Here is a 288,358-nt window from a genome sequence, read left to right as displayed (position 1 = left end):
GGGACGCTACTTTGAAGAATCTAAAATCTAAAATATATTTGGATTTGTTTAACACTTTTTTGGTTACTACATGATTCCATATGTGTTATTTCGTAGTTTTGATATCTTCACTATTCTACAATGTAGAAAATAGTCAAATAAAGAAAAAACATTGAATGAGTAGGTGTGTCCAAACTTTTGACTGGTATTGTAATTACATGTTAAACTAAAAACTGATCTTACGGTTTTAAAATGACACTGATAATCACGTTTGAAGTTGAAATCCGTGCTTCTACACCTGCATTGCTTGCTGTTTGGGGTTTTAGGCTGGGTTTCTGTACAGCACGTTGAGATATCAGCTGATGTACGAAGGGCTATATAAATAAATACATTTGATTTAATTTGATTTGAAATTCAACAGTAGTAGCCATCAGGACGTGTTGTTCTGGCGGCTGTTGCCTGTCACTGAGCTGTGTGTCCCTGCAGGACAGGCCAGAGGGGTCCTAGTTCATCCTGGACAGATGTAGCCTGCTGGACAGAGGGCCTCCTCAGTACTACTGGAGCCCCAGTCACAGAAGGAACCCAGGGCAACAAGCGCCTACAAGGGTTTCCCACAATTAACATGAGGTCAAACATTATTTAAGCGGTACAGAAATGTACTTGGTAAAATGGTAGTTACACAATGATAACCAATGAGTACTTTTTGTTTTATTGGTATTCATTCAAACAAAAGGACATAATTTTAAATTGTGGAACAATTGGAACCACCTCTGCTCGCCAACCAATTTATATATACAACAAATTTACACATAGCAACTAACCATTTGTACTTATCGTAACGACAGTAACCAACATCTTAATTTAGGGATCAGATCCCACTAGCGGGATCAAAATCGACAACATCCGGTAAAGTCGGAGCGCGCCAAATTCAAATTGTAATATTAAACATTCATGAACATACAAGTGTCTTACATCATTTAAAACCTTAACTTCTTGTTTATCCAACCACATTGTCAGATTTCAAAAAATCTTTACGCCGATAGCATATCATGCTTATCTGAGGACAGCGCCCCACATCAAAATACTTTTTCAACCAGCACTGTCTTCACAAAAATCACAAATAACGATAAAATAAATCACTTGCCTGTGAAGATCTTCCTCTGTTTGCAATCCCAAGGGTCCTGGCTACACAATAAATGTTTGATGTGTTCGATAAAGTCCTTCTTTGTATCCAAAAAGTCAGTTTAGTTGGTGCCATTGATTTCAGTAATCCACTCCTTCAACATGCATACAAAGGAATCCAAAAAGCTACCGGTAAACTTCGTCCAAACAAGTCAAACAATGTTTCAAATCAATCCTCAGGTACCCTAATATGTAAATAAACAATAATATTTCAGACGGAAAGAACAGTTTTCAATAGAAAAGAAAAATAACGAAGAGCACGCCCTCGTTCAATCATGCCAAAAGTCTACCTTTCCTGATGAGAACACCTTGGATAAACTACTTGTTCGTTTTTCAAGAAACAAGCCTGAAACCCTGTCTAAAGACTGTTGACATCTAGTGGAAGCCATAGGAACTGCAATCTGGGAGCAATTGTTTTGTATATCCGATAGGCTAGCATTGAAATGGCCTGTGACCTCAAAAAAAAAAACATTCTGGATGGATTTTCCTCGGGTTTTCACATGCCATATCAGTTATGTTATACTCACAGACAATGTTTTGACAGTTTTGGAAACTGTAGAGTGTTTTCTATCATAATCTGTCAATTATATGCATATTCTAGCATCTGGTCCTGAGAAATAGGCCGTTTACTTTGGGAACATTATTTTTCCAAACATATAAATAGTGCCCCTAGCTTCAAGAGTTCAAAAGTTTACTTATCTTAAGTCTGAATCAGGAGCTCAGAGTGTAGAGACAATGAGATTGTCTCTACACTCTGAAAAGTACAGTTTCTCTGTACTTTACCTGCTCTGAGTCCTAGTTGGCAGTATGATCCAGGGGGGCAGGGTGACCCTGTCCTGTTGTCAGTGGGGTTGGACACTGTGGCTCTGGAAACACAGAGGAACCCAGGAGACCAGGTTCCAATGGGCACACCAAGCACTCAACTGCAACCACAGTGAGACAAACATGGGCATGGGCTCTGACACAACAAAATTCAATTATATGATATAATAAATGTATTTGTAAAAAATAAACATTAATTCAAAACTTCATTAATACAAAGGATTATGGCTGATTACCATTTCAAATAAGGTAGATAGTACATGTACGGCCAGGAGTTTTGTCCTGGCTGCCGCATTAACTGACCAGGAAAACCTCTGGGCCCTTTGGGCTCTTGTTATAGACAAAAGCTAGGTCTAAGAGTCTTTCTTGGTCAGTTGTTGACTGTGATGAAAATCTCCTGGCCCATACATATAGCATCTACCTTGTTTGGTCCGGTAAAACTCTGGTCCCTAACTATAGTATATTGTTTTTCACCAGGGGATGTGAGACCCAGAGTAGAGCTGTAGGTGCCTTTGGGGCAGGGGTAGGGTTGACTGAAGGAGCTCTCTCTGGGCAGACATAGCCAGCTGGGTAGGGCAGAAGGGTAGTGGGGCCACTGGTGCTGCCAATGGTGGTGGTGGTCGGGCAGTGAGAGCCAGGGGGACAGGGCTTTACATTCCCTCTGGCCCTCCAAGTCCTGGAACCAACCTACGATGTCACAAACAACATCACATACTGTATGCAGTTTGGTTTTTGTGAACATATAAGAAACAATGCATTGACATTTCACAGAGAAATCCTGTATTATGTAACTTTCATCCGAATGTCATAATTTTCTGATCTAAAATGATAAGTTCAGTATTTTACAACTGAATGCTGGATGATTCCTTATCCTGAAAGTAGTCTATGAGCCCGGATACCTATTTCTTTAAAACATGCAGCCACTACAAACTACTAGTAATAGTAGTAGTAGAGTGATGTGGTAGGAGAGTGATGGGGCATCTGTACAATTTGAAAGATCATTAAGTTACCATCAGGACATGGCTTGCAGTCATCTCTCCTCTTCCCTCCAGTGTCATTATGATGGGTGCCAGCAGGGTAGGATGCAGGCACACTGCTACCACTCACACAGTAGTGGCTTGGGTGGCAAACACCTCCAAATACTTTACACCTGACATGGAGGCATCACTCTGGGACCCCTCCAAACAGTAGCAACCTACAAATATATGGTAACACTTTAATTGATGAAAACTTCATAACACATGCATAATGCATTCATACATACTGCATTCATTAGCACTACATAAGCAGTTGAATGTGTCGTGAATTCCGATCTTATGTAGATACCTTTCACACTGAACATGTAATATCACGGTTGCAATATCAAGCATTGGATACAGTCAGCAACACAATGAAGTCCTTCAAGTGGAATAACGGATTGCGACCGTTATGACCTTAATGCAACACCCGACGATCTCATGAATGGGTTCTGGCTTTTTGGCGTGATGGTTAAGGTGTTGGCTTGAGAGTTGCTGGACCCAGGTTTGAGTCCCGGCCGGTGCAACCCTACAAAATTGCTACTTTGGTGTCAAAAGTGGGATGGTGCCCATGAGGCCATCAGAGACAGAAACATTTCCTCGATAAAGCAACTATCAGCAAAGCGAGTACTAGTGAGAACAGAGTGCAAGAAAAGCAAATGTTTTGTTGTTGTACTGTCATCTTATTTTTCACAAAAAAATAGGAAAATGGACAGGGACTCAGCAGTCCTGACATGGTCTTGAAATGAATGTGAGTTTAAACTAGGAGCCAGAGGATTGCAGAGGTGCATGGCTGACGTGGGAGAACAAGGGAAAGTGGAACACCAGGGGGGCTGAGGCACTCTGGAAGAGTTTCAGGGGTTTGATGGCTCAAGCGGGGAGCCCAGCCAGCAGAGAGTTGCAGTAGTTCAGACGGGAGATGACAAGTTTCCTGGATTTTCAGGGGGGATGTCATCTGGTGGCATGGAAATGAGTAAAAACAAATTGAAACTGTGAAGAATCGTCAAAACGAAGCTAGACAGGGACGATCGAAAATTATCTAAAAAACGATGGATAGAGGACAATTTTTTGACATTTCTGACAGCAAGGAAATATAACACATTTTAAGAGTGGCCCTCCGGACCTTGGTGACGAACCCAATTCAGCCCGCGGGGAAAATTAGTTTGAGCATGAACCTACAGAAGCACGGCATTTGTTTTGATGTTTGTAGAGAACAACAGGGTGTTTTTCAGGATCACGTCATGGTTCTTTGCACTCTGGCATTGGGACACCATAGAGTTGCCAACTGTGATGGAGAGGTCTTAGAGCAGGCAGGCCTTCCCCAGAAGGAAGAGCAGCTCCGTCTTGTCGAAGTTGAGCTTGAGGTGGTGGACAGACATCCAAGCCGAGATGTCTGCCAGGCATGCAGAGATATGTCTCCACCTGGGTCTCAGAAAGAGGGATGGAAAAAGGAGCTGAGTGTTATCTGCATAGCAATGATAGGAGAGACTATGTGAGGAAATGACGGAGCCCAGCGACTTGGTGTACAGAGAGAAGAGAAGGCCAAGAACCAAGCCCTGTGGGACACCACTAGAGAGAACACGAGGGGCAGACACAGATCCTCCCCACACCAATCTAGTAGGAGCGACCAGCCAGGTAAGATGCAATCCAAGAGTGTGCAGTGTCTGAGACACCCGGCCCTGAGGATAGAGAAGAGGATCTGGTGGTTCATGATGTTCTAGGAAGTGGATAGATATAGTAGGATGAGAACATTTTGGGAGAGTTCCGGTTGGAGCGAGCGGTCGCATTCGCACTTCGCTCTGCAGGTTGTATAACTTTTTCATTACATTTCATTATAGTACAACGGTTGATTTGTCTAATCTTAGCAATTCTTCTTAGCTAGCTACATAGCCGTCCTTGTATCAGAGATAATTGCATAATTATCGTATTTCGTCGCCCTAACGTAGCCTTCACTGCTATTCGCCCAGGAGCTAGCTAACGCTAGCTAACGCACACAGATTAGCATCACTGTAGTGCTATTCACTCAACTGTACGACTTGATTAGTTTACTGTTAGCTAGCTACATAATCTTAGCCATTCTTCTTAGCTAGCTACATAGCCGTCCTTGTATCAGAGATAATTGCATAATTATCGTATTTCGTCGCCCTAACGTAGCCTTCACTGCTATTCGCCCAGGAGCTAGCAACGCTAGCTAACGCACACAGATTAGCATCACTGTAGTGCTATTCACTCAACTGTACGACTTGATTAGTTCAGTGTTAGCTAGCTACATAGCTGTCTTTGTTTCCAAGATAATTGTGTAGTTTAGTGTGTGTAGCCTTGGAGTGATTATCTTAATTCACTGAGGTTCGCTAGCCAGCCATTTGTCGTCCTTAACGTAGGAGACTCTGCTAGCTAGCCAACAGCTAACAGCTAACAGCTAGCCAACGTCTACTGAATAGAACTCAACAACCCGGTCGCATTCACAGGTAGTATCACATTTTCATTTCATTACAGTACAACGGTTTGATTTGTTTGATCGTAGCTAGCTACATAGCTAGCTACATAGCCGTGTTTGTTTCAAAGATAATTGTGTAGTCTAGACCGATTTCCTAGGTTAGCTAGCCAGCTATTGTCGTTCTTTTAACTCAACGTAACGTAAACAACACTGCTAGCTAGCCAGCTAGCCCCCGAATAGCAGCACTGTAGAAATTATTACACTCAACGGAACGACTTGATTAGTGTAGTGTCAACAACGCAGCTACTGCCAGCTAGCCTACTTTAGCAGTACTGTATCATTTTAATCATTTTAGTCAATAAGATTCTTGCTACGTAAGCTTAACTTTCTGAACATTCGAGACGTGTAGTCCGCTTGTCATTCCAATTTCCTTGCATTAGCGTAGCCTTTTCTGTAGCCTGTCAACTATGTGTCTGTCTATCCCTGTTCTCTCCTCTCTGCACAGACCATACAAACGCTCCACACCGCGTGGCCGCGACCACCCTAACCTGGTGGTCCCAGCGCGTACGACCCACGTGGAGTTCCAGGTCTCTGGTAGCCTCTGGAACTGCCAATCTGCGGCCAACAAGGCAGAGTTCATCTCAGCCTATGCCTCCCTCCAGTCCCTTGACTTCTTGGCACTGACGGAAACATGGATCACCACAGATAACACTGCTACTCCTACTGCTCTCTCCTCGTCCGCCCACGTGTTCTCGCACACCCCGAGAGCTTCTGGTCAGCGGGGTGGTGGCACCGGGATCCTCATCTCTCCCAAGTGGTCTTTCTCTCTTTCTCCCCTTACCCATCTGTCTATTGCCTCCTTTGAATTCCATGCTGTCACAGTTACCAGCCCTTTCAAGCTTAACATCCTTATCATTTATCGCCCTCCAGGTTCCCTCAGAGAGTTCATCAATGAGCTTGATGCCTTGATAAGCTCCTTTCCTGAGGACGGCTCACCTCTCACAGTTCTGGGCGACTTTAACCTCCCCACGTCTACCTTTGACTCATTCCTCTCTGCCTCCTTCTTTCCACTCCTCTCCTCTTTTGACCTCACCCTCTCACCTTCCCCCCCTACTCACAAGGCAGGCAATACGCTTGACCTCATCTTTACTAGATGCTGTTCTTCCACTAACCTCATTGCAACTCCTCCAAGTCTCCGACCACTACCTTGTATCCTTTTCCCTCTCGCTCTCATCCAACACTTCCCACACTGCCCCTACTCGGATGGTATCGCGCCGTCCCAACCTTCGCTCTCTCTCCCCCGCTACTCTCTCCTCTTCCATCCTATCTTCTCTTCCCTCTGCTCAAACTTTCTCCAACCTATCTCCTGATTCTGCCTCCTCAACCCTCCTCTCCTCCCTTACTGCATCCTTTGACTCCCTATGTCCCCTATCCTCCAGGCCGGCTCGGTCCTCCCTCCCGCTCCGTGGCTCGACGACTCATTGCGAGCTCACAGAACAGGGCTCCGGGCAGCCGAGCGGAAATGGAGGAAAACTCGCCTCCCTGCGGACCTGGCATCCTTTCACTCCCTCCTCTCTACATTTTCCTCCTCTGTCTCTGCTGCTAAAGCCACTTTCTACCATTCTAAATTCCAAGCATCTGCCTCTAACCCTAGGAAGCTCTTTGCCACCTTCTCCTCCCTCCTGAATCCTCCCCCCTCCCTCCTCCCTCTCTGCAGATGACTTCGTCAACCATTTTGAAAAGAAGGTCGATGACATCCGATCCTCGTTTGCTAAGTCAAACGACACCGCTGGTTCTGCTCACACTGCCCTACCCTATGCTCTGACCTCTTTCTCCCCTCTCTCTCCAGATGAAATCTCGCGTCTTGTGACGGCCGGCCGCCCAACAACCTGCCCGCTTGACCCTATCCCCTCCTCTCTTCTCCAGACCATTTCCGGAGACCTTCTCCCTTACCTCACCTCGCTCATCAACTCATCCCTGACCACTGGCTACGTCCCTCCCGTCTTCAAGAGAGCGAGAGTTGCACCCCTTCTGAAAAAACCTACACTCGATCCCTCCGATGTCAACAACTACAGACCAGTATCCCTTCTCTCTTTTCTCTCCAAAACTCTTGAGCGTGCCGTCCTTGGCCAGCTCTACCGCTATCTCTCTCAGAATGACCTTCTTGATCCAAATCAGTCAGGTTTCAAGACTAGTCATTCAACTGAGACTGCTCTTCTCTGTATCACGGAGGCGCTCCGCACTGCTAAAGCTAACTCTCTCTCCTCTGCTCTCATCCTTCTAGACCTATCGGCTGCCTTCGATACTGTGAACCATCAGATCCTCCTCTCCACCCTCTCCGAGTTGGGCATCTCCGGCGCGGCCCACGCCTGGATTGCGTCCTACCTGACAGGTCGCTCCTACCAGGTGGCGTGGCGAGAATCTGTCTCCTCACCACGCGCTCTCACCACTGGTGTCCCCCAGGGCTCTGTTCTAGGCCCTCTCTTATTCTCGCTATACACCAAGTCACTTGGCTCTGTCATAACCTCACATGGTCTCTCCTATCATTGCTATGCAGACGACACACAATTAATCTTCTCCTTTCCCCCTTCTGATGACCAGGTGGCGAATCGCATCTCTGCATGTCTGGCAGACATATCAGTGTGGATGACGGATCACCACCTCAAGCTGAACCTCAGCAAGACGGAGCTCCTCTTCCTCCCGGGAAGGACTGCCCGTTCCATGATCTCGCCATCACGGTTGACAACTCCATTGTGTCCTCCTCCCAGAGCGCTAAGAACCTTGGCGTGATCCTGGACAACACCCTGACGTTCTCAACTAACATCAAGGCGGTGTCCCGTTCCTGTAGGTTCATGCTCTACAACATCCGCAGAGTACGACCCTGCCTCACACAGGAAGCGGCGCAGGTCCTAATCCAGGCACTTGTCATCTCCCGTCTTGATTACTGCAACTCGCTGTTGGCTGGGCTCCCTGCCTGTGCCATTAAACCCCTACAACTCATCCAGAACGCCGCAGCCCGTCTGGTGTTCAACCTTCCCAAGTTCTCTCACGTCACCCCGCTCCTCCGCTCTCTCCACTGGCTTCCAGTTGAAGCTCGCATCCGCTACAAGACCATGGTGCTCGCCTACGGAGCTGTGAGGGGAACGGCACCTCAGTACCTCCAGGCTCTGATCAGGCCCTACACCCAAACAAGGGCACTGCGTTCATCCACCTCTGGCCTGCTCGCCTCCCTACCACTGAGGAAGTACAGTTCCCGCTCAGCCCAGTCAAAACTGTTCGCTGCCCTGGCCCCCAATGGTGGAACAAACTCCTCACGACGCCAGGACAGCGGAGTCAATCACCACCTTCCGGAGACACCTGAAACCCCACCTCTTCAAGGAATACCTAGATAGGGTAAATAAGGGTAAGTAATCCTTCTCACCCCCCTTCCCCCAACAAGATTTAGATGCAAGTGGCTGTTCCACTGGTTGTCATAAGGTGTATGCACCAATTTGTAAGTCGCTCTGGATAAGAGCGTCTGCTAAATGACTTAAATGTAAATGTAAATGAGAGCCTCTATGAAACAGAGGAGAGCGGTCTCAGTGGAGTGAGCCACCTTGAAGCCTGACTCATTGGGGTTAATAAGATCATTATGGGATAAATAATGAGAAAATAGACAGCACGGTCAAGTGTTTGGAAAGAAAAGAAGGGATACCGGTCTGTAGTTTTTGACATCAGTGGGTTTGATTGTTGATTTAACACTCTACATACAGCTTCCTGTCACTCAGCCCATAAAAATAACTGATGACACTTGAAGTGAAAACAGATGTACTGTCATCTCTTTGTTCATTGTGATGAGTCTCTTCTGATTGACTCTAAAGCAAGAGAACAAGGTCTATACCAGGGCTCTCCAACCCTGTTCCTGGAGAGCTACCGTCCTGTAGGTTTTCCTGTAGATATGAGTCTGGAAGGAGAGTTTGCAGTCTAGCCAGACACCTAGGTACTTATAGATGTCCACATATTCAAGGTCGGAACCATCCAGGGTGGTGATGCTAGTCAGGCATGCGGGTGCAGGCAGCGATCGGTTGAAAAGCATGCATTTGGTTTTACTAGCGTTTAAGAGCAGTTGGATGCCACGGAAGGAGTGTTGTATGGCATTGAAGCTCGTTTGGAGGTTAGATAGCACAGTGTCCAATGACGGGCCGAAAGTATATAGAATGGTGTCGTCTGCGTAGAGGTGGATCAGGGAATCGCCCGCAGCAAGAGCAACATCATTGATATATACAAAGAAAAGAGTCGGCCCGAGAATTGAACCCTGTGGCACCCCCATAGAGACTGCCAGAGGACCGGACAGCATGCCCTCCGATTTGACACACTGAACTCTGTCTGCAAAGTAATTGGTGAACCAGGCAAGGCAGTCATCCGAAAAACCGAGGCTACTGAGTCTGCCGATAAGAATATGGTGATTGACAGAGTCGAAAGCCTTGGCAAGGTCGATGAAGACGGCTGCACAGTACTGTCTTTTATCGATGGCGGTTATGATATCGTTTAGTACCTTGAGTGTGGCTGAGCTGCACCCGTGACCGGCTCGGAAACCAGATTGCACAGCGGAGAAGGTATGGTGGGATTCGAGATGGTCAGTGACCTGTTTGTTGACTTGGCTTTCGAAGACCTTAGATAGCCAGGGCAGGATGGATATGGGTCTGTAACAGTTTGGGTCCAGGGTGTCTCCCCCTTTGAAGAGAGGGATGACTGCGGCAGCTTTCCAATCCTTGGGGATCTCAGACGATATGAAAGAGAGGTTGAACAGGCTGGTAATAGAGGTTGCGACAATGGCGGCGGATAGTTTCAGAAATAGAGGGTCCAGATTGTCAAGCCCAGCTGATTTATACGGGTCCAGGTTTTGCAGCTCTTTCAGAACATCTGCTATCTGGATTTGGGTAAAGGAGAACCTGGAGAGGCTTGGGCGAGGAGCTGCGGGGGGGGCGGAGCTGTTGGCCGAGGTTGGAGTAGCCAGGCGGAAGGCATGGCCAGCCGTTGAGAAATGCTTGTTGAAGTTGACCGTGGTGGTGACCGTGTTACCGAGCTAAGCTAGCTTAAACAGTTGGTGAGACAACAACAGCTAATCAGCTAGCACAACAACAGCACGTAAAATGGCGTTGACTTGGCAACGGGGCCGACAGATAAAACAAACAAGCAGAATGGAGTACCGTGATTAATGGACAGTCCAGCGTGCATCAGCTATGTAGCCAAGTGATCAGTGTCCAGGGGGCAGCGGTGGATGGGGCAGGGAAGCTGGACTGGCGAGTGTTATCCAGGTTAAAAAACTAACAATGACTAAATAGCTTGTAGCTAGTTAGCTGGTTAGCTTCTGGAGGTTCTTGAGTGTGTTCTAAAAATTAAAAATAATAGCGATTCCGTATCACATTGGGTGAGGCAGGTTTCCCACCTGTGGTAAGCACAGGTGCTCTGGCCGGGCTAGCTTCAAGCTAAGTGGGTGAAAACGCTAGCCAGGAGTAATCATCCGGGGTTGCGGTTTAGCTAGATAGCTAGTTGTGAAGATCCAGCTGAAAAATGTTCCGTTTGCGGTGGGAATCCAGGGATAAAAAATAAATAGGTCCGTTATGCTCTGGTTAGCGTCGCGTTGTTCGAACTGGCGAGAGCTTTCCGAGCTAAAGGTTAGCTGATGACCGGTTAGATGAAGACCGCTAGCATAGCTGGTGGTTAGCTGGCTAGCTTCAGTTGAGGGGTTCCGGTTCCGAAGTGAATATAAATACTTTAGGAAAAAGTAGCTACATTGGGTGAGGCGGGTTGCAGGAGAGTATTTGGAAGCTTAGGTTTAGCAAAATGTTTTTAAAGATATGCAAAGAAAAATCTGTAAAAATGAAAAAGAAACGTTATATACAAGGGACACGATACGACAGGACAACTTATTGCTACGCCATCTTGGAAATTACAACTGGGGTTGGAGCGAAAACCTACAGGAGGGTAGCTCTCCAGAACTTCTTAGGGCTAGGCATCCCGTTAGCAGGACAACTTCCGGTGAAACTGGAGGGCTCGCAATTCAAATAAATAATCATCAAAATTATGGATATTAAACATTTATGTACATACAAGTGTCATATGGGTTGAAAGCTTAAATTCTTGTTAATCTAACTGCACTGTCCGATTTACAGTAGCCATTACAGCGAAAGCATGCCTTGTGATTGTTTGAGGACGGCGCCCCACGTTAAAATATTTTTCCACCAGCACAGATTTCATAAATTCACAAACAGCGATTAAATATTCACTTCGTTTTTGAAAATCTTCCTCGGTCATCCAAAGGGTCCCAGCTATAAAATCTAGTGTTGTTTTGTTAAAATCCTTCTTTATATCCCAAAAAGTCTATTTGGTTTGCGCCATCGATTTGAGTAATCCACTCGTTCAACATGCAGAGAAACTAATCCAAAAATCTACTGCTAAACTTTGTTAAAACAAGTCATAATACGTTTCTATTGATTCCTCAGATACCCTAAAATGCAATCAAACTATAATATTTAATACAGAAAGAAGTATGTTCAATAGGAAAACGATATTAGCAGCTGAGTCTTCTCTTCATCGCGTGCATTATTCTTACTCGTTTTGGAAGAAACAAGCCTGAAACCTTGAACATTGAGTGCTGACACCCAGTGGAAGCCATAGGAATTGCATACTGCATACTAGATTGAATTATTTCCCTGTACTTTCCATTGTACGAGCATGGGCACTCAAAAAAAAAAAATGTTTTTTATTTGGATTTTCTCCTACCATATCTATTGTGTTATAGTCCCCTCCATTATTTTAACATTTCTACAAACTCTTATTTTCAATGACGGCCTAGGAACAGAGGGTTAACTGCCTGTTCAAGGGCAAAATAACAGATTTGTACCTCGTCAGCTCAGGGGTTTGAACTTGCAACCTTCCAGTTCCTAGTCCAACGCTCTAACCACTAGGCTACCCTGCCGCCCCACTAGGTTACCCTGCTAACCCTAGCCTGAAGAATGTTTACAACTGGGGTTGGAGTGAAAACCTACAGGAGGTTAGCTCTCAAGGAACAGGGTTGGAGAGCCCTGTTCTACACACATTCATATGTGGCTTATGCTAGCAGAGCCCCCAGCCCCTTCTAGACCTGGATGTGTTTCTGTTAGTGTTTGGAAGAAGATTGTGGTCCTGGTGATTGGTTTGGGGCAAGGATGGGCAACTTGAACTCATCATGAGGGGCCGCAGTTGCACGCGGGTCTGCATACTCACAAGTGCATCCCTCGCCCCTCCCCAACCAGCACCACCACCAGCACCACATTGCGAGCAATACATTTTAGCAGCCCCCCTCTTGACAGCGGAGATAAGTTTTGTACGTTTTAGAGTTAATTTTCGTGCAATTCTACAAATTGTGCTATGAGGCGAAGAGAAAATGTTGCAGTTTTAAAGGAAGTTTGCTGCAATTTTATACATTTTTCCATGTGGCGGAGAGAAGATTTCACAATTTTATAACTCATATCATACAATTCTACTCATTTTTCCTGCAATAAATATTTTTTCCCATAGGGTGGAGAGAAATGATTGCAGTTATTAATATGATATCTGATCATGATTAGTAAGTTTAGATAGCTGGCCACTGACATGGGCTAATTGAGTGACTATCATTGACTGACAAAAGAGAAAAACTGCTGATGAACAACCAAATTTCGAAATTGCACCTTGTGTATTCTACTATCCTAACTTGCAACAGTAAGTTGAGACCCCGACAGAGTAAAAAAATGATTAGGTTTATAATGTCCATGTAATCTGCTCATGGATCACCTGCTATGAATATAATGTTTTGATTGCTTACATATGTATTTTGCTTATGGGAGGTTTATCTTCGTGAAAAACAGCAATTTGGGAGAATGAAGAGGTTTCAGCTGTATGGGTTTAATTAACAGTAGATGGCTAATACATTTTATTTGATAATTTCATGAATAATTCTTTGTCTCTTATTTTTGGTGTGTGTGATTATCTATGATGTGATGGGTCTATCCGGTTCTGATATCAAGACATCAATAAAAAAAAATGTACAGCAAAACAAAGGGAGGAAACACTACCCTGAAAGACCAGCAACACACACATTTCATTTCCAATATGACATATGATACATAGTATGATATTAGGATGATATAAGTTGCCACTGTTATCTGTGGAATTAGATTTTCCAAGAAGCAATGTATTGCACATGCATTCTAAGTGGTATGCTAGCATGCATGAGCGCACCAGCTGTTCCGGACAACTGTGTGATCACGTGCTCTGTACCTGATGTGAGCAAGACCTTTAAACAGATCAACATTCATAAGGCTGTGGGGCCAGACGGATTACCGGGATGTGTACTCAGAGCATGCGTGGACCAACTGGCATAGGTCTTCATTGACATTTTCAACCTCTCTCTGACCGAGTCTGTATTACCTGTATTACCAAAAGTGCTTAACCTACAGACTAACCAACACTGTATGTGCTGCATTCAAATCTTGTTTTGTTATTTGTCATGCCATACAAACAAAGAGCCATACAAACAAAGAGTGGACATTATCCCCATACATCCATCCCTGACTTTCTCTTTCTCTTTCTGGTCGATGAGTACTCTGAAATGAGACCGCAAATAATAACCAGTAGTATGGAGCAATCAATCAATCAAGTTTGTTTTATAAAGCCCTTTTTACATTTGCAGATTACATAAATTGCTTTACAATTACCCTGCTGAGATCCCAAAGAACAAGCGGAGCAAAAGCAGTGGCAAGTAAAAACTAAAAGAAGGAAGGAACCTTGGGAGGAACCAGGTCATCCTCTCCTGGCTTCACTCAGTTTACCTGGTTGATGCCCTGATACAGAGCCTTTCAGGACAAAACCAACCCTGGGGACAGCGGAGGTCTGTGATGGTCTGCCCGCACACAGGGCAGTAGAATCCAGAGGGACAAGCCTCACAGTCTGCCTCTGATCGACCACCATATCCACCCAGAAAGATGGCTGGAATAGAGGGGGGTAATGCCGGGTTAAATCTGTTCACGAGTGTTTTAGAGGGGGGAAATGCTCTAGTATATCTAATAATTGCGTCTCACTCGATTATTATTTGACAGAAATACCATCCTTTTATCAATGAGAGACAAAAATGTAGCCTGCCAAGAGTCTGTCTTGTATCTAACACAACTTGGGAGCACTAAATGGACAGTTTATTCAATCTAAATGGACAGTTTATTCAATCTAAATGGACAGTTTATTCAATCTTTGGAAAGTCGAAGCTACTTAACATAAATCATGCTGCCAAAAAAAGAGAATCCCTATTTTTGGTCTGGCATTGTCTACTCTTGTTAAAAGACCACATCAGGTGTTAACTAAGGTGACACACACACACACACTCATAGACATTCCATTTTCTAATGAGCTGCCTTAACGGCAGCTACATTGTTACACCTATTAGGTTTTATTGCCCTTGGAACTGGTCTGAGTGCATTATGTCAGTAACACTCGTCGTCGTAAGGAAGAGTGGACCAAAGCGCAGCGTGGAAAGGGTTCATGATCTTTATTGTCAAGAATCACTCAAACAAAAATAACAAATACAAAAACGAAAGTGGCCAGTTCCGTCAGGCACAGATACTAAACGGAAAACAACACCCCACAAAACTCAAACGGAAAATGACATCTTATATATGATCTCCAATCAGAGACAACGATAGGCAGCTGTCTCTGATTGGGAACCACACTAGGCAAAAACAACAAAGAAATAGAAAACATAGATTCTCCCACCCAAGTCACACCCTGAACTAACCAAACATAGAGAATAAATAAGGATCTCTAAGGTCAGGGCGTGACAATGTACTTAATATAGTGTACCTGGGGGGCAGAGTATTGACTGAGCTGTCCCAATCGAATAGTAGTGGCCTCCTGGACAAATGTCTCCATTGATCTGTCCCAAGACCTCTCCATCATGAGGAGGATATTGACCTGTCAAAGAAAAGGCTTGGGTGCTAGTCTGTTACTTTAGACCAGAGTTTTTCCTGGTTAGGTCACACATAGTCAGGAAAAACTCCTGGCCCTACTCATTTTGTATAAATCAGCCTTTATCAAACCTCTCCTTGGGGACCCCCAGACATTTCACAATTTTGTTAACATCAAATCAAAATCAAATTTTATTGGTCACATTCGCATAGTTAGCAGATGCTAATGCGAATGTAGCGAAATGCTTGTGCTTCTAGTTCTAACAGTGCAGTTATATCTAACAAGTAATCTAACAGTTCCCCATCAACTACCTAATACACACAAATCTAAAGGGGTAAATGAGAATATGTACATATAAATATATGGATGAGCGATGGCCGAGCAGCATAGGAAAGGTGCAATAGATGGCATAGAATACAGTTTATTTAAACGGCATAAAGTGGCAATGTTTAAAGTGACTAGTGATCCATTTATTAAAGTGATTGGGTCTCAGTGTAGGCAACAGCCTCTCTGAGTTAGTGATTGCTGTTTAGCAGTCTGATGGCCTTGAGGTAGAAACTGTTTTTCAGTCTCTCGGTCCCAGCTTTGAAGCACCTGTACTGACCTTGCCTTCTGGATGGTAGCGGTGAGAACAGGCAGTGGCTTGGGTAGTTTTTGTCCTTGATGATCTTTTTGGCCTTCCTGTTACATCGGATTTTGTAGGTGTCATGGAGGGCAGGTAGTTTGCCCCCGGTGATGCATTGTGCAGACCGCACCACCCTCTAGAGAGCCTTGCAGTTGAAGATGGTGCAGTTGCCTCACCAGGCGGTGATACAGCCCGACAGGATGCTCTCGATTGTGCATCTGCCAAATTTATTCAAACTCACCACACCTATACTTGTCCAGCACACGTCCTGAAGTCTCCCGCGTCGGAGGCCCAGAAAAGGCTCAATGCATAGTGTACAGTTGAAGTCTGAAGTTTACATACACTTAGGTTGGAGTCATTATTAAAACTCGTTTTTCAACCACTCCACAAATAACTTGTTAACAAACTATAGTTTTGGCAAGTCAGTTAGGATATCTACTTTGTGCATGACACAAGTAATTTTTCCAACAATTGTTTACAGACAGAATAGTTCACTTATAATTCACTGCATCACAATTCCAGTGGGTCAGAAGTTTACATACACGAAAATAACTGTGCCTTTAAACAGCTTGGAAAATTCCAGAAAATTATGTCATGGCTTTAGAAGCTTCTGATAGGATAATTGACATCATTTGAGTCAATTGGAGGTGTACCTGTGGATGTATTTCAAGGCCTACCTTCAAACTCGGTGCCTCTTTGCTTGACATCATGGGAAAATCAAAAGAAATCAGCCAAGATCTCATGAAAAAATGTAGACCTCCACAAGTCTGGTTCATTCTTGGGAGCAATTTACAAACACCTGAAGGTACCACGTTCATCTGTACAAACAATAGTACGCAAATATAAACACCATGGGACCACGCAGCCGTCATTCCTCTCAGGAAGGAGATGCGTTCTGTCTCCTAGAGAGGAACGTACTTTGGTGTGAAAAGTGCAAATCAATCCCAGAACAACAGCAAAGGACCCTGTGAGAATTCTGGATGAAACAGGTACAAAAGTATCTATATCCACAGTAAAACGAGTCCCATATCTGTCACGCCCTGGTCGAAGTATTTTGTGTTTATCTTCATTTATTTGGTCAGGCCAGGGTGTGACATGGGTTTTTGTATGTGGTGTGTATGTATTGGGATTGTAGCTTAGTGGAGTGTTCTAGTTAAGTCTATGGCTGTCTAAAGTGGTTCTCAATCAGAGGCAGGTGTTTATCGTTGTCTCTGATTGGGAACCATATTTGGGCAGCCATATTCTTTGTGTGTTTCGTGGGTGATTGTCCTTAGTGTCCTTGTTCCTGTCTCTGTGTTAGTTTACACTAGTATAGGCTGTTTCGGTTTTTGTTACGTTCTTTGTTTTGTAGTGTTTATAATTGATTCGTGTTTTACGTTTGTTCATTAAACATGGATCGCAATCTACATGCAGCATTTTGGTCCGACTCTCCTTCACCACAAGAGAACCGTTACAATATCGACATAACCTGAAAGGCTGATCAGCAAGGAAGAAGCCACTGCTCCAAAACCGCCATAAAAAATCCTGATTACGGTTTGCAACTGAACATGGGGACAAAGATTGTCCTTTTAGGAGAAATGTCCTCTGGTCTGATGAAAAAAAATAGAACTGTTTGGACATAATGACCATCGTTATGTTGTGTCTTTGGCTATGCTGGATTAAGTGATATGACATGCTATTCTATAAAATAATTTATCCGTAATTAATATCACCTGATTGAGCAAATAATGTAAATGTAATTAACTAGAGAGTCGGGCACCGCAAAATAATATTTATAGAGCTGTTATCCTCTGACAAAACTCTTTAAAGACCTAGTAATATTTTACATCAATAGCCGTCAATATCAATTATTGTCTTAATTCAGTCTCATCGGAAAGTTGTAAATTATTTTATCTCAAGAACCCTGGCTAACAATTTGAATCAGCAATACAAAATTGGATTTCATTATATATTTACTAAATACCTAACTAATCACACAGAATCACACATACACATAATTAAATCATAACTTGATTACAAATGACATCATAAAGGAGAACGTCCCTAGCGGCCGGAACAGATATGACAGCTTATTACACAAAGGAAAAGGGGCTGGGTTGAGTGAAAGAGCGGGAAGACAGGAACAAAGGCGAAGCTGTGCTATCGTAAATACAGTATCTTATGCATTCTAAATTACCACCCATTTGGAAAAGGAAAATGCAAGAAATATTTACTCTGAGCTGCGCTTCAGTAGGTTGGTGGTAGATGGAAGGCCGTTTTGCCAAACCGAGTCCTTTGAAGAATGTCTCTGGTGGTCAATTGGATACATTGTAGTAACGTCATTGTGTGATAGACGAGATACTCTGTCTGTTCCTTCCTAACCTGAGTTTGCAGCTGCGGTTGCTAACTCAATGGCTAGGAGGTATCACTTCTGTAGTGAATAAGAGTTCAAAGTTCATAACATTCGCAACCAAAGCTCATGCTGATGTTGGCTTCGTTCTGTAGTTATTATCTGAACCATTCTGACATAGGACCGTCGTCCTCATATCCGCAGAACAGGAAGTTATGTTGTCGTCAAGGGCTTATATAGGAAGGGAGAAATGGGGTGTGTTTCATAGTTTACAACCTCTGTTTCAACACGTGGGCGGGCCACTGAGTGAGCAGCAATATCTTATGAAAACCCACATCTCACATTTTAGAAGCTAAAATCACATTTCATCCCATCACAAATAATTTCATATTCAAACATTTCAATTGAACAACAATTCCATGTGAATCCGATAACTCTGATGTGTAGACTTTCTACTGTAGAGTTTATGTCATCTTGTCATTGATGAGAATGTCTCAGATGACAACCAAACTGACATCACATTCATTAAGTACACCGAATATGTTCAATTGTTCGGATTACCAGAATATAGTTAATTCCCCCCCACATTCTGATGTTCCCAGAATCTCTATGAAATGTAACCTCAGTAGGGTAGAGAGAGGAAAAAGGGGGGAAGAGGTATTTATGACTGTCATGAACCTATCCCCCAGGCCAACGTCATGACAGTTATGTTTGAAGGAAAAAGGGGGAGGTTTGCAAGCCGAATAACACCATCCCAACCATGAAGCACGGGGGTGGCAGCATCATATTGTGGGGGTGCTTTGCTGCAGGAGGGACTGGTGCACTTCACAAAATAGATGGCATCATGAGGTAGGAACATTATGTGAATATATTGAAGCAACATCTCAAGACATCGATCAGGATGTTAAAGCTTGGTCACAAATGGGTCTTCCAAATGGACAATGACCCCAAGTATACTTCCAAAGTTGTGGCAAAATGGCTTAAGGACAACAAAGTCAAGGTATTGGAGTGGCCATCACAAAACCCTGACCTCAATCCTGTAGAAAATTTGTGGCAGAACTGAAAAAGTGTGTGCAAGCAAGGAGGCCTACAAACCTGACTCAGTTACACCAACTCTGTCAGGAGGAATGGGCCAAAATTCCCCCAACTTATTTTGGGAAGCTTGCGGAAGGCTACCCGAAACGTTTGACCCAAGTTAAACAATTTTAAAGGCAATGCTACCAAATACTAATTGAGTGTATGTAAACTTCTGACCCCCTGGGAATGTGATGAAAGAAATTAAAGTTGAAATAAATAATTCTCTCTACTATTATTCTGACATTTCACATTCTTAAAATAAAGTGGTGATCCTAACTGACCTAAGACAGGAATTGTTACTAGGATTAAATGTCAGGAATTGTGAAAAACTGAGTTTAAATGCATTTGGCTAAGGTGTATGGAACATTCAAACTTCAACTGTAGGTACAACATCTCCTATGCACTTCCTTATAAACTCACGAACCGAGTCAGCGTATAGATCGATGTTGTTCTCTGAGGCTGACCGGAACATATCCCAATCTGCATTATCAAAACCATCTTGAAGCGTGGATTCCAATTGGCCAGACCAGCGTTGAATTGTTCTAGTCACTGGTACATCCTGTTTGAGTTTCTGTCTATAAGACAGTAGGAGCAAGATGGCATCATGTTAGGATTTGCCTGAAGGGAGGGCTTGTATGCATTGTGGAAGTTAGAGTAGCAGTGATCGAGTGTATTACCCCCGCGAGTACTACAATCATTATACTAATAGACTTCAGGTAGCCTTGTTCTCAAATTTACTGTGTTAAAATCCCCAGCCACAATAAATGCAGTCTCAGGACATTTGGTTTCCAGTTTACATATAGTCCAGTGAAGTTCCTTGAGGGCCGTCGTGGTGTCTGCTTGAGGGGGAAAGTACACAGCTGTGATGATAACAGACAAGAATTCTCTTGGGATGTAATATGGCCGGCATTTGATTTTAAGGAATTTTAGGTCGGGTGAGCAGAAGGACTTGAGTTCCTGTATGTTGTTATGATTACACCATGAGTCGTTAATCATGAAGCATACACCCTCACACTTCCTCTTCACAGAGAGGTGTTTAATCTCTGTCGATGCGATGCATGAAGAAGCCTGGTGGCTGAACCGATTCTGACAACATATGCCGAGAGAGACATGTTTCCGTGAAACAGAGGATGTTACAGTCTCTGATGTCTCTCTGGAAGGCAACCCTTGCTCAAATTTCATCTACCTAGTTGTCAAGAGACTGGACATTGGCGAGTAGTATACTCGGGAGTGGTGGGCGATGTGCACCTCAACGGAGCCTCGGGAAAGTTGCATTCCTGGTCGTAATGTTGGTAAGTTGACGTCGCACTTGTAATTTATATCCAATAGTTCTTCCCTGCTGTATGTAATAAAACTTAAGATTTCCTGGGGTAACAATGTAAGAAATAATATATTAAAAAAAACAAAATACTGCATAGTTTCCTCAGGACTCGAAGCGAGGCGACCATCTCTGTTGGAGCCATCTTGCTGGAGCTTGTAGCCCTGAACTAGCACACCTGATTCAACTACTTAATTAATTATTACTTGTTGCATGATAATTTGGCATGGGAGTTCTGGGTCCTATTGGGCAGTAGGGACCAGATGGGGAGGCAAGGCCAAAGTCTGCACAGTACTGCCCAGGCACACAGGGCTGGCACGCAGCCACAGATACGCCCCCTGCACAGCAAACACACCAGAACACATGGAGTTCATTTTCATAGTAATATTATATGTCATATTAATTCATTGTCATAATTTTCATATAATTCAGAGCTTCCATTGAGTCATATGTAATCAATAAGAAAGTCTTCATTTCACTTGAAAGATAATATGACGCAGAGTTTCCCAAACTCGGTCCTGGGGACCCCCCTGGGTGCACGTTTTGGTTTATGCCCAAGGACTACACAGCTGATTCAAATAACCAACTCATCATCAAGCATCAAGCTTGGATTATTTGAATCAGCTGTGTAGTGCTAGGGCAAAAACCAAAACATGCACCTGGGGGGGTGTAGGACTGAGTTTGGGAAACCCTGAATGATGGCAAACCTATCATTTATAAGGGCCATATATACAGTGCCTTGCGAAAGTATTCGGCCCCCTTCAACTTTGCGACCTTTTGCCACATTTCGACATAAAGATATAAAACTGTATTTTTTTGTGAAGAATCAACAACAAGTGGGACACAATCATGAAGTGGAACGAAATTTATTGGATATTTCAAACTTTTTTAACAAATCAAAAACGGAAAAATTGGGCGTGCAAAATTATTCAGCCCCTTTACTTTCAGTGGAGCAAACTCTCTCCAGAAGTTCAGTGAGGATCTCTGAATGATCCAATGTTGACCTCAATTACTAATGATGATAAATACAATCCACCTGTGTGTAATCAAGTCTCCGTATAAATGCACCTGCACTGTGATAGTCTCAGATGTCCGTTAAAAGCGCAGAGAGCATCATGAAGAACAAGGAACACACCAGGCAGGTCCGAGATACTGTTGTGAAGAAGTTTAAAGCCGGATTTGGATACAAAAAATATTTCCCAAGCTTTAAACATCCCAAGGAGCACTGTGCATGCGATAATATTGAAATGGAAGGAGTATCAGACCACTGCAAATCTACCAAGACCTGGCCGTCCCTCTAAACTTTCAGCTCATACAAGGAGAAGACTGATCAGAGATGCAGCCAAGAGGCCCATGATCACTCTGGATGAACTGCAGAGATCTACAACTGAGGTGGGAGACTTTGTCCATAGGACAACAATCAGTCGTATATTGCACAAATCTGGCCTTTATGGAAGAGTGGCAAGAAGAAAGCCATTTCTTAAAGATATCCATAAAAAGTGTAATTTAAAGTTTGCCACAAGCCACCTGGGAGACACACCAAACATGTGGAAGAAGGTGCTCTGGTCAGATGCAAAACGTTATGTTTGGCGTAAAAGCAACACAGCGTACCTGAACACACCATCCCCACTGTCAAACATGGTGGTGGCAGCATCATGGTTTGGGCCTGCTTTTCTTCAGCAGGGACAGGGAAGATGGTTAAAATTGATGGGAAGATGGATGGAGCCAAATACAGGACCATTCTGGAAGAAAACCTGATGGAGTCTGCAAAAGACCTGAGACTGGGACAGAGATTTGTCTTCCAACAAGACAATGATCCAAAACATAAAGCAAAATGGAATGCAATGGAATGGTTAAAAAATAAACATATCCAGGTGTTAGAATGGCCAAGTCAAAGTCCAGACCTGAATCCAATCGAGAATCTGTGGAAAGAACTGAAAACTGCTGTTCACAAATGCTCTCCATCCAACCTCACTGAGCTCGAGCTGTTTTGCAAGGAGGAATGGGGAAAAAATGTCAGTCTCTCGATGTGCAAAACTGATAGAGACATACCCCAAACGTCTTACAGCTGTAATCGCAGCAAAAGGTGGCACTACAAAGTATTAACTTCAGGGGGCTGAATAATTTTGCACGCCCAATTTTTCAGTTTTTGATTTGTTAAAAAAGTTTGAAATATCCAATAAATGTCGTTCCACTTCATGATTGTGTCCCACTTGTTGTTGATTCTTCACAAAAAATACAGTTTTATATCTTTATGTTTGAAGCCTGAAATGTGGCAAAAGGTCGCAAAGTTCAAGGGGGCCGAATACTTTCGCAAGGCACTGTAGCAACCATATTTACATAAATGTGATAAATACAATACAGGATATATAAAAATATATATATAAATATCATGTAAAATTCGTTGAAATGTCGCCAGTTTAAGTAGGATCCAGCGGTGCATTTTCCACCTGTATGATTTTCAGCTGACTGAGAAGTAACAGAACTTTGGATACAAAGGTACCTAGAGGAGGGATGGAGGGAGGGAGTTAAGAGGGAAAGAGAGCGAGAGAAAAGAAGAGAGAATACAGAGAGAGAGAAAGATAAAGGAGAGAAGGCATAGAGGGAGAGTGTGAATATACAGAAAGAAAGAGGGAACACAATTATGGAGAGAACACAAAATAAATCTTAAGGACCATACATGCTGAACCAGATATACGATTCAACATCATTTTTATTTATTTAGAATGCTGCCACAACCCCAGGAGTGCCCCGTAGGCACTGTAGTACTTCCCTGGAGGGCAGGGCACACACCCTCTCTTATTAGATGTGCTGGTCTGCCCACTAAACGTGCCAGCTGGGCATGGGTACTCCACACCAGACCGTGTGCCTAGAAAAAGAAAAATAATCACACATAGATGCCATATAGGTCTAGTGTCATTCTAAGCAATGCGTCTTCGCCACTATGGTATACGTGGCACTTATTTCAATAAAGGCAAATAGTATAGTGCCCTATATGCACTACCTGGTGGTCAGTAGGGTCCCTTTAGACAAGGAGACTGTACAGTACAACTTACTGTGAGACTGCACAGTAAAACCTTGCTGGACAGGTAAAACACTCAGCCTGTGAAAGGGATGACATAGAATATCATTAACACTCAGTATGCAGTGTAAATAGGGTCTGGAGTTTTTTCTGACCAGACCAGGTTTTATTTATTAAAGCCTACAACTAGGGCCCTGAGTTTTTGCTGGTCAGATTACATGGTCAATAAAAACTCCTGGGCCTACAAACTGTTCATCTTTACTAGACTGGTGGTCAAGATGAGTCCCTGATACACAGAAAACCTGGATGGCACTGGCAAGTGGGCACATATGCCCAGCTGAGCAGGTGATAGATCCAGGGAGGCTGGAGTTATGTCTGTAAGGGCAGTAGGAGCCAGCCTGGCAGAGATGAGAAGGGAGGTAGAGCCCTCTGCTGGCACAACTGAACCCTGCATTTGAGAGAGAAGTCTCCACAAACGCGCAATCAAAAAGAAGCCAATCAATGTTATGCCAGTCAAACATAAATCACTATTCAAAATGAATTCAAATAACTTTCATTCCATGAAGAATACTTTATGTGCAGTATATCAGTCAAATGGTGGTTCGTACATACAATAAAATATGTTTAATCAGCACCAACCTGCAGGGCAGGCAGTCAGAGAAATGTGTGTTCCTGGTGGTGTTGCTATAATATCCAAGAGGACAGGGACGTGGCGCTACAGCCAAACTCTCTGGACAGTAGTGACCTTGGGGACACCAGTCACCGGTCACACCGTCTTCAGGTGTTGGGGACACTGCACCAGAATGACAAAGATAGCCAGCAATGCACTGGCCCGATATGGCACTCAGTCCAGAAAAGCCACAGAAAAATCCTGAGGAAAAAGGAGGTAGGACCAATCAGACCAGGGCCTGTTTTCATCTGATCCAAGTCCTCCCTTTCCATGTAATCTTATTTGTTATAATCTAGGCAGACGGATTACCAGGGCGTGTGCTCCGGGCATGTGATGACCAACGGGCAGGTGTCTTCACTGACATTTTCAACATGTCCCTGATTGAGTCTGTAATACCAACCTGTTTCAAGCAGACTACCATAGTCCCTGTGCCCAAGAACACAAAGGCAACCTGCATAAATGACTACAGACCTGTAGCACTCACGTCCGTAGCCTTGAAGTGCTTTGAAAGGCTGGTCATGGCTCACATCAACACCATTATCCCAGAAGCCCTAGACCCACTCCAATTTGCATACCGCCCAAACAGATCCACAGATGTTGCAATCTCTATTGCACTCCACACTTTACCCACAAGCCATAAGACTGAAAGGGTAATCAAATTGCTACGTGGACTATTTGCATTGTGTGCCTCCCCCCAACCGCACTTTTACGCTGGTGCTGCTCTCTGTTTATCCTATATGCATAGTCACTTTATCTATACATTCATGTACATACTACCTCAATTGGCCCGACCAACCAGTGCTCTGGCACATTGGCTAACCGGGCTATCTGTATTGTGTCCTGCCACACACCACCCGCCAACCCCTCTTTTACGCTATTGCTACTACTACTCTCTGTTCATCATATATGCATAGTCACTTTAACCATATCTACATGTACATACTACCTCAATCAGCCTGACTAACCAGTGTCTGTATGTAGCCTCGCTACTGTTATTTTTCACTGTCTTTTTACTGTTGTTTTCATTTCTTTACTTACCTATTGTTCACCTAATACCTTTATTACACTATTGGTTCGAGCCTGTAAGTAAGCATTTCACTGTAAGGTCAACACAACACCTGTTGTATTCGGCACACGTGATAAATAAACTTTGATTTGAAGTTGATCCTAGAGCATCTCTCAATCAGACCAGGATCATTAGATAGATCTCCAAATCTTCTTTTAAAATAGCGATAAACGGGGCAATGAGTGAATGTGGCATCCACTTGCATCGCAAACGTGTTAAATGTGAAGACATTTTTAAATAAAAGGCCTGTGTAGTTCAATCAGTTACTAAATGTATACCTGTTTCAGATGATGTACAGTCGGGAGCATTAAAAAGTTGACTTACACAGTCCAGCAAAAATAACCTGAGTTTCAAAATGGAAGTCACTGCACTGCCAGGGGCCTATTTAAGATAAGTATTTAATTATAATAGTTATTGTACAATGTTGTTAGATGATTGCTAATGAACTTGGCGCTTGGAGTCACCCCGGGTGAGTTTGATATTAATGATGTGCAGCACAGGCATCTTGAAAAGTAACTTTGATCTGATTCATCATAATACTGTACGCACACACACAAGAGAGAACTCGCACACACAACACACACTCTCTTCGGGAATAAAAAATGTCAGATTTCATTATGCACTCCATAAAAGCAGATCTTAGAAAGAGGAACAGGCTAGGAGCTGTAAACATTACATATTACATAATAGATATAACAACATGATTAAATAATATTATCTTCACAGTTTTAATCCCATGGGGCCTATGGGCATGTGTGTGCACAGTGTGTGACCCTGTTAGAGCAGTATTAGAGAGAGGTAGCCCTGAGAGAGCAGTGTGTATGTGTGTGTGTAACTGTACACCTGGGAACGGGCTGCATCTGGATCGGCCCTCCTCTACACTGACGGCTCCCTGGGGACACTCTCGCAGAGTTGCCGAACCCTTAGAGCAAAAATAACCTACGTGTGAGAAACAGGAAACAATGAGTGGAGAGAGAAAGACCGAGAGGTAGAAATGGGCACAGAGATAGAGAGAGCGACAGAGACAAAAGAGGAGACAGAGACCACACTCTGGGGAACCAGTGAAAGAGAGAGAGAGAGTGAAAGAGAGAAAAAAAGAAGAGAGACAGCTTTCTGGGGAGCCCAAAATTTGCAAACCCTGAGGAGGATGTGTGGATTGGTAAGTTACCTTGTGGACACGTCCCTCCTCAGCTGTCTCTGATAGGGCTGTTGGGGACAACCACTCCACAGCGACAATAAAAACCTTCCCAGCATTCCCCTGTAGGCGCTTTTAGCCCAGACGCATCACAGTAATAACCTGGGGAGCAGGTCTGGCATCCATTCTATGGGAGAAGGTACAACATAGCAACAACAGCTCAGGCTGAAGTCACTGTGCTGTGGTCTTGGGAGGAAATGTCAGGAATATTGAGCGTATTGAGCCTTGAGAAACGAATATACCCGGGAGACTAGTTTGGTCTGGTTGCTGAATGTGCCAATGGGGCAAGGTTGAGGATCGATGGTGCCCCTAGGGCATGGCCCTCCACCTGAAGCAAAGGCGGTGCAGTGTCTCATCAAACAGATCCAATGTGCATGAGAGCAGACTAACTATATGACACTCCTAGTTGTAATAGAAGGAGTTATAGTGCCACTTTAAACAAACTATAACTTTAAAGGCAAGTTGCCTTGTGGTTAAAGCGTTGGACTAGTAACCGAAAGGTTGCAAGATCGAATCCCAGAGGCCGACAAGGTAAAAATCTGTTCTTCTACCCCTGAACAAGGCAGTTAACCCACTGTTCCTAGGCCGTCATTGAAAATAAGAATTTGTTCTTTAACTGACTTGCCTAAATAAAGGTAACCCCCCCAAAAAGAAAAAACTTTATAGACCATTTATAAGGCCTTAGATTCTTTAGAAACCATTCATAAGCCAATGTCATTAAATGGATGGCAAATGGGTTATGCCACATTTGGCATATCACCAGATGTAAAGACCATTGCTGATAACATATTTATGAAGCATATACAGTGTCATGACGTTGGCCTGGGGGATAGGATTATGACCGTCATAAATACCCCTTCCCCCTTTTTCCCTTCTCAAACCTACTGAGGTTACATTAAAAAAACCCTTGGTTAACATAGAGATTCTGGGAACATCAGAAGGTGGGGGGAAATTAACTATATTCTGGTAATCCGACCAATGGAACATATGCAGTGGTACTTAATGAATGTGATGTCAGTTCGGTTGTCATCTGAGACATTCTCATCAATGATAAGATGAGATAAACTCCACAGTGGAAAGTCTACACATCAGAGTTATCAGATTCAGATGGAATTGTTGTTCAATTTAAATGTTTGAATATGGAATTATTTGTGACGGGATGAAATGTGATTTTAGCTTCTAAAATGTGAGATGTGTGTTTTCATAAGTTAGGGCTGCTCACTCAGTGGCCCGCCCACGTGTTGAGACAGAGGTTGTAAAATTTTCACACACACCCCTCTTCCTTCCTATATAAACTCTTGATGACAACATAACGCAAACGCAGGTTAGGAAGGAACAGACAGAGTATCCCATCTACCACACAATGACGTTACTACAACTTATCCAAGTGACCACCTGAGACATTCTTCAAAGGACAGAGGACTTGGTTTGGCAACACAGTCTTCCATCTACCACCAACCTACTGAAGCGCAGTTCAGAGTAAATATTTATTGCATTTTCCTTTTCCAAATGGTCGGTAATTTAGAATGCATAAGATACTGTTCCAGTGTCCCGCTCTTTCACTCAAACCCAGCCCCTTTTCCTTTGTGTAACAAGCTGTCATATCGGTTCCGCCCGCTTCCTATGACGTAAAGAATTGACGTAAAGAATTATCCAGGTATAATTAATTCTTTGTATATGTTATTCTGTGTAATTAGTTAGGTATTTAGTAAATAAATCATTAAACCCAATTTTGTATTGCTGATTTAACTTGTTAGCCAGGATTCTTGCAGATAACCAAGAATTTACAACTTACAGATTATGAGACTGAAGTAAAATGACCATTAATGTTGACTGCTATGGATGTAAAATAATTATTCATCTTTAAGAGCTTATTCGGAAGATAACAGCTCTATAAATATTATATTGTGGTGCCCGACTCTAGTTAATTACATTTACATGATTAGCTCAATCAGGTGATATTCATTACGGAGAAATTATTTTATAGAATAGCATGTCATAGCAATTAATCCGGCATAGCCAAAGACGCGACAACAGTATATAGTTTTCATGAAATTTTATGAAAATGTTATGAATTGTGTATAAGTTGCATTCAATTTAATGTGCGACCAGAACCATTATTATATAGACATTGTCCACCTGATTGGTGCATCACCTGCAGAGTGAGAGTGAGGCTGTGGAGAGGTGTTTCTGTAGGACCAGTAATACCCCTCCAGGCACAGTAATGGCCACCGTCAGTGGACAGCAATGCCCACCGTCAGACTGCCTGCTGGCTGATGGGTGTCAGGCCCAGCTCAGGGCTGTACGTGCCCTCTGGACAAGCTCTCATGTCACATCCTGTTCCCTCAGGACAGTAAAAACCTAGAGGGAAAGGAAGCAAATAATGGACTTTCTTAGTGCAAGAGCACAAACCAATGTTCCACTCAATCAAGTTCCACTTTTTCCCACTGTGGGGTGCTGTGATTATATAGATAATTGTGGATTTTCATATCCTTAACAATGTAATGATGTAACCGTATTGTTGTTTGAGAAACCTAGAATGGCTGATGCCGAGGGTTTTATCAATGATACCTTATATTAGTTTTTCAAAGAATGTTTGAATATATAAGAATTGCTCTACTGACCTGCAGGACACAGTTGCAGGGTGCCTGACACACAGTACCAGCCAGATTCACATTGTTCACATTGAGCTGTATGCCTTCCAATCATATACGTCTCTGGATCACAGGACAATGTCTGAGTGGTACGGGACAATAGTGACCATCTAGACAGGGTCCTGTGGGGCCATCAGTGGGGCTCTCTCAAGACAATAATATCTGCACAGAAAAGGAAGAACACATGATCACTGAACTACTGAATAAAAAATACACACACTATATATTCAGTCACATTATCTACCCTTTTTTCCCCTGAGTGTGCCCTTATTTACTCCACATGGAAGGATGCTGTAAGAAATATGGCTCCCCAGCTTACATCAATCAAATGCTTGGTGTAGTTAGAAAGAAAAAAAAGGTCAAACTTTATTTTAGGTGAACTATCCCTTTAAATCCAAGAAGGGGAGTAAGGACACACACTTCAGGGGAAATGTGTGTCAGCCTGTGTACGAGTGAGATAATGTTTAGTGTATACCCTCCAGATCATCAGGCTCAGTACTGTTGGACCAGGTACCCAAAGGACAGGGCAGGGCATAGGGGCATGCAGCGCAGATCCAGAGAAATCTCAATGCCTACAATCCGTAGCAACTGGTGTGTAGTAAAATCCCATCATAAACTGGATAAAAAATCTATTGATGGCTGCAGGGGTATTTATTTTTTATTTTACCTTTATTTAACTAGGCAAGTCAGTTAAGAACAAATTCTTATTTTCAATGACGGCCTAGGAACAGTGAGTTAACTACCTGTTCAAGGGCAGAACGACAGATTTGTACCTTGTCAGCTCGGGGGTTTGAACTTGCAACCTTCCAACGCTCTAACCACTAGGCTACCCTGCCGCCCCAGGTATACAACATGCAGCGAGATTACTAGTCCAAAACCTTCACTCAGTTTATAACAGTATAGTATACCAATATTATATACAATCTCTAAGCTACTGAAAGCAAAATAACAAGTATTTGATAACTACACAGTAAGAGTAGGAACAGAGAGCTAGCTACATGAGGAACAGTAATGTCCAGCAGGACACAGAGAGCCTGAGAGGACGTTCACAAAAAGCCTGAGAGGCCATCCACAGGTTTGGGGGTGTATGCCCATCTCTGCACCAGAAGCCAGCGTTTCATATCATCAGTGTTTGCTTCTTCCTGCTATTCAATACCTGTCACACAGCATTACCGAGCATAGTAGCCAAGCTCTGGTTCTGTCAACATTAGTTAACCTCTACGGCAGTGGTTACCAGACTTTTTATAGTCCCGTACCCCTTCAAACATTCAACCTCCAACTGTGTACCCCCTCCAGCACCAGGGTCAGCACACCCTCAAATGTTGTTTTTTGCCATCATTGTAAAACTAGACGAAACATGTATTAAACATAAGAATGAGTGTGACTTTGTGTCACAACCCGGCTCGTGGGAAGTGACAAAGAGCTCTTATAGGACCAGGGCACAAATAATAATATAATAATAATCAATAGTTTTGCTCTTTATTTAGCCATCTTACATATAAAACCTTATTTGTTCATCGGAAATTGTGAATAACTCACCACAGGTTAATGAGAAGGGTGTGTTTGAAAGGATGCACATAACTCTGCAATGTTGGGTTGTATTGGAGAGTCTCAGTCTTAAATAATTTTCCACACACAGTCTGTGCCTGTATTTAGTTTTCATGCTAGTTGAAGGCCGAGAATCCACTCTCACATAGGCACGTGGTTGCAAAGAGCATCAGTGTCTTAACAGCGAGATTTGCCAAGGCAGGATACTCTGAGCGCAGCCCAATCCAGAAATCTGTCAGTGGCTTCTGATTAAATTACATTTTCACAGAACCGCTTGTTGCAATTCAATGAGGCTCTCTTGTTCAGATATTGGTAAGCAGACTGGAGGCAGGGCATGAAATGGATAACGAATCCAGTTGTATGTGTCATCCATTTCTGGAAAGTACCTGTGTAATTGCGCACCCAACTCACTCAGGTGCTTCGCTATGTCACATTTAATATTGCCTGTTAGGTTGAGTTCATTTGCACACACAAAAAATCAAACAATAATGGAAAGACATGTGTGTTGTCCTTGTTAATGCAGACAGAGAAGAGCTCCAACTTCTTAACCATAGCCTCAGTTTTGTCCCGCACATTGAATATAGTTGCGGAGAGTCCCTGTAATCCTAGATTCAGATCAATCAGGCAAGAAAAAACATAATCCAGATAGCCCAGTCGTACGAGAAACTCGTCATCGTGCAAGCGGTCAGACAAGTGGAAATCATGGTCAGCAAAGAAAACTTGAAGCTTGTCTCTCAATAACAAAAAAACATGTCAATACTTTGCCCCTTGATAACCAGCGTACTTCTGTATGTTGTAAAAGCGTTACATGGTCACTGCCCATATCATTGCATAGTGCAGAAAATACACGAGAGTTCAGGGGCCTTGCTTTAACAAAGTTAACCATTTTCACTGTAGTATCCAAAATGTCTTTCAGGCTGTCAGGCATTCCCTTGGCAGCAAGAGCCTCTAGGAGGATGCTGCAGTGTACCCAACTGACGTCGGGAGCAACTGCTTGCACGCGCGTTACCACTCCACTATGTCTCTCTATCATGGCTTTTGCACCATCAGTACAGATACCAACACATCTTGACCACCAAAATCCATTTGATGTCACAAAGCTGTACAGATCTTTAAAAATATCCTCTCCTGTTGTCCTGGTTTCCAGTGGTTTGCAGAAGAGGATGACTCATCCAGCTGTAACGCATAGAATTCCCTGGCTTGTATGCGAAGCATTAATTATTTCAAAACATCTCCGGCCGTGTCACTGATGCGTCGTGAAACAATCTTGTTTTATGAAGGCATTGTCTGTATAGTTTTTTGGGCCTGTTCCCCTATCATTGTCCCAGCCATATCCATGGCAGCAGGAAGAATTAAGTCCTCCAGAATAGTACGGGGCTTGCCTGTCCTAGCCACTATGTAGCTCACCATATAAGATGCTTCTAGCCCCTTCTTATTAATGGTATCTGTTGCTTTTATACATGTCTTACTGTAACGGCCTGATCTGTTTCACCTGTCCCTGTGATTGTCTCGCTTATTTTCCCTAGTGTATTTATCCCTGCTTCCTGTCTCTCTGTGCCAGTTCATCTTATATGTTTAGTGAAGTCAACCAGCGTGTTTTTCCCCGTACTCCTTTTCTCTTTTGCTAGTCTTCCCGGTTTTGACCACTACCTGACTCTGGACTACCTTCCCACCTGCCTTCCCTGACCTTGAATATGCCTGCCCTTCGGTAGCTATTGGATTCTAAACTGGTTTTGACCTTTTGCCTGTACACAACCATTCTCTTGCCTACCCCTTTCTGAATTAATAAACATTGAATTAATAAACTTCAACCATCTGCCTCCTTTGTCTGCATCTGGGTCTCGCCTTGTGCCTTGATACTTATCACCCGAAAGTCGTTTTAATTCTTGCTAAAAAAAACATATTTTTCAAATTGCCATGTTTTGTTTATAAATGTCTCCGCAAAAGTGAAGGTTTCATTGAGTTGTGAGATAGTACTTTTGCACATATAACACACTGTGAATAAGGAAAGGCAATACCCCCAATATAAGTGAACCCCAAATCAATGTAGTGTGCCTCTTCGATGGTCCAACATCCCTGTCTGTTGTTCGGTGCTTTCCCGGTAAAGGGGGCAGTAGCTCTTCGGCTACATCAGATTCACAGCTGTCAGTGTCCATGCTAGCAGGGCTAACAACAAATGTAGAATTACTGATGCTAGCATTGTGTCGTTGACAGATGCGGGTGTAGTACTGCTGGTAGTAGCAGTACTACCAGTAGAGCTGGTATGTGTCTCTATGGACGCGGGCCTTACTTTTTTTAACCATTTATTGATTTTCGAGCAAACGGAATGAGCAGCAGCTACGTTTGGCTACATAGTGGAATTCCCGCGAGAGAGTAACGGCTAATGTGAGTGGATGTTAATTATTTGACATGGTTTAATTGAATTTTTGGCAGTGAAACAAGGATGCGAGAAAAAACCTCCCCCAAATATAAATGGACTGTTTGATAATGTGAAAAAAAACAAGTCTGCAAAGCTGTCATCAAGGCAAAGGGTGGCTAATTGAAGAATCTCAAATATAAAATATATTTTGATTTGTTTAATACTTTTTTGGTTACTACATGATCCCATATGTGTTATTTCATAGTTTTGATGACTTCACTATTCTTCTACAATGTAGAAAATAGTACAAATAAAGAAAAACCCTGGAATGAGCAGGTGTGTCAACTTTTGACTGGTACTGTGTGTAAATATACAGTGCATTCGGAAAGAATTCAGAACCCTTGACATTTTCCACATTCTGTTACGTTACAGCCTTATTCTAAAATTGATTAAATAACTACAAAATGGCAACAATCTACACACAATACCCCATAATGACAAAGTGAAAACAGGTTTTTAGACATTTTTGCAAATGTATTAAACATAAGAAACAGAAATACTGTCACGTTCTGACCATAGTTATTTTGTGTTTTCCTTGTTTTAGTGTTGGTCAGGACGTGAGCTGGGTGGGCATTCTATGTTGTGTGTCTAGTTTGTCCGTTTCTATGTATGGCCCGATATGGTTCTCAATCAGAGGCAGGTGTTAGTCATTGTCTCTGATTGGGAACCATATTTAGGTAGCTTGTTTTGTGTTGGGGTTTATGGGTGGCTGTCTTCTGTCTTTGTGTCATTGCACCAGATAGGACTGTTTCGGTTTTCACATTTGTTGTTTTGTATTTTGTAGTGTTCTCGTGTATGGTCTTGATTAAACACGCATCTTCAATGCTCTTACTGAGGGAAGGAGGTTGTTGGCCAAGGTCTCAAGATACATGGCCCCATCCTTCCTCCCCTCAATACGGTGCAGTCGTCCTGTCCCCTTTGCAGAAAAGCATCCCCAAAGAATGATGTTTCCACCTCCATGCTTCACGGTTGGGATGGTGTTCTTGGGGTTGTACTCATCCTTCTTCTTCCTCCAAACACGGCGTTTAGAACAAAAAGCTCTATTTTTGTCTCATCAGACCACATGATCATCTCCCATTCCTTCTCTGGATCATCCAGATGGTCATTGGCAAACTTCGGACGGGCCTGGACATGCGCTGGCTTGAGCGGGGGGTCCTTGCGTGTGCTGCAGGATTTTAATCCATGACGGCATAGTGTGTTACTAATGGTTTTCTTTGAGACCGTGGTCCCAGCTCTCTTCAGGTCATTGACCAGGTCCTGCCGTGTAGTTCTGGGCTGATCCCTCACCTTCCTCATGATCATTGATGCCCCACGAGGTGAGATCTTGCATGGAGCCCCAGATCGAGGGTGATTGACCGTCATCTTGAACTTCTTCCATTTTCTAATAATTGCACCAACAGTTGTTGCCTTCTCACCAAGCTGCTTGCCTATTGTCCTGTAGCCCATCCCAGCCTTGTGCAGGTCTACAATTTTATCCCTGATGTCCTTACACAGCTCTCTGGTCTTGGCCAGTGTGGAGAGGTTGGAGTCTGATTGATTGAGTGTGTGGACAGGTGTCTTTTATACAGGTAACGAGTTCAAACAGGTGCAGTTAATACAGGTAATGAGTGGAGAAAAGGAGGGCTTCTTAAAGAAAAACTAACAGGTCTGTGAGAGCCGGAATTCTTACTGGTTGGTAGGTGATCAAATACTTATGTCATGCAATAAAATGCAAATGATTTACTTAAAAATCATACAATGTGATTTTCTGGATTTTTGTTTTAGATTCCGTCTCTCACGGTTGAAGTGTACCTATGATAAAAAAATGACAGACCTCTTACATGCTTTGTAAGTAGGAAAACCTGCAAAATCGGCAGTGTATCAAATACTTGTTCTCCCCACTGTATATATATATGGGGGATACAATCTTCCCAGCTCTGCAGATTTTGCTTTGAGGAGGCAGAGTCATTAGATCATTTATTTTGGTATTGTCCATATGTAGCTCGTTTTCGTTCACAGGTCCAGGAATGGCTGAAGAGTTGCACCATTTGCCTAGAACTAACGCTACCGATAGCAATACTGGGTGATTTGAAAAGCCATAATCTGTCACGACTTCTGCCGAAGTTGATGCCTCTCCAAGCTCGGGCGGTGCACCGGTGGTCGACGTCACCAGTCTTCTAGCCATCATTGATCCATTTTTCATTTTCCATGGGTTTTGTCTTGTCTTCCTACACACCTGGTTTCAATCCCATTCATTACCTGTTGTGTATTTAACCCTCTGTTTCCCCTCATGTCTTTGTCAGAGATTGTTAGTTATTATTTCGTGTTGTTTGTATTGGTGCGCGACGGGTCCTCGTACCCACTTTGTTTTGTTTATTTATTCATGGTTTTGGAGTTATTAAATTACTACATTTTACCAAGATCGATTCTCCTGCGCCTGACTTCCTTGCCACCTAAACACACGCCTATGACATAATCAATCAATAATATAATAATTATTTTAATTTACAATCTGTAGAAGCTATGAAAATAGAAAGGTTAAGCATCACAGCACAGTTGAAAAATATATGGCAAATAGAAATCCAAAATGGATGGTGTTGAGAGATTGATGGGGGGTTGAATGGAGCTGAAGGATGGGACTAATAACAAGATAACCAATGTAAAACATACGGGGTCTGTAAAATGTATATAGGTTCAGAAATGATGTGAAATAACAGAGTTGCAAATAGAAATCAAACTGGATGGACATCAGAAATAGAGGAAGGACTAAAAACAAAGAAAATATAACTATTGTAAAATAGATTGTGTCTGTAAAATGTGTATAAGATGTATAAACTGAAGGTAGAAGCCTAAGTGTTATTGTTTATTAGTTTATTCCAATTGGGGGAAGGGTGGTAGGGTTTGTGGGGAATAATAAAGGTATTTTCTAAAAATAAGTATGTCTGAAATTAACAAATGTGAGACGTACTAAAAAGGAGAATGGTATTGATTCACCACAAACAGTTTGAAAGCCATAGGGGCATTTGACCAGATGATTCCATAAAACAAAGTACTGTATGTGTATATGTATGCATATGTGTATGTATATGGATATATATATATATATATATATTTACCCCCCAAAATATATGGGGGATTGTAAATGATGCAGACAATTACATTGATGGAAGCAACAATATTTCTGCAATAGTAAGCTGATCCACCCCTAAATTTAAAAAAATAAATAATAATAAAATAAATAAATAAAATATAGTGTGTTGTTTGTGAAAATAATTAGCTTGCCAATATCCTAGGCCTTTTCTGACCATGTGACCTGACTCTGGGTCCTCGTATTGGCTATAACTAGGGTCCAGAGTTTTTCCTTTTCAGGTCACATAGTAAGGAAAAACTCTGGGCCCAAAGTACTGTATGTGGAATGACCTAGAACAGTGTACTGTTAATAGATGGCATCATGAGGTAGGACAATATGTGGATATATTGAAGCAACATCAGTCAGGAAGTTAAAGCATGGTCGCAAATGGGTCTTCCAAACGTCCAAAGTTGTGGCAAAATGGCTTAAGGACAACAAAGTCAAGGTATTGGAGTGGCCATCACAAAGCCCTGACCTCAAGCCCATAGAAAAATTGTGGGCAGAACTGAAAAAGCATGTGCAAGCAAGGAGGCCTACAAACCTGACTCAGTCACACCAGCTCTGTCAGGAGGAATGGGCCAAAATTCACCCAACTTGTTGTGGGAAGCTTGTGGAAGGCTACCCGAAATGTTTGACTCAAGTTAAACAATTTTAAAAGGCAATGCTGCCAAATACTAATTGAGTGTATGTAAACTACTGACCCACTCAGAATGTGATGAAAGAAAAACAAAAGCTGAAATAAATCATTCTCTCTACTATTATTCTGACATTTCACATTCTTAAAATAAAGTGGTGATCCTAACTGACCTAAAACAGGACATTTTTATTAGGATTAAATGTCAGGAATTGTGAAAAACTGAGTTTAAATGTATTTGGCTAAGGTGTATGTTTAACTTCCGACTGCAACTGTATCAGTTTGCAAACAATGTAAAAAGTATATTTATATATATCATTCAGTTAATACACACATGGGCTCTTTTTGTTTTCCTGGGTAAGGCAACCTTCAAAATGCTGATGTTTCAGCCTAGTTCAGTGCTTTCTGAGGTGGTGGGGCGAGCCGTGAATGGCTCAGTGATCTGTCACTCATGGGGAGAGTACGCCATCGCCAAGTTTAAATCCTTAGTAAAGGTAGACATCCAAAATGTCAGCCCTTTGGGTCCTGCCATAGTTATATTACAAGTGCCCTTCGAAGAAGGCTCAAAGACATTGGCCACAGACAAAAGTACATCAAATCACGTTATAGGTACAGTAGCTTTGATTGGACTCATCATGTCAACATCTTACTTTCAGTTTTAGCTAGCAGTCGTCATCATAAATCAAGTCGATAATCTACTGGCAAATCCTTTTAATCCTTGTCATATGAAGAGAAATTGTCGATAAAACGTATCGGTGCTCATCGGCCATTGGACAAAGATTACACAACAGGTTGGAAATCACAAATTCTACAATGAGTCATTTGGAAGGAATCAGTCTGCTATTCAATGGAGTGGCTGTGTTTTCTTCCGAGTTCCCACCATAAATCCAGAGAATGCCAGACTTTGATGACAAAGTTTGATGATAAAATTTGCCCACAAAGGACCGCTGCATCACCTTCACAAGGTGAGTCCAAAAATGTCTTGTATGCTACTACCAGCCAGCATAAATGATGTAATATGCAAGGGAGATATGTATACTGTAGCTAAGAAAGTAATACTAAGTGTATGTTGTGTAGTAAACTGTTAGTAGCCCATGTGCCTCACCCTAATAATTTGGTCTATTTTCACCAACGCGGAATTGTAAACGCATCATTCGTGGCCCGGTGTGTGCTTGTTTGCCAACTTTTTTGTACAGTTTTGACAGTGCTACTGATAGACGTGGTGGCGCTTGGATTGCACGTGTAAATTAAGCACACACAACATTCTATAATATAATTGTGTTATTTGACGTGTCAAATTAAAAGAATATTTAACACGTCAAATAGTATTATATGACGTTCAATGTGCCTCACCCTAATTATTTGGTCTATTTTCACCTCTTAATTTCACCTACTGTTCTAACTTGGTGGTGGAAATGTAGCCTATAACCTGTTTTAGAGAAATGTCATCATCGAATATTGTAAGAGCTTTCATTGTCTGTTTATATGCCCCCTTTATGGTTCTGAATTGTTGAACAGTAAGAACGGCCCATGTTCTGAATTCTGTCGCTGTACATTTCAAAAGTGCTGAACAAATAGTTATATTGGCTACGTCCATCGTCACCCACTCATTAATATCTTAATAGAAATTACGGATGGCCTCTTATCCACTTGTCGTCCCCTTATTATCAGGTGCCAAGGTAAGACCAAAGTGCAGACTGTGAAGTAACAATGTTTAGGGTTGAGGGCTTTGCTGGTGTAGTGGCGTTGCTGTTATGCCTCCCAATTTTTTTTGTTTGTTTGCCCCACCAATATTTACATGCTAAAATCACCAATGCCCATTTCCATATCTACATGTACATACTACCTCCATCAGCCTGACTAACCGGTGTCTGTATGTAGCCTCGCTACTGTATATAGCCTGTATTTTTTTTACTGTTGTTTAATTTCTTTACTTACCTATTGTTCACCTAACACCTTTTTTGCACTATTGGTTAGAGCCTGTAAGTAAGCATTTCACTGTAAGGTCTACACCTGTTGTATTCGGCGCACGTGACTAAAACTTTTTGATTTGATTTACAAATACAGCTGTGAGTTATTCCTGGTCAGATCACATAGTATTGGAGCACTCCTGGCCCAAGAGAGGGTTTTTCAGGTAAGAGGCGTATCAACTGACCAGCTTTGCATTTTCCTGAGACAGCAGTCAGTCCCTCCTTCTCACAGTAGTGTCGAGGGGGACAGGGTAGACAGCTATCCAGGCTCTGGGTCATGGGAGGGTTGTAGTAGCCACGGGGACAGGGGAACTGGGTGGCATGCCACATGCCTGGATCAGCTGGGCAGGGCACTGGGATGGCACTGCCAGGGGAGCAGTAATGGGCTGGGGGGCAGAGCCCTCTCCATCTTCCTCCTCCCTCTCTTCTTCCTCTTCCCTCAAACCCTGCACATGAGATTGTGATTAGAAACAATGATTAGTGCTAATATTGATCAAATCGTTGTGTAATTGTGCTGTATTGATTGACTATAATCTAAAACCCTAACTGATCTGATTATATCCTTGACTGTAGTCTCATTGACAAACTCTTGGGCAGGCTGTGGGAAGAGACTAGATTCACTGTGATAATGAATGTAAGTAAGTAAGCCTTGGACAAGTAAGCCTTGTCAGAGCCAGAAAGGCTCCTGTCCTATCGACCAATCTCTGGTTCTGGACGCCGCCCCCCTTCTTTACACTGAGTCCGTTCTTGTAGCACTGACCTGTGGATCATCGCCGGATGCTCTGGGCTGCGGATCCTCACCATAGGTCCTGGGGACCCTCCGCTGCGTGGATCATCGCCGGATGTTCTGGACTGGGGACCGTTGCTGGAGACCCCGGACTGTGGCCCATCGTTGGAGACCCCGGACTGTGGCCCATCGTTGGAGACCCCGGACTGTGGCCCGTCGTTGGAGGTTCCGGACTGTGGCCCGTCGTTGGAGGTTCCGGACTGTGGCCCGTCGTTGGAGGTTCCGGACTGTGGCCCGTCGTTGGAGGTTCCGGACTGTGGCCCGTCGTTGGAGGTTCCGGACTGTGGCCCGTCGTTGAAGGTTCCGGTCTGTGAACTGTTGCCGGAAGCTCTGGACTGGGCACCGTCGCCGGACGCTCTGTACTGGGTACTGTCGCCGGACACTCTGGACTCAGCACTGTCGCCGGACGCTCCGGACTGGGTACTGTCGCCGGACGCTCTGGACTGGGTACTGTTGCCGGATACTCTGTACTGCCAAGGCGCACTGTAGGCCTGGTGTGTGGTGCCGGAACTGGTGGTACCGGGCTGGGGACACGCACCTCAGGGTGAGTGCGGGGAGGAGGAACAGGGCGTACTGGACCCTGGAGGCGCACTGGAGGCCTGGTGCGTGGTGCCGGAACTGGTGGTACCGGTCTGGTGACACACACCTCAGGGCGAGTGCGGGGAGGAGGAACAGTACGTACTGGACTGTGGAGGCGTACTGGAGGTCTGGAGTGTAGAGCTGACACAACCCGTCCTGGCTGGATGTTTATTTTCGCCCTGCAAATGCAAGACGTACTGGGCTGTGTAGACTCACTGGAGACACAGTATGCAAAGCCGGCGCAGGATGTCCTGGTCCAAGGAGGTACACTGGGGACCAGGAGCGCTGAGCCAGCACCCTCCTTCCTGGCTGGATGCCCATTCTAATGCAAGGAGCTGGAAAGAGCGCACCGGGCTAGAATAGCGCACTGGAGACACCACGGTGCCTGACCAGTAACACGCTCCCCACAGTAAGCACGAGGAGTTGGCTCAGGTCTCCGACCTGACTCATGCAATCTCCTCGTGCGCCCCTCCCTCTGCCTCTCGGGCTTCCGTGCCAGCCATGTACCCTCATATCGACGCCGTTCCTCCTGTGCTATCTCCACCTGCTTCCATGGCAGGGTCTTGTCCCTGCCATTACCTCCTCCCAGATCCAGGATGTCCTCCACTCCTCTTTCTCCCGGGTGCAAGATGTCCACTCCTTTTTAGCACGCTGATTGGTCCGATTTTGGTGGGTTGTTCTGTCACGGTTGTCATAAATAGGAGACCAAGGAGAGAACACTGAACAAAACGAACCGTGAAGCTATATGGCTAGTGCAGAACAGGCAACTAAACATAGTATAACCCACCCACAAAATAACCAAGGAATATGGCTTCCTAAATACGGTTCCCAATCAGGGACAACGATAAACAGCTGCCTGATTGATAACCAATCTAGGCAACCATAGACATATAAACACCTAGACTAGAAAACCCCTAGACATACAAAAAACCCTAGACAATCAAAAACTAAACAAACCAACCTTGTCACACCCTGACCTAACCAAATAATAAAGAAAACAAAGAAAACAAACTAAGATCAGGGTGTGACGGCGCGAGCCAGCTTGAGGCACACAAACACCCCCTAGATGCTAGTCTATAGCAAGGCCTATGACAATGAATGTGCTCTGATTATAATGTACCCGTGGCTAAGCGGTTCCCCAGTGAGCAGTAGAATCCCTCCTGGCAGTCTCGAGATGGATGTCTTTAGCCCCTCGGAGCCACAGAACTGTCCCAGAGGACACGGGCTGCAGCCGGAGACCTCTGTCACATGGAAACTCTACTGAGCAATGCTTATCAATTGTAGACAGCTGGAGTAACTGTGTAAGCGCCAAACCGACTCCATGTTACAGGGTTGGGGTCATTTCATTTCAGTCAATGACACACACACGCTGGATTAAATCCTAGTCACATAGATCTAATCATTAATATTCATTATCATTATACAAATGGTTTATGTAGTGTTCAATCACATCTAGGCGTGTGGAAAATTAGCATAAACAATTAACATTAAGGTACATCTGGTAATAGTTTACTCAATATGCCAATGTTTCTTTGTGTCCCTATCCAAGACCATAAATAAACAGTTAATAACATGTTAGAAAAGGTTCCCAGAGGACAGGGTAGAGGTAGATTGGTGCCCTCCTGACAGTAACGACCCTTTGGACAGGCTCCCCCCACTCCTGTACTGATGTTCCCATCTGGGTTCCTGAAGTTTAGACCTGGGAACATTAAATGTTATTTTCAGCAAGAATTATCCTCACTGTATAATGCTGAATTAGCTTTGTTGATATAGTTGAATGTTAAACAAATGACTTTAATCATTAACACTACAATTACAATGGCTGCTGCAGTTGTGTCTATTTCCAGCGATGCAAAAACTGATGTCAAGGAAAATGAGAACTGGAGCAAGGTTGTGGGTCGAAATGCCCCAAAGGAGACTGTTTTGCCTATTTTTATTATGGGGAGAGAAATCCTGACGAAGGAGGAGGCCATAGCCAACCCCATTAAAGAAGAGGCGCTCTGCCACAGTCTCATACATGAAATTCATCCAAACCACTTGAGGTCAGTACAGAGAGTACGTGCACTCTGGCGTATATGTCTTGTCAGTAACGAAGCAAGGGCAAAGCTTCTGATCAGAGGAATAATGGTCAAAGAGAATAATCAGTTCAGTTTGAAGTCGTGCATGGCTGACCAGAACTCAATTCAAGTTCCAATTAAAATACTACCCGAATCAGCAGATGATAGTGTTTTGAGTTTCTGGCTAAAGATGAATGTAAGTTGGTGGGGAGAGTGATGAGGCACATGATAAGACACATGGGTCAACTTACAATCTGCTCCAATGGAGATTGTTTTGTATACGTTGAAGTGGCAGTCAGCATTCCTATAACACGGTCTGTAAATGATGGACAAGGTCCTGCGCGTAGACGAGACTGGCCGACACAATCCAACACTGGAGGGGGTCAGGAGATTCCACAGAAGCTGTGGAACATCCATGTGCTCTTTTGCCAACTTCAGATGTGCAGCAATGGGTTTTTTTGGACAGCAGTGGCTTCTCCCGTGGTGTCCTTCCATGAACACCATTCTTGTTTAGTGTTTCACGTATCATAGACTCGTCAACAGAGATGTTAGCATGTTCCAGAGATTTGTTTAGCTGTCGCTCTAGGATTCTTCTTAACCTCATTGAGCATTCTGTACTGTGCACTGTGCACTGGGAGAGTAGCAACAGTGCTGAACTATCTCCATTTATAAACAATTTGTCTTATCGCGCATTGCTTCTTGCGAATAGCAAACTCACATTTTTTGAGTGTTTTTTATAGGGCAGGTTAGCTGACTCCTGACTCCAATTAGCTTTTGGAAAAGTAATTAACCTAGGGGTTCACATACTTTTTACAACCTACTGTACACTGTAAATGTTTAAATTATGTATTCATTATAGACAAGAAAAATACAATAATTAATGTGTTATTAGTCTAAGCACACTGTGTTTGTCTATTGTTGTGACTAAGATGAAGATCAGATCAAATTGTATGACTAATTTATGCAGACATCCAGGTAATTCCAAAGGGTTCACATACTTTTCTTACCACTGTATAGCCTATATTATCTGGTTCAGAGAAGGACATCTGTGTATGTGAGCATAACCTCTGTCACTAACATGGCTTTTCAAGAGAATGAGCAATCTGCTGATAATTACATTTTAATGCCAACTCTTGATACATGTCTCAAACAAAACCAGCCTTCGAGAAAGAAAGTCTGTTCCCTTAATCCAGGCATTAGAAAACATTGTACCATTAAACTTTTTCAAACCATTAATCAGGCAATTGCACTGGGACCCTCGTTCCAAGCCTAGAGGAATATTCGTAACATTATTTCTAAGAGTGAACAGGTAGAGCATCTAAATGCCATGCTTAAAGAATGTGAACATAAGAAGGAGATCATCTTCATGGGCGATTTCAATATAAACTGGGAAAACAAAACTTGCAGGAAAAAACAGAGATCAGACTATTTCAACCTGACTGAGATAACACAAGGTCCAAAGTGTGGCACAGTCATCCCAGACTCAAATTGATCTGATGTTTACTAACATACCTGATCAAAAAACTAACTCCATTAACTTACTAACTAGCATATCTGACCCCAATGTTACATTGGTGGTTAGAAAGCTCATTAAAAAGAGATTTAAGAACATATCAATATGCAACCGTACAATAAAAAAATCCTGAAAAGTGAACCGAGTAACTATAAGTCCAATTGAAAGGTCTGATCTGTTAACGCTTGTTTTATTTTAAGGGTCCAAAATGACCCACCACTATGTTTAACAGCAGAGAAAACCCCCTAAATGATGTTTTTTCAACGTGAAATTTGATTACTTTTCTCAGAGTGACCCCAACTTGAGAAAAAGTGAAACATCGCCTTTGTTCATATTTCCATGAAAGCTGTACACCACCAGGGTACAAAGATTGTCTTAGGGTCATTTTTGACCCAGCAGTTATAAAATAATTTACACACCACAAAGACACACAATGAGATTATGTGTGCTACTGATCTAACTCAGCCAGCAACTCCTGAAGAGGAAGTTCACAGTTAGAAAGAACAAGCCTGAGCTTCCCCCTGCACCCCTCGCAACAAGGGGGAATGAGGCCTTCTCATCAAAGTTTGCTTTCACCCCCACCACCACTCTAGTATCTTACCTGCCAAAGAGGAACAAGAATGTGGTCCTCCTGAGCACATTGCACAAAACGACTGAGATCAGTGATCGTGAGGACAGGAATCATCCTGGACTACAACCACAACAAAGGAGGCATGGACAACCTGGACAAGGTGATTGGAACTTACAGCTGCAGGAGGATGACTGCCCGCTGGCCCCTGGTCATCTTCCATAACATCATTGATGTGTCCTCATTCAATGCCTTCGTGATATGGAACAAGATCAACCCTACCTGGATGCCTGATAAGCGGAACAAGAATAGGGTGTTCCTGAAGCAGCTGGGAAAGGCACTTGTAACCCCACACATTCAAAGAAGGGAGCGCCTCCCCCGCACAGAAGCCTCTGCAGCGCTTGTGAAAGCTGTTCAGGAGGCTGAATATTGTCCTGATCCACCTGAGGCTGCAACTGGGGCAGGCAAGAGGAGGAGAAGCAAATTATAATTATATTTATTTACACATGTTAAGTTTGCTGAAAATAAACGCAGTTAACAGTGAGAGGACGTTTCTTTTTTTGCTGAGTTTATTACTGCTGCACTGTCGGATATAGAAGCATAAGCATTTCGCTACACTCACACATGGTTAGCAGATGTTATTGCGAGTGACCAATAACATTTGATTTGAGATGCTAGTTTTAGGTGCCAAGAAAATAGATATTTTGTTTGATCTGGCAATTCATCTTGATGGTTGTACAGTCGTCTCAAATAAAACTTCAAAGGACCTTGGTGTTACTCTGGACCCTGATCTCTTTATTGATGAACATAGAAAAAAGCTGCCCTTGAAATATTTTTAATATCTTTGTAACATTGCAAAAATCATACATTTTTGGTCAAAAAATTATGCAGAAAAGCCAATCCATGCTTTTGTCACTTCTAGATTAGACTACTGCAATGCTCTACTCTCTGGTTACCCGGATAAAGCACTAAATAAACTTCAGTTAATGCTAAACACGGCTGCTAGAATCTTGACTAGAAGCCAAAAATGTGATCATATTACTCCAGCACTAGTCTCTCTACACTGCCTTCATGTTAAGGATCGGGCTGATTTCAAGGTTTTACTGCTAACCTACAAAACATTACATGGACTTGCTCCTACCCATCTCTCCAATTTGGTCCTGCCATAAATACCTAGACATACGCTATGGTCACAAGACTCAGGCCTCCTTATTGTATCTACAATTTTGAAGCAAATAGCTGGAGGCAGGGCGTTCTCCTATAGAGATCCATTTTGATAGAATGGTCTGCCTATCCATTTGAGAGACCCATACTTGATACTGTCTTCTCTCAACCTTTAACTCTTACTGAAGACTCATCTCTTCAGTAGGTCCTATGATTAAGTGTTATCTGGCCCAGTGGTGCAAAGTTGAACGGAAAGGCACTGGAGTGATGAACCGGCCTTGCTGTCTCTGCGTAGCCGGCGCCCCTCTCTCCAGTGGGATTCTCTGCCTCTGACCCTATTATGGGGGCTGAGTCACTGGCTTACTATTAGTGCTCTCCCATGCCGTCCCTAGGAGGGGCGCGTCACGGCTTGCCAGGCTTTTGCTATACTCAACTTGAGTGGGTTGAGTCACTGATGTGATTCTTTAACACTTTTTTGGTTTCTACATGATTCCACATATTTCATAGTTTTGATGTCTTCACTGTTATTCTACAATGTAAAAAAAAATAGTACAAATAAAGAAAAACCCTGGAATGAGTAGGTGTCAACTTTTGACTGGTACTGTATATATTAACTTTTTATTTACACATTTTTTATTGTTGGACATAATAGACTGTAAAAACATCAGGAAATCAGCAACAAGTGATTTTAATTAGAAAATAATCTGTTCAAGTACTCCCACACATTGTATACAAATGTAAGCAAGGTTGGACATGATTATGTTTCAGTCAAACATATCTGTTTGGGCTTTGTTCAGTCAATTTGCAGTCAACATCTTATGTGTAATTATGTTTATATTTTACATTTGAGTTATTTAGTAAACACTCTTATCCAGAGTGACTTACATGAGCAATTAGAGTTAAGTGCCTTGCTCAATGGCACATCTACAGATTTTTTGCCTAGTTGACTAAGGGATTTGAACCAGTGACCTTTCAATTACTGGCTCAACACTCTTAACCGCTAGGCTACCTGCCTGTTCCGGCCCCCGACCATCTGCTCAAGAAAATATTGGCTAGTTGATGATCCCTCCCCTACATCGTGCACGACATGTACTGTACCGGTGCCAATGGGACAGGGATCAGGGCATACTGACCCTCCTCAGCCTCATTCTGAGCAGGCGATACAGAGCCACCCGTACAGTAGAAACCAGCAGAGCACAGGCCAATTGGAGAAGTATTATTTGAACCTAAACAATAGGACCTAAAACAAAGAAACACTGTGATGATGACACAGAGAGTGGGTGCTTTTCTATAAATTGAAAACATAAAAAAGTATAGCTGAATCAGATCTTGATAATAGATGGGGCTAGTTTTTATGACCATGTGATCTGACTGGGACTCCAGGCCCTAACTATGAGTTCTTAAACAGCTGGGCAGTCAACACACTGCTGGGAGGTGCGGAGGCCAGTGCTGAATGCTAAAATGATCTGCGTGGCAGGGGGAGGCATGGGGAGAGCCAGGAGGGCAGTAACTTCCTGCTGGACACAAGCCTCCAATTGGCCCATCAGTCGGGGTCTGTGGAAGACAGAAAACATAGCAAGACACAGAAGATAATTTAACTTACATCTTCAAAATGCATCATTTCTAGTAATGGACATTTTCAGAATGTAATTTCTTTATTAGGATTTCTTCATGTTTAGATCCTAGCCAGATCAAACACTTGTCTTTACAGTAGGACGAGTTACATGTAAGCCCAGCGAAGCCACGTTAATGACGGAAAACATTTTAAAAACAAATCAAATCAAATTGTATTTATCACATGCGCCGAATACCGTAAATACCGTGAAATGCTTACTTACAAGCACTTAACCAACAATGCAGTTCAAGAAAGAGTTAAGTTTTTTTTTAAGTTTAAAAAAAAAAATCTAATCAATCAAAAAGTAACAAGAAATGTACATAACAATAACAAGGCTATATACAGGGGTACCGGTACCGAGCCAATGTGCAGGGGTAAATGTTAGTCGAGGTCATTTGTAAAGTTACTATGCATAGATAATAAACAGCTGGTAGGAGCAGTGTAAAAACAAAGGGAGGGGGGATTTAATGTAAATAGTCCGAGTGGCCATTTGAGTTGTTCAGCAGTCTTATGGCTTGGGGGTAGAAACTGTTAAGGACCCTTTGACACTTCCTCTGACACCGTATAAAAGGTCCTGGATGTCAGGAAGCTTATGTTGGTATATAGGTCCTGGATGTCAGGAAGCTTATGTTGGTATATAGGTCCTGGATGTCAGGAAGCTTATGTTGGTATATAGGTCCTGGATGTCAGGAAGCTTGGCCCCAGTGATGTATGGGGCTGGACGCACTACCCTTTGTAGTGCCTTTATGGTCAGATGCCGAGCAGTTGCCATACCAGGCGGTGATGCAACCGGGTCAAGATGCTCTCGACGGTGCTGCTGTAGAACTTTTTGAGGATCTAGGGACCCATGCCAAATTTTTCAGTCTCCGGAGGGGGAAAAGGTGTTGTCGTGCCCTCTTGACAACTGTCTTGGTGTGTTTGGACCATGATCGGTTGTTGTCCTGGCACCACACTGCCAACTCGTCGTTGGTGATCAGGCCTACCACTATTGTGTCATCTGCAAACTTGATGATGGTGTTGGAGTCGTGCCTGGCCATGCAGTCATGAATATTGCATATTGTGAGTGGCAATCCTACCTGTGGGCAGACAGTGGGTGTGGATGTTCCTGGACTGGCACAGTAGTACCTGGCCAGACATGGTACACACATCCCCATGTTCCTGTAGAAGCCAGACTGGCATTGGGACGTGCAAGGATATGCAGTACCCAGAGGGCAGTAATTTCCATTAGGGCAGCTCCCTGTCTGAAACACAACCATGTTGAATGAAAGGGTGTCAAAACCAGGAAAAATACAAAAACATAAATGGGTAAAAAGACCCAACAGAATAAGTGAAGAATGACGCATACTTTTTCCCATTGGTGCTCTGGTATGAGTCTCAACAAGAGATGGGCATTGTGAGAGAGAGGGCCAATATATGAAGAATTGTCTCTGGACATAACAATAACTTACCGGCTCAATAATAGCGGTTCTAAGTAAAGTATCTAGAAAATAGAATTTAAATGGGACCATTCCACTACTCTATTAAAACCATAGTGTTCTACTACTCTCCTCACCACTGAGAACCATCACGACTGACTAGCCTATCTTCAAATAAGCATCTTCCAGATCTAATGGAAGGACTATAAACTCTGTTGTTTTTGTTCAGGACTACACAACAAGTCAACGGATACAGAACAGTAGAAGAGACTCCTTTCGGACAATCAGAGCCTTACAAGCGTGCCGCACAATAGTCCAACACCCGTTCCCAGAAGGCCTCTGGTTCTGACAGAGATAAATGGCGAACCAAGGCCTTTACACGTAAATACATTCATGATTTCTTACTCCAAAGGGGCGGCGGTTCGTGTGCAAAGTACATGATTACTGTAAGAGTTGCTTCTAAATGTACCAAAGTATTATGTCTCTGTCCCTCTCTAGCTCTCCACGTCTTTTGTCACAAGCTGCCATATTGTGTCAGTCCGCTAGAGACCTGTTTCTGATGTATTACGTGTGTATGTTTATCCTGTGTTACCATTTAGTTAGCTAGTAAATAAACAATTAAACCCATTTACAGGAGGTTGCGACTGTTCAGAATGATGATATGATACAAGGTTATGATTAATACGTTGACTGTTTTATGGATGTGAAATGAAAGACCTTTAGAATTTAATTTGTGAGATGGTAACTCTTTAAACAACCGCTCTCGTGGTGCCCCAAATCCTAATGAGTTCATTGTTACATGATTGATTTAAATTGGGTAACAATTAAACACTCTAGTCCCAAACTGCTACAGACCTATATCTATCCTACTCTGCATCTCTAAAGTCTTCGAACGCCAAGTTAACAAACATATTACTGACCATTTAAAATCACATCGTACATTCTCCTCTATTACATTTACATTTAAGTCATTTAGCAGACGCTCTTATCCAGAGCGACTTACAAATTGGTGCATTCACCTTATGACATCCAGTGGAACAGCCACTTTACAATAGTGCATCTAAATCTTTTAAGGGGGGTGAGAAGGATTACTTTATCCTATCCTAGGTATTCCTTAAAGAGGTGGGGTTTCAGGTGTCTCCGGAAGGTGGTGAATGACTCCGCTGTCCTGGCGTCGTGAGGGAGTTTGTTCCACCATTGGGGAGCCAGAGCAGCGAACAGTTTTGACTGGGCTGAGCGGGAACTGTACTTCCTCAGTGGTAGGGAGGCGAGCAGGCCAGAGGTGGATGAACGCAGTGCCCTTGTTTGGGTGTAGGGCCTGATCAGAGCCTGGAGGTACTGAGGTGCCGTTCCCCTCACAGCTCCGTAGGCAAGCACCATGGTCTTGTAGCGGATGCGAGCTTCAACTGGAAGCCAGTGGAGAGAGCGGAGGAGCGGGGTGACGTGAGAGAACTTGGGAAGGTTGAACACCAGACGGGCTGCGGCGTTCTGGATGAGTTGTAGGGGTTTAATGGCACAGGCAGGGAGCCCAGCCAACAGCGAGTTGCAGTAATCCAGACGGGAGATGACAAGTGCCTGGATTAGGACCTGCGCCGCTTCCTGTGTGAGGCAGGGTCGTACTCTGCGGATGTTGTAGAGCATGAACCTACAGGAACGGGCCACCGCCTTGATGTTAGTTGAGAACGACAGGGTGTTGTCCAGGATCACGCCAAGGTTCTTAGCGCTCTGGGAGGAGGACACAATGGAGTTGTCAACCGTGATGGCGAGATCATGGAACGGGCAGTCCTTCCCCGGGAGGAAGAGCAGCTCCGTCTTGTCGAGGTTCAGCTTGAGGTGGTGATCCGTCATCCACACTGATATGTCTGCCAGACATGCAGAGATGCGATTCGCCACCTGGTCATCAGAAGGGGGAAAGGAGAAGATTAATTGTGTGTCGTCTGCATAGCAATGATAGGAGAGACCATGTGAGGTTATGACAGAGCCAAGTGACTTGGTGTATAGCGAGAATAGGATATATGGGTGCACCTCAGCCATGCTCAAGGTCCTTAACGATATCATAACCGCCAACGATAAGAGACAGTACTGTGCAGCTGTATTCATCGACCTGGCCAAGGCTTTCGACTCTGTCAATCACCACATTCTTATTGGCAGACTCAACAGCCTTGGTTTCTCAAATGATTGCCTCGCCTGGTTCACCAACTACTTCTCTGATAGAGCTCAGTGTGTCAAATCGGAGGGCCTGTTGTCCGGACCTCTGGCAGTCTCTATGGGGGTGCCACAGGGTTCAATTCTCGGGCTGACTCTTCTCTGTATACATCTTGCTGCTGGTGATTCTCTGATCCACCTCTATGCAGACGACACCATTCTGTATACTTCTGGCCCTTCTTTGGACACTGTGTTATAACTAACCTCCAGACGAGCTTCAATGCCATACAACTCTCCTTCCGTGGCCTCCAACTGCTAATGCAAATAAAACTAAATGCATGCTATTAAACCGATCATTGCCCGCACCTGTCCGCCCATCCAGCATCACTACTCTGGACGGCTCTGACTTAGAATAACTACAAATACCTAGGTGTCTGGCTAGACTGTAAACTCTCCTTCCAGACTCACATTAAGCATCTCCAATCAAAAATTAAATCTAGAATTGGCTTCCTATTTTGCAACAAAGCATCCTTCACTCATGCTGCCAAACATACCCTCGTAAATCTGACCATCCTACCGATCCTTGACTTCAGCGATGTCATCTATAAAAAAGCCTCCAACACTCTACTCAGCAAACTGGATGTAGTCTATCACAGTGCCATCCGTTTTGCCACCAAAGCCCCATACACTACTCACCACTGCGACCTATACGCTCTCGTTGGCTGGCCCTCACTTCATACTCGTCGCCCAACCCACTGGCTACAGGTTATCTACAAGTCTCTGCTAGGTAAAGCCCCGCCCTACCTCAGCTCGCTGGTCACCATAGCAGCACCCACCTGTAGCACGCGCTCCAGCAGGTATATCTCACTGGTCACCTCCAAAGCCAATTCCTCCTTTGGTTGCCTTTCCTTACAGTTCTCTGCTGCCACTGACTGGAACGAACTGCAAAAATCACTGAAGCTGGAGATTCCCACCTCCCTCACTAGCTTTAAGAACCAGCTGTCAGAGCAGCTCACAGATCACTGCACCTGTTCATAGCCCATCTGTATACAGCCCATCTAGCTACCTCATCCCCATACTGTATTATTTATTTTGCTCCTTTTGCACCACAGTATCTCTACTTGCACATCCATCTTTTGCACATTTACCATTCCAGTGGTTAATTTACATATTGTAATTACTTCACCACCATGGCCTATTTATTGCCTTTAACTCCCTTATTTGACCTAATTTGCACTCACTGTATATAGACTTTGTTTTCTTTTTTTCTACTGTATTATTGACTGTATGTTTGTTAATTCCATGTGTAACTCTGTGTTGTTTTATGTATCGAACTGCTATGCTTTATCTTGGCCAGGTCGCAGTTGCAAATTTTAATCATTTTAGTCAATAAGATTCTTGCTACGTAAGCTTAACTTTCTGAACATTCGAGACGTGTAGTCCACTTGTCATTCCAATCTCCTTGCATTAGCGTAGCCTTTTCTGTAGCCTGTCAACTATGTGTCTGTCTATCCCTGTTCTCTCCTCTCTGCACAGACCATACAAACGCTCCACACCGCGTGGCCGCGGCCACCCTAATCTGGTGGTCCCAGCGCGTACGACCCACGTGGAGTTCCAGGTCTCCGGTAGCCTCTGGAACTGCCGATCTGCGGCCAACAAGGCAGAGTTCATCTCAGCCTATGCCTCCCTCCAGTCCCTTGACTTCTTGGCACTGACGGAAACATGGATCACCACAGATAACACTGCTACTCCTACTGCTCTCTCCTCGTCCGCCCACGTGTTCTCGCACACCCCGAGAGCTTCTGGTCAGCGGGGTGGTGGCACCGGGATCCTCATCTCTCCCAAGTGGTCTTTCTCTCTTTCTCCCCTTACCCATCTGTCTATCGCCTCCTTTGAATTCCATGCTGTCACAGTTACCAGCCCTTTCAAGCTTAACATCCTTATCATTTATCGCCCTCCAGGTTCCCTCGGAGAGTTCATCAATGAGCTTGATGCCTTGATAAGCTCCTTTCCTGAGGACGGCTCACCTCTCACAGTTCTGGGCGACTTTAACCTCCCCACGTCTACCTTTGACTCATTCCTCTCTGCCTCCTTCTTTCCACTCCTCTCCTCTTTTGACCTCACCCTCTCACCTTCCCCCCTACTCACAAGGCAGGCAATACGCTTGACCTCATCTTTACTAGATGCTGTTCTTCCACTAACCTCATTGCAACTCCCCTCCAAGTCTCCGACCACTACCTTGTATCCTTTTCCCTCTCGCTCTCATCCAACACTTCCCACACTGCCCCTACTCGGATGGTATCGCGCCGTCCCAACCTTCGCTCTCTCTCCCCCGCTACTCTCTCCTCTTCCATCCTATCATCTCTTCCCTCTGCTCAAACTTTCTCCAACCTATCTCCTGATTCTGCCTCCTCAACCCTCCTCTCCTCCCTTTCTGCATCCTTTGACTCTCTATGTCCCCTATCCTCCAGGCCGGCTCGATCCTCCCCTCCCGCTCCGTGGCTCGACGACTCATTGCGAGCTCACAGAACAGGGCTCCGGGCAGCCGAGCGGAAATGGAGGAAAACTCGCCTCCCTGCGGACCTGGCATCCTTTCACTCCCTCCTCTCTACATTTTCCTCCTCTATCTCTGCTGCTAAAGCCACTTTCTACCATTCTAAATTCCAAGCATCTGCCTCTAACCCTAGGAAGCTCTTTGCCACCTTCTCCTCCCTCCTGAATCCTCCCCCCTCCTCCCTCTCTGCAGATGACTTCGTCAACCATTTTGAAAAGAAGGTCGACGACATCCGATCCTCGTTTGCTAAGTCAAACGACACCGCTGGTTCTGCTCACACTGCCCTACCCTATGCTCTGACCTCTTTCTCCCCTCTCTCTCCAGATGAAATCTCGCGTCTTGTGACGGCCGGCCGCCCAACAACCTGCCCGCTTGACCCTATCCCCTCCTCTCTTCTCCAGACCATTTCCGGAGACCTTCTCCCTTACCTCACCTCGCTCATCAACTTATCCCTGACCGCTGGCTACGTCCCTCCCGTCTTCAAGAGAGCGAGAGTTGCACCCCTTCTGAAAAAACCTACACTCGATCCCTCCGATGTCAACAACTACAGACCAGTATCCCTTCTCTCTTTTCTCTCCAAAACTCTTGAGCGTGCCGTCCTTGGCCAGCTCTACCGCTATCTCTCTCAGAATGACCTTCTTGATCCAAATCAGTCAGGTTTCAAGACTAGTCATTCAACTGAGACTGCTCTTCTCTGTATCACGGAGGCACTCCGCACTGCTAAAGCTAACTCTCTCTCCTCTGCTCTCATCCTTCTAGACCTATCGGCTGCCTTCGATACTGTGAACCATCAGATCCTCCTCTCCACCCTCTCCGAGTTGGGCATCTCCGGCGCGGCCCACGCTTGGATTGCGTCCTACCTGACAGGTCACTCCTACCAGGTGGCGTGGCGAGAATCTGTCTCCTCACCACGCGCTCTCACCACTGGTGTCCCCCAGGGCTCTGTTCTAGGCCCTCTCTTATTCTCGCTATACACCAAGTCACTTGGCTCTGTCATAACCTCACATGGTCTCTCCTATCATTGCTATGCTGACGACACACAATTAATCTTCTCCTTTCCCCCTTCTGATGACCAGGTGGCGAATCGCATCTCTGCATGTCTGGCAGACATATCAGTGTGGATGACGGATCACCACCTCAAGCTGAACCTCAGCAAGACGGAGCTCCTCTTCCTCCCGGGGAAGGACTGCCCGTTCCATGATCTCGCCATCACGGTTGACAACTCCATTGTGTCTTCCTCCCAGAGCGCTAAGAACCTTGGCGTGATCCTGGACAACACCCTGTCGTTCTCAACTAACATCAAGGCGGTGTCCCGTTCCTGTAGGTTCATGCTCTACAACATCCGCAGAGTACGACCCTGCCTCACACAGGAAGCGGCGCAGGTCCTAATCCAGGCACTTGTCATCTCCCGTCTTGATTACTGCAACTCGCTGTTGGCTGGGCTCCCTGCCTGTGCCATTAAACCCCTACAACTCATCCAGAACGCCGCAGCCCGTCTGGTGTTCAACCTTCCCAAGTTCTCTCACGTCACCCCGCTCCTCCGCTCTCTCCACTGGCTTCCAGTTGAAGCTCGCATCCGCTACAAGACCATGGTGCTTGCCTACGGAGCTGTGAGGGGAACGGCACCTCAGTACCTCCAGGCTCTGATCAGGCCCTACACCCAAACAAGGGCACTGCGTTCATCCACCTCTGGCCTGCTCGCCTCCCTACCACTGAGGAAGTACAGTTCCCGCTCAGCCCAGTCAAAACTGTTCGCTGCTCTGGCCCCCAATGGTGGAACAAACTCCCTCACGACGCCAGGACAGCGGAGTCAATCACCACCTTCCGGAGACACCTGAAACCCCACCTCTTCAAGGAATACCTAGGATAGGGTAAGTAATCCTTCTCACCCCCCCTAAAAGATTTAGATGCACTATTGTAAGTGGCTGTTCCACTGGATGTCATAAGGTGTATGCACCAATTTGTAAGTCGCTCTGGATAAGAGCGTCTGCTAAATGACTTAAATGGAAATGTAAATGCAAATGAGAACTTGTTCTCAACTACCTGACCAGGTTAAATAAAGGTGAACATTTTAAAATTAAATTTAAATTTAAAAAACAGTTAGTTGATTAGATAACAGTCATCAGATTAATGAAAGTAAAGTCATGACAAATGCAATTATGCATGTAATGCTTTTCTTGTAAAGGTTCATTTTTATGGTGAAAATTATCTTCCCCAAACTTTAAATTCACGCGCTGCTTCTGTATGCCAGGTAGGCTCTACACCCCTTGTAAAGCGGATTATGTGCTTAATTTTAAGTTATTTGGCCACATTATGAGGTGTGCGACTATGATAAGAAAAAGTAAAAAAAATCTAAAAAGTTATTGTTTCTTATTCTGGGCATTATTCACAAGTGATAATATATAATTCACAAGTGCAGCGGGAAAAAATACATGTCATCCATGCACTTAAATAGCGAACGGAGGACGCTATATTGCGCAACATGAGCTCAAGGGAGCTCATGAAATGTTTGAGTAGAATACATTTGCATTTATTCAGAGCGATTAGAGGGACAATAGAGTGCTGGGTACCAGGCAGTTAGCAAGTTTGGTAGGCTACTAATGAACATCAGCAGCATCATACTTTGGAGAAGCCTAATTACCGTGTTTAAACGGTCACGTGGAATTTGACTGCCTTCATGACTCGTGACCACCTGCCGTTAATACGGTCACCGCAACAGCCCTAACGACAACGCCTATTCCCCCTCTGGAGACCGAAAAGATTTGGCATGGGTCCTCAGATCCTTAAAAAAATTATACAGCTGCACCATCAAGAGCCTCCTGACTGGTTGCATCACCGCTTGGTATGGCAACTGTTCCGCATCCGACCGCAAGGTGCTAAAGAGAGTTGTGCGTACGCCCCAGTACATCACTGGGGCCAAGCTTCCTGCCATCCAGGACCTCTATAGCAGGCGGTGTCAGTAGGAAGACCCTAAAAAAATTGAATGAATTAAGTCAGACTGTTCTCTCTGTTACTGCACGGCAAGCGGTACCGGAACGCCAAATCTATCTCCAAAAGGCTCCTTTAACATGTTCTACCCCCATGCCATAAGACTGCTAGTTAATCAAATGGCTACCTGGACTTTTAGCATTAACCCCCTTTTTTAAATGGGTTAAAAACGTATAGACAACCTAGCCAGCCCAATTTTGAATATAAACTAAATTTGATCACGTTCACATTTTCTCCGGACACACATATGGACTATAAATACATAACGTTACCAATTAGTTTACCCTGACCAGATGGAAAGGGCGCATAGGCTGTGTGCAGCTGCTCTTATTAGTAGACTACAGTTGATCAGACTGAAAAATAGTTTCGTTTTCATCCCATACAGCATGTCAAGAGTTCTAATGTTTAGGTGTGGCCTAGGCTGCTGCAACATTTTTATCACGAGTTTTTGCTTGTGTCTGTCCGGAGTGATTGTGTTATCATCTTTGCTAAATAAAAACCGAAGTGGAAAGCCTACTTGAGCGCAAGCGAAAAAATGCGCTGCGTCAAACTCTCTTTAATCTTTTAATGGATGATGCGATGGAAGCTATCAAATCATTCGGAATTGTTTTCGACATCCCAGAAAAGACAGTCGAAAGTTCGATATGTTTAGCAAGTAAAGCATCCTAACGTGCAGTTACCCCTGCAAGCTCCTTGTAGTTGCCCTTGTCGGCGGAACATTCCATCTCATCGTGCCCTCTAAAAGCAAATTCTTGCATGCCCCAAAACGCAGGCAAGGCCAGCAATACAGACGGCTTGATTGAAGGCTCCCCTGTTAACCAGCTGTACTTTTAATACCAGGTGGTATTGAACGCCCTCACCTTTTCATCCTTCTTCATGAAACTGATCTCAGGCAGCGGTCGACCCTCACTTATAATTCACACTTTTTCCGTGTACCCCAGAGAATGAAAGGGGTTCATTAACATAGAGAGTCCACAACATTTTCAGCAGCGTTGGTCACTCTAACGTTACCATTCTGGCGCAGAAAACTGCACACTCAAATTAGCAAGGATTTATTTTTAAAATTGCACTAACTGGACACAAAAATACATTTCTAAAACCCCCCCAAAACTATTCATAATATATCTCCTCAGTCTCCTGTAATTTAAAAAAAATGTAATTTGAACAATGTCAAACTTCTAAACACAAAGAACCCCCATAATGCTCTGTGGCATAATCCCAACACAACTCAATAGGTTCATTCTCTGATCCCAATTCTATGATTGGATAGACAACATGTCAGTTCATACTTGGTGGGAGGATGTCCTCCGGAAGTGATCATAATTACCATGTGCACTACTGTTCAAAAGTTTGGGGTCACTTAGAAATATCCTTGTTTTGAAAGAAACCCCCCAAAAATGTCCAGTAAATGTAACGGTTTTCTAGGTGTGGTGAAGGAGAGTCGGACCAAAATGCAGCGTGTAGATTGCGATCCATGTTTAATGGAAAAAACACACGTAAAACACGAATCAATACAAAACACTACAAAAACAAGGAACGTAACGAAAACAGCCTATACTTGTGTCAACTAACACAGACCAAGGACATCAGGACACTAAGGACAATCACCCACAACACAACCAAAGAATATGGCTGCCTAAATATGGTTCCCAATCAGAGACAACGATAAACACCTGACTCTGATTGAGAACCACTCCAGACAGCCATAGACTCTGCTAGATCACCCCACTAGCTACAATCCCACTATATACCAAAACCCCAAGACAAAACACACCACAATACAAAAACCACACCCTGGCCTGACCCAATACATAAAGATAAACACAAAATACTTCGACCAGGGCGTGACAGTAAAATGACAATCAAATTGATCAGAAATACAGTGTAGACATTGTTAATGTTGTAAATTACTATTGTTGCTGGAAAAGGCTTTTTTTAAATAGAATATCTACATAGGAGTACAGAGGCCCATTATCAGCAACTCCTGTGTTCAAATGGCACGTTGTGTTAGCTAATCAAAGTTTATCATTTTAAAAGGCTAATTGATCATTAGAAAACATTTTTGCAGTTATGTTATCACAACTGAAAACTGTGGTTATGTTTAAATAAGCAATAAAACAAGCCTTCTTTAGACGAGTTGAGTATCTGAGCATCAGAATTTGTGCGTTCGATTACAGGCTCAAAATGGACAGACACAAATAACTTTTTTTCACAATTCCAAGACAAATCTACCAAGATGGCAAAAAGATAAGAAAACACAACCTAAGTAAGAACAAATGTACAGTATCGCCAGGAGGATAGCTGTTGCACAACATGATATTTTCAGCCAGTAAGAGTCTGTCAGAAGGAGTTACCCTTGCATGCAGTCTACATCCGGAGCCTTCAGGGCTAATTGTGCGCAGGCCTTTCCCGGGTAGCTCTACCTGCCTTATCCTGCCCTTCCAGGGGGTTGAATGCACCCGGCTAACAGGGCATGGGGTCACGGTACCCTCTCGGCAGTAGAAACAGCTGGACATCTTAAACAGTCCTTCACAAGACATTGAAGACTTGTTGTTCTAGGGACCTGAGTTGTTCCTGATCATGTTGTAGGGCATCACATAGTTATCATCTATAATTGTGTTGTAGTTACACTGAACAGAAATATAAACGCAACATGCAACCATTTATACGATTTTACTGAGTTACAGTTCATAAGGAAATCAGTCAATTTAAATAAATAAATTAGGCCCTAATCTATGGATTTCACATTACTGGGAATACAGATATGCATCTGTTGGTCACAGGTAGCTTTAAAAAAGGTAGGATCAGAAAACCAGTCAGTATCTGGTGTGACCACAATTTGCCTCATGCAGCGTGACACATCTCCTTTGCATAGAGTTGATCAGGCTGTGGATTGTGGCTTGTGAAATGTTGTCCCACTCCTCTTTAATGGCTGTGCGAAGTTGCTGGATATTGGCAGGAACTGGAACATGCTGTTGTACATGTCAATCCAGAGTATCCCAAACATGCTCAACGGGTGACATGTCTGGTGAGTATGCAGGCCATACTCACATAACTCCACCGCAACCATGGGGCACTCTGTTCACAAGATTGACATCCGCAAACCGCTCACCCACACAATGCCATACATGCGTTCTGTAATCCGCCCGGTACAGTTGAAACCACGATTCATCCATAAAGAGCACACTTCTCCAGCGTGCCAATGGCCACTGAAGTCGGCTACGATGCCAAATGGCAGTCAGGTCAAAACCCTGGTGAGGATGACGAGCACGCCGATGAGCTTCGATGGCCATTGGTACTGACAGTTTGTGCAGAAATTCTTCGGTTGTGCAAACCCACAGTTTCATCAGCTGTCCGGGTGGACGATCACAGACGATCCCGCAGGTGAATAAGCCGGATGTGGAGGTCCTTGGCTGGCGTGGTTACATGTGGTCTCAGGTTGTGAGGCCGGTTGGATTTACTACCAAATTCTCTAACACGACATTGGAGGTGGCTTATGGTAGAGAAATTAACATTCCATTTTCTGGCAACAGCTCTGGTAGACATTCCTGCAGTCAGCATGTCAATTGCACGCTCCCTCAAAATGTGAGATATCTGTAGCATTGTGTTGCGTGACAAAACTGCACATTTTAGAGTGGCCTTTTATAGTCCCCAGCACAAGGTGCACCTGTGTAAATATCATGCTGTTTAATCAGCTTATTGATCTGCCACACCTGTCAGGTGAATGGATAATCTTGGCAAAGGAGAAATGCTCACTAATAGGGATTTAAACTAATATGTTCACAAACTTTGAGAGGAATAAGCTTTTTGTGCGAATGGAACATTTCTGGGATCTTTAATTTCAGATCATAAAACATGGGACCAAAACTTTACATGTTATGTTTATATAGTTAAAGAGATGAAGCAAGTGATGCCTTACTTAAATCCCCTTGGTGAGTAGTGAAGGTACCCCCTGGGCATATCACATCCTCCAGTGTGCCAGCTGGAGGATGTCAAAGAACAGCCAACAACATAGTTTTATGTACTGTTTAAATAAATAAAAACTCTGAGACATCGGTACAGTACACTACATTTTATATATTTTTTAAATATCTCAAATATATTTGTAATATATATTTCTGCAAAATATGTGATGTTCCATTCCAGTAGTTAAGTGCAGTGTGTTAGTACTGTGCCTTACCTGCAGGACACAATCGTCCCTCTGAACATCTCAGGCTGTCCTACTTGTCTGGCCCAGTTGTTCTCCTGCAGTGCCAGCGGGGCAAGGTGACCCGTGGGGCGTTTCTGTGCCCTCCTCACAGTAATACCCTTGTGGGCACATGAATTGGGAGCCCGGTCTCCGTGAGCTGTCTTCCAAACAGTAAAACCCTGTTGAAGAGTATTATTATTAGTGTCACAATTACTCATCCCTTCCAGACAATAGAGATAACATAATAAGATGACATGACAAAACATAGCATAGCACACGTAACATCACAAAACATACCATAACATCACATAAGATAAAATAAACCACAAACGCTGCAGAACAAGAAGCAGGAAACTTACATGTATGTTTTACATGTGTATTTTGTTATCCCTGGTACTAACCCAGAAGGTAATAACTGGATCTATAAACTGATATCTGTATTGAAACCAATTCATTGAGTGAAAGTCAGAGGATTGTATCAGTATACACTTTTTACCAGGGCCAGAAGTTTTTCCTGACCTGACCAGGAACAACTATGTGCTTCTACTTACAACTTCACTCTTTTTCCATAATGGACAGTCTCGGTGACTTGCCGAACACGGATGACACTGGACACTGCACAGAGTGGAGAAGAAGCCTGCTGGGCAGTATCTCTAAAATGTTGTGCACAAATTTGTTTACATCCCCTGTTAGTGTGCATTTCTCCTTGGCCAAGATCATGCATCCACCTGACAGGTGAGGCATTTCAAGAAGCTTCTTGATCAGCATGATCATTACACATGTGCACCTTGTGCTAGGGACAATAAACGGCCACTCTAAAATATGGAGTTTTGTCACAAAACACAATGCCACAAATGTCTCAAACGTTGAGGAAGAGTGCAATTGGCATGCTGTCTGCAGGAATGTCCACCAGAGCTGTTGCCAGAGCATTGCATTTTCATTTCTCTACCATAAGCCACGCACAACATAATTTTAGATAATTTGGCGGTACATCCGCCTGGCTTCACAATAAAATCTTTGAAATTGTTGCATGTTGAGTTTATATTTTTGTTCAGTACAAAACCAGTCAAAAGTTTGGACACAAACTCATTTTCTACATTGTAGAGTAATAGTGAAGACATCAAAACTATGAAATAACATGTACGGAAACATGTTGTACCAGAAAAGTGTTAAACAAGTCTAAATATATTTTATATTTGAGATTCTTCAAAGTAGCCACCCGTTGCCTTGAAGAGAGCTTTGCCCACTCTTATCTTAACCAGCTTCATGAGTTAGTCACCCGGAATGCATTTCAATTAACAGGTGTGTGTGCCTTGTTAAAAGTTGTTTATTTTTTTCTTAATGCATTTGAGACAAACAGTTTTGTTTTGAAATGGTAGGGTTGGTATACAGAAGAAAAACACCAGTCTCAACATCAACAGTGAAGAGATGACTCCAGGATGCTGGCCTTCTAGGCAGCGTTCTTCTGTCCAGTGTCTGTGGTCTTTTGCCCATCTTAATCTTTAATTTTTATTGGCCAGACTGAGAGATGGCTTTTTCTTTGCAACTCTGCCTAGAAGGCCAACATCCCGGAGTAGCCTCTTCACAGTAATACTGTAATACTGGTGTTTTGCGGGCACTATTTAATGAAGCTGCCAGTTGAGGACTTGTGAGGCGTCTGTTTCTCAAACTAGACCCTCCAATGTACTTGTCCTCTTGCTCAGTTGTGCACCACTCCTCTTTCTATTCTGGTTAGAGACAGTTTGCGCTGTTCTCTGAATGGAGTAGTACACAGAGTTGTACGAGATCTTCAGTTTCTTGGAAATTTCTCGCATGGAATAGCCTTCATTTCTCAGAACAAGAATAGACTGACGAGTTTCAAAAGAAAGTCTTTGTTTCTGACCAATTTGAGGCTGTAATCGAACCCACACATGCTGTTGCTCCAGATACTCAACTAGTCTAAAGAAGGCCAGTTTCATTGCTTCTTTAATCAGAACAACAGTTTTCAGCTGAACTAACATAATTGCAAAAGGGTTTTCTAATGATCAATTAGCCTTTTAAAATGATAAACTTGGATTAGCTAACACAACGTGCCATTGGAACACAGGAGTGATGGTTGCTGAAAATGGGTCTCCGCCTATGTAGATATTCCATAAAAAATCTGCCGTTTCCAGCTACAATAGCCATTTACAACATTAACATTGTTTACACTGTATTTCTGATCAATTTGATGTTATTTAAAAAATATATATATAATTATATAAAATATTTATTTTTATATTTTTATATATATTTTTTCAAAACACCAAACTTTTGACCGGTAGTATTATATACACTGCTCAAAAAAATAAAGGGAACACTAAAATAACACATCCGAGATCTGAATGAATGAATTTTTTTTTCTTTACATAGTTGAATGTGCTGACAACAAAATCACACAAAAATAGTCAATGGAAATCAAATTTATCAACCCATGGAGGTCTGGATTTGGAGTCACACTCAAAAATTAAAGTGGAAAAACACACTACAGGCTGATCCAACTTTGATGTAATGTCCTTAAAACAAGTCAAAATTAGGCTCAGTAGTGTGTGTGGCCTCCACGTGCCTGTATGACCTCCCTCCAACGCCTGGGCATGCTCCTGATGAGGTGGCGGATGGCCTCTTAAGGGATCTCCTCCCAGACCTGGAGTAAAGCATCCGCCAACTCCTGGACAGTCTGTGGTGCAACGTGGCGTTGATGGATGGAGCGAGACATGATGTCCCAGATGTGCTCAATTGGATTCAGGTCTGGGGAACGGGCAGGTCAGTCCATAGCATCAATGCCTTCCTCTTGCAGGAACTGCTGACACACTCCAGCCACATGAGGTCTTGCATTAGGAGGAACCCAGGGCCAGCATATGGTCTCACAAGGGGTCTGAGGATCTCATCTCGGTACCTAATGGCAGTCAGGCTACCTCTGGTGAGCACATGGAGGGCTGTGCGGCCCCCCAAAGAAATGCCACCCCACACCATGACTGACCCACCGCCAATCCGGTCATGCTGAAGGATGTTGCAGGCAGCAGAACGTTTTCCACGGCGTCTCCAGACTGTCACATGTGCTCAGAAGCATAGGAACTGAGAAGTGGTCTGTGGTTCCCACCTGCAGAACCACTCCTTTATTGGGCGTGTCTTGCTAATTGCCTATCATTTCCACCTGTTGTCTATTCCATTTGCACAACAGCATGTGCAATTTATTGTCAATCAGTGTTGCTTCCCAAGTGGACAGTTTGATTTCACAGAAGAGTGATTGACTTGGAGTTACATTGTGTTGTTTAAGTGTTCCCTTTATTTTTGTTGAGCAGTGTAATGTATTCAGACCCCTTCCACTTTTCCACATTTTTCTACACACAATACCCCATAATGTGTGCAAATGTATTACAAAAAAAGAAGAAAAAAATACCTTATTCCCATAAGTATTCAGACCCTTTGCTATGAGACTTGAAATTGAGCTCAAGTGCATCCTTTTTCCATTGATCATACTTGAGATGTTTCGACAACTTGATTGGAGTCCACATGTGGTAAATTATATTGATTGTACATGATTTGGAAAGGCACGCACCTGTTTATAAATCTTCTTGTGACTCTCAAACCCGGGTCCGGGAGCGTAATCGTCGCCTGACATTAGCATAACGCAACGGACATAAATCTTCCTAGAAAATCTTCCTATTCATGAAAATCACAAGTGAAATATATTGGAACACAGCTTAGCCTTTTGTTAATCACCCTGTCATCTCAGATTTTCAAAATATGCTTTACAGCCAAAGCTAGACAAGCATTTGTGTAAGTTTATCATAGACTAGCATAGCATTATGTCTTGCTAGCAGCAGGCAACCTTGTCACGAAAATCAGAAAAGCAATCAAATTAAATCGTTTACCTTTGATGAACTTCGGATGTTTTCACTCACGAGACTCCCAGGTAGATAGCCGAAGTTCATTTTTTCCCAAAAGATTATTTTTGTAGGCGAAGTTTGTTCTTCACGTTTGGCTGAGAAATCGCCCGGAAATTGCAGTCACGAAAACGGCTAAAAATATTCCAAATTAGCTCCATAATATCGACAGAAACATGGCAAACATGGTTTATAATCAATCCTCAAGGTGTTTTTTCTCATATCTATTCGATAATATATCCGTCGGGACAATTCGTTTTTCAGTAGGACCGATTGGAGTAATGGCCACCTCTGTATTTTACGCGAGAGTCACCCTGGGAGCCATCATGTGACCACTTACGCAATGTAGCCGCCTACGGCTATTCTTCAACATAAATGCGTAAAACTACGTCACAATGCTGTAGACACCTTGGGGAATACGTAGAAAGCGTAAGCTCGTTGATAGTACATTCACAGGTCAATAGGGACTCATTGGAATGCAGCGCTTTCAAAATATGGGGCACTTCCGAATTGGATTTTTCTCAGGCTTTCGCCTGCAAAATCAGTTCTGTTATACTCACAGACAATATATTTACAGTTTTGGAAATGTTAGAGTGTTTTCTATCCAAAGCTGTCAATTATATGCATATTCTAGCATCTTGTCCTGACAAAATATCATATATATATATATATAACATAATATATGTTTTTTTTCCAAAAATGAAAATACTGCCCCCTAGTACCAACAGGATTTATATAAGGTCCCACAGCTGACAGTGCATGTCAGAGCAAAAACCAAGCCATGAGGTCGAAGGAATTTTCCGTAGAGCTCTGAAAAAGGATTGTGTTGAGGCACTGATCTGGGGAAGGGTACCAAAAAATGTCTGCAGCATTGAAGGTCCCCAAGAACACAGTGGTCTCCATCATTCTTAAAAGGCAGTTTGGAACCACCAAGACTCTTCCTACAGCTGGCCACCTGGCCAAACTGAGCATTCGGGGGAGAAGGGCCTTCGTCAGGGAGGTGACCAAGAACCCGATATACACTCTGACAGAGCTCCAGAGTGCCTCTGTGGAGATGGGACAACCTTCCAGAAGGACAACCATCTCAGACTTCTGCTGAAAAGTAAGTTCCCTCAGGACATGGGCTACAGTGTTACTCAACACTGAGGCCCAAATCAGGATTCACTTCTGCGAGCCCTATATGAATGAATGTCAGGGACAAAAAAATTACTTTGCAAAGTTCTGTTATTGTATTATTATTTTTAAGTGATAACAAATGTATTTCCCTGTATGTCAAGTGAGGGAGCTTTTTAGTGAACATAAGTATTACATGTAAAGTACTACTGTATATAAAAACATTTGAAAATACACCTGAAGAAGGGGCAGGTTGTTTCAGTAGAGGATTGACCCAAAACACTGAGACCACTCATACATTCTTAAATAAATTGTCAAATAAATTCCACATTGACCCGTTTATCTGCATCTCTGTTTGCCAAGTGCAGTCAAAGGGTATGAGGCCGTTTGATCCAAAGGATGAAACTGAGACCTCAGTCACTGAAAGTGAAATGTGAACCATGATGCAACCTGATTTCAAGAGGCCTCCTGTTCAGTCATATTTTGGTATTCATTGTGCTCTCCTGTTACCTTGCACTTTCAAAGTGAATGCAATGCTGAAAGCTATGCCAGTCAACGTCTGTTTTCCGATCTAGACCGAATATTCTTGAGGAGGGATTCAAGGATTCATGATGACACAATATGAAAACTAAAAAAGCCCTATTAAGAAAGCTGATGCCAGTAATCAATCGAAAGTTCTGAACGCTTCGTTTTTTTCCCCCTGATATTACGCAACACCTGTCACAATGTGGAATATCAACCATGACACCCCGGTAACCTTCACACTCAGGATGTTCCTAAAATGAACCAAAGCTTAAGTGTAAAGGTGAGGTAAAAAAGTGAGCAACGAATTACTGTTGATTAACGCAGGTCAGACTCAGACATGCGATCATCCTCTTCTTCACCAAGCTTTGGAACAAATGCGGTGACAAAACTGTAATAGGTTTATCAATAGTTGCTGCACCAAGCCGGGAGACATGGGCACAATGTTCCATTTGTTTTGGTGCTTCGAAAGGCCTTGTTTTCACTATCCCTACTTTCCGACAGTACAAACAGAAAGCCAAAAGACGACCTACCAAGCAACACTTAAATGAAAGGATCGAATTAGTCGTGGGCTGAACATTTTAATAGACTTTTGAGTGTTACTATCAGCCTAATGCAGCAGCAAATGTCGTGTGCCTAGAGTTTTTGTATTTTGTCCCCGACACACTCAATAAAATACTGTTTCTGATATAATGCTGATGTACCTTTTGATTGATGATTTGAGTTTGTGTACAACAGAACTACCCTAAATACCACTCGTATATATAAGTTATACTCTATAACTTACATTATGTGCAAAGTACCAAACATTGAGTCAGAAGACAACAACGTTAGACTGACAAAATATAATTATTCAACATGTTGTTACATGAAGCATTATTTTTCTTGGGGTAAAATGAACGTAGGATGTTTCCTATTTCTCTCACCCTCCAGCAGTGGGTGAATTGCTGTGCATATCTCTAACTGCAGTTGTGCAGTGCTGGCGTGAACACAAAGCCTACTATTGTTTGTTAGTATCAAAAAGTAGACATTGTAAGTCACAGTACTATAGACCTACAGTAATGATAAAAAAATAGTATCATTTATCATCTTATTTTAGGTGGCATTGAAGCCCACAAAAAGACTTGTGGATATTTAACCATAATGTACATTTAAATATCTGTGTTGTGTTGACGGCTACATACAGTACAGACAGTACCCAAACAAAACTGTAATTGGACATGTGAAATGTGTACATTAGCATTACATGAAGTACTTTATTCCAAAGAAAACATTTTTTTTTAATGTCTAGCCACGAATGACTATTAAAATTAAGAAAATAACACTGTAAAACCATACAAATGTCATTGCATATTAAAATGCTGTTTAGTTTTTATGTTTCCTATGGCTCTTTCCATTGCCTAAATCTACAAAAGCAGGTGTTTTGAATGGAAAGTTAAGAACACTTTTATCAGGCATCCTGTTGAACACCACTTCCTGTACCTTATACCTGGTACATACTGCAATATGATGGCACATCCCACTGTGACACCAGTGGTGCAAGTGTCTTTTTTAATCAAGAAAATTCCTAGAGCTAACCAATTCATACAGTTGAAACATAGGGGATCTGGACACATTTGGACAGGATGCTAATCTTAGCCCACTTCTCATTGCTGCTTATTTGTGGAAGCCAAGGTAAAATAAATTCCTCAACATTTTTACTTGATGTGTTTTCAGTTTCTGGCAAAAAGATGATAATCAAATGTCCTCAAGCTATATATTTATATCCACGGCCTACTAACTGAAGAATTGTTGCCTTAATTTATGCCCTTTTCATTAGATTCAGTAACCTGTACCGACCTGCAGAAACAGCATGAAGTCATTCATGCAGCAGTTGGAGAACCTTTAGTGTTGAACTGCACCTACAACTGCTCCTCTGGATTTGTCTGTGGACACTGGGTAAAACTCCCAGACTGTCCTCATTGTCCTAGGCCAAGGGAAACAAAAAATGTCACAAAGAATGGTGACCTCTGCACACTACCATTGTATTGTCCACATCTGTCCAGGGAAGATTTTCAGTACAACTATACCTGCTTTTCTGAAGATCATGAAAGCCAACAGTTCCCAAGCAAGATAGAGTGTCTGGTATCACTGCAGGCACAAGGTAGGCAAAAACAGGTTGAAACGACCTACCCTGTAATTTTACCTCTAAAAACATATTGTTTTAAAATGTATTATATTAATTACGTTCAAAAAGTGAATACATTTATACATCAGTAACTAAATTATATTGTATTTCTTTTGCCAGCTTTGACCTAGTGCCCCGGACACAATGGACACTACTGGTAAGTCTCAAAGGAGAATCTTTTACTGAGACTTTATAATGCTCTGGTCAAAATAAGTTATATAAGGAATAAGGGTGCCATTTGAGACTCAACCTAAGTCTCATTTTTCGTAATAGTCTAAGTTAAATTTCTCTGAGGCTGTTTAATGACATAGGCACAAAATAATATAAACCCAACAAATTTCACGAGCTTATTTGATCCTGATGACTACCGTTTTTGGTGTTTTAGATGAATCGATGACAGCGTTGGGTAACCATGAGGACTCAATAATAGATCACGGTGAGACAAAATGCTGCTATTGCACTCTTTAAAAAGAAAAGGTAGAACATGTTTAAATGTATTGCAAACAACAAAAGTAACCCCCTGTTTGAGGCAATGACTGATGAGTTGCAAATGGAGTTTTAATGATAATATTGTCTTTGTGCTGTCTTCAATACAGAGAAATTCACAGGCGTCAAGGTGTTGGCAACAGTGACCGTTATTGTGGCTGCGGTGTTGGCAGCCGTGGCTGTCTCCTTTATGTATGAGCCGCAATCGATATTGCAAAGGTGCTTATAGATGTTGAAAAATCCATTGTGAAGGTCCAATTTCTGAATCAAAAATGTTATAAAATACTTTCCAAAGTTGTTATTAACAAAAACGACAGTATGTTTCATTAACGTGATTTCTTGTGTATTTTAGGAAAACCTGCTGTTATCTGTACAGGGTAGGATTTTTTTCTTCATACAATGTGGTATGTTTGCTAAGGCATTTTAACACACTTTTCATTGGCAATTAATATGCGGACTCCATATGTGGAATTTGTTTATTGGTCTTTTATCAGCACAACATCAAGAGAAGGATCAGGTAAATATTTGTTTAATTTGACAAAATTGCTATCACAACCAGTTCACTCAATGTTGTGAATTGTAATCCTAATAGGTTACTTCATATCTTATAGGTGCATGCTCAACCAATTGTGAGAGGGTGGCACTGCGAATAACTCCGGCTGGTAAGCTAATGGAATGTACCATTTATTTCAGTTGCTAAGCTGGGTGTGTAATAACAACATCTACTGTACAAAACATCGCATTTCCTGTTTTGAGCTAGATTGCCAGAGTGATCATGAGGTTCCTTACGCTGACATCATGATTACTATGCGAGGGGCCAGCACACCAGGGCTCACACAGATCTCCTACATGGCTTCGGGGGACCTTAGAGAGGTGAGGATTGGAAACAATCGCTTTGTGATTTCTGTGTGAAATAGAAAGTGGTCTACAAATAAAATATTATCTATTATTATTATTATTATTATTATATATTCATCGACACCTCACTACATTAGTTTACATCAACACCACCATATGTGACCATACTACTGACATTCACTATATTCAATGTAATATGTCAGCGGAGTCACAGGTTTAGACTTTATATAAACCTCACCTGAAATAGTGTGTGTGTTTCATGTCCCCCCTGCAGAGGTGGAGAGAAGAGGCAGGCCCTGGCCCCAGCACCAGCCCTGAAGCTAGATCCCACCTGCAGGCCTCCCGCTCAGAATTCTCAAGGAAGATGAGCAAAACTCTGAGTATGCTGTTATCACCTACTCTTAACCAGTGGGGATGGAGAAAGGGTAAAAGAGTGAACAAGAGAGAGCAAGTGAGACATGACCATCACTGTACTCATGTTAATATTCCCTGGCTTTGTTTGCTTTTTTTTACTGTAGCAAGTAGTATCTATAACCGTATAAAAAGTGAATTGAACTGTCATCCAATAAAGTCATACTTTGTGTCATGATGTGGTTTCACGTGTAATTTGTTATCGCACTCACTCAGTATGGACCTCTTTCGTCACCGTAGTTAGACTGAGCCTTGTTGCCTAGCAACAATTATCAACACTCCGGCGTCAACTGTTACTGATGCAAAACAAACGTTTTTGCGAAGCTGTTTGAGGCAACAACAAAAAAAACATTTGCTAAAGGTAATGTAATGTTCAATGTTACCTTTATTACTCCATGCAGCAGCCTCCTGCTAGCATTACATCCGATGTTGCACTGCTGAAAGTTAGCCAACTAAAACATTTAAGAAAGTTAGATAACGTAGCTATCTAACGGTAGTTAGCTAACAAGCTGGCTAACGTTAATTTAACAACATTAGTTAGTACTACAGGATGAAGTTGTCAAAATAAATAGATTTTAAAAGTAACATAAAAGCCAATATTGCAGTTAATATCTATCTATCCAAATTACTGTAACGCGTTAGCAGACCTGTGTTTGACCAAGGACGATGTCTGTGCCTTTTTCAAACACTCATCTTCGGGTTCCACGTGGGTTTGGCAATATCTTGGAGGGGTTGGCTCGAGAGGTCCTGCGAGACCAGCCCAAGGACATCCCCACCTTTGCTGCCCTTTACTTCACTGCTCTTCTCAAAGAGAGAGAAGGTAGCTAGCTATATATTTTTTTGTATACATTATTCCAATAATTAATGGGCAGTCAGAATGAAACTGTACTTTGATGTTAATTTATTGGATGTTTTCATTTTCTCTTTAGACAGTGGCTTGGACCCCGCAGAGTGGTGTGCCAGGCTTGAGGACAGATTCTACAACAATCATGCATTCAAGGTCAACTTTCTTTCTTCATATATAGTGAAGATATCAAACGAGAAAAGTACATTTCCTGAAGAAAATGTGGTGTGCTTGTTTTAAAGTATTTGTGGTTTTGTAATAAGTTATAGTAGTGGTAGTGACATTAGTAATAATGGTAGTGACTGGTTAAAATTGAAAAAGTAAGTAGATGTAAAAATGTATTGATTGATTTGTAAAATATGCTAATTTCTACAAGCAACCAGAGGGGAAAAAAACACTAGACCACCATTACAGAGACCCATACAAAGCTCTCCCTCGCCCTCCATTTAGAAAATCTGACCATAATTATATTCTCCTGATTCCTGCTTACAAGGAAAAACTAAAGCAGGAAGTACCAGTGACTCGCTCAATACAGAAGTGGTCAGATGACACGGATGCTACGCTACAGGACTGTAGGACTTTGCTATCACAGACTGGAATATGTTCCGAAATTCATCCAATGGCATTGAGGAGTATACCACCTCAGTCACTGGCTTCATCAATAAGTGCATCGACGACGTCATCCCCACGGTGACCGTATGTACATATCCCAACCAGAAGCCATGGATTACAGGCAACATCCGCACCGAGCTAAAGGCTAGATCTGCCGCTTTCAAGGAGCGGGACACTAATCCAGAAGCTTATAAGAAATCCCACTATGCCCTCAGACGAACCATCAAACAGTCAAAGCGTCAATACAGGATTAAGATTGAATCTACTACACCGGCTCTGACGCTCGTCGGATGGGGAAGGGCTTGCAAACTATTACGGACTACATTGTGAAACCCAGCCACGAGCTGCCCAGTGACGCGAGCCTACCAGATGGGCTAAATGCCTTTTATGCTTTTTTCGAGGCAAGCAAAACTGAAGCATGCATGAGAGCACCAGCTGTTTCGGACGACTGTGTTATCACGCTCTTCGTAGCCGATGTGAGCAAGACCTTTAAACAGGTCAACATTCACAAGGCCGCAGGAACTCTTTTTATTTTTTACAAATATTTTTTATATATATTGACTTTCAATGTGAAAAAATGTGTCATAACCCTTGTTTTGTCACTGTAAAGTGTGCCGGTATAGTCAGTCTTCTGATTCAGAGGTAAACAAAACTGTTGGAGTACTAACGGCCCACAAGGCATTACGTTTGCGGTTTAGAACAGCCAAATCTTTTCCTGCAAGCTGCAGATTCTTTGCCTTATAAGACAATTGAAATTGGGTAAAGAGATTTTTTTAATTAAAAAAGGTAGTTAAAAAAATGGCAGCGTCTAAAGCTTTCATCCTGCCTACACACCAATAAATAACTCAGATGCCATCTATCGACGGATTACCAGGATGTGTACTCAGAGCATGCGCGGGTCAACTGGCAAGTGTCTTGACTGAAATGTTCAACTTGTCCCTGACCGAGTCTGTAATACCTACATGTTTCAAACAGACCACCATAGTCCCTGGGCCCAAGAAAGCGAAGGTAACCTGCCGAAATGACTACCGCCCCGTAACACTCACATTGGTAACCATGAAGTGTTTTGAAAGACTGGTCATGACTCACATCAACACCATCATCCCGGGTAACCCTAGACCCACTCCAATTTGCATACTGCATCAACAGATCCACAGATGACGCAATCTCAATCGCACTCCGCACTGCCCTTTCCCACTACCCTGTCCCACCTGGACAAAAATAATACTGTTCATTGACTACAGCTCAGCGTTCAACACCATAGTGCCCACAAAGCTCATCAGTAAGCTAAAGACCCTGGTACTACAGTTGAAGTCGGAAGTTTACATACACTTAGGTTGGAGTCATTAAAACTTGTTTTTCAACCACTCCACAAATTTCTTGTTCACAAACTATAGTTTTGGCAAGTCGGTTAGGACATCTACTTTGTGCATGACACAAGTAATTTTTCCAACAATTGTTTACAGGAAGATTATTTCGCTTATAATTCACTGTATCACAATTCCAGTGTGTCAGAAGTTTACATACACTAAGTTGACGGTGCCTTTAAACAGCTTGGAAAATTCCAGAAAATTATGTCATGGCTTTAGAAGCTTCTGATAGGGCGATTGACATAATTTCAGTCAATTGGAGGTGTACCTGTGGATGTATTTCAAGGCCTACCTTCAATCTCAGTGCCTCTTTGCTTGAAAAAAATAAATAAATCAGCCAGTACCTCAGAAATAAAATTGTAGACCTCCACAAGTCTGGTTCATCCTTGGGAGCAATTCCCAAGCGCCTGAATGTACCACGTTCATCTGTACAAACAATAGAACGCAAGTATAAACACGCAGCCGTCATACCGCTCAGGAAGATGACGTGTTCCGTCTCCTAGAGATGAACATACTTTGGTGCGAAAAGTGCAAATCAATCCCAGAACAACAGCAAAATACCTTGTGAAGATGCTGGAGGAAACAGGTACAAAAGTATCTATATGCACAGTAAAAATGAGTCCTAAATCGACATAACCTGAAAGGCTGCTCAGCAAGGAATAAGCCGCTGCTCCAAAATCACCATTAAAAAAGCCAGACTACAGTTTGCAACTGCACATGGGGACAAAGATCGTACTTTTTGGAGAAATGTCCTCTGGTCTGATGAAACAAAAATAGAACTGTTTGGACATAATGACCATCGTTATGTTTGGAGGAAAAATGGGGAGGCTTGCAAGCCAAAGAACACCATCCCAACCGTGAAGCACGGGGGTGGCAGCATCATGTTGTGGGGGTGCATTGCTGCAGGAGGGACTGGTGCACTTCACAAAATAGATGACACGAGGATGGAAAATTATGTGGATATATTGAAGCAACATCTCAATTCATCAGTTAAAGCTTGGTCCCAAATGGGTCTTCCAACTGGACAATGACCCCAAGCAAATTTCCAAAGTTGTAGCTTACGGACAAGTCAAGGTATTGGATTGGCCATCACAAAGCCCTGACCTCAATCCCATAGAAAATTTGTGGGCAGAACTGAAAAAGCATGTGTGAGCAAGGAGGCCTACTCAGTTACACCAGCTCTGTCAGGAGGAATGGGCCAAAATTCACCCAGCTTGTTGTGGGAAGCTTGTGAAAGTCTACCCAAAACGTTTGACCCAAGTTAAACAATTTTAAAAGCAATGCTACCAAATACTAATTGAGTGTATTCCCACTGGGAATGTGATGAAAGAAATTAAAGCTGAAATAAACCATTCTCTCTACTATTATTCTGACATTTCACATTCTTAAAATAACGTGGTGATCCTAACTGACCTAAGACAGGGAATTTTTACTAGGATTAAATGTCAAGAATTGTGAAAAACTGAGTTTAAATGTATTTGGCTGAGGTGTATGTAAACTTCCGACTTCAACTGTAAATTCCTCCCTTCGCAACTGGATCCTGGACTCCCTGACGGGCCGCCCCGGGGTGGTAAGGGTACCAACAAACTTTCATGGTCCAAAACACACCAAAGCAGTTGTGAAGAGGGCTAATCATTTTGGGGGGTAATATGAGTATGTAAGAAATCTAGAGTTGTGCTTTTCTCGCAAGGACACCTAAATATGATACTGGCGGGCCTTATCAGTATATCATGCTAAATGTTCTATATTCTGCTCAAAACAGAACTCACCGAATCAAGTCGACACCAGTCCAGTTGATGCAACTCTGAAGATTTCTAAGTGAGTCTCATCTCAGTACATTATCTACACCCAAGGAGAGGGACAGCATCAGACAGCTTTTTTCCACCACATATTTCATTGAAAGAAAAGGACAAAAGAGACCAACAAAAACATTTTTTGTGGAGAAAATACATTTGGCTCAGTTGCAGTGTTGTTTTATTGATCATTATGAATGATTATTCCAGTTAACATAAGGGTATTTGCCATAGTGACATTTTTTTTCCCATGATGAATTTGCTATGTTGCTTTTGGTTAACAAAGACAAACCTTGTGGAAAATATAGATAAGGAAAGGAAAAGTGCGCCTTTTGCATACCATGATATTTTAAGTACAAATTGTGCACCAATATTTATTTTTAAAAGCCTGTGATATAGTATTCTATTTAGTTCCCTTTAATATAGATAACATGGAGAATTCAATAAATCCAATTTTGTATATGACTAAAGCCTTGCTAAAGTGCCTAAATTCCGCTTTTTGAAAACTCTGTCAACCCTGTGTCACTTCTAGGAGGTTTTAACCCACTTAACCCCAAAATGTTTAACCCACTTAACCCCAAAGTTTTCACCATAATTGTAAATCCCTAGTTATTGTTTTGCTTTGACAGTCATTTCTGAAGATTATTATTTATTTACCGTAATATGATTAATTTACATCTGTCCTTTTAAGGTCAACCCTGTTACGTGAACTGAACTCTCGTTTTAATATGGTGAAACCATTCCTTTTAAAATATTTTTTCCAAAAGAAAGATTAAACATGAGTATAATCATAGTGTAAAAGCAGGTGAGCTGGACATTTTTAGACATTTTCTGCTGTTTTGTGGTTGTAACGGCGTTCTTCGTTTGTTGAAAGAGAGTCGGACCGAAATGCAGCGTGGTGGTTACTCATGTCTTTAATGAATGAATCGCAGTACATGAAATAACTGATACAAATACAAACAACAAACGGAACGTGAAACCTAATTACAGCCTATCTGGTGTAACTACACAGAGACAGGAACAATCACCCACGAAATACAAAGTGAAACCCTGGCTACCTAAATACGGTTCCCCATCAGAGACAACAAGAATCACCTGACTCTGATTGAGAACCGCCTCAGGCAGCCAAGCCTATACGAGACACACCCCTAATCAACCACAATCCCAATGCCTACAAAAACCCCAATACGACAATACAATAAACCCATGTCACACCCTGGCCTGAACAAATAATAAAGAAAACACAAAATACTAAGACCAAGGCGTGACAGAACCCCCCGGGTGGGCGTCTGTCCATGGTGGTGGTTCCGGCTCGGGACGTGGACCCCACTCCATAAATGTCATAGTTCCTCCCCTTCGCGTCCTGGGATAATCCACCCTCGCCGCCGACCATGGCCTAATAGCCCTCACCCAGAACCCCACTGAACTGAGGGGCAGCTCGGGACTGAGGGGCAGCTCGGGATTGAGGGGCAGCTCGGGATTGAGGGGCAGCCCGGAACTGAGGGGCAGCCCGGGACTGAGGGGAAGCCCAGTACTGAGAGAAAGCCCAGTACTGAGAGGAAGCCCAGTACTGAGATGAAGCTCAGGCAGGTAGTAGGCTCCGGTAGATCCTGGCTGGCTGGCGGATCTGGAAGATTCTGGTTGACTAGCAGATCTGGAAGATTCTGGTTGACTGGCAGATCTGGAAGATTCTGGTTGACTGGCAGATCTGGAAGATTCTGGTTGACTGGCAGATCTGGAAGATTCTGGTTGACTGGCAGATCTGGAAGATTCTGGTTGACTGGCAGATCTGGAAGAATCTGGTTGACTGGCAGATCTAGAAGATCATGGCTGACTGGCGGATCTAGCTGCTCTATGCAGACTGACATCTCTGGCTGCTCCATGCAGACTGGCAGCTCCTTGCAGACTGACCGCTCTGGCTGCTCCATGCAGGCTGACAGCTCCTTGCAGACTGACTGCTCCTTGCAGACTGGCAGCTCTTTGCAGACTGACATCTCTGGCTGCTTCATACAGACTGACAACTCTGGCTGCTTCATGCAGACTGACAGCTCTGGCTGCTTCATGCAGACTGACAGCTCTGGCTGCTTCATGCAGACTGACAGCTCTGGCTGCTCCATGCAGACTGACAGCTCTGGCTGCTCCATGCAGACTGACAGCTCTGACTGCTCCATGCAGGCTGACAGCTCCTTGCAGATTGACAGCTCCTTGCAGACTGACAGCTTCATGCAGACTGACAGCTCTGGCTGCTTCATGCAGACTGACAGCTCTGGCTGCTTCATGCAGACTGACAGCTCAGGCTGCTCCGAACAGGCAGGTGGCTCCGGCAGCGCTGTAGAGGAGGAAGGCTCTGATAGCGCTGAACAGGCGGGAGACTCAGACAGCGCAGGAGGGAAGGAAGGCTCTGGCTGTGCTGAACAGGCGAGGTGCACTGAAGGCCTGGTGCGTGGTGCTGGAACTGGTGCTACAGGATCGAGGACACGCACAGGAAGCCTGGTGCGGGGAGCTGCTACCGGAGGACTGGTGTGTGAAAGTGGCCCAGGATGGACTGGACCGTGAAGGTGTACTGGAGAGCCTGAGAGCAGGACTGGCACAGGACGTGCAAGGCTAGGTAGGTACACAGGAGGCCTAGTGCGTGAGGCTGGCACATTTTTCACCAGCCGACTAACACGCACCTCAGGACGAGTATGGAGCGCTGACCCAGGTGCCATTAAATCCCCGACACGCTCCGTCGGACGAATATCGTACGTATAGCACCATACTAGCAACTCCCTCATTACTCTCTCCTCCACTTTCCCCATTAACTCCTTCACAGTCTCTGCTTCGCTCACCTCTAACACCGGCTCTGGTTCTGGTCTCCTCCTTGGCTCCTCATGATAAACAAGGAGAGTTGGCTCAGGTCTATCTCCTGACTCAGCCACTCTCCCTCTGAGCCCCCAATACATTTTTGGGGCTGCTTTTCGGGCTTCCCTCTGCGCCGTCGTGATTGCCTCTCCAACTCCATTCTCCTATAGCCCTCTTCGCACTGCTCCAGCGAATCCCAGGCGGGCTCCGGCACTCTCTCTGGGTCGACCGCCCACCTGTCTGTTTCTTCCCACGTCGTATACTCCATACATCTGCTGTCCATAACGTCCTCATAACGGCGTCTCTCAGCTCTCGTAAGTGCCTCCGTTCGCTGCTCCTGCTGTCGCTGCCTGTAACCACGCCACTCGGTCCGTGTGTGGTGGGTGATTCTGTAACGCCGTTCTTCGTTTGTTGAAAGAGAGTCGGACTGAAATGCAGCGTGGTGGTTACTCATGTCTTTAATGAATGAATCACAGTACATGAAATAACTGATACAAATACAAACAACAAAACGGAACGTGAAACCTAATTACAGCCTATCTGGTGAAACTACACAGAGACAGGAACAATCACCCACGAAATACAAAGTGAAACCCCGGCTACCTAAATACGGTTCCCCATCAGAGACAACAAGAATCACCTGACTCTGAGAACTGCCTCAGGCAGCCAAGCCTATACTAGACACACCCCTAATCAACCACAATCCCAATGCCTACAAAAACCCCAATACGACAATACAATAAACCCATGTCACACCCTGGCCTGAAAAAATAATAAAGAAAACACAAAATACTAAGACCAAGGCGTGACAGTGGTTAAACTGAGCAGGTCGAGCCTAACACGCCAACCCTGTTAACCACAGATCGACAGGCAAGAAATGTTTTAACAGTTAAAGTGTTTTTGTAAAGCTTGCATTCAATTGCTACTCCCTGTTGCACACAACATGTTTCTTTCCCCCTGTCGCAAGGGGATTTATGGCTGATTTAAGATGATCGTCAACCCTGTTACGGTCAACTATGTTACTTTATTTTGCACTTACTATAGTACTTTAACCTTTTGAGATGGGGAAAACACATTTTTATGACATTGCATATGTGCTCTTTATGACAGAATTTTACATTTTGGTGAAAAAAAAAAAATAAGGACCAAGTTGCACTTCTCCAAAAGGCACTAAATTGGTGGAACAACCTCAATATCATAAGGCCTAAAATAGCCCTCTCAATTCCTGAAAGGAAAATACTGACATTAAATCATCACTCCCAAGAACGGTCATCTCCCCACAGTATTTTCTGCAAATGAGAAAGGTTGAGGTACATACGTTAGCTATGGGAAAGGGTCTGGGTTTTTATGAAGCAGGCAAGCACCCTGATATTCTACGAAATGAGTAAGGGAGCCACAATGTTCACAACCTCAGAAAGAAACCAGTTTGAGTCAGAAGATGATGAGGAGACCATTGTCAAAGGAGTCAAGATGTATAAGGACAGAAAGGTAGATTATTAGAAAAAACATTGACATTCAGTACATTTTAATACTTATTTTATAATACCCATAATTTATATAATTATTTATTAATTCTCAGGAAAAAGGATGAGCTGACTGAATCTCAAACAGAAGAGGAAACTGGTAATATTGAGCCAGTTGGGATTCCATCTCCCACAAACTCAAACCTTGATGTCTGTGAAGATGTGCAGGGAACTGAAAGTCAAGGAAAATATGAAATGGTTAATATCACAGATAAAGATGTTAATTCAATGCAAATATATCCCTCAGAGGTATCAGATAATAAACTCACAGATATGGATGTTAACATGACAGGCAAAGAGATGAATGAAAGAGCTGACAAAATGGTATGCCTCTCTGAATTTGAGCCCAGTGAGGAAATCTCACTCGGTGGGCTTTCAAATGTGGATGTATGTGCTGAAGAACTGAGGAAGACTGAAGAGGGAGAAGAACTCACTTCTCAGGAAATCAGCACTGGTGATGATGCCATTCTTGGAAGCTCATACGAAATGAACCGCAGTAGTGAATTTGAACTTACTCAGGAAGTCTCATTCACTGGACTGTTCAATATAGATGTATGTGCTGAAGAACTAAGAGGGACAAAAGAGAGAGAGGAACAAGCCACTGCAGAGGATGGCCTCAGTGAAGGCTTCAAAGATCAAGATCTTGCTGATGCTCAGGAGAGTTCAATATCACTCATGGTTGAAATCAGTGGACGATTATCACCACCCCAAACTGAATCCCCGGAACCTATTCTACAGGAAACAACTGACAATTCAGGGGGTGTTCCAGAAGAGGAAGGAATAGAAAATCTAATTGTTTCCACAACATATACTGGGCAAACGCATGAAGTTGCATCCTCCATTGATGGTGCCTCCAGAATCTTGTCAGATAATGAAAGTGTTTTAGGTGATGATGAAAAACAAAAGGAGGAAAGTATTGTTCAGATCAGCACTGAGGAGGTACCTAAAACCCTTAAGGTCAAAATGTATGAACAGCAGCCAGAGGAGGAAGGTTCGGTCGAGGCTTCACAAACTGAGGCAGAACGACCAGATGTTGTGTCGGAGGATGCTGAGGAAGAAACGGGCCTTGTTGGACATAATACTCAAGACTCTGTTGAACCAAACACTAACATCGAAGGGGAAGCGGAGGCAGTCACTGCTGAGGCTGAAGCTCAGATAAAGGCAATGGAGCATGAGGCGTCTGATATAGAAGTGGAACAAGATTACAAATCTGATTCAAGTGACGAAGATGGGGAGAAACTGAGTAAGGTGAACGTCCGCATTCCTAATCAGCAGGCCTCTCAAATAGAGCAGAAACAAGAGGATGAACCTGATCATGAGAACAAAGATCTAAGTAAGAAGGAAATGGGTGAAGACATCTCTCCGGAGGATTCTACTAAGATGGAAAATAAGCAAGAGAATGATAATCCTTACATCAATGATGATGCCACAGATATGGGGGGAAAATACATTTCACACGCATATCAACAAGGTCCTTCGAACGAGGTTAGACCTGCAGAGCTGCAGCAAGAGGATGCTGAGAAAGAAACAGGGGACACAGCTGAGCAACAGGAGGATATAGACGCGGTGGAGCACATGGAAACTGAACCAAAAGGACTTGGAAAAGAGGACACAATGACCCCATCTCAGGACACAGACCAAACTGATGACAACCCAGAGCACATGCCAGAGGGAGAAATAAAGGACAGCTTGGACAAGACTTATGACAAGGTAAAGTTCAATGTTTTTATGATTTTTTTCAGAAACATTTATGTACATTACAGTCATTTACCAACTATCACGCAGTATTTAATTTATCCACTGCAGGTTTTATATAGTGACACGGGTCAGTTTGTAGAGGTCATAACGGCTAGAAACGCTGTGTGTCAACTACATCTGATTGTCATTGGGCAAATCCATGTAGCAAGCAGGAATTTTATTATTGTAAAATATAACACTTCGGTTATACGGTGTACGTATAAGTTTGGCATACAGTTAAACCACATTTTTAATGTAAACATCTTCCCTAACAGAGTATAGGCAGTATGCTAGTAGCGGCAACTTATGCAGACTATTCACCTGGTTCAGAGATGAACTCTAAAGAAATGTGTCCTTTGCTCCCATTCCTGTCCCAAGTAGCCTGTATTAAAAATAAACCCTTCAAGGATATCTCTGATCAACATCGCTCTGTACCTCTACCTCTCCACTCCGGGTCTCCAGAGAGAGGTGATTGAAAATGTCCCCAAAATAGTTCAGCTTCCTCATGATGACGTGTAGGGACTTGGAATGTCATCCTGAGGTACATTGTCTACCATCCGTCTTAAGCTGACATATTTCAAGTAGCAATGTTTTCATACACAAATCTGTGCGTATTATGGTTGGGCGTTATACTGACCGTATTGTCTAGCAACAATGATTACATATACACTGAGTCTACAAACATTAGTAACACTTTCCTAATATTGAGTTGCTCCCCCTTTTGCCCTCAGAACAGGCTCAATTTGTCAGGGAATAACGTTTCACAGGGATGCTGGCCCATGTTGACTCCAACGCTTCCCTCGGTTGTGTCAAGTTGACTGGATGTCCTTTGGGTGGTGGACCATTCTTGATACACATAGGAAACTGTGAAAAACCCAGCAGTGTTGTAGTTCTTGACACACTCAAACCGGTGCATCTGGCACCTACTACCATACCCCGTCTTTTGTCTTGCCCATTCACCCCTTTGAATGGCACACATAAACAATCCATGTCTCAATTGTCTCAAGGCTTAAAAATCCTTCTTTTTCCTGTCTGCTCCCCTTCATCTACACTGATTGAAGTGGAATGAACAGTGACATCTATAAGGGATCATAGCTTTCACCTGGATTCACGTGGTCAGTCTATGTCTTCAACCTAGTCCCTGCATTTAGTTTTAATCTGTACTTAAATCTGAGAAACTCAATTTAGGTTGATATGGTATGTATTAATTTGTGGATGTCCATTACCCATTTCGTATGATATGTTACGAATTACAATTCGTATTATATGTTACGAATTTGCAAAACGTTTGATATGTTTTTAATTCTAGCTTGGTGGCTAACGTTAAAGGGAAACTGAATGCATTCAACTCAAATGTGTCTTCCGCATTTAACCCAACCCCTCTGAATCAGGGTGGTGCCGGGGGGCTGCCATAATCAACATCCACATCCTCGAGTGGAGGATAGGGGAAGGGTTAGCTAAGTAGTTGCAAAGTGGCTAAAAAGTAGTACGTAGTTGAAAATTTGCTAATTAGCTAAAATGCTAACGTCGTCTGTGATGATATTCAAACTCACAACCTTTGGGTTGCTTGACGTTTGTGTTATACCATCCCCCCTGACCAACCACCCTACTTTTGTATTTGCCTTAAGTAACCATCTGTCTTATGTAACCATACCAAATGTAACATGTACTAATTTGACTGTCCCTGATTTACATGTACTATCTAACGTCTAGTCTAGAAGACCAGGCTGATTTCATGGGAAAGAGCAGGTGGGTTTTTGGTTGTTGTTTTTTTACACTCTGTGTATATCCCGGACACGCCTTAGATAACGGACGCTCCTTAACTATCTTGTGTCTAGCTGTTTAAAAAAAACAGGCTATATTCCCTTCTCTTTCCATTCGATAGGCTATGAATATGATTTTGGGCTAGGCTACGCTTTCATCATTTTATGCATGCATGGCTTTCTTCCGATCAAGCAATGAATTAATGTAACGGAGTCCCATCTCATACGTTTGTTTGAATAGCCTTTAAATGTAAGATAGCCAGGCGACTAATAATGAGAGAGAACAAACCATATCAATAGCCTATAGAAAAGTTGAATCAAGTTTAATCTTATTAAGGATTACGTAATCTGTGTGGGGGGGTGGAAAAATCCTTTAAGACAAGTTAAAGTTATGAACAGTAGCTTATTTCCCAAATATTATAATAGCCTAAGAAGGTGTTGTCCTAAAGTTGCCACTTTCAGAAAGAACAATAATGAATGTTGATGTCTATAAGCCTAGGCATAGACTATTCTCAGGACAAGACAGCCTGTTCCCCATCAGTTGCAGCTGTCACTTTGCTCCGTCATGTGTGCTCCACACAGACAGACACACACGAACCTGTTCCATGCTGAAGCTACACCAGAAAGGAATATTAGAAAATATTTGCCTGCACTTAGCGTCTGCCCAGGCTTTCAACAACATTAGGCATATCTTTCAAAATGATTCGTCCAGTTGTAGCATGCGATTTCTTACTGTAGCCCAATGGTGGTTTGACATCGTCCAAACCTAGTGCGTGCGTTTGTGCATAGCCTAATATATTTGATCCAAATTTTCAGTGCCAAGTTTTGTTTGCTCTTGGTAATTCCAGACTAAACAATCAATGAACCCTAAACAAGATTTCTGAGCTAATGAGAATTGCATGATTTGGCCTATTCCCACTGGGCACAGATGTCTATTCCACTTTGTTTCAACGTAATTTCATTGAAATGCCATGGAAACAACGTTGATTCAACCAATATGTGCCCAGTGGGTTGTCACCAATAACCCACTTGATATATTTGGGCCGATGTGGTCTTAGGCTGGGCGGTAGGGAGAGTAGGATTTAGAGGGATGTTACCATGGAAACTTGCACCATCCCTTTCCCCTCTGGGTCTTATCAGGGAAAGTCTGGAAGATGGCGATGCAAACAGATAGTTTGGTAGACAATGCAAATTTATCTGCAGCATATCCATCTCTCTTTCTCACCTCTACATGTAGGCCATCTTCTCTGACCTATACCAAATGTCTTGTCCAGTGATTTTGTCCACCTTTGTGCTCTTCTTTATTCCCAGGCACATTATGACCGATCTCTATCCGTTGGCAATGTGCAGTTTCGTCACTTTGTACTGTTTTGATAGATGAACAAGGTGACAATGAAGGATTCATTTCTAACATACATCTGTTGATAAGAACAAGATATTTTCTTATCTCGAAGCTGAAACTAAGCATTACCAGGTGGGTTTTTGAAAGGTAATATATTGACATAATGGGATGAAACAGGGGAGGCAGTCATGTCAGACAGGGACACAGACAAATGGATGTGTTTGCTGTTTCTCCCTCTCCTTTCTGTCTCAGGGGCAATGAGCGGGGGCGCTGGTGGCAGTTGGGATCTGAATGATAGAAAAGTTTTTACTTCTCTCTCTAATTGGGTACAACTGAGCAATAATTTATAAACCAGTACTACATGATCATTGCTGTACATTGTGTGCGCGGTTTCTCTTGGGTTTTCCAGTTACACTTTACTTGAAGGTTACGTGAATTAAGTATGTACAGTACCAGTCAAAAGTTTGAACACACCTACTCATTCAAGTTTTTAATTGTTTTTTATTATTATGGTCTACATTGTATAATTATAGTGAAGACATAAAAACTATAAAATAACGCATATGGAATCATGTAGTAACCAAAAAAAGTGTTAAACAAATCAAAATATATTTTATGTTTGAGATTCTTCAAAGTAGCCACCCTTTGCCTTGATGACAGCTTTGCACACTCTTGGCATTCTCTCAACCAGCTTCATGAGGTAGTCACCTGGAATGCATTTCAATTAACAGGTGTGCCTTGATAAAAGTTAATTGGTGGAATTTCTTTCCTTCTTAATATGTTTGAGCCAATCAGTTGTGTTGTGACAAGGTAGGGGTGGTATACAGAACATAGCCTTATTTGGTAAAAGACCAAGTCCATATTATGGCAAGAACAGCTCAAATAAGTAAAGAGAAACAACAGTCCATCATTACTTTAAGACATGAAGGTCAGTCAATCTGGAACATTTCAAGAACTTTGAGTTTCTTCAAGTGCTGTCGCAAGTGCAGGCCCACTTAGGTGGCAACTCTAGAGCGGGGATCCTCGCCGCCAACCTCGGACTGGGGGCCCTCAGCGGGTCCCGGACTGGGAACCCTCGTAGCGGGCCCCGGACTGAGCACCCTTGTTGTGGGCCCCGGACTGGGCAACCTTGTTGGAGGCACCGGACTAGAGGCTCCAGACAGGAAGGGCAACTCTGGAGGCCGTCGCTGGAGGGAGGAAGACGCAGAGACAGCTTGGTGCGTGGGGCTGCCACAGGGCCCACGAGGGGCCACAGGGCCCACTGGGGAGACCTACAGGAGGCCTGGTGCGTAGAGGAGGCACAGGAAGAACCGGGCTGTGGGGAAGCACTGGAGCTCTGGTGCGCAGCCTTGGCACCACTCCTTCAGGCTGAATGCCCACTTTAGCCCGGCCCCTCCAGAGTGCATGCACAGGTCGAACCGGGCTGTGGGGGAGCACTGGAGATTTGGTGCTTACCACTTGCACCACTCCACTTGGCTCAATGCCCACTTTAGCCCTGCATGGGCTGAGCGCAGGCATAGGACGACCTGAACCCTCCCAGCGCACCGGAGACACAGTGCGCAGAGCCGGCGCAGGATACCCTGGGCCGAAACAGCGCACCGGAGACCAAGCGCGCTGAGCTGCCACAATCCGCCCTGGCTAGATCCCCACTCTTGCAAGGCACTTGCGGAGGGCTGGCGCATAGCGCCCCGGGCTATGAACGCGCACTGGAGACACTGCGCTTTACCGCATAACATGGTACCTGACCAGTACCACGCTGCTTCCGGTAAGCACGGGGAGTTGGCTCAGGTCTATCGCCTGACTCCGCCAATCTCCCCGTGTGCCCCCCCAAAAAAATAATTCTAGGGCTGCCTCTCGTGCCTGCTTCGCTGACCTGCCACATATCACCGCCTCTCAGCTTTAGCTGCCTCCAGTTGCTTTTTCGGGCAGCGATATTCCCCAGCCTGTCTCCAGGGTCCCTTTCCGCCTAATATCTCCTCCCATGTCCAGGAGTCCTGAAGCCTCTGCTCCTCCATACCACGCTGCTTGGTCCGCTTGTGGTGGGTAGTTCTCTAACGGTCGTCGTCGTCTGAAGAGAAAGAATCGGACAAAAGCGCAGCGTAGTAAGTGTTCATGACTTTTATTGAACTGAACACTGGAACAAAATAACAAAGAGAATAAATGAAACCGAAACAGTCCTGTCAGGTGCAGAAAACACTAAACAGAAAATAGCTACCCACAACACAATGGAGGGAAAAAGCTACCTAAGTATGGTTCCCAATCAGAGACAATGAGAATCAGCTGTTCCTGATTGAGAACCATACCCGGCCAAAACAAAGAAATACAAAACATAGAAAAAGAACATAGAATATCCACCCCCCACAAAAAGGGGGAAAAAGCTCTCTAAGGTCAGGGCGTGACACTCAGAGTGAAGGAAAAGCAGCCAACAAGTGCTCAGCATATGTGTGAACTCCTTCAAGACTTTTGGAAAAGCATTCCATGTGAAGCTGGTTGAGAGAAAGCCAAGAGTGTGCAACGCTGTCATCAAGGCAAAGGTGGCTACTTTGAAGAATCTAAGTGGTAAAGTATATTTTTATTTGTTTAACACTTTTTTGGTTACTACATAATTCTATATTTGTTATTTCATAGTGTTGATGTCTTCACTATTGTTCTACAATGTACAAAATAGTAAAAATATAGAAAAACTCTTGAGTAGGTGTGTCCAAACTTTTGACTGGTACTGTATGTGGTACGTTATGTGGCATGTGCCAAATGGCCAGAAAAAATGTGTTAATAAAAGTGGACTTTAGGGTGTCATAACTTACAATTATCAATTAAAAGATTTTTGCAATGTCTGAGACCCTTAATTGATGACTTTGTCGTATACTGTACTTAGGTCAGGTAAGTCTTTGAAGTGATGGGTACAATAGATCTGTGGGAGCACAGCAGGTTATCAACCTTAATGAGACTGGGAAGATAATAAACCACATGGTTTGTGTGCTTGCAGGAGGTCGTATCACACTCTCTCTCTCTCCCACCCTCTCTCTCTCACACTCTATGCAAGCGTATACTAGTGAGCATAAAGTGTATGTTAGCGGGAACGAGACGTCTCTAGTGGATACACGAGAGAAATCTTTCTCGGTCAACACTGAGTACAGGCAAAAGGCATTTTAGGTCAGTTCATCCGAAGACTGTCATCTCTCAGATTGCTCATCATGGACTGCCACATTGTGAGTATATGCTTGAAATTATTTGTAATTTGTAAGACATTGAACTTATATCTAACAAGTAACTATACACAACTATTCCTTTGTTACAGCTTTTTAATAGAATTTCAGAGTTGTTATATCATTCTAATTGGGTAATGGATTTATTAAAAGGCTTTTATATATGTGTTGACAGAGCTTTATATTTTAGTAACCCTCAGAAAATAATTTGTTTCCTTGTTATGGTCTTTTGGCTTGCTTGTTTTATTAAGACACCGACTAGCAGCCGTGGAAACTCCAGCTGATCTACCAGGTGTCCACTGCACCTGCTTCAGCTTTCTTCACAAAGCTACTTTCTGCCAAATTGGTCCTATATTATTTGCATGTGGATTAGATGAAATGCTTTAAATTGATATTTAATGAATATCTAAGGTAGAATGATATTGATAGCCATAATGAGTATAGGTTGTTTAAAAGTATGAGTAGGCTGTTAAAAGTATGCGTATGTTTATTTTTGTTCATTGATTGCAAGTCACTTGAGCTTATTGAGATGACACATTTAGAGCCTACTGTAGATTAACCCCTTGAAGAGTTAGAAAAACCTGCTGCTGTAAGATATGCAAATGTTGGCATCCTTTTGAGTTTTGTCTCAATCTCTTCATTCAAAGACTCAATCATGGGCACTTTTACTGACAGTTGTGGCTGCTTTGCGTGATGTATTGTTGTCTCTACCTTCTTGCCTTTTGTGCTGTTGTCTGTGTCCAATAATGTTTGTATCATGTTTTGTGCTGCTACCATGTTGTGTTGCTATTATGTTGATGTCATGTTGTGTTGCTACCATGCTGTGTTGTCATGTGTTGCTTCCTTGCTATGTTGTTGTCTTTATGTCTCTCTTTATGTAGTGTTGTCTTGTCTCTCTTGTCGTGATGTGTGTTTTGTCCTATATTTATGTATTTTTGTTTTTAATCCCAAGCCCCCGTCCCCGCAGGAGGCCTTTTGCCAGGCCGTCATTTTAAATAAGAATTTGTTCTTAACTGACTAGCGTAGTTAAATAAAGGTTAAGTAAATAAATAAATAAAAATCCTACTCAGCCGTTAAAGCTAAGCTAATACTAGCTTTAATGCTATCTGTAATAGTGGGTGGTCACACTCCCACACTAAGGGGTTTCACTGAGGACACTCAAATGCATCTCCATACAGTGCAGTGGGCTTTCTTTGTGTCGCCTATGCACCAAATTGTTAAGAGGGGATGAGCAACTGGTGGGATGCAGCGGACGTGTTTGGATGATTGCTGACAACTATGTCACTGTTCTGTAACCACTTGTGAATAAGGAGATTTCTACCTCACCCACCTATCCACCACTCACCAACCCAGCGTTTTGTATTCTGCCAGTAATAAGCTACATGGTATACCATGGTGCTGTCTTTGTGTCATGAGCGTGTCAGAGAGAGAGTCTGAGAGATCTAATGTTGAATTCCCTTTATGTTCTTCTCACTCTTGATGGACAGTCAGGCTGACTGTCAACTTTTGAAATTGAGAATCACAGAGGAACAGAGAGACATGTTTATTTTCTGTGCATGGTGTTGTGTCAGGTTAAGCAGTTTGGAAACATTGTTTACATAGCAGTTACCCTGTTCCAGCTTGGCAATGGCAGAAGTTCAGGCAATAGGTGTGAGAGAAAAAAACTCCAGGAAGATGGAGCTTCTGTTGTAGACTCTTAAGCCCTTGGACCCTTTAGGACCCTGAGGATGCAATTGATGAGGATATTTCACTATTATTGACAACCACAGACAGGCTGATATCCACTGGTGTTGTTCTCAGGTGGATTTAGTCATTTTGGGTCCCTAGGTAGAGGTTAATCTGGGGCTCCTCCTCATGCGACATTAACTCAACCAAGCCCCCTCCTAATCACCTAATTTCTCAGATATACTTCCCTCCTATAGGAAGAATGCAGCCAACCCCAGGAGGAGGAGGACATCATGGACATACCTCTGGACGATCCAGAGGCCAACAAGGCAGCTGCCAAGATCCAGGCTGGCTTCCGTGGTCACATGACCAGGAAGAAGATTAAGCCTGCTGACAAGCCTGAGGGGGAGGAGGAGGATGAGGAGGTGAGCAGCAGTGGTGAGGCCCTCAACGGCAACCAGGGGGGGACAGGTCAGTGACTCTAGTGTCCCCTGATACCCAAACAGACACACACGTAGACCCCAAACCGGTTTAGACTGCTATTAGCCTTGATATCCCCTCAGGACTAATCTGGTGTAGACCTATGTCATCAGTAACCGTTCTTGCCAAATTATTGCTGTCCATTATCAGCTAGTAACTTTCACTTTGGACATTGGCTGACAAACCAATTATGGATCTGATGCTTGTGTCCCTGACATCCTCTACATCTTGTACATCCAGCTTTGCACACTATTAACAAAGTAACAGGATGACCATTTTGTGTCCATAACAATATTAACTGCATTTATTGATCTGTTTTCAACATCAAATGCATACATTGTATGCATAATGCAAGGTTCGTATGAAGGAACACCATTTTAACACAGCTTGAAAGCAATTTAAAAGCCATTCATTATTAACTAGGTCTGTTATAGGCCCCTAATTAGTTATTTCAGTGTGAGTAATGTGACACACTCCATCCAGTTCTTTAATTACTCTATAAAGGCTGCAGTGCCTGATTGAAACCTACAATTAATGTCTTTATGAAGTGATTATTAATGAATACTCCATTAGTTATATTGTCAAATAGATGCATTCTAATGAGAAATGTTGATCACAACTCAAACGTGTGAGATGGTGTCGGTGCCCAGAACCATGGAAAATCTTATCTAGATGTTCTGAGAATATATTTGAGCACTATCTAATCAACACCTTTTGTGGTGAAAATATTTTTAGGGCAAAACTGTACCGTTTGCACAAATAAATGTTGAAAGTGGTTTGTCACCATATTTTCATAGTTGACCTCCAGTACATTTTTTTGTCAGTTTGTGTTTAAACATATCAGCTACTGAAATGTGAGTTTTTTGGTGGGTGACTGAGGCCTCAAGAATACTTCCAGGAATTAGAAAGTGTACATTGCAGCTTATTTCACAAGTTCTGATTCCAGGGGCAGAGCATACAACATTAGTGTGTTACCCATGTGTTGCACGTGTAGCTCTATATTTTTGTGGCGTCATTACGTCATCGTTGTATAGGTATGCACGTCAGCTTTGACATCGGTTTTGCACATCAGCGTTAAACTAGACATCGGGCCGATGCTGATGTTGGCATTTTTAGCTAATATCCGCCGATTCCGATATGCTTACCGATATATTGTGCATCCCTTGTTAGACTATGTTCCAGGTCAGGTTGTTTCACCTCTACAGTACTTGAATCGGGTTTAGCCCCATCCTTGAGAAATACCAAGAAACGACTTTCCAATTTAAGCCTTCTCTGAGCCATACCAACCCCCAACCCAGTTCTTGGTTGCCAAGCATTTTTATATAGCAGTGTTATTTTTAACACCAGGTGCCTTATACCTCTGAGACACACAATAATTAATGTTCCTTGTCATAGAGGCATCAGCCCGCTAAATCTCCCCCTCCTGGAGAAGACTCTGCTTTTCACTTGGGTTATTGGCAACACTTCCAATGAATGCAGTCTTTATAATGCATTATAAACTCATTTATTACACCAAATGTTCACAATGCATTCATCATAAGGAGGGTATTTATAGGAAGTTTTTCACCAGGATGAATAAAACCAATCAAGTCGTTACAGTATGTTTTCAGTACTATCATTATTATCACGGCAGGGTAACCTAGTGGTCAGAGCGTTGGACTAGTAACCGGAAGGTTGCCAGTTCAAATCCCCGAGCTGACATGGTACAAATCTGTCGTTCTGCCCCTGAACAGGCAGTTAACCCACTGTTCCTAGGCCGTCATTGAAAATAAGAATTTGTTCTTAACTGACTTGCCGAGTTAAATTAAGGTAAAATAAAATAATAAATCACAACCTTTCATGAGAAATCTCAATCTGGCGAGTGTCCTCGTGCTGTTGGGGGTCAACATCACTATGGAGTGTGAGCATGTAATGGCAACATGAATTCATCATTCCATCTGCAGTGCTAAAATCTGCTTCTTCGTCTGTTTTTAGAATCAGGCGGCTCAGACGGAGTAGAGAGAGATGACACATCTGTGCCGGAACAGTGAAGCCTCTGACCTCGATGAAGAGAAGAAGAAGAAGAAGCATGGCTGTGGCTGAACCTTTTTTCTCCTGGAGGAGCAACTTTCTATGTAACACAAAATAGCAGTGTATATTCCAGATTTTGGGATGCATCATTTAATTTGTGAACTCTTTAACACTGTCCTGCTTCCAACCCCAATTTGTGTGGGTCGTCTTTGACCCAAATTTGCATCTCTCACTGCATGTACTTGTGAAACTCCTGGTAGTGTGCTAGTCTAGAAGAAGCTGATAATAAGTGTTTTCCCTTGCTAAACAGGGCTAATTTGAGTTGAATATAAAGGTTGTGTACAATTATGCATTATGAATACACTTCAACTGCTGGAATGCTTGTTTCTGCATTGTTTCAAGTGCTTGTATAATTACTATTTCATTATTTTTGGCGTTCACAATATCGCTAAAAGGGAGGAAGAGACCCTTTATTGATTATTGTACGGCATATTATTTAAGTTAATGATTCATTTCTTGTTATCTAGATTTTCAGTCTTTAAGTGTTGTGCACCATAATAAATAATGGAATCACTTTCACATATTGGTCAGCATTACCATTTTCTCCAAATCAGATCTTCCAACGCAGTAAGCATGCAGTACAATGTACTATAGTTTATTTGCAGATAGTAGTAATCATGTACAGTTTTATCCTTAGAGAAATGGAGTCATATCATCTGCTCCTACAGTATGTTTATGGGTACAGAATTTGTGTTTCATATAAAATGCTGACCTAAATCAGGTGTATGGTATTACCATCGGGTTGGAACCTAAATTATATTTCAATCATTTCGTTCTGAACAGAACCATTTTTTTCTTTCTGTTCTACTGGTCGGACCTGCGAGATCTGAACTGGTTCTTGCCCCCAAAAAGTACCAGTTTATATCGTTCATTTCGGTTCCTTTTTAAACCCCTGAAATCATTTTTAAAATAAATTTTAAAAAACATTATCTTGACATTAAATTACTTCACCAATCAGTGCGGATAGAGCAGCTTGCTATGGAGCAGGCAAGCTATAGTTGTTTTAGCCTAGACAGCAAATACTGCATGGGCACTATCTGTGGCCTACATGCTGACCACACCACTCGTGTCACGTGCGCAAGCGTTGAAAAATAAATGTACACATACATGTTATTCAGTCATTGCACCCACACTGCTCAAGAGCGTCAACGACCATCTGCGTAGCCAGTTGCTAAAATATAACTTTCTATTTGTTACACTTGACGCGCTGCAAGTACCGCCTTTCCCATCTCCTCATTGGTTTTTAGGAGCATATACCCACGTGAGTGATTGAAAGATGAACTGAAGTCCACACTCCAGTCCAGTTGGTAGTGGTAATGCAGCTTAAAGTTGGTTGCCAACCGCCATATAAAGTCCAAAGAAGAAGAAGAAGCCTGAAGGAAGAGAGATTACTAGAAACAAACTCAGTTTACTCTTTTATCTGGATTAATTGTCGGAGTAGAAGACCTTGTGCATTTCAGGTAAAATAACAACTACATTTTTAAATCCAATGACAAATGTACCTACAACAGCAAGCAGCAAGACCCCAAATTTAATATAGGTGTCTATGGAGGAACGTTGAATGTCTTTGAACTTCCGAGAGTTGGCTTAAAGTTCGACCAAAGCTAGCTAACAAGCTTGTGTGTGCAGAGTGGCACCAGAATTAAAAACACGTCTTACCCTTTTGTAGTCCAATGTAGTCCAATGTGAAACGTGATAACTATAGCATCTGTAACAAGCATTAAAATTCTGAATCATGCTTGTAGGCTACAGTAGACTAAGCTTCGTAGGGAGAGGGGCCGGTTGCCTACACATGCACACACTGGCAAAGATTTTCAGCTGTCGGGCAGACAATGGAATATGTTTCTGAGTGACAGAGTAAGGGCATAGGCACCTTGTTGCATTATTTGTGGGACTGAAGGAAATGCCTGGAATGTAAACTAACGTTACTAAAGGGTTCCCATGCTTTTAATTACGGTTCTGTTCCAGAACAGTATACATTACATTTACATTTAAGTCATTTAGCAGACGCTCTGTATAGATCACATTCGTTTAGTTTCTGATTCTGTAGTTATTTTTCCAGTTTTTGGTTTTGTTCCCTGAACCAGTTCCAACCCCTGATTATCATCATGCTTCATGAACAGATTTAATGAAATCATTGTAAAGGAATAACAGTTGTGAATCAATAAATCCATATCAAATGTTTGTGTAGGACATTATTTTCAGCTGTATTTCAGCACCATATGTAATTCATGAGTAATAGTCTTGAACCTGGCCCTTTCCCACTCATGGATATGGTGATGGGTGTTTGAAAAAGATGAGTAATTTATATGTAGAAGCAGTGATTAACATTTAACCTGCAAAGTACTCCAAGGTTATTGAACTAGAATTATGGAATGAATCAATAATAACAGCAGCGTCTTCAAGCTCTACCAATATGATTATTAACAGGATCACACTGACTATAGAACATGATCGATCACCAAATATTGAATGGTGTTTCATAGAATGCATCAACCCTATTTTTAAAGGGAAAGTTCGGGATTTTACAACTTGATGTTTCCTCACCCTGAAAGTAGTCTTAGAAACTGTCATCTGAATTTCCCCTTTAAGAGAGAAATGGATTCCAAAAGTAATGTAGGGAATGCAATGTCAAGACAGAACATTTTTTTTCTCACTCAACTGTAATGCAGCATAAGCACAGCTGTTAATTGAAAAGTCTTCCAACCACTATGAAGCTGAAACAAATGGTGACTGATCTTCCGTGAAAAGCTGCCTCTGTGGGGGAACATCAGGAATAACTCACATCACATGACAAGTAGTAGACTTGATTGATTTGTTTTGTTCTGTTGCACATACTGGTTTGATGAGTGATGGTTGAACAGATTCTAATATTTCCCCAGTTTCCATTCATGTTGCAGCTTTGAATATAATACACATGATTTTTCTCTGAAATACATTTGAATTGTTTCTCACATCTCAACAGGTGCATCACTGATGTCAAATATCTTATCATCTTACAAATAATAGTAATAATTAATCATTTGAGATTTTTTTATAGTGCTTTTCATAACAATGTCAATGATGTCCAATCTCAGCGATGTCCTTCACAGTGAATCTGTATGGATACTCCTTTAGTCGAAAACATTACATTCATAGTCAGTGTTGTTTCATTGGCTTAGGTGCTCGTTCTGTTGCCTTTTCTCTCCATATGAGAAAAGAGCAGGGTTGAGATATGGAAGGAAGGAGCATAAGACTCACTGACAGCTCACCCACGCTCACTCCCACACACATCTGAGCTCAGCCCAGCCACACAGAGGCACTGAAGGAATCTCTCTCCCCCTCTGATGGGGGAGAGAGAATGGGTCCTGTCACCAGCTGCTGACTGATAAGGCATTAAAGAGACATTCTACTGGTTTTCCATGGCAACACAGCCACAGAAGAGAGCACTAGTTTCTCAACTTGACACAGCTCCACACCACCTCTCCCTGTGTTCCCACAGGTATCCAGAAACCTCCGAACATAGCACTTCAGCAGCAGGGAACTGTAAATTAAGAGTTTGATGGAAAGCTTAGTCCAAAACAGTTAAACATCTCTTAGTTATGTTGTGTATTTCGCCATGGAAAGATTAACAGCATCCAATTACAGCAATTTGTTAATGAATGTTTTTCAATGTAGAAACATACTGTTCCAGAAATACAATTCTTTAGCTGAAACAGAATGCAATGTCAGTAATTTGTCAATTAATTTGATCTCATTTTGAATGTAAAACAGATTTTTTTAAACAGCTATGTGGTTGTGTTACACAGATATGTAGTCCTTTAAGGGCTGTTAAATGTTGTGGGGGAAAACAACGAGTCTGTGTTTGAAACTCTGATTTTTAAAATGTTTAAAATGTTCATCTGGATTGATTTGCTCTCTTAGTTCCCTCACACAGCTTGTCAGTGCAATCACTGTATTCTCCTGGGCAGCAATTAGTGGTGGAAGTGAGTCAAACTCAACAGCAGAGGACACTTGTATGCTCTATTGGTCATCACAGTCATCATCAACATCATGTCTACGACCTCACTCTTTAAGGACAGGGCTCGTATTTATAAAGTGTCTCAGAGTAAAGGTGCTGAACTAGGATATGTTCCCTCCTGCCCATATAGTCTTATTCATTATGATCCTAGATCAGCACAGTTATCCAAACTGTCGGTAATTGGGGGTACGATTGAAATGCAATATGAATTTCACTGATTACTGGATCGCTCAGCCCATACTGAAAAGGAACGATACTGCATGATGCACACTAGCTCATGAATACTGAAGAGCTACATTCATTCGTAGATTTGAGAAGATTAGATCTAATGGAGGCTAGCCATATCAGCTAGGAATTGGCCTTGCCTACATATACCATTGGGAAAAAGTTATTCCTTGCTGTCATCGCAAGGGTCATACACATCTATAAGGTTGCATGTACAGTCGTGGCCAAAAGTTTTGAGAATGACACAAATATTAATTTCCACAAAGTTTGTCAGATGTTACTATGGAATACTGAAATATAAGTACAAACATTTCATACGCGTCAAAGGCTTTTATTGACAATTACATGAAGTTGATGCAAAGAGTCAATATTTGCAGTGTTGACCCTTCTTTTTCAAGACCTCTGCAATCCGCCCTGGCATGCTGTCAATTAACTTCTGGGCCACATCCTGACTGATGGCAGCCCATTCTTGCATAATCAATGCTTGGAGTTTGTCAGAATTTGTGGGTTTGTGTTTGTCCACCTGCCTCTTGAGGATTGACCACAAGTTCTCAATGGGATTAAGGTCTTGGGAGTTTCCTGGCCATGGACCCAAAATATTGATGTTTTTTTCCCCGAGCCCCTTACTTATCACGTTTGCCTTATGGCAAGGTGCTCCATCATGCTGGAAAAGGCATTGTTTGTCACCAAACTGTTTCTAGATGGTTGGGAGAAGTTGCTCTCGGAGGATGTGTTGGTACCATTCTTTATTCATGGCTGTGTTCTTAGGCAAAATTGCAAGTGAGCCCACTCCCTTGGCTGAGAAGCAACCCCACACATGAATGGTCTCAGGATGCTTTAGTGTTGGCATGACATAGGACTGATGGTAGCACTCAACTTGTCTTCTCCGGACAAGCTTTTTTACAGCTTTTTTATGCCCCAAACAATCGGAAAGGGGATTCATCAGAGAAAAGGACTTTACCCTGGTCGTCAACAGTCTAATCGCTGTACCTTTTTCAGAATATCTGTCACGCCCTGGCCTTAGTTATCTTTGTTTTCTTTATTATTTTGGTTAGGTCAGGGTGTGATATGGGGGATTTATGTGTTTTGTTTGGTCTATGGGTTTTTGTATGTTTATGGGGCTGTTTCCTTTCTAGGTAATTTATAGGTCTATGGTTGCCTAGATTGGTTCTCAATTAGAGGCAGCTGTCGATCATTGTCTCTGATTGTGAACCATATTTAGGCAGTCATATTCTGTGGGTACTTTGTGGGTGATTGTCTTCTGTCTTTGTGTCATTGCACCAGATAGGACTGTTTCGGTTTTCACATTTGTTGTTTTTGTATTTTGTAGTGTTCTCGGTTATCGTCTATATTAAACATGTTGAACACTAACCGCGCTGCATTTTGGTCCTCCTCTCCTTCAGCGGAAGAAAACTGTTACAATATCAGTCTATCCCTGATGTTTTTCCTGGAGAAAAGTGGCTTCTTTGCTGCCCTTCTTGACACCAGGCCATCCTCAAAAAACCTTCACTTCAATATGCACGCAGATGCACTCACACCTGCCTGCTGCCATTCCTGAGCAAGCTCTGTACTGGTGGTGCCCTGATCCCACAGCTGAGACAGTCCTGGCGCTTGCTGGACTTTCTTAGGAGCCTTGAAGCCTTCTTCACAACAATTGAACCGCTCTCCGTGAAGTTCTTGATGATCCGATAAATGGTTGATTTAGGTGCAATCTTATCCTTGGCTGTGAAGCCCTTTTTGTACAAAGCAATGATGACGGGACCCGTTTCCTTGCAGGTAATTATGGTTGACCAAGGAAGAACAATGATTCCAAGCACCACACTCCTTTTGAAGCTTCCAGTCTGTTATTCGAACTCAATCAGCATGACAGAGTGATCTCCAGCCTTGTCCTCGTCAACACTCATACCTGTGTTAACGAGAGAATCACTGACATGATGTCAGCTGGTCCTTTTGTGGCAATGCTGAAATGCAGTGGAAATGTTTTTTGGTGATTCAGTTCATTTGCATGTCAAAGAGGGACTTTGCAATTCATCTGATCACTCTTGATAACATTCTGGAGTATATGCAAATTGCCATCCTACAAACTGAGGCAGCAGACTGTGAAAATTAATATTTGTGTCATTTTCAAACTTTTTGGCCACGACTGTACACAGGCAACCTAATTCTGATCTTTTTCCACTAACTGGTCTTTTGACCAAACAGATCAGCTCTTTTTCCAATGATTAGACAACAAATCAGAATTCATCTGTTTGTGTAAAAGCAGCCTTTGAAAAGGATTCCAAGTCCACATCCAGTCTCCGACTTAATAACAGTCTGGTCGACAGAGACTTGCTGTGTGTCTTCTCTCTGATATTGTGACAGTGTGTCTCATACATGAGCAGAAGAGGGCCCCTTATACTCTCTGTTTTATATTTACAACAAGTGTTTCCCTTGATTTAGGAGCCGTTGGAAGATGAGAGGGAGAGGTGCTTTAACCCAGGGCACAGAGGGCAGAGCAAGACAGAGTCTGAGTGTCTGTCTCATGCCTCCAAGCTTTGATGGCTTACTACAGAGGAGTTTAAATACGGGGACCACGGGAGAGTTCCACTCAGGGAGCGGTCCTAAGACCCTCCCCCTGCCCCCGAAGCGGGCAAAAAAAATGTAGTGGCCCCCCTCTTGACTGTGGAAAGAAATTCACGTTTTAAAATGAATTTCCTGCAATTATACTTATTTTGCCATGGGGCAGAGATACATTTTTGTAGATATACAGCAAGTTTTCTGAAATTCTACTCATTTTGACACGGGGCGAAGAGAACATTTTGCAATTTTCTCTTCGCCCCGTGTCATGCAATTCTACTCATTTTGCCATGGGGCAGATACTTTTTTTGCAGTTTTAAAGCTAATTTCCTGCAATTCTATACATTTTGCCATGACGTATGCCATGCTAATGACATCTGAGTGAGTGAATAACAAAATCAATGGGGGCCCCCTGTAGGTCAGGGCCCCTGGGCATTCGGTCAGTATTCGGCCATGATTGCAAGTTTAGATAACTCTAGCTAGATTAACTTAACAATCAAAAGCATTTTAGCTGACATGGATAATTGAGTGACTGGAAAAACTCTAGAAAAACTGCTGATGCAAAACCAAATTTCAAACTTACACCTTGTGTATTCTATTATTGTAACTCTCAACAGTAAGTAAAATGTTTTATAAAGTAAACGGCCGGAGGCCTTAAGTGTCCGCTTATATCACTTATTCCTCCAATTACGGCCTACCCCAGCCAAACTCTAACGCAGACGACGCTGGGCCAATTGTATGCCGCACTACGGGACTCCCAATCGCAGCCGGCTGTGACACAGTCTGGAATCGGCCCAAGGTCTGTAGTAACGCTTCCAGCACTGAGATTGTAATGAATACTCAGGGAGAAAAAGGTGTAGATTCACACGCAGAGTGCGGCAGGTGTTTATTTCGCCGTGGTCACAGGCAGGCAATGGTCACACACAGGTAGGCAAACAGGCAGGTAAATCAAAACTAGGGCTATAACTGGCTATAACTGGTTCTCACAAATGAGCTAGGGAAAGGCTTAGTAGAGTCAAAACTAACAATATCTCACAAAGGCACAAACATAATGAGCTGAACTAAATAAGGATCTGATGAAACCAGGTGAGTAACTAACACAGGTAAAATCAATGAACAAAAATGAAAGTCAGGACTGTGTTCAAGTACACAAAGAAACAAGGTTATGTGGTTCTGTGGTTAAGGGCGCTGTACTGCAGCGCCAGCTGTGCCATCAGAGACTCTGGGTTCGCGCCCAGGCTCTGTCGTAACAAGCCGCGACTGGGAGGTCCATGGGGCGACGCACAATTGGCCTAGCGTCGTCTGGGTTAGGGAGGGCTTGGCCGGTAGGTATGTCCTTGTCTCATCGCGCACCAGCGACTCCTGTGGCGGGCCGGGCGCAGTGCGCGCTAACCAAGGTTGCCAGGTGCACGGTGTTTCCTCCGACACATTGGTGCGGCTGGCTTCCGGGTTGGATGCGCGCTGTGTTAAGAAGCAGTGCGGCTTGGTTGGGTTGTGTATCGGACGACGCATGACTTTCAACCTTCGTCTCTCCCGAGCCCGTACGGGAGTTGTAGCGATGAGACAAGATCGTAGCTACTAAAACAATTGGATACCACGAAACTGGGGAGAAAAAGGGGTAAAAATAAAAAAAAGAAACAGGGTTATGTTCAAGAACACAACGAAACAGAACACAAGATTGATGAAGAAAATAAATACAGAACCTTAAAGAGATCCAGTGCCTTAGATCGCTGCGCCACTCGGGAGCCCCTACAACAATAATAGATGTAATTGTCCATTTTTGTCATCTGCAATGTCAAAGTGGAAGACATTTAAAAAAAAAATATAAAAATATATATATATATATATATATATATATATATATATATATATATATATATGAAAAAGAAAACACTAATACATCTTGATTAGATAAGTATTCAACCCCCTGAGACAATACATGTTAGAATCACCTTTGCCAGCGCTTACAGCTGTGATTCTTTCTGGGTAAGTCTCTTAGAGCTATCCACCTGGATTGTACAACATTTTCCCTCTTATTATTTTCTAAATTCTTCAAAATCTGTCAAATTGGTTGTTGCTCATTGCTGGACAACCATTTTCAGGTCTTGCAATAGATTTTCAAGCAGATTTCAGTCAAAACTATAACTCGGCCACTCAGGAACATTTACTGTCTTCTTGGTAAGCAACTCCAGTGGAGATTTGGCCTTGTGTTTTAGGTTATTGCTCAAAGGGGAATTAATCTCCCAGTGTCTATCTGGTGGAAAACAGACTGAACCAGTTCTTCCTCAAGGATTTTGCCTGTGCTTAGCTCCATTCCATTTACATTTTATCCTGAAAAACTCCCCCGTCCTTAACGATTACATGCATACCCATATTATGCAGCCAACGCCGTGCTCTAAAATGTGAAGAATGCTACTCGGTAATGTGTTGTATTGGATTTGCCCCAAACATAACATTTTGCATTCAGGGCAAAAAGTGAATTGCTTTGCCACACTCTTTGCAGTATTACTTTAGTGCCTTGTTGTAAACAGGATGCATGTTTTGGAATATTTTGATTCTGTACAAGCTTCCTTCTTTTCACTCTGTCAATTAGATTAGTATAGTGGAGTAACTACAATGCTGTTGATCTAACCTCAGTTTTCTCCTATCACAGCCATTCAACTATGTAACTGTTTTAAAGTCACCATTGGCCTCATGGTGAAATCCCTGAGTGGTTTCCTTCCTCTCCGGCAACTGAGTTAGGAAGGAAGCCTGCATCTTTGTAGTGATTGGGTGTAATGATACCCCATCCAAAGGGATATTGCATGTCTGCTTTTCATTCTCTTTTTGCCCATCTACCAATAGGTGCCCTTCTTTGTGAGAGATTGGAAAACCTCCCTGATCTTTGTTGTTCATTCTGTGTTTGAAATCCACTGCTCGACTGAGGAACCTTACAGATAATTGTATGTGTGGTGTACAGAGATGACGCAGTCATTAAAATAATATGTTAAACACTATTATTGCAGACAGAGTGAGTCCATGCAACTTATTATGTGACTTGTTAATAAAACGTGTACTCCTTACCTTATTTAGGCTTGCCATAATAAAGTGGTTGAATACTTATTGACTCAAGACATTCCATCACTTGATATTTTTATGATTTTAATTCCACTTTGACAATATGGGGTATTGTGTGTAGGCCAGTGACAAAACATTTCAATTTAAACCATTTAAATTCAGGCTGTAACAACAAAATGTGGAAAAAGTCAAGGGGTGTGAATACTTTCAGAATGCACTGTATAGTGTCAGAGAGAGAACTTACTTTTTACTTGTCTGAACGGCATTGTACATGCTGCAACAAGAAGCTGAATGGCAGGTATTGTTACAATGATAAGATGATCAGAAATATCAAAACATGTTATAACAACATCGTAATGTGTCCTTTATTGTTCATATCTCCAGTGTATTATTTCTGCAATGCTCATTGATTTTCTGTTCTTATTGCACCACCTAGCGGCCACACTGGGAACACATTGCATGTTTTTTTTTTTGAGTACTTCCCATACTTCTCTTCCCTCTTACATATGCGGTGTATTAACTAAGAACCAAATGGAAGCAAACAGGCCGTAACGGGGAGGGACTAACCTAAATTTGTCCAAAAAGAATAACTTGTTTTTAGTTGCAACACAGTTTGTGTGGACTAATACATAATAAGTGTTGCTCTCATTTAGAGTGTGAGTCTGGAGGGGGGTTGGCAGGGGGTGGGGACAGTAGTTGGGGAGAGGGGTTAGTTGTTTTTTAAGAGCAGTCATTCTGTTTCTATGATTTCGGTCCTTTTATAAAGCCTTTGGTTTATTGAACAATTCTGAGCAGCACTGTAGGAAGGACAATCAAGGTACTGTTACTGAATACCCTTGTTTTCTATTGCACTATATTTTGAAATCTATTGAAACCATATACATATGCTTGAAATATGTGAACTCGTCATTGGTAATAGCACATTTGACAGCCATACAATTTGCAGTGCAGAAAAGAGCAACAATGAAATGTCGCTATGTTCTTCGGCCACCCACCATAATAAATAAAACAACGGAGCTTATTTATCTATGTCTATGTCTAAGAAAGCTGAGGATACACACGCACACACACACACACACACACACACACACACACACACACACACACACACACACACACACTCAGTGCTTTTGTTCATGCTGGGATCCTGAGTGCTGTGGTTAAGAGCAGGCTGGCAACTGAGCCCAGTTTTGCAGTCTTGTGCATTCTCAAGGACGTGCCTGGAGTGGACAAATCATGCTCATTGGGTGGGAGAGGGACTCAGCGCTTTACCCAAGATGAAGGGGGAGAGGAGGAAGACTTCCTTGAAAGAAGAAACAGCTATTCCTTCACTATTTTCACTCTTCGGCCTACTCCTTTTTTTCCAGGCAGGTAAGTGTATTATTGTATTACGAGAAGAGGCTTTCAAACTTTACGACTTGCTTTTTTGGGAAACACAATGTGGAAAAGAACTAGTGGCTGAGTCAGGAAACAAGTTTAAAGTAAGAGTAGTTTGAATGAATAGATATGTGACTATATTGGCAAATATGTTTATCACATAGTAGTCAGGTAATAGTGTAGATATTTGAGATTTACATAGCTTTCTTATTTCAATTCACAGGTTGTTTCGCATTTGTTTTGTTATACAGAATTTGGCTGTAACCATTATTCCGTTATGTACTTGATCAATTCATGAAATACTATGTTAAAGTAGGCTAAGTGCTGTACAACATATTTCATTGGCCCAGGCAGTGAGAATTGTTTTGTTCTGGTGTACCCTCTGTGTAGATTATCTCCAAGCCACAGGTCTATTGAGCCATAGAGCTGTTGTAAAAGGAACCCAGGTGAGCTGTTATTGGAAGTATAGGTTAACAATTATTATATTACGAGAAGAGGCTTTGGGGGTCTTGGAGTTGGAGCCCAAGCAGCAGTGGAGGTGGTGGTGGTGTCTCTGCATTAGGAGCCTGGCTCAGCCTGCTTCTGCTGTGTGGCTGTCTGTTGTGTCATTGTGACCATCCACTATTAGCAGAATCACTGAACCCTTGTGTCTCCTGCTTCTACAATCACAAAGAGCATGTCTCTCCCAGTGGCTTTTTATACCACGGGAGGGAGGAAATCAGGCCAACAATCCTGGCCTTTGTCTGCCTCTCCCGGCAACCTCCTTCAGGCTGAAAATTGTTGCCACGGCGATCGAGCGATGCCATGCAGACACGCTACAGGGAGCAGAGCTGTGGCCGAGGAGGGTCGGTGCCAGACGCTCTCTCTCTCTCTCTATTGCCCCAGCATGACATGCAACAGCCCATCCATTAGGTACAGTGCCCATCAGTGGCTCTAGCCTATGGCTACATGTGGTCAAGGATGTGGTGACTTATAGGAAACTCCGCTGTGAGTATAATGGCATTACTGTGTGTGGTTTCCAGGGCAGAACTAGACTCTAAGGGATGATATGCGGGTTATGTTGTAAGCCATCCTCCTGTATGCTGAAGGGGGATCCATTAATGGTGCACAAATCAAAACGGATGAAATACGTTGGGCTTGTTTGGAGAGGTCCTTACCCGTTATTGAATTTTCCCTGAATGATTGATTGCGGTAATAATGAGGACGTTTGAGGGCGCTGTTTTCACTTGTAGATTCAACTGGATTTTGAGTAGTCTTGATTTGAAAAGTCTACTTCTGGACTCATTTAGGGATTGGAGTGGAAACTTTAGACCCATATCTGACTTTATTTAATACTGTATATCTGTGAATGGCATATAAAGACAAAATACAAAACATCAGAAAGTTCCAGACTCGTTATTAGGACCTTATACTAGAGTAGATCACTCTGCTTAGAGTAATGAACCACTTACACGTGATCACTATATCCTGCACTGTATAGTCTGCCACAGTGTTCACTGAACATCTTGTGTTGGACTGTGTCCATGCAGTCAGAGTGGCCGGCGTCAACATCACCAGTCAGGCTCATCTGGTCCGAGGCACGTTGGGTGGAGAGGCCCTCCTCTCCGTCAGCTACACCAGCACTAGCTCTGACCAACCGGTCATCAAGTGGCAGCTGAAGAGGGACAAGCAGCAGCCCATCACCGTAGTCCAGTCCATAGGCACCAGCATCATCGGGAATCTGCGGCCCGAGTACAGGGACCGCATCATGGTGTTTGAGAACGGCACCTTGCTCCTCCACAACCTGCAGCTGTCTGACGAGGGGGCCTATGAAGTGGAGATCTCCATCACAGACGATCCCTTCACTGCGGAGCGCAACATCAACCTCACCGTAGATGGTAGGAAAGTTTCCTCTGTAGCTCATTTGGTAGAGCATGGCGCTTGCAACGCCAGGATAGTGGGTTATAGATTCCCAGGATCACCCATACACACAGTATGTAAAAGATTTAGGCACGCGTAACTGTAAGTCGCTTTGGATAAAAGTTTCTGCTAAATGGCATATTTAGTTTATTTCAATAATTGAGATTGTGTTTACAATACTGCTCAGGCTGACATATCAAATAAACAGTCCAACAACTGACCAACTATTGGCCTTCGTGAATTTACATCACATGATGCTATCCCAGACTGAGGTGCAAGGCTAAAAAGTGTGTCCATACTTTAAAACAAAGTATATCTTATATCTTAGTATATCTTATACCTTTATAAGTTATTTCGAAGGCCTACTTTTTAAAGAGTAGGTAGCTTGTTATTTCTTCACAAAAATGTACTGGTATAAGCAAATGCCATACTATATAAACAGTGGATTACTGGTTATGTCTCCTGTAGATCATCTATTTGACATGCTGTTGTGTATTGTCCCCACAGTACCTGTGTCCAGACCCTTCGTCCAAATGATAGCCTCCTCGGTGCTGGAGTTGAGTGAACTCTTCACCTTACACTGTTCCCACGGCGATGGCACCAAGCCCACCTATGGCTGGCTGAAAGGGGGAAAGGTGCTGACCAATGACTCACGCTTGCTCCTGTCACATGACATGAAGTATCTGACCATCGCCCGGGTGCTGATGTCAGACGATGACTTCTACAGCTGTACAGTGGAGAACCCAATAAGCAGCATGAGGAGTGTACCCGTCAAACTCACCGTCTACAGTAAGTAGAACCACAGATGTAGTACTTGCTCCTTAGCAAGCATATTTCTATTGATTGCTTCAGCATGTACCTGTCAGAGAAAGGTTGAGATACAAGTTAATTCTGAAGAAACTAAATTGACCGACCGACCGGATCGGACCGGACCGGACCGGACCAGACCAGTGAAAAGCAAGTTATTTATGATGTCCAGGAGCTGAGGTCTTGCCCCAGTGGAGCACACTAATCCTTACTTCATTATTGGCCTTACAGGGACAAGGTATGTGTACCAAATGTATCCACCTCTGGCCTGCTCGCCTCCCTACCACTGAGGAAGTACAGTTCCCGCTCAGCCCAGTCAAAACTGTTCGCTGCTCTGGCCCCCCAATGGTGGAACAAACTCCCTCACGACGCCAGGACAGCGGAGTCAATCACCACCTTCCGGAGACACCTGAAACCCCACCTCTTTAAGGAATACCTAGGATAGGATAAAGTAATCCTTCTCACCCCCTTAAAAGATTTAGATGCACTATTGTAAAGTGGCTGTTCCACTGGATGTCATAAGGTGAATGCACCTATTTGTAAGTCGCTCTGGATAAGAGCGTCTGCTAAATGACTTAAATGTAATGTAAATGCAAATGGTACCCTATTCCATTTGTAGTGCACTACTTTTGACCATGATCCAAAGTAGTGCACTATATAGGGAGTATGGTGCCATTCGGGACGTTATCGTAGTGTGACGAAATATCAGCTAGCCCAGTGAGGGTCCTATATTCTCTCCATACATACAGCCCTGTACAAAGCCTCAAAGCAGCCACTTTCACACACAGACTTGGCTGGCACAGCGAGTGCTGGAAAACCTTAGCTTGGTTCCAGATCTGTTTGTGCTGTCTAGTCCAGTACCAGGCTAGGAGAACCTAGCATTTTAACTCGTTCTGCAATGCTTCCATTTTATTTGATGTTATTTGGGCCTCCACTAACAGTTCTAAAGTGGAGTGCGTAAAGAGAGCCCTATAGTAGAGAAAGAGGAGAGTGTAGCTAATTTCCAGAGCCTAGAAGTGACATCTTTGTCTAGTCCGAGAGGACTCTTCGCTTGGACAGTGGGGAAGTGCTTGCGGTGTTTGAGAAAGGACTACTCTGTTGACCATAGGATTCCTTCCTTTGCTAGGACGGAGTTCCCTGTATATCATCCTCACCACCGGGGGCATTTTCCTCCTCATCACCCTGGTGACAGTGTGCGCCTGCTGGAAGCCCTCCAGAAAGTAAGAGCTCCACATTGTGCCTCCATCTCCCTATTTGCTTTGATATGTCTCGGGAACCAGAACTAAGCACTAGGCAAGGAGCAGGCGGCTAGAATCCTAATGCCCTTTCCCTGCTCTCTACTACTCTGCGTCCAATGTTATACTAAGGTTCTGACACTGCTAGTATCGTCTGGGATGGATTCTATCGCTCTTGTCTACAATGCAATGATAACGGTGTCTCACTAGCCTGGTGCCAGAGCTGTTTGTGCTGTATAGCCTACTCCTATAGTCATTGTCAATGGTGTGGCTATACAGCACAAACAGATCTGCGACCAGGCTAGATTTACACTGTATGGAGTCATTTTAAAAACAATTGGGCTTACATGTTCTTGAAGGAAACAGAAACTGAATATAAATGGGCACTACACGAGTATACATGCGAAACGCTCATCTCCTATTTGTCTCTCGTTGGGGTTAAGGAAGAAGGGGCGGGCTGCCATGGCAGCTGCGTTGCAGAGATCTCCGGTATATGTAGAGCGGAGTGACGTCAGTCATGAGGGTAAGGGGAGAGAGGGATGTGAGCTTTTGGCAGTCAGGTGCTTTTTGAATGTGTGGTTTTCTTTGTTCCCCACGCTAATTATTTAGTTAATTTATTCATTCTTCCTATTTCAGATATTTGAACGCAAACCTTTTTAGATGGACAGATTTCAAGTTATAGTCAGTACACATTTTTTTGCAGAGTAGTCCTACACTCAGTTTGTGCAGTTGTTTCACACATATTTTCATTTGCAGTTGATGTGGTGCCAACAACAATAGCCCATGGAACACCTGGCCGTAGGAGCCCAATGGCTCTTTACGTTCTCAATGAAGATGTAAGTCACAGATTTTTCAATTTACAAAGACTTGATTATTTTAAAGAATGTTGCTAGTTTTCCCTTCGTCTTTTCTGCTTAAATCTATTGTTGTTGTTCCAGGACAGTCTCAAAAGTGAGGACGAGTATTCAGCCAACTCCATCAGCCTCTCAGTCCTCGCCCCGCCCGGTTACCCCAGCCCCCTTCCACTGTCCTCCCACTCACCCGAGTCACCCACCCGGCCTGTCCGAAAATATCCCCATACCCCTGTGCCCTCGCCCCCTACCACCCCACTTAGGCCCCCTGGCCAGCCACCTGTCATGCCCTCAACTCCACCGCCTGGTTCACCTCCACATGTCCAGAGCTCTGGGCATAAACTTCGCCCTCCTGTGGGCATCCCCTCCAATCGACAGACAGAGGAGCCCCCGGCCACCCCAGAGGCCGACGACCAGGATTAATGTCTAAATGACAACCCCCACTCACCTGTCACTGCTTTTCACCTGTAGAATTCATCCACATCTATCCATGGACATGTGTGCATTATCTTGTCTTGTTTAGTTGAGTTTTGGTGTAAAGATATTTGTTACACCAGGATCACCTGCTCTGATCATGGTTTTCCTATACCCCTGGATACGTTGGTCATTTTCCCCACCAAGGTTTAAAAACATGAAACATCGTTCATACTGCACAACGCCGCTGTGAGGTTGTTTCAGGTGTGAATCGACTAGGATCAATGGCCTCCATGTAGCCTGACTCTAGATCACTTTGTGCTTTAGCCAACTCCTCTCTGCTGTGGTGACGATGATAGTCAGAACACATACAGATCTGGGACCAGGCTAACCCCCGTGGCTATTCTGATGAACTCATGTAACATCTCCACACACCTTTCTAGTACAGTATCCACCAATCATTTTGGGGGGTGGGGGGCAAGCAATGTATGGCAGTTGCCACATGGTAAGGAGCAAGGGGGATGTAAGTGGCCACAGTCAATTTACACTGGGATCTGGATATGTTATTTCTTGAAAGTTAAGGTAATGATAATGCGTGGAGTGCAATTAGTTTGATTTGCTACTTCCAGTAGAGGTAATGGGGAAGGGGGTCACAAAGAAACAGCCATCCGAAGCCTTGGACTCATTATGTACATATGTCAATAGTGTATGTGATGTTCTTAGAATTGTTTTGGGGACCTTTTACCTCCAAATACATTTTTTTTAATAACATTTCATCCTAAAACCGTCTTTCTAGTCCATGTTTCAAAATGAAGTATGCCATTTTATAACCTCAAAAATCAAACAATAAATGCCATGTTGGAAAATACCATAAAATAGTTTTACTTTTACCTGTTCAACACCATAAAAACTGTTATTTATTTTCAATACTAGCTGCATGCCAGTCTGCAAGTCCTTCATGTGTCCAGTAGGTGATGCCCAAGGTCAGTTTTCTGTCTTTTTCCTAAGAAGTGCAACAAGCGGAAGGTTTGATTTGATTAGGATCTCTTTCAGCCAACAAAGGGCTATTTTTCCAATTGTCCTTAAGAAATGTCAAAAAAAATAACAACATGTTGAAAAACTACAACATCTAAGAAAAAACACAATACACACAAACACAGTTACAAATCCCTAATACATTTGACAAGATATAACCCCCCCCCCCTACCCACAAACATACCTTCTATAGATGAGATAGCTTTGCTCTGTATGCTCTCTCAAATGCATTTAGCTGTAGTATATCTAAGCAGTAGGGAATTTCACACACAGAACACAGTGATTACCGTAGTAACCTATGTTGTTTTTGACAACTATCCCATTCAAATTTGCATTTGATTTCATAGTCTAACACAGCCTTGGGCCAGAGTAAAAATTGCTCATGACCGGGATGACGAGGTCTGTGATTATACAGAGGGCCTACCCTACCGGTATATCTCTAATCATAGACCAGCACTCTTGACTGTTACGGGGTGGATACTTCTAATCAAACTGATGAGACCCCTGGGTCAATCACTGGGTTTAAAATGGACACCTGCACTCCAACACTAAAGGCTACAGAACACTATAACTGGTAGATTGAATAGTGGTCTAAAGTGCTTTCAGAGGTTGAGATGAAGGTTGAGGCCCCACCTGAACAGACCTACAGGTGGAGCATGCTAACCTCAGGGCCGGCTTCCAGGCATAAGCGACATAAGATATTATTTTAGGAACTCAGTCTGGGTCTCAACTTACTGTTGAGAGTTAGAATAGTATAATACACAAGGTGTAAGTTTGAAATTTGGTTGTGCACAAGCAGTCTCGTTGTTTTGTCAGTCACTGACAGTCACTCAATTAGCCTCAGTTAGTCTAGCCAGGTATCTAAACTTGTGGTAGTCATGGCCGAATATCAACCGGGCATGCAGGGCGCCCCCATTAATTTCAATTATTCACTCTCCCTCAGATACTGTATCATTAACATGCCCTAAGTCATGCCAAAATGTGTAGATTACCGGAAATTAGCTTTAAAACTGAAAAACGTTTTCTCCAAGCCATGGCAACATTTGTAGAATTGCAGAAAATTAGCTTTAAAACTGAAAAAATGTATCTCTGCCACATGGCAAAATTTGTATAATTGCATGACATTTCTAATAAAATCGCAAAATGTTCTCGCTGCTCCATGGCAAAATGTGTAGAACTGCGGAAGATTTGCTTTAAAACTGCAAGAGATCTCTCTAGCCCATGGCAAAATCAATAGAATTGCATGACATATTTTTATAATATTACATTTTCTCTCCGCCCCATGGCAAAATGGGTCAAATTGCAGGAAATGTACTTTTAAACATGTTTTTTTCTCCCTTGGGGGGTGGCTGATTTACCTTCAGAACTTCACAGCGCACAATTGCACAGACATGCGGTCAATGGCTCCGTCAAGCCCAGGAACAGACCATTACAACGGTATAAGACATTTGGATGCCTCCACTACATATTTAGTTTGGACCACAAGGCAAATGCAGTACCATAGAGGTGTGTTTCAAGCTCAGAAATAACTTTGGTCTGCTACTTCCATAGAGGCTTCTCATGTGAAGACCACAGCTTTTATATTGCTCTGTTGGTGGACAAACAGTAGGCCTGACCAGAGCCTTGTAGAAGGCTCTCGACCAGTTCACCTATAACAAAGGTGTCCAGTAGTCTCCCCAGCCCAAGGACCATTAAAGAAGCCGTCAATCTGATTATGCCCCCATTATGCTCTTTACGCTAGTCTCTGATTAAGGACAAAGATTCTGGGCAAATAACAATTCAGTAAAAAATTGTGACTTAAAAGTTAATAGTATTTATGTAATGTCTTTATGCAATGTGTCATTAACTTTAATTGTTAGGTGACTTCGTACGATTGTACATGTGTATTGTTGTTGTTGTTGCCATTGATGTTATTGTCGTTTGACAGATGTCCCTCCTCTTTATAGAAATGGCCCTAAGGCAGTAAGATACCCCTGATTTACCTACAGGATAGTATCTGTGCTTGATGTATCCAATAGCTACAGAGGAGGACAAATAGGAAGAATAGGTAAATAAGAGTCTTTCATCCTCCCAGACATGAGGACACAAAACATGAAGGATGTGGAGAAAGGAGAGAGAAAGGAGATAAAGGGAGCTTCTGAGCAGTGTTCAATATTTCTGAGCTGTGTTGGGGTCTGAGGGAGAGAGAGAGAGAGAGAGAGAGAGAGAGAGAGAGAGAGAGAGAGAGAGAGAGAGAGAGAGAGAGAGAGAGAGAGAGAGAGAGAGAGAGAGAGAGAGAGAGAGAGAGAGAGAGAGAGAGAGAACGAGTAAGAGAGTGAGTGAGTGAGTGAGTGAGTGAGTGAGTGAGTGAGTGAGTGAGTGAGTGAGTGAGTGAGTGAGTGAGTGAGTGAGTGAGTGAGTGAGTGAGTGAGGATAAAGTGTGAGAGTAGGAGATAGAGGGAGAGAGGTGGGGGGAGCAAGAGAGAAAGAGAGGGATGAGGAGAAGGAGATAAAGGGAGAGAGAGCGGGAGCAAGAGAGAGAAAGAGAGAGAGAGAAAGAGAGAGAGAGAGAGAGAGAGAGAGAGAGAGGTTGGTTGATGCCCATGTTCCATCCTTATTATCAGGTTAATGGCTTCCTCTCAGATCTCCAGCTGTACATCTTTTATCATGAAAATCGGACCGCACTTTGCACTTTGTCGCCTTTGTTGCGTTGATTCTGCCTCCCTGATTACCCGGAAAGGTGTGACGCTCCTTTCTCTCAAGTTACATAAGCGTTGAAAACGTATCTGGTTTTGATCCTCAGCCCAATTGTTCCTGTTCCATTTGTAAATATAATTTGGCTCCGACCACACAACGCTTTAGGCTACTGAGCTGGGCTGGCACAATATAACATCGTAAGCAAATACAGAAGAGTGGTTCTGTTTGATTGAGTTGGTTTTTCTGGAACATTGTCTTTGATCTACGGAGCCATCTCTCATCTCCCGTATTAGTCCGAGCTCTCGGTGTGCCTTTTCTGCCTCTCCCACTCAGGTGATGTGTACTTCGCGGCCTATAATTATACCTTCAGGACAGGTTGGTCACAGCAGCTACGTCCGTGTGGCTCTATCTGGCCTGTGTTGTGTTGAGGAGTCAGTCAGTCAGTGGCATATCCGTCCGTCCCTGTGATTCAAGGCGGAGGAGGCTGTTAGTCCTCCCTCGGGGCAATTAATTATAGCAGACCTGTATGGTTGGAATAGGCTTTCCCCTGCCTAGTGTGAGCGTATCACACACACACACACACATATGGGAGTGCAAGCATGCACACGCATGCACACACACACACACTACTCTCAAACAGCGGGATAGATAGTGAGAGGGGGAGGACAGTGACAGCATGAGCATTGCCAAATAGAAGCCCATGTCTTTATGAAGACATTCTTGTGAGTCAGTGTTGTGGATCGTTGGCCCTAATGCTAACCTTAACCTTGATTGAACTCGGTTGGCTCTGTTGAATTTCGAAGGCTGTTTGATTCCCGAATGAGAATAGACGACTAGACCGCAATGTATATTGGATTTTGAAATGGTCGAATAGCCCATTGGTTTAGCCATAAGCATATTTCTTAATCCAGAGTGAATATTGATTGATATGGACTTTTATCACAATATATACTTACTGTAGGCCTACAATGAATGGCGACAGCAGAAAATATGATTTTGAAAGGGGGAGTTACAGTAAATGGATATGGGAAGACTGGTAGATCACTTCAAGTTGTCTGCTGCTGAACTTGTCTGACTAAACCATGTGCTAGTCTCATTTTCAATGAGGGGTTGAGGAGAGGGAGAAGTGTGTGTGTGTGTGTGTGTGTGTGTGTGTGTGTGTGTGTGTGTGTGTGTGTGTGTGTGTGTGTGTGTGTGTGTGTGTGTGTGTGTGTGTGTGTGTGTGTGTGTGTGTGTGTGTGTGTGTGTGTGTGTGTGTGTGTGTGTGAGGACAAACAGCTCTGCTTTCACCTCTATGGCTCTAGCTGTTGGATGACCCCACATGTGGACAATAAGTTCACACTTCACCTCAAACCACCTTTTTGGATGCTGCCTTCAAATGAAATAAAGACATGTTTCTTCGTGACCGTGGATTGTGCAACTACAACACAGCAGAGCCATCCGAATAACAGCAGAGCCATCCAAATAACAGCAGAGCCATCCAAATAACAGCAGAGCCATCCAAATAACAACAGAGCCATCCAAATAACAGCAGAGCCATCCAAATAACAGCAGAGCCATCCAAATAACAGCAGAGCCATCCAAATAACAGCAGAGCCATCCAAATAACAGCAGAGCCATCCAAATAACAGCAGAGCCATCCAAATAACAGCAGAGCCATCCAAATAACAGCAGAGCCATCCAAATAACAGCAGAGCCATCCAAATAACAGCAGAGCCATCCAAATAACAGCAGAGCCATCCAAATAACAGCAGAGCCATCCAAATAACAGCAGAGCCATCCAAATAACAGCAGAGCCATCCAAATAACAGCAGAGCCATCCAAATAACAGCAGAGCCATCCAAATAACAGCAGAGCCATCCAAATAACAGCAGAGCCATCCAAATAACAGCAGAGCCATCCAAATAACAGCAGAGCCATCCAAATAACAGCAGAGCCATCCAAATAACAGCAGAGCCATCCAAATAACAGCAGAGCCATCCAAATAACAGCAGAGCCATCCAAATAACAGCAGAGCCATCCAAATAACAGCAGAGCCATCCAAATAACAGCAGAGCCATCCAAATAACAGCAGAGACATCCAAATAACAGCAGAGCCATCCAAATAACAGCAGAGCCATCCAAATAACAGCAGAGCCATCCAAATAACAGCAGAGACATCCAAATAACAGCAGAGCCATCCAAATAACAGCAGAGCCATCCAAATAACTAAAATAACAGCAGAGCCATCCAAATAACAGCAGAGCCATCCAAATAACAGCAGAGCCATCCAAATAACTAAAATAACAGCAGAGCCATCCAAATAACAGCAGAGCCATCCAAATAACAGCAGAGCCATCCAAATAACAGCAGAGACATCCAAATAACAGCAGAGACATCCAAATAACAGCAGAGCCATCCAAATAACAGCAGAGACATCCAAATAACAGCAGAGCCATCCAAATAACAGCAGAGACATCCAAATAACAGCAGAGCCATCCAAATAACAGCAGAGCCATCCAAATAACAGCAGAGCCATCCAAATAACAGCAGAGCCATCCAAATAACAGCAGAGCCATCCAAATAACAGCAGAGCCATCCAAATAACAGCAGAGACATCCAAATAACAGCAGAGCTATCCAAATAACAGCAGAGCCATCCAAATAACAGCAGAGCCATCCAAATAACAGCAGAGACATCCAAATAACAGCAGAGCCATCCAAATAACAGCAGAGCCATCCAAATAACAGCAGAGCCATCCAAATAACTAAAATAACAGCAGAGCCATCCAAATAACAGCAGAGCCATCCAAATAACAGCAGAGCCATCCAAATAACAGCAGAGACATCCAAATAACTAAAATAACAGCAGAGACATCCAAATAACAGCAGAGCCATCCAAATAACAGCAGAGCCATCCAAATAACAGCAGAGCCATCCAAATAACAGCAGAGCCATCCAAATAACAGCAGAGCCATCCAAATAACAGCAGAGCCATCCAAATAACAGCAGAGCCATCCAAATAACTAAAATAACAGCAGAGCCATCCAAATAACAGCAGAGCCATCCAAATAACAGCAGAGCCATCCAAATAACAGCAGAGCCATCCAAATAACTAAAATAACAGCAGAGCCATCCAAATAACAGCAGAGCCATCCAAATAACAGCAGAGCCATCCACATAACAGCAGAGCCATCCAAATAACTAAAATAACAGCAGAGCCATCCAAATAACTAAAATAACAGCAGAGCCATCCAAATAACAGCAGAGCCATCCAAATAACTAACATAACAGCAGAGCCATCCAAATAACTAAAATAACAGCAGAGCCATCCAAATAACTAAAATAACAGCAGAGCCATCCAAATAACTAAAATAACAGCAGAGCCATCCAAATAACTAAAATAACAGCAGAGCCATCCAAATAACTAAAATAACAGCAGAGCCATCCAAATAACTAAAATAACAGCAGAGCCATCCAAATAACTAAAATAACAGCAGAGCCATCCAAATAACTAAAATAACAGCAGAGCCATCCAAATAACTGTATTTCTATGTGTACTTCCGAATGGTTAAATGTTGTATCCTCTGCTCTCCCGATAGTGAGAGAAAGCAGCAGTCTCACTTGATCCATTGTTCTCATCCTTGTCATATGCCCTTCAAATCAATGTACTGTATTTGATGTATTTGTACTGTATTTGATGTTTGACATGTACTAATGTCCACCAAGCCACTAATCTACTAGTCCTACAGAACACCTCCTATTGTATATTGACCTCCAGAAAATGTACTTCCTGACAAAGCACACAAGTAATAATGTATGAAGTTATAAAGATACTTGAATCATCCCGTACCTCATTGATAAGACATATGGCAATGGGTGTGTAGTGACCAGCAGGTTTCGCAGCTTCTATACTAAAGACGTTATGGAGAAATAGGAGGGCAGCCTATTTTTTTTTCTCTCACCGTAGTAACAGTCCCCTGGCAACGGATCAGAGTGCCAATTATTGCTAAAGTCCCTCAGGTTCTCCCATCTCACTCTGTGTATTGGTAGCATCAGCAGCGCCGGGAAAGTTTAGAAGCTTCATCGCATCAGGGGAAAACGCCATCGCTGACACAGTATGTCGTTGGGATGTGTTTAATGATTCTTTTACCATGACATATTCGATTCCAAGATAGAGCTTTCGTGTACATTTGTGATTTTATTTTATTAACGTCTATTGTTTTTTACGATCCTGTTTTTCATATTTCTGTTACCGTGAGTCAGAACAGTGAGAATATTTCAAATGTCTTGATGGCAGTAGATGGAAATGTTTCCGCAATTATGAGATGATAGCAATAGACTGATTATATTTTATCAGTGAATTTAGTGTGCAGTTGAAAATAATAATGCAAAAGGAAAAAATGTTGATGGGCCTGTAATTGTTTTCTGGATTATAGATGAATTGAGACAGTAAAATCAATAAATGTAGTGGTGAATCATTTTCAAGTCTCAGTTCCAATCTAGTCTATTGCAGTATTTCAATAGTGGCTCCTGTGTTGCAGTCATAGCATCTCCCTGTATTTCCCAGGGCTCTGACCCTGGCCATATAGGCTCCTTTGCAGGAGGACGGGGGCTCCAAACCTTCCTCCTGCTGGATTAGTGAGAGCGAGCGAGCGAGAGAGAGAGAGAGAGAGAGAGAGAGAGAGAGAGAGAGAGAGAGCTAGAGAGAGAACGAGAACGTGAGAGAAACATAGAGGATTCAGCATGGGGTCCAGCTCCTCTTCCTACGCCCCAAAAACCATCTATTTGGACGTGGATGGAAAGGTTCAGAAGGTGGGTCCTCCTCTATCAGGTTTATATTATCTCTATTTTCCCTATTCCTTTTTCAGATTTCCCCCCACCCCGATTTCTAACTGATACTAATCTCTCTAGAGATCCCTCTTTATGAAACCTCATAAACTAATTCTCTCTCTTTTTTTCCCATTCTTTTTTATCTTCAAACATTTTCTCGAAGTGTATCTATTATTCTCCGGATCAGCAGAGTTAACAGATTGCGCCATCAGCTATTTTCTCTACCGTAGCTAGTCAGCATACTTGAAATGAAGTATTGAACACCAAGAGTGAGTCTCTTATTACCTATCCATGAGTTACATCCATTTTCATTAGCACATATCCTGGTTGACCGGAGAATGAGATCCACAGACACAGTATCCATGTTCTTCTCTCTGTGTGAGAGAGGATGTACTCTGAGCTAGTCAGTGGGAGGGCTGGGGTCTCTCCGTGGGGACTCCTGTATCAGAGTTATACTCTCCAAAGTACCTTGTGTGATTACATCTCTTCGATCATTGAGGTCCCTGGCTGCAATGATGGAGTCAACCAATAGACAGACTGGATGGTGAAATGGTGTATGTTTTTTGCTAGTATTGGTAGGCTACACTTAGAATCCAGTGTGGTTTGACTACTGTAAGAATCAGGTGACCAAATCAAAAGCTCACCAAAGTCATATCATCTCTAGGTGGCTAATGATCTTGACACAATGTGGGTTCATTATGGCTCCACGGTTTTTGTTGGTTACCACACACCTAATCTCGTGCACCAATCATGCTGTGCCACCTTGTTGCCTGTATGTTCTGTTTATTTCTACATTTGTGGTGAAAAAGTTGTGAATTCTCCTCAAAACATGAGTCAGGTGTGAGGCCTCGGAAATAGCTGTGTTTTCAATATACCAAGAGGTGGTGTGACATTGTGTTTCACAGGTGTTTGTGGCATACTTTAAATGAGCATAGACAGTGCCACCTGTTGCTAGCATGTTCTATGCCTCCATTGTTTTCTACTCCCGCCTGAGTCTGTGGAAAACTAGACATGGTCCTGTGTGGCTTAGTTGGTGAAAGCACGTTGCTTTCAAGGGTTAAGGTTAAATTCTCGCAAGGATCACATTCACAACGTATGCCCCTCACTGTACTGTAAGGAAAACCAGAATTGTTTGGTGGACAAATTCATTATCAAAGGAGGAAGAAACAGAACATGATATTTGTGAGGGTAGAAACATCACTAGTCTACCCAGTATGTTCTTGTTATCGCAGCTCCCGGGCCATTGCACTGTAATCATGTAATACATATACTGTAGATAACAATATAGGCTACTGTGTCTCATATTTGCTCTCATCATATGCTTCAACATCGTGGTGTGAGTGTCACCACAGACTCAGAAGATTGGGTGATCTCGCTCTCTGAGGCCGACGTGAGTAAATCACTAAGAACTTAAAATGCTACGGGCCAAAGTCTTTCATCAGGTCAATGGTATTCCAGGGTGCGTTCTCAGAGCATGCGCAGAACAGCTGGCATGCATATTCATGGTAATTTTCAACCTCTCCTTGGCCCAGTCTGTAATCCCCACATGTTTTAAGATAACCACCATCATTCCTGTTCCCAAGAACTCTAAGGGTTCATGCCACAATGACTACCGCCCTGTAGCACTCACATCTGTAATCAGGAAGTGCTTTGAGAGGCTGGCTATGGTACACATCAACTTCATCATCCCAGAGGAAAGAGGAATACCAACGTGAGAATGCTGTTCATTGACTAGAGTTCAGTGTTCAACACTATTGTCCCCTCCAAGCTCGTCACCAAGGAGGTGAGGACCCTGGGACTGAACACCTCCCTCTGCAACTGGATCCTGGACTTCCTAACAGGCCGACCCCAGGTGGTGGGGGTAGGCAACATCACCTCCGCAACACTGACCCTCAACATGAGGGCCCCACAGGGGTGTGTGCTTACTCCCTTCTATACTCCTTGTTCAACCACAACTGCGTGGCCACGCACAACTCCAACACCATCATCAAGTTTGCTGACGACACAACGGTGGTAGGCCTGATCACCGGAGACGATGATACATCCTACAGGGAGGAGGTCAGTGACCTGGCAGTGTGGGGCAGTGTGGGGTCGGAAACAACGACCTCTCCCTCAACGTCAGTAAGACCAAGGAGCTGATCGTGGACTACAGGAAAGGGGTGGGGCAAGTACTCCCCCATCCACATCGACGGGGCTGCAGTGGAGCAGGTCAAGAGCTTCAAGTTCTTCAGTATATAAATCACCTCGAACTTAAAATGCTATGGGCTCTCAAATCCTCAAAAAGTTCTATAGCTGTACCATTGAGAGCATCTTGACTGACCGCATCACTGCTTGGTATGGCAATAGTACCGCCCTCGATCGCATGGCACGACAGAGGGTGGTAAGGACAGCCCAGTACATAATGGGACCAAGCTCTCTGCCATCCAGGACCTGTATATCAAGAGGTGTGAAAGGAAGCCCCTGAAAATCGATTCCCACCACCTAAGCCATATAGACTATTCTCTAGTGCTGAGCGATTAATCGAAATGTCAGTAATTTTTTCATGTCTGCTCAATTACTTGAATTCCATTCAATTCATTTTTTTTCTCCTGTGGGCTCAATGCGCACATTGCACTGCAGTTTCTTTCGAGATTTTTCCGATCATATGCCCGAACGGTGTGATGTAGTAAGGAGTTGTAGTTTCCAACAGGACAAATGTTCTACATAGTTTAGGGCAGAAAACGTGATAATAAACTACAATGACCATTATCCATTGCGGGGCTAAACTTCTCCAGTCTATGTTTATTTTACGCTTGCTTATGTAGGAGACAGAAGAATGTGAGATCAAGAAGTGGTACATAGAGAGCAGTTTCTTCAAGAGGTATCTCTACCTGAAAATACATGATCTAAGTGATTGGTCGTTGGTATTCAGCAGTCATAAAAGCATGCTGTATTTACCTTGAAGCACTACTAAAATATTGATTTTGTCAGACAGCATAGGCAGCAGCTCTATAGAGGTGAGATGATGACTTGGAATGAAATAATAAAGTAATCAAATAAAACAAATGTAATATACACAACAACTGAAATATTTTATTAAAGTAAAGTAATGTGAATAAATGATGGTTAACAAGTGATAAGCAGTAATGGGCAGTCACTACCATCATGGGACTTTTATTAATTGTTTTAATCTGTGTTGTTACAGCATTCAACCCACATAATGCATGGTGCATTTAACGTTGAAAAAAAATAATTGAAACCGAAATCAACATTTTGATACTTTAAAAAAAATTATCGAATCCGAAACAGAAACCTCAGAAAGCACTTAACACTTTTTATTCTACCTTGTCATTTTTACATTGTTATTGATTGCTGCATTGTTGGGGTTAAAGTTTGCAAGAAAGGCATGTCACTGTACTTGTGCACGTGACATTAAAACGTGAAACTTCTCTTATAGAATGTTGCATGTTATTCAATGGGTGGATTTAATCCTAGATGCTGATTGGTTAAAACCCCTTTTCCAGCCAGTGTCTATTTGCAATGTTGCATTTGGTAGCATTTCAAATAGCTACTGCTTCTCTAATAGACCTGTCCTCCAATTTCTTTGGCTCATTAAATCTTGAATGCATTCCGGAATAAAAATGGTCAATTCCGTCTGCATATTTAACCCACTTAGCACAAGTGAATCTACCGGATTTTGTTACCTTTGTACACCGACAAGCCTATTCTTCAAGTCTGCTTTGATTTAGGATACATAGGGCCAGGCACTTAGTAAGCCCAGTATACTTGTGATGACACAAACCCCTGTTGTTATGGTCGCATAGAGTGGTTCAAGTAGAGACCTGAAAGTGACACATGTCCATTCAAGGGCTCGGGAGTTTGAGGGATTGTCTACTGCATCTGCTTGTGCGAAAGCTCTTCAAGTTGTTGGAGGCTAGCCAGCATCGCAAGCTTAGGTACACTTTACTTGACAATGAATCTCAGACAGACACAATATGAAACGAATGAGTACCATCAGTATACCACAAATAGGAACTCACATTGTTAACGAAATGTGACATTTCTGTGTATATTGCTGTGGTTTTACAGAGAATGATACACACTCTCTCGCTGGGTTGATGAAGCAAGTATTTGTTGCTAGTATGTTGACGGAGTGTCGTATTATCTACGAGTTTGGGTTGGTCCCTGACAAGGGTAGAGTTGTTGAGTTCACACACATTTTCAACTGCATGCCTTTGTGATTTAGTCCTCAATATGGGGCGGCATTGGACTAGTAACCGGAAGGTTGCAAGTTCAAATCCCCGAGCTGACAAGGTACAAATCTGTCGTTCTGCCCCTGAACAGGCAGTTAACCCACTGTTCCTAGGCCGTCATTGAAAAGAAGAATTTGTTCTTAACTGACTTGCCTAGTTAAATAAAGGTAAAATAAAATAAAAAATATTTGAACTCATAACATACAGGGCTCACTTGAAAAAGAGATGTGGATCTTAATGTGACTTCCCTGTTTAAATAAAGGATAAATACCTTTTAAAAAACACAATTGTTTTCTCTTTCCACTGTAGCCTTTTTTTTCTGTGAGACTCGGGTCTCACAGAGAGCAAACTGTTTTCAGGTGGCTTGAGATGCATAGGGAGACAGACGACTCTCACTATTCGTCTGCCCTTTTTTCCCCAGGTGGTTTTCAGTCGGCATTGTAGCCCGTGTGACATCAAGGAGCTCCTTTGTTCCTCGTCCAACATCCCCAGGTCAGTGACATTTCAGCTGCAGCCAGTCTCCTTCCCTCATCATCTCTCGTGCCATTCTCTCACAGTCACACATCAGTCGAAAGTATGCGCGACACACAGCACATTTGTTTCAAGTTCACTACAAACGTATCGTCTCTCTCTCTATCCTGACTGAGCTTCATGAATGATAAGTAAAACTACAAGTAAACACCAAGCGACAAGCTTCGCGTGTGTTGCGTTTTAGAGCATGTGAACAAGAAATGTAGGTAGCATTCTTAATGGATCTCTATATTAGTGCACTACTTTGGTGCCCTGGTCAAAAGTAGTGCCATTTGGGAATAGGGTGCTTTCTGGAACATATCCTTATTATGTATTATTGTTGTTCCCCCTCCGTAGGAATACTGCCATCATGATGGTGGATCCTGAAGGGGCCCTGGTGTCCATAGACCCGACCATGCCTACCAACTCTCCCAAGTAACACGTCACCTTTACCCTATAATCACCAAATCTCAATGATGCAGTATTTGCTCGATTGAGCTCAGTCATAGAAAAGATTGAGCTCAGTCATAGAAAAGATTGAGCTCAGTCATAGAAAGGCATTCCTGACCGTTGTTAATCCAGAGTGCATAGCCTATGTACTATGCGTAAAAATACTTTTCAAATGTTATGTAATCAACGACTTGATGAATAACGTTGGAATGTTACTGACATGTTTTACAGCTCCTTGTACAAAGTCATTTCTTTGTCCACCGGTCAGCTCGGAGGTGAAGTACCAGCGCGATAGTTCAAATTCAACAAACACTTTTTAACCTTTGACCTTTTAGATCTTAATTCATTCTTACTCGCATAACTCACATCAAGCTATCACAACAAAACTTAAAAAACAAAGTTAAAACAACTCTGGGGTACTAAACATCATTTTTGATCACTCGAGTGATTTCTTTTTGTTTGTTTGCGCCCACAGAGAAAGAAGACATGTTTCAAAATGTGTTATCTCAGGTGGCAGAGCAGTTCAGCAGGTAATTAAGTGTGTTTATGTTTCACTGTAGACAGAAGCATTGCGCTTTCTGCAGAAATACCCTCACCAGGGCCTTTTCAAACAAACCCCTTTCACGTATTTGTTTTGCAGGGCTTTCCGAATCAACGAGCTGAAAACTGAGGTGACCAACAGACTGGCCATGTTGGAGAAAAGAGTTGAGTGTATGTGCAAGGTTTTTTTTTGTTGTTTCACTATCGGTGTGTTTCTCTCTTTGTGTGTGTGTGTTGCTTCACTGTTACTGAATTCACCACTTTAGGTACTAACAGTCGTGTTGCCGTTACAGTGGAGGGACTGAAGGTTGTGGAGATTGAGAAGTGCAAAAATGACCTAAAGAAACTACGAGATGAGATGACATCCAGAGGCGGAGGGAGGTACGGTGACCTTTGACATCAATGACACTCACCAAGACATGCTTCAGATTTCTTAGGATATTCTATAGTAAGACTTTTATGTTGGTTTTAAAATGTTGTTGCGATTTCGAGGAATCATACAGCTAGCAGATCAATGATACAAATATGATGTATTTTCTCGCATCTCTTCAGAGTCGGGAACTGTCCCTGCAAGTACAACTTCTCAGACGATGGGAAGAAACTTAATCCCAGACGTGATGTCCCAAGTTATCCAAAGGTACGGAATTAGGGGATTCTAGTAATATACAGTAGGCTATACGTTTTTTTTCTTCTCAAACCTAAACATATGAATCACTTTGACATCATTAATCCTAGGACTGACGCTGTGACTTCTCTCTCATTTCTACAGTACACCTTATCCCAGGAGACTATTGAAGCACTGAAGAAGCCAACATTCGATGTCTGGCATTGGGAACACAACGAGGTTAGTTCTCTTGAGATTAATTTATCTTCTGATATCCATCATAATTCCATCCAGGCCCTATATAATCACATTTGTGTAGTAAAACATTTTGAAGTATTTTCTCGAGTTGTGAACTTAAAGGAATAACTACACTCAAAAACGATATTTTAATATTTTTTTCATTAGTCCAATTGTGCATGTCAGCAATCATGTTTTCAAGATAGAGCACTTGTTGCGCCTTATGATGATGCGTGTAGTATTCTTTTAACTGTGTCTTTGAACGGTGGTTTAGATGCTGAGCTGCTTGGAGTACATGTACCATGACTTGGGACTGGTGAAGGAATTCAACATGAACCCCATCACTCTCAAACGCTGGCTGGTAAAAGTAGAACTGTATAAAAGCAATTACCTCAATGTGCAAGTGGATATGCAACTGATATGGAACAACACCTTCAAAGGAGAGAACCTAAAAGCATTGATGACTTATTTGGATAGTTTGATTGACAGCTTTCTTTCTCACAGCTGGGCATTCAGGAGAACTATCGCAGCAACCCGTTCCACAACTTCCGCCACTGCTTCTGTGTCAGTCAGATGATGTATGGCATGATTAACCTGTGTAACCTGCCGGTAAGAAACGACTGTCCTAATATAATATCATACAAGCCATTTTACCAGACACACGTGGTCTTTAACTAGGGTCCAGACTTTTTTCCTGGTCAGGTCAGGTGGTAAGGAAAAACCTCCTGGCACCTTGTATTAGAGATTAGAGACATCAACACGTTCTGTGTGTGTTCCTCAGGAGAAGATGACTCTGACGGACATGGGCATTCTCATGACAGCTGCAGTGTGCCATGACCTGGACCACCCCGGCTACAACAACACGTAAGCGCCCAAAGGTTCCTACTCTGCGCCTCAGTTCCCACTGCTCTACAGCCTTGACTTAGATCTCTGAATAGGTGTGGATGACACAATACGGATGTTTTGGAACTCCTTAAATACTATTACATGGTGGAAATGGTCCCATCCATACTTCCAGTTTTGATGTAAGGTCGGGAGTTCCGTCCTGACCATGTGACATGGCCAGGGTGAAACTCTGGGTCCTGGTGATTATAGGCTTCCCTGGTCAGGTCATGTTGTCAAGGAAAACTGATTGATGTCACAGAGGTTTATTTTGCCTGTCAGGTATCAGATCAACGCTCGCACAGAGCTGGCTGTGCGTTACAACGATATATCTCCCCTGGAGAACCATCACTGCGCCGTGGCCTTCCAGATCCTCTCGCTGCCCGAGTGCAACATATTTGCCAACGTCGAGTTGGAGGCCTACAAGCAGATCAGACAGGTAGGTGGTGACCTAGGCTAATGCACAGTGATTCTTTCTGCATACCAAATGGCACCCTATTACCTACTTAGTGCACCACTATTGACAGAACTAGTGCACTATATGGGGCGGCAGGTTGCCTAGTGGTTAGAGCGTTGGACTAGTAACCGAAAGGTTGCAAGATCGAATCCCCGAGCTGACAAGGTAAAAAATCTGTCATTCTGGCCCTGAACAAGGCAATGTTCCTCGGCCGCCATTGAAAATAAGAATTTGTTCTTAACTGACTTGCCTAGTTAAATAAAGGTACAATAATATTTTTAGCATACAGCCTTTGTCTCTTTGCATTTCCTTCTCTCTAACTAACCACAAGATGTTTTGAGTTGTCCTAAGGCAGGAGGGGGATTTCATCATTTGTGATGATTCCTTCTCCCTTTTACAGGCCATCATTACCCTGATCTTGGCTACAGACATGGCCCGGCATGGAGAGATATTAGACTCCTTCAAACATAAAGTGGACAGCTTTGACTTCACCAACGAGGAGCATGTCACATGCGTACGTATTGTACATCACATGACATCAACTGACTATGTATACTGTACATAGGGCGGCAGGGTAGCCTAGTGGTTAGAGTGTTGGACTAGTAACCGGAAGGTTGCAAGTTCAAGCCCCTGAGCTGACAAGGTCGTTCTGCCCCTGAACAGGCAGTTAACCCACTGTTCCGAGGCCATCATTGAAAATAAGAATTTGTTCTTAACTGACTTGCCTAGTTAAATAAAGGTAAAATAAACAAAAACATCAAGATGTGCCAAATAGGCATACCTTTGTACCAGGAATAGCCTCAGCAAATGACAGAAACTAAGAGGGGTGCTCTATAACAAAGACAGGGATGGAAAAATAGGGCATACCCAAGAACGACTTTGAATAGTGGCCTGGAGATAAACTATATATATATATATAAAGGTATGTTCAGCCACATCCGTTACTGATAGGTGTACAAAATTGAGCACGCGGCCATGCAATCTCCATAGACAAACATTGGCAGTAGAATGGCCTTACTGAAGAGCTCAGAGACTTTCAACTTGGCATTGTCATAGGATACCACCTTTCCAACAAGTCAGTTCGTCAAATTTCTGCCCTGATAGAGCTGCCCCGGTCAAATGTAAGTGCTGTTATTGTGAAGTGGAAACATCTAGGAACAACAACGACTCGGCTGTGAAGTGGTAGGCCATACAAGCTCGCAGAACAGGAACGCTGAAGCACATACTGCGGCACAAAAATAACATCTGTCCTCAGTTGCAACACTCACTACCAAGTTCCAAACTGCCTCTGGAAGCAATGTCAGCACAATAACTGTTTGTCTGGAGCTTCATGAAATGGGTTTCCATGGCTGAGCAGCCGCACTAAGACCGCAAAGCCAAGTGTCGTCTGGAGTGGTGTATAGCTCTCCTCCATTGGACTCTGGAGTAGTGGAAACGTGTTCTCTGAAGCTTTACCATTTGGCAGTCCGGTCTGGGGGATTCCAGGAGAACACTACCTGCCCGAATGCATAGTGCCAACTGTAAAGTTTGGTGGAGGAGAAATACTGGTCTGGGGCTGATTTTCATGGTTTGGGCTATGCCCCTTAGTTCCAGTGAAGGAAAGTCTTATCGCTTCACATACAATGACATTGTAGACGATTCTGAGCTTCCAACATTGTGGCAACAGTTTAGGGAAGGCCCTTTCCTGTTTCAGCATGAAAATGCCCCCATGCACAAAGCGAGGTCCATACAGAAATTATTTGTCGAGATCGGTGTGGAAGAACTTGACTGGCTGCCCTGACCTCAACCCCATCAAACACCTTTGGGATGAATTGGAACACCGACTTGCGAGCCAGGCCTAATCGCCCAACATCGGTGCCCGACCTCACTAATGCTCTTATGGCTGAATGGAAGCAAGTCCCCACAGCAATGTTCCAACATCTATCGGAAAGCTTTCCAGAAGATTGGAGGCTGTTTATAGCAGAAAAGGGGAGGTCAACTCCATATTAATGCCCATGATTTTGAAAGTAAGTGAACAAATAACACAACAATGACATACTTATTACAGGTTCCCTTGATCTAATATTAGGTTTTGGTTGAAGATCTGATAACATTGCCGAATAAAAGAATATGCAAAAATAGAGAACATCAGAAAGTGGACAGACACTTTTTCACAGAACTGTAGACCTTTCCTGAAAAGTCACACTAGCTAGCCAATGCTAAGAACTATGGTTGTGTTGCCATGACGCACAGTGAAAATGACTCTGTATTCCTTGGCTGTTATGTGTGCAGCTGAAGATGGTTCTGATCAAATGCTGCGACATCTCCAACGAGGTCCGGCCAACAGAGGTGGCCGAACCCTGGGTGGACTGTCTGCTGGAGGAGTACTTCATGCAGGTGACCTCGATCGAGTCTAATCATGTCTAATAATGTGTAATAAGAAAGTCTAATAATAGTGAGTCTAGTAATGGTGTTGATTGGATTTTTGGAGTGAAAACAGGGTTCGGCTGTCACTCTTGAAGTTGTGCATGCTTTCTTTAGAAGGGTCAACAAACAAAAAAATAATCGACATTTCGGCCAACTTGGCCTTCATCGGGGCGAGTCTGTCGATAAGAATGATGTCATGAAAGAGCGGAGGTGACATGTACAATCTCTCCTGTCTCGGGAATTGACAGAGTGACAGGGAGAAGACTGAAGGGCTGCCGGTGGCTCCGTTTATGGACAGAGACAAAGTGACCAAGCCCACTGCCCAGATCGGATTCATCAAGTTTGTCCTCATCCCAATGTTTGAGACAGTCCTGAAGGTAGGCGTGTGTGTTTTAACCACAAGGCAAATGTCACAGCATAGACAGAGTGTGTAAGCGCAGTATGCGCGTGGCAGTGTTGGCGTTTGTGCGCACGAGCGTGTGTGCATGTGTGCCGCCTGTGAGTGTTTGTGTGTGCTTCCGTTTGTACACGTCTCTTATATTTCATGACCTCTTGAAAACAATGCCAGTGGATAATTGCATATTGACTAGAAAAGGCTGCTGTCCTGAATACCTACCCACCAACCTCCCCTGTGTGTGTTGCAGCTCTTCCCCCAGATTGAGGAGATCATGGTGCAGCCTCTGAGAGACTCGAGAGACCACTATGAGGAGCTGAAGCAGATCGATGACGCCATGACAGAGGTATGAAAACAGTTCACATTTAATAATTGCAATGTCCTTCAGGGTTGGGGTCAATTCCATTTCAACTCCAGTCAAATTCCAATTCCCGATTTTCCTCGTAGGGAAAAGCATTGGACGGAATTGGAATTTCTTATTATAGTCACGATCGACCAGGGTATTTGTATCCTGGGGAGGTGTCCAACCACTTTCTAACATAAAGGTGTGTCTTTTGTTCAATGAGGCACAGAAGAAGAAAACGGAAAATATGTCATTAGGAGGGAAGAAGAAGTAAGCTTTGCTGCTGCTGTGAGCACAGTGGTACTGTGTAAGTAACGGACTCTGATTGGCCGGTAGTGTTAGTCCTGAGTGCCCCCTCTCTCTTCTGCCTCTCTCCAGTCTGCCAACAACAACACTGCTGCAAGCTAGTGAGCTCGCTATAGTAGGAGCACAAAGTTTTCTTCTACTACGACCGCACAATATTTTCATCACTCTGAATTTGCTTTCGAAAAAAAGAACCGAATAAACCAAAAGAATCAGCTCAACTCTACTGCATTTAAAAAATAAAAATCAAGTGTTTTCACAAAAATAACAACAGACTGTTTGAGTACTTGGAACCACTAGCAAGATGAGGCTCTTCCGTTGAAGATGAGGTTTATAGTTAAATGATTCAGTTCTATAGTATTCCCCTCCAATTAGCACCAATCAGTCCTGGCCCTTGGGAGGGAGGGCACTCACCTCAACACCAAAAAACTAAGCGGGGTCATTTACATAGACCTGCAGCCCAGTGGCAAAAGCAAAGTGGTGAAAACGTTGCGCTGTCTAAACGTCATCAATGTGTGTCGTGGGATTCGTCACAAACCCATTGATAACGTTCTGACGACCGAATGGTATCTTCCCCGTCTACGATTTGACAGTTTTTCTCTCCCATTGCTGTGTGTGGTATTGCAAGGTCATAGTGTGCAAGATTTTCCACAGCGAAGAGCATTGTGATGGATGGAGCCAAATCACAATCAAGAATGCTTTGTCCTCTTAAAGCACACTGTGTGTGTGTGCGTGTGCGTGCGCGTGCGTGTGTGTGTGTGTGCCACTTACTCAGAATCCTGTCTCTGGAGAATGCAGTCTGATATCCTGATGTGCTTGTTTCATTTTAGGGCTCTGGCTCTCGTTTTATGATCCAAAAATTCAAAAAGGTTGTGGGTCGTCCTGATCTGCGTCTTTGAAGACAAGATGGAGGGTGAAAAGAGTTCTCTTCTACACACTGAGCCAGCCTCAGACTACATGAAACACCCTGGGTGATCTCCACTGTTTTGTTACGGACATTACAGAAGGACAATGTCTCTGTTTCAATGTCCACACTAGCATACTACTTAGGATGAAGTCATGTATCAGGGATATTGGAATATAGCCAATGTGTGTTCTTGGTGTAGTCTGTATTTTTTTTTCTCATTTTTACTGTAATTTCTGAAAGCTAATTGGTCATTGTAGGTACCAATTACTGTGTTCACACAGGCAGCCTATTTCTGATCTTTTTGCCCAATAATTGGCAAAAGATCTGATCGGATTGATCAAAAGACCAAACATTTGGAAAATTGGTCTGTCTGTGTATACGCAGCCTATCATAATTTCTTGAGTGACAATTGGTCATTGTAGGTATCAACATGCCATATTTTCTGCTTTCTGTTTTTAGTCACACTTGTTGATGTTGCCTATATTACAAATAGCAACTAAGTTGTATGCTAGAACACTCTCTTTTCCTTTTCAGTTCTCCTATTCAAATGCAAAACTGTTTCTGAAACCGTTTGAATAAATTGACTCTTGATTTAAACATGTCAAGTACACAGCATATTTTAACATAATTCTGAGGGTTAAACATTATTCCAACAAATTCAACAAATTATTCCCCAGTGTGTGCACTGAATTCATTTACATAAATTCATATTTTGAGGTTTGTGTATTAGCACATCCATTGTTGTGCAATATATTCATTCTGAGATACATGTTGTAAGTTATTACAAAAGTGTTTCATTACAATCTAAAATGTTATTCTTATATTATTTTTAGTTTTGCATAGCATATCCTACATAAACTGTGTAAAATACAGTACAGTTGTAAAACAAACATCCTTTTATCTTACATTTGTCACCTAGTAATAAACTCCACCAGTATTTTGAAAAGGTACAGGTTATTAAGAAGAGATTAACATGCACATTTTCATCTCAGAATGTAATTCTCATCGAAGGTTCATGCGTCATGCCATTGACTCTTCTATGATTGGTGCAGGGATGAATGAACCAATGGGAGGTCAAGCTCGGGAGTCTTTGAAAACGTATGTACTTTACTTGATATCTGTATTCTATTGTTTATGCTTCATGCACAATACGGATGGCCCTCGCTTACGCTTGGATTTCCTACTCATTGTCATTTAGGAAAACAATCTTAAGAGCGTAGTAGCCTATAGCTTAATGCTTTGACTGGGCATGTGTTGAAACAGGACCTTTTCGCCAGTTTTGTTGTACCACCCCAAGCTACCACATTTCTCTTTAGTGTCCCTCCACAAAGATAAGTGGGTGGTATTCAACAGGTACAGTATATTTACTAGTGCCTGTTTTATAACCTTTTTTGATTGCAACCTTTTCAAGAGTGATTATTGTCCATCTGTAATTTTTTTTTTTTTTAATTTTACCTTTATTTAACCAGGCAAGTCAGTTAAGAACATATTCTTATTTTCAATGACGGCCTGGGAACAGTGGGTTAACTGCCTGTTCAGGGGCAGAACGACAGATTTGTACCTTGTCAGCTCGGGGGTTTGAACTCGCAACCTTCCGGTTACTAGTCCAACGCTCTAACCACTAGGCTACGCTGCCGCCCCGATACTTACATGGTGATTACACTTTTTATGACCTACATGATTCGGATGACAATTGGATGATAAAGATTACGGCCCCGAAGAATCCAAAGAGATATAGGATGTCAATACTGACTTTAAGGTTTGCTGCAGGTCTGCTGCTAAAAGCTGATGACAAAACAGGGATGGAAAGAACTTTCCTCTGCTTGTTTCCTGCGCCAGTTGGCTTCATGTCCATGACCTTTTCACCTCTTTTCTCAATCTGTTTGATGGGTTCTTGGGGCTGAACTTAGGTCCTGAGTATAGCCTAGTCATTTTGTTTAGAGGGAAGTATCTTTATTCCTTGTGTTGCATGAAAGTAATCACTAGGACTTGCTATCACCCCCCGCCCCCCCACACACACACACACACAATTTGTTTTTGTATCTTTCTGATAAATTATGCTTTCCTCGTAAACTATTTGTTTTAGGTCTTTGTTTGATTCTCACTGCAGTATAATTTTGCTGTTTTCTTTCATTCCAATTACTCATAAACACTCCTCAGACATGTACTATCCCGTTGATGATGGGGCAGCAAGAGAGTGAGATAACTCCAGAGACAATTATAACCTTTTTACATCACTCAAGTTTGTTCAAAGAAAGGACAACTCTCAGTTGACACTGAGAGACACGTCTGAAGTCTTTGAATGAAAGTAATTACCCTCCAGCCCCCTCTCCCTTTCTCATTCCCTCTCTCCCTCCCTCCTTTGCGCAGTTCTCACTTGCGTGCAAGACATCAAGACCCACAGTATTTACATTAACCAGAAGGAATGCTTTAATTAGCCATGACATACTCTTATCACGAAGGAGATGCTGTTGCTTTGCCAAGCAGAGCTAAAGGGACATATTGATATCCTTTAATATACAATACCGTTCAAAAGTTTGGGGTCACTTAGAAATGTCCTTGTTTTTGAAAGAAAAGCTCATTTTTTGCCCATTAAAATAACATCAAATTGACCAGAAATACAGTGTAGACATTGTTAATGTTGTAGCTGGAAACAGCTGATTTTTTTATGGAATATCTACATAGGCTAACAGAGGCCCATTATCAGCAACCATCACTCCTGTGTTCCAATGGCACGTTGTGTTAGCTAATCCAAGTTCATCATTTTAAAATGCTAATTGATCATTAGAAAATCCTTTTGCAATTATGTTAGCACAGCTGAAAACTGTTTAAAGAAGCAATAAAACTGGCCTTCTTTAGACTAGTTGAGTATGTGTAGCATCAGCATTTGTGGGTTCGATTACAAGCTCAAAATGGCCAGGAATAAAGACATTTCTTCTGAAACTCGTCAGTCTATTCTTGTTCTGAGAAATGAAGGCTATTCCATTCGAGAAATTGCCAAGAAACTGAAGATCTCGTACAACACTGTGTACTACTCCCTTCACAGAACAGCGCAACCTGGCTCTAACCAGAATGGAAAGAAGAGTGGGAGGCCCCAGTGCACAACTGAGCAAGAGGACAAGTACATTAAAGGGTCTAGTTTGAGAAACAGACGTCTCACAAGTCCTCAACTGGCAGCGTCATTAAATAGTACCCCCAAAACACCAGTCTCAAAGTCAAAAGTGAAGAGGCGACTCCGGGATGTGGTAATCTGACCCCACTAAAAGCTCTGTACAGGCCCTTATCATGGCTTATCAAGTAAATGTTGTTCTTTAAACTGAATTTGTCAGTGAAAGTGTGTTGGAGATAAGTTCGCTGGAATGTTAATCATAAGTGATTAAATCTGCGTTCACCACAATGTTTGAAACTCATAGAGGAGCGAAACGCATTAAGCGAGACTGCCAGATAGTTATGTCCACATGTTTTAGTTTTTTGGGTTACTTTGACTCACCCATCACGGATAGGTCAAGATGGGACACATTCAGTTTTCAAAATTCAATGGAGGGCCACACAGATATTTTTTTTTAACCTATTTGTTCTTCAAAATCAATTTGCAGCCCGAAAAAAGGACAGTTATTTCATTATAGCTTGATTTTGATTTTGCCATATTTTGTTATCATGTTTAAGAAATTTAAAGTGTAGCCTGGAGTACTTTTTTCATGTAAAGAAATATTTTGTGCATCTTGTGGAAAAGAGAACTATGTACGTTCTTTCTTTCCTCCGTGTGCATTTAGAGACAAGCATGATATGTAAAAGCTGGCAATGTGTAGCAGCTGGCAATATGATTAGCTTATAGGAACACAGAAAATTATTTGAAGTTGCAGAGCCATTTTGGACTGCCCAGTACATGCATCTCCCCTCACCATGCTCTCTCGATCTCTCTCTTTCTTTCTTTCTCTCTCTCTGCACCCTAGGCTCAGAGTCTCTTCCCTGACTGTTTTTCTGTAAATGACTAGGGTCAAAGGTCAGTGTGTGGGCTTAGAGGACAGTGCTGTTGCTTTAAACCCCTCCATCAGCAGGCCTTTTTCGAGGGGAATTTCTGCTGCAGCTGCAGGCTCTATCATGACCCATGAACCTATAGCCTTCATTCCAGCATTCTTCACAGAGCAGCAACATGGCAACCTTACATGCCATGTACATACCAACTACTTTCTCGGAGAACGGTCAGTGAAGATCGCATTTAAGATTCTACGTAATTAAGCTAAAATAAAATGGTTCTTCTTCAGACCAGGCATAGTGGCTATACGGTGTTGTGAGTCACTCTCGTTCTTCTCATTGCTGACCATGCAGACAGAGAGGACAGAGAGGACGACTCAGTGCTGACCAGTCCAGGCACAGACCGTTTCAAGTGCTCAGATGAGAGACAAAGGCATGCTTTAAAAAAAAATGAGAACTGCTGTTAAACTCAAGGATGTTCCTTTCTTGACTCCCACATGCAGAAGAATGTCAGAGTCCAACAGATCTCCGGGTAGGGGCCAGGGAGGAGAAGACAAGGCAAATACACATAAAGGTAGTATGCCCCTCTTTTCTCATGCCATTCTCTGGACTATTTATGGGAGTATCGCAACTGATTGAACTGTTACACTTTCTACCTGTTTGACGAGCCTGGAAGACCTCACACATTGGAAGCAGAGACCTTCACGCGGACACCTGTATCAGCTCCAGGTCGTTAACTTTACAGGATGTCAGGACGCAGCGTACGATTCCTCAAAACAGAGAGCACATACTGTTTTCATTGAGCCAGGTCCATTCTCCTACTTCTTGTGACATGTGAGAGCAGTTTACTCAGCATGTGAGCTATCCCATGACTATAAAACCTCTGTTTTTCATCAATAAGGCAATCTTTCAAAGGCAATGTTCTTTTACGAAAATATTGAGAGATCTTGTTTCCTAAAGAGCTTTGGTGGCTATGAAGGCTCACCCATCTTAACGTATACATGTCCTGCATACCAGCATTTACCAGTGCTCTATCCACAAAATGTGATAGCATAACATCCCACATCCCAAGTCAAGCACATCTGATTTTGGGCAATAGATGTTTTCAGAGAATGGTCTTATCTTGGACGAGCTTCTGTTTTTCTGCCCTCTTTGTCAAACGTCTTTCTTCAGTTAGCAGGAGAAGAGCTGGAACTAAATGCTAGTTACAGTAATACTGTAATTGAATGTTCCTCTTCCCTAACCTCTATTTTTAGACTGAGGAGGGTCTTACTTAACTTTAAAACGTTGCAGGAACGTTCATACTGTACTCATTCATTTTAGGAAGAGATCTTGGAACCAGGTGATAGATTTGAAACAGACACCTAGGGCCTTGTTACTAAAACAACACATGGAAAAGGTTTCTTTTTCGAGAGCTGACATATAGGTCACGTAGTGGATGGTTCCGAAATACCTCATCATATCTTCATTTGCACCTCCACTGAAAAACGTGAGGGAAAATGCCAGTTCACATCACACAACAGCTTATTAGTGGTGTACTCTATGCATTGTAGATTACCATGAAGAGTAACTCCCTTGCCGTTGTCAAATAGAATCGTTATTTTTTTTATCTTTACTCCTCCACATATTATGTGCAGCCTGCTATTCAACTCTATTAGGCCTACAGCTAACAATTGCAAGACTTACAGTGTCTACATTCATTTGACAGTGTTTGCTGCTGTAGACGGTTAAATGAGTGGTTATTTAATCCAAATTAGACTGTCAGAAAGGCTCCAAAATCTAAAAGATTCAGCTTAATCGGGATCAGAGCAAAAATCAGGTTGTTAAAAGAAAACGACCAAACGGAATTGTTTACGCCGCAGTAATCTTGTGCAGGCATCTTGATTGTGTGTTGGCAAAACATCAGCAGCGGCACAGCGACCGCTGGCCCACACGGCAATTACACTGTGCTCTTATCCGAATGAATAGCAGGCCTGTTGTCAGCCCGGGCCTGGCGGCAGGCAACCATGCACTCTCTCTCTGGGCTGTCCTGCCGCTACTATACACACCTCTCTCTCTCTCTCTCTCTCTCTGTGTTTCAGTCTCTCTCTCTCTTTCTCTCTCTCTCTCTCTCTCTCTCTCTGTGTGTTTCAGTCTCTCTCTTTCTCTCTCAGGTCATGAATGCACACTTATTGCAGACCCCTCGCCTTGCACTCTGATTCCTGTCACCAGCCACTCAAGACCTCTCTCATACTTATATGGACTTTCACTCTCCAAAGCAATTTGGGGATTTACAGTGCGGTGGAGAAGGATAACAGTTGGAGAAGTCTATTTCAGTACACAATCTTCTTATCCTTTCATTCATTGCATATAACTAGTGTCTCTGACGAAATTCGGGAAAACCAACAGAAAAACGAAACGTACACAACTATCTTCAGTAAGAAGGAACGGCTGAGCAACCAAAAGTGTGCCAAAAGGTTCCCTCAGAATGACCCCAACACAACCGTAACATCATCCAGTTCAACCTCCCCCAGTACGTAATTGTTCCTTTGACCTTTCGAGTCTTAATGCCATTTGTGGTAACCGTTCCATGAGTTTGATTAAACGCGGCTTATCCTGACATCCACAGCAGATGGGCCGGGATCATGCGCTTCAGTACCACAAGCACCCTCATTTAATCAACAGCACCTGATAGTTTGCAGGAGATTCTTGGCAGACCAGTCATTCATACAGCTCTTCACCGCTGCATTGCAGATATTTTCCTCTGGTTAGAAAATTACCAGGTTCCGTGCAGCCAACCTCATGGTGAGCTCTTATTTATAACTTTGGGTGTCAGTAAACATAATAATCCTGAGGATTTTGACGGATCAAGGCCCATCTGATCTGTACACCCAAGGATATGACAGGCTCTCCCTGTTCTGTAATTAGGAGGTTGTAGATGGGAGAAACTAAAGACAACGTCTTCTTGCGTATGGCAGCAGTCTACAGATAAGAGGAGTCCTAGCAGGTATTACGTCATAAGAGCTTTGACCTGAAATAAACGGGGAAAGATAAATGATACCTTCATCGGCTGTGTTTAAAGTGGGATAGTCTTTCATCATGCACTGGGATCTGGCAGGAAAGGTCTTCCCTGGGGTTTAATTCTCCCCCCAATTGAGTCCAAACATGTTTGTTTATTTTTATAAATCAAAATACTTTTTTTTGTCTCTCTTCTCTCCCTTCGACTCCTTGAATTTCCATGGAACTGTGCTTAGGATTCCTGCTGTAGAGCTGTGTGCGTATCCCTTGGAACGAGAGGAGTTAGATTCTCTCTCGCTCTTTACACTTCTTCATTCTGTCTTTACTCTGAGCTGTCCCCCCCTCCCCCTGGACGTGCTGCCGCTGGAAGGATCCCATCTGGACGCCACTTGTTTGGGCTATTGGGAAAACAACAGGCAGGCAATGGAGGAAAAATGTGGCAATTGAGCATCCCAAGAGTTAAGAGTTGAACCATTTGATTTCCCTGTGAACAACGTCTAGACAATGGAATTGCCATGCATTTCCATTGTCAACGTTTGGCAAAGTTAACGGTGCAGAGCAGACATCAAGGCTATCATGGTTCCGCGTTCTGATGACCTTATTACCTTCATAACAGCTAATGAATGGCCTTGTCTTTGTCATGACCTTCTGTCCACTGTGCCATGTATACAGTTTGACAGATAGTAAGTCAAAACTTGAGTTGACAAAAGTCCTTTTACATTTTGAACTATAAGTCTATTCCTCTTCTTCTCGTTTCATTTCCAAGGGGACTTTTAGAGTTTACTGCTAACGTTATGTTGAAGGACCACTGTGTTCTTGCTAAATGAAGTAAACTAAGGACTTTTACAACATTGCCATTTAGCTTTCATTTACCATTCTACCGATCGCCTTCGTTGCCCTGAACACATCTTAATGAGGTCAGGAGAGGTCATTTCATCATCAGATCTGCTATGACCGTCTCGACATTGGTTTTCTCCTTGGTATACAAGTCAAACTGTATTCTAATTATCAGTTTGCTGCAGACGACACGCACTTCTCCACTCTTTTCCATACATTTCAAACACTTATTTTGCCTTGTTTCTGTTCCCTTCTCCACCATGCGAGCATGTGCTCCTGGAGGTGAGCTAGCTAAGAGTACAGCTATACCATCAGAGTCACATGTGTAAGAGGATATCCCCCCCCACAGCCCGCAGTGCCACGGCGGATTCCAAGTAGCCGAGCCAGGGACCTGGGAGACTGGAAAACAACTTAATCTGAGCCCCTACAGTCCTTATATAAATTAGACAGTCAGTCAGCCTCAGCCCCCCACTCCTCTCACATCTGTCTGGGATAGATATCAAGCTAGAGTACATAGCTCTCTCACCCACCACAGGCTGGAGCGGAAGACGGCAGACTGACTCACGGGGCCAGAGGTAAACAGTTCCTGGCCAATTTATTGTTTTGGGAGACATTTTGGAAAATAACATAAAAGTTAAAGGGTTCATGCTGTAGGAAGGTTGCATCATGTGTGACGTGGGCATGTTCTCCCAATGTTTTCTAGAGAGTGGGAGAATGTTGGCTATATATTATAACTACAAATGCATGTGTACGCACACTTTTTATTTCAAGGCTATCATTAGCTTTTAACGGAGGAATGGGTTAAAGGGGGCTTGGTGAGCGATCTGGGCCCCATGTGATGTTTTCAATCCCCAATGTAAATACTTGCTCAATGACTCTTGTCATGTCAGCCTGCTCCACATATGCTGTACTCCTCTGCAAAAATGCCAATATCTAAAAAGAGGTTGAAATATACTCACCAGATGAGCGCCTCAATCACGGTCATTGTCCAATGTTTGAGTTTCAGAGATTGCTTATAATTGGCTTAATAACTGCTTGAAAACTATGTTGTAACAACTCCTTTACTCAATTGTTATATGATATCCTGCTTTTAAACCTAACAACCTTTGATAGTTATCAGTGTTAAAAATGGTTGGTATTCAACAGAGTAGAACTATAGGTCAAACCTCAGCTAAACACAAACCCCTGACAAATAGGCAAAATTGTCCTTAATTAAACATGAAAAAATGCTACAAAAAAATATATATAACATGGTTTACATGTACCTTTGAGTAATACAATTATTAAAAACTAGTTTAAAAAGAGGCATTATTATTAGTTGAAAAATGTGTAGGGCTGAGTTGCATATATCACACTTGTACATATGGTGTGAAATTCTCTTGTAGAAGACACAGCTACACATTCACCCATCTGCAGTGGAATGGCAGTGACCATTTCAAATAAAAATCTAAACCTTGAGCCATGTCAACATGGCACCTTGATAAATAGCTTAGTGTCTACAAGCCCTCATTACATAAAGATCAGATCCTTAAGTGACTCCTTAAGTGTGTGTGTGTGTGTGTGTGTGTGTGTGTGTGTGTGTGTGTGTGTGTGTGTGTGTGTGTGTGTGTGTGTGTGTGTGTGTGTGTGTGTGTGTGTGTGTGTGTGTGTGTGTGTGTGTGTGTGTGTGTGTGTGTGCGTGCATTCCATTCAAATTATTCAGACCCCTTGACTCTTTCCACATTTTGTTGCGTTACAACCTTTTTTAAAAAAATGTATTAAATCATTTTTTCCCTCGTCAATTTACACACAATACCCCATAATGACAAAGCAAAAACAGTTTTTTAATTAAAAAAAAAATCACATAAAAAATAAAAAAAATAGGTATATCTGTTTTTTTTCCTAAAAACCTGTTTTCGCTTTGTCATTATTGGGTCTTGTGCGTAGATTGATGAGGAAAAAAAGAATGTAATCAATTTTAGAAGGATGTAACGTAACAAAATGTGGAAAAAGCCAAGGCATCTGAATACCTTCGAATGCACTGTATACGTGTATGTCAGGGTGTGTGCGCTTGCGTGCATGGAGTGCATGCTTGTGTATGTTCATGCATGTGTGTGTATGTAGGGCAGAGAATATAGGGTACAAACACTCCCCCTGAGGCTGTAAGAGAGAGCCAATAATAGTACACAAACTGTCTTGGCGCTAGTTACTGCTTGTTCTGCCCACTGCCATTGCGCTTATAATTTTGAACTCCCAGATACGAAACAAAACCTGTAGACCTCTGCCCTGTTTAGACTAAGAGATATAATATGCATGTACATTTAGAGTAGAGTAGAGAGAGTAGAGTAGAGTAGAGTAGAGTAGAGTAGAGTAGAGTAGAGTAGAGTAGAGTAGAGTAGAGCTGAGCTGAGCTGAGCTGAGCAGAGTAGAATAGTTGGTTGTGATAATTCATTCTCTGAACTGGTGTGGTTAAAGTGTGATGTCTAGGATAGGAAACCTCTGTAGCTGTGTTGTGACAATAGCAAAATGCAAAACATTGATCAAATCAAATCAAATTCAAATCAAATGTATTTATATAGCCCTTCGTACATCAGCTGATATCTCAAAGTGCTGTACAGAAACCCAGCCTAAAACCCCAAACAGCAAGCAATGCAGGTGTAGAAGCACGGTGGCTAGGAAAAACTCCCTAGAAAGGCCAAAACCTAGGAAGAAACCTAGAGAGGAACCAGGCTATGTGGGGTGGCCAGTCCTCTTCTGGCTGTGCCGGGTGGAAATGATAACAGAACATGGCCAAGATGTTAAAATGTTCATAAATGACCAGCATGGTCGAATAATAGTAAGGCAGAACAGTTGAAACTGGAGCAGCAGCATGGCCAGGTGGACTGGGGACAGCAAGGAGTCATCATGTCAGGTAGTCCTGGGGCATGGTCCTAGGGCTCAGGTCCTCCGAGAGAGAGAAAGAAAGAGAGAATTAGAGAGAGCATATGTGGGGTGGCCAGTCTTCTTCTGGCTGTGCCGGGTGGAAATGATAACAGAACATGGCCAAGATGTTCAAATGTTCATAAATGACCAGCATGGTCGAATAATAGTAAGGCAGAACAGTTGAAACTGGAGCAGCAGCATGGCCAGGTGGACTGGGGACAGCAAGGAGCCATCATGTCAGGTAGTCCTGGGGAATGGTCCTAGGGCTCAGGTCAGTTGAAACTGGAGCAGCAGCATGGCCAGGTGGACTGGGGACAGCAAGGAGTCATCATGTCAGGTAGTCCTGGGGCATGGTCCTAGGGCTCAGGTCCTCCGAGAGAGAGAAAGAAAGAAGGAGAGAATTAGAGAACGCACACTTAGATTCACACAGGACACTGAATAGGACAGGAGAAGTACTCCAGATATAACAAACTGACCCTAGCCCCCCGACACAAACTACTGCAGCATAAATACTGGAGGCTGAGACAGGAGGGGTCAGGAGACACTGTGGCCCCATCCGAGGACACCCCCGGACAGGGCCAAACAGGAAGGATATAACCCCACCCACTTTGCCAAAGCACAGCCCCCACACCACTAGAGGGATATCTTCAACCACCAACTTACCATCCTGAGACAAGGATGAGTATAGCCCACAAAGATCTCCGCCACGGCACAACCCAATTGATGAGTTCTCAGGCCAGGTAGAGAACCATAGTGTCAATTTTACAGGTCCTGCCTCAGGGATGCATACACCTTTCCTCCATCTACGTCTCATGGCCAACTAATTCTACACAAACCCCCTCTCGACAATGTCAGAAGCAATGGAGGAATGAGACATACAGTGGGGCAAAAAAGTATTTAGTCAGCCACTAATTGTGCAAGTTCTCCCACTTAAAAAGATGAGAGAGGCCTGTAATTTTCATCATAGGTACACTTAAACTATGACAGACAAAATGAGACAAGAAAATCCAGAAAATCACATTATAGGATTTTTAATGAATTTATTTGCAAATTATGGTGGAAAATAAGTATTTGGTCAATAACAAAAGTTTATCTCAATACTTTGTTATATACCCTTTGTTGGCAATGACAGAGGTCAAACGTTTTTTTGTAAGTCTTCACAAGGTTTTCACACACTGTTGCTGGTATTTTGGCCCATTCCTCCATGCAGATCTCCTCGAGAGCAGTGATGTTTTGAAGCTGTTGCTGCTGGGCAACATGGAGTTTCAACTCCCTCCAAAGATTTTCTTTGGGGTTGAGATCTGGAGACTGGCTAGGCCACTCCTTCTTACGAAGCCACTCCTCCGTTGCCCGGGCGGTGTGTTTGGGATCATTGTCATGCTGAAAGCCCCAGCCACGTTTCATCTTCAATGCCCTTGCTGATGGAAAGTTTTCACTCAAAATCTCACGATACATGGCCCCATTCATTCTTTCCTTTACACGGATCAGTCGTCCTGGTCCCTTTGCAGAAAAACAACCCCAAAGCATGATGTTTCCACAACCATGTTTCACAGTAGGTATTGTGTTCTTTGGATGCAACTCAGCATTCTTTGTCCTCCAAACACGACGAGTTGAGTTTTTACCAAAAAGTTATATTTTGGTTTCATCGGACCATATGACATACTCCCAATCTTCTTCTGGATCAACCAAATGCTCTCTAGCAAACTTCAGACGGGCCTGGACATGTACTGGCTTTAGCAGGGGGACACGTCTGGCACTGCAGGATTTGAGTCCCTGGCGGCGTAGTATGTTACTGATGGCAGGCTTTGTTACTATGGTCCCAGCTCTCTGCAGGTCATTCACTAGGTCCCCCCGTGTGGTTCTGGGATTTTTGCTCATCGTTCCTTGTGATCATTTTGACCCCACGGGGTGAGATCTTGCGTGGAGCCCCAGATCGAGGGAGATTATCAGTGGTCTTGTATGTCTTCCATTTCCTAATAATTGCTCCCACAGTTGATGTCTTCAAACCAAGCTGCTTACCTATTGCAGATTCAGTCTTCCCAGCCTGGTGCAGGTCTACAATTTTGTTTCTGGTGTCCTTTGACAGCTCTTTGGTCTTGGCTATAGTGGAGTTTGGAGTGTGACTGTTTGAGGTTGTGGACAGGTGTCTCTTATACTGATAACAAGTTCAAACAGGTGCCATTAATACAGGTAACGAGAGGAGGACAGAGGAGCCTCTTAAAGAAGAAGTTACAGGTCTGTGAGAGCCAGAAATCTTGCTTGTTTGTAGGTGACTAAATACTTATTTTCCACCTTCATTTGCAAATAAATTCATTAAAAATCCTACAATGTGATTTTCTGGATTTTTTTTCTTCTCATTTTGTCTGTCATAGTTGAAATGTACCTATGATGAAAATGACAGGCCTCTATCATCTTTTTAAGTGGGAGAACTTGCACAATTGGTGGCTGACTAAATACTTTTTTGCCCCACTGTATGCTTACGTGAAACTGCGCATTGTGCCACAAGAGACACAACTTGGCTGATTTGCTTCCATTTGTCAGATTAATTACAAACGAACTGTAGCTCTCAGTTGTAAGAACAACATGCAGATTAAACATGACGATAACAGTTTATTTCAATGTCATAGCCTATTACGGAGGATGCTGAAATCAACTGAGACATAATAGCTAGTGATTTTGCAACCCAATATTTGAAAAGCTGTTGTTTTTGTTCTCCCCAGTTATGCAGAGGAGGGAGGTTGAATGACCCGAGTGTGTACCCGTCACAATTGATCCCTGACGCCCACTCTTTGTCTGACCACAGACTAATAATTCAACACTTTTATGGGTCTGTATGTGTTTTCATTGGTTAAAGAGATCCTTTGACGTAGAGAGGAAATTATACAGAAGGCAAGGTGAACATTCATCATAGACAGACAGGCCTTTGTGCTCTTTTGATGGCCGGATCACTAAATGCTTAGTTAATTATGAACACCTTTTGTACTTGGTCGTGACTAACCTGTGCACTGTGCACAGAAATACTCAAATGTTGATGAAAATACAAGTGTTACACATGGAATTGTAGATATACCTCTCCTTAATGCAACCGCTGTGTCAGATTTCATTTTTTTAAATGGAAAAAGCAAACCATGCAATAATCTGAGAACGGCGCTCAGAAAAAAAATGTATCCGCCATGTTGGAGTCAACAGAAATCAGAAATAACATGATAAATATTCCCTTACCTTTGATGATCAGAATGCACTCCCATGAATCCTAGTTCCACAATAAATGTTTGAATTGTTCGATAATGTCCATTATTTATGTCCAAAGCTACTTTTGTTAGGGCGTTTAGTACACAAATCCAAACGCTCGTGCAGGTCCAGACGAACGTCAGACGAAAAGTTCAAAGAGTTATATTACAGGTCGTAGAAACATTTCAAAATAAGTATAGCATTTATCTTTAGGATGTTTTTATCATGAATCTTCAATAATGTTCCAACCGAAGAATTTCATTGTCTGTAGAAAAGCCATGTGAAATGTGCATGACCAGGACCTGGCTCTCTGCCAGACCACTGACTCAAAGAGTTCTCATCTGGCCCCACATCACAGTAGAAGCCTCATTCAAGTTTCTAAAGATGGTTGACATCTAGTGGAAGCCCTAGGAAGTGCAACATAACCAACCACTGTGTAATCGATAGGGCTGTTTTCAAAAACTACAAACCTCAGATTTCCCAGATTTTTTCTCAGGTTTTTGCCTGCCATATGAGTTCTGTTATATTCACAGACATCATTCAAACTGTTTTAGAAACTTCAGAGTGTTTTCTATCCAAATGTACTACTGGGACTGAGGAGCAGGCCGTTTACTCTGGGCACCTCTGGGCACCTTATTCATCCAAGCTACTCAATACTGCCCCTACAGCCATAATAAGTTTTAACTCTGACTTACAGTTGTAGGCCTATAGATTTGTATCATTGATTCATAATGGGCTATATTGGTATTATCAACACTTAGGTCAAGATTTTGTTACAAAACTTTTGTCTGATGTGACTTGGAATGAGTGTCATTTTGCTGTATCTGCGGAGTCACAGGTGTTACACTCTAATGCAAGTAAGAACATTGAAGCTGCAATATGTAAGTTTTTGGAGACCTGACCAAATGCACATAAACATATAAATTATAGATCTGTATTATCACTAAAAGCAAGTCTAATGTGTTCTAATGTGTGATATTTCTATGCTTCCTGTTCTTAAGTTTTGTTTTTGCATCTTTTACTTTCAGTTTTATACACCAGCTTCAAACAGCTGAAAATACAATATTTTTGGTTATTGAAAATATATTTCAGAGTGGTTTAGATGGTAAAATGATTCTCTACACTCTCTATGCTTGTTTTGTCACATAAACTGAAATTAGGCAAACTATTAGAATTTTTGCAACCAGGAAATGGCAGAGTGATTTCTGCTTAGTGCACCTTTAACCATAGTCGCCAAATGTGATTATCCCATGCTAAACACATATAGATATTAATTTCAAGGCAATACGATTTTATGACAAATCAGCATGTTCAACAAGACTGCACTATTTATTTTTTTACCTTTATTTAACTAGGCAAGTCAGTTAAGAACAAATTCTTATTTTCAGTGGGTTAACTGCCTTGTTCAGGGGCAGAACGACAGATTTGCACCTTGTCAGCTCAGGGATTCGATCTTGCAACCTTTCGGTTACTAGTCCAACGCTAGTCCACTAGGCTACGCTGCCGCCCCTCTCAAACCCATACATGTTTGAGGATTGCACACACCACAAAAGATCTGTTTGCATGACCTCCTTGGCTCCTCCAATTCATCATGAGTGCGGCCCAATGTGCTTACCCAGCTGACACTGTTTGTTCAGGTTTAGAGCCCTGGCTATTTGTTTTCCCCTTCAATGGAGTGCACGACCACTTGGTTGCAGCAGTGAGTAAGTGCTTCTCCATGGGGTCACCAACCTGGGGGCCACCCAGCAGATAGTGCATCACCTGGAAATATGAGATCTGATGATGAGGTCTGGCTGTGGAACATCACTGCCTTCAGAGGTAATCTACCATTTAATGTGACACTTTGATTGAGCCACAGATCTCCAGATGTTGCTCTCTGTGTGTGGCACTTCCTTCACACACCTCTGTATTGTCAAATTTCCCCCTTAAGGACATCATAAAAGTATAATATCAAGAGTGAGTAGGTAAGAGGAGTGACTTTTTCCAACAAGGAAATCAGTGAAAACCACATGGCTTGACACAACTAGTAATTATCTGAAGCTCACAAGCTATGATTCAATGGTCTCATAAATAATGTATGTCATTGGGTTACAGAGCTTATAAGCGCAAATAAAAACAATGCCTCTGTTGTTTTAAATTGTTTTAAATCATAAGATGTTTTTAGCCACAACTTTTATACAACTCCATATCTCAATTCAGAAAAGAAGAGGGACTATTTTGATTAGGTGAATTGGAATCCATAATCATATTCACACAATCACTTTCACACAAACTATTATAACAACTGCAGTAGGCCTATCACCTTGTGCAGTAGTGGCAACACTGCTTCATAATAACAAAATATGATATTATAAATATTCAGTTGCCCATATCCTGTGGCCCAAATCAATTGTGCAAACTTGGATTTTCTTGTTGGATCACAACCAAATCCATACATGCCCCTTGTGCTACATTTCGAGGGTGGTGTGCCTTTAAGAGTTTTACAACGCTCGTTGAATTTACAGCGCCGTCGCTGAAAGTTTTGAGGCCATGCAAGTAGCCTACTCTGCAGTAGTTTGGATGACCGAAGGAAGTGACGGGACTGAATGAGAAAAAGAGAAGAAAAAAATACGAGGATAAAAACAGAATGCAGAATACGAAGTAACGTGCTGTGCTACGATCAAGAGAGAGTGTGTGTGTGGTGGTACTACATCGCGTATGATTCTGATATGCATGCAAGTCGCGCTGGGTAAAAGTTTTGTAATGGTTACCAAGTAGCTGTGAAATGAAAAACCGAGATTGAGGGTTTTAATCGAGGTGGGTTTACCTATGCGTTGGAGTCGCGTTAATGTTCGTACATAATACATCACTCACGTCATGAATTCTAGTTTAAAGGTATGGAAGACGGAACAATTGCTTGGATTTCATTATTTTTTTACAAAGAATAAATTGCAAAAGGGCTATCTGAAACGGAATTGCAACTAAATAATTAGCTAGTGATATTGAATAGAGACCGTTGGATTTCACCTGGATTTGAGTATTTTTCCTCTGTCAAGTTCAGTTCTGCGTCTTCTGGAATGTTTGGGAGTTGTGTTCTACCGGTTTCAGCTCGGATACATGCATTTCTCTGGGCACTAATATTTTTAACAACGTTTGGACTTTGTTCAGAGTTGAAGGTTCGAGTTCGTTTAGCTGATGGACAAATCACAGAGGAAGTTCTAGAAGCAGACAGTGAAAAAGACTCCATCACACTTGAGTTCAAACAGGGAGATGGAACTCTCATAACATTTGTCGCTGACTTCAAACAGGTGAGTCGATTCAAATGTGTTTTTCCCCTATGCCTTTACTGTTTTGTGTAGGGTTGGGTTATTACCCAATGGCCACATATGTTTCCAGGCTGATCAGGGGCAATGCAGAATGCAGCCTTATCTCCATGCAACCAATTTACAAAACAGTATACCATAGCATAGACTAACAGTGTTAGTCTAGCCTGTGTCATTTCAGTACTGATGAGTTGACTCCCTGGCCATGGGCCCTCCTCTCCTTATGCTGGTAAATTCCTCTGCATGCATGAGTGGATAATGTTAGGTGGCACAAAAACTGACTATTGAATTAGGCGCTCACCTGCAATGATTGGTTTAGGAATGCTATTCATACTCTTCTGCAATACAACTCATGCCTTTACTCTGAGCCTGCTCCGTCCCATCAACATAGATGGGCCTAGTCTGAGAGCAAGGGCATCCATCTACTCCAGTTGGTCACAACCTTTGTTGTACCAGGGACTGGAAAGCTATGGTCCTTCTTTCTTGCAGGACCAGTTAAATTAAATGACGTGGCAACATTAAACAAAATAACTGACTATGCCTAAACCAGTGTTGGCTAACTATAAGGGACCGGTGCTGGTACATGGACCAGAGGTTGAGAACCACTGGTTCAGTGTGTATAGTGAACCAGCAAACAACATGCAGCCTGTTCCCCGAGTGCCTCTGGTCCTGTGCACTATACTCTCAGACACAGACCAAAGGCATGCGTCTGTGATTGTTGCAGTCCCACAGAAACTGACAGCCTGGCAAGAAGTGAAGGGGGAGATTTTCTAGGATTAAGTGGGCATGTCTGACCTTTTTGATCGGGGTATGGGTCACAAACCAAATAGCTCATTTTGATGAAAAGAGGCCGGCACGTGGCCAAATCGGTGATGACACATCTCTGAGCACATCACACTATTGTGCTGAAGCCTGGTTCACAGCACACCCAGTTTAGTGAAATTAGCTACAGGCACAGGGCTCCTTTTCCTCTGTTTAATCAGTTCCACTCTGAGGCCTGCCTCTCCATTCCGTTTACATGTGGTTCTCATCTAACACTATCTCAAAGATTTATGAAAAGTTGGATCAACTGGCTTCAAGCTGCCATGCAGAATTTACTGCTCAGAGCCGCTTGAGGAAAGAAAAACTCTTAAACAGGGGATATCAAACAATGGGGAGCAGTAAACGGACAGAGTAGATATATGAATGACTCTGTTGCTGTTTAGAATGTGTTTACGGGATCAGCCAGCTAGGTGTGCAGCTGCTGTTATTATCAGTCATATCCTTGTGCCAAAATCCACATGAGTTGGCATGGGTTGTGGGAACAGGAGTACTGTAATCTATGGGATCAGTACAACTATGAGAATCGGAATGAGTCATTCCATGATAAGAAGAGAGGGGATGAACTGAACATTTACACTAACATGTACCTGTGGTGAAATGATATGGCTAACAAACCTCATTCTGCGGGAATGGATTATTCTTATTCTCCATTTACATAAAAACAGCGGCAATGTGTATACTGGGGATGAATTTACCCATGATCAAATTGAATACAATTGGTGTAGACCTTACTGTTAAATGCTTACTTTACAAGCCCTTAACCAGCAATGCAGTTTTAAGCAAATAGTTAAAATATTTACTAAATAAACTAAAATAAAAACCACTGAAAAAATAACACAAAATAACAATAATGCAGCTATATACGGGGTGTATCACTACCGAGTCAATGTGTGGGGGTACAGGTTAGTTGAAGTAATTTGTAGGGGTATAGTGACTATGCATAGATAAACACAGAGTAGCAGCAGTGTAAAAACAAAGGGGGAGGGTGTCAATGCAAATAGTCCGGGTGGCCATTTGATTGAATTGTTCAGCAGTCTTATGGCTTGGGGGTGGAAGCTGTTAAGGAGCCTTTTGAACCTAGACTTGGCACTCCGGTACCGCTTGCTGTGCGGTACCAGAGAGAACAATCTATGACTTGGGTGACTGGAGTCTGTGACCAATATTTTTTTTGGGGTCCTTCCTCTGACACTGCCTAGTGTATATAGGTCCAGGATGGCAGCAAGCTTGGCCCCAGTGATGTACTGGGCCATACGCACTACCCTCTGTAGCGCCTTATGGTCAGAGGCCGAGCAGTTGCCATACCCGGTGGTGATGCAACTGGTCAGGATGCTCTCGATGGTGCAGCTGTAGAACTTTTTGAGGATCTGGGGACCCATGCCAAATATTGTCAGTCCCCTGAGGGGGAATGGCATTGTCGTACCCTCTTCACAATTATCTTGTTGTGTTTGGACCATGATGGTTTGTTGGTGATGTGGAAACCAAGGAACTTGAAACTCTCGACCCGCTCCACTACAGCCCCGTTGATGTGAATGAGGGCGTGTTCGGTCCTCTTTTTCCTGTAGGTCACGATCATCTCCTTTGTCTTGCTCACATTGAGGGAGAGGTTGTTGTCCTGGCACCGCACTGCCAGGTCTCTGACTTCCCTATAGACTGTCTCGTTGTTGATCAGGCCTACCACCGTTGTCATCAGTTAACTTGATGATGGTTTTGGAGTCGTGCTTAGCCACACAGTCATGGGTGAACAGGGGACTAAACACACATTCCTGGGGGGCCCCTGTGTTGAGGATCAGAGTGGCAGATGTGTTGTTGCCTACCCTTACCATCTGGGGGTGGCCCGTCAGGAAGTCTAGGATCCAGTTGCAGAGGGTGATTAGTCCCAGGGTCCTTAGCTTAGTGATGAGCTTTGTGGGTACTATGGTGTTGACTACAGCGCAGCATTCAATGAACAGCATTCTCACATGGGTGTCCCTTTTGTCCAGGTGTGAAAGGGCAGTCTTTGTGTGGAGTGGGATTGAGATTATTTAACCTGCTAATCTGTTGGGGCGGTATGTGAATTGGAGTGGGTCTAGAGTTTCCTGGATGATGGTGTTGTGAGCCACGACCAGACTTTCAAAGCACTTCATGGCTACTGACGTGAGTGCTACGGGTCGGTAGTCATTTAGGCAGTTTACCTTCACTTTTCTGGGCACAGGGACTATAGTGGTCTGCTTGAAACATGTAGATATTACAGACTCGGGCAGGGAGAGATTGAAAATGTCAGTGAAGACACTTGCCAGTTGGTCCGCGCATGCTCTGAGTACACGTCCTGGTAATCTGTCTGGCCCGCGGCCTTGTGAATGTTGACCTGTTTTAAAGGTCAGCTATGGAGAGCGTGATCACACAGTTGTCCGGAACACCTGGTGTTCTCATGTATGCTTCAGTTTTACTTGCCTCGACGCGAGTATAAAAGGCATTTAGCCTGTCTGGATTGCTAGCGTCACTGGGCAGCTCGCGACTTGGTCTCCCTTTATAGTCTGTAATAGTTTGCAAACCCTGCTACATCTGACAAGCATCAGAGCCGGTGTAGTAGGATTCAATCTTAGTCCTGTGTTGACGCTTTGCCATTTTGGTGGTTTGACTGAGGGCATAGCAAGATTTCTTATAAGCTTCCAGAATAGTGCCTTGCTCCTTGAAAGCGGCAGCTCTAGCCTTTAACTCAGTGTGGCTGTTGCCTGTAATCCATGGCTTCTGGTTGGGATATGTACGTACGGTCACTGTGGGGACGTCATCGTCGATGCCCTTATTGATGAAGCTGGTGACTGAGGTGGTATACTCCTCAATGCCATTGGATGAATCCCAGAACATATTCCAGTCCGTGCTAGCAAAACAGTCCTGTAGCGTAGCGCCCATGTCACTACTTCCTGCTTTAGTTTTTGCTTGTAAGTAGGAATCAGGAGGATAGAATTATGGTCAGATTTTCCGAATCGAGGGCGAGTGAGAGCTTTGCACGTTGCACATGTGACATGCTGGTGGAAATTAGAACTTGTTGCGTGCGGTCTTAGTGGCAGTGGTGGTAAATAGACGGCTACGAAAAATATAGATAGTGTGGTCTACAGCTTATGTAGTACTCTACGTCAGGCGAGCAATATCTCAAGACTACCTTTAATTTAATTTGGGCAATCTAGCACCAGCTGTTATTGACAAATAGACCCCCCCCCTTCTCGTCTTACCGGACATAGCTGTTCTGCCGATGCACGGAAAGCCCAACCAACTGTATATTATCCTTATTATCGTTCAGCCACGACTCTGTGAAACATAAGTTATTACCGTTTTTAATGTCCCGTTGGTAGGATAGTCTCAAATGGAGCTCGTCCAGTGATTGCACGTTGGCCAATATAACGGATGGTAGAGGCCGGTAACCCACTTGCCAACTAAATTCTCTCAAGGCACCCTGATCTACGCTCCCTGTATTTTCTTCATGCGAATTACAGGGATTTGGGCCTTGTCCGGGAGCAACATTATATCCTTCATGTCAGACTCGAGGTGAGTAATCTCTGTTTTGATATCATAAGAGACCGTTGCAGCAACATTATGTACAAAATAAGTTACGAACAATGTGAAAAACACACAAATAGCACAATTGGTTAGGAGCCTGTAAAACAGCAGCCACCCCCTCCGGAGCCATTCTTCAAGCTAGCACTTGACCCCGAAATGTATCCGCTGATTCACAAAAATGCCATTTCACAAAAAAGGTGGATGCAATTGCCAAAGTTTGTAGAATAATCTCAAAAGACCACTGTTTTACATTGAACTCCACTGTTCTGGCACAAGATGATCAGTTACTCATTCAGAATTACCCAGACATAGCAGATAAGATAACAACAGAACTACAGCCATCGTAACAGTGCTTTAATGAGAGCTTTGACCAAACTGATAAGGTAATGATTACATTAAAACAAGTAGGGCATCATATTCTATTTTATTTTTAAGTCTCTAGACTAAGACTACTTAATGTGGACAACAAGTGTAATGTTACCTTGCATGAAAAGGGAAACCTCCCTAGAGTTTCACTTCAGGGAACAACCTCACTCTCCCACCCCATGGCGCTGGTGGAATATAATAGGGTATCAGTCCTTCCTTTGGAAGACGACCAACTGGGAATGTCTCAAATTATTTAGGAAAAATGTCTGGGATCGGTCACGATGATGCAGGCCGGGCTTGCACACTGTCATCAGTGAGAGAATGTTTATGTGGTCTGTCCCAACAGCTTGAATTCGAACCCCCAAACTAGCTTGCCTGTGTCTCAAATGGCAACTTATTCCTCATACACTGAGTATGAGGATCATTAGGATAGGTCCTTCCTATAATTGAATTGCACCCCCTCCCCTCCCCACTCCCTCAGAACCAATTTAATTCATCGGGGCATGAACTCTACAAGGTGTCAAAAGCGTTTCACAGGGATGATGGCCCATTTTGACTCCAATGCTTCCCACAGTTGTGTCAAGTTGGCTGGCTGTCCTTTGAGTGGTGGACCTTGACACAAAGAAAATGTTGAGCGTGAAAAACCTAGCTTAAATCTTTTGTCTTGCCCATTCACCCTCTGAATGACACATACACAATCCATGTCGCAAGACCTGTCACCTCCCCTTCATCTACACTGATTTAACAAGTGACATCAATAAGGGATCATAGCTTCACCTGGTCAGTCTGTCAAGGAAAGAATGGGTGTTCTTAATGTTTTTTATACTTGGAAAGAAACCTAGAGACAACAAAAATACTATATACACACTATAATACATAGTCATATTCTTACAGTACGGTTAAATAATTGATATTTAGAAATATGAGCAGTGCTGTGATACAATATGTTTTCTAAAGCTAAACTTTGCTTTTTGCCTGAGTAACCTCTGGTGGCAGAGCATTCCATGATAACATGGCTCTACAGTGTATTCAGACCCCTTGACTTTTTCCAATTTTGTTACTTTACAGCCTTAATCTAAAATGTATTCAATTGTTTTCCATCAATCTACACACAATACCCCATAATGACAAAGCAAAAAACAGGTTATTATACATACTTGCAAATATGTAAATGTACAATTTCAGTTTTTTTTATTTAACACAAGTATTCAGACTCTTTACTCAGTACTTTGTTGAAGCAGCGATTACAGCCTTGAGTCTTCTTGGGTATGACGCTAACAAGCTTGACACCTGTATTTGGGGATTTTCTCCCATTCTTCTCTGCAGATCCTCTCAAGCTCTGTCAGGTTGGATGGGGAGCATTGCTGCACAGCTATTTTCAGGTCTCCAGAGTAGAAGTCGGCCGATTTCATTAGGGCCGACTTCAAGTTCTCATATCAATCGGAAATCTATATTTTTGGACACTGATTTGGCCGTTTTAAAATATTTTTTACACCTTTTATTTCATCTTTATTTAACTAGGCAAGTCGGTTAAGAACACATTCTTATTTTCAATGACGGCCTAGGAACGGTGGGTTAATTGCCTCGTTCAGGGGCAGAATGACAGATTTTTACCTTGTCAACTCGGGGGGTTCAATCTTGAAACCTTACAGTTAACTAGTCCAACGCACTAACCACCAGCCTCTCATTGCACTCCACGAGGAGACTTACGCGAATGCAGTAAGCCAAGGTAAGTTGCTAGCTAGCGTTAAACTTATCTTGTAAAAAACAATCAATCAATCATAATCACAAGTTAACTACACATGGTTGATATTAATAGTTTATCTAGCGTGTCCTGCGTTGCACATAATCAATGCGGTGCGTATCGTTGCTCCAATGTGTACCTAACCATAAACATCAATGCCTTTCTTAAAATCAATACACAGAAGTATATATTTTTAAACCTGCATTTTTAGCTAAAAGAAATCCAGGTTAGCAGGCAATATTAACCAGGTGAAATTGTCACTTCTCTTGCGTTCATTGCACGCAGAGTCAGTGTATATGCAACAGTTTGGGCCATCTAATTTGCCAGAATTGTACGTAAATTATGACAACATTGAAGGTTGTGCAATGTAACAGGAATATTTAGACTTATGGATGCCACCCGTTAGATAAAATACGGAACGGTTCCGTATTTCACTGAAATAATAAACATCTTGTTTTCGAGATGATAGTCTCCGGATTCTACCATATTAATTACCTCGTATTTCCGTGTGTTATCATGTTAAAACTATGTCTATGATTTGATAGAGCAGTCTGACTAAGCGATGGTAGACAGCAGCAAGCTCGTAAGCATTCATTCAAACAGCACTTTTGTGCGTTTGCCAGCAGCTGTTGATGACTTCAAGCCTATCAACTCCTGAGATTATGCTGGTGTAACCGATTTTGAAATGGTTAGCGGAGTGCGCGCTAATGGCGTTTCAAACGTCACTCGCTCTGAGACTTGGAGTGGTTGTTCCCCTTGCTCTGCAAGGGCTGCGGCTTTTGTGGAGCGGTGGGTAACGCTGCTTCGAGGGTGGCTGTTGTCGTTATGTTCCTGGTTCGAGCCGGTAGGAGCGAGGAGAGGGACGGAAGCTGTACTGTTACTGGCAATACTAAAGTGCCTATAAGAACATCCAATAGTCAAAGGTTAATGAAATACAAATGGTACAGAGAGAAATAGTCCCATAATTCCTATAATAACTACAACCTAAAACTTCTTACCTTGGAATATTGACGACTCGTTAAAAGGAACCATCAGCTTTCATATGTTCTCATGTTCTGAGCAAGGAACTTAAACGTTAGTCAACACTTTGTTTTTGCATTATTTAAACCAAATTGAACATTTTTCATTATTTATTTGAGGCTAAATGGATTTTTATTGATGTATTAAATTCAAGTGTTCATTCAGTATTGTTGTAATTGTCATATATATATAATTTTTTAAATCGGCCGATTTAATCAGTATTGGCTTTTTTTGGTCCTCCAATAATCGGTATCGGCGTTGAAAATTCATAATCCTCTACTCCAGAGATGTTTGATTGGGTTCAAGTCCAGGCTCAGGCTGGGCCACTCAAGGACATTCGGAGACGTGTCCCGATGCCACTCCTGCATAGTCTTGTCTGTGTGCTTATGGTTGTTGTACTGTTGGGTCCTGAGCACTTCGTAGCTGGTTTTCATCAAGGATCTCTCTGTACTTTTCCCCGTTCATCTTTGCCTCGATCCCGACTACAGTCCCAGTCCATGTCGCTAAAAAAAAAATCCCCACAGCATGATGCTGCCACCACTGTTTTACCGTAGGGATGGTGCCAGGTTTCTTCCAGACCTGAAGCTTGGCATTCTGGCCAAAAAGTTTAATCTTGGCTTCATCAGACCAGAGAATCTTGTTTCTCATGGTCTGAGTCTTTAGGTGCCTTTTTGCAAACTCCAAGAGGGCTGTCGTGCCTTTTACTGAGGAGTGGCTCCATTCTGGCCACTCTACAATAAAGGCCTGATGGTTGTCCTTCTGGAAGGGTCTCCCATCTCCACAGAAGAACTCCTAGCTCTATGGACAATCAAACTCTGGCTCTCTGACATGTGACCATCAGGTTCTTTTCCAAATCCTAGCCAATGGTCACCTCTCTGACAATGGAAACAACCTGGTCTTTCTCCCAAAGGGTAATTGCGCAATTTTTGTTATTATGGGGAATGTGTTTATTTAATCAATTTTGTGAATAAGTCTAACGTAACAAAATGTGGAAAAAGTCAAGGGATCTGAATAGTTTCCAAAGGCATCGTATGCATAACTGCGCGACACATTAAATCTGTTTTTGGTCTGGGTACTGTGAAGAAAGCCATTGTGGCGTGTCTGGTGGGGTATGCATGTCTGAAGTGTATGCAAATAGATTGCACAAGTGGATAGGCATTTTTAACACTCAAATGTTTCTTTAAAGACGAAGTTGTTAATTTCTCCTCAACCCTCCATGACTATCATGCATGTTGATGTTTAGGTCTAAGAGCATGCTTTGAACCCAATACAATGCTTTTGGTTTTAGATGTATTTAAGACCAGTTTGTTAATTACCCCTTCTGACTCCTTGCTAAGCGTCTCAGCAATCTTACTAGCTGTAGGTGCTGATGGGTAGAGTGTAATCATCAGCATACACAGTCGTTTTAGCTTCGCGTAAGACAAATGGCATGTCATTTGTAAAAATAGAGAAGCATAACGGCCCAAGGCAACTACAAAGGTTGGCTAGATATGCAATAGTGGGTGTATGTGTGAGCGCATGAGTAAGTGAGAGAGGATGTGGGAGGGAGAGTGTAAAGTTATCTGAACAGTAGATGGTTACACTGGCTGTGTCCAAATATCCATGTTACATACTGTACTTAGAAGCACTATGCAGAAATTACTCTGCCATTTCCTGGTTGCTAAAATTCTAATAGTTCACTTAATTTCAGTTTGTTTTGTAACAATCAAGTATAGTGTAGAGAATCATTGTACCACCGCTATGAAATATCAATAACCAAAAATATTGTAAATCAAAAGTAAGACAAAAAATAAACGTATGAATGGGACCGATCTACCACTTCTTAGACTTGCTGTCAATGAGTGACATATCTATTACACACATTTCTATGTGAATTTGGTTGGGTCGTCCCAAAAAGTTACATACTGCAGCTTTTAAAACTGCGTACTATTTAGCATGTACCGTTTAGTAAAAAGTATTCATTACTTGAATCGGAGGTGCAGTTAACTCTGAACTTATCCTCTGCAGCAGAAGTAACTCTGGGTCTTCCCTTACAGTGGCGGTCCTCAGAGCCCGTTTCACATATGGAATCGTGTAGTAACCAACGTAGCATTTTTCTCAACCAGCTTCATGGAATGCATTTCATTTGTGGAATTTCTTTCCTCCTTAATGCATTTGTGCCAATTGGTTGTGTTGTGACAAGGCAGGGGTGGTATACAGAAGATAGCCCTATTTGGTAAAAGACCAAGTCCATATGGCAAGAACAGCTCAAATAAGCAAAGAGAAATGACAGTCCCATCATTACTTTAAGACATGAAGGTCAGTCATTTTCGGAACATTAGCATTTGAAGGTTTCTTCAAGTGGAGTGGCAAAAACTATGATGAAACTGGCTCTGAGGACCGCCACTGTAAGGGAAGACCCAGAGGTACTTCTGCTGCAGAGGATAAGTTCATCAGAGTTAACTGCACCTCCGATTCAAGTAATGGACACATCTCACCATCAATTGTTCAGAGGAGACTACGTGAATCAGGCCTTCATGGTTGAATTGCTGCAAAGAAACCACTACTAAAGGACACTAATAATAATAAGATACTTGCTTGGGCCAAGAAAATATGAGCATTAGACTGGTGGAAGTCTGTCCTTTTTGGTCTGAGTCCAAAACAGATGATCTACACGTGTGGTTCCCACTGTGAAGCATGGAGGAGGTGGTGTGGGGGGGTGCTTTGCTGGTGACACTGTTAGTGATTTATTTAGAATTCAAGGCACACTTAACCAGCATTGCTACCACAGCATTCTGCAGTGATAGGCCATCCCGTCTGGTTTGCGCTTAGTGGGACTATCATTTTGTTTAGGCTGTGTAAAGGCTATTTGGCCAAGAAGCAGAGTGATGGGAGTGCTGCATTAGATGACCTGGCCTCCACAATCACCTGACCTCAACCCAATTGAGATTGTTTGGGATGATTTGGACCAGAAAGTGAAGGAAAAGCAGAACACAAGTGCTCAGAAAATGTGGGAACTCCTTCAAGACTGTTGGAAAAGCATTCCAGGTGAAGCAGGTTGAGAGAGAGCCAAGAGTTTGCAAAGCTGTCATCAAAGCAAAGGGTGGTTACTTTGAAGAATCTAAAATATAGTTTGATTTAATACTTTTTTTGGTTACTACATGATTCCATGTTTGTTAATTTGATGTCTTCACTATCATTCTACAATGTGGAAAATAGCGAAAATAAAGAAAAATCCTTGAATGAGTAGGTGTGTCCAAACTTGACTGGTACTGTATGTAAATTAGATAAATTGGCGTAGTGCACACACCAAAACTTCTCAAATAAAACAGCTATTGCACAGAAAAATTTGGACATTTGGGTGCATCTCAAACCTCTGGACTTAATATAATAACACAGAAAAATACGAGCCTTGGGTCATTAATATGGTAAAATCTGGAACTATAATTTCGAAAACAAAACGTTTATTCTTTCAGTGAAATACGGAACCGTTCCGTATTTTATCTAACTGGTGGCATCCATAAGTCCAAATATTGCTGTTACATTGCACAACCTTCAATGTTATGTCATAATTATGTAAAATTCTGGCAAATTAGTTTGTAACCAGCCAGGCGGCCCAAACTGTTGCATATACTCTGACTCTGCGTGCAATGAAGTGACACAATTTCCCAAGTTTTAATATACTTCTGTGGATTGATTTTAAGAAAGGCATTGATGTTCGGTACATTCGTGCAAAAATTGTGCTTTTTTTCGCAAATACGCCCTTGTTAAATCATCCCCCGTTTGGCGAAGTTGGCTGTCTTTGTTAGGAAGAAATAGTCTTCACACAGTTCGCAACGAGCCAGCCGGCCCAAACTGCTGCATATACCCTGACTTTGTTGCACAGAACGCAAGAGAAGTGACAATTTCCCTAGTTAAAAGAAATTCATGTTAGCAGGCAATATTATCTAAGTATGCAGGTTTAAAAATATATACTTGTGTATTGATTTTAAGAATGCCGTTGATGTTTATGGTTAGGTACACATTGGTGCAACGACAGTGCTTTTTTTCGGGAATGCGCTTGATAAATCACCCGTTTGAAGAAGTAGGCTGTGATTCAATGAGAAATTAACAGGCACCGCAGCGATTATATGCAACGCAGGACACACTAGTAATATCAACCATGTGTAGTTAACTAGTGATTATGTTAAGATTGTTTTTTTTTATAAGATAAGCTTAATGCTAGCTAGCACCTTACCGTGGCTCCTTGCTGCACTCGCATAACAGGCAGTCTCCTCGTGGAGTGCAATGTAATCGGCTATGATCGGTGTCCAAAAATGGTAATTACCGATTGTTATGAAAACTTGAAATTGGCTCTAATTAAATCGGCCATTCCGATTTAATCGGTCAACCTCTAATTGAGAGCATCCTGTCGGGCTGTATCACTGCCTGGTACAGCAACTCAGGGCTCTCCAGAGGGTGGTGCGGTCTACCCAACGCATCACCGGGTGCAAGCTACCTGCCCTCCAGGACACCTACAGCACCTGATGTCACAGGAAGGCCAAAAAGATAAGAGACAACAACCACCCAAGCCACTGCCTGCTGACCCCGCCGTCATCCAGATGGTGAGGTCAGTACAGGTGCATCAAAGCTGGGACTGGGAGACTGAAAAACAGCTTCTATCTCAAGGCCATCAGACTGTTAAATAGCCATCACTAGCACATTAGAGGCTGCTGCCCTATATATAGTTGAAGTCAGAAATGTATATACTGTGCACCTTAGCCAAATTTAAGTTTTTCACAATTTCTGACATTTCATCCTCGTAAAAATATCCTGTCTAAGGTCAGTTAGGATCAGCACTTTATTTTAAGAATGTGAAATGTCAGAATAATAGTGATTTATTTCAGCTTTTTATTTCTTTCATCACATCCCCAGTGGGTCAGAAGTTTACATACACTCAATTAGTATTTGGTAGCATTGCCTTTAAATTGTTTAACTTGGGTCAAACGTTTCGGGTAGCCTTCCACAAGCTTCCCACAATAAGATGGGTGAATTTTGGCCCATTCCTCTTGACAGAGCTGGTGTAACTGAGTCAGGTTCGTAGGCCTCCTTGCTCGTACATGCTTTTTCAGTTCTGCCCACAAATCTCTTCTATAGGATTGAGGTCAGGGCTTTGTGATGGCCACTCCAATACCTTGACTTTGTTGCCCTTAAGCCATTTTGCCACAACTTTGGAAGTTTGCTTGGGATCATTGTCCATTTGGAAGACCCATTTGCGACCAAGCTTTAACTTCCTGACTGATGTCTTGAGATGTTGCTTCAATATACCCACATAATTTTCCATCCTCATGATGCCATCTATTTTGTGAAGTGCACCAGTACATCCTGCAGCAAAGCACCCCCACAACATGATGCTGCCACCCCCGTGCTACATGGTTGGGATGGTGTTCTTCGACTTGCAAGCCTCCCCCTTTTTCCTCCAAACATAACGGTGGTCATTATGGCTAAACAGTTCTATTTTTGTTTCATCAGACCGGAGGACATTTCTCCAAAAAGTACGATCTTTGTCCCCATGTGCAGTTGCAAACCGTAGTCTTGCTTATTTTATGGCGGTTTTGGAGCATTGGCTCCTTTCTTGCTGAGCGGCCTTTCAGGTTATGTCGATATAGGACTCGTTTTACTGTGGATATAGATACTTTTGTACCTGTTTCCTCCATCTTCACAAGGTCCTTTGCTGATATTCTGGGAATTATTTGCACTTTTCGCACCAAAGTACGTTCATCTCTAGGAGACAGAACGCGTCTCCTTCCTGAGCGGTATGACGGCTGCGTGGTCCCATGGCGTTTATGCTTGCGTACTATTGGTTGTACAGATGAGCGTGGTACCTTCAGGCTTTTGGAAATTGCTCCCAAGGAAGAACCAGACTTCTGGAGGTCTACCATTTTCTTTGAGGTCTTAGCTGATTTTCTTTTGATTTTTCCCATTTACTTTAGATTGTGTATTGTTAGATATTACTGCACTGTTGTAGCTAGAAACACAAGCATTTCGCTACCCCTGCAATAACATTTGTTAAATGCGTGTATGTGACAAATTTCAATTTGATTTGAAATTCAGAACCGCTGGACATCAACATAATAAACTAAAGCACTGATCATTGGGAATGAGATCAGAATGATTGCCAAGGCTTGATCCAGAAATGAAGCCATGAAATGGGTAGCATAGCCTACAACTAAAACAATCCACATGTTCAAATCAAAAGACCTGATTTTAACATGACATCAATAACGCAGAAATTTAGTTTTTAAATGCTCTGACAAATCAGAACAATAAACACTTTTTTTTGTGAGAACAGAAATCCACTTTGGGTAAAAAAAAAAAATGTATATACACTGCTCAAAAAAATAAAGGGAACACTAAAATAACACATCCTAGATCTGAATGAATGAAATATTTGTATTAAATACTTTTTTCTTTACATAGTTGAATGTGCTGACAACAATCACGAAATTATCAATGGAAATCAAATGTATCAACCCATGGAGGTCTGGATTGGGAGTCACATGCTAAATTAAAGTGGAAAACCACACTACAAGCTGATCCAACTTCGATGTAAGGTCCCTAAAACAAGTCAAAATGAGGCTCAGTAGTGTGTGTGTGGCCTCCACGTGCCTGTATGACTTCCCTACAACGCCTGGGCATGCTCCTGATGAGGTGGTGGATGGTCTCCTGAAGGATCTCCTCCCAGACCTGGACTAAAGCATCTGCCAACTCCTGGACAGTCTGTGGTGCAACGTGGTGTTGGTGGATGGAGCGAGACATGATGACGTTTTATTGATCGCTGTGAATCTGCTTCCCAATGCCTTCAGAAAGTATTATTACCCCTTGACTTATTCTATATGTTGTGTTACTGCCTGAATTCAAAATGGATTGGATAAATGTGTTCCCTCACCCATCTACACACAATACCCCACAATGACAAAGTGAAAACATGTTTTTATTTTATTTATTGAACAGGAAATGCATACAGGAAATGCTTACATTTCTCACTTATATTATAAGTATTCACACCACTGAGTCAATACTTTTTAGAAGTACCTTTGGCAGCGATTACAGCTCCACTGGTTGTCATAAGGTGTATGCACCAATTTGTAAGTCGCTCTGGATAAGAGCGTCTGCTAAATGACTTAAATGTAAATGTAAATGTGAGTCTTTCCGGGTAAGTCTATAAGAGCTTTCCACACCTGAATTGTACAACATGTCCAACATTAGGGCTGTTTTCCGTTAAATCCGCTTCGTGTTTTGTTACTTGCCACGATACTAGTCAGTATCGCAATATTGGTATTGTCTGGCCCTAAGGTGGTCATATTTACTATTTTGAAAATTCTTCAAGGTCTGTGAAATTGGTGGTTGATCATTGCTAGACAACCGTTTTTAGGTCTTGCCATAGATTTTCAAGTAGGTTTAAGTCAAAACTTTGACTCGGACAGTCAGGAACATTCACTGTCTTCTTGGTAAGCGTCTCCAGTGTAGATTTGGCCTTTGTTTTAGCTTAATGTCCTGCTGAAAGGTGACTTTGATTTGGCCCAAACATAACATTTTGCATTCAGGACAAAAAGGTAATTGCTTTGCCACATTTTCTGCAGTAGTATTTTAGCAGGATTTTAGCCTTGCATCCTGTTAGCAACATGTTTTGGAATATTTTTTTATGTACAGGCTTCCTTTTCGCTCTGTCAATTAGGTTATTATTGTGGAGTAACTACAATGTTTATCCGTCCTCAATTTTCTCCTATCACAGCCATTAAACTCAAACTGTTTTTTAAAAGTCAACATTGGCCTCATGGTGAAATCCCTGAGCGGTTTCTTTCCTCTCTGGTAATGGAGTTAGGAAGGACGCCTTTATCTTCGTAGAGACAGGATAAAAATAGCAGACATTGAATATCCCTTTGAGCATGGTGAAGTTTTTAATTACACTTTGTATGGTTGATACACCATCCAACGTGTAATTAATAACTTCCCCATGCTCAAAGGGATATTCCAATGTCTGATATTTTTACACATCTACCAATAGGTGCCCTTCTTTGTGAGGCATTGGAAAACCTCTCTGGTCTTTGGTTGTATCTGTTTGAAATTCACTGCTTGACTGAGAGGCACCTTTACATACTTTTTATGTCTGGGGTACAGGGATGAGGTAGTCATTCAAAAAATCATGTTAAACACTGACTCTGTGTGCAATAATAGTCTGTGCAACTTATTAGGTGACTTGTTAAGCACATTTTTACTCCTGGACTTATTTAGGCTTGACATAACAAAAGGGTTGAATAATTTCAGCTTTTCATTTTTTAATTCATAAAAAAAACAAAAACAGAATTCCACTTTAACCAAAAATCTAAATGTAATCCATTTCAAATTCAGCCTGGAACGCAAGAAAATGTGAGTACTTCCTAAAGGATATATGTGAGCAATAACTTATTGTATACTGACATTGATTGTCATGAGGGGGAAAATGAATGGAATAGAGGGTCGAAAGAGTAACACACAGAACACTACCAATGCTGCACTGCCATCACACATTTTCCAACTCGAGGTACATACTGTAGACCTTCAACAAATCACTGCGACATCGTTCCAAGTGAGTCCGACGGACCCACATTTGGGGGTCTGTCTCATAGACTATATGTAGGAATTACGGTACCATGTACACTATATAACCAAAGGTATGTGGACACCTGCTTGTCGAACATCTCATTCCAAAATCATGGCCATTAATATGGAGTTGGTCCTCCCCTTTGTTGATATAACAGCCTCCACTCTTGTGGGAAGGCTTTCCACTAGATGTTGGCACATTTGCAGCAGAGATTTTCTTCCATTCAGCCATGAGCGTTAGCGAGGTCCAGCACTGATGTTGGGCGATTAGGCCTGGTTCACAGTCGACGTTCCAATTCATCCCAATGGGGTTCGAGGGGATTGAGGTCAGGGCTCTGTGCAGGCCAGTCATGTTCTCCCACACCGATCTCGACAAACCATTTCTGTATGGACGTTGCTTTGTGCATGTCATGCTGAAACAGGAAAGGGCTTTCCCCAAAATTGGAAGCTCAGAATTGTCTAGAATGTCATTGTATTCTGTAGCATTAAGATTTCCCTTCACTCTAACTAAGGGACCTAGCCCGAACCATGAAAAACATCCCCAGACCATTATTCCTCCACCAAACTTAATAGTTGGAACTATAGTAGTTTTCTCCTGGTGTCTGCCAAAACCAGATTTGTCCGTCGGACTGCCAGATGGTGAAGCGTGATTCATCACTCCCGAGTCCAATGGCGGCGAGCTTTAATCCACACCAGCAGACGCTTGTCATTGCGCATGTTGATCTTAGGCTTGTGTGCGGCTGCTCGCCATGGAAAACCATTTCATGGCGCTCCCGACGAACAGTTCTTGTGCTGACGTTGCTTCCAGAGGCAGTTTGGAACTCTGTAGTGAGTGTTGCAACCAAGGACCAACTATTTTTATGCGCTTCAGTACCCGGCGGTCCCGTTCTGTGAGCTTGTGTAGCCTACCACGTCATGGCTAAACCGTTGTTGCTCTTAGGCATTTACACTTCACAATAACGGCACTTACAGTTTAACAGGGCAGCTCTAGCAGGGCTCTTTCAGTGTGTCTGGCATCATTCCGACATTCAGGGCTTGTTCTGTTCTTAAACCAAGGGTTGAAACGTCATATAAACACATTTAATACATACACTGTGGAGTGCTTTTTTGCCGGTAAATATTGACTTAATATCTAGCACTTTCTCAGACATTGGATGTGTAGATTTTACACATTCTCTCGCTCTGCCCTGATACCACCCCTATGTGTGACCAAAAATTATAATTGCAGCTTATTTGTCACACACACACACACACACTGGCTGAGATGAGCAACAGATGTTGGGAATCTACCTGACACACTATCACTCTAAATTTACTGGTGCCTCACTACCAACAATGCCACGGTTGTGTGAACGAGCACATTTAGCCCTCTCTTAAATCTTCCTTTTATCCGTGTTATAAATGTATTGTATTTCACAACTCGCTCAGCCCTCAGGCTGTCTTTATATCTAGAATTTTTCTCTTCAAATAAAGGGAAGTTATGAATACGCCCAAACGGTAAGCAACTCGTGGAATGAATTGATTCGTTTCTCCCACACACCCACATGTTTGTAAAGAGCAGCGAGCACAGCGGTTGGCCTTTATGAGCCAACTCCCATTGGGCTCTATCTTTGACCTGTTTGGCAACTACCTATTCCTCTTTATCCTTTCAGACATTGCATGTTTCCCAGTAACCTTGGGCAAGTAGTTGGAAACTTGAACGAGCACTTGGAGTCCGTTGTGGCCCAATTATACCATCGCGCCATTGTTTCCAAATGTTTATTATTAACATCTGGGTGGCTTTTACATTTGTCTCCGGTTGCTCATGTGGAATTCTGGGGAAATTTCTCTCAGCATTTCCTTGTAAATATGAAGTGGGGTCTGGTTTTGCAATGCAGCTGAAGTTGACTCATTTACTGCCTCGCCTTCGGGATCCTACCCGAGGCCACCCCGATTGTCACTTGCACAAACTTGTCAGACTTATTTTATTTATGGGCAAGCAGTGTCACAACATATCTTGGAAAAGGTGGTTTTAGGAATGGATACCATACTGGTTAGAATTCTAAGACCATGGGGGCCATCCAGTGAATGCACCCGCTGCAGTTGTGTAAGGTCCCACTACTGTGAACTCCATCTCCCACCATGTATTGATCCCTGTGTGGGAGATCTGCTCCACAGATAGCAAAAGTTGCGCAATACAGGGAAGTGAGCAATACACAGGAACTGCAGTGCATTTCCTCAGAATATCTTTGGAGTTTAGCAGACCATCAGCATGAACACTAAAGACGGAGGTGTGGAGAAGAATGGTGTCTAGTTTGTCTTTCTCTTAAGACAAGCGGCTTAAGAATGGTAGCCTTGTTGTTTTGGTGTGAAATCATCATTTAGGCAGCATTTTTTTGTTCACTCTCGGCCAATTTAGCTGTTTTGGCGATAGCCTGTTCCCGTATCTGTTTGTGCTGTACCAACTCACTCCTGTGGCTATTGGCTACACAGAACAAACAGAGCTAGCACCAGGTTAGTTTGAAGGGCCTTTTTTCCCCATACTCATTGTCCTCTCCTCTGGGCTGCTCTCACTGAGGACTGTCTTCTGGCCTCTCGTCCACTAGCCGATGTCTTTATACTGCTCCGAGTCGCCAGGCAGATTTTTGGCCTTTAAACACTGCTAATATTAAGGTCTCTTGTCGTTCCCACAATCGGAGCCAGGCAGGAGAGGAACAGGGCAGACACAGTAACACCGAATACATTTTGAACTTTTTACAATCAAATTATGCACAACACTAAACTAAATTAAGACAATTTTATTAAAGAAAACGGATGGATGTGGTTTCTGCTTGGTTTGACCCATCTGTACTCCTTTTGTGGATATTTTGGACTGCAGCTCAACGAAAACAAGGCACCTTGTAAAATCTATCAGATATGGCCAATTTTCAGTGTAAATTAAATGTCAAAGGGGCCTGAACTAGTAATAGTTAATGGGAAAATGGCCATTCCTACAAAATGTCGATAAAACCTATTTTGATGGTGTAATTCTTCAACTTTCATTTGTCTTCCTTTCAAGGTATAAGAAGAACTAATCACTCGCTATTGTTCATTAACTTCCACCAAACAACAGGAAATGAAAGTAACTAAAAAATATGGTTCAAATTAGATGTAAAAGCAGAAGGACACTAGAAAAATATACATTTCTATGACCCCATGGAAATGATCGGATAAGTATTTACTCAACGCCTGAGCAATTTGGATTCTGAAGAGTCCGATCTTTTGATTGTGATCTTTGATGTCCGTGGGACAGGTTGGGTTGGAGCTGTATGGGACTGAAGCTATAGCTGAAGGTCATCACTTATCAAGCTACTGATGTTGATCCGAATTGCATGTCAATAAACCGGCATGTTTTTCTGCTAGTTTGGAGAAACTGGCCTTTCCAAATACTTACATTTTTTGAAAAATACTGTTGTCAATTGCTAATTCATTTTGAATTATCTGATGGCCATGCATGGTTAGATTATGAATGTACATACCATCTTTACATTTTGAGTGTGTGTTTTGTCAATGCCTTTAGGCGTGTTCTCATTCTCACCTACATAGCCATTTGAAGTAAAGCGTACCTTTTTTTTTATTGTCTGTTTAAATACCCACTAGGACGCCTCCCAGCAACGGTACCCCCTGTGTTTTCATTGGCCCTTCACTCCAGACAGCATTTGCTAATTCTCTTGACAAAACAGCCAGGTGTAACCGATCCCCCAAAATCTGACTTCACATTCCTTCTCTTAGTGTTCCGTAATTAGCCTCAACTCCAGCATTTCTCAGCCAAGCTCCTTTTCTTCCTCCTCTTTGTTTGTGTTTGTCTTTCTTCCGTCTTAATCCTCCTTGTACACCTGTGCCTTTTCACCCAGGTCTCTGAGACACCAATGCAAATATCTTTACAATATCTTTACCATCACAAAAACGAGTGGTAATCCCTTATTATGCTTAAAGGGGAACTTAATTATTTTAAAAAATATATTTATTTATTCCCTCCACAAAAATGAGCCGTGTGCAGCTGAGCTGGCTTGTTGCTTTTCGAGAAGTTTGTTTGCACTACATTTGGATGTCTCGGCTGAGTTCTCTCTCTCTCAAAACGACTGCCCTACTGGTGCTCGACGTAGTAAACTTTTTGTTTTGTTTACTACATTTGACATTTTTCCATATTTTGGTGTAATTATATATATTTTTAAATGTGCTCACCTGCATTTTGGCAGTTTGAGTAGAATATAAGAAAAAGCCCACCATTTGGCTTTCTCAAAGATTTATTTAAAGACTTATTTCATCCTCTACCACTCACTGTGTAAACCACTGATCCCAAATGTCAATCTGTGACTGCTGGGCCTCACCAAACAGCAGCCTTATCAAACAGACAGGGTCTTAGAGTGGCTTGGAAAACAGGAAGCGACAGGAACTCTGGGGATGGCATTTGGCACAACTTTACTGGCGTCGAAAAGTTCACTGGCTGCCATTAACCCCGCCAGCAGTCATAGTGACCAGTCTGATTTTCAATGGGTTCGTTCAATGTTACGGGTCTACAGAAGTTTTACGACTCTCTTTCACAGCCATGAACAGCATATTCTCTCTCAAGGTGTCGGGGTAGCATGGCTACAGCGTAGCTACAGAGAATGATCACTGTAAATAGGACCTTTTTGAGTGCGAGAAAAGGCTTTTGTGTACCTCTTTAAATAAGCTTCCCACGAAAAGTAACCAACTATGAAATGGGCCCTAACCCTCTCCTATGTTGTAGATCATACGTTGAGCCTGCAAGTGGAGTTGTGTGGGTACACTAGCTTTTGGCTTTTCGCCCTGATGCAGATAGTCAGTTTGGATACAAACCTCCCTCTTTGGCGTGCTTGTAGTCTATTTATCAGCGCACTGACATTTTTAAAACGCTAGATAACAAATGGGCTAGGACTCCTAGTAAATGAGGAGGGCGATTTTTATGAATGTCAAATGAGAGCCATGCCTCTTAACATTTTGGATATCAATGCAACACACATTTTGTCCGATTTTTCTGAATGTTGGGTGAAAAACTAGATATAATTATGTGGCCATATTCTGCTTTTAGCAGATATGATAAAAAACCCTAACTGTATCAAACAGTTGTGAATTTTGCGCTTGGAGCATGTAATTGGAGCATAAATTATATATTTCAATTAGAGGTCAACCGATTATGATTTTTCAACGCCGATACCGATTATTGGAGGACCAAAATAAGCCGATACCGATTAAATCTGCCATTTATTTTGTTGTAATAATGACAATTAACAACAATACTGAATAAACACTTATTTTAACTTAATATAATACAAAAATAACAAACTATTTAGCCTCAAATAAATTATGAAACATGTTCAATTTGGCTTAAATAATGCAAAATCAAGGTGTTGGAAAAGTAAAAGTGCAATATGTGCCATGTAAAAATAAAAAAATAAAAAACATTTAAGTTCCTTGCTCAGAACATATGAAAGTTGGTGGTTCCTTTTAACATGGAACCATCCTTTTAACATGAAGGGAAGAGGTTTTAGGTTGTAGTTAATATAGTATTTATAGGACTATTTCATATACCTTTGACTATTGGATGTTCTTATAGGCACTTTAGTATTGCCAGTGTAACAGTATAGCTTCCGTCCCTCTCCTCGCCCCTACCTGGGCTCGAACCAGGAACACATCGACAACACCACTGTCAAAGCATCGTTACCATCGCTCCACATAAGCCGCGGCCCTTGCAACGGGGAACAACCACTCCAAGTCTCAGAGCGAGTGCCGTTTGAAATGCTATTAGCGCGCACCCCGCTAACTAGCCATTTCACATCGGTTACACCAGCCTAATCTCGGGAGTTGATAGGCTTGAAGTCACAAACAGCGCTGTGCTTGCGAAGAGCTGCTGGCAAAACGCACAAAAGTGCTGTTTGAATGAATGCTTATGAGCCTGCTGCTGCCTACCATCGCTCAGACTGCTCTATCAAATCATAGACTTAATTATAACATAACACACACATACGAGCCTTTGGTCATTAATATGGTCGAATCCGGAAATTCGAAAACAAAAATTGAAAACAAAACGTTTGTTTCAGTGAAATACGGAACCGTTCGGTATTTTATCTAACTGGTGGCATCCCTAAGTCTAAATATACCTGTTACATTGTACATCCTTCAATGTTATGTCATAATTACGTAAAATTCTGGCAAATTAGGCGGCCCAAACTGTTGAACGCAAGAGAAGTGACACAATTTCACCTGGTTAATATTGTTGGACTAGTTAACCGTAAGGTTGCAAGATTGAATCGCGGAGCTGACAAGGCAGTTAACCCACAGTTCCTAGGCCGTCATTGAAAAAAAGATTGTGATCTTAACTGACTTGCCTAGCCAAATGTGTCCCAAAATAGCGATTTCCGATTTATGAAAACTTAAATCGGTCATTCCGATTAATCGGTTGACCTCTTTTATATATATATATATCCATTGTTTGAAATATATATATATTTTTATTTTTAATTTAACCTTTATTGAACTAGGCAAGTCAGTTAAGAACATTCTTATTTACAATGACGGCCTAGGAACAGTGGGTTAAATGCTTTGTTCAGGGGCAGAATGACAGATTTTTACCTTGACCGCTCGGAGATTCGGTCTAGCAACCTTTCGGTTACTGGCACAATGCCCTAACCACTAGGCTACCTACCTGTGTCCCCATACTTTTATATGTGGACACCACTTCAAATATTTAAGCCACACACGTTGCTGACAGGTGTATAAAATCAAGCACACAAACATGCAATCTCCATAGACAAACATTGGCAGTCGAATGGCCTTACTTAAGAGCTCAGTGACTTTCAATGTGGCACCGCCATAGGATGCCACCTTTCCAACAAGTCAGTTCGTCTGCCCTGATAGAGCTGCCCCAGTCAAATAAGTGCTGTTATTGTGAAGTGGAAACGTCTAGGAGCAACAACTGCTCATCCACCAAGTGGTAGGCCACACAAGCTCATAGAATGGGACCACCGAGTGCTAAAGCACCTAGCACATAAAAATTGTCTGTCCTCGGTTGCAACACACACTACCAAGTTCTAAACTGCCTCTGGAAGCAACATCTGCACAATAACTGTTCGTCGGGAGCTTCATGAAATCGGTTTCCATGGCTGAGCAGGCGAACTGCACAAGCCTAAGATCACCATGTACAATGCCAAGTGTCGGCTGGAGTGATGAATCACCATTCATCGTCTGGTGGACAAATCTGGGTTTGGCCGATTCCAAGAGAATGCTACCTGCCCGAATGCATAATGCCAATTGTAAAGTTTGGCGGAGGTATAATCTGGGGGGGCTGTTTTTCATGGTTCGGGCTCGGCCCCTTAGTTCCAGAGAAGAGAGATTGTAACGCTGCAGCATACAATGACATTCTAGACTATTCTGTGCTTCTAACTTTGTGGCAACAGTTTGGGGAAGGCACTTTTCCTCTTTCAGCATGACAATGCCCTTGTGCACAAAGCACGGTCCATACAGAAATGTTTTGTCGATCGTTGTGGAAGAACTTGACTGGCCTGCACAGAGCCCTGACCTCAACCCCATCGAACTACTTTGGGATGAATTAGAAATCCAAACTGCGAGCCATGCCTAATCGCCCAACATCAGTGCTGGACCTCGCTAACGCTCGTGGCTGAATGGAAGCAAATCCCGCAGCAATTGTCCAACTTCTAGTGGAAAGCCTTCCCAGAAGAGTGAAGGCTGTTATAGCAGCTAAGGGGCGACCCAACTTCATATTAATGCCCATGATTTTGTAATGAGATGTTCGACGAGCAGCTGTTCATATACTTTTCAATCACGGATTGCCTCCCTTTTTTTCTTCTTACACAGGAACCCAGTTACTGGTTTTATTACATCAGTAATACTCTGTCACCATCAGCTGCTAAAGACATTTGCTTTTCCCATAAAGAAATTAGCATAATGTGCAGATTTTTTATATTTTTAACAATACCAACCCACTTGGCAGGTTTTTAATTCAATTCAAATCAAATTTTATTTGTCACATACACATGGTTAGCAGATGTTAATGCGAGTGTAGCGAAATGCTTGTGCTTCTAGTTCCGACAATGCAGTAATAACCAACGAGTAATCTAACTCACAATTCCAAAACTACTACCTTATACACACAAGTGTAAAGGGATAAAGAATATGTACATAAAGATATATGAATGAGTGATGGTACAGAGCGGCATAGGCAAGATGCAGCAGATGGTATCGAGTACAGTATATACATATGAGATGAGTATGTAAACAAAGTGGCATAGTTTAAAGTGGCTAGTGATACATGTATTACATGTAGATGATATAGAGTACAGTATATACGTATACATATGAGAGAAATAATGTAGGGTATGTAAACAAAGTAGCATTGTTTAAAGTGGCTAGTGATATATTTTACATCAATTCCCATTATTAAAGTGGCTGGAGTTGAGTCAGTGTGTTGGCAGCAGCCACTCAATGTTAGTGGTGGCTGTTTAACAGTCTAATGGCCTTGAGAAAGAAGCTGTTTTTCAGTCTCTCTCGGTCCCAGCTTTGATGCACCTGTACTGACCTCGCCTTCTGGATGATAGCGGGGTGAACAGGCAGTGGCTCGGGTGGTTGTCGTCCTTGATGATCTTTATGGCCTTCCTGTGACATCGGGTGGTGTCGGTGTCCTGGAGGGCAGGTAGTTTGCCCCCGGTGACGCGTTGTGCAGACCTCACTACCCTCTGGAGAGCCTTACTGTTGTGGGCGGAGCAGTTGCCGTACCAGGCGGTGATACAGCCCGACAGGATGCTCTTGATTGTGCATCTGTAGAAGTTTGTGTGCTTTTGGTGACAAGCCTAATTTCTTCAGCCTCCTGAGGTTGAAGAGGCGCTGCTGCACCTTCTTCACGATGCTGTCTGTGTGGGTGGACCAATTCAGGGCCCTCACCTCCTCCCTGTAGGCCGTCTCGTCGTTGTTGGTAATCAAGCCTACCACTGTTGTCGTCCGCAAACTTGATGATTGAGTTGGAGGCGTGCGTGGCCACGCAGTCGTTGGGTGATCTATCTTTTGATCGCTTAGGCTTGAATATTCCCTTGCATGGTTCCTTGCTCATGACATGGCTTATTTACAGTCTGTCATTATTTGAGCAGGTGTACTACCTTTTTTTGTGCCATTTTCTGACACGGCCCATCATTGGTTGCACATTCTCACTTTTATCCTGTAACCTAATGTCTTTCTTTTTCCTCGATCACACGGTGTAGCTGTGGTACTTAGGACTGGGTGGGTGCCAACCTAGTAACTTGGCACAGAGCTTCTGTTGCAGGCAGAAGTTCAGACTACTCCAGATAAACAAAAAGCATGATCCTTCTCGTGCGGCTGTATTTATAGAACAGAGGGTGTCATCTTATTTATTTGAATAAATTATACCCATTTACTGGGTTAGTGACAGTATCCCATACATGTTTTTTTTAGCTCTTATTTAAAACAGATTTTATTTATATATATATATATCTCATAAAAACACTTCTCAGTTTTTTGCCTTTTAGAAATTCACATAGGTCTCCAACATAGTTTAGAGCAGGATGTTAAATGTAATATATAGATGTCACTCAGTCTTAACACCTGGCATGACAACATGAAGCTTCGGCTGCATCACCATGTCCTCCCGTTGTACTACCCCATCTGCTGCTGCTGTCTGCCCGGGCTCCTCCCCTTTGACGGTGGCTGAGGTCAGAGGTGGTTTTAGAGGAAAGGAGCAGAGCTGTTAGAGCTTTCCTGAAATTACCCCGAGTGTGCCTGGAGCAGTCCCTCCCCCCAACCCCCTCTCCCCATCTGACAGGAATGCCACACACACACAGCTCATCTTCCCACCCAGTGCCGCTGCCCCATTTGTCTACTGACTGGGAGGTCCTATACTGCCACTACTTATATAAAATATATAGCTACCTTCCCTTCTGTGTTTTCTTAAATTCTCATTCCCTTATGCCATGATTCCTTCATGTCTGGCTCCGATTATACTTCAATTATGTGCTTTGCTATTCCAACACACAGATCAATTAAAGCAACGACAACGTCACTGACTTGGACATTCCTCCAGTTATTGTGAGTCATTAGCAGCTGCTTGTTTGTCTCCGGTTGAGCTAGATAATTGTAACGGCAGATGTCCTCCTCTTCATCTGAAGAATAAGGATCGGACCAAGATGCGGCGTGGTAAGTGTTCATGACGATTTTAATAAGAAAAGCACTGAACACAATGAAATACAAAAACAATAAACTAATACGTGAAATAACCAAACCGTACCGTGTGGCGACAAACACACACACGGAAACAAACACCCACAAAACCAACGGTGAAAACCAGGCTACCTAAGTATGGTTCTCAATCAGGGACAACGATAAACAGCTGCCTCTGATTGAGAACCATATCAGGCCAAACACAGAAATAGAGAAAGACTGCCCCCCCCAACTCACACCCTGACCATAACAAATAAAGGTCAGAACGCGACAATAACAAAGTAACTAACGGTCGTGTGTACATACACTTTCGTATGGGTGGCTCCAGCGGGACTCAAACCCACGGTCCTGGCGTTACATGCAACATGTTCTACCAGATTTCCCATACAAGGCGTTGAATGAATTACGAGTATCTCTGGAGACCAAATGGACGTGTTGCTCTAAAGTACAGTTTCCCAAACAGGAGAGTGAGACGAAAGAGCTTGAGAGGTGGCAAACAAAACGGGGGTTGGAGGTGGCTGTAGATCTAGCTTGTTTATCTGAGTTGTCCAAGAGTTTCTCCTTATTCCCCCGAGAGTAAAAGTTGGTTCTCCTCTGCGGGCTGTCTGCTTGGGATGTGTGTGTGTGAAAAGCTGAGGGTGTGTGTGTGTGTGTGTGTGTGTGTGTGTGTGTGTGTGTGTGTGAGGGAGAAAGAGCCAAGAGGATGTCAGGGAAGGGAGAGCTGATGAATGGGGGAGACAGGTCTGTGGCTTTGCTGTCCTCGGCTAGAGCTGCTCTTTATGGCCTTGGGGCCCAGCCAGATTTCTTGTTCGGTTGCCAACAGCAACAAAGTCATGCTAAAACCTTCCAACATATTTCTGTTTTGTCAACATGAAAAGTGTAACTAAATGATTCCTCTTTTGAAGTTATGGGTGTTGATTTAGTTGAACTCTTTGTGCACCGATTTGACTGTGCAAATAAGCAGTTCTAGTGAAAGGAGACTGTAAATTGTAGAATTCTTTTCTCCAAGTCTCTCATTATAATGTAGATGCAGAATGAAGGATTCAGTTGCTTTAATGTGCATTCCAAACTTGTTTCAAGCCTACTATACTGGTCCAAAACAGTATGGCACACCCTAGCAAATTTTTTATTTTTTTAAATTGAACATTTAAATATTTCTTATTGGACAAGTAAGTCCCTCGGTTTCAACATTATTTTCCATTTGGTGCATAACGAACACAAACCAGATCCTATGCAGTTGCAGTCATGCTGCCTCACAATCTGTCTCCTTCCCTCTCTCCGCTTCAGGATGTGAAGATCTTCCGGGCGCTCATCCTTGGGGAGCTGGAGAGGGGCCAGAGCCAGTACCAGGCCCTGTGCTTCATCTCGCGCCTCAACCACAACGAGTTCATCCCCAGCGAGTCCATGGCCCGACTCAGACAGGTATGGGTCACCGACCGGGGTTCCAACTCTGGTGCTTCAAGACTGTTCGTCACCGAGTTAAAGCCAAGGCATTCGCTCAGGGAGCTAACAGAAGTATTCACACGAGAGTGGTTCCAAACCTTCTCCGTTACATATGCACTAGTAGTACAGGGAAATTCGCTTACTGAATGGCCTTGTTTGAATGTTACATTTATCCTTTCTTCCTCTCCTTCAGGTAATCACTGATCTAACACAACATGATACTTGCTAGCAAGAGCTTCCTTTGTAGTTCCACTATGTTGCTTTCACCTATTCCTGCTGTGTCTAATCAGTGATAACTCCAAAGGAAATATACAGGGAATAACAAGTAACAAATAAGGCCAGTGAGTGTCCTTGCTCGGAGTGGGGGAAGTGCATGAGCATTATCTCAGTTTGATAAAGTGACCTTGGCGACATGACTGACTTTGTCCTGCTGTCCATCAGAAAAACCCTCACGCCATCCGCATGGCCGAGGAGAGGCGGGGCCTGGACCAGCTGACCATGAACGTGGCGCTGAACCTGAGCCGGGCGTGGCAGCTCAGCAGCCACATCTACAACATGTGCAGCGAGGCCCGGGAGGCCATCTACACCCGGGAGAGGGATGTCCAACATTGGCTGGAGAGAGGTCAATAGAATGAATGTGGGCACAGTGTGTCACAGATAATGTCGTCCCAAAGGGAATTAATACAAATGGAAAATAACCTTTCGTTTTTATCTGCAGTGGTCTAAAGTACTTAAGTAAAAATACTTTAAGTTACTACTTAAGTAGTTTTTTGGGGTATCTGTACTTTACAATTTTATATTTGACAACTTGTACTTCATTCCTGAAGACGATGTACTTTTTACTCCATACATTTTCCCTAAGACTCAAAATTACTCGTTACATTTTGAATGCTTAGCAGGACAGGACAATTGTCCAATTCATGTACTTATCAAAAGAACATCCCTGGTAATCCCTACTGATCTGGCGGACTCACTAAACACAAATGCTTTGTTTGTAAATGATGTCTTGAGTGTTGGAGAGTGCCCCTGGCTATCCGTAAAAATAAAATGGTGCCGGCTGTTATGCTTAATATAAGCAATTTGAAACGATTTATACTTTTTTACTTTTGATACTACCCATCCCGGATCCGGGAGCATAATCATCGTCTGAAACTAATTAGCACAACGCAGCGGACATGAATATCCCTAGAAAATATTCCTATTCATAAAAATCACAAATTAAATATATTGAGACACAGCTTAGCCTTTTGTTAATCACACTCATCTCAGATTTTCAAAATATGCTTTACAGCCAACGCTAGACAAGCATTTGTCTAAGTTTATAATAGCCTAGCATAGCATTATGCCTTGCTAGCAGCAGGGAACCTTGTCACGAAAAGCAATCAAATTAAATCGTTTACCTTTGAACTTTGGATGTTTTCACTCACGAGACTCCCAGGTAGATAGCGAAAGTTAATTTTTTTCCCAAAAATATGATTTTTGTAGGCGAAACAGCTCCGTTTGTTCTTCACGTTTGGCTGGGAGATTGCGGTCACCACAACGCTGATTTTTTTTCCCCAAATTAGCTCCATAATATCGACAAACATGGCAAACGTTGTTTAGAATCCATCCTCAAGGTGTTTTTCTAATATCTATTCGATAATATATCCTTTGGGACAATTTGTTTTTCTCTAGGACCGATTGGAGTAATGGCTACCTCTGTACTTTACGCGAGAATCTCTCTCGGAGCCACCATGTGACCACATACGCAATGTGCTTGCCTACGGCTATTCTTCAACAGAAATGCGTAAAACTACGTCACAATGCTGTAGACACCTTGGGGAATACGTAGAAAGTGTAAGCTCGTTGATGGTACAATATAGGGACTCATTGGAACGCAGCGCTTTCAAAACCTGGAGCACTTCCGGATTGGATTTTTCTCATGCTTTCGCTTGCAACATCAGTTCTGTTATACTCACAGACAATATCTTTACAGTTTTGGAAACGTTAGAAAACACTATCAAAAGCTGTCAATTATATGCATATTCTAGCATCTTTTCCTGACAAAATATCCCGTTTTAAGATGAATGTTTTTTTTCTTCCAAAAATGAAAATACTGCCCCTAGAGTTCCAAGGGGTCTTAAGTATATTTAAAACCAAATACTTAGGCTTTTACTCCAGTATTTTACTGGGTGACTTTCACTTGAATCATTTTCTAAGGTATCTTTACTTTTACTCAAGTATGACAATTGTGTACTTTTTCCACAACTGACGATCTGTATCTTTCAGTCAATGTTTTGTCCTAGTGGCCTTTCTCAAGACATGATACACATTTGTCCACCATTGTGTGGACGTGGAATAAAAGATACTTTTCACCTTTTCATTTTTGCCCTCCCAGCTTCTCTTTTTCATTTGGAGAGGTCAGACCCCACCCTCTCACTCTTTCTGTGAAGTATGACTAGCTGGAATGAAAGCCACCACACTATGGCCTCTAGGAATGGTGTTGCCTATCCTTGGTCTAGACCTTAATCACTTACTCGCTCGAATGTAAATGAATCCAATACATTTTAGCTCTATATGTACACTACCATACCAAACTAGCACTGTTCTATTTCAATAGCACTATTAGTCTTTGACAATGTAAACAAAGATTACACTCTCCCTGAATGTCTGTTTTGCTCCTAAAACTCTTTTTCTATACGAGTGTATTCTTGGCTCAATTTTAAACAATTACGTTTCGTGATTAGTTGTTTTGCTGACTGAAAATAGCCATGTGTCTTTAGTTTATTTGTATTTATTATGGATCCCCATTAGCTGTTGCCAAGGCAGCAGCTACTCTTCCAAAATTAAAGCAGTTTATATAATTTTGAAAACATTACAATAGTCTGAATATGTGTGCCCTCAGGCCCCTACTCCACCACTAACACACACATATATATATATATATATATATATATAAGAGTACAAAATGTGTGTGTTGCTTCACAGTCCCCGCTGTTCCATAAGGTGTTTAATTCTTTTACATTTAAAAACATCTAATTTTACTGCTTGCATGAGTTACTTGATGTGGAATAGAGTTCCATGTAGTCATGGCTCTATGTAGTACTGTGCACCTTCCATAGTCTGTTCTGGACTTGGGGACTGTGAAGAGACCTCTTGTGGCATGTCTTGTGGGGTATGCATGGGTGTGCGCCAGTAGTTCAAACCCACAGCTCAGTGCATTCAACCTCTTATAAATACAAGCAGTGATGAAGTCCATTTCTCCTCCAATTTGAGCCAACTTGTTCAATTTACATGTTATTATTCAAGTTTTAGTTGAGGTTTAGGGTTTAGTGAATGATTTGTCCCAAATTCAATGCTTTTAGTTTTAGAAATATTTAGGACTAACTTATTCCTTTTATATTAAGTCCACAGTGTCTAGGCATAGATAATGTACACTGCAGTACTGTAAACTATGTTGCTTGATGGTCATAGTGTACAGTGCATGGTGAACCATCTGAGTGAATAGAGAGAACAGCACTCTTGCATGACAAAGTTCCTTATTACTAGTCTGGTCCCATATTGGTTTGTGCTGTCTTGCTGAATCCTATGGTCATTGTCACAGAGGGAGTTGTCAAGACCACACAAACAGAACTGGGACCAGGCTACCTTTTTATTAGAGCATTGACTCACAAATATGTTGCTTGCTGCACCTGTAGGAGTGGAGGGCTCCGTGTTTGAGATCCTGCCCCAGTCGGTGGACGTGGTCCCGGTCCTGCTGTCGTGCCGCTCTACGAGAGACGTGTGGCAGCCCTGCTCCTGCAGCTTCAGCCTGCGTCTGGAGTGGTACCCCTGCCTGCTCAAGTACTGCCGCAACCGTGACACTACAGGCAAAGGCAGCCCCTACAAGTGTGGCATCAAAAGCTGCAGCAAAGGCTACCACTTCACCTACTATGTCCCCCACAAACAGCTCTGTCTCTGGGATGAGGAGACTTAGCAGCACACTAGCCGTGTGGTCAGACTCTTCACCCAAACAAACCAATGTTTTTCTTTTACTCCCTTATTTAATTTGGATATCACCTTGGGAGTTCAGTTCATCCCAAAACCACTGGGCTGTCGTGAGATGATAGTAGTTTGATGCCTTACATGGAGAAGGTTGAAATTGAGACCAAAACCTTTTTTTTTTTTGCGATAGGAGCCATTTTCTCTCAATAACTCCTTTTTGACACGTCTATAGGGGACATTTCCTATAGTTTGGATATGATGCCTCCGAAGTGTCCAGGTACCTACTGTGACTTTAAATGACTCTTGCACGTTTGTGCCAATGTTGGGAAAACATCTCAATATGGCGCAGCTCATAAGACTACATAAACCTTCTCTAATAAGGACACGTTTATGCATACGGCTGGACAGTGCAGCTTCTTTTTCTACATTTCTTGCCCCGTGGGATGACTGTTGAAGGAACAACGTTCCCATTATATTGTCACAGGAAACCGTGGGATCGGAACGGTCAGTTAGACAATGACTTATGACGTCAATAACACAGCTTTAGCCAGCTCCTTTACTGGTCGATGGCAACTCGGGTTGCACTCGATAATGTGTCTCTGATGCTGGCATTATTTATTTGGTAGCAAGGTGAAATTATACAAGATTGTTATGTCTAAAATGGCTTCTCTTTTAAAGTTTTACCTTAATCACATTTTGTCTTTGATTTGTCAATTCAAAGCTTAATTTCATCCAATTCTGCATCTGTTCGCAATTAGACATAATTGTAGCAAGACATGATATACACAGTGTACAAAACAGTAGGAACACCTTTTCTCATTTTGAGTTGCACCCCCCTTTGCCCTCAGAACAGCCTCAATTCATCGGGGTATAAACTCGACAAGGTTTCGAAAGCGTTCCACAGCGATGCTGGCCAATGTTGACCCCAATGCTTCCCACAGACCATTCTTGAAACACCGGAAACGGTTGAGTGTGGAAAAACCCAGCAGCGTGGTAGTTCTTTCCCATTCATCCTCTGAATGGCACAAACACAATCCATATCTCTATAGGCTTAAATCTGTTGTAAACCTTTCTTCTCCCCTGCATCTACACTGATTTGAAGTGGATTTAACAGGTGACGGCAATAAGGGATCATAGCTTTCACCTGGTCAATGTCATGGAAAGAGGTGTTCTGAATGCTTTGTACCCTCAGTGTATATTGTGAAAATTAGTTTGCGTTGTATTTAGATAACAGTACAGAAATTGATGCTAATTTAATGTGTGTTGTTGAAGAGCAAGTCACTATCTATTCTATTACAGCTTCAATGTTGTTTTTCTTCTGTCAATGTGATTTTCTTGGGACCACATTTTCATTTTACCACCACAAACCGATGCTGGCTCGGAAGACCGCAATTCACAATGGAAGATCACCTGAGTATTTGGAAATCGTCTGGGGTTGAGAGAGAATGCCACTCACTTGAACATAATTTACATCTCAATCACTGATGGCCATGATTTGTCTTTTTACATAGGTTTCATTATGACAAACTGTTTCCAAGGTTGATTTGCTTATATTTCATTATTCTTTCCAAGTTTGTAGCTCAACCAAAGTAAAGATTCACAAAGGAAATATTCTCCAAGGAAGGGCTAAAGTTGCAACCTATCGGATTTGATTTCTGTCCAGAGCCAGGCTGTGTTGGATCTAATGCTTAATCAACTGCCTGGCCACTTTCATTTATAATGCAATACTTCCACCCCCTTTTAATGCAATGCATAGCTCCTTTTTTCCTTTCAAACTCCGACACATGGATTATTGAGGGAAAAATACCCTGTCTAACCATAGTCAGTGGAACTCTTTTACCACCATTGTCAGTTCATTTCATTAACATCACAATTTATGATAAATGTACATGCAGGCCTTGATTTTCACTTTGATTCCATTCCACACGGAACACTTTGTTCAGCTGGGACTACAATTATCAGCATTCTGTAGGGACAAACTCACATTTTGTTCCACATAAGATCACTTGTCTGCTATCTGATTGCTATAACTCATCACGTCATTTTACATCTTGAGTAGCCTCCTAATGTGTGTTTAGTCATATTCATTAGTAACTGGCACCTAATTATGTTTAATTCTCCTGATTTATTCTGTCACATGCTAATTCCATGTCTTTGTTCACTTTGTTTGTATATGACCTCTTCCCAACTGACAAACCAAATGTATTTTTTTTTACCTTCAAACTGGCCATTTTATGGTAACCTATGTGCCTTAACGCTTAAATTGATTTTTGCTATGTAAAACTAGAATAAAATCTCAAACATATTTTTCTATGAAAGAGTGGTGTACGCTCTTCGCAAACACCACAGAAAGAGTGCAATTTACTATTCAACGGTATATTTGGCCTTCCATAAAGACAAGTCTTTGGCACTGCACTTTGAGAGGGGGGGGTATTCAGCAAAAATCTGAGCAGATTCTCAGTCTTCAGAAAGGTATCGGTGAATTTTCCGCCTCTTATCAGGCTCCAAGTACAGTAAATATACCAGCAGATGGCGCCACAACCCCATTCTAGATGACAAGTTGACAACTAGACACCACCCGTCGACGATAAAGCTGCTGCTACATTCGGAACCAGGCTAGCAGTAATTATATATTTCTTTACTTACTGAGTGTTGGAAACTAACTCACTAATTTCGTTTTGGGTTGTGCAGCACCAGTTGCTGACACTGCAAGGTGGGGGAGTAGGCTATTGAGATTAGATGCTCGAGAGACATTTTTGTCGTTGTTGATGAGCCGAGCAACATGGACACAAAGAACAAAAGATGAAGTGACTCACCCGAAGGAGCATGCTGGCCACAAAGAGACAGAAGATTAGATGTCACCGACATGAACGTGCAAGCGGCGCAGACATAAGGTGATGTTACAAAGTAGGTATTTCGCATTGTTATGTTTGCCAATATTTGATAGCTTGAGGAGGCTCGCTATCCAAAGCCTGCCTTTATCGAACTGACCTTGTATGGTCTAGACGGCTCATCAGGACTCAAATGTATTCACTTTAATGTGTTTTTAGCTTAAATATTCTCATCTTTATTAATGGCTCGGTTTCAAGCCATCTAGCCAGTGTTCTTTTTTTTCTATTTGCTATAGAGCCCCAGCGTGGAGGTGTCATAGTACCCATAAAGCCTAACGGTCAAACAGGGAAATGGATCCAATCGTCTTTCCACCATTTTTCCGTAGGGGATTTTAGAATAACTTAAGGGCAGTGTTTTGTGTGGATTTACCCCGGCGTGACGCATTGAAAGCTCTCTCGGATACGTTAACTTATCAATATTCGGCTCTATTTGCTCTGATAAAAAAAAAATGCTAACCGCAACATTCAAACGAGGCTACAAAGAAAACTAACGGAACTGTCGCGTCAAAATCGGGGGTGTGAACTAGGTTTCTATTCAAGCGTTGATCGACATGGTACCATTACCGTCGATTACCATGTCGATCAACGCTTGAATAGAGACCTATAGTATTGGAGAAAAGTTTTAAACTGCCCCTCCGTTACATCTTGACGTGTCATGTCGTAACGTACAGCACACATAAAGCAACTTTTTCTGTCTTACAATCTCTCTCCACCAGGTTTAGCACTTCTATCATCCTTTAGAAACAAGGGGGATACCTAGTCGTTTTTTTCATTGCATCATTCTCAAAGCCGCTGTTTACTTCTACGATCACTTTTAGCACCGCCCCAAAAACCCGATTCGACAGACCTTCAAATAGGTTTGTAATGACATTATATAAACTATTTATAGAGTTTTATTTACATTTTAGATGCTTTAAGTTGGACAGATCGAGTGAAAAAAAAGCAATTTCCCCACACCACTCCTCTCCTCACTACCACGCATGAGTTTCGCTTCCCCACCCGCCATTTTTAAAAAGACACGACGGGGCTCATTGCCTGCTTTAATTATGCAGAAACGGGCAGGGTTTAGGTCATCTAATTGATTCTGTTGGAAATGGGAGAAATTGTTCTTTACAATGGTATTAACATTACAGTTGATCTGGAAGTATTATGTTTTTGGGGCGCTAAAATAAGGGCAATTGTACGGACCAAGGCGATGCACGATTGTCTAACGTGAACTCGTAAACCTGCATGTCATCCCTAGCTGACACCTTTGCGAACTTGTATTGTGTCCATTTAAGACTTTCACAGAATTGTTCATTTTTAAAGAATTGTGGCCAATTTATTGATTACTACATTTCACTAACATTAGATAGAATCTCTGGAATAACTTTCCTTTGCCTCGATTTGGCTGTCTTATCCAGATCATCATGGCATTTGTAGTTCTTTATGATAGCCACATTAGCAGATAATTAGCATTTCATTTTGGGGGGATAAATACAGGTGAATATATTGATAAGTCAGCTTGTCCTAAAGAGATTTGCATGGTTATCAAAACGTCACGTAAGCCTACATGAAATACAGCCGTTATTGTAAGTGTTTCTAAAATCCCCTATGGGAAAAATTTGTGGTAGAAAAACGATTGGAACCATTTCCCTGTTTGACAGCTAGGTTTTATGGGTATTATGACTCATACTGTGGTACCCTATACTAGCAAGCCAGCTGCTCTCTCCCCTTCTGCACTGATGTCAAAACAGCTGAACAGGGGAAAATATTATAGCTAGCTCTATAAATAGTATGCCAAATTCATGATATTAATAATAAACGTTTACATTATGTAATAAAATAATATCCAAATGTATGTAAAGGTGTATGAAAAAATAATAAATAGATACACTAGCTTGCTTTGACAGTTTAGTGGCAGAAATGGAGACTGTCTGCAGTGCAACCTGATCTCAGAGCATTTCATATTATTTTGTACAAAAATCTTAGCCCCTGCATTTCTTATTATATATTTTGTTGCGCCACTTGGGAACAAAGCAAATCAAATCAAATTTCATTTGTCACATACACATGGTTAGCAGATGTTAATGCGAGTGTAGCGAAATGCTTGTGCTTCTAGTTCCGACAATGCAGTGATAACCAACAAGTAATCTTTTTTTAATTTATTTTATTTCACCTTTATTTAACCAGGTAGGCTAGTTGAGAACAAGTTCTCATTTGCAACTGCGACCTGGCCAAGATAAAGCATAGCAGTGTGAACAGACAACACAGAGTTACACATGGAGTAAACAATTAGCAAGTCAATAACACAGTAGAAAAAAAATGGGCAGTCTATATACAATGTGTGCAAAAGGCATGAGGAGGTAGGCGAATAATACAATTTTGCAGATTAACACTGGAGTGATAAATGATCAGATGGGCATGTACAGGTAGAGATATTGGTGTGCAAAAGAGCAGAAAAGTAAATAAATAAAAACAGTATAAAAACAGTATGGGAATGAGGTAGGTGAAAAAGGGTGAGCTATTTACCTATAGACTATGTACAACTGCAGCGATCGGTTAGCTGCTCGGATAGCTGATGTTTGAAGTTGGTGAGGGAGATAAAAGTCTCCAACTTCAAAGATTTTTGCAATTCGTTCCAGTCACAGGCAGCAGAGTACTGGAACGAAAGGCGGCCAAATGAGGTGTTGGCTTTAGGGATGATCAGTGAGATACACCTGCTGGAGCGCGTGCTACGGATGGGTGTTGCCATCGTGACCAGTGAACTGAGATAAGGCGGAGCTTTACCTAGCATGGACTTGTAAATGACCTGAGCCAGTGGGTCTGGCGACGAATATGTAGTGAGGGCCAGCCGACTAGAGCATACAAGTCGCAGTGGTGGGTGGTATAAGGTGCTTTAGTGACAAAACGGATGGCACTGTGATAGACTGCATCCAGTTTGCTGAGTAGAGTGTTGGAAGCCATTTTGTAGATGACATTGCCGAAGTCGAGGATCGGTAGGATAGTCAGTTTTACTAGGGTAAGCTTGGCAGCGTGAGTGAAGGAGGCTTTGTTGCGGAATAGAAAGCCGACTCTGGATTTGATTTTTGATTGGAGATGTTTGATGTGAGTCTGGAAGGAGAGTTTTTAGTCTAGCCAGACACCTAGGTACTTATAGATGTCCACATATTCAAGGTTGGAACCATCCAGGGTGGTGATGCTAGTCGGGCATGCGGGTGCAGGCAGCGATCGGTTGAAAAGCATGCATTTGGTTTTACTTGCGTTTAAGAGCAGTTGGAGGCCACGGAAGGAGTGCTGTATGGCATTGAAGCTCGTTTGGAGGTTTGATAGCACAGTGTCCAATGACGGGCCGAAAGTATATAGAATGGTGTCGTCTGCGTAGAGGTGGATCAGGGAATCGCCCGCAGCAAGAGCAACATCATTGATATATACAGAGAAAAGAGTCGGCCCGAGAATTGAACCCTGTGGCACCCCCATAGAGACTGCCAGAGGACCGGACAGCATGCCCTCTGATTTGACACACTGAACTCTGTCTGCAAAGTAATTGGTGAACCAGGCAAGGCAGTCATCCGAAAACCGAGGCTGTTGAGTCTGCCGATAAGAATTTGGTGGTTGACAGAGTCGAAAGCCTTGGCGAGGTCGATGACGACGGCTGCACAGTATTGTCTTTTATCGATGGCGGTTATGATATCATTTAGTACCTTGAGTGTGGCTGAGGTGCACCCGTGACCGGCTCGGAAACCAGATTGCACAGCGGAGAAGGTACAGTGGGATTCGAGATGGTCAGTGACCTGTTTGTTGACTTGGCTTTCGAAGACCTTAGATAGGCAGGGCAGGATGGATATAGGTCTATAGCAGTTTGGGTCCAGGGTGTCTCCCCCTTTGAAGAGGGGGATGACTGCGGCAGCTTTCCAATCCTTGGGGAACTCAGACGATATGAAAGAGAGGTTGAACAGGCTGGTAATAGGGGTTGCGACAGTGGCGGCAGATAGTTTCAGAAATAGCGGGTCCAGATTGTCAAGCCCAGCTGATTTGTACGGGTCCAGGTTTTGCAGCTCTTTCAGAACATCTGCTATCTGGATTTGGGTAAAGGAGAACCTGGAGAGGCTTGGGTGAGGAACTATGGGGGGCGGAGCTGTTGGCCGAGGTTGGAGTAGCCAGGCGGAAGGCATGGCCAGCCGTTGAGAAGTGCTTATTGAAGTTTTCGATAATCATGGATTTATCGGTGGAGACCGTGTTTCCTAGCCTCAGTGCAGTGGGCAGCTGGGAGGAGGTGCTCTTGTTCTCTATGGACTTCACAGTGTCCCAGAACTTTTTGGAGTTGGAGCTACAGGATGCAAACTTCTGCCTGAAGAAGCTGGCCTTAGCTTTCCTGACTGACTGCGTGTATTGGTTCCTGACTTCCCTGAACAGTTGCATATCACGGGGCTATTCGATGCTATTGCAGTCCGCCACAGGATGTTTTTGTGCTGGTCGAGGGCAGTCAGGTCTGGAGTGAACCAAGGGCTGTATCTGTTCTTGGTTCTGCATTTTTTGAACGGAGCATGCTTATCTAAAATGGTGAGGAAGTTACTTTTAAAGAATGACCAGGCATCCTCAACTGACGGGATGAGGTCAATGTCCTTCCAGGATACACGGGCCAGGTCGATTAGAAAGGCCTGCTCACAGAAGTGTTTTAGGGAGCGTTTGACAGTGATGAGGGGTGGTCGTTTGACTGCGGCTCCGTGGCGGATACAGGCGATGAGGCAGTGATCGCTGAGATCCTGGTTGAAGACAGCGGAGGTATATTTGGAGGGCCAGTTGGTCAGGATGACGTCTATGAGGGTGCCCTTGTTTACAGAGTTAGGGTTGTACCTGGTGGGTTCCTTGATGATTTGAGTGAGATTGAGGGCATCTAGCTTAGATTGTAGGACTGCCGGGGTGTTAAGCATATCCCAGTTTAGGTCACCTAACAGAACAAACTCTGAAGCTAGATGGGGGCGATCAATTCACAAATGGTGTCCAGGGCACAGCTGGGAGCTGACGGGGGTCGGTAGCAGGCGGCAACAGTGAGAGACTTGTTTCTGGAGAGAGTAATTTTCAAAATTAGTAGTTCAAACTGTTTGGGTATGGACCTGGAAAGTATGACATTACTTTGCAGGCTATCTCTGCAGTAGACTGCGACTCCGCCCCCTTTGGCAGTTCTATCTTGACGGAAGATGTTATAGTTGGGTATGGAAATCTCTGAATTTTTGGTGGCCTTCCTGAGCCAGGATTCAGACACGGCAAGGACATCAGGGTTAGCAGAGTGTGCTAAAGCAGTGAGTAAAACAAACTTAGGGAGGAGGCTTCTGATGTTGACATGCATAAAACCAAGACTTTTTCGATCACAGAAGTCAACAAATGAGGGTACCTGGGGACATGCAGGGCCTGGGTTTACCTCCACATCACCATCATCTACTAACAATTCCAAAACTACTGTCTTATACACAGTGTAAGGGGATAAGGAATATATACATAAGGATTTATGAATGAGTGATGGTACAGAGCAGCATACAGTAGATGGTATCGAGTACAGTATATACATATGAGTATGTAGACAAAGTAAACAAAGTGGCATAGTTAAAGTGGCTAGTGATACATGTATTACATAAGGATGCAGTCGATGATGTAGAGTACAGTATATACGTATGCATATGAGATGAATAATGTAGGGTAAGTAACATTATATAAGGTAGCATTGTTTAAAGTGGCTAGTGATATATTTACATTTCCCATCAATTCCCATTATTAAAGTGGCTGGAGTTGGGTCAGTGTCAATGACAGTGTGTTGGCAGCAGCCACTCAATGTTAGTGATGGCTGATTAACAGTCTGATGGCCTTGAGATAGAAGCTGTTTTTCAGTCTCTCGGTCCCAGCTTTGATGCACCTGTACTGACCTCGCCTTCTGGATGATAGCGGGGTGAACAGGCAGTGGTTCGGGTGGTTGATGATCTTTATGGCCTTCCTGTAACATCGGGTGGTGTAGGTGTCCTGGAGGGCAGGTAGTTTGCCCCCGGTGATGCGTTGTGCAGACCTCACTACCCTCTGGAGAGCCTTACGGTTGAGGGCGGAGCAGTTGCCGTACCAGGCGGTGATACAGCCCGCCAGGATGCTCTCGATTGTGCATCTGTAGAAGTTTGAGTGCTTTTGGTGACAAGCCGAATTTCTTCAGCCTCCTGAGGTTGAAGAGGCGCTGCTGCGCCTTCTTCACGACGCTGTCAGTGTGAGTGGACCAATTCAGTTTGTCTGTGATGTGTATGCCGAGGAACTTAAAACTTGCTACCCTCTCCACTACTGTTCCATCGATGTGGATAGGGGGGTGTTCCCTCTGCTGTTTCCTGAAGTCCACAATCATCTCCTTAGTTTTGTTGACGTTGAGTGTGAGGTTATTTTCCTGACACCACACTCCGAGGGCCCTCACCTCCTCCCTGTAGGCCGTCTCGTCGTTGTTGGTAATCAAGCCTACCACTGTTGTGTCGTCCGCAAACTTGATGAATGAGTTGGAGGCGTGCGTGGCCACGCAGTCGTGGGTGAACAGGGAGTACAGGAGAGGGCTCAGAACGCACCCTTGTGGGGCCCCCGTGTTGAGGATCAGCGGGGAGGAGATGTTGTTGCCTACCCTCACCACCTGGGGGCGGCCCGTCAGGAAGTCCAGTACCCAGTTGCACAGGGCGGGGTCGAGACCCAGGGTCTCGAGCTTGATGACGAGCTTAGAGGGTACTATGGTGTTGAATGCCGAGCTGTAGTCGATGAACAGCATTCTCACATAGGTATTCCTCTTGTCCAGGTGGGTTAGGGCAGTGTGGTTGAGATTGCATCGTCTGTGGACCTATTTGGGCGGTAAGCAAATTGGAGTGGGTCTAGGGTGTCAGGTAGGGTGGAGGTGATATGGTCCTTGACTAGTCTCTCAAAGCACTTCATGATGACGGAAGTGAGTGCTACGGGGCGGTAGTCGTTTAGCTCAGTTACCTTAGCTTTCTTGGGAACAGGAACAATGGTGGCCCTCTTGAAGCATGTGGGAACAGCAGACTGGTATAGGGATTGATTGAATATGTCCGTAAACACACCGGCCAGCTGGTCTGCGCATGCTCTGAGGGCGCGGCTGGGGATGCCGTCTGGGCCTGCAGCCTTGCGAGGGTTAACACGTTTAAACGTCTTACCTCGGCTGCAGTGAAGGAGAGACCGCATGTTTTCGTTGCAGGCCGTGTCAGTGGCACTGTATTGTCCTCAAAGCGGGCAAAAAAGTTATTTAGTCTGCCTGGGAGCAAGACATCCTGGTCCGTGACTGGGCTGGGTTTCTTCTTGTAGTCCGTGATTGACTGTAGACCCTGCCACATGCCTCTTGTGTCTGAGCCATTGAATTGAGATTCCACTTTGTCTCTGTACTGACGCTTAGCTTGTTTAATAGCTTTGCGGAGGGAATAGCTGCATTGTTTATATTCGGACATGTTACCAGACACCTTGCCCTGATTAAAAGCAGTTGTTCGCGCTGATATGCGCGAACCACCCATGATATGTTTCGTATGGTATGTATTAATTTGTGAATGTCGATCATCCATAATATGTTACGAATTTGCTAAACATACACTACCGGTCAGGTTTTAGAACACCCACTCATTTCAAGGGTTTTTCTTTATTTTTACTATTTTCTACATTGTTGAGTAATAGTGAAGACATCAAAACTATGAAATAACACACATGGAATCATGAAGTAACCAAAAAAGTGTTAAACAAATCAAAATATATTTTATATTTGAGAATATTCAAAATAGGCCAGGTCATCTGATGCAGCACTCTATCATGCTCCTTGGTAAAATAGCCCTAACAAAGCCTGGAGGTGTGTTTTGGTCATTAACCTGTTGAAAAACAAATGATAGTCCCACTAAGCCCAAACCAGATGGGATGTGGCGTATCGCTGCAGAATGCTGTGCCATGCTGGTTAAGTGTGCCTTGAATTCTAAATCAATCGCAGACAGTGTCACCAGCAAAGATCCATCACACCACCTCCCCCATGCTTTGGGAGATCCGTTCACCCACACAACTTCTCAGAAAGACACAGCGGTTGGAACCCAATTTGGACTCGAGACCAAAGGACAAATGACCACCGGTCTAATGTCTTGCTCGTGTTTCAAGTCTCTTCTTCTTATGGTGTTCTTTAGTAGTGGTTTCTTTGCAGCAATTTGACCACGAAGGCCTGATTTCACGCAGTCTCCTCTGAACAGTTGATGTTGAGATGTGTATGTTACTTGAACTCTGTGAAGCATTTATTCAGGTGGCAATTTCTGAGGCTGGTAACTCCAATCAACTCATCCTCTGCAGCAGAGGTAACTCTGGGTCTTCCGTTCCTGTGCGGTCCTCATGAGAGTCAGTTTCATCATAGCGCTTAATTTTTTTTGCGACGGTACTTGAAGAAACATTCAAATTTCTTGAAATGTTCTGTATTGACTGACCTTCATGTCTTAAAGTAATGATGGACTGTCATTTCTCTTTGCTTATGTGAGCTGTTCTTGCCATAATATGGACTTAGTCCTATTTGGTAAAAGACCATCTTCTGTATACCCTGATTGGCTGAAATGCATTAAGAAGGAAAGAAATTCCACAAATTAACTTTTAAGAAGGCACATCTGTTAATTGAGATGCAGTCCAGGCAACTACCTCATGAAGCTGGTTGAGAGTGCCAAGTGTGTGTAAAGTTGTCATCAAGGCAAAGGGTGGCTATTTGAAGAATCTCAAATATGAAATGTATTTGATTTGTTTAACACTTTTTTGGTTACTACATGATTCCATGTGTGCTATTTTCATAGTTTTGGTATCTTATCCATCCCGACCGACCACCCTCCTATTGTTTTTACCTTAAATAACCTGTCTTGTGTAACCATACCAAACATAACATACAGTGTATATATATATATATAAGTGTATGGACACCTCTTCACATTTGTTGATTCCGCTATTTCAGCCACACCTGTTGATGACAGGTGTATAAAATCGAACACACAGCCATGCAATCTCCTTAGACAAACATTGACATTAGAATGGCCTTACTGAAGAGCTCATTGACTTTTTTAATGTAGCACCGTCATAGCATGCCACCTTTTCTAATAAGTCAGTTCGTCAAATTTCTGCCCTGCTAGAGCTGTCCCGGTCAACTGTAGGTGCTGTTATTGTGAAGTGGAAATGTCTAGGAGCAACAACGGCTCAGCCGCGAAGTGGTAGGCCACACTAGCTCACAGAATGGGACATCTGAGTGCTGAGAAATGGTCTGTCCTCATTTGCAACACTCACTGCAGAGTTCCAAACTGCCTCTGGAAGCAACGTCAGCACATTAACAGTTCGTTGGGAACTTTATGAAATGGTTTTCCATGGCCGAGCAGCCGCACAAAAGCCTAGGATCACCATGCACAATGCCATTGGACTCAGGAGCAGTGGAAACCCATTCTCTGGAGTGATGTGTCACACTTCACCATCTGGCAGTCCGACAGACTAATCTGGGTTTGGCAAATGCCAGGAGGACGCTACCTGCCCAAATGCATAATGCCATCTGTAAAGTTTGGTGGAGGAGGAATAATGGTCTGGTGTTGTTTTTCATGGTTCGGACTATACGCCTTATAGTTCCAGTGAAGGGAAATCTTAACGCGACAGCATACCATGACATCCTAGACGATTCAGTGCTTCCAACTTTGTGGCAAAAGTTTGGGGAAGGCCCTTTTACTTTTTCAGCATGACAATACCCCTGTATACATAGCGGGGTCTATACAGAAATGGTTTGTTGAGATCGGTGTGGAAGAACTTGACTGGCCTACACAGAGCCCGGACCTCAACCCAATCGAACACCTTTGGTGGGATGAAATTGAACACTACATCGAACCAGGCCTAATCGGCCAACATCAGTGCCCGACCTCAGTAATGCTCTTGTGGCTGTTTTGAAAGCAAGTCCCTGCAGCAATATTCCGCCATCTACTGGAAAGCCTTCCCAGAAGAGTGGAGGCTGTTATTGCATATTTGAGTGTCCCAGACTTTTATTTACTATGTTACGTCTTGTCTATGAGACCAGGATGTGCAGCCCCACTGCCCCAGACACAATTACTTTTGGACTTGTTTTGAAACTCCCCTAAAGTGTGCTAGCATGAAATTTCTCCTTACTAACGAAGGTGTATCATGGTCTCATTTCCCAATAAAAACACATGAGACCTCACCAAATCCTCAATACTCAGACTGGCCAGAACACTACAGCTGCTCAGTTCAGATAAACATTGTTTATCAGTCGCTTTGAATTTTAACAAGGGTTCATTGAAAGGTAATGCATTTCTGTATTGGACTTGTGTTTTTTTGTATTTAGCTGAGGGATGACATCGCTGGCTGTCGGCGTGGTCCTTTGTCTAACAGGCTGGATCACTCTCTACACACTACTGTGTAACACCAATGGCAGCCACGGTTTTGAGTGGAATTGTAGGCTGGTCACACTGCTCCATGGAATCCTGGCCGTCTGTATAACAGCATACATAGGCTATGTGGATGGACCTTGGCCCTTCACACATCCAGGTAAGATGCTCACTATCTAATCCCACGTAGTGCTGCTCCTGTACCGCCTCTCTGTAAAAGGTGGTAAAGTTAGTATAGGAGCTTTTTTTTTTGGGGGGGATCAGTATACTTTGATATATTTGTGTATGTTGCTAAGCATAAATAGTGTTTACAATAACGTTGTGATCTTGATTCCAGGCACAAAGAACACTCCCCTTCAGATCAGTGCTATGGTCATTAGCCTGGGCTACTTCTTCTTCGATATGGGCTGGTGTATTTACTTCCGCACCGAAGGCCCGGTGATGCTGGCTCACCACACCATGAGCATCCTGGGTATTTTGTTGACCCTGAGCTTGGGAGAATCAGGCATCGAGTCCTGCGCCGTGCTCTTTGGCAGTGAGATCACCAACCCCCTGCTGCAAACTCGCTGGTTCCTGAGACAGTTGGGTCGCTATGAGAGCCTGACAGGGGAGGTGGTGGATATTCTGTTTGTGGTGCTATTTGTGTTCATGCGCATAGTGGTTGGCGGGAGGATGTTGTACTGCGAGCTCATCTCCCCACGGCCCAGGTTAATTATAAAGTGTGGGGGAGTTGCCATGTATGTGCTGTCCTGGGTGTTCATGGTGGACATTGGTCGTTTCGCCTACCGCAAGAGTCAATCCAAATACAGACGCTGGAGAGACCAACACAAATTGGCAGCAGTTAACGGAAAGGCCGACTGAAAGACTTCCTTATCATGAGAAGATGAATAAAAACATCTAATGTTTATACTAATAGAACTTCTTTAACAAATGATTAACTACCAATGATTGTGTATGATTATTGGGGAGTAGTCTTTGGTATTCAGCTTACACTTGTACATTATTGTGCTCAGTTCAGGAAAACCAAGATGCTCAGTTTCGACATACACTGTTCATCACTCACTTTGGGTTAATAAACTGGGTGGTTCGAGCCCTGAATGCTGATTGGCTGACAGCCGTGGTATATCAGACCGTATGCCACGGGTATGACAAAACATTTTTTTTTTTTACTGCACTAATTACGTTGGTAACCAGTTTATAATAGCAATAAGGCACGTTGGGGGTTTGTGATATATGGCCAATATACCACTGCTCAGTGCTGTTTCCAGGCATTCCGTGTTGCGTCGTAGCCGTGGTATATATGCCATATACCACACCTCCTCGGGCCTTATGGCTTAATTATAACACAGGTTCATTGGAAGGTAATTTACAGTGCCTTCAGAAAGTATTCACAACCTTTCCCCTAATTTTGTTCAAGTAAAATTCTATTTCTCACATGCTTTGAAGACAACGGGTGTAGACTAACAGTGAAATGCTTACTTACGGATCCATTTCCAACAATGCAGAGTTAAAGATAAGATAGAAAATGTAATAAAAAAATGAAATATTAACATAAGAAATAAATACACATTGAATAAGGAGTAAAAATAACATGGATATATTAGCAAGTAGAAAATAACACAACTTTTATAAAGGGAGTACCAATACCGAGTCGATGTGCAGGGATACGAGGTAATTGAGGTGGCTATGTACTGTACATATAGGTAGGGGTAAAGTGACTAGGCAACGGGATGGATAGACAGTAGCAGCAGCGTGTGTGTTGTCTTACAGCCTGAATTTTAAAATTGGATTCAATTGAGATTTTTGGTCACTGGCCTACACACAATAACCCATAATGTCAAAGTGGAATTGTTAGAAAGTTTTACAAATTAATTATAAATGAAAAGCTGAAACGTCTTGAGCAGTGGTGGAAAAAGTACCCAATTGTCATACTTGAGTAAAAGTAAAGATACCTCAATAGAAAATGACTCAAGTAGAAATGAACGTCACCCATTTAAAATACTACTTCGGTAAAAGTCTAAAAGCATTTGGTTTTAAATATAGTTAAGTATCAAAAGTAAATGTAATTGGAAAACATATACTTACGAATCAAAAGAAAGTATAAATCATTTCAAATAGCTTATATTAAGCAAGCCAGACTGCACAATTTTCTTGTTTTTTAAAATGTATTTATGGATAGCCAGGGGCACACTCCCAACACTCAGACATCATTTACAAACCAAGCATTTGTGTTTAGTGTGTCCACCAGATGAGAGGCAGTAGGGATGACCAGGGATGTTATGTTGACAAGTGTGTGAATTTGACAAATTTCCTGTTCTGCAAAGCATTCAAAATGTAATGTGTAATTTTGGGTGTCAAGGAAAATGCATGGAGTAAAAAGTACATTATTGCCTTTAGGAATGTAGTGAAGTAAAATTTGCGAGAAATATAAATTGTAAAGTACAGATACCCCCAAAAACTACTTAAGTAGTACTTTAAAGTATTTTTACTTAAGTACTTTACACCACTGGTAATGATTCAATAAGTATTCAATCATTTTGTTATAGCAAGCCTGAATAAGTTCAAGAGTAGAATTGTGCTTAACAAGTCACATAAGTTGCATGGACTCACTCTGTGTGCAATAATAGTTAACAATTTTTTTTAGGACTTCCTCATCTCTGTAACCCACACGTAAAAATATTTTGTAAGGTTCGACAGTTGAGCAGTGAATTTCAAACACAGATTCAAGCACAAAGACCAGGGAGGTTTTCCAATGCCTTGCAAAAAATGGCACTGATTGAGCATGGTGAAGTTATTCAATACACTTTGGATGTTGGATCAATACACCCAATCACTAAAAAGATACAGGCGTCCCTTCCTAACTCAGTTGCCAATGAGGAAGGAATCCGCTCAGGGATTTCACCATGAGATCAATAATGACTTTAAAACAGAGTTGAATGGCTATGATACTACATTGTAGTTACGCCACAATACTAATTAATTGACAGAGTGAAAAGAAGGAAGCCTGTACAGAATTTAAAACATGCATCCTGTTTGCAACAAGGCACTAAAGTAATACTGCAAAAAATGTGGCAAAGCAATTATGTTTGGGGCAAATACAACACTTTACTGAGTACCACTCTTCATATTTTAAAGCATGGTGGTGGCTGCATCATGTTATTGGTATGCTTGTAACCGCTAAGGGCTGGGGAGTTTTTCAGTATAAAAAAAATAAACTAAATGGAGCTAAGCACAGGCAAAATCCTTGGCTAAATCTACACTGAAGCTGTTCACTAAGAAGACAGTGAATGTTCCTGAGTGGCTGAGTTACAGTTTTGACTCAAATCTGCTTGAAAATCTATGGTAAGACCTAAAAAGAATAATGGGCAAGTGTTGCACAATCCAGGTGTGGAAAGCTCTTAGAGACTTACCTAGAAAGACTGACTGTAATCGCTGCCAAAGGTGATTCTAACATGAATTGAATACTTATCTAATCAAGATACATTTGTTTTGTTTTTCATAAATGTTTTACAAATGTTCGAATTTGTCTTCCACTTTGGCATTAGAGTATTTTCTGTAAATATTTGGGGGAAAAAACAATAAAATTTAAATCAATTTTAATCCCACGTTTCAACACTACAAAATGTGGAAAAAGGCAAGGGGTGTGTTTTGAAGGCACTGTATTTCTATATTGCAATTATGCTGCATTTTACAGAACATTTACTAACACAAAATGTAGGCTAATCGGACTTACTTGCACAAATCTTGAGCATAGCTGATATTGTTGGTGATGATAGAAAATGAAGGGGTCATGTAATCTTATGAAACTTCTACAGTGTATTTGTGTGTGTGTGTTGGTCATTTAAGTGGTTTTTGTTTTGTTTTTGTGTATTTAGCTGAGGGATGACATCGCTGCCTATTGGCGTGGTTCTCTGCCTAACAGGCTGGATCACTCTCTACAAACTACTGTGTAATAACAATGAAAGCCGTGGCTTTGAGTGGAACTGTAGGCTGGTCACACTGCTCCATGGCATCCTGGCGGTCTGCATAACGGCATACATAGGCTATGTGGAAGGACCTTGGCCCTTCACACATCCAGGTAAGATGCTCACTATCTAATTGCACTGAAACAGTGTAATCGTTTCCATGTAGAGTGCTGCTTCCATACAACCATTCTCTAAACATGGTTAAGTTGGTATATAGGGGTCGTTCCATGTCATTTAGCAAGCCATGACACCACCATCTCCTATTGTTCTGAAATCATTTCTGTAGTTGGACACGGGTAAGATTAGTATTTTTGTAAAAACATGTTTGTTTAGATCAAATTCTAATTGATTGCACCCAAATTGGCTTCATATAATATTCAATAAATGTAGTATCTTGCATCTGAATTACACCAACGTTTTCTAACAATGCGTAAGATAAGGAATCCAAAGAAATTGTTAAAAGCCACACCACTGACCTCCAATCCCAACCCAACAAGTATACAGAATCAGTTCTCTATTTCTGACATGTAGTATGGATCTGCGGCTCAGAGTATTGTTTCTTCATCTTATGTAATGAATTCTCAGTGAATTTGGTGCTTTTTTTTCTGTTCGGCGAAATTAGTCATCAAAGTTGTTTGGTCTATGTCCCATCCTACGTCCTGATACCAGGTTCTGACCACTAGATGGTACTGTTCCAGGATTATATAAATAGTTACACTAATACACTAATTACGATATACACTGAGTGTACAAAACATTAGGAACACCTTCCTAATATTGAGTTGCACCTCCTTTTGCCCTCAGAACAGCCTCAATTCGTCGGTGCATGGACTCTACAAGGTGTCAAAAGCATTCCACAGGAACGCTGGCCCACGTTGACTCCAATGCTTCCCACAGTTGTGTCAAGTTGGGTGGTGGACCATTCTGGATGCACACGGGAAACTGTTCCGTGTGAAAACCCGGAAGCGTTGCAGTTCTTGACAGACTCAAACTGCCAGGCATCTACTACCATACCCCATTCAAAGGCACTTAAATAATTTGTCTTTCCCATCCACCCTCTGAATGGCACACATACACAATCCATGTCTCAACTGTTTCAAGACTTAAAAATCCTTCTTTAACCTGTCTCCTCCCCTTTATTTACACTGATTGAAGTAGATTTAACAGGCAACATCAATAAGGGATTATATTTTTCAAATGGATTCACCTGTTCAGTCTATGTCATGGAACACAGTGTATACATGTAAACGGGTAATAGTGACCAGTAACAGGACAAATACTAATAGTAATGGCAATCAATAATCAATGGACAGCAGCGTAATGGAGTAATATATTAAATCAATAATAATTTTAGCAGGACCATAGGTTGTGTCTGTTAGACCTGTGGATGGGCATAGATAGTCAGTGTGGATAGTCTGAGGGAGAGCAGTAGGGGGATAGAAGCTGTTTAGGAGTCTGTTGGTCTGAGCCTTGACGCACCGGTACAGCCTGCTGGACGGGAACATGGAGAACAGTCCATGTCTCGGATGGTTAAAGTCTTTGGCAGTTTTTTTTCTTTCTCAGAAACCGGCTGGACCATCCATAACTGCCTCTGCATGGCTTTACGGTCGCAAGCAGGGCAGTTGCAATACCAGAGAGTAATACAACCAGTCAGGAGGCCCTCAATGGCGGAGATGTAAACATTTCGGAGAAACTGATAGGTATGCCAAATCGTTTCAGCCTCCAAAGGGATAAGAGGTGTTGCCGTGCCTTCTTCACAACGTTCTGGTGTGAGAAGACCATGTTAATTAAGTCTTCAGTGATGTGGACACAGAGGAACTTGAAGCTCTTGACCTCTCGCCTGTTTCCTGTAATCCATGATCAGCTCCTTGGTCTTTTTATTTTATTTTTTTATTTTACCTTTATTTAACCAGGCAAGTCAGTTAAGAACACATTCTTATTTTCAATGACTGCCTGGGAACAGTGGGTTAACTGCCTGTTCAGGGGCAGGACGACAGATTTGTACCTTGTCAGCTCGGGGGTTTGAACTCGCAACCTTCCAGTTACTAGTCCAACGCTCTAACCACTAGGCTACGCTGCTGACATTGAGGGAGAGGTTTGTTGTCCTGGCAACACACTGGCAGTTCTCTGACCTCCTTCCTGTATGCTTTCTCATCTCCGTTGGTGATCAGGCCTACAACCGTCGTGTCGTCAGCAAACTTTATGATAAGAGTTGAAGATATGCGTGGCCACATAGCCCCCTCCTGTACTCTGTTTATTCAAGACTAAGCACACACACTTAGGGGGCCCTAGTGTTCAGAGTCAGCGTGGCGGAGGTGTTGTTGCCTACTCTAACCACCTGGGGTCGGCCCGTCCGGAGGTCCAAGATCCAGTTGCATAGGGAGGTGTTCAGTCCCAGGGTCCCGAGCTTGGTGACGAGCTTGGAGGGCATTATGGTGTTGACTACTGAGCTGTAGTCGATGAACAACATTCTCAGATAGGTATGCATCTTTTCCAGGTAGGAGAGGGCAGTGTGGAATGCAATTGAGATTCCATTGTCTGTAGATCTGTTGGGGCGTTGTGCAAATTGGAGTGGTCTCAGGTGTCTGGGATGATGGAGTTAATATTTGCCATGACCAGCCTTTCAAAGCACTTCATGATTACAGATCTTAGTGCTATATGCACATGGCAGTAGTCATTGTGGCAGGTAGCTTTAGAGTTCTTGGGGACAAGAATGATGGTGGTCAGCTTGAGACGTGGGGATTACAGACTAGGACAAGGAGAGGTTGAAAATGACCGTGAAGATGCCTGCAACTGGTCTGCACATGCTCTGAGAACGGCCTTGCGAATGTTGACCAGGTTAAAAACGTATCCACGTAGGCCTAGGAGAGCGAGATCACCCACACCGAGGCACCAGCTTGATGCATCGAAGTAGAATTTGAGGCACACCGATACTTTTTCTTGGAACACACTTCTCTTGTATACAATTGTGTGAAAATCCGTTCCTTGCACACAGATTCAGTGCTGTATTCAGGATGTCATTCCACCCGTGTCAACAGTATGAAAAACATCTCCTAGCCTCGGATGAGCACACTCTTTGCTTGGGAGCTGAACATGCTCAAGCTGCTGCACAGAGTAGCAGAAATTCACACCGAGAGCTTTGTGGACGGAACCTCCGGACTGTCATCAGGTGAATCTGTCACAAAGATCATTGATCGTAGACCTTCCTCTGCAAATCATTCCAAATGCTCCAGGTCAAATGACAGGTCTCACTCCCCTCGTGATCCACTGCCCAATCAACGCCGTCGCTCATCCTCGCCTGGGCACAAATCTCACTGCACTGAGCTGCGCAATGAGATTATGTCACTGGGCAGTTGCATGGCAAACACGGAGTCCACCCTCGAGCACATCATGGCCAGACTTCCACTGCCGGTACCAAACTCAACCCCTACCTCTGAAAAGAGTGTGGTTGTTGAATATGATGACACTGATGTACTGTCCACAAGAGCTTCTCACTCTTGTGCCACAGACAATGATCACTCTGATGATGGTATGCTCCGTGGCTCTAGCATCATCCAGTCCCCAGCCTGTTGGCCTGGCAGTAGCAACACTCTTTTTCTGCCATCTATTTCCTGTGTTTGAAGGGTGAAAAATCCCCTTGTCACTTAAATCTCGCTGTATTGATTGCTTTCATTTTACTCTTTCATACTCTTTTTGCTTACATTTCGGTGCATCTAATTTGTAGCAAATTAACTTTCAATTACACAAAAAAATGAACACCCATCAACGTGTTAACGGAATGTTAAATCCCAGACAAAGCTTTCGCATTCTTATAGATGCAACAAAAAGACAATGTATTCTATTGAGCCCATTTCAGTCATTACCAGAGTGTGTTTGACAGGTCATTACAAACATTTCCACGGTCGTGGAAATATATAGCAACGCTTAAGTCCCGCCCACCTGAGGATCTGTCTTTTTCAGCCATCTATTTCCTGTGTTTGAAGGGTGAAAAATCCCCTTGTCACTTAAATCTCGCTGGATTGATTTCTTTCATTTTACTCCTGCGACTCTTTCATACTCTTGCTTCTGCCTGTTGTTTTTTCCTGTTAACTTTACGACCATGGAAATGTTTGTAATGACCTGTCAAACACACCCCAGTGATGGCTGAAATGGGCTCAATGAAATGCATTGTCTTTCCGTTGCATCTATAAGAATGCTAAGAAATAGAAGAAAGAACTTTATTTTGATGGGTATTTTTTTGTGTAATTGAAAAAAATCTAATTTGCTACAAATTAAAGCAAATTTCAAAAATTAACACTTTATAGTAAGTGATATTATGTCTGATCTCGCAAACGATGTAAAGTATGTATAGATAGATGTATTCTAGATCCAAGCGTGTTGATTTTTTAATCCGAGTGTATCCTGCTATTGGCACACTTGTTGAATTATGCAACAGAACGTGACCACATCACCAACAAACTATCATGGTCCAAACACACCAAGACATTCGTGAAGAGAGCACAACAAAGCCTATTCCCTCCCAGGAGACTGAAAGGATTTGGCATGGGTTCTCAGATCCTCAAGTTAAACAGCTGCACCATCGGGAGCATCACTGCCTGGTATGGCAACTGCTCGGCCTCTGACTGCAAGGCACTACAGAGGGTAGTGCGTACGGCCCAGTACATCACTTGGGCCAAGCTTCCTGCCATCCAAGACCTCTATACCAGGCGGTGTCAGAGGAAGGCCCTAAAAATGGTCAGACTCCAGCCACCCTAGTCATAGACTGTGCTCTCTGCTACCACATGGCAAGCAGTCCAAAAGGCTTTAACAGCTTCTACCCCCAAGCCATAAGACTCCTGAACAGCTAATCAAATGGCTACCCAGACTATTTTTTACTTAACACTTATTTTTCTTAAAACCGCATTGTTGTTTAAGGGCTTGTAAGTAAGCATTTCACATTGTCATGGTTGCAGCCCTGTTCCACCCCTTTATCTTAATGTATTCATATATGCAAATACACCCAGTGTATTTATGCAAATGAGGCACATCTCGTTTTCTTCATTTGAACATAAAATATCAAAGAAATACCTGATACCATTACAAAATGTATGACTGCATTCTAAGAAAAACATTTGAAATTTGACCAATTGAATACCTGAATTCCTACAAATCCCTGAACTCCATTCATTATTTGTCCATAAAAGTGAAATGTTATGTGCTATAATTCACTCAATACCTGATGGATTCTAACAATTTGGAGTATCTTCATCCATTGTCCAACTGTTGCAATTATTAGAATTGTTTTTAAAACCTTTTAACAATTTTTGATGACCGTTGCTACTGGCAGTGACACTTGACCAAAAAATAATCCTTTGAAATCTTTGAGAAGGCAAGTGGGAACCTCAACATGGAGCATGCCCCTTTCTGCCATGGTGTCCACATTCAAGTTTGATGAATTCAGTTATTCAAAGACTGAGACATGCCTCCTGTTCAAAGACTTTGTGTGCGAGCTCCAATGCACATGGAACACGCCAAGTCAAAAAAAGCTTTCCATGTGAAGCAAATCACTTAGCTACACTTCATGGTACAGGCGAGAATGGTTTTTGGCCATTTCCCCCGTATGGACAAATCATTTGCTTGACTTGTTCTGCCTGCTTCTCTCTGTCACAGTTCAGACCAAGAGCTGCCTAACAAACGATGCAAGGCATTTGATCGCTTCCTACGCAGGACACATGACAGCACCGCTTCAGCTGCTAGGCTTGGCAATTTAGCAGCAATACTGGCCTTCAGTCAGAAGTAGCTGCAGACTATAATATTAGGACCATGAAAGAACTGTCTACAGTGACTGATCTGCTCATCCAGTGCCTTCAGAGCAATGCTCATATGGTTGGAAAGACTTTGGCTGCATGTGTGTTGCACAGCACCACCTATGGTTAGCGAAGCCCAAGCTCCCTGACAAAGAGAAAGTTCCACTCTTAGGTATACCCATATCACCTAGCCAGGAGCGGCCTAAGTGTCTAAAGGAGGACAGAGAAGCACATATAAATGTGTCAGCCAGCAAACAATTTCTCCTGTCCCAGGCCCCCCAACTGGGACGCCCCCCCCCCCCAAAAAAACAGGCTCAGACAGGCTGCACCTGCTCGTTGGTGGAGGAACATACGTTCTCAGTCCTACTGAAGAGTTTCACAATGGTGGTGCGTAGCACTTCAAACTCCCGGTGGAGTTCTCCTAAGCGCAGTTCACACCCAGGTGACTTTGATTACAGACATAATCTGACAGGGATGGGGAGCAGTCTTGAACCAGTTTGTGGTGTATAGTCCGCACCATAAACAACACATCAATGTTCTGGAGCTCAAGGCGGTTCACCTTGCACTCCAGCACTTCCTCCCAACATGTACTGATAACGGATAGACGACATGACAGTGGTTGCATACATCAACTGCCTTGGCGGACTGAGGTCAATGACACTACACCAGGTAGCAAGGGAGCTACCGCTTTGGGCAAACACACTACTTACATCCCTCAAAGCAATACACCTGCCGGGGCCAATCTGTTAACCTTGCGAGACTCAAACATTGTCCGATGTGGTTCTCCACGAAGGGTCCAGCAGGCCCACTCGGGGTCAACGCCCTATAACACAGACGGCTGAGGGGGCTGCCCTATGCCTTTCCACCAATTCCCTCGCTCCCTCAGGTCTTGAGGAAGCTCATTCTTGAGAACAAGTCAGTTCTACTTGACTTCCTAGGGGCTCATCTGGACTAAGGCTTAATGGTGAGGTATCCCACTCTGTTGCTGAACCACCTGTTTGGTACAGCAACCCCTTTACAAAAAAAGAGAGAACGTTACGGATTTAGCCCTGGTTCTCTGAGTAGAGTAACGGATCGCCAAGCTTTCATGTCGTTCCTCCACCTCTGTGGAATTCAAGTCAAGTAATTGACAGTGTGTCACGTCACACCGCCTTTTATAGTGACAAGTCACGTGGATACAGTAATGGAATGGCGTGACTGTAAATATCTTTTATATTAAGCATCTCATCGCGTGAAGGGGAAGGAGTCCCCATAGGTCATTTCTCGACCTGTTAATCTACTCCGAGAACTAAGTTTACATCCAAAACTCAAGGTTCTTTATGAAGAGTTTCTTGCCAAGTATACAGTAATTTGATGTGTGTATGACAATGTTACTAACCATGAAGACTGTTTACAATAACGTTGTGATCTTGATTCCAGGCACAAAGAACACCCCCCTTCAGATCAGTGCTATGGTCATTAGCCTGGGCTACTTCATCTTCGATATGGGCTGGTGTGTGTACTTCCGCACAGAGGGCCCGGTGATGCTGGTCCACCACACGATGAGCATCCTGGGTATCTTGTTGACCCTGAGCTTGGGGGAATCGGGCATCGAGTCCTGCGCCGTAATCTTTGCTAGCGAGATCACCAACCCCCTGCTGCAAACTCGCTGGTTCCTGAGACAGTTGGGTCGCTATGAGAGCCTGACAGGGGAGGTGGTGGATATTCTGTTTGTGGTGCTATTTGTGTTCATGCGCATAGTGGTTGGCGGGAGGATGTTGTACTGCGAGCTCATCTCCCCACGGCCCAGGTTAATTATAAAGTGTGGGGGAGTTGCCATGTATGTGCTGTCCTGGGTGTTCATGGTGGACATTGGTCGTTTCGCCTACCGCAAGAGTCAATCCAAATACAGACGCTGGAGAGACCAACACAAATTGGCAGCAGTTAACGGACATGTCGGAAAGACCGACTGAAAGACTTCCTGATCATTAGAAGATTAATGAAAACATCCAATGTTTATACTAATAGACAACCTTAATACATGTAATGGTTGTGTAAGCATGGGGTTAAAGTCAACCCATTCTTTAGGCCTATATGGTTATATGGGAATATGTTGGTATTTAGCTAACACAATGTTAACAAGTGCAAGAGAATGATGCAAGAGCATCTTAAAAAATGTACAACTGTAGAAAAACTATATCTCAATTGTTTTATCTTTTGAAACCAAAAGACCTAGTGCCAATATGATGAACAGATGTATTTCTCAACCTATTTACAATTAAATGTAACCTAATAGTATGTTCTTCTAACCTTGTATCCAGCAATAAGTTGACTATTGGGAAATAGGCACATAACATTCCCTAATCCTCATAGGTTCGGCAACACTTTTTCGAGGCAGTGAAATTGAACCGAAACTGTTTCTTTCTAATTTGAGTCTTTGTCTCATTTGAATTGTAGTACAATTTATAAGCCATTTAAAAACATTCCATTTGGTTTTTAGGAAGAGGTTTATTAACACTCGCTGAGATTGCAGTGTTACATGACACTGGCTTTTATATATAACATACAACTCAGTAAAAAGCTACATGTTTCTTGTGATAACTGTCTTTCCATTTAGCTACAATATGGGTTTTTCATTAAAGCGAACCGCAACAAATCCGTAACACATGGAACAAAGTAATTGTGTAACATACTGTAATAGTATGTTTTTGTGGCATTCCATTGCTTGATTGGGTGTATATTAGTTTAAAATAACAATTGTTGTGTGCATGGTATTGCTTAAAATGTTCCAGTATGATGCTAAGTCACATTTCCCAATATTGTATGCATTCATATTTGAAATTCACTACTTTTCGATGAAATATTTCAATCTGGTGCCTCAATAGTTAGACAATGTGGAATTGTTTGTCAACATTCACCACCCCTGTGTCTTAGTTAAAAAATACCAATGGGTAAACAATAATTTGTGCTAAATGTTTGTGCACTGTATTGCTTAAAATGTTCCAGTATGATGCCAGGTCACATTTCCCACTATTGTATGCATTCATATTTGAAATTCACTACTTTTATATGAAATATTTAAATATGGTGTCTAAAATAGTTAGATACCATTCCACATACTGTATGTCAACATTCACTACCCCTGTGTCTGTGATAAAGGAGAATAAATATGTGTGCCTTTGTGACTTTATATGTTTTCTGTTCAAATGTAATGTTTACTTTTGTGTTTTCAATAAATACCCTGAATACAATTCTGGTATAGAAATATGTGCTGTAATATCAAGTAAAATATTACAGCACATATTAGGCATATATAGTATCAAATATTTATTAGAAAAATTTGAACAGATGTGTTATTTATTTTTACTCAGGGAACTACTACTTTGCCACTTGTTAGAATTAACTTTAAATGAGTTATGTTAATTGTATTCCAACATATTTAAAGGTATACTAGCCTACATTGCTTTCAAAAAAAGTAGTGTAGCCTTGTCCCGTACTGTTGGGTAGACTTAATGCGCTATAGCCAGAGTGCTCTGTGCGTGAAGTATTCAAATTGTCCACATGGTGGCATTTGTAAATCAACAATCCTCCAAAATACTGTACTAGAGTGGTCAACCAAAAATGTTACGTTTGAACACGTTTTGCTGCCAAATGCCATAACCATTTAACACTGTAAAATGTTGTGATTTATAATTGTTACAGCAGGAAATGATTGTACTTTATTTACTGGTCATTTTAATGGAATAGTTCACCCACAAATGAAAGTTTGTCCGAAGTTGTCTGACCCCAAAAGGTGAGTCCTGATTAGTGCACGTCCTAAGCCATCTGCTGTGTAGATCCAATAATACAGTATACCTGAATCCCAAATGAATGGGAGCAGTATAGGGATGTACTTTTTTTTCGGTGCCTTGTTTCCATTCATTTGGGTTGAAGGCATACAACAGTCGATATGAACTCCTCTTGACATTATGATTATCACATTCTTACATTTACATTTAAGTCATTTAGCAGACGCTCTTATCCAGAGCGACTTACAAATTGGTGCATACATTCTTAACACCATCTTATATTCCCCTCATTGTGTCTACTTATTTATTCCTGTGTTATACCACTTTGAGACCTGAAAACATCTGACAAGCTTCGATGTTGAAGTGTCAGATGTTTTCAAGTTTTAGAAGTGGTATAACACAGGAATAAATAAGTAAACACAATGAGGGGAATATAAGATGGTGTTGTAGAATATCAATGTGATAATCATAATGGCCAATAATAACAATGATAATGTTCAACATAAATTTGGCCTACATAATATACATTTGTAACCTCAAGGACATCCAATCAGACACCATAATGAACAAGGCAAAAGAGGAATATTATTATTATTATTATTTTTAATTAAAAGTCTGGCCAGGTTTTTATTTTTATCCCATCTGCCAAGGACATCCAATCAGACACCACAATGAATAAGACGTATGTTTTATTATTATTTTTTAATGAAAGTCTGGAAATTATATTTTTTATTTTTCTCCCGGCGGAAGTAGACAGACGCATATTGGGAGCTGTTGGTCAGGGCGTAGTTATCCTGAAATTTTGGAAAATTGTAGAAAGTCATTTATTTTCTCCTCAATAACATATCTGGAAACACGTTCTAATAATCACATTATTCTAAAGTGATAACCGACTCGGTGGTTTTTGTTTTGTGAATGAGAAAATTAGTTTGCTAGCTAGCTCTAACCTTGTTAGCATAGCGTATACATCCAACGGAATTCTGCAGAGAAACAACTTCAAATTGTTTAAATTCTGGAAACATGGAGTCAATGAAAAATGCGCTCCGTTAAGTTTTGTGGATGTTTGCAACCCCGAATGAGATATACAAGAAACGATTCCTTAGCTCGTATGGACTTCATATTCGATGGGGCACCTTGTACATTTGTTGGACAGCGTGTTTTTGTGATTTCGTTTGTTTGGGAATGACATCCAGGATTGTCGGAGCACACGAAGCAAAGTTTTGTAGCTAGTGAAAGAGAGTTCATCTGTTTTCCTTGCTAGATATAGCTGTATAGTAGTTGGCCACCGTTGTTAGCCGAGACTCTGCAGCAATTGACTGTAGCTGCTAATGCATTCAGTCGGCTGAATTTCAACGATTTACTTTGTTTCGTTGCTAACTATCAATCTTAACACTTTTAAGGAAAACGTATCTTATCGGACACGTTTCGAGTCGACTGGGGGAAAGGCGTCCCGTTAACTAACCGCTAGCTAACGTTGTAGTCTGGCTAGCTTCAGTTCAAGCTAACTGAACACATTTAGACGGGCACATTGGCTCGCAAGCTAAATAGCGCAATAGCTAGCTGGGGGGGGGGGGTAAAAACGAATGTATTTGCTAGCTAATCAAGCTAAGAATATTACCTAGTTTATGTTGATTCAATAATTACTAACTAGTTAGCTAATTCACAACACGGGTTTCAACTCAGACTTGTCAGTTTTTTAGAAATTATCCTGGTCACGAGGGGCTGCTCGTCCGCGGATAAAGGCAAACTTGGAGTCTGGGAACACCAAATGGGACTGACTCGATTTTCAACATCTTTCAACAACAAAAACAGTTGACAGTCTGACTATTATTACACCAGGCCAGGTTAACTGGTTGTATTTCCTATAGGGTTTTACATCTGACAAAAGCAAGTGTGATGCGAACCATTTCGATTGACGTCAAAGGATTCGTACATGGAGATAGATGCAGACAGAGTGAAAGTGGAGGCTGTATCAATATTTTCCAACGGAACACAATTGTCAATAGGAACATCCCTGACCACGGTGTCTTCTGCGAAAAGGTGGAGAGCTGCACGACGTAAGACAAGGAGTGATTAGAGGTACTAATTTATCTCAAGGGTTACAGCAGCGAAAGTTTCATTATTGTCAGTGGCTTGTCTGAATACGTAGCATTCCACTGCGAAGGATTGCAAAACTATTCATTTGATGTTTTGAATTCATTATTAGGACATACCCATACCTTATTTTTCACTGGGAGTCTATCGCCGACAATTTTAAGGTGTTTTCATAACATTGTTATTTGGGGATTCAGCTCTCAATGTTTTATTTTTTTATGTCATCTTTTTCAAGCATCTCAACACAGACGGATGTTAGGGAAGGACTTCAAAGAGACTCTTATCATACTTTGGAAAATGATAATTGGATATAAATCAAAGCAAATCTAGAAACGGAAGCCCAATGAGCGACACACAGTCCAGTATCACTGATAGGTAAGTACGACATTTTCCAGGCATTTAGTAAACACTCTACTTCACAATGTCATTGAAGACAGCATGCCCTTTGGCTCCTGCACTTATGCACCTTTTGCTTTATCAGATAGTGTAGGCGACATGTGGTCCTTTTGTAGCCCAGTTGGTAGAGAGCATGGTTGTTGTAACGCTAGGGTTGTGGGTTCGATTCCCGGGACCACCCAAACTTAAAGTATATGCACGCGTGACTGTAAATTGCTTTGCTAAAATTGCAAGTTCTCAAGTCTTGTAAAAGCCTGCAAGGATTGGTATGCCCACTAATAATTTTCCACCGGCTGCATGCAAGTGACAATTCTTCTCATGTTATGTCAATTGTTCATTTCTGGAGGCAGCTAAAGGCTTTTACTATCTCCCATATGGAATAGCCTAAGCTGTATATAAGTAATGTGTATTATTACTGAATGTTACTTAATATGTACTCCAACAACCCATTTCAAAATGATAAACCAGTAGGCGGAGCATTATTTTTCATTGAGGTGTGTTCTTAAGTAGCACAATTAGCCTCCCATATATTTTCTGAACCCAGTGCTGTGCTAAACTCTCCACTTTGTCACACCACAGAAATTGGTACTGGCAAAAGACCTTTAACATGATTTTTACACCAACAACCAGATAATACAAAAAGGTCTTGAGCAGGTTGTTGTACCATCAAATAGTGAAAATGGAATTTGAGCTGTTCCAAGTGAATCAACCACGATCATGTCAATAGTGTGTCTAGAGCTAGAGAGGCCTGACAACCAAATGAAGAAATGGTGCAATTTTGTCCTCTGCATCTGAAGTCCACTTTCCTGCAAGAAAGGAAATCAACAAACCATAAACCCAGCAAGTAGGCTAGCCTGTACTGGATCTGTTTCATTCATCTTATCCAAAATAGAGAAATTACGTTTCCAACATGAGTACTCTTATGGGGTGTGAGTACTCTTATGGGGTGTTTGAACGAATAGGATGCTACTTGTTCAAACTAGGCCTATAGTCTAATAAAAATAATGCAACTAAATAGGTGTTTAATGGCGGGTGTTATCGATCAGTGACATTGCCGCTGTGGTGCAGCACTCCTCTCTCTGTGAGCTGCATTTTGTTTATGGTTTGCCTTGTCTAAAGACAAAAATACACTACAAGATTTTTGCGCACTCTACGGGCTCTAACCGCCGGAGAACCTCTCACATTTAACGATTCAGTCAAGCCAAATGGTAGTGACCAAGTAAACGGTATAGTATAGACCTGGCAGCACCTCCGTGGCTTTATGATTAGACAATTGGGCCAGAATCAGGCTATGTTTGCGCATGTGTAGGCCTAGTAAGGAAATCATCATAGCAACTGAGGAGGCATTTCAATGTACATACAAGGAACGCATCATCTGTGCACGTGGATTACTGATGTTCAGTTTGAGAGCGTGGAGATGACAACTACCGGAGGTAAACTTTTTGAAAGCTTGCTACTGCTATAATTGGTTTGAATAAACACTGTTTCATTGATAAATAGCTTAATCATGGGCAGAGTTGTTGACCTCACGATAAACCAGATTGAGTTATTTACATAACTTTACATTTACATACATTACATTGACGTGGCAGCCGGGGCATAATCAATCGGAGATGGACAGTGCATGGTTGCTGAAAGTAGGCTTAATTTGAATTTGACTTTACTATCAACGAGGGCTTTGTGTTTACCTGTTTCTTAAGAAGTAAGAGGTAGGGCAGTGGCGGTCATGACATTGGGTCAGTCGGTTATTGTCATGCAAAATACTGCCAGTCTCACAGTAATTGACCGTAATTAACATGGTCACATCTCCAGGCCGCTGATGCGTGCATTTGGAACACCTACATTTAAATTTTAAAAAGTCTAATGAATCAATTTAATAAACGCCATCGCAATACATCCATGATTTCTTTTAGGCAGGTCTAAAGAAACATTATGATATAAAGAAAATCTATTTCAGAAGAGCAGAATATGAGTTACTTGGCTTACTGTATGTTATCTGGTTATGTGCCATGCCATAGGCTGTAGGCTTGTTCATTTAGCAGTCAAGATTTGCTTATACATTTACATTTAAGTCATTTAGCAGACGCTCTTATCCAGAGCGACTTACAAATTGCTTATAAATCCCTTGCCATTATTTTACATGATTTTATACTAAGAAGAATATACTATAAAATGAGAGGGAGTGCACACATGGAGTGGCTATATTGAGTGTAAAATTGTTCATTTGAAACTGGTCCTATATGCTAGATTTTGTTATTTTGCAACTTTTTAGTTGTAAGTGATACAAACCTTTTTAGAATTGTTTTAGCAAAACATACAGTATATGGGCTGCGTGATGAGACTATAGGCAATTGATGAGTTGCGGAAGTCACAAAAAAAGCTTGCGCTTTATTCCTTGCCTCAGGCTGTACCACGTTGTTTTCTCAAGTGATCATATTTTCATCCATCAGACTATTCTCAATTTAATCTAGTCTTTACTAATATTTAAAATTAGTTATGAATTTACAATAGCCCATTATGAAATGGACAGGGGGAAAAAATACTTGTCAGAGGCCACTTTCCCGCCTGTTTGTTTTTCAATCATGCCAGGTAGGCTACTCACTCCACTTATTTCACTCCATGCTCAACCACTGTGTGAGGAGCATGCACCCTCCTGCTGCACGACAGGTGATATTCTGGGAAGAGATGGACACGCATGGTGGTGAGAGAGATTCTGTAGCTAAAGATTGTCAGTCTATTTATTAAAAATATTTAAAAATTCCCTATTACTAGGCTATTCAAAATCGAATACATTCACCGTAATTGTAGGTTAACTCTGTAAGCAGGCCTGCTTACAATCATTAAACCAACAGCATCGCCTAGGTATATACATTCTCTCACAGACTCGTGAATAGAAAGTTTGGAGCGTAAGCACATTCTAACCAGTCCATTTGAATGCATAATAATACAGTCCACACTCAAAGGCGATTACTGGAATTTGTCATTTTGGAGTTATAGGCTAGATCAATTATGTACCAGACATCTTATTAAGTCCGTTTTTGAAAGAAAAAAGTCTGCCGTGTGTATTGTATATACAATGATTATTTTGAAAATATTTTTATTTTATTTCAGGCTTGGGCTCATATTTAGGTTTATGCATAAGCTCTACTATGCATATGGTTGTTTTTTTGAATGAATCATCACCTTAGAAAGTGCTGTCCGTTTCATTGTTAGGCTTTGAAACAACATCCACAACGACTGTTTTCCACTCAATTTCAACCTGTTGAACCAATTTATTCAAATTGATCAATCGCAGTGAGTTTTAAAAGCATGCTACAGTTTTGATAAGTGTTTTAATATGATTTTCAATTGCATTTGCATTGATTTCAGAGTGGTTAGAGGAACAATAGAGCCTTGAGTACCAGGCCATTAGGACCTGATGGTTGTTAGCGAGTTGGTTATTACCAACGCATGTCCTGAGTGCATCAGAGGAAATCAGCGTGACTCACGTGGAATTTTACTACGGCCATGACTGCTGGTGTGGTGGTAATACTGTCTCTTCAACAGCCCTAGGTAGGTCTACTTGTTTGACAGACAAAAGTATAGGCTATTATTAGTAGATTTTGTTGGCCAATTCCTTCATTCACCACGGACTCCTTAAATATCTGTCAGTGAAGGGCTCAAATTGAGGGGGTATGTGAGGGTATGCCATACACTTGGTGCCATTGTTGTGATGAACTTGTGAGTTAATTGATGAGAATCTTTTTTTTATAGTTCTGATTGGCTAATGGTGGGATATGCTTTGCATTTGCTTTGAGCACTGCTCATACTTGGCGATAATGGCTTATTTTGATGCTGAATATATATTCAAAATGTTTGCAAATTATCGTGACAACGTAAGTGCCCCCGGGAGCCCATTGGAGCCATCAACCGCAAACCGGGTATGTGCTTTACGGGCTGCGGCATTACATGTTACTCTGGGTTTGCTCCGATTTCCTATCATTTGGAGAAATGCGCCGGGAGCTGATCAGGAGCCCGTAGATCGGGTTAAAATGTGTAGTGTCCGCCGGCTTTAGTTGTATGCATTGCACAGCTTGGGACTGTGTTGTCAGTGTGTGCAGTTAGCTCTTTGTCATAGAGTTTTGCTGATCTCCACGTTTTTTTTCCTACACCCCTGAGGCCCTCCCGGGAAGTGGTGACATTGCTGATAAACAATGCCTGTCAGTGGGACCCAGGCCTGAAATTGTGATTTTAGGGGAAAGGCCATTTGGCCTTCAAGAGCTGCCCAGTCTGCCAGGGCACCAAGGCCATCTGCCAGGGCACCAAAGCCATTAACCAAAATTGACCATTTTTAAATTGCTTTGAAAGACACTTGGTATTCTGTATAAAAAAAAATGTAAGTGTATGTAAATAATTAGCCTACATGTCAAAGTGTAGGTGAAGCCTATGCGTATTGGCTACAGCCTCTAATGTCCACACCGATGCTGATATTAGTGAGGCACCAGCAAATCTAGCCAAACTTTAGACTTTTAATAACCTACACAGTATATATACAAGGGAATGTGGACACCCCTTCAAATTAGTAGATTTGGCTATTTCAGCCACACCCGTTGCTGACAGGTTTATGAAATCGAGTGAATGGCTATGCAAACTCCACAGTCAAACACTGGCAGTAGAATGGCCTTACTGAAGAGCTCAGTGACTTTCAGCATGGCACCGTCATAAGATGCCACCACAAGTGCTGTTATTGTGAAGTGGAAACATCTAGGAGCAACAACTGCTCAGCCTCGAAGTGGTAGGCCACACAAGCTCACAGAATGGGACCACCGAGTGCTGAAGCGCATGGCGTGTAAAAATTGTCTGCCCTCGGTTGCAACACTCACGACAAGTTCCAAACTGCCTCTGGAAGCAACGTCAGCAAGAGAACTATTCGTCTGGAACTTCACCATGCGTAATGATGTCGGCTGGAGTGGTGTAAAGCTTGGAGTGATGATTCATTTGGGTTTGGAGAATGCTACCTGCCAGAATACGTAGTGCCAACTGTAGTAAAGTTTGGTGGAGGAGGAATAACAATCTGGGGCTGTTTTTCATGGTTCGGGCTAGGCCCCTTAGTACCTGTGACGAGAAATCTTAACGCTACTGCATACAATGACAATCTAGATTCTGTGCTTCAAACTTTGCGAGGTCCATACAGAAATGGTTTGTCGAGATCGTTGTGGAAGAACTTGACTGGCCTGCACAGAGCCCTGACCTCAACCCCATCCAACACCTTTAGGAAGAATTGGAACGCCGACTGCGAGCTAGGCCTAATTGCCCAACATCAGTGCCTGACCATACTAATGCTCTTGTGGCTGAATGGAAGCAAATCCCTGCAGCAATGTTCTAACATCTAGTGGAAAGCCTTCCCAGAAGAGTAGAGGCTGTTTATAGCAGCAAAGGGGGGACCACACCCCCTTGGGCCTTATTGCTTAATTAACACAGGTCTCATAAATAATCTTTCAAGCACAAGCCCACGTACTAGTGACTAGCCAACTAATCCTTTTCCAGTTTTGCCAACTTGGGTCTATTTGCTAGCTAATAAGGCAGAATGTATAGCTGCACATATCTATATGAGAGCCATGTGAGTGAGAGGTGTTTCGGAGCACAGCTGTTGGCAGCCGGGATAAGGGAATTATAATTTATTCAATGTAAGGGCACAACGGCCACACCGGTGGGACCACACTCCCTCCCGGCCCTCCGATAGGTCTGCTTGTCTGGCAGTGGAAGGGAGGCTGGGGTGGTCTGTTGTTCTACCTGGCTGTTGAAGGCCTAGGACACACAATATGAGACTCTGTGAGTTTGTGTCTGAGTAATGTGCGCAACGTCAGGTTTATTTTTGAACTGTGTAAGCCTACAAAATGACAACAAAACATGAATGTGTTCATTGCTCCCTTTGAAAACAGTGAATAAATTATCATTTTTTGGGGGGTTTTCTGAGTTACAAGAGTTAGGCCTAGTGCTCATGTTCCGAAATGTTTGTTTTGTGAATGGTCAATGTGCAGCCGGTGCCTGCCATTAGGCTTTTCTGCAGCCAGTGGTGCTCTCCACTGATTGGTCCATATTCATGCAGAGTAAGCTCTTTTCAGCAGGTGTGAACTGAGCATGCAGGGGTCAAAGTAAAAAGGGAGTTCTCGTGAGGTGCAGTGAAGACTCCAGGAAAATGTCAATATTAAATCATGTTTTTCACTAGTACTACTACTTGAGCTGGGAATTGCCAAGAACCTCATGATACAAAATCACAATTCTTAGATGCTGGTACGATGTGTATTGCATTTCTATACTGCGATTTTGCAGAGAAACAAGGAGACGTATGTTTTGATCAGTCATGGAAATGAAAGTGCTGGAAACATGTTGGCTAACTATTTTAAAAGGAGGTGGAGAACAAGTCAGTATTGATATATTGGCCAAAATAATATCACAATATAACTATCGACCCCCCCCCTTAATATCACTACTATTAGCACATGCTTGCACATTACAGACCAGAACATCTGAAGCAAAAAACCTTGTTGCTTGATTGTGTAAATCAAGGTTTGCTCTAAGCTACAGTGCATTTTGACATTTTGTTATGTTACAGCCTTATTATTATATCCCTCATCAACCTACACAACCTATCACATAATGACAAAGCAAAAACAGGTTTTTAGACAATTTTGCAAATGTATACAACAACAAAAAACAGATCACATTTCACGTTAAGTATTCAGACCCTTTACTCAGAACTTTGTTGAAGCACCTTTGGCAGTGATTACAGCCTTGAGTCTTCTTGGGATTGACGCTAGAAGTTTAGCACACCTATATTTGGGAATCCCATTAATTTACATTTACATTTAAGTCATTTAGCAGACGCTCTTATCCAGAGCGACTTACAAATTGGTGCATTCACCTTATGACATCCAGTGGAACAGCCACTTTACAATAGTGCAGAAATGGGGAGAAGGATTACTTTATCCTGCACAGCTAAAGAGGTTTTCAGGTCTCTCCGGAGAGATGTGTCCTGGCGTCGTGAGGGAGTGTGTTCCACCATTCTTCTCTGCAGATGGGGAGCGTCGCTGCACAGCTATTTTCAGGTCTCTCCAGAGATGTTCGGTTGTGTTCAAGTCCGGGCTCTTGCTGGGCCACTCAAGGACATTTTTAGAGACTTGTCCCGAAGCCACGCCTGCATTGTCTTGGCTGTGTGCTTAGGGTTGTTGTCCTGTTGGCAGGTGAGCCTTCGCCTCAGTCTGAAGCCCTGAGTGCTCTGGAGCAGGTTTTCATCAAGAATCTCTCTGTACTTTGCTCTGTTCATCGATCCTGACTAGTCTGCCGCTGAAAAACATCCCCATCGCATGATACTGCCACCACCATGCTTCACCGTAGAGATGGTGCCAGGTTTCCTCCAGACGTGACGCTTTGCATTCAGGCCAAAGAGTTCGATCTTAATTTCATCAGACTAGAGGATCTTTTTTCTCATGGTCTGATAGTCCTTTAGGTGCCTTTTGGCAAACTCCAAGTGGGCTGTCATGTGCGTTTTACTGAGGAGTGGCTTTTGTCTGGCCACTACAATAAAGGCCTGATTTGGTGGAGTGCTGCAGAGATGCTTGTCCTTCTGGAACATTCTCCCATCTCCACAGAGGAACTAGACCTCTGTCAGAATGACCATCGGGTTCTTGGTCACCTCCCTGATCAAAGCCCTTCTCCCCTGATTGCTCAGTTTGGCCGGGCGGCCAGCTCTTGGAAGATTCTTGGTGTTTCCAAACTTCTTCCATTTAAGAATAATGGAGGCCACTGTGTTCTTGGGGACCTTCAATGCTGAAGAAATGTTTTGGTACCCTTCCCCAGATCTTTGCCAAACCCAGTTTTGTCTCTGAGCTCTACGAACAATTCCTTCAACCTAATGGCTTGGTTTTTGGTCTGATATGCACTGTCAACTGTGGGACCTTATATAGACAGGTGTGTGCCTTTCCAAATCATGTCCAATCAATTGAATTTACCACAGGTGGATTCCAAGTTGTATAAACATCTCAAGGATGATCAATGGATACTGGATGCACCTGAGCTCAATTTCTGGTCTCATAGCAAAGGGTCTGATTACTTATGTAAATAAGGTATTTCTATTTTTACTTGAAAAAATGTCTAAAAACCTGTTTACCTTGTCATTATGGGGTATTGTGTAGATTGATGAGGAATAGTTTTTATTTAATCAATTTTAGAATTTGGCTGTAACATAACAAAATGTAGTCTGAATACCTTCTGAATGCACTGTATGCAGTGCATTAGCAAGCTAGCCTAGATATTGTGGCTGGATATCCTTATTATCCCTGGAATAGGCGCTGAGTCAGATGGAATTACTGGACAGACTCTGGTGTGTGCCGTCTCACCATCATGGGCCTTTCATTCTCCTGATGGATTGTTATGTCGATGGCCAGTGACACAACATGGCCGTCCCAGAGGTCCCACCTGTTCACTCTAAACTCCTACATCGTTCTTTTACTCTTGTTTCCTAATCCTCTTCCTCTGTCATGGTTCTCAGGGTGCCTAAAAACCTCATAATGAATCTGTTTCTTGAGTTGAATTAAAAATCATAATTCAGCCTGTTTTATTAAGTCATAATAATCCAGTCTGCTCTCTCACTGCCCTTCCCTAACGTTGGGTTGAGCACCTGATTTCCTGTGGGTTTAATTGCCTTGGAGGGTCATTGTAGATCAACTTAGTCTCTCACTGGGGTGTAAATGGAGGGCTTTCCTCACACCTTGCTGTCACTTTGGCAGGCACACACCAGCTCTCATACCACTGCAAACTCAGTCCCTATCACCCTCCCCAGCAGCTCTAGAGGGATGAAATACACAAAAGATTACTGTAATGTTGAGGAATGAAATAAATGCAATCTATGTTCAAGCACTGAGCAAATTTCAGGTCTGCTGAGCGCAAACTTGAATGATGTCAAAATTCTGTGCAATTTCTGGTGTGCGTTTACTGTGAACACTAAGGCTGTGACTGCTTTAAGTTAGTTTTAAGTGGGCAAGTAGACTACTGTGTCTATTTGATCATAATTTAGGCCTACCAGAGTGGCCTACCATAATAAAAACAATGGAGAAAATGCATCCCGTAACATTTTAACATGGAAATAGCTGTTCTATTATTCAGCCTACAGTAGCAGCCAATGTGTGGCGTTTAGTGTAGACCTACAGTGCCTTCGGAAAGTATTCAGATCCCTGGACTTTTTCCACATTGTGTTAGGTTACAGCCTTATTCTAAAGTTTATTAAATATATATTTTTTCCTCATCTACAAACATTACCCCATAATGACAAAGCAAAAAAAGAAAACACTGAAATATCAATTTTACATAAGTATTCAGACCCTCCACTCGGTACTTTGTTGAAACACATTTGGCAGCTATTACAGCCGTGAGTCTTCTTGGGTAATTCGCTACAATCTTGTCACACCTGAATTTGGGGAGTTTCGCCAATTATTCTCTGCAGATCCTCTCAAGCTTTGTCAGGTTGGATGGGGAGTGTTGCTGCACAACTATTTTCAGGTCTCTCCAGAGCCACTCCTGCGTTGTCTTGGCTGTGTGCTTAGTGTCGTTGTCCTGTTGGAAGGTGAACGGTTGCAACAGTCTGAGGTCCTGAGCGCTCTGGAGCAGGTTTTCATCAAGGATCTCTCTGTACTTTGCTCCGTTCATCTTTCCCTTGATCCTGACTTGTCTTCCAGTTCCTGCAGCTGAATAACATCCCCACGACATGATGCTGCCATCACCATGCTTCAACGTAGGGATGGTGCCAGGTTTCCTCCAGATGTGGCGCTTGGCATTCAGGCCAAATAGTTCAATCTTGGTTACATCAGACTAGAGAGTCTTTAGGTGCCTTTTGGCAAACTCCAAGTGTCTCTGAGCTCTACGGACAATTCCTTCGACCTCATTACTTGGTTTTTGCTGTGTCATGCGCTGTCAACTGTGTGAACTTATATAGACAGGTGTGTGTGCCTTTCCAAAACATGTCCAATCAATTGGATATACCACAGGTGGACTCCAGTCATCAAGTTGTATAAACATCTCAAGGATGATCAATGGAAACAGGATGCACCTGAGCTCATTTTCGAGTCTCATAGCGAAGGGTCTGAATACTTATGTAAATAAGGTGTTTATGTTTAAAACAGTTGCAACAATTTCTAAAAACCTGTTTGCTTTGTCATTATGGGGTATATTGTGTAGATTGCTGAGGATAATTATATATTTTTTAATCAATTTTAGAATAAGGCTGCATCGTAACAAAATGTGGATACCCTCAAGTGGTCTGAATACTTTCCGAAAGCACTTTCCATGTGACTTTAAAAAATAAAAAATACATGCAGTGCTTGACATTAACCTGTTTATCCACTTGTCTTTCAGACAAGGAGATGATTGAAAATGTTTGATGCAAGAAACTTTACAAAATAAAATGCATTATTATTCCCATACCGTTTATTACAGGAAATCTGCCAATTTACGCTACGCTCTGCCTATTGGTGACTTAGTTTATTTAAGATGTCTCAAAATACTACACTGCCCTTTTTAAGACACAAGATGGCTTGTTGGAAGCAACCACTCCCCCATTGTTGACTAGAAATTAGCTATAACTGGGACAATAACTCACCAACTAGCAAATTATATGAACAAATGTGCACGTTGCACCAGCTCTCACTTTGATCTCTAAGCGAGCATCTACTCGCAAGCGCTATACTGTAGCCATAGTCTAGTTCAAAGTGAATGGCAATGTCTTTTTGCATAAAGGAAAATAGCAGCTTTGATTGGTTTTGTTGCACGTTTGTCTAGGGTATGGGCCTGATTCATGTCTGTCAATGCAATAGAATCCTACTCCAATGCTCTCTGCCTATAAGAAAATCTCTTGCGTACTTTGTTTTGGTTACGGTATGTTACATTGAAATTGGCCAATATTGTGTGGATTGGATCACAATTCCCACAGCCGAGTGAAATGTTGATTGTATTTAACTAAAGAGGACAACTCTAGAAAGTTGAGTGAAGTTCAATCTAGTGCTTCTGTGTAGTCTGATAGATAATATTAAGTGCATTTGGCTGGTTGTGTTAGTGCCAGCCTTTTCTTTGACAGTCCCTAAAGACGTACCTGGTAACTCAAAAGCCACCTAATGGAATTATATTTTCTCAGACGACGGTGAGTCATTCTCTTCAAGTCAGAACCCAATATTTTAATCACAGCCCATCCCTTCAGTTAGATCACTTTCTTACCTAGAGTTAGGCTAGTGGAGCTCATAGGCTACAGGAAAAATAAATGCTGCTGCTACCTAGTGCCTACTGCACTGGAAAAACAACCGCTTTATCCATCAAGTTAGTGGAACAAATGAAAGTAAGGAGTGGAGAAAATAGTATGCCATCTGCTCCCAGTGTTTTTCTGTAATCACGTAGCCTAGTATTTTCTCAGCAGTAAGATGTTGGGCCAGCAGAGCGAGAGAGACTGGGAGATTAAGATATATCCAGGCAATACCCCAGGGCTGGTGGTGGAAAGGGGGTGGGGTAGGAGCCCAGGGGTGGGGGTCCACCACCAACACACATCTCACTTTGATGCTGATGGTAGTGGACACGTTGCAATCTCTTTATTTGCAAAGAAGTGCCGCAGGGCCCAACATTACTTTCACTTCACAAAAGACAGGATCGCAACAATGGAGAGAAGGATATGGAGGAAAGGCAGCATTGCCAATGTGTCAAGTCTTCACATGTCTGTGCTGTGGTTTCAGAGACCAAGAAGAAGTAGCCCCACTCAAAGCATTGTACTCCCACAGGGCTAGGCATATAATTGTTGTTTTGGCTACTTAGGACTGTCAGCTCTCTGTTTTAACCTGACTGGTTTAGGAACTTTCATTTTTAAATGAAAGCTTCATCGACAGAACATTGCATGTCTTACTTCAGTGGAAGACTCGTTTCCTGACTTGGATGCTCAAACTACAGCAAATCAAAACTAACTAATGCCAGGGAAGTCTTGCCAGTTGAAGCTCAGACACACCTGTAGTCTTGTCAAATGTTTGCCTGGTGACAGTATTTACCACGTCTGAATGGTGTCTGCAGTCACTCTTTTGTGTTCTCACAGATGGCTACAACTAGATGACTACACAGCAAGATGACAAAGAAACAATATAATTCCTACGCATAGTCCCATACGGCCAGTGCCAGTCCATAGCCAAATGTTTAGCTAGCTAGCTACAGTAAGCATATTCGCTAGCTAGCACAACATAGCTGGCTAAAGACTAGTTAACTAGCTGGCTAAAGACACCAAACTCGGCAGGTAACCCAGGCAGCTGTTTTGTAGAAACTAGCTAATCCATTGTGATTTAAGTCAATACTAGCTACTAGGGATGTGCAATATATCGGTAAACATATCAGTATCGGCCGATGTCTGGTTTAAAGCCGATGTTAAAGCCAAGATAATGGAATTCATTGGCGCTTTACAATCAACCGTTCTGTCGTGGGTGATGTTGGCTTTCGCCGACTGGTCGAGCACCAGTACACACTACCAAGTGCACTATTTTTCAAATGTTGCCCCACCAGAGTTGCACAGTAATAGCGTCACTGCTATTAGCTTCAAGACATGCATACTATGGAATGCCGTTTTGGGTTTTTGCATGTCAAAAAAATATACAGTAGCACTGTCAAAGCTGTACAAAAAAGTCTGCAAACACTGGCCACGAACGATGTGTTTACAATACCGCGTTGGTAATAAACGCAACTTCTGGGGTAGATATCTTTAGCTTGGTACCTTGCTAGCACCAATACAACCAGCCTGAAAACAATAACCAGTAGACACTGCAGTCATTTTCATTATTCTTAACAATAATTTAGGAATCAAGTATTAGCTAGGTTGCCACTTGTTGTTCGCCTATTGAAATTGAACTTCAGTTCATGTAAATAAATAGCTAGCCAGCGACTTACCCTGTCGCCCAAGGCTAGCAACAATAAGAATTCGGCACAATAGTGGAATTTGTGTTTACCTTCAAAATAAAGTATGTAATTGACTGCGGTGCAAATTAATACAGATAGTAGACCTATGCCATACTTTTTATTTTGAAGGCTAACCGCAAAGTCCACTATTGTGGTTAATCCTCATTGTGGCAAGCTTCACGTAGATGGGTCCGATCACAATTAATGAAATAACCCTAATTTATAAGACAGTTCTTATTTTAGATGGTGACAGCTAGCTAACTATATAGTTAGGTAACTATAGCTACCTAACTATATAGTTAGGTAACTATAGCTACTGAAACCGATGTCGTGTTATTTGACGTGTATATTTTTTGACACGCAACGACCCAAACGGCGTTCCATAGAACCTGTTTGAGAATTAATCGACTGAACAGAACAGAACAGCACAGCAAGTAAGTGAAAGAAATAGGTTTTTGATTATGTTTTACTGGTATTGGGGACATGCGTAAATGCCAACAAAATAACTTTTTGGTGTGTAACCTTTTTATTTAACTAGGCAAGTCGGTTAAGAACAATTTTTTTTATTTACAATGACAGTATTTAGTGTTGTGTGTATTGCATCTGTGCACTTAGCTAGCTACCATCCCATAGCCTGCATTGCATATTAAGTGTGACTGGCTCACCCAGAGAAAATGCTATCCTTTTACCTAGTTTTTTTTTTGTTGGCTCCATCACTTGGGGGTTCGTGCTCTCTAATTTGCTCAATGTCCAGTTGTTGGCCACTGACGAGCATTGCTATTTATTCTACATGTATAATCGGTAGGTTTGTAGCTACCGGGTCAGCACACTTTTTTTTTTCTAGCAAGGGAAGAAACTGCCTCCCACTAAGTCTTTATTGATTCTCGTTATTTGTCACGGTTTACAACTGCACATATGTCACACAAGATCATTTTAAGGGGCAATCTGCAGTTGCTACATTCATTTTGGGATTTATAAATGAGTGATATGTACACATTGATTCTTGAAGAATATCATATGAATGCCTCATGAACGTAGTTTAACTGTCATACTCCATCAGAACTCAAAATATAAGCTTGTTTTACTCTAATATAAACAAAGTAAATGTAAACAAACACTATATAGCCTCAAAACATTGTTAAAACTAATTTTGATATCATGGTATCTCTGTCTATGAATTTGAGTGGGTATATTTCTCATTACAAGCCCCATCCCTAAGCTTTTTACCAAAACGGGCGGGGAGAACACTTTCTTATTGTTTCAACTGCTGATATTCCCTTTAACACACAACCAGCCTAGTTTTTCCTCTGTCTAGGCTTCCTCTAGGTCTTATTACACTTCTACTGCAATGGTGTATGGGAAGGTGTTTGTGAGGGTGCTGCTTCTCTGCAGAGGCCGATTTTAGACATTTATTTATTTTGTCCGGCTCCCTTTCCCTGCATCTCAGTGAGGTTGCTAAAATTGAATGCAGTTTCCGGGGTACTGTGGAGCAGAGCGGAGACTCAGGGTCTGCACTGTGATTTAATGACCGACCGGAGCCCCAAATTCATGTAGTATCAAAGATTAACTCACAAAAGTAGACCATTAGAAAACATAAAACGTTTCCATGCACTCTGGCGGCACAGATGCTGTCGTGAGCCCCTAACTGCAATGAACCTGCGTCAGACAAATGTGCATCAATTGAGAAAGTGCATTAGGCTAGATGTGCATAATACACTTGGAGCAGAGGTGAAATATCAATTTTTCACTGTATATGGCCGTTAATGTTATTAACATATAATGTGCCATAAAAGTCCAATATTTCCTCACGCAAATACTAGCGTTTCTGCATCTCACAGGCCATCTACATTTCCTGGTTGTAAGTAAACCACAATATCAAGAGTTCATAGCAATTTCAGGGTTCCTTCAAGGGTGGGAACACAGTTGGACGAGGAAGTAGGGCTCTCGTCTTTATAAAGCCAGAAAAAAAGTGTCCACCTAGATATCCTGCAATGTCCCAGTAGTTCTGTTGTTGAGTGCAATGGCTTTATTGAACAAGTACAACCATATCTACCCGCAGCTAGCGTGATTGTGCAATCTGCGAAACAACACACTTTTAAAAATTTGTATTTATTTAACCTTTATTTAACTAGGCTAGTCAGTTAAGAACAAATTCTTATTTACAATGACCGCCTACACCGGCCAAACCCCAACCCGGATGACGCTGGGCCAATTGTGTGCCGCTCTATGGGACTCCCAATCACGGCCAGTTGTGATACAGCCTGGAAACTAACCAGGGTCTGTAGTGACGCCTCTTGCACTGAGATGCAGTGCCTTAGACCGCTGCGCCACTTTGGAGCCCCAAAGGCCACAATAATAGCTACAAAACATGACTCCATTTTTAGATCAGACTGCAGGCTCAATCAACCAATTATGTCATTGCTTGAACTCTCCCGGCATGGAAATACTGAAATACCTCTATAGTGCATAATTATGTCTGAAACAACTCTCATTAATCAGAATTATGTAGGGAGACTGGAAAGTCACCCTGTATAGTGTCTAGCAGGGAATTTTTCTTAAACACTTAATGGAGAAATGTCTGTCCCCAAGCCCTGTCAGAAATCTTGATTGGGTTTATTGGGGCAGAAAGTGTTTCTTCCCCCTCAGGCTGTGGGAGCTCCCTTTGATGTCATGAAAGCGGAGGGGCTGTGCCTTAGCTTTAACCCACCTTTGACCTGTGGCCTAGTAGTCGATCCACCGGCTTTCTTTTCCCCCTCTTTTTTTTTAAATGTATTTTTTACCTCGATTGGTAATAAATCGAGGTAAAATATGGGATCTTACAGGCAGAAGACAATGGTCACGTCGTCAAAAGACACTTGACTGGCATTTTTCGTTTGTATCATGACTCCTCTTGACCTATTCACTGAAGCACTTTATCTTGTAGCCCTGCAGGACAGGTTGTAGCCTATTATATAGCACTATATTTCTTGGAAAGTTGCACTTTGACTCCTCTCTGACATCACAAGTCAGCCAATTGCTTCAGCCTAAATGCCCGTAGGTCTCATTGGCTTATTTTATGGGTGTCCAACTCATTCTATGAAGGGTGGAGTGTTTGCAGGTTTTTTTTTTTCATTTTTTTTTTTTCAATGAAGACTTAGACAACCAGGTGAAGGGAGTTGTTTACTAATTAGTGACCGTAATCAATCAACTACATAGGAGAAGCAAAAACTCACACTTGGCCCTCAGTGGAATGAGTTTGACATGTGGCTTATTGGCTCTGATCAATCAGACATTCTATTATCAACCTGAATTTTTCAAACATAAGCCGTGTGTGTTTGCGGGAGGACTTCTCCTCACTCAGTGGGAAGAGAGGTGATGTCATAGTTGTGACCACAGTGAGGGACTGTGATTGTAGTGTGTAGTCTGCAACGAGATACAAACATCATGTGTTCTCTCTCTCTCCCTCATTGCAGAGCCAAACATGAGTCACTTCTCTCCCTGCCCTCGGGCCAGCAGCCCTGAGATCATCCATTCACAGCTCTCAGATCAGCAAGCCTGTCAGAACAGAAGGAAGGGCCCTCTTTCACTACAACACCTGTCTGTGCACTACTACACTCTGTTTTCACTGCTGCTGGAACCTTCCTTACAATTACAGCAGTTACCTCAAGTTTTAGCCTACACTTTGGCCTGGATTGAAAAGTAGGCCTAGGTCTGTATTAGAGGTCGACCGATTAATCGTAATGGCCGATTAATTAGGTCCGATTTCAAGTTCTTATTACAATCGGAAATCAGTATTTTTGGGGCACCGATTTGTATTTTATTTATTATTTATTTTATATACCTTTTTATTTAACTAGGCAAGTCAGTTAAGAACACATTCTTATTTTCAATGACTGCCTAGGAACGGTGGGTTAACTGCCTCGTTCAGGGGCAGAAAGACAGATCTTCACCTTGTCAGCTTGGGGGACCCAATCCTGCAGTTAACTAGTCCAACGCAATAACGACCTGCCTCTCTCTGGTTGCACTCCACAAGGAGACTGCCTGTTACGTGAATGCAGTAAGCCAAGGTAAGTTGCTAGCTAGCATTATACTTATCTTAAAAAACAATCAATCATAATCACTAGTTACTACACATGGTTGATGATAGTACTAGATATTATCTAGCGTGTCCTGCGTTGCATATAATCTGACTGAGCATACAAGTATCTGACTGAGCGGTGGTAGGCAGAAGCAGGCGCGTAAACATTCATTCAAACAGCACTTTTGTGTGTTTTGCCAGCAGCTCTTCGTTGTGCGTCAAGCATTGCGTTGTTTATGACTTCAAGCCTATCAACTCCCGAAATGAGGCTAGTGTAACTGAAGTGAAATGGCGTTTCAAACGTCACTCGCCTTCTAGTAGTTGTTCCCCCCTTGCTCTGCATGGGTAACACTGCTTCGAGGGTTGCTGTTGTCATTGTGTTGCTGGTTCGAGCCCAGGGAGGAGCGAGAAGAGGGACGGAAGCTATACTGTTACACTGGCAATACTAAAGTGCCTATAAGAACATCCAATAGTCAAAGGTTAATGAAATACAAATGGTATAGAGGGAAATAGTCCTATAATTCCTACAACCTAAAACTTCTTACCTGGGAATATTGAAGACTCATGTTAAAAGGAACCACCAGCTTTCATCTGTTCTCATGTTCTGAACAAGGAACTGAAACGTTAGCTTTCTTACATAGCACATATTGCACTTTTGCTTTCCAACACTTTGTTTTTGCATTATTTAAACCAAATTGAACATGTTTCTTTATTTACTTTATTGATGTATTATATTAAGTTAAAGTAAGTGTTCATTCAGTATTGTTGTAATTGTCATTATTACAAATACATTTTGAAAATCGCCCGATTAATCGGTATCGGCTTTTTTGGTCTTCCAATAATCTGTATCGGTGTTGAAAAATCATAATCAGTCAACCTGTGTTCTGTATTGCTGCTCAGCCCTAGTTGTTTGTCAGGCACCCATTGGTAACGGTTCACCAAACCCACAGTTCAATACAAATTGCGGTTTTGGGGTCTCTTCGGTTACGGTACAGCGGGAAAATTAAATGCCAACCATTTCTGTAGTTCATTTGGCAAAAGACAACATTAAAATGCACCAAGATAGGGCTGGGCGATATGGCCAAAATATCATATCACTTTTTTTTTTGTTTTTGTTTTCCATCGGGCGGGATTTGACTGTTTTTATAAAAAATAAAGTTCTACACTTGCTTTGAGTAGTGTGTGTCCCTAGGGTGGCAACACATTCTAAATGATTTCAATGGGTCTTTCTCCATTCTGATTTGTTTTATACTGTTCAATTCAACTGAAACCTAAACTCATTTTCATACATTTGTGCATTTACCTGCACTCATTTGAGTTCATTTCCACACTGCTACGTAGGGCTGCATGATATGGGTGAACATTCTAGGCCTTATTTTTAACCAAATGTTGCAATTGCGATTTTTAGAGCAAAACATGCCAAATGGAATCATGCAAATAGAATGATTGTTCTAATTCTATAGTTAGAATATAATAGGGACACTTTTAAGGCGGCAGCGTAGCCTAGTGGTTAGAGCGTTGGACTAGTAACCGGAAGGTTGCGAGTTCAAACCCCCGAGCTGACAAGGTACAAATCTGTCGTTCTGCCCCTGAACAGGCAGTTAACCCACTGTTCCCAGGCCGTCATTGAAAATAAGAATATGTTCTTAACTGGTTAAATAAAGGTAAAAAAAAAAAAATATGACAATGATTGAAAATGCCTGGCAGGAGTTATTGTGACAGGTGTCGGTCGATAAGTGCTCCTAAGGTACACTATAATATTTAGCTACATTGAATGTTTTCTCTTAGCTACTTCATGTAACTTTCTCATTTTTCGTATTCCTCTTTGATTTAGAAATGACTATTGCACAAACAACATGCAGATTTAGAGCTACACCATCACTGGTATTATCAGGCTGTATAGCTAATTACCGTTGCTCTGACTCCGTGCATTAATTAGCTGGCTAGCGATTTAGCATTAGCGGCTAACAAGATTTAGGCCCAGCATACTAAGAAAAAACAAATTTGCTGTTTGCAAATGTAAGAAACACCAACTAGTAGTGTAATTATAGAATGCTTGTGGATTTATATTAAGAAGCAAAGTGAAAACAGCATCGTTTTCATCAACATTGTTGCATGTTCTGTAGATGCAGACTGAATTCAAGTGTCTAGTGGTTGAGGAACAATAAATGCGCTCCTTGAGTGACGGGGCGGGTCTAGGTTTATATGGAAAGCTGCATGGAGAGCGTAGACTAGAGAGATGACTCAAGTAGCGAAGTAAACTATAAAGATTGGACGTTACACATTGCATAACACATTTGACAAACCAAACATTCAAATACTGATATAAAAGGTAAAGTGAAAACCCAAACCGGTCTGCATCAATACAGGTATATCATAAAATATGGTATACCGCCAAGTCCAGCTTCTGTGACAGCATTTATGATGTTCCTGCCATTGTCTATTGTGAGAGGAATTGTTATATTGGGCCTTTCAAGTAGAGGTCTTCACAGACGTGTTCTGAAATGGACTGGGGGCTTTTCTACCTGGACCCGAAATGCATAAATGTGTGTTTAAAAAAAAAAAAAAAAATTAATATAGAGACATGTTCCTAATGGACTACTAGGCAAGTGATCTGAGTGAGGGAAGCAGCATCTTATGCAAAGCTGTGGGGAGGGGGTGCTGGGATTTTATTGCTGGGGGTATGCAGAAACGTTTTTTTGCCAGCGCTGAAGACGTCTATTGGCTTTGCATATTGCGCTTTTAATTCCATAATTTTAATACCCTTTTCCATTGATTAGATACTGTCCTAACTTGCTTTGCCACACAGAGGCTCTATGTCTGTAGTGCTGCTTTGATGATTGGCCCACAACTACAACAAGCTACATGGTGCCAGGACAACAATCTCTCCCTCAACAAGATCAAGACAAAGGAGATGATTGAGGACTACAGGAAAAAGAGGACAGAGCACGCCCCCATTCGCATCGACGGGGCTGTATTGGAGCAGGTTGAGAGCTTCAAGTTCCTTGGTGTCCACTTCAACAACAAACTAACATGGTCCAAGCACACCAAGACAGTCGTGAAGAGGGCATGACAAAGCCTGTTCCCCTTCAGGAGACTGAAAAGATTTGGCATTGGTCCTTAGATCCTCAAAACGCTCAAAGCAGATGCACCATCGAGAGCATCCTGACGGGTTGCATCACTGCCTGGTATGGCAACTGCACAGCCTCTAACTGCAAGGCACTGCAGAGGGTAGTGCGAACGTATATCACTGGGGCCAAGCTTCCTGCCATCCAGGATCTCTATACCAGGGGTGTCTAAAAATTGTCAAAGAATCCAGCCACCCGAGTCATAGACTGTTCTCTCTGCTACTGCACAGCAAGTGGTACCGGAGCTGCAAGTCTAGGTCCAAAAGGCTTCAAAACAGCTGCTACTCCCAAGCCATAAGACTCCTGAACATCTAATCAAATTGCTACCCAGACTATTTGCATTGTCCCCCCCCCCCCCTTTTACACTGCTCTCTGCTGTTATCTTCTATGCATAGTCACTTTTATTACATATTGTGCATACAGTGGGGCAAAAAAGTGTTAAGTCAGCCACCAATTGTGCAAGTTCTCCCACTTTAAAAGATGATAGAGGCCTGTCATTTTCATTATAGGTACATTTCAGCTATTTAACCCTTTTGCCCAAAGCTATTGTTATAAGCAGCCAACTAGCTTCATCTGGCTAGTGAGGCTCGACTGGACTTTGTTGTGAAGCTAGCCACAATAAGGATTCAGCATAATAGTGGATTTTGCGGTTTGCCTTCAAAATAACAGTATGTCGTTGACAGTGATGCAAATTAATAAAAATAATACTTTTTTTATTTTGAAGGGTAACTGCAAAGTCTGCTATTGTGGCTGGATGATGACACCTAGCAACTTAAACCGATTGTTGTTTCACTGTGTTTTTGGGGAAGAACATTGTTTGCATCCGTGAGCTAGCTAGCTTTTTATTATGACCAGCACTGTAAGTGCGTGAGACAACTTTACCAGCATCATAGCATACGTATCGATTTAATTGTTGTGACCTGAAATACAAGTGAGCGTAACCAATGTGTCGGGACTTTTATTTAACCATATAGGCTCGTTGAGAACAAGTTCTCATTTACGACTGCGACCTGGCCAAGATAAAGCAAAGCAGTGTGACACAAACAACTGAGTTACACATGGAATAAACAAACATACAATCAATAATTTAATAGGGAAAAAATCTATATACAGTGTGTGAAAATGAGGTAGGATAAGGGAGGGTAAAGGCAATAAATAGGCCATAGTGGTGAAATAATTACAATATAGCAATTAAACACGAGTGATAATGTGCAGAAGATGAATGTGCAAGTAGAGATACTGTGGAGCAAAGGAGCAAAATAAATAACAGTATGGGGATGAAGTAGTTGGATGGGCTATTTACAGATGTACAGGTGCAATGATCTGTGAGCTGCTCTGACAGCTGGTGCTTATAGCTAGTGAGGGAGATAAGTCTCAAGCTTCAATGATTTTTGCAGTTGGTTCCAGTCATTGGTAGCAGAGAACTGGAAGGAAAGGTGGCCGAAGGAGGAATTGGCTTTGGTGGTGCCCAGTGCAATATATCTGCTGCAGCGTGTGCTGCAGGTGGGTACTGCTATGGTGACCAGTGAGCTGAGATAAGGTGGGGCTTTACCTAGCAAAGACTTAGATGACCTGAAGCCAGTGGGTTTGGTGACTAATATGAAGCCAGGGCCAGCCGACGAGAGCATACAGGTCACAGCGGTGGGTAGTATATGGGGCTTTAGTGATAAACTGGATGGCACTGTGATAGACTGCATCCAATTTGCTGAGTAGAGTGTTGGAGGCTATTTTGTAAATGACATCGCCGAAGTCAAGGATCGGTAGGATAGTCAGTTATATGAGGATATGTTTGGCAGCATGAGTGAAGGATACTTTGTTGAGAAATAGGACGCCAATTCTAGATTTAATTTTGGATTGGAGATGCTTAATGTGAGTCTGGAAGGACAGTTTAGTCTAGCCAGACTAGAGGTCAACCGATTATGATTTTTCAACACCGATACTGATTATTGGAGGGCCAAAAAAGCCGATACCGATTTTAATCGGCCAATTTTTATTTGTAATAATGACAATTACAACAATACTGAATGAACACTTATTTTAACTTAATATAATACATCAATAAAATCAATTTAGCCTCAAGTTAATAATAAAACATGTTCAATTTGGTTTAAATTATGCAAAAACAAAGTGTTGGAAAAGAAAGTAAAAGTGCAATATGTGCTATGTAAGAAAGCTAACGTTTCAGTTCCTTGCTCAGAACATGAGAACATATGAAAGCTGGTGGTTCCTTTTTAACATGAGTCTTCAATATTCCCAGGTAAGAAGTTTTAGGTTATAGTTATTATAGGAATTATAGAACTATTTCCCTCTCTACCATTTGTATTTCATTAACCTTTGACTATTGGATGTTCTTATAGGCACTTTAGTATTGCCAGTGTAACAGTATAGCTTCCGTCCCTCTTCTCGCAGAGCAAGGGGAACAACTACTAGAAGGCTCAGAGCGAGTGACGTTTGAAACTCTATTTGCGCGTGCTAACTAGCTAGCCATTTCACGTCGGTTACACAAGCTTGGCATACCTGTATTTGGGGAATTTCTGTCAGGTTGGATGGGGAGCATCGCTGCACGGCTATTTCCATATTGGGTTCAAGTCCGGGCTCTGGCTGGGCCACTCAAGGACATTCAGAGACCCTTGTCCCTTAGCCATCCTGCATTGTCTTGGCTGTGAGCTTAGTGTCATTGTCCTGTTGGAAGGTGAACCTTCTCCCAAGTCTGAGGTTCTGAAGTATCTGGAGCAGATTTTCAATAAAGAATCTCTTTATACTTTGCCTCGTTCATCTTTTCCTCAAGCCTGACTAGTCTCCCAGTCACTGCTGCTGAAAAACATCCCCACAGCATGATGCTGCCACCCATTTTTATTTTATTTTCACTGTCTTCTCTAGGGATGATGCCAGGTTTCCTCCAGACGTGACGGTTGGTTTTCAGGCCAAAGAGTTCAGTCTTGGTTTCATCAGACCAGAGAATCTTGTTTCTCAGGTTCTGAGAGTTCTTTTAGGGGCCTTTTGGCAAACTCCAAGCGGGCTGTCGTGCCTTTTTTTTTTTTTTTTTTTTTTTTACTGAGTAGTGGTGTCCGTCTGGCCACTACCATAAAGGCCTGATTGGTGCAGTGCTGCATAGATGGTTGTCCTTCTGGAAAGTTTTCGGGTCTCCATAGAGGAACTCTTGAACTCTGTCAGTGACCATCGGGTTCTTGGTCACCTCCCTGACCAAGGCCCTTCTCCCCCGATTGTTCAGTTTGGCCGGGCAGCCAGCTCTCGGAAGAGTCTTGGTGGTGCCAAACTTTTTGTTTTATTTTATAAATGTTTTAATAAATCAAATTTTATTGGTCACATACACGTGATTTAGCAGATGTTATTGCAGGTGTAGCGAATGCTTGTGGAGGCAGTGTTAAGGCTGTAACTTAACAAAATGTGGAAAAAGCGAAAGGTTCTGAATACCTAAACATTGCCAAATGTATATTAGATCAACTAAGTCTTTAGTTGTAAATCAACTAAATAAAAAAATTGACACTCAATGACCTCCATTCAAAAATACCTCACTTAGTGTATACCTTTTGGGCAGATTTAAAACCTCTCGTTTTGCCTCTTCCTCTCTAATAGTTACTAGTAGCTCCATCATGGGAAAAGCGAAAACCTGGAGTTTTCCTCTGAACCAGGGTAACAGCATGGCAAGTTCCTCTCACAGTTCACTGTTTTCTATCCCTCTGACCCCTCCTCTCTTGCCGAATGTCCCTCACAGACGAGCTCTGTTCGGCGTCCTCTTCAGTTTGGGGGTGTCCCTGATCCAGGCCCTCTTGGCCCATTCCACCACAGTTTTCCAAGAATACACAAAACCTCAATTGAGTATTCAAGCCTGGCCCGCCTTTACTGCCTTTACTGCCCCTCCCATTTCCCCACCCCGTTCTCTGCTGCTCCCTCTAATTTCTCCCTCTTTGCCCTTTCTTCCAATGCGAGTCTCAGTACGGGCACCTATAGATGGGTGTTTTGTGAAGTCTCTGCCTCCCGGCCTCACACTGGCCCATGAGTTCACAAGACATTTGTCTTTGGAGTACTTTCCAGGGCTCTTTTTTTACACCCATGTGCGGCCAAGTTGAAAAAATGTAGGAGTACACAAAAATACATTTTAGGAGCACAATTTAAAAATATTTTACGCAACAAGACATTTTCTTGGTTGTAATGACTGTCATTAATCTGCGCTCAGTATTTTCTCCATGGCATTCAGAGGCTGTGGTACACTGAAGTAATCTATCATCTGGGTGATTTTACAATTTTTTTTAAAAATTTTATTTATTTATTTTCTAGGTGCACTGGTGCCCCTAAATATAAAGTTCCAGGTCACACAGCTAAATCTTTTGGCGCATATGCAAATAAAATGGTCGCACTGTAGAGCCTTGCTTTCTTGAAATACAGCCCAATATCTTTATATAACATTCAGGAAGTCTTTTAGCAAAGACTTGTGGTCAGTCATGATTAATTTTGGTTTTCAAAGTTAGCAGATATTGGTACCATCTAGGCGACCAGATTTCCACAATGAATCATTTCATTTTGAGTGCGAATGCTCTTAGTTTTCTTTCCATTTCTCCTATGATTCACTGAGGGAGAGAACAACACATCGTCAAGCTATGATTATAAGTCCCTGGGTTTAACCTCATTGAGGTTGTTTGTGCTTACTTTTCCATTTCTCCGCTGGCGTTTTGAGGGAGTTGCAGGCAGCCGTCTCTGGAACTTATTACAGTCTGAGAACATTTCATAAATGGGCCATTCAGCTCGTCATTGCCTCGCTGAATGGGATTCAGTGTCGCTAGAAAAGAGATTTAACATGGCTAGTTGGTGAGACAGATGTCCCATACGGTCGACATTCACCACAATACTAAATTTGGTCTCACTTCAGTACTGATGGAGAGGGACTGGAACTTTGGCACTTCAGCTTTGTCGTTCACCATCAGTCGTCAGCTTGATGCGCACATCAATTTGAATTCGATCACTTTTTGACGGCACCCCATTTTGATTTCAGCGAGACCTTCCATACATATTTTCCCATTGTAGAAATGCCCAGAATGTGACCTTTTTGGACTTGAATGACAAAACATTCAAGAGATAAAACTGCTTAAAGTTCACCTAGTTTGCATATCCCACCATACCATGAGACACCCATGTGTTCATCACTGGAAGAGATTTCTATTATTTACAAGCTTACAAGCAGGATTGTCAAACTATTTAATAATTGATTGAAAATGCATGTTTTTCTTAATAAAAATTGGCATTTAACCTTCAATGTCAATTATCTAAAAATTGATTTACCATTATGTATTTGTACCCCATCACCCCTTTTATGAGACGGTACCAATGATTTAGCTTACTTAATCGGCCTAGACTTGTTTAGTCAAGAGGTAGCCTCATTATTATATTAGTTATATTCAGCTTACCCAAGTCATTCCTAAGTAGTTTTTTTTAGGCGTCATTGTTTAGTGTAAACAGTGTATTCTTTACCAGACCCGTAGTCATCAGAGTAAGTTGTACCCTCAGACTGGGGGAACACCCTAAATCTTAACTAGATCCCTATAAAATATGTGATAGGGAAGAACACGGACAGAATCACGGAATCCAAACATTAAAATGGAATTCAACAGCATGATGGGAGATGAGATGCTGCTGGATGTGGTATTGGAGGGCCAGTAGGAGGCATGGTCTCAAAATGAAAAAAAGATCACCCATCTTTTGGATTGGATGTTAAACGGGTGTCCTGACTCTCTTTGGTTCCATGGCATTTACCGTAAGAGTATGGGTGTTAACACTGGTGTCCAGGCTAAATTCCCAATCTGGCCCTCATAGCGTCATGGCCACCTAACCATCCCCAGCTTCCAATTGGCTCATTCACCCCCCTCTCCCCCTTAACTATTCTCCAGGTTGTTGCTGTAAATGAGAATGTGTTCTCAGTCAACTTACCTGATTTAAAATAAGCGATAAATAAAACATTTTTAAATCAATAAAATTTGAACTTTGGGAATCAACTAAATGTATTGAAAAGTAATTAATTTGACCATCCTGTCTAGTCTCCCAGTCCCTGCTGCTGAAAAGCATCCCCACAGCATGATACTGCCACCACTATGCTTCACTGTAGGGATGGTGCCAGTTTTCCTCCGTCACGCTTGGTATTCAAGCCATAGAGTTGAATCTTGGTTTCATCAGACCAGAGAATCTTGTTTCTCATGGTTTGAGAGTCCTTTGGGTGCCTTTTGGCAAACTCCAAGCGGGCTGTCATGTGCCTTTTACTGAGGAGTGGTGTCCCTCTGGCCAGTCTACCATAAAGACCTGATTGGTGGAGTGCTGCAGAGATGGTTGTCCTTCTGGAAGGTTCTCCCATCTCCACAGAGGAACGCTGGAGCACTGTCAGAGTGACCATCAGTGACCTCCAATTCCTCAGTTTGGCCGGGCGGCCAGCTCTAGAGTCTCGGTGGTTCCAAACTTCTTCCATTTAAGAATGATGGAGGCCACTGTGTTCTTTGGGACATTCAATGCTGCAGAAATGTTTTGGTACCCTTCCCCAGATCTGTGCCCCAACACTATCCTGTCTATGAGCGCTACGGACAATTCCTTCAACCTCATGTCTTGGTTTTTGCTCTGACATGCACTGTCAACTGTGGGACCTTATATAGACCGGTGTGTTCCTTTCCAAATCATGTTGAATCAAATGCAATTTCCACATGTGGACTCCAATTAGGTTGTATAAACATTTCAAGGATGATCAATGGAAACAGGATGCACCTGAGTTCAATTTCGAGTCCCATAGCAAAGGGTCTGAATACTTATTTTAAGGTATTTCTGTCAATTATGTGTAATAAATTTGCACACATTTCGAAACCTGTTTTTGCTTTGTCATTGTGGTATTGTGTCTAACGTAACTAAATGTGGAAAAGGGGAAGGGGTTCGAATACTTTCCTAATGTACTGTATCACAGATAAACATCTAAGTAGGGGATATGACTAGCTAGTGAAGTAATAGCTATTCATTAAATTTTCCTTCACAGCACCCCTCTCTCTTTTGACTGGCTAGCAAAGGGACACAATCTATTCACTGGCCAGTTTTGTTTTTAGCTCGAATACTAATGACAAATGCATTTTATTTTGTACAGTTATCAAAGAAGACATGAACATCAAAAGTTGGTCATAACCTGTCCGATTTGAGTAGGGGAGGGGTGCCTTCCTGTGGCAGTGTCAAATGAACCATTTACTTTCATATATCATTAATGCAGAAATGGTAACCTATCAAAAGAGGGGTTTTATGAAGAAATGTATGATTGTAGCGCAGAGATATTGACGTGACAACCATCGGAAATGGGTTAAATGTTAACTATAAAGTAGCCTATGCTTAGACTTGGCAGAATGATGATATGATTATTTGCATCAATCCAGTGGGTATTTGTTTTGCAAACTCTATGAAAACATTGCTAAATAAATATTTTCCCAGACCTCAAAAGTGATCTACTGATAGGATTGTTAAGCATTGTTGTGGACTTAAATGATCAAAATTGGTGCTATTGAGTGCGTAAACCTGAAAAATCAGGTGGAAACCTGGGATTTTTTTTGGGGGGGGGGTGAAATATATATGGAATCAGGCAAAAAAATATATACATTTTTAAAAATGTATTGAACCTGGTTATTAACTTGGCAATTCAGTTAAGATCAAATTCTTATTTATAATGCCTACACCGGCCAAACCCGTGCGATCCTGGGCCAATTGTGCGCCGCCCAATGGGACTCCCAATCACGGCCGGGCGTTTATCACTCAGGAAACGGGAGCTCTGCCAGCAGTGCTCAATGTTTCTGAGAATCTGTCCCTATTTTCAGCCTCTGGGCTGGTGAGGTTAGCTTTTCCCCAAGTCTGGGTCAGTACCCTTGTTTACGGAAAATAAGAGGGGAAAACGTCATACTATGGATGCCTCCGTTCTCTGGCCTGTTATTTCTTTTCATCCTTCATGGGTTAGCCTATTCATTCATTTGGGTTATAAAAGTTTTTGGCATTTAAAATTGTTAGCATTGGTACATAGTTACCGACGCTAATCCACACATTGGCCAGCAAAGATCAATGACATTTCCTCCATCAGTTGGTTTCCCATGAGAAGTCTCAAGCTCCTGGAATGTGCTTCCTTACTGATGTAATGGAGCTGAAATGAACAGCATATAATCTGCTTTTTTTTCTCCCCTTCTATACTCTAAGGTCATTCATTGTGGTGAATGGGTTCAGCCCTTCCAATCAATGTTTTTCTAGATATATTTCAGTGTATCGATTCCCTACTTTCCACCCTACCACTGAACATTAATCCTGGCAAGGCACTACAGCCAGCCAGCCAGCCAGCCAGTCTGCATCCCAGTCAACAGACCGAGCAGAGCATGACTCAGATTTTATGATCACGACAGTGGTCTGTATTTGAACTGTAAAGGACACAATTGGTCAAGATCCAAGAAGGGGGAGAAGGACATTTGACCTGGCAAAGCTTTTAATCTTTGAGCTTCTACTGTCTGTACTGAAGAAAGCTGGTGTAGTGTCATCAGGATTATGATGTTTACGAGCATCAGTCTCGGGAGTCTTGCTTCAGTAGACGTCTTGTTTTTCCTGCTCCCAAGTCCCCTTGCAAAGTACTTGTTTGAGTTGTTGTCTGCTGATGTCGTCGTCACTCGGTGATGTTGCTCGAATCGGATGATGATGATTATGACACTCCCCTCTTTTACCCTGCAGGTTTCCCAGTAAAGCAAACAGGTAAGAAACCTAATTTCATACATTTACATTTTAGTAATTTAAAAGACCCACTTATCCAGAGTGACTTACAGTAAGTAGCGAGTCCCCTGTGGGAATTGAACCCACAACCCTGGCGTTGCAAGCACCATGCTCTACCAACTAAGCAAAACGGGACTCAGGCAGCTGCTTTTGTACCTGTGAATCTGATGTTTCTACCCAACACAGAAGTTGGGTAGAAATGTTGTAAGCCAAACCACCAACAGAACACACAGGCCAGATTAAGGAAATTAAGCAGCCTTTCAGGAGAAGCCTGCCTGCTCTACACACACACACACACACACACACACACACACACACACACACACACAGTGGTCCTCCTCACTTAAAACTCAGATAGGGGAGGGGGACAAAGGGGTGCCTCTTCTAGCACGACCCATCTCTGCCTAGTCCGGAGAGAAAACGTGCCTTTCACAGCCACATGTATGCAGAGCAGGGCCCGGAGTCTGGCTTTATGACATTCCTCTAACGAGAGCCCATTCACTTGCTCTTACAGACCTACTCAGCTGCACAGCCACTCCAGTCCAGATCATCTGTCAAATACAGTTATTCATAGGATGTCCTCTTCAGCTCGTCAGTGATGGGGGTGGCTATTGAGTGAACAATTTGAGTTTCTTTGTTGTGGGTTTGTGGATATTCCCATCAGCATGGCAGTTATTAGTGGCACTCCACAACATTGAAATGGTATATATATATATATATATATGGTATGTTATGTTTCCTATAGAAAAGGACAGTTGTCAGTGTTTTAGGCCTAGTAGCTGCTCACTAATTAAATATAGTTCTTCGATAGATGAGTGGTGGTGCTCCTCCAATGCTCATCAGCTTAACTTTTGTTTACATTTTTCAGATGTTTCCTTGTTTTTACAAAGCTCTCTCTTCTTTTTTTTTTCAGAAGCAGTAGCATTCTCAGTAAAGACCACCCCCCTGACAAGAAACCCAAAAGTGATAAACCGTCAGTCTCCGCTTCACATGAGTTTGACCCTACAGGTAAACGCACAGATGAATGGTTCAATCAGCATGATGGGATGGTGTGAATCGGTGGTGTATGTTCACTGTGGAAAATATTGCCACCGTTTCTTTCTCTGATCTGCACCTGCATTTCTGAATCTTTAAGGGTATCATGTCTTGCGAGAAGTTTCGCTCTATCTGATTTCATAGCAGATCTTTGTTGCACAATCAACTTCTTCTGTTCAGTGTTATTGTGCACAAATGAATGAATTATTAATTCTACTTGCTCAAAGCTGGTTGGTGACCTTAATGCCCAGTGAAAAAATACCAGCCAACTTTTTGTTGTTGTTCACTATTGAAATATGGGCATATAAGAGAAAAAGCACAAATTATGTTCGGGTATGATGACTATTCACCAGCTCTCTTGATACTCATCAAACAATCAGGGCGATTTAAAGACAGAATCCTCGTGCCCTCCAGCTTATCTCAGAATGACGCATTGAACACGGACGTGTTCGCCAAGAGGTTACACAAGACTGGTCTCCGAATGATTGTCTGTTTCACTTCAGTTGACTTTCTTATGTTTAGGCCCAAACTCTAGTCTCATTCCCTCAGCCTAAAGCACAGTTACAAGCTATGTCTTCCAATCTTTAGTAGAGTAATATTATCAAAAGATGAGAGATTGGATGAGGTTTTATTCAGATCTGACTTTGATAGACTTTTCTTTACCCCTGTTGCATGTCCACGTTTCTTACTCTCTATATTTCACCTTTTGGCCTTTTCTGTGTTTCATGATTCCTATTTCCTAACGATCATATCCGATCAAGACATGATCTTTCACTGGCAGGCAAACACATCGTAGGTTAGAAGGTGAATGATAATGGCAAAGAAGTAATAATCAACATTTTAAATTGAATGGATTTTGTAGACAGTTTTTCATTATTTTGACCTCTCCACATTATAATTGGAAGAGGAAGTGGAAACTAACGCAGCCTATTGCCTAGAAAGCTAGAGCAGAGAGCAGCGTAGCTGGTTAAACAAAGGTTAGCCATGTCAATAAACTTACCAGCAGCTAACTGCAGAGGACAAACATAGGTGCAAGGTAAGCGTTTCATAATGATTTATTTTGTATTGACCTTAGGCTAATCGATGAAGTCCGAGCTGAATTCCACAAAGCCTGGTCACTATCAGAAGAGTTTAGTCAGCTAGCCAGCAGCACTTGCTTCACTAGTAGCATATAACAGGGTGTCAAATTGAGACCAATTCTCTTTTTCAAACGAACCCTGCACAATACAAACACACATCAATACAAAACACAATAAAATACTAAATCATCAAACACGAGCATTCCCCACTAATGTTTTAAATTCCCTTCAGGACAGCATGCGTTCAAGCTTGAGCCTCCTTTGCAACACATTCCACATCTGTGGAGCATAAAAAGCAAAAGCAGCTCTCTCTAAATCAGAAGCCACCCTTGGAACCTCGAGCGAAGTCTAATATTGTGCTCTTGTGTTGTATTCTATTGTTTTGACTTTGACGTGTGTCGTCAGATACATCGGAAGTTTGTGTCCGAGCGCTTTGTAAATAAACAAAAGGGAACGCTGCTCTCTTACATACAGAGAGGCCCAATCCACTTTTTGATACAATAAGCAGTCTTGAGTTCTACAATTATCACTAGTAATTAATCTAAGTGCACAATGGAAAACAGCATCTAGAGGTTTAATTGTGGAAGCTGCTGCATGCCTGTACAGTGCATTCAGAAAGTATTCGGACCCCTTGACTTTTTCCACATTTTGTAACGTTACAGCCTTATTCTAGAATTGGTTCAGTTGTTTTTTTCCCCCCTCGTCAAGCTACAAACAATACCCCATAATGACAGGATTTTAGAAATAAAACTGATAGTTACACAACTATTCAGACCCTTTACTCACTACTTTGTTGAAGCAGCAATTACATCCTTGAGTCTTGGGTATGATGCTACAAGCTTGGCACACCTGTATTTGGAGTTTCTCCCATTCTTCTCTGCACATCCTCTCAAGCTCTGTCAGGTTGGATGGGGAGCGACGCTGCACAGCTATTTTCAGGTCTCTCCAGAGATGTTCGATCTGATTAAAGTCCGGGCTCTGGCTGGGCCACTCAAGGACATTCGAAGACTTGAAGCCATTCCTGTGTTGTCTTGGCTGTGTGCTTGGCTGTGTGGTGAACCTTCACCCCAGTCTGAGAACCTGCTCCAGAGCGTTCATCAAGGATCTCTCTTTACTTTGCTTTGTTCATCTTTTCCTCGAGCCTGACTCGTCTCCCAGTCCCTGCCGTTGAAAAACATCCCCACAGCAGAATGCTGCCACCACTATGCTTTACCGTAGGGATAATGCCAGGTTTGATGATGCTCTTTGGCAATCTCCAAGCGGGCTGTCATGTCCGTTTTTACTGAGGAGTGGCTTCTGCCTGGTCACTCTACAATAAAGGCATGATTGGTGGAGTGCTGCAGAGATGGTTGTCCTTCTGGAAGGTTCTCCCATCTCCACAGAGAACTATACCTCTGTCAGAATGACCATCGGGTTCTTGGTCACCTCCCTGACCAAGGCCCTTCTCCCTCGATTGCTCAGTTTTGCCAGGCGGCCAGCTCTTGGAAGAGTCTTGGTGGTTCCTAACCTTCTATTTTTAAGAATGGAGGCCACTGTGTTCTTGGGGACCTTCAATGCAGCAGAGATCTTTTGTTACCCTTCCCAAGATCTGTGTCTCGACTATCCTGTCTCGGAGCTCTACGGACAATTCCTTTGACCCCATGGCTTGGTTTTTGCTCTAACATGCACTGTGAGACTTTATATAGACAGGCGTGTTTCTTTCCCAATCTTGTCCAATCATTTGAATTTACCACATGTGGCCTCCAATCAAGTTGTAGAAACATCTCAAAGATTATCAGTGGAAACAGTATGAACCTGAGCTTAATTTTGAGTCTCATAGAAAAGGGTCTGAATACTTATGTAAATAAGGTATTTCTGTTTAAATACATTTGCAAAAATGTCTAAACCTGTTTTTGCTTTGTCATTATTTGGTATTGTGTATAGATCGATGAGGTCTTTTTAAAATTTTATTTAATCCATTTCAGAATAAGGATGTAACAATGTGGAAAGTCAAGGGGCCTGAATATTTCCTGAAGTCGCTGTATACTAAAACTGACAAACATGGCCTGGACAACTTCATTTCTATTATTTACTGATGGTACAACAGAGTACAATACTGTATAATGTATATACACTGCTCAAGAAAATAAAGGGAACACTAAACAACACAATGTAACTCCAAGTCAATCACACTTCTGTGAAATCAAACTGTCCACTTAGGAAGCAACACTGATTGACAATAAATTTCACATGCTGTTGTGCAAATGGCAGAGAACAGGTGGAAATTATAGGCAATTAGCAAGACACACCAAATAAAGGAGTGGTTCTGCAGGTGGGGACCACAGACCACTTCTCAGTTCCTATGCTTCCTGGCTGATGTTTTGGTCACGTTTGAATGCTGGCAGTGCTTTCACTCTAGTGGTAGCACGAGACTGAGTCTACAACCCACACAAGTGGCTCAGGTAGTGCAGCTCATCCAGGATGGGACATCAATGCGAGCTGTGGCAAGAAGGTTTGCTGTGTCTGTCAGCGTAGTGTCCAGAGCATGGAGTCGCTACCAGGAGACAGGCCAGTACATCAGGAGACGTGGAGGAGGCCGTAGGAGGGCAACAACCCAGCAGCAGGACCGTTACCTCCGCCTTTGTGCAAGGAGGAGCACTGCCAGAGCCCTGCAAAATGACCTCCAGCGTGCATGTGTCTGCTCAAACAGTCAGAAACAGACTCCAAGAGGGTGATATGAGGGCCCAACGTCCACAGGTGGGGGTTGTACTTACAGCCCAACACTGTGCAGGACGTTTGGCATTTGCCAGAGAACACCAAGATTGGCAAATTCACACTGAGCACATATGACAGACGTGACAGTCTGGAGACGCCGTGGAGAACGTTCTGCGGCCTGCAACATCCTCCAGCATGACCGGTTTGGCGGTGGGTCAGTCATGGTGTGGGGTGGCATTTCTTTGGGGGGGCTGCACAGCCCTCCATATGCTCGCAAGAGGTAGCCTGACTGCCATTAGGTACCGAGATGAGATCCTCAGACCCCTTGTGAGACCATATGCTGGTGCGGTTGGCCCTGGGTTCCTCCTAATGCAAGACAATGCTAGACCTCATGTGGCTGGAGTGTGTCAGCAGTTCCTGCAAGAGGAAGGCATTGATGCTATGGACTGGCCCACCCGTTCCCCAGACCTGAATCCAATTGAGCACATCTTGGACATCATGTCTCGCTCCATCCACCAACGCCACGTTGCACCACAGACTGTCAAGGAGTTGGCGGATGCTTTAGTCCAGGTCTGGGAGGAGATCCCTCAGGAGATCATCCGCCACCTCATCAGGAGCATGCCCAGGCATTGTAGGGAGGTCATACAGGCACGTGAAGGCCACACACACTACTGAGCCTCATTTTGACTTGTTTTAAGGACATTACATCAAAGTTGGATCAGCCTGTAGTGTGGTTTTACACTTTAATTTTGAGTATGACTCCAAATCCAGAGCTCCATGGGTTGATACATTTGATTTCCATTGATAATTTTTGTGTGATTTTGTTGTCAGCACATTCAACTATGTAAAGAAAAAAGTATTTATTAAAAATATTTTATTCATTCAGATCTAGGATGTGTTATTTTAGTGTTCCCTTTATTTTTTTGAGCAGTGTATTTTTCACAGTATTTCCAAAGTTATTCATATACAGTGTAAACAATGGTGGCCCCAGAATCGAACCCTGGGGTACCCCTTTTATTCACTTCAAGGAATTCAGATTTGACCCCTTCTGTCACAATAGGTTCTATTACTGAGATTTTTCTGAAACCACATACAGTGCCCAGGCCTATTGAGGACAACTTACTCAATAATATAGAATGATCAACTGTGTCAAAACCTTTGACAAGTCCACAAACAAGGCATTAGAACATATAGGCTTAGTCAAACATTGTGCCTTAGATAGCTACTTCATTCATACACAGACAGCTACACAGACACCTGTCATTCCATCCCATTCATTGTTTATTTGCTAATGTTTTATTTGATTTCTCTGTCCCCATCTTTTCTCCTATAATTTTCTCTTTCTTTTGTTTTGATTTGTCTCTTTTTTTTTTCTTTTTGCACTGGTTGTTCTGTTGGGTGTTGTTGCTATGCCTCCCCCGCCTATGTTCTGGTGGGCCAGACATTCTGGTGCAGAAGAGTGACTGTGTTCTAGCGGAGGGAAAGCCAGAGTCCTGTGGTAAGCTGCTCCTGGTTGGTGTTGCTAGGCTAGCTACCTGCCTGCCTGTAGGCTGGCTGAAACTGCTAGTGCTGTTTCTCTCTCTCTCTCCCTCTTTCTCCCTCTGACCCCCCTCTGTTCCTACCGACCCCCAACCCTTCCCCCAGCCCAGGGCTTGGATTTCACCTCTCGCCTGGCCCAGCCTCTGTCTTTCGTTTTGCTCCCACCCTCCCATCCGTGTCAGCTATACCCCTGACCAAATGTCCCACCCACACGACTCTTTGCACTGCCCCCCTGCTTGAGTGTACACACACTGCATTGGCGGCAATACCTTTGTCACAACAATAATAAAGGAAGGTTTAAGTCCCAGATAGTAGTGTTTTTGTTTGACTGCGCAGGTGGTGCAAAAGTGGAAAGTGTAGTCAAAACATAGACTTAAGTCACTCATGAAATCATGTCATGGCAGTGAATCAGCAGTTTGTGTGTGGTGTGTGAATGTTGTGGGCATTGCTCTCCCCTTCAAGACCCAGCCAGTACTCAACCGTTCCACAGCCTGCCTTTTGGTTAAACTCGGAGTACACAGTACCAGTTTTCCACACTGACCCTGTCCATCCCAGTCAATTACTAACTTATTGCTCTTCTCTCCCAGTACAAGAGGTCTTGGGGGGGAGGTCAATTGTGCATGCACTTATGTTTGTCTGCGTGCCTGTGTGTGTGTGCCCTTTTGTTTCAATGATTTTGTGTGGTTTTGATTGCAGTGCCTTGACATCACAACACACTACATACACTCTTCCACTAACTCTCCACTTGCTAACAGATGTGTATAGATTAGCCTACAGATTTCAATAACTTGCACTTATTTGACCATAACTGTTACAGTGACCAATGAGTGTAGTAGTCGTCTTCGTTTGAATCCTTCACCCTCGGTTCACAGTGTTGTTCTTTAGGCTTGCTACCTCCCCTTCACACGACACTATTGTGTGTCTGAGTTCACCTACTAAACTGGCCTGTGTTGAACTGAATGTGAGGCCCTGTATGTGACATCATTGTTCTCTCTCTGTCCTGCAAAGGGCTTGTCCAGCGATGTGTGATCATTCAGAAAGATGAGAATGGCTTTGGGCTGACGGTGAGCGGAGACAACCCTGTGTTTGTGCAGCTCGTCAAAGAGGGTAAGGTCAACTCACCCCCACAATGGGAATAGCCGTGGTCTTTGCCTTCGCTACTTTTCATCCTCAAAAGTTATTTTTATGTATATACCTGGCCACAGGGCCCAACTTTAGCACCAGACCATCAGCCAAATACTGTAAAAAAAAAATAGTTTTTAAAAAGTCAGGAACTATCCAGGATTTTAGTTTAAGGCTCTGATGTACTACCATATAATCTGTGTGAGAGATGGGAATTCTAGCTGGCCCTGAATCCAGGGCAGCTCTTGTCCCTTATAGAGGCTGATGTCTGTTGTCACTGGGCCAGCAGTTGATGCATAGTGAGCTGCACACATTGGGGACAGGTCTCAATGTAGAGCAGTGTCGAGAGAGAGAAAAGGGAAGAGCTCGGGTTCTCAATGTGTGTGTACTCTTATGGATGTGCTTGGTCATGTTTCTCCCATTTTTGAAGTTGTGAAGGCTATTATCTTTGCCGTGGACATAAGCGGTGTAGGTTGCTTCTCAGTATCCCATACACAGCCCAAAGGTGCTAACACGCAGTAATGCATTCATATACTTTATTAATACAAGCTTACGCTATATCACTCCTTTCAGTCAAATGTCATGACTCGTTTCCCACACTTTCAAAGTTAGATGGATATAAAATACCTGTATACTCTTTGCAACAGGATGATATTACAGTACACATATAAAGCAGTACCTTGACATAGTAGGAATTTCTGCCTGGTTGCCTAAGCTCCAGACTGGTGTGTATAAAGCCGCACTGGTGTTTATGTTGTGATGGCACGGGCACTCATTTCTGGTGCCACCTATGTCTCTGTTGTCTCCTGACCCTATAATATTCCTCTGAATGCTTTCTCATAATGAACACTCTCTGGGCTCCTAAAGCTCTGTCTGGGGAGGAGTAGCCTAATGGGGCTCCTTCAGCACCACAACCACTGTTATGGTTAGGGGCCCGGAGTTTCTCCTGGTCAGGTCTGGAAAAACTCAGGGCCCTAGTTATGGTGTACGATATGTTACGATATAGGATGTACTTCAACATTACTTTTGGAGTGCAAACAGTGGTATTGTAATAGGTATATTGGACATTGTTCATCTTATACACCGTTCTGTGTTTTCCTGACTCTCGTCCCCTCTGATTCCTAGATGGTGCTGCAGAGCGTGCGGGTGTACAGACAGGTGACCGGATCATCAAGGTACACTAATCTATGGAGTTGCGGCCAAAAATAAAGGGCACCCTTGCACTTTGCTTAAATAACTTTTTTATTTATTTAAAAACATGTTCAAATTGGACACAACTTTTGGTCCCCACAAATGTTCCCTCTAAGTTGCGTGCTTCTGCGCCGTAGCCCGAGACCATGTTCAACTCTCTGGGACTGCAGCGCAGAGGGCTGAAGAAATATCAGCCCACTGAGAGAAGCACGAGATTGAACATCATTCTACATAGTCACTTTGAATGCAACACACTAAAACAAAACCAACTTTGCAAGAGATTTTGTTGTAGGCAGAAAGCATTGGTGTATTGCGCATGACTCAGCCCATACTCTACAAAGACCTCTACGCAGACCAGTGCGGCATAGCCAATCAGTGCTGCAGTAGGCCTATATGCAAATAGGCCATTGCCATACATGGATCTGTGCCATTTACTTTGAACTGGACTGTGTTTACAGCTGTGGTCATGAGTAGATGTGCTTGTTTTGAGATCAAAGCAAGGGCTGCATGTAGCAACATGTGCACATTCTGTTCATATCCTTTGCTAGTTAGTGGGTTATTAGCCCAGTTGCAGATCATTTGTAGTCAGCAGTAGGGGAGTGATTACTTCCTACAAGAGCACCAAACTTATACAATTCTAGACATCTTTGAAAAGTAAGTCAGATAAATAGCTTTTCTTTTTTTTGTCTTAAGTGGGCAGTGTTGTATTTTGAAATGGGCTTGAATGAGCTAGGTAGCCAATTTCAACTTGTTTAAAAAGAAATAGGGAATTATTTAAGAAACGTTTGCCAATAGTTTTGGCCACAACTGTATACATACCACTTTCATAGTAGTTGCAGGGTCCTGTTCAATTGGCACCAAAGTGAAAATGTTTTGAAATGGAAAAATGAACATTTCTGCTCTATGGATACGTTTCTTGCCTGCTGATCACAACTCGGGTGCCTTGTTGCCTTGTTGCCAAAACACCAGCTCCACAATGCCACCTGCTGGTTGGATTAGAAAAAACACAAAAAAACTGTGTGTGTGAAGAGGGGTGGATGAATTAACTCATTTGATTTCCAGGCAGCATTGAATGAATTCTCACATTATGACTTTTTTCCTTTCTTCCAGGTGAACGGGACCCTAGTAACACATTCAAACCACGTGGAAGTAGTAAAGCTCATAAAATGTATGCATTGTAGAGTGACTTTAGTTTTATTGCTTGTTATTGATATTGGAAAGTCATAGCCTGGTTCCTATTTGTGCTGTATTTCCAGCTCATATGGCCATTGTTGTGCCAAATACCATACAAGTTAGCAATACAGCACAAACATCTGTGGCCAGGCTAGGAAAGTCATGTAATGATAGTGAGGATGAGGCCTATTATTACACATACTTTTAGTTTGAGTTTTTTTACCATACCTCCGTATCCATCTTATTTCTTCAGCGGGCTCCTATGTGGCCCTCACAGTGTTGGGGCGACCCCCCGGGTTGCCCCAGATCCCCCTTTTGGAGGGCGAGGCTAAGGTGGTGTTCCTGGGGGCCCAGGCGGGGTCGTCCTCTGTCACCTCTCCAAACTCCCCTGGACAGCCAATGGGGGAGCGACCATACAGCCCCCATGACCGCATCACCTCTCCTCTACCGATATGGGTATGACCGCCTCTTAACATCTGAGCTGCATTCCTCCCTTTGAGCTCCATCTTCTTTCTCCATGTCATCCCTCTTTGCCTGTCTGCTTTTCAGGGTTTGTTTACATTTGTTTGTTCCTTTAGAACCCTTGTCTTCCCCTGCTTCTTTACTCAATGTTTCATTTCTTCCACTGTGTGTTTGGTTCCATGTCCTGATCAAGCCCCGTGTGTCTTATTCCCATTGTACAGGAAGAGAACAACAGCGTACACAACCAAAAGGTGCACATTCTGCAGAAGATGTTGTCCAAAGAGCAAGAAGATTTGCAGGTGAGCATTCTATCTGGTGCAGGAGAAACCATCTCCGTTAGTATTTGGGCATATGCAAAATTTGGGGCCCGTATTCATGAAGCGTCTCCGAGTACGAGTGCTGATCTTGTCTAAAGTAGGAGTGCTGATCTAGTTGAGCCTTTTTAGATCATTATAAGTAAGAATTCATGGAGACCTGATCTGAGATCAGCACTCCTACTCAAGACTGTTTATAGACCAGGACCTGTATTTATAAAGTGTTTTTCAGAGACCGCTCACTCTGGACATATGAGGTCAATGTTTTGTAGTTTGATGAGATCAAATTTTGAAGCATGTGAAGTCATGGTCTTTGTCCTATAATTGTATCCTAATAGGTTTTGAGACGTTCAGGACAACACTGGCGTGTGTGTGTGGCTTGTGTTGATAAGAGCAAGACTTTTCCTGTGGTTTTGGACTAGAACAGTCACTCTATAGCAGGAAGCCACTCAGAGAGAACCAGTCAAACCCCCCCCCCCTCTAATAAAGCACATTACTGCGCTGCTGCTACGTGTGTCAACATGACATTACCAGCACAGTATAGCCACAACAAGTGTGTTGAAAAAAACACTTTTGTAAATTAGTACAAATCAATACGGTTTAAAGTAAAAAGATTTTATGGACTTGGCTACTTTGGATTCCAACAATGTCTGACTGAGTGTCTCCGCTGCCTTTTCCCTCCCTACAGGCAATGAAGGAGGAGTACAGCAGGAATCCGACGCCCAAACTACTGAAGGACATCCAGGAAGCCAAGAAGCACATTCCACAGCTGCAGGGGCAGCTTAGTAAGGCCACTGGGGGAGCACAGGTAACTCGCATCACCCCCCCCACTCCCACAAATAAATAAATACAAAAACATACTGTATCTGACGTTTTAATATTGTAGTATGTATTGTTAATAACTAGTAGTTAGTGTGAGAATCTGTGGGTTTCTGTGAGTGCCATGATCAGGCCGATGAGTTTTCCCTGACTATAACCTTACCAGTTAAAACTCTGGGCCCGAGTTTGAATCTGAGCCTAACCATGATATTTCTTTCACCAAGGTAGTTGATCCCCATGTTCTGCTCAATTTATGTACACTATATGCTTTGAAAACATGACAATATACACTACATGAACAAAAGTATGCGGACACCTGCTCGTCGAACATCTCATTCCAAAATCATAGACATTAACATGGAGTTTGTCCCCCTTTGCTGCTATAACAGCCTTCACTCTTTCGGGAAGGCTTTCCACTAATGTCGTAACATTGCTGCGGGGACTTGCTTCCATTCAGCCACAAGCATTAGTGAGGTCGGGCCCTGATATTGGGTAATCGATCTCGACAAACCATTTCTGTATGGACCTCGCTTTTGTGCAGGGTAGCATTGTCATGCTGAAACAAAGGTCCTTCCCTAAACTGTTGTCACAAAAATGTAAGCACAGAATTGTCTAGAATTCAATTGTATGCTGTAACGTTAAGATTTCCCTTCACTGGAACTAAGGGGCCTAGCCCAATCCATGAAAACAGCCCCAGACCATTAGTCGTCCACCAAACTTTACAGTTGGCGTTATGCATTTGGACAGGTAGCTGGCATCCGCCAAACCCAGATTCGTCCTTTAGACTGCCAGATGAAGTGTGATTCATCGTTCCAGAGAATGCGTTTCTAGAGTCCAATGGCAGCAAGCTTTACACCACTCAGCCAACACTTGGCATTGTGCTTGGTAATCTTAGGCTTGTGTGCGGCTCCTCAGCCATGGAAACCTATTTCCATGAATCTCCCGACGAACGGTTCTTGTGCTGATGTTGCTTCGAGAGGCATTTTGGAACTCTGTATTGAGTGTTGCAACTGAGGGCAGGCGTTTCAGCACTCTGTGGTTCCATTCTGTGAGCTTGTGTAGCCTACCACTTCACAGCCGTTGTTGCTCCTAGATGTTTTCAATTCACAATAACAGCACTTACAGTTGACCGGGGCAGCTCTAGCAGGACAGACATTTGACGAACTGACTTGTTGGAAAGGTAGCATCCTATGACGGTGCCATGTTGAAAGTCACTGAACTCTTAAGGCCATTCTACTGCCAATGTTTGTCTATGGAGATTGCATGGCTGTATACACCTGTCAGCAACGGGTGTGGCTGAAATAGCCTAATCCACTAATTTGAAGTGTTGTCCACATACTTTTGTATATATAGTGTAGATGTAACGCTCCGAGTGGTGCAGCTGTCTAAGACTGCATCTCAGTGCTAGAGGCGTCACTACAGACCCTGGTTCGATTCCAGGCTGTATCACAACCGGCCGCGATTGGGAGTCCCATAGGGCGGCACACAATTGGCCCAGCGTTGTTAGGGTTTGGCCAGGGTAGGCCGTCATTGTAAATAAGAATTTATTCTTAGCTGACTTGCCTAGTTAAATAAAGGTTAAATATAACAAAAAAAAATGCTTCGTTTTGGGTAATATTTATATTTACTGTACGTGACTGACTTTGTGATTTTAATTCTAAGGATGCCCTGCGATTGGGTGATGGAGATGATGGAAGCATGGTAGACATGGACCACACACCTTCCTCCAGTAGCAATGAACTCTCATGGAGCAGCAGTATGATGTCCCCTGTAAGTGTCACTTTCAACTTCTGCTGGTGTGTGTGGGCATAGCTGTGGAGTAAATACATTATTAGGGACAATGAATTAGTCAACTGTGATCTTAATCTCACGGAGGAGTACACCAGAACCCACTTCTCTGTCCCAAACCTGGGTTGTGTTCATCAGGGCACGCAACCGCAAATGAAAATTGTTTGTTATTAGACAGGTCCAGGTAATCACCCCCTGTTTCAATCTAGTTTCTTCCATTTGGTGCCTAATGAACAAGACCCAGGTTTAGCTAGATGAGTTTTTGATAGCTTACCTAATGTTATCCATTTGCAGGTTCTCCGTGGTTTTGCATCTGCCTCCCCGGAGAGCCTGTGCCAAAGAGACTTGTTGTCCTACCACAGCCCAAAGAGCACACCCCGAGACAGCTTCAACTCCTGCCACTCCCCCGACCCAGAAGACACTCCAGACCTGGTAAGACTGACCTGGCTCATGTTCATTAGGGCATGCAACTGAAAACATTTCAAATTAAAGTTTATTTGTCACGTGTGCTGAATACAACCGGTGTAGACCTTACAGCTTACTTACAGGCTCTAACCAATAGTGCAAAAAAGGTATTAGGTAAACAATAGGTAGGTAAAGAAATAAAACAGTAAGAAGACAGGCTATATACAGTAGCGAGGCTTTAAAAGTAGCGAGGCTACAGACCGACACCGGTTAGTCAGGCTGGTTGAGGTAGTATGTACATGTAGATATGGTTAAAGTGACTGCATATATGATGAACAGAGAGTAGCAGTAGCATAAAAGAGGGGTTGGTGGGTGGAACACAATGCAGATAGCCCGGTTAGCCAATGTGCGTGAGCACTGGGTCGTACGCACTACCCTCTGTAGGGTATTTGTGGACGGAGGCCGAGCAGTTGCCGTAACAGGCAGTGACGCAACCATGCTCTCGATGTTGCAGCTGTAGAACCTTTTGAGGATCTCAGGACCCATGCTAAGTTTCCTGAGGAGGATTAGGCTTTGTCGTGCCCTCTTCACGACTGTCTTGGTGTGTTTGGACCATTCTAGTTTGTTGTTGATGTGGACACCAAGGAACTTGAAGCGCTCAACCTGCTCCACTACAGCCCCGTCGATGAGAATGGGGGCGTGCTCGGTCCTCCTTTTCCTGTAGTCCACAATCATTAGTCTTGGTTACGTTGAGGGATAGGTTGTTATTCTGGCACCACCCGGCCAGGTCTCTGACTTCCTCCCTATAGGCTGTCTCGTCGTTGTCGGTGATCAGGCCTACCGCTGTTGTCGTCTGCAAACTTAATGGTGGTGTTTGAGTCGTGCCTGGCCATGCAGTCGTGGGAGAACAGGGAGTACAGGAGGGGACTGAGCACGCACCCCTGGGGAGCTCCAGTGTTGAGGATCAGCGTAGCAGATGTGTTGCTACCTACCCTCACCACCTAGGGAAGGCCCGTCAGGAAGTCCAGGATCCAGTTGCAGAGGGAGGTGTTTAGTCCCATGATCCTTAGCTTAGTGATGAGCTTTGAGGGCACTATGGTGTTGAGTGCTGAGCTGTAGTCAATGAATAGCATTCTCACGTAGGTGTTCCTTTTGGTCCAGGTGGAAAAGGGAAGTGTGGAGTGCAATAGAGATTGCATCATCTGTTTGGGCGATATGCAAATTGGAGTGGGTCTAGGGTTTCTGGGATAATGGTATTGATGTGAGCTATCACCAACATTTCAAAGCACTTCATGGCTACAGACGTGAGTGCTATGGGTCTGTAGTCATTTAGGCAGGTTGCCTTTGTGTTCTTGGGCACAGGGACTATGGTTCTTCTTGAAAAATGTTGGAATTACAGACTTAATCAGGGACATGTTGAAAATGTCAGTGAAGACACCTGCCAGTTGGTCAGCACATGCCCGGAGCACACGTCCTGGTAATCCGTACCCACAGCCTTGTGTATGTTGACATGTTTAAAGGTCTTACTCACGTCGGCTAAGGAGAGCATGATCACACAGTCGCCTGGAACAGCTGATGCTCTCATGCATGTCTCAGTGTTGCTTGCCTCGAAGCGAGCATAGACGTGATTTAGCTCATCTGAACGTTCAAACGTTTTGTAACGTAAAACAAAAATGACATTTCTTATTGGACAAGTCCAGGTAGTCCTTCTCTGTTTCAGTCAAATTCTTTCCATTTAGTGTCTAATGGACATGACTAATGCTCTGCAGATGTGGAGCCACCTTCATTCAACACCCCTTTGATGGTAGATGTTGTTGGCCACCTCAGTGAAAGGAGCAGTCAACGCTCAATTAGGGAGAGATCTAAGTGCTGTGTGTTCCTCCTCTCCTCCCCCCTCCTCCAGGACTCCCTGTCCCCCTCCACTGTTAGCAGCCCCTCACGCTTCTCCCAGATCATCGGAGCTGAGGACGACTACTTTGACTCTGATCAGGAACAGGTAGGCCCTAAATACATCCAAAATAAGGGAAAACGTATAACTTCTTTGGCTTTGAAAATTAAAATCGAAGGCCTATTGATTTATTTGCTATTGATCGAAAACTTTTTGTTTTTTATCATTCTTTACAAACACAGCGGAGCATGCAAGGGCATGTCCCAAAAAAAATCTGTCCGTAAAAGGGTGACAGTCTGATGAGCTTCACAGAGAGGATTTTCTATCAAGGTCAAGCTAGCTCGTAACACACACTGTGTATTTCAGGTCAATGGCCAGTGCAGCTGTTTCCAGAGCATGGAGCTGCTCAAGTCCAGACCTGCCCACCTGGCAGCGTTCCTGCATCACGTCGTCTCCCAGTTTGACCCTGCACCGCTGGTAAGTATCCCCCCCACACACACACACACACTCACTCACCTGACCATGTTTGTGTTGTGACCAGTTAGACAACAATAGAAGTGGTTTTTTTTTTTTAAATGGGATATCAGTGCAGTGCTGACGCAGACATAATGGTGTACAACGTGTTTGTCATCTCTCATTGATCATGGGAAACGTTTCTCTTTAGCTCTGCTACCTCTACGCTGACCTGTGCAAGCAGACCAACTCCAAAGAAACCAGACGGGTGTTCATGGACTTCCACAACTTCTTCATCGACCGGGGAGCTGTGAGTAGAGTAGAGTTGAACTAGCCTACATCTGGGCCGACATTCACCAATCTGTACTTTTCTTTACTATTTATATTCTTTAACTTTTACTTCTCTACATTCCTAAAGAAAATAATATACTTTTTTACTCCATACGTTTTCCCTGACACCCACAAGTATTTGTTACATTTTGAATGCTTAGCAGGTCAGGAAAATGGTCCAATTCACACACTTATCAAGTGGTCTTTCCTACTGCCTCTGATCTGACGGACTCCCTACACACATACTTTATTTGTAAATTATGTCTGACTGTTGGAGTGTGCCATCTGGTTTGCTTAATATAAGCATTTTTGTTTTGTACATTTTACTTTTAATACTTAAATATATTTAAAGCCAAATACTTTTAGACTTAGTAGTAGTTTAATGGGTGACTTCCACTTTTAATCGAGTCATTTTCTATTAAGGTATCTTTACTTAAGTGTGATAATTGGGTACTTTTTCCACCACTGGGCAGAAGTCATGGTCTCCCCCACCATAGTTGTGATAAAACACCTACATCCCCTGACAGTGTTGATATGATATGCAACACTGTTATTTTACAGCAGTGTGTTTTGTGTGATAAGATTATTGGTGATTCTGTCAGGAGTCCCCTCTCCCTGTGGTAAAACATTTCTCCACAGCTGGAACCGTAATTTCTCTGATCCACTGTTCTGTTGATTCCCAATACAATATATTATGCTGCCTAAGACCGATAAGACTACTTGAAGATCCCAGAAATGTTCTTGTCTAGTTGGATTTCTTATGCACTACTAACACACACAGGGCATACATTTAGGAATTGTTCAGCACGTATCAGTCGGTTTACTCTTTTTGTTAAATGTCAAGTATTTTTACTCTGGTGTTTCGGTAAGCCACATAATTAACAAGTCTGGTTTTGTTAATTCCCATCTGAATGTGTCTTATTTTCATACAGAATTTAAAAGTAGCTGTTCCCGAGTCCCTATCCTCTGACCTTGGTGAGTATTTGTGGCTTTCCTTTAATTTCCATTAGTTTCCCTGGCTGACAAATCCGTGCCAAGTTATTTCTGGGTATATTGAGGATTGACTATTGTTATCTAATGGAATTCCAAATATAGCCGACTCAAGTTTCCTTACTTCAACCCTGTAATAGCAGCATGATCACAAAGTGCCTCTAAGTGTGTGGTAGGTTGTTTAACCTATCTACCTAATCCTACATCAGGTGTTAAGACATCGAACAAAGTAATTATATGAGAATTGCACATTTGAATTCTCTCTTTGATGAGCTGTATTTGTTGCCACCCCACTTCCTAACCGTGTTACTGTGTTGTGTGGTGGCTGTTGAAGACCGGAGGAGGACGGAGCTGATCCCTGAGGAGCTGAACAGACAGTACGTCCAGATGGTGCAGGACACCCAGCTCCCTGACATCCAGAGGAACCTGGAGGACTTTAGGTTAGTCACCTTGCACACGCTCTTCTGAGATGGGCACCAACGGGAAAGGCGGCCATGTGCTAGTCATATGTAAAGACTTGTAGATAGTATAGCTGTTTGTCTTTATAAACACTCAGTGCTGGTCTTATACGCTGCTCGGCTTATAAATGTACACTATGTTAGCATAAGCCTGCTGTAAGATATAATCATGTTATAAGTAAGGTATAAGTTGATGTAAGCATGATATTAGTTATTATAAGCATACTGTAAGTGGGATCTGACACTGGTTTGTGGGGTGTGCAGGCAGAAGCGCAGTATGGGCCTAACCCTGGCGGAGGGGGAGCTGGCCCGGCTGGACACGGAGCGCGTCAGAGACCGGGTAGCACTGGAGAGAGAACGTGCTTGTGCTGAAAACATCATCACCAAGATAGAGGATGTTCTGTTAGTAGCCACGCTCCGTTTCACTTGGTGTCATGTTTTTCATTGAGGCTGAAAATGTATTGATTGGAAATCTACTACTTCTAATTGTTTGAACTTCTTTTTGTACTCTGTTTAAATAGTTTTAAAATAGTTTTCTGTGTAATAGAATTTGTTCTAATTGAATTTCTTGACATATTTTAGGTTGACAACTCAATCCACAGAGGAGGAGAAATGGTGAGAGGATTATCTTACCTTACATTTAACACTATCCATCGATTTTAGTCAGTGTGATGTTTTGAGGATTGTCAATAAAAGACCTTAAGGTCACAGGCTCAGACTGGAGACCATGATCGTGTTCAGTAAGGCACAACGTAGCAAAACATTTTACAAACAGAAAACCCCAAAAAATGCATTATTGGACAAATTCATGTAGAACCTACCTGTCCCACTAAACACACTATTTGGTGTAGTGCACTGCACTCCTTGAGGGTTTTATCTAACCACTATCTGTGTCATTTCTACTCCATGTCAGACCGGAGACCAACAATGTAGTTTCAGTTCACTACCATGAAAGAGGACAAGAACATCATATTAGATGATTTTGAGGTTGAGCAGTGATCATTACAACAGACGTTGCATTGTGTGTGTAGAGTATCTCTTTGCCAGGGAGGAAATCTAGCTACATGAGTTCTTGGCCAACCTCTTTAATAAAAAATTACATTTCTCTTGCTTGTCTAGATTCACAAGGGACTATTTCCAACATTGTATAACAACTTTATTTTAACTGCCATATGGTCCCGGCATATCCCAGATGATGAATGAATATCTTTCCGCCGTCGTCACTTGTTTTCGTGGCATATGGTCAAAGCCACACTAAAGACACGTCAACATGTAGTTCACTTCAAATGAATCCCAATCTTTGCCACTTGTATATAAAACAGAGAATATGGCAATTTAATTTTGGTCTCTAAATCCTGAATCCTCGTTGGTCTGTTGCAGCACTACTATGCAGTATGTCATCCTCACGTACATGAAGCACCTTGGCGTGAAAGTCAAAGAGCCACGCGGCCTAGAGTCCAAATGGGTCCGCATCAACTTCCTCCCCAAGATCAAGGTATGAGCTTACACTGAACCCTCCGCTAACCTAGCTCCGTTTTTATTAGCTGGCACTCCTACTATATCCCTCTTACTGACTGATCATGTGATATCTGTGATGAACAGAAGAGCATCAAGACCGAGAAGGAGGGAGGGGAGGAGAAGGTGAAACGCACCAGGTTTCCCAGCATCCTCGGGCCTCCTCGCCGGCCCAGCCGAGTCGACCCCACGTCCGGTGAGTCTGTCTGCGTTATAAAGCACGCTGGCCTTCATTTTGTCATTTAAGTTGACCAACTCTACTATACTACAGGTCTCCCAATTTACTGAACCCCTGGATAGTCACTTTGTATTGGTAGATGGTCATCATTACCCACATTCGAAACAAGTCATCTTGTTACTATGGAAAAAGGAAGGACTGGCAGCAAAGTAAACGGATCCTGTAGTATTGACTCCTGCTACCTCTCTTTGTGTCTGTCTTGACTGTGGGGGATTCCTGCCTGTCTCTGACTGATTTGCCTGCCTTCCTGTCTGTCTGTGTGAGCAGTTGGCAAGGCCATGGACCTCAACAAGCCACGGCCCCAGAAGCAGCTGTCCCAGCCCTGCCTGGAGCACCTGGAGGCGGGTCGCTTGAGGGCCAGTCAGTCCAATGAGGGCTCAGAGCTCATACATTCCTCCCCGACCAACGCCACCTCGCCAACCAACAGCACCACCAACAACAACGCCTCTGACGGAGGCAGCAGAGACTCTGAGTTTGGTGCGACCCTGAACTACCACATACTGTACTAGATTCTAGCTAGTACATACCTACTAAACTCCCTAGCTAGCACACTTCCCACATACTCAATTCTAAACCAAGTACACTAGTCTCTAGACTACATACTGAATCAAGTGCAAGCAACGCAAGACCAATTATGCTCCCCATAGTGTTTGAGGAGCACGGTTTTTCTGCGGTGCTCTCCTTTTTAACTAAAATCCCGACATCATCTCTGACACTTTGAATTTGGTTTAATGTCCTAATTGTTAGCTGTAAATATGTTGCCTATTAATTCTGGGTCATTGTAGCTGTAGTAGAGCTGGGCGATTATGTACCAAAATCGTGATCAATTTACCCATTTTTTTGTGATAGCGATAAACTGCTAAAACTTTTTTTTAGTAATAAGTCTTTATGGACAGGTACTTTATGTTAGTGGCAGTTTTTTTTCCAGTGCCAAATAAGACAACTGAGATGGTATCATATGATTATTTTTAAAGTTAGCTATTTCATCGAACATATCCAGGAAATGATTTATATTTTGCGACCTGTCAAAATACAATCCAGAATTATCAGATTTCATTTTTGCTCTTCAGAGAATTTGCTGGCATCTTTGTGCATATTGGCCTATAAGCAACAGTATATTATTCACCACTTGTGGAAGTTGGAATCCGTAAATGTAGGCTAATGTCCGACAAACACTTTCCAGTGCTCGGCCTAGGCTACTTGATGTAGGCCTATTCTTTGCGAATGTTGCGCTTGTCTCCCCTCTGCGGCGCATCAAAACCATACTACACTACATCCTACTCGGGTTGTAAAGTGGTGCCATGAACTCAATATTAAGAGGTGAGAAATACATAATCTATTCACAAAGTTATGATTGTCCTCTCTGTAACTAGAACAACAGTAGTAGCTTTGAAAACGGTCTTTTCCCTTCAATAGCGTTTTGAGCAATGGTCATATGCTTGTGTTTCTCAGAATGCATTTCTACCTCCTCCATGTCACAGTGGGGAGAAGGAGTGAGAGTCAGCAGCCAACAGCGAAATACTTTCTTATCGGGAATTAACATAATGCGTAGGCTATTACTGTCGACCAAATAATGATTTTAGAACAATCTACAGAAACGTTGTGTAGGTAAATCATCAAAAATTTCAGACGGAAGCTAAATGCTTGGGTAAGAGGAAGGCAATTTTCGGTTTATCGTCCCCGCTCTAAGCTGGAGTAATGGTCTTCCCACCTGGCCTGATAGTTGTACAGTGTAACTGATCTATTCGCTCTGTTTATCTCTGTCTCTCCTCTCAGTTGGGACCCCTAACTCTGCCTTCCCCAAACTGAGTGAGGGTCTTGGAGACCTGGACAGTCTAGAGTACACTCCAAACACACATTTTGACTACAGCCTGAGCCCCTATAGCCTGGACCAACTACAGGAGGAGGACAGGGAGAGTGGGTAAGATGGACCCCAAGCAGGGGAAAACATAGGGCCTCGGATGCAGTCAAAAGTAGTGCACTAAATAAGGAATAGGGTGCCATTTTAGACCTTTTTTTAATCTACCCTCTGTATATAAAATGCAATTCCATTCCAGTTGATAGAACAGTTTTTTTTTTTCCAGTCAGCCCTAGAAATGTTTTTTTTTTTTTTACCCCTATTGTGTCCCCCATTTTTTTAATAGGTTTGACATTGTAGTTTCATGCAGGCAGAGTATGACTATGTGGAGCTTTGTCATGCAGGCCACGTAGTTAATAGTTTCCTCTTGTTTCAGAATTCTTGAAGGAACACCCAAGGCTATCAGAAGGTGAGGGTTTTCTGTTCTCTGTTTTGACCTACTTGGCCTACCACTACTTCTGATAAAGGCAGATCGTTTATTAGAGTTTTTAGTCAGTGTCCTAATCCTCTTTTGGACAAAATGTGGATTACTTTTATCAGAAGTGCTGTGGTTAGAGACCTTGTGAGTTTCTGTTATATTTCGTGACTCCATTTATCTCGGATGGTGTATTTAAGGTTGTAACCAGCCCTGTATCTGCTGCTGCCTATCTCCCAGGTTGGATGGCCTTGGTTCTACAGAGGTGCAGAGTGAAGACGACCAAGGAGGCACTGACTCCGAGCATGACCCCCTCAACTGGCAGCAGCTGGTGGGACGAGAGGTCCTGGCCGGACTCCAGCCCCACGAGATCAAAAGACAGGAAGTCATTAACGGTAACTTCCTGTTCGAATTGTCACCATAATATAAGTACATGGGGCCCATCTAACCTGACCAGGAAAAACTCTGGGCCCTAGTGATTGGCTTTGCATGATTAGGAAATACCCAGGGCCCTGTACATACTGTATGTCTGTGTTTACTCTTTTTAGTAGGCAGATTATTGTTCACTAGGAATAATCACGGTGTTAACCGCTTACACTCCTGGGAATTGGCCTATATGGATAAGTCTAAATTGAGATGTTTCTTACAGAAGAAATATGGAAAGCATATGCATAAACATGGTAGCATTCAAAAGTGAACAGTTTGGAGATTGTTGTAAAATTATTAGACTCAAGGTGAGGACAAAACAGCTAATCTGACATGTGTATTTTACATTTACTGTACACTTTGAGGTATTTGTTGATAACGAAATCTTCAATTAATCTGGATGCATTCAGTAACATAAGAATATTCATGGTAAATTTGGGGTAGGTAACCCTAACCCATAAGACAAAAAAAATTAACAAGGGTTTGTGTGAGCGGTCTAACTGGTGTCTCCAAATGGCCACACACCTCTCCAAAGTGTGAACAGGTCCTATGTAATTTCAACTCAATGAATAGTCTTCAACTATAAGGTGCTATTTTGAGCTCTCCTAGCTGTGCCGTTGAGGTACGAGAGCAAGCAGACTTGTAGTTTTTATTTGGATAACAGCCCTGCAACCCCGCCTTTACACAATTACTTACTATTGTTGTTTAGCGCATTCAAAAAACAAATACATTTTTCTTTGCAAATAGTCTGGGAAGCTATTTGATTAGATGTTCAGGAGTCTTATGGCTTCGGGGTAGAAGCTGTTTAGAAGCCTCTTGGACCTAGACTTGGCGCTCCGGTACCGCTTGCCATGCGGTAGCAGAGATAACAGTCTGTGACTAGGGCTGATGAAGTCATTAATGATTTTTAGGGCCTTCCTCTGACACCGCCTGGTATAGAGCTCCTGGATGGCAGGAAGCTTGGCCCCAGTGATGTACTGGGCCGTACGCACTACCCTTTGTAGTGCCTTGCGGTCGGAGGCCGAGCAGTTGCCATACCAGGCAGTGATGCAACCCGTCAGGATGCTCTCGAAGGTGCAGCTGTAAAATCTTTTGAGTATCTGAGGACGCATGACAAATCTTTTCATTCTCCCAAGGGGGAATAGGTTTTGTCGTGCTCTCTTCACAACTGTCTTGGTGTGCTTGGACCATGTTAGTTTGTTGTTGTGGACGCCAAGGAACTTGAAGCTCTCCACCTGCTCCACTACAGCTCCGTCGATGAGAATGGGGGTGTGCTTGGTCCTCTATTCTTGTAGTCCACAAGCATCCCCTTTGTCTTGATCACGTTGAGGGAGAAGTTGTCCTGGCACCACATGGTCAGGTCTCTGACTTCCTCCCTATAGGCTGTCTCATTGTTGTCAGTGATCAGGCCTATAACGGTTCCATTATATATCGCAATCTGGTCAGGTGGGCATCATTTGAAAGCGTGTTCTATTGCCAACATGGGCAGCTAAGTTACATAATACGATCTCAGTGTTGGGCTTTCTCAAGGCAATTCAGAGAAGCGTATTGTAATTTTGGTGCGCGTAGAGTCACGAGTCCATTCAGATGCGTTTTCGCTGCCAAATTTCTTCACAATACGACATAGGCTCATTCTGTTCAGAACAACTCGGGGTATGACGCCATGTCATCTTGTACAAGATCAAGCATTGTGGTCATGGTACTGTATATTAAATGAGTTTGGAAATATGAAGTGCACATTTGGACTAAAAGGGGTTTGGTTTGCTTGTATGACATTAAAGTGGTGTATATATTATAATCCTCAACGTCTCATCTTTCAAAATACATCAAGTCCTCTTTATGTAATCATTTATATACAGCATTTCCCTCACTCAAGACAACAAAACATGTGCAGAAGTTGACCAGTTAGTGAGAGGGATGGGGGCAACTTCTTAGAACCGCTGTCAATTAAAAACCAGTACTGTGCTGTGAAGCGGAGACCTTGAGCTCTGACAACATGTTACTGTACAGCCACTGCGTCCCAATTTAGGCACTTAGCAGATTTGGACACTGATTATTTGAACCCGTCTACGGGTACGAGTGTAACGAGTTAAGAGTGCAATGAACAAACAAACCACTCAATCAAGCAAACTTTATTCGTATATCACTTTTACCAATGCATCTTTCCTAGTTGGAACCTTGGCCAAAAACCCCCAAAGAACAAGCTGAAATAACCGTTCTCATTATCTTATTATCTTTATCGGCCTTTTGTGGTTGTCTAATGTAGTCATTTATCAGTATGTTTCTGCAATAGTGATTAGAGCTGTCTGTGTCTACAGAGCTGTTCTACACTGAGAGGGCCCACCTGCGGATGCTCAAAGTGCTGGACAACATCTTCTACCAGAAGCTCACCAGAGAGGGCATACTGCCTCCTGCCGACATCAAGAACATCTTCACCAACCTGGAGGACATTGTTCAACTGCATGGTACTTACACGCATGGACATAAGCGCGCACACACACACAGACATGTACATGCACACGCATGTACGCACACATACACACACAGAATGGCCCTCTTACACTCCCTTTCATTTTGAATTTCAGTTTGGATATCTGAGCAAATGGTAACAATTCGGAAAAGGAATGAGACGTCCGTAATCGACCAAATAGGAGACGACTTGTTGTCCTGGGTGAGTACAGCTCGTTTATTTTTATTTATTTTGAAGCCTTTTCCCCAACTGAATATGATTTATGTAATAATTGTTGGAGAAAAGTGTCTCTCTCTCACAATCCGCAAAAGCGGTGCCATTGTCTGAAATTACTTTCCACTGCAGAATAAACTTCTACTTTTTTTGTATGGGATTGCTTATCTTTTTAAGTGGCTTTGAACTGGAGGGTAAAGATGGTTGCTCTGTTTTTGCGGAATGGAAGTAGAATTGTGAAATGATCGTGTGGCACAGATGGACTGGCGGAACCCATCCACTAACCTGGTCCCAGATATATATATGTGCTTTAGCAAACCCCTCTGTCTATACATGTATAATGATAATTCATTGGCTTTATAAAGCGCTTTTCCAGGTGCTCAAAGTGCTTACATAGAAAGGGGAAAGCTCCACTTATCCACTGGCAATGTGAAGCACCCACTCGGGTGGTGCACGGCAACCATTCGTGCCAGAACGCGGAGACAACCATGATAACCAAAATATAGCTGTGACAGAATCATGACAACTGATAGTCGGAGGGAATTGGCTGAAGCATGTACGTGGTAGATTTTAGACCCCTCGATCTGGCACACTGCCACCACACACACACACACACGCACGCAACAACCAGGCAGTTGCCATGGTGACTGACCCTGATTCGCCTGGCTCGCTTGTGTTTTCCAGTTCAGCAGGGGCGAGGAGGAGAAGATCAAGCAGGCGGTGGGCACATTCTGCAGCAACCAGCCCTTCGCTCTGGAGCTCATCAAGAGCAGGCAGAAGAAGGACTCGCGCTTCACCTCCTTCATGCAGGTAAGTGGAGGAATGGAGGAGAGAAGAGGAGGACAGGGCAGCGCTGGGACTGGAGTCCACACGGGGCTATTGTGCACTGCCTGTTACTCGAGGTTTAGGCCAGGTATTTGACTGTAATTCGCTTCTGCAGACTCTACAGTACAATGTCTGCGACAGGGTATGGGATGTTTGTGGGAAGCAAGAGGAGTTAAATGGTAGCATTTGAAAAATGATTTGTTAATTTTAAGTTCAAAGTTCAAATGAGTTTGACATAAATGACACATTTAAAACATAAGTTGTAGAAAGTAACCATGGAACCATTTAGCTCTGTCAAAGCTAAAGTCACTGGTGGGTGAAGTATGTACATGAGCGAAAAGGATGCATCTTGCCTGTTTTGTTGCCCCTTTTCATCATTCCTGCGGCCTTTTTCCCTTGACTTCACTGCGTTTGCAGGAGGCTGAGAGTAACCGACTGTGTCGAAGACTCCAACTGAAGGACATCATTCCCGTGGAGATGCAGAGGCTCACCAAGTACCCTCTTCTACTGGAGAACATCGCCAAGTACACAGGTGGGCCACATGCACATTCCTTATACCTCTTTCACTCTATTAAGCCAAGCTGTACTGGGCTGACTACACACCCACCGTAGTTGCTGGAACCGTGCTAGTGAGCCAACACAATGAGCTGCCAGCACAGTACGGTTCTGTTTGGCATGACACTGTAAAAAGACTAGACTCTGACAATGAGTAATGATGGCGCTGGGCTCAAAGCAGACCAGGCCATCGCGGTGATGCAGGGCAGCGCGCTTACAGCAGCGTTAATGATAGCAGTGTCCTTCCGCTGTGGTGCCCCAGTGACCGCCCTCTGAGCGTGCACGCGTGTGTGTGCACGTGTGTTGGGAGCTGCCAGCCCAGCTCATCACTGTGTATGCAATGGTAATTGTGATACATGTATGTCATGTCTAAACTAGGGCATTTTCAGTGACCCGGGAGAGCTGGCATTGCGCCAGCCTGTTAGCGAATTACAGCTGTGCTCTCGGTTAAACTGAGATTATTGTTTTGGCATTTTCCGTAGTCGGTAATGCACGTTTTGTGAGATGTTCTCGAATGATTTGGTTCCCATCGTTTTTAATCTTGGCTGTGGTTTAGTTCTCCGGGCATAAAATGCACTGAACATAAAGTAGGTACCAGCTATTAGGAATGTTAATGTCCTCTACTTGGTCTTCATTTCCGAGTGATCGGCTGCTAATTGGGGCAGGAAAATATCCATTTGTTGGTCAGTACCCCACAGAGGCTGTTTTTTTCTTCTGTTTTTCTCCCCAAAATCTTCAGCTCTCTCGTAATTTAATTTCAGATGACACCGTGGAGAAAGATAAGGTAAAGAAGGCGGGCGACTGCTGCAGGAAGATCCTCAATCATGTCAACCAAGCGGTGAAGGAGTCTGAAAACAAGCAGGTGGGTGTGATTTAGCGTCATCTGGGAACGGAGGGGACGGCAGCACAGCCACATCTCTCTTATCTCATTTCACCCCTGCTCGGCCTACAGGGCCTCAGCCACCCGAAAATCTGTCCTCTCTTTTCTCCCACTGTTCCTCTGAGAGAATGCAGAGATGATGGATTGCAGGGAAAATATGGGGTTTGTGTCTGTTGTTTAGAGTGTAATAGTGCCTGTAGCAGCAGAGTATCCAGCTTACGCCTGTTTTTCTGTGTGCCTCTCTTTCTTGCTCTCTGTTTCTCTCCCTCCCTCTTTCTTTCCACAGAGGCTGGAGGACTACCAGAGGCGGTTAGACCTCTCGTCTCTGAAGCAGACAGAGAACCCCATGATTTCAGAGCTCAAGGTGAGGCGATCTATAAAGTGTTTTCTGCTCCTGCCCTCAAAAAGACTTCACAATACAGCTCTTTTAGTTTGCAGCCACAATTGACTTTAAGCAACATTTTAGTTTGTTTTGGTTTCTGCAAGGGAGCCGCTGCAGTTATAAAAGGGGAAATGATTAGTTTAAATGTCAGCTGCTAGTGCTCAAAATTTGACTAGATCATGCAGCTCTTTGGGGTGGAAGAGTATTTTTTTTCCAAAGTGAAAGTTAATAGGGATCTGACTAAACAAGTAAGCCCAGCTAATCTGACCTATTGACCTTTCCACCCTACACTCTCAGAACCTGGACCTGACCAAGAAGAAGATGGTCCATGAGGGACCACTGTCATGGAAGGTCAACAAGGACAAGACTATTGGTATGCTTTTGACTTTATCAGGCATTTATGTGGATGAGTAGGACCAAGGAGGTTTTTCCTGACCAATGTGATCCAACTAGGGAAAACTCTTGGCCCTAGTTGTAGACTACAACTGCAAACAGACTGGGCTAATTCAATGTCAGGTCATGTGGTCAGGAAAAACTCCATGATGTAATGGGAAAAATTATAAAAGAAACACCATTGTTGCCTAATGAGATATAATACTAATATAATTGTGACATCTATGTCCAGCGTAGTGTTCTATGTAATTCTGTGGTTAAATCTCCTCTTCTGGTCTCAGAGCTGTACACCCTGCTCCTGGAGGACATCCTGGTGCTGCTGCAGAAGCAGGACGAGCGGCTCATCCTCAAGTGCCATAGCAAAAACCTGTCTGGCACCGCCGACACCAAGCACATCTTCAGCCCCATCATCAAGCTCAATGCGGTGCTGGTGCGCTCTGTGGCCACAGGTGAGTTGCCATAGAGATACAGTCATACCATTCGTTTCCCTGACAAAGATGGCCACCCTGTAGTCATGCTACCTGGAATGCAGATGTCCATTCTAGTGTTCTATTGAAATATGTTACAGTACCAGTTTGTTTGTTGTTGCTTACAACATGATTCCATATGTGTTATTTTATAGTTTTGATGTCTTCACTATTATTCTACAATGTAGAAAATAGTACAAATAAAGAACCCCTGGAATGAGTCGGTGTGTGCAAACGTTTGACTGGTACTGTAGATCCAACCTTGTTAACACAGTGACTCCCAGCTGATATTACACCCTATCCCCCTATATAGTGGACTATTTTTGACCATAGCCCTATATGACTGTGGTTAAAAGTAGTGCACTATATAGGGGGATAGGGTGTAATGTGAGGCACAGTCAGGAGTACCCTATTTTCCTGCTATTCCCTCTCCCAACAGACAACAAGTCGTTCTTTGTTCTCTCAATGTCGGACAACGGGGCCCAAATCTACGAGCTGATGGCCCAGACCGTATCAGAGCAGAGAATGTGAGTCCTCCTGACACTGTGGTTTAGTCATTATAGCCACAACTTTAAAACCTCATTCAGTTTAGCTTAATTCACTGGAGTAGGTAGAAGTTAACCCTAACCACTGATACAGGGTCAGATCTTTTTCTTACCTGTCTTAATAGTGAAGGTTAGCAATGGAGGTAGGGTTATCTGATCCTAGGTCTAGTAAGGAACACCTTTTACCCACAGTCTACTCACCTCTGTCACTGTGTGTCTGTATCTGTTTTTATCTTTGTCGTCTGTCTGTGTGTTGTCATCCTCCCTCCACCAGGTGGCAGCGGCAGATCACCCAGAGAGCGGACGCCATGAAAGTGAAGCCGAACAGCGTCATCCCCTTACCTCAAACGGAGTACGTTCCTCCTCTCAGTATAAAACTTCTTTGGTGTCTTTGGTTTTATTAATCAGCAAATGTATTTTATGATGACCATGAACTTGCTTCTCCTAATACTGACTGTGTTCTCTCCCACCATGTCAGTGGAGAGAGAGACGGTGTGGAGATCATCACTGCAGGCATAGCCCAACTCAGTAAGGACCCGGACCACATCTCCTCTGGAAGCAGCCAGTCTATAGGTATCTAAACTAGCACCCCATCTCTCCATGTTCCCCCGTCTATAGGGATATTTGAGAACTTCTTCAGCAGCAGTTAGGGACATTGTGTAATGTGCAGTGGAAGCTGATGTCACTTTAGAACACATGAAAGGCGTTTTTCAATGGCTGGACTGGAATGTATGAAACAGAGTCCATGTCTTTTGATACCTTACCATTTATTCCATTCCAGCTATTACGTTCCCGCCTCCACTTGTAACATGCTCCAGTAGAATCCATCTAGATTGACTGAATGCACATCAAGGTCTCTTTGTTCGCTCCCCAGATAAAGAGGGCTGCGCTGCCTCTGGAGGCGAGATGCAGACCTCTCTCCCAGATGCCAACCCATTTGAAGGACTCAAGCCGGAAGAGGAGCCCAACCGGGATGAGGGGCTTTACGGGGACCCGGACCTTGCAGATAGGCTGCCCTTCCGCATGGCCGTAGAAGGGCTCAGCGAATCGGACAGTGTGGGCTTCAGTCCTTCGAGAGCTGACGATGCCTTAAAGACATGTGAGTGAAAGGACATCTGCCTCAATTGCCTCGGTCTCAAGTCTGGAGTGGGTTAAGACTTTTCTGACCAGAAAAAAATATACTTAGTTTTATGAACCATGTCAGGGATAGCTTTCTACCCTAAACACACATTGCATTTATAGATTTTATGTGGGTGGGAATCGATTCATTTAAAATGTCACACGCACACTCCTCCATTGGTCTTAACCGTATCTTTGTCCTCTAGTGTCAGCGCTGAAGCAAGTCCTTGTGACCCAGCTCATGTCACAGGAGGACGGCGAAGGCGCCGGGCGCTCCTCCGCAGGGGGCGGGCGTCTTCTCAGGACCACGTCCCTGAGGACCCCCGTGGACAGCCGGGCCCGGGTGGCGGTTCAGAACGGCTCAGGGAGGTGCACCCAGGCAAGCCACCCTGAGGACCCGGCTCAGGACCTGGTGTCTGGGGACACGGGCTTCTTTGAGTCCCCCGAGGATTATGGTAAACTTGTAGTGTGTGTGTGAGAGAGCAGTGTTTTTTATCCTGGTCTTGGGGACCCATGGGGTTGCAAATTTGTGAACGACCGGCTCGATTCGGTCTTACATAGCAAATTTTGAATTTGTGTTTTTTACATTGGATAAAAGTAGAGACTCAGAGCTAGAAAATGGTATTACATACACTACAGTTGAGGAACAATGGGAAATAAATTCTGCTTTGAAAGTTGATAAAGTTGTAACCTCACTTTTGAGAAAATGGTACTACTATTGAAGATACACATTCAGCACTATGGTGTTGAATGCCGAGCTGTAGTCGATGAACAGCATTCTCACATAGATATTCCTCTTGTCCAGGTGGGTTAGGGCAGTGTGCAGTGTGGTTGAGATTGCATCGTCTGTGGACCTATTTGGGCGGTAAGCAAATTGGAGTGGGTCTAGGGTGTCAGGTAGGGTGGAGGTGATATGGTCCTTGACTAGTCTCTCAAAGCACTTCAAGATGACGGAAGTGAGCGCTACGGGGCGGTAGTCGTTTAGCTCAGTTACCTTAGCTTTCTTGGGAACAGGAACAATGGTGGCCCTCTTGAAGCATGTGGGAACAGCAGACTGGTATAGGGATTGATTGAATATGTCCGTAAACACACCGGCCAGCTGGTCTGCGCATGCTCTGAGGGCGCGGCTGGGGTTGCCGTCTGGGCTTGCAGCCTTGCGAGGGTTAACACGTTTAAATGTCTTACTCACCTCGGCTGCAGTGAAGGAGAGACCGCATGTTTTCGTTGCAGGCCGTATCAGTGGCACTGTATTGTCCTCAAAGCGGGCAAAAAAGTTATTTACTCTGCCTGGGAGCAAGACATCCTGGTCCGTGACTGGGCTGGGTTTCTTCTTGTAGTCCGTGATTGACTGTAGACCCTGCCACATGCCTCTTGTGTCTGAGCCGTTGAATTGAGATTCTACTTTGTCTCTGTACTGACGCTTAGCTTGTTTAATAGCCTTGCGGAGGGAATAGCTGCATTGTTTATATTCGGTCATGTTGCCAGACACCTTGCCCTGATTAAAAGCAGTGGTTCGCGCTTTCAGTTTCACGCGAATGCTGCCATCAATCCACGGTTTCTGGTTAGGGAATGTTTTTATCGTTGCTATGGGAACGACATCTTCAATGCACATTCTAATGAACTCGCACACAGAATCAGCGTATTCGTCAATATTTTTAACCAGCAGAGCTGGTTAGGCTGTTTTTATGTTTTCCAACGCGTTGGTGACAGCAACTGTGCTGCGGACAACAATTTTACACTTTTTTTTACCAATGTTTACTGACACTGGCCAAGAACGGTGAGCAAAAATCCCAGAACCACATGGGGGACCTAGTGAATGACCTGCAGAGAGCTGGGACCAAAGTAACAAAGCCTACCATCAGTAACACACTACGCCGCCAAGGACTCAAATCCTGCAGTGCCAGACATGCACCCTGCTTAAGCCAGTACATGTCCAGGCCCGTCTAAAGTTTGCTAGAGAGCATTTGGATGATCCAGAAGAAGATTGGGAGAATGTCATATGGTCCGATGAAACCAAAATATAACTTTTTGGTAAAAACTCAACTCGTTGTGTTTGGAGGACAAAGAATGCTGAGTTGCATCCAAAGAACACAATACCAACTGTGAAGCATGGGGGTGGAAACATCATGCTTTGGGGATGTTTTTCAACAAAGGGACCAGGACGACTGATCCGTGTAAAGGAAAGAATGAATAGGGCCATGTATCGTGAGATTTTGAGTGAAAACCTCCTTCCATCAGCAAGGGCATTGAAGATGAAACGTAGCTGGGTCTTTCAGCATGACAATGATCCCAAACACACTGCCCGGGCAACACAGGAGTGGCTTCGTAAGAAGCATTTCAAGGTCCTGGAGTGGCCTAGCCAGTCTCCAGATCTCAACCCCATAGAAAATCTTTGGAGGGAGTTGGAAGTCCGTGTTGCCCTGCAACAGCCCCAAAACATCACTGCTCTAGAAGAGATCTGCATGGAGGAATGGGCCAAAATACCAGCAACAGTGTGTGAAAACCTCGTGGAGACTTACAGAAAACATTTGACCTCTGTCATTGCCAACAAAGGGTATATAACAAAGTATTGAGAAACTTTTGTTATTGACCAAATACTTATTTTCCACCATAATTTGCAAATAAATTCATTAAAAATCCTACAATGTGATTTTCTGGATTTTTTTTTTCATTTTGTCTGTGATAGTTGAAGTGTACCTATGATGACAATTACAGGCCTCATCTTTTTAAGTGGGAGAACTTGCACAATTGGTGGCTGACTAAATACTTTTTTGCCCCACTGTATATATATTTTTTAAAGCAGCGTTAGACAGGATTACCTACGCATACCGACCAGCTCAAATAGACAGAAGCGTGCTACATGGCAGACAAATCCAAACTCCTCTCTCGGCATGTCCAGCCAGTCCAATCATTACCTCAGCCTATCATTGCTAGCGGGAAGGTTGCTTACTTTTTCTGTGGCTATACCAACTAAGCTCGTAATTTAACAATTCTATTCATATTTACAGATGGCATACTAGTTTGTTATTAAGGCACATGAAAGTTCACATTTCTGCCCAAAAAATGCATTTTGATTTTAAAAAAAGTTTACGTTCAAATGGCTCTACTGTGAAGTAGTGACGCGCGACATACGCCTTGTGTTTTGTAACAAGTCACATTTTTGTTCTAGCTCAGCACCAACCCACCTGATTCAGTTCCTAATCAGTTGGACCTTGTTGCATCTTCCAGCAGGGTACTTAGTCTTGGAGGGCTACGGGGGCTCGGGCGAGAGCAGCACGGACGACGACCTCCAGGCCACGGGGAAGCAGCTGAGCGCCTCGCGGGGCTGCGGGGCAGGAGACTCTGGGATCAGCCTAAGATTCTCCTCTGCCTCACAGGCAGGCAGCATCTCCAGCTTCAGCCGACAGGTCCTGTCCCACATCCGCAACCTGCAGACCAACCTCAACCACCTCAAGGTACATGGATGGATGGATGGATGGATGGATGGATGGATGGTTGGTTGGTTGACTAATTGATTGATTTGTTGACGTTGGTCGACTAAGTGGTTGACTGACTGACTGGTTGGTTGATTAACCCTCTAAAGTCTGAGCCCTGTTTAAGCCGGGGGATATGAAACATTGAATTTGGCATTACTGCTATTAGCCAATAGAAACGCATTGAATAACAGTCTCCAAAAAAATAAAAAGGAAGTTTGTTCTGAAGTGTCTGTCCTTTCTTTATCTGAGAGATATAAGAAATATCAGGAAATTATTGTAAAACATTTTTTACATGTATTTTTCCTCATAGTTTAGGTAATAAACTACCTCCATATATACTTCCATTCTTCTTAACTGGTATCAGGGAAATCAGATTAGTCTTGAGGCTTGTGGGCATCCTAGACCAAAACAGAGAGGGCCAGTGTGTTCGTGAGAGTCATCTTTCAATAGAGTGTTCATAATGTATGCCACGCTGTTCGGATGCTACAGGCATTTTTGTGAGAAAACGCCCCGGGATGTCTCATGTTCTGATAATCATTGCTTTAGCTCTGCCACCTTTCTCACGCAGATTCAGAAGGGTGTATTGAGACGCAGCCCATGCAACAAAAAAAACATCTCTCTAGCTTAAACAGACAGATTTTGATGGGGATTTTTGTGTTATGTTCATTTGATTTCCGCGGTGCCACGGAAATTGTAGGCTAAGGGTTCATTAGTAAATATGACTTTAGTGCATATCAAATCTGATTGCAGACTGATCCCTGCTTGTTTGTTTTCTCTCAGGAGGTAGAGGCCAAGTATCACAGTCTACTACGCCAAAGGCCGGCCAGGTCATCAACAGACATGGATGATAACAAAGGTAACATGGCTGTAGTCTTACTGATTCCTTTTCTCCCTTTCAGTGTCTCAGTATTTATTAGAAAACCCAAGAGCATGCGAGGTGTGACAGCTGAGTTATTGTTTATGGTCTGACTGCCCTGGCCTTTTCTGTTATTATCTTGTTCCTAGATAAGAGATAGTCACGGAAATCCCATTCCTCCCCGGCCCCTGCATCAGGCCGTAAGGGAGGACGTGAAGATGGAAGAGTTGATTTCTGCCTCCCTGCTGTCTCGTTGACCTGGATGTCCTCTATTAGCTTTGTCCATTCAACTGCTGAGTACCCTCTTCCTCCTCCCACCGTGGTTCTCCCCGAGAGACTGAGCATGAGCGAGAGACAGTTGGAGGAAGGCTGGTTTCTTTGGATCCCCGCCCCCCTGCTCCATCCGTCAGCACAAGGCAATCAAGGAAGAGGGACTGTCCCGAACCTGCCCCCACTGCTGCGTGTCCCCACTCCAATGGCGGTGGGTCGCCCAGTGTCTCCCCTCCTTTCTCTCTACTCCTAGTCATCCCTGCAAGAAAGAACTATACCAAAATGTACAAAGCTGTGTGTTTAGGATATATATTATACACAAAAAAAAGTGAGAAGAAAAAGGAACATTTTAAAATAATGTATTACGTTTTTTTGTTTTTAATCCCAAGATGTATTTATTTTCTCTTGTGTTTTCCCATGTTGCTTGCATGCTTTTTTTGGCCATTTGGACCTCCTTTTAGGCTGCTCCACCCACGTCGGTGCACACGCTATCCTATCCTTAATGAACACAGGAAGAATATGCTTGGACTGAGAGGGCATAGAGTTGCACTTTGCGTGGAGCCCCCATAGGATGGCGTTTAAGCAGCATGCCAAAGTCAGGGGCTCTGCCCTGGTCCTCAGTGCATTTCTACACCTGCCTAAAACGCACCCCCCCACTCCCGTTGGTAATAATGCCTGGTTTCCCCCTCTGTGCTGCCCATGCTACTGCTGATGTGCCAGTGATCTGACAATTCTAGCTGATAATGTCACAAAGTTCACACATTTATAAATGATCAAGTTGGAAGGTTATGCATAACTTTAATAAAAAATGCCATGACATTTCTAAAACTTAACCCGGTCTATTCCTTTAGTCCTGTTCTTTTTGCTTAGCCCCCCCCCCCCATGTGGCTTTCTGGTCAGAAATGGGGATAGACTTTAAATGTTCTCACCTTTTCTTACTTCTGATCCTGTAGATAAATCACTACAACTATTTGATAAACAAGGAGACAAGATGGGACAGAAAGTTAATGTGACTGTTTTTTCAGCACCATTTTCCATCAGTGTGAGCTAACTATTGGAGGAACATGGAGTTAGCCTACTCGTAAAATGTAACCGTCATAGTAAATGTACAGCTTTTTCTCTACAGTTTTGACCAATACTGACCAATCAGGTAGGTAGTGAACAAAATATTGTGGCCTATGAGTTTGACAATGTAGGAACATTTTGCTAAGCTTTTGTTAGGTAACTGTAAATTCATTTTGACCCATATACAGTAGTTTTGTATTTCTCAGATTTCAACTGTTTTTACATGGAATGGATTCAGCAATACCATCACTTAATTCATCAAGAACAAGGCAATCATGTTGTCCTTTTCCTCCTATAGGAAGATTCATTCACTTGACATACACCAGTAGGGGCCAGGCTTTTACCATCTACCAGATAGACATGAGCAGGACCCACCCTGAAACATGCAATGACATTTCAGTGTTCTGTCTTAAACAAGGAGTTATTTTGCTGCTAAATGTGTTTCTAGTCTGTTATTATCTGATTCAGCTCAACATATCTCATTAAAAATGTTCTTCAGGCATCGGTCTGAAAGCTTAGCTGCTGTCAAAGGTTGATAGCTAAATATACCTGAGAGAAAATGACATTGTATCCTATTACTGCAAAGCAATGTCTGAAGAATAACTAAATCTGCTTTGGAATTTGATTTATGTAGTTATCAAGAGTTTTGAGTTAAGTCTAGACTACTTGACAGTGTGTGCTGTGCACATTACTTGATTTTTTTACACGTCTTGCTGGAGAGGAAACAGAAGCCTCTTAATTAACCTATAATTACTTATTCTCCTTTGAGTGACACATCTCCTGCCTCTCCTGAAGATATTCTGCAATGAAATGAAGACCGAGAAAAGAGAGGGATGGTAATTGATTGTCACATTTTCCACATGCACATGTCAATTACCTAATTTGAAGTTCTAGACAAAGGAGTGCACTGTCACATCTCAGGAGGGTCACTTCAGTTTGAGCTACCGACAAGCCAAAGTTTTTCTCATTTTCCCTCTTGGCATATTATTAAGTTATTGTGCCAATGTATAAGATAAGATGGAAATAGAATCTCTGATCTAAGTAAAGGTGTGTTGATGTCGTCAAGTGACCGTTTCTTCTTGCCAATAATATACAATTATATTTTCAATGTCATTTCCATGCACCACCTTTGCTGCATCAGTTACAAAAAAAGTGCCCTTTTCCTGCGAGGTGTATTACAAGGAGATTTGTCTCGTTGAGACACACCACACGTCTTCACGATTTCATGCAATTTTCTGTTGCTTGGTGCTCAGTTTCACCTAGAAGTGTTGCCTGTTTGTGATATTGCGCGTAATAATGGTGCTTTAAGTGTGACTTAATTCTAAGATAAGGATGTTTTGACGATATGACTCGCTTCACAGGAGACGCGTGCGTGCATGCTTCCACCTGGAGTGAAGCAATTTTCACTCAGGCAACTGAATATTATAGATGCGTACATACCCACAGAATACGCAAAGACACACGCAAGTGTTTTCCACTGAGGCTGATCTTGATGTGACGTTGTTCATTGTCACTTTACGATGACAACTTTCACTATTGCATACATGTAGCAATCAGCCACTAAGACCTTATTCTAAGGAATTCATCGCACATTTTTTTTGCCTATAAACTTGTTTTTGTATTATTTGAATGACTTGAATCTGGTAGAGCAGTGCTCATCAGGGACAATATTTGGTAACCCATCCAAGATGAAAGCTGATCACACAATTGACTGCTGTCAGAAATTGAAATGAAGGTTTTAAATTAATCAGCCACTTAGATGGTCGTTAATGGTACACTGCCTTTGTTTAATGAGCTGTGGCTCTTTTTGGAGTGTTTGTCTTGTTTCTCTACATATACACTGGACAAAAATATAAAGTTACAATTCATATAATTTATATTTCAATTGATATAAATTCATTACACCCTATAATCAATGGGTTCACATGACTGGGAATACAGATATGCGTCACCTTTTCTGTTTTTTTAAGTATGGGCGTGGATCAGAAAACCAGTCAGTATCTGGTGTGACCACCATTTGGCTCATGCAGAGCAACACATCTCCTTCGTATACAGTTGATCGGGCTGTTGATTGTGGCCTGTGGAATGTTCCCACTCTTCTTTAATGGCTGTGCGAAGTTGTTGGATATTGGCGGGAACTGGAACGTGCCGTCATACACGTCGATTCAGAGCATCGCCAACATGCTTAATGGGTGACATGTATGGTGAGTATGCGGGCCATGGAAGAACTGGGACATTTTCAGATTTCAGGAATTGTGTACAGATTAGGATTGAATATTTTCCCAGTATTTTACAAATGATCCATCCTGAGAATAAATCACTTTTGTCCCATGTAACCCAGTATTGCCCGCCGAAACTGGAAATGTCATTCAAAAGCATTATGAAGCATATAAATAGGCCTATGTCCGGATTTGATTAGAGCTTTAATCGAAAAATGCAAGCCTGATGCTACCTCTGCCTGATGAGCCATACATTAAATACATTTTATGAGTCCAAGCCCAAAGAAGACAATGATTGTGCTGTTATCCAATACATATGTGATATACTGCAGGCTACTGCACATTATGCACGACAGAAAAAACATAGAAGCCCATAGATGTAGCTAGCTATATGCTCTCTTGGGTAAATTAAACTAGCTCCAGTAGGCTAATCTTTTTTTAATTGGGAACTGTATTACTGCATTATATGGACACATCGTTCAAACCATGACCAAGCAGAGAGAGAACATGCAGCCCACAGAAGTTACAAGTAGAGGCTAGCGAATTTTATTTTAATTTTGAATATAATGGTCCCTATTTGTGTTTTGTATGCTGATTATGCCGTACAAGCACAAGGTAATGTTGCTAAGAATGTTTACTTCAGCATCATTGTGTAGCATGCATACAGCTCCATTCAGTGCATTGTGACTAATGCCTAACTTGGCTCACTCCTACTATAGAGTATCACCCTCAGATACACATAACAGCAGTGCCATCTATTGGCTTGGCGACATCTCGTAACATTTGAACTCCTAGACTCATAAACAGGAGAACTGGCGTTAGACCCTTGCCAGTAAAAACATTACACTGGTATAAACGTTAAAGTCCATAAACAGGCTACTCTAATCTGCTTCTCTCTCTTACCAAAAAATCAAATACAAAATATAACCTTTTAGAATAAACAGCCGTATCTCACCGGCGGCTCTGGTTCTGGTGTGTCTCAGAGTAAGATTTTCAGGCAGCGGGGCCTGCTTCCATATCAGCAGCCTGTTCACTACCTGCCTGGTTGGCGGTTTTGTTCCATAGTCCCCAGTCATCCTCATCCATGTTTGTTTGGATGGCGATCGGGGAGGGGGGGTTCTTGGTTGTTCAGACACTGGATTAATCTCTTTTCTGTTTCTGCTGTATATATATTTTTTTACCGTTCACTAGTACTTCATACGACCCCTCCCTGAGTTGATCAGTGCATATGCTCAGCATCCAAGTGCTAGCTGAGTTGTTTGGGTAGGAAAGGACGCGTACGGTTTGTCCTTGGATGATGTCGGGCATGTCAGAGGCATGTGTGTCGTGGTGGTGTTTTGCTGTCAACCCTTTGGCTTGTTTTCTTACTATGACATTTTGTACCACATTGGGGTTTGAGCAGTTGTTTTCATGGTGGGTGGACACGCTGTACAGGAGAACTGTTAAGTCCGTCTGTTGGATTATTCCGCCATGCCAACACTGCTCTCCATGGTTATTCGCCATCCATCGCAGCCTTTTTTTAGGAGACTTTTGGCAATTTCCACAGCTTTGCCATTGCTTTGGCTGTGATACGGTTTTTAAAGTCCCACTCATCAGCATGTTTTTGAAAATCCATTCCGGAGAAGGGGGGGGGGGGCATTATCAGAAACAACAGTGTGGGCAACGCCATGTCTGCTGAACTGCTTTTTTTAGCATTCAATGATGGTGTCAGTCAACTCGTCGAGCTCCCACTAGTCATAGTAATAATCCACCACGATGATGTGGTTGCTTTTGTTGACTGTGTGCAAGTCCATCCCGACCTTGGGCCATGGGATGGGAGGGATTTGCTGGGGGATGAGGATCTTCTTTTGTTCTCACTTATGGATGGAGTTGCAGGCGGGACATTTGCTGATAACGATCTTTACGTCCTCTGTAATCCTTGGCCAGAAAACCGCAACAAAGTCCAGAGTGGATTTTGTTGAGAAATTCAGTGCGCATGAAGACCCTGTTTCCTTTGAATATCAATCAGTTTTCTGTGGTGAGCTCCTCTTTAGTATGTCCAGAAATCTTTCAGTGTGTGACTCACAGCCTCTTTGGTTCCAGGCCAGCCGTGGTTTATTTGTGCGCCCAGAGCCTGAAACAGTGGGTCCTGGGAGGAGTGTGATTGACTTCATTGTCTTAGTTGAGATGTTGACATCACTGGTCTGATCCACTTGTTCCAGGTCAGTTGTGGCCAGGCCCATAGCGTAGACCATGGCTGGTGTTTGCATATGTCTGTGCTCTGTGGTTAATTGAGCTTTTCTGGACAGGAAGTCCGCTACATGTAGTTCTTTGCCTTGTTTGTATTGCACGTGGAGTTGGTATCTTTGTAGCCTTAGTGCTATGGTGCTGTCGCTTTGATGCTACGAGTAGGTGACTTCTTGAAGATTGTCTCGAGTGGTTTGTGGTTGTTTGTGGTCCCTGTGTGTTGTTATGAACTCTCTGCCATGCAGATACTGGTCAAACTTGTCACATGCAAAAAAAATGGAGAGATTCTTTCTCAATCTGTGCATGTCTTTGTTCTGAGTCAATGTTCTGGAGGCAAATGCAACAAGTTGTCCTTTCTGCGCCCAAACCTGCGCCCAAACCTGTCTCGCTGGCATCACACTGCAGTATGACTTTAACATTCAGGTCGTACTATTTGAGCACTGGGCGTTGTGGGACTAAATGTTTGATAGTCTCAACTGCTGTGTCATGCTGTGGTAGCCATGTCCATACAATGTCCGTGTCAGTCAGTCTCCTGAGCGGCTCGCACATATCAGATAGGCTTGGCATGAATTTGTCGAGTTAGTTCACAAACCCCAACAGCCGCTGTAGTGACTTGACATCGGTCGGTGTACCCATGTTCTGAATGGCTGTTATTTTCTCTAGGTCAGGGCGAAGGCCCTCTCTGGTGAGAAGATGACCCATGTATGTCACACTTGGTAGCTTCAGGTTGACATCTCTTTTCTTCTCCTGTCAAAATCTGCCATCTGTGTGTCTCGCAAATGCATTTAGTAGAATGTAATCTGCAATCACACTCACTCCTTTTCGTCCCTGTTGCGCTTCACAGCGTGTGCACTGGTATTCTTCTGCTGCTGGCGTGATTCCAAATGGCATTCTCAGCCATCTATACCTGTCTACAGGTGTCCAGCATGTTAGATAGCTGCTCACTTCATCAAGTTTGACTTGCCAATGTCCATCTTTGGCATCGAGTACTGAAAAAACCTTTGCGTTGGATATTTCTGGTAGAATATGTTCTATTGTGGGCATCTGGATGTGTGATCTCAGTAAGGCTTTGTTGTGTGCACTGGGGTCCATGCATATTCGTAGTTTATCAGGTTTTTCAATGACAACCATGTTGCTGATCCACATTGTTGGCTCTGTGACTTTCGTGATGTCTGCACTGTCCATTGAATGTATGGCCTTTGTGATCCTTTCCTTCACAGGTATCCGTCTTGGTAGCTGCTGCACAGGCCGGGCGGCATTGTCTACTTCTAGGTGTAACTCTCCATGAAGGAAGCCAAGCCCATCAAACATGTCCCTGTACTTGGAGATGATCTCAGTTGTTATGATGACCTCAGTGGATGTGATGCTTGGGGTGTCGACGTGATGTAACACATGATCTGCTTTGAGATAGGATTGTCCTATTGGATTTGTCAGTGTGCCATCATATAGCTTGTGGGTAGCTTTGCTGGGTAGGACAACTGTATTGCCATCTTGTATGACTCACTGTAGGTCCCCATAGATTATGACATTCACTGTTGATCCTGTGTCTAGTTGACATTTAATTGTATGGCTGGAGTCATACTGTATGCCAATTGCTCATCACTGAGTGGAGCTAGCTTAAGGTTAATGAATAACCTGCGAGATGTACCACATTGCATCTGTTGTTTGGTCATCTGACTCGTTATCTTCATCGAATAGATTGAGTTGAAGTTTGTGTTGTCTGTTTACGAACACATGTTTGGCCATTTGATTCTGAACGTCGCTCACTGTATAATGTACAGGCTCTGGTTCACCTCCACAAATTTTCCTGATTTGCATTGGTGCTTGTTCACTTGAACGACACGTCTATGGCTTTGTTCAGTGTTCGGTTTGGTTCTCTGAGCATGTCACAGACGTCTGCTACTTCCTCAGATTTGCAGTGTACTGCTCTGATGGATCACGTTGACTTTGTTGACAAGCATTAAACATGTACCTCTTGTAGATCACGTTCCTGGAAGGCTCCAAGTGTTTCTGTAGCGCCTCTATAATTTTTAACGGGTCAGTTTTCTCTGCTTCAGGCATTCGTTTCGTATCACGGTTAGCAAAGTTGCTATGCAGACTTTTTCTTCCTTTTTGTCCAGACCGGTAGCTATCTTATAGTTTGCCCATTTTTTTTTTTTAGAATAAATGTCCAGTTGTATGTATTGCCTGTCATGTCCATAGGCTCTGGTGATGGAATGACCTTGTAAGCCACTATTGTCGTTTCTTATTATAATTCTTTGTTGTTGTAGCTGGTTAGCTAGTTGGTACATTCCTTCCTATTGAGCATGTATAAATAATATAATATAATATAATAATCTGTGTGTCGTTTTGATATTTTGATTCGTCAAGGATATATGTATTTGGTTCTGACATCTGATACAGTGGGGCAAAAAAGTATTTAGTCAGCCACCAATTGTGCACGTTCTCCCACTTAAAAAGATGAGAGACCTGTAATTTTCATCAGGTACACTTCAACTATGACAGACAAAATGAGGGAAAAAAATCCAGAAAATCACATTGTAGGATTTTTGATGAATTTATTTGCAAATGATGGTGGAAAATAAGTATTTGGTCACCTACAAACAAGCAAGATTTCTGGCTCTCACAGACCTGTAACTTCTTCTTTAAGAGGCTCCTCTGTCCTCCACTCGTTACCTGTATTAATGGCACCTGTTTGAACTTGTTATCAGTATAAAAGACACCTGTCCACAACTTTAAAAAGTCACACTCCAAACTCCACTATGGCCAAGACCAAAGAGCTGTCAAAGGACACCAGAAACAAAATTGTAGACCTGCACCAGGCTGGGAAGACTGAATCTGCAATAGGTAAGCAGCTTGGTTTGAAGAAATCAACTGTGGGAGCAATTATTAGGAAATGGAAGACATACAAAACCACTGATTCAAAATCTGAGGCATTTCCTGTTTGAAATGTAATCTTGGTTTCGCCTGTAGCATCAGTTCTGTGGCACTCACAGATAATATCTTTGCAGATTTGGAAACGTCAGAGTGTTTTCTTTCCGAAGCTGTCAATTATATGCATAGTCAAGCATCTTTACGTGACAAAATATCTTGTTTAAAACCGGAACGTTTTTTTTATCCATAAATTAAAAGAGCGCCCCCTATATCCAAGAAGTTAAGCCAGTACAAGTCCAGGCCCGTCTGAAGTTTGCTAGAGAGCATTTGGATGATCCAGAAGAAGATTGGGAGTATGTCATATGGTCCGATGAAACCAAAATATAACTTTTTGGTAAAAACTCAACTCGTTGTGTTTGGAGGACAAAGAATGTTGAGTTGCATCCAAAGAACACCATACCTACTGTGAATGAAGCATGGGGGTGGAAACATCATGCTTTGGGCTGTTTTTCTGCAAAGGGACCAGGACGACTGATCCGTTTAAAGGAAAGAATGAATGGGGCCTTGTATCGTGAGATTTTGAGTGAAAACCTCCTTCCATCAGCAAGGGCATTGAAGATGAAACGTGGCTGGGGCTTTCAGCATGACAATGATCCCAAACACAACGCCCGGGCAAAGAAGGAGTGGCTTCGTAAGAAGCATTTCAAGGTCCTGGAGTGGCCTAGCCAGTCTCCAGATCTCAACCCCATAGAAAATCTTTGGAGGGAGTTGAAAGTCTGTGTTGCCCAGCAACAGCCCCAAAACATCACTGCTCTAGACGAGATCTGCATGGAGGAATGGGCCAAAATACCAGGAACAGTGTGTGAATACTTACAGAAAACGTTTGACCTCTGTCATTGCCAACAAAGGGTATATAACAAAGTATTGAGATAAACTTTTGTTGGTGACCAAATACTTATTTTCCACCCTAATTTGCAAATAAATTAATTAAAAATCCTACAATGTGATTTTCTGGATTTCTTTTTCTCATTTTGTCTGTCATAGTTGAAGTGTACCTATGATGAAAATTACAGGCCTCTCATCTTTTTAAGTGGGAGAACTTGCACAATTGGTGGCTGGCTAAATACTTTTTTTTTTGCCCCACTGTAAGTATCAAAGTAAAAGTATAACTCATTTCAAATTCTGTATATTAAGAAAACCAGACGGGACCATTTGTTTTCTTTTTTTTTCTTGATGGACAGCCAGGGGCACACTCCAACACTCAGACATAATTTACAAACAAAGCATTTGTGTTTAGTGAGTCCACCAGATCAGAGGCAGTAGGGATGGCCAGGGATGTTCTTTTGATAAGTGTGTGATTTTCCTGTCAAAATCCTGTCAAAATGTAATGAGTACTTTTGGGTGTCAGGGAAAATGTATGGAGTAAAAAGTACATTATTTTCTTTAGGAATGTAGTGAAGTAAAAGTTGGCCAAAATATAAATAGTAAAGTAAACTACAGATAACCCCAAAAAACTACTTTAGTACTTTAAAGTATTTTTACCTAGTACTTTTCACCACTGAACACCATTGACCTTTAACGATTACAAAGCGGAAGGTATTCTAGCGGTTAAGTGTGAAAAGTTACTGGTTTGAATCCCCGAGCCGGCTAACTGAAAATATATCGATGTGTCCTTGAGCAAGGCACTTAACCCGAATTGCTTGTGTAAGTCACTCTGGATAAGAGCGTCTGTTAAATGACAAAAAATATTTAAAAAATACATACCCCAATGTCAGGTGGGTCAATACTCCCCAAAGATTGATGAATCTTTCCTCTGGACACTGGAGTAATCACGCAGTCTCATGTCACTGTTGCAGTGACATCCTGTCTGAGTGACAGCTCAGTCAGAGAATTGGATATAATGACGAGATACCTATGTCTCCTCTAACGATGGGATTTGTTGTCCACAGAGTGGAACGGCGGGTGTCAAGATTAGTGGAGGCATCTCGTTATTTGAATACCTGTTAAAAATATTCGATGTGGGGTGCCTATTCCTCTCTTCGGATTAGTGGAGGCATCTCGTTATTTGAATACCTGTTAAAAATATTCGATGTGGGGTGTTGACCTCAACCGCCTGTATAGTAGATAGTAAGATGCTATGCTAGCCTTATGAATGTGCTTAGACCATCTCGATTTCAACAGGGGACAACTAATATAAAGTGTTTTTTTCTCAAAGTTGCCGGGATGTCACGTGCAGAACACTTATATCAGTACACTCATAACAATTTAAGCATTACTTAACTTACATTAGATCAAATAAGCCCCACGTATCAAAGTAGCAATTAACCTTTATCTTGACTAAATTCGACACTCATTGCCCCCCATACAAAAACTCCTCACCTGCTTAATAATAATTAAGGATCTTAATGCAGACAGATTTTGGGCAGAAATAGGGCTCTTGCTTTGCCTCAGTCCCCTGAGTGGGCGTGGCCCAGTCCCCTGAGTGGGTGTGGCCCAGTGGATATCAGCTGGCGAATCCCCATACGTTTCCTGTAGGGTGGAGATGACATCAATGTTCTCCCTGACTGGTGAGTGGGAGGGATAATGGTGCTTTCAAGACAACTGGGAACTTGAGGTCAAATCATGACGTCAGTGATCTTCAGGTAGGAAAGTTGGATTTTCAGACTTGGAATTCCGAGTTGGATGACCATTAAAAATGTTTGTTTTTTTCCCCTGAGTTCCCAGTTGTCTTGAATGCACTGAAGTCAGAAGTCAGAGATTTCTGAGTTTCCAGTTGAGATTTCTGAGTTTCCTTAGCTCTAGCTCAATTCGGGTTTCCTCACATCCTCGTCTCCTTCTCAAAACACATTGGACAAGATTTGCAAAAAGACAAATTGAGATTGAGCCCTTGTCTTGTCCCACACCACATAGTGATGAATAGTCCAAGCCGATACATCATCTGGGGCTGTGTGTAGGCTGTATGCCATGCGGCCCCCAGGTTCAATCTGCTCAGTCTTCAGCACTGCAACGCAGTGTTGAAGCATCACTACAGCCTGGGTTTCAATCCCAGGCTTTGTCACAACCAGCTGTGACCGGGAGTCCCATAGGGCGGCACACAATTGGCCCAGTGTCATCAGGGTTAGGCGAAGGTTTGGTGGAGGAGGCTTTACATGGCTCATCACGCTTTAGCGACTCTTTGTGGTGGGCCGGGAGACTGCAGGCTGACCTTGGTCATCAGTGAAACAGTGTTTTGTCCGACACATTGGTGCAGTTGGTTTCCGGGTTAAGCAGCGCAGCTTAATGTGTCATGTTTTGGGGGACGCATTTTTTTAAATTTGTATATTTTTACCTTTATTTAACTAGGCAAGTCAGTTAATTAAGAACAAATTCTTATTTTCAATGACAGCCTAGGAACAGTGGGTTAACTGCCTTGTTCAGGGGCAGAACAACAGATTTTTACCTTGTCAGCTCGGGGATTCGATCTTGCAACCTTTCGGTTACAAGTCCAATGCTCTAAACACTAGGCTACCTGCCGCCCCATGACTCGACCTTTGCCTTTCCCGAGCCCGTTGGGGAGTTGCAGCGATGAGACAAGATCATAATCACGATAAAAGGGGGTAAAAAATTACACAAATAAAATAAACAACAAAGAAAGGTAGACTAAAGGAGGTCAGGGAGGACTTAACCTTCAGGGCCTCTCCTATTCAGGTGTGGCTTCTCACGTCACTGAGGCAGTATAGAAATCAATTTTGTCAGGCTTCCCCACTTTGGTGATTACAGTGGCCAAGGAGGTGTCGAGGTGCGTACATGCCGGTGTGTGTGTGTGGGTGTGCGTGTGTGTGCGTGCCTGCCTGCCTGCCTGCCTGTGTATTTGGTTATAAGAAGGAGGCTGTGTCGTCAGGCCAGCTCAGCCTTGGTTACTCTTATCGTCACACCTTGGCACATCAAATTAACAATGTGCGTGAAAATGCCTGTGTGTGTGTTTGGGGGTATAATTAAGCAGCCGGACATATTGGTGGAGTCAGCTTCCTATGTGAGCGATTTCTGTTGCGTTGTTACACATTGAGTCCTTTACAAAAAAAGATTGCAGTAACTGCAGTCAACTGTGGTATTTTGGACTCAGTAATTGCAGTTATACTGCTATACTCTCTAACTCTAACTGCAGTTACACTGCAAAATTACAGCAGTAACAAAAACTGGTTAATCGGCTAAACAGTGCTTTCTAATGGCTGTCTAATAATATTCTCCCATTCAATTGATGTCTCCTCGCTCCTTAGTCATGTGACAGGGGTCAGGAGGACTCCATTGTGGTGCCGCTAGAGTTGGTGCTGTGATTGATTGGCTGTTTATCACCCTTGGTATTTAGCTGCCACACTCCGAAGGAGGAAAATAAATGTGTCCCTGTATAGAGAGGGCAAGCCTGTCCCCTCTCTCCCACCTCTGATGTTTCAGAGCTTAGCTGTAGATAAAGGAGTGGTAATGCATGCATGTCTAGAATCTCATGAATTACTGGGGGAGACCAGGCACAGGTCAGGTTATTTAATCTACCTGGAGCGCCTTGTTTCATTCTGCTCCACTCCCACCGAGCTGTGATCAATACTGGTCCGATGCTAATGTCGACTCGGTTGAGAATCCGTCCCGAGAAAAAGAGGCCCGGGAGAATAACAAAGCCAAAGCCTGACCGGAATTAAAAATCACTACTTTGATAGTTTGTCCACATTCTCCACAACCCCCCTGCAGGCCAGACATTAAAGTAGTCATTTGAAACATTCAAGACAGAGGATCTCCTGCTGACCGGTTTAGCACATCTGACAATGTCCTGCTGGCGCCAGAAAAGGCAGCCGATCCAGCGGTGCAAATAATCTTCTAGGTTTATGTTGAAGGTTAAAGCTGCCTCTCAGGCACCACCACCACCACCACTTTTTGACAAGCCTTATTTAGGTAATTGCCTATCTGGAATGGAGGTTTAAGTCTCTGCCTGTTTGAAAAGATACTCACTAATACTGTAGCTCCTCCACAGCCGGCCTACCCGCCAGCAGCCAAGATGCAGTGGTCTGATTACAAATACTCTCAATGTGAATTCAATCCCCGGGAGAGGGAAAGTGCCTGTTTACTCCGGTTAACCCCTAATAAAGTCCGGGCCAAGTGATTGACACCTCCTCCAGAGGACTTATGGTGGAAATGAAGAAACAAGAGGAGGGGAGAGAGGTTGAATTCCCTCATCTCTCAGAGGTTTGTGTCAGTAATCAGAGGGTCACAGAATCAGTTCCTCTGTGGTGTTTAAATGATAGATGCCACTACAGCCCCTCTTGGTTCAGGGTTCAAGAGTGATTGCAGGTACAATCATTTGATCTTGTTCTACATACTGTGTGAAGGATAGACGCATTGGATTATGGGTGGTAATGCGGGCTACAACCAGATCCTGACCGATTCCCTATCTGGGAACTTCTGACTCACTCACCTCAGGTTTGTTTCCACAGATGAGCTTTCAAATAACATAAGGGTTGCACCCAGGGGCACAACTTTGGTTTTAGAAGTGGGGTGGGGCGTATGTATTTTTTTGTATTATTATTTTTATCCAGTCGGGTAAACACTCCAAAAAGCCTACCCGACCGTTCGAAGGTGTCCGCATGGTCCTAAAGCACACCGTTGCCTCGTTTTGTATCACATTCCAATGATAACACTGGGGAGGACATCAATGCACTTTCAGAATGTGGGGAGGACATGTCCCCCGTCCTCAGTGAAAGTTGCCTCGATGGTTGCACCATAACACTGATTTCCCCTCCCACCCTGTCCCCTACTACTCCCACCCTCTCTTGTTGGCAAATTTGAGCAAAGGCAGATCCCCAATGCAGTAAAGGTAATTCAAACCCAGACGGCTTACTCCACCTAATGGTGTAATTGTTTAAAGAATTGTCACATATCATTTGCATCTCGATGGCGGGGCTGTGACGATAACATGGGAAAGCACTGATTGCTGCTCCTATACACATTCCCCTTCGTTCTCTCTCTCGCTCTCTCTCCATCTCCCCCTGGATGCTGGAGGGGTGCCAGAGCCATTAGCCAGCTGTCTGTCTGTAGGAGGACAGGAATCTATACTGTTAGTTGATGCAAATGGAATACCACCACAGTATCAGAAACAGCAGCAGTGCATTGGGACTCTGGAGACAACACAGTGCCTGTGCGGTCAAGTCTGATTCATGCCTAATGAATATTTACCAGCCGATCCATCCTTATACCTTGCTACCCAGGCCCAGACTCCAGCACACAGAAGGCAAGGGAGGTATTGCACCACTGGGTGACTGTGAGTTGTAAATCACTCTCCCAACATACAAAATGCTGTCAGGTGAAGCCCCAAGCCTACTTTTTCCCGTGTGTGGTGGCAGTGTGCTCTCTGATTGGTGCAGAGGGGCCAAGAGCATCACCCAAGGGGGAACTTTGTGCTAAGGAGGTTCACAGGGCTGGTGTCTGGTTGGTTGCTCGGTTACTCATAAAGCAGGCTCCAGGTGTTTGAATGGAGAACCCGGTTATCATGCAGTTCCATGGGCCACGGTGGTCATTGGCCTACATGTGTGCGCTGGAGCCTGCACTGAAACATTGACTACGCTCTGATGCATACTGTATGCTCAACTCAGTCAGAATACCCTGGTGGTGAAATTGAGTGTAACAGTTATGCTCAGTCTGAATCGGCTTTGAAATTATATTGATCAGTGCATCCCAGAAATGATGTTGTAAGGGATACAGTATGGAGATGAATATGGCCACCAGCCATGTGCATTTTACCTTGTAAGTGCACATTTAAAATAAACATTTTTTTTATTTTTTTTTACCATATTTGTCTCTCAGCAGTTCTTTTAAAGCCTTTTAGATGACAAGGTATCGGAAAGCTTTGTCACAAAGTGCATGCTGATCTTTAGAGGAATTACAAATAAATCCATACAGCATCAACATACTGTAGCGACTCGCACAGACAGCTGTGTGTTATGTGTTATGCTATTGGTTGTGTTGTACTTACCAGTACCCAGTGTTCACGGGGTCCGACATGCCAATCAACCTGTTATCTGCCAATCATGGGAATGCCTGGAATGTTCTGATGCCGGGCATCCTGGTGGTTGGTGGAGTGGCAGGGTTGGCAAGGGGATGGAGCACTGCAAGTTAGGACCATGTTTATCCATTGTTCTCTCTCTTATATTTGGTCTTCAGAAGAGAATGTCACATGTTGTTTTACCATTATTCTCACTCTAATGTCTGGTCTTCACAGTAGAATGTCATGGTTGTTGTATAAGGTATTTTTCATTTATTTGGCGTGGGCTACGACCTAACAGTAGCCTGTGTGGAGTTGGGTTAATAAACCGTGAATTCTTAAACGCAATCCTCTGTCTGGACAATTGTTCCTTCATGATCTAGTCAGGTCACTACAATACATTTCATAAGCAGAGTTATGTACAGGGTTCCCATGGGTCCTTGAAAGTTTGAATTTGTGAGGAAAAAAAAACAAGGCCTTGAAAGTTTTTTAAAATATACATAAATAGAAATGGGTCATTGAAAGTGCTATTTAATTTAACGTCAGTAATAGGCTACATTCCGAAGTCTGCATGTGTGTCCGCCGATGTTTGTGCGTCTTTGTTTCACGCGCCACCTGCCTCAAGAAAGTGCGACGGTCACGTGCGTGCATGAGCGATTTGAAGTCGAATGATGCAGGTTTGACAGCTGCAAGCAAGTGAAAAACCGAACTTTAAGCTATGTCTGGAAAATGTCAATTCCAGGACTCGTGGCTCACCAAAAACATGTACAAAGACTGGCTTGTTAAAAATCTGCGGGACATCCATAGCCCGATGCAGAGCCTGCAGCAAATCAATAAAAGTTCACACCATGGGCGAAGCAGCTGTGACGAGCCACGCTTCTGGAGCATCACACAGGACGGCAGTCCGCAAGTTAAAAACAGGTAGGTCCTAACCCAGGTAACATGTAGAAAGGAATACATCAACCATACTTAGTTGGTTACTAATGTTAATTAGGTAGCTAGATTATTCCATCTCTTCGTAGTTGGGTAAATTAACTTTAACGTTACAGAATTATTCGGCCAAATGAAAGTTTGCTATGTTGTTGTTATCTAGATGTCTCAGTTCTCCCACATAATCACATCTATCATTGTATAGCTAGCTAGCTAACGTTAGCCAACTTGCTGCAAGCAGAGCTATGTGAACTATGTGGAAAAGTCATCGTCATCTACATCACCACCTAGACAATCTAATACAACTACTACCACATTCACCACCTCCTCAAGACAGTCCGTCATAACTGGTCTTCCCAGTTATGACACATTGCGGGCTGAGAAATTGTGTTGTCTGAATATGATTGAGTCTCACTACTCTTTCCACTCCAGTGAACGCACGGATGAGGGGTATGGTTTATAAACTGTCACCTGTAACGTTAAATTATTTTTAGAAACATGTTTGTTTTCATATTTCATATTCTCTCTCTGTGACACACACATGTTCACACACAGGCTAGAAACAGAAATAAGTGTTTGATTTCAATCTGTTTTTTACTCTTAGGTGTGCTGTTCTCAGCGATGTTCCCAGACAGTGCAATAGTCAAGACCTTGGCATGCGGGGCAAAAAAGTCCAGCTATGTGTGCACACGTGGCTTGGCTCCTCATTTCAAGCAGATGTTGTCTAAAAAACTATCTGCTGGGGAGGAGGACTGTGTGCTTATTTTCGATGAGAGCCTTAACAGAAATACAGTCAAAACAGTGTGACTTTCACATCTGTCTATAGGATGAGGACAAAGTTGTGATGAGATTTTATGATTCTAAGTTTATGGGACATGCGACTGCGTTAGACCTTAAAGTGATCTATGAGAAGAGCACCGAAGATCTACCAAAGAAAAACATGGTTCAGATCTCAATGGATGGACCAAATGTAAAATGGGTCATTTTACTCAAATTGTTGAGAAGTCCCTCTTAGATTTTGATGTTCACCTTATAAACACTGTTTTGGCCAAAGTTGCAGTTTCCATATTGTACATGGAGCATTTCAGAAGGGAGTGGAAGAAACGGAATGAAAAGTCGACAATGTACGCCATGCTATGTACCAACTTCTGAAGGACACTCCAGCCCGGAGGGAGGACTACTTTAACAATCATTGGATCATCAGATCCCTCAATGACACTTTTTTTTGCTTGAGTTTTGCTTGAAAGAGCTTCATAGTTTTTACCCCATATGGCAACATATGTTTGCTGTAGAGATGAGATGTCCAAATCCAGGCACAAAGTCCTTTGAGGTGATTCAGGAGGCTGTTAAGGACACTCTCATGACAGCAAAACTGAATTTCATCTTGTCAGTGAGCAAAGAAGTGACACCATTCCTCACACTCTACCAGACCGATAAGCCCATGGTGCCATTTCTCTCTACAGACTTGTTCAAGCTGCTGAAGAGCTTGATGAGCAGATTCATTAAGCTAGACCTCATGAAAGAAGCAAAGACCCCTCAAAAACGTATTATTGATGTCGAGGTGAGTCATCCAATCATATCGACTCATCACAGGTCGACTTGGGCTTTAATAATCAAAGAATTGTGAGAGACTTGTACGTGTGGAAGAAAATTGGACAGAAAACATTGATGGACTTAAAAATTGCTTGCGTTGAAATCCCCTTTGAAGTAGTCTCTGGTCTCGCATC

At 42.8% G+C, this 288,358-nt stretch overlaps 7 protein-coding genes, 3 long non-coding RNA genes and 1 other non-coding gene across 29 annotated transcripts; 8 read left to right on the top strand and 3 right to left on the bottom strand.

The window, feature by feature from the left end:
• The first annotated feature begins 67,551 nt into the window (after nt 1-67,551).
• On the top strand, nt 67,552-70,070 carry LOC127931974 (uncharacterized). 2 transcript variants are annotated; one of them, XR_008143401.1, is made up of 7 exons: nt 67,552-68,289; nt 68,434-68,470; nt 68,699-68,749; nt 68,910-69,018; nt 69,152-69,461; nt 69,560-69,672; nt 69,932-70,070. It is a non-coding gene; the product is annotated as an uncharacterized LOC127931974 (long non-coding RNA). The 2 variants fall into 2 exon arrangements; XR_008143400.1 differs by having other exon boundaries at nt 69,152-69,672.
• On the bottom strand, nt 69,516-70,389 carry LOC118386477 (uncharacterized). Of its 2 annotated transcripts, none has more exons than XR_004826226.2 (3): nt 70,281-70,389; nt 69,896-70,052; nt 69,516-69,663 (listed from the first exon to the last, which is right to left on the bottom strand). It is a non-coding gene; the product is annotated as an uncharacterized LOC118386477 (long non-coding RNA). The 2 variants fall into 2 exon arrangements; XR_004826223.1 differs by having other exon boundaries at nt 69,576-69,703.
• Nucleotides 70,336-91,833, top strand: spa17 (sperm autoantigenic protein 17). 3 transcript variants are annotated; one of them, XM_035774184.2, is made up of 7 exons: nt 70,336-70,429; nt 70,714-70,888; nt 70,998-71,068; nt 74,657-74,712; nt 79,108-80,761; nt 89,022-89,189; nt 91,219-91,833. In XM_035774184.2, the coding sequence occupies exons 2-7, from the start codon at nt 70,735-70,737 to the stop codon at nt 91,240-91,242; spliced, it is 2,127 nt and encodes a 708-aa protein (XP_035630077.1). In that variant the 5' UTR covers nt 70,336-70,429; nt 70,714-70,734; the 3' UTR covers nt 91,243-91,833. The 3 variants fall into 3 exon arrangements, with proteins under 3 accessions (XP_035630077.1, XP_052382068.1, XP_035630071.1); XM_052526108.1 differs by having other exon boundaries at nt 89,022-89,235; XM_035774178.2 differs by having other exon boundaries at nt 70,359-70,429; nt 70,711-70,888; nt 89,022-89,235.
• Nucleotides 91,834-101,873: 10,040 nt separating this feature from the next.
• LOC118395384 (hepatocyte cell adhesion molecule-like) lies at nt 101,874-108,611 on the top strand. Of its 3 annotated transcripts, XM_035789161.2 has the most exons (8): nt 101,874-101,969; nt 102,349-102,523; nt 104,059-104,406; nt 104,936-105,217; nt 106,362-106,455; nt 106,914-106,993; nt 107,227-107,306; nt 107,409-108,611. In XM_035789161.2, exons 2-8 carry the CDS (start codon nt 102,430-102,432, stop codon nt 107,742-107,744), a joined length of 1,314 nt encoding a protein of 437 aa, XP_035645054.1. In that variant the 5' UTR covers nt 101,874-101,969; nt 102,349-102,429; the 3' UTR covers nt 107,745-108,611. The 3 variants fall into 3 exon arrangements, with proteins under 3 accessions (XP_035645054.1, XP_035645049.1, XP_035645064.1); XM_035789156.2 differs by having other exon boundaries at nt 101,881-102,523; XM_035789171.2 differs by having other exon boundaries at nt 101,881-102,523; nt 107,414-107,574.
• Nucleotides 108,612-115,413: 6,802 nt separating this feature from the next.
• Nucleotides 115,414-129,137, top strand: LOC118386419 (high affinity cGMP-specific 3',5'-cyclic phosphodiesterase 9A-like). Of its 3 annotated transcripts, none has more exons than XM_035774171.2 (20): nt 115,414-115,542; nt 115,995-116,239; nt 120,911-120,981; nt 121,357-121,434; nt 121,681-121,724; nt 121,925-121,979; nt 122,090-122,160; nt 122,283-122,370; nt 122,542-122,626; nt 122,759-122,833; nt 123,105-123,191; nt 123,335-123,439; nt 123,612-123,694; nt 123,995-124,151; nt 124,570-124,683; nt 126,441-126,545; nt 126,824-126,952; nt 127,220-127,315; nt 127,542-127,619; nt 128,446-129,137. In XM_035774171.2, exons 2-19 carry the CDS (start codon nt 116,171-116,173, stop codon nt 127,584-127,586), a joined length of 1,557 nt encoding a protein of 518 aa, XP_035630064.1. In that variant the 5' UTR covers nt 115,414-115,542; nt 115,995-116,170; the 3' UTR covers nt 127,587-127,619; nt 128,446-129,137. The 3 variants fall into 3 exon arrangements, with proteins under 3 accessions (XP_035630064.1, XP_035630057.1, XP_035630049.1); XM_035774164.2 differs by having other exon boundaries at nt 127,536-127,619; XM_035774156.2 differs by lacking the exon at nt 127,542-127,619.
• A 9,723-nt stretch (nt 129,138-138,860) lies between these two features.
• On the bottom strand, nt 138,861-145,612 carry LOC127931919 (uncharacterized). Its single transcript, XR_008143398.1, has 3 exons — nt 145,470-145,612; nt 144,079-144,224; nt 138,861-139,602 (listed from the first exon to the last, which is right to left on the bottom strand). It is a non-coding gene; the product is annotated as an uncharacterized LOC127931919 (long non-coding RNA).
• On the top strand, nt 144,949-179,787 carry LOC118386373 (out at first protein homolog). 2 transcript variants are annotated; one of them, XM_035774094.2, is made up of 5 exons: nt 144,949-145,103; nt 145,611-145,750; nt 173,364-173,498; nt 173,961-174,141; nt 177,197-179,787. In XM_035774094.2, exons 1-5 carry the CDS (start codon nt 145,049-145,051, stop codon nt 177,472-177,474), a joined length of 789 nt encoding a protein of 262 aa, XP_035629987.1. In that variant the 5' UTR covers nt 144,949-145,048; the 3' UTR covers nt 177,475-179,787. The 2 variants fall into 2 exon arrangements, with proteins under 2 accessions (XP_035629987.1, XP_035629979.1); XM_035774086.2 differs by having other exon boundaries at nt 144,963-145,750.
• A 231-nt stretch (nt 179,788-180,018) lies between these two features.
• On the top strand, nt 180,019-203,678 carry LOC118386382 (TLC domain-containing protein 5-like). Of its 4 annotated transcripts, none has more exons than XM_035774123.2 (3): nt 180,019-180,104; nt 194,634-194,836; nt 201,929-203,678. In XM_035774123.2, exons 2-3 carry the CDS (start codon nt 194,641-194,643, stop codon nt 202,459-202,461), a joined length of 729 nt encoding a protein of 242 aa, XP_035630016.1. In that variant the 5' UTR covers nt 180,019-180,104; nt 194,634-194,640; the 3' UTR covers nt 202,462-203,678. The 4 variants fall into 4 exon arrangements, with proteins under 4 accessions (XP_035630016.1, XP_052382014.1, XP_035630008.1 ...); XM_052526054.1 differs by lacking the exon at nt 180,019-180,104 and adding an exon at nt 180,246-180,389; XM_035774115.2 differs by lacking the exon at nt 180,019-180,104 and adding an exon at nt 191,756-191,901.
• LOC118386398 (TLC domain-containing protein 5-like) lies at nt 180,230-191,859 on the top strand. 3 transcript variants are annotated; one of them, XM_035774140.2, is made up of 3 exons: nt 180,230-180,376; nt 190,716-190,918; nt 191,096-191,859. In XM_035774140.2, the coding sequence occupies exons 2-3, from the start codon at nt 190,723-190,725 to the stop codon at nt 191,617-191,619; spliced, it is 720 nt and encodes a 239-aa protein (XP_035630033.1). In that variant the 5' UTR covers nt 180,230-180,376; nt 190,716-190,722; the 3' UTR covers nt 191,620-191,859. The 3 variants fall into 3 exon arrangements, with proteins under 3 accessions (XP_035630033.1, XP_035630026.1, XP_035630041.1); XM_035774133.2 differs by having other exon boundaries at nt 180,244-180,389; XM_035774148.1 differs by lacking the exon at nt 180,230-180,376 and adding an exon at nt 181,212-181,230.
• A 1,346-nt stretch (nt 203,679-205,024) lies between the features above and the next one.
• LOC118386350 (rho guanine nucleotide exchange factor 12-like) lies at nt 205,025-271,147 on the top strand. 5 transcript variants are annotated; one of them, XM_035774048.2, is made up of 42 exons: nt 205,025-206,355; nt 206,606-206,745; nt 235,633-235,653; nt 236,585-236,679; nt 241,921-241,977; nt 243,027-243,125; nt 244,266-244,315; nt 245,442-245,499; nt 245,758-245,960; nt 246,188-246,265; nt 246,969-247,088; nt 248,762-248,869; nt 249,182-249,319; nt 251,196-251,288; nt 251,547-251,657; nt 251,845-251,943; nt 252,896-252,938; nt 253,288-253,393; nt 253,676-253,813; nt 253,994-254,026; nt 254,792-254,906; nt 255,014-255,122; nt 255,432-255,641; nt 256,941-257,085; nt 257,399-257,431; nt 257,678-257,832; nt 260,182-260,328; nt 260,449-260,534; nt 261,231-261,356; nt 261,789-261,903; nt 262,688-262,788; nt 263,093-263,170; nt 263,486-263,561; nt 263,863-264,030; nt 264,488-264,575; nt 264,868-264,945; nt 265,072-265,166; nt 265,468-265,692; nt 265,919-266,167; nt 268,944-269,167; nt 269,969-270,044; nt 270,194-271,147. In XM_035774048.2, the coding sequence occupies exons 2-42, from the start codon at nt 206,714-206,716 to the stop codon at nt 270,202-270,204; spliced, it is 4,392 nt and encodes a 1,463-aa protein (XP_035629941.1). In that variant the 5' UTR covers nt 205,025-206,355; nt 206,606-206,713; the 3' UTR covers nt 270,205-271,147. The 5 variants fall into 5 exon arrangements, with proteins under 5 accessions (XP_035629941.1, XP_035629933.1, XP_035629949.1 ...); XM_035774040.2 differs by having other exon boundaries at nt 268,941-269,167; XM_035774056.2 differs by lacking the exon at nt 235,633-235,653 and having other exon boundaries at nt 268,941-269,167.
• On the bottom strand, nt 235,734-235,807 carry trnaa-ugc (transfer RNA alanine (anticodon UGC)). Its single transcript has one exon. It is a non-coding gene; the product is annotated as a tRNA-Ala (tRNA).
• Nucleotides 271,148-288,358: the final 17,211 nt, after the last annotated feature.

The sequence above is a fragment of the Oncorhynchus keta genome, chromosome 1 (genome assembly GCF_023373465.1).
Source record: "Oncorhynchus keta strain PuntledgeMale-10-30-2019 chromosome 1, Oket_V2, whole genome shotgun sequence".
NCBI classification, from domain to species: Eukaryota; Metazoa; Chordata; class Actinopteri; order Salmoniformes; family Salmonidae; genus Oncorhynchus; species Oncorhynchus keta.
Note: the sequence above shows the minus strand (reverse complement) of the source record. Positions and strands in the feature narration are given on the sequence as shown.

What these genes read in the sequence shown, in the direction of transcription:
- spa17 (XM_052526108.1), top strand. Translation starts at nt 70,735, where the DNA reads ATGTCTGTGCCTTTTTCAAACACTCATCTTCGGGTTCCACGTGGGTTT. An exon ending in ACAACAATCATGCATTCAAG is followed by an intron (nt 71,069 to 74,656) that starts GTCAACTTTCTT and finishes TGCTCAAAACAG; the next exon opens with AACTCACCGAATCAAGTCGA. An exon ending in TGGACAAGACTTATGACAAG is followed by an intron (nt 80,762 to 89,021) that starts GTAAAGTTCAAT and finishes TCCCTCCTATAG; the next exon opens with GAAGAATGCAGCCAACCCCA.
- LOC118395384 (XM_035789161.2), top strand. Translation starts at nt 102,430, where the DNA reads ATGAAGGGGGAGAGGAGGAAGACTTCCTTGAAAGAAGAAACAGCTATT. An exon ending in TGCTGGAAGCCCTCCAGAAA is followed by an intron (nt 106,456 to 106,913) that starts GTAAGAGCTCCA and finishes GTTGGGGTTAAG; the next exon opens with GAAGAAGGGGCGGGCTGCCA. An exon ending in GAGTGACGTCAGTCATGAGG is followed by an intron (nt 106,994 to 107,226) that starts GTAAGGGGAGAG and finishes TTTCATTTGCAG; the next exon opens with TTGATGTGGTGCCAACAACA.
- LOC118386419 (XM_035774156.2), top strand. Translation starts at nt 116,171, where the DNA reads ATGGGGTCCAGCTCCTCTTCCTACGCCCCAAAAACCATCTATTTGGAC. An exon ending in TTAACCTGTGTAACCTGCCG is followed by an intron (nt 123,440 to 123,611) that starts GTAAGAAACGAC and finishes TGTGTTCCTCAG; the next exon opens with GAGAAGATGACTCTGACGGA. An exon ending in TGTTTGAGACAGTCCTGAAG is followed by an intron (nt 126,953 to 127,219) that starts GTAGGCGTGTGT and finishes TGTGTGTTGCAG; the next exon opens with CTCTTCCCCCAGATTGAGGA.
- LOC118386373 (XM_035774086.2), top strand. Translation starts at nt 145,520, where the DNA reads ATGTTTGGGAGTTGTGTTCTACCGGTTTCAGCTCGGATACATGCATTT. An exon ending in TTGTCGCTGACTTCAAACAG is followed by an intron (nt 145,751 to 173,363) that starts GTGAGTCGATTC and finishes TCTCCGCTTCAG; the next exon opens with GATGTGAAGATCTTCCGGGC. An exon ending in CCAACATTGGCTGGAGAGAG is followed by an intron (nt 174,142 to 177,196) that starts GTCAATAGAATG and finishes CTGCACCTGTAG; the next exon opens with GAGTGGAGGGCTCCGTGTTT.
- LOC118386398 (XM_035774140.2), top strand. Translation starts at nt 190,723, where the DNA reads ATGACATCGCTGGCTGTCGGCGTGGTCCTTTGTCTAACAGGCTGGATC. An exon ending in TTGGCCCTTCACACATCCAG is followed by an intron (nt 190,919 to 191,095) that starts GTAAGATGCTCA and finishes TCTTGATTCCAG; the next exon opens with GCACAAAGAACACTCCCCTT.
- LOC118386382 (XM_035774123.2), top strand. Translation starts at nt 194,641, where the DNA reads ATGACATCGCTGCCTATTGGCGTGGTTCTCTGCCTAACAGGCTGGATC. An exon ending in TTGGCCCTTCACACATCCAG is followed by an intron (nt 194,837 to 201,928) that starts GTAAGATGCTCA and finishes TCTTGATTCCAG; the next exon opens with GCACAAAGAACACCCCCCTT.
- LOC118386350 (XM_035774040.2), top strand. Translation starts at nt 206,714, where the DNA reads ATGAGCGACACACAGTCCAGTATCACTGATAG. An exon ending in CAGAAGACACTCCAGACCTG is followed by an intron (nt 249,320 to 251,195) that starts GTAAGACTGACC and finishes CCCCTCCTCCAG; the next exon opens with GACTCCCTGTCCCCCTCCAC. An exon ending in GCTTCACCTCCTTCATGCAG is followed by an intron (nt 261,357 to 261,788) that starts GTAAGTGGAGGA and finishes CTGCGTTTGCAG; the next exon opens with GAGGCTGAGAGTAACCGACT.